The 288,358-nt window shown below is 39.5% G+C and overlaps 5 protein-coding genes, 3 long non-coding RNA genes and 1 pseudogene across 12 annotated transcripts; 5 read left to right on the top strand and 4 right to left on the bottom strand.

Annotated features, from left to right (window-relative positions):
• The first annotated feature begins 27,749 nt into the window (after positions 1 to 27,749).
• LOC122673588 lies at positions 27,750 to 38,314 on the top strand. The gene is made up of 3 exons (XR_006334731.1): positions 27,750 to 27,840; positions 36,245 to 36,318; positions 37,752 to 38,314. It is a non-coding gene; the product is annotated as an uncharacterized LOC122673588 (long non-coding RNA).
• A 17,481-nt stretch (positions 38,315 to 55,795) lies between these two features.
• ADH7 (alcohol dehydrogenase 7 (class IV), mu or sigma polypeptide) lies at positions 55,796 to 71,316 on the bottom strand. The gene is given in 12 exon segments (XM_043871066.1): positions 55,796 to 55,820; positions 57,224 to 57,362; positions 60,313 to 60,432; positions 60,435 to 60,447; positions 61,241 to 61,347; positions 61,350 to 61,497; positions 65,554 to 65,791; positions 65,861 to 65,948; positions 66,573 to 66,669; positions 66,671 to 66,712; positions 68,178 to 68,282; positions 71,269 to 71,316. Coding segments are annotated over 12 exon segments (1,140 nt in total). The 5' UTR covers positions 71,287 to 71,316.
• A 3,185-nt stretch (positions 71,317 to 74,501) lies between these two features.
• LOC122673341 lies at positions 74,502 to 75,691 on the top strand (annotated as a pseudogene).
• A 49,730-nt stretch (positions 75,692 to 125,421) lies between these two features.
• Positions 125,422 to 143,160, top strand: C17H4orf17 (chromosome 17 C4orf17 homolog). The gene is made up of 8 exons (XM_043871267.1): positions 125,422 to 125,640; positions 127,069 to 127,278; positions 129,596 to 129,660; positions 135,036 to 135,179; positions 137,770 to 137,851; positions 139,178 to 139,367; positions 140,382 to 140,425; positions 142,798 to 143,160. The coding sequence occupies exons 1-8, from the start codon at positions 125,514 to 125,516 to the stop codon at positions 142,992 to 142,994; spliced, it is 1,059 nt and encodes a 352-aa protein (XP_043727202.1). The 5' UTR covers positions 125,422 to 125,513; the 3' UTR covers positions 142,995 to 143,160.
• Positions 134,249 to 146,601, bottom strand: LOC122673467. Its single transcript, XR_006334688.1, has 3 exons — positions 144,923 to 146,601; positions 140,603 to 140,717; positions 134,249 to 135,161 (listed from the first exon to the last, which is right to left on the bottom strand). It is a non-coding gene; the product is annotated as an uncharacterized LOC122673467 (long non-coding RNA).
• Positions 146,602 to 154,039: 7,438 nt separating this feature from the next.
• On the bottom strand, positions 154,040 to 177,540 carry TRMT10A (tRNA methyltransferase 10A). 4 transcript variants are annotated; one of them, XM_043871263.1, is made up of 8 exons: positions 177,382 to 177,540; positions 171,913 to 172,109; positions 167,575 to 167,737; positions 163,205 to 163,276; positions 162,090 to 162,164; positions 159,697 to 159,846; positions 157,489 to 157,594; positions 154,040 to 156,326 (listed from the first exon to the last, which is right to left on the bottom strand). In XM_043871263.1, the coding sequence occupies exons 2-8, from the start codon at positions 172,095 to 172,097 to the stop codon at positions 156,061 to 156,063; spliced, it is 1,017 nt and encodes a 338-aa protein (XP_043727198.1). In that variant the 5' UTR covers positions 172,098 to 172,109; positions 177,382 to 177,540; the 3' UTR covers positions 154,040 to 156,060. The 4 variants fall into 4 exon arrangements, with proteins under 4 accessions (XP_043727198.1, XP_043727201.1, XP_043727200.1 ...); XM_043871266.1 differs by lacking the exon at positions 177,382 to 177,540 and adding an exon at positions 177,031 to 177,316; XM_043871265.1 differs by lacking the exon at positions 177,382 to 177,540 and adding an exon at positions 176,923 to 177,315.
• Positions 177,541 to 191,695: 14,155 nt separating this feature from the next.
• LOC122673573 (microsomal triglyceride transfer protein) lies at positions 191,696 to 246,503 on the top strand. The gene is made up of 18 exons (XM_043871473.1): positions 191,696 to 191,846; positions 197,749 to 197,936; positions 199,298 to 199,441; positions 208,509 to 208,616; positions 210,963 to 211,079; positions 211,368 to 211,507; positions 213,622 to 213,772; positions 216,517 to 216,674; positions 220,869 to 221,037; positions 222,016 to 222,123; positions 225,153 to 225,365; positions 227,107 to 227,318; positions 229,058 to 229,155; positions 229,258 to 229,379; positions 230,739 to 230,966; positions 239,652 to 239,776; positions 243,304 to 243,474; positions 245,020 to 246,503. The coding sequence occupies exons 1-18, from the start codon at positions 191,786 to 191,788 to the stop codon at positions 245,189 to 245,191; spliced, it is 2,685 nt and encodes an 894-aa protein (XP_043727408.1). The 5' UTR covers positions 191,696 to 191,785; the 3' UTR covers positions 245,192 to 246,503.
• A 9,232-nt stretch (positions 246,504 to 255,735) lies between these two features.
• C17H4orf54 (chromosome 17 C4orf54 homolog) lies at positions 255,736 to 274,770 on the bottom strand. Of its 2 annotated transcripts, XM_043871237.1 has the most exons (3): positions 274,563 to 274,769; positions 268,324 to 273,736; positions 255,736 to 260,402 (listed from the first exon to the last, which is right to left on the bottom strand). In XM_043871237.1, exons 1-2 carry the CDS (start codon positions 274,628 to 274,630, stop codon positions 268,357 to 268,359), a joined length of 5,448 nt encoding a protein of 1,815 aa, XP_043727172.1. In that variant the 5' UTR covers positions 274,631 to 274,769; the 3' UTR covers positions 255,736 to 260,402; positions 268,324 to 268,356. The 2 variants fall into 2 exon arrangements, with proteins under 2 accessions (XP_043727172.1, XP_043727173.1); XM_043871238.1 differs by lacking the exon at positions 255,736 to 260,402 and having other exon boundaries at positions 268,323 to 273,736; positions 274,563 to 274,770.
• LOC122673447 lies at positions 273,362 to 280,775 on the top strand. The gene is made up of 4 exons (XR_006334683.1): positions 273,362 to 273,493; positions 273,599 to 273,745; positions 276,660 to 276,767; positions 280,734 to 280,775. It is a non-coding gene; the product is annotated as an uncharacterized LOC122673447 (long non-coding RNA).
• The last annotated feature ends 7,583 nt before the right edge of the window (positions 280,776 to 288,358 follow it).

Below are 288,358 nucleotides of genomic sequence, written 5' to 3'. Positions count from 1 at the left end.
ACTTTGACTGCTGTTGGGGTAGAAAGTATTACAGGGTAGGGGCCCTTCCATGTGGGCTGGAGTTGAGCCTTTGGGGACCCCATCTTTCCAGACTTTAGAGTCCCTGGAGAATATAGTGGTGACTCTTTAGAATCTTTTGGGTCCTGGTTGACATCCCATAAGCATCTATCTTGTTCAAATTGCCCAATGGCCATGGTGTAAGACCAGAGGGTCTGAGCCTCTGGATCTAGGAAGAGGTCATTGACATAAACAAAAGGTCTCCCATATAGCATCTCATAAGGACTAAGATGAACCTGTTCCTTGGGGGCAATATGGGTGCAGAGGAGAGCTATTGGTAAAGCCTCCTTCCATCCCAGGGAGGTCTCCTGGGTTATTTTTTTATCAGTGGTTTTAAGAATTGGTTGGCTCTCTCTACTTTTCCTGAAGACTGAGGTCTCCAGGCACAATGGAGGCAATAAGTAATGCCCAAGTCTTTAGAGACCCCTTGGGTGAACTTACAAGTAAATGATGTCCCATTGTCGCTTTGTAATGACCTGAGCAGACCAAATCTCAGAATGATTTCATGGAGCAGCTTTTTTTTTTTTTTTAAACTGCCTCCTCAGCCTTCTCAGTCCAGGTTGGAAAGCTTTCAATCCATCCTGTGAATGTATCTATCATGACTAATAGGTATTTATACCATTGAGAAACTGGCATCTGGGTGAAGTTCATCTACCAGCCCTCTCCTAGGTATGTCCCATGTCATTGGATGGCCTGGGCCAGCTAGGGTCTTTGAGCTCCTTAGGGGTTGTTTAACTGGCAAGTGGGACAGGAGAAGACCACTTGCCTTATAGTCATTTGGAGGTCTGTTCCTCTGAGGAACCTTTTAAGTAATCTTTGGAGGACCTTCTTCCCTAAATGGTGGCATGTAAGGAGTTAACCAGCTTCCTTTGGATGTTCCCAGACAGAAAAAGGAGTCCCTCCTTTTGGAACCACCCATTTGATCTTCTTGAAAGCCCTCATTTTTAGCTTTAAGAGTCTCACCTTCAGTATATGAATGAGTTTCTGGCAAATTAGTCTGTGGAACTAAGATGGCAACCCCTATTAGGTCATGGTTCTGTGACGCTGCTCTCTTAACTGATCGGCTGCTTGGTTCCCTTGTGCCACTTCCGTGCTCCCTTTTTGGTGTCCTTCACAGTGAGAGATTGAAACCTCAGTGGGCAGATGGACTGCCTCCAAGAGCCTAAGAATTTGATTGATTTGGGACCCTTGAGTGGTCAAGTGGCCTCTTTCTTTCCAAATAGCAGCATGTGCGTGTAGCACCAGAAAGGCATACTTGGAGTCAGTGTGAATGGCTACTTTTTTCCTTTTCCCAGCTCTAAAGCTCGAGTCAGGGCTAATGAGCTCAGCTAACTGGGCTGAAGTACCTGGTGGCAAAGGTCTAGCCTCTAGGGTCTCAAAATTGGAGACTACTGCAACTCTTCTTTTTCCATCCAAGACAAAGCTGCTTCCATCAGTGTACCAGATTTCTTCAGGATTGGTCAGAGGATCTTTGGACAAAGATCTTCAGGGTTTTGTCCCGTGGCCCAAAGTTTCTAGGCAAGATTGAAAGGGGAGAGAACCCTTGGGGGTAGGCAGAGGGTGGCTGGTTTAAGAACCTCACAAGGGGATATAGTAAGGCCTGGATTTTCCATCAGTCCTACTTGATATCTGAGGATTCTTTGATCTGACATCCATAAATGGCCTTTCCCATTCAGGAGTTGTTTCACTTGATGACTGGTAAAAATACTTAGCTTGCCCCTGAGAGAGTTTTAAAGCATCTTCTATCAGGACTGCAATAGCTGTAAGATTTCAAAGGCAGGCTGAGATCTCTTTCCAATAAGGGAGTAGGACACTCAGAGACCATCAGAAACTGGTGGGAAAATACTTGTCCATCCCAGCAACATAGAAGTACTCAGGTGAACCTTCTTGTAATTGTTTTTCCTGTAGCACAATGGTACAGGTTTGGGAGAAGTTTCCAGAGTAGAAGGTCAGGACAGAGCAGGTAGCCCCCGTGTCAACCAAAAAATTCTCAGATCTACCTGCCACATCCACTTGCACCCTTGGCTCCAGCCCCGTGATGATTATCTGTGACAGGCAGGCTGGCTGAAGTCGGCTGCTTCAGTTCTCTTGAACCCATTGTGAGGGAAGGCTTGGTGCTTGACCTCAAGGCTCTTGGGTCCCCAGGGCAGAGTGCCACCCAATTTCCCAATTGATGGCATTTGTAGCAAGCCATTTTAGGAAACTTGTCACAGTTTGGACATTCTTTGGCCCAGTGTCCTACCTGTCTACATATTAGGCATTTGCCTTGTGCCTTGTCCTTCAAGGAGTTGGGGTTTGTGATAGGGCTTCCCTGGAGGGCAGATAGCATCTGGGAATACCTTGTCTCTTTTCTTTTCTCCCTTTCCTGGGCCTTGGCTTCCCTCTCCTGTTCTCTGTTATAAAAAGTATGGGAGGCTGTCTGGACCATCTCATCTAAAGAGGCAGCAGGGTCCTGCTGCTGTAGCTGTTGTAACTTTATCCTGATGTCTGATGTACATTGGGACAGAAATTTGTCCTTTAAAATCACCTGTCCCTCATAAGAGTTTAAGTCCAGATTGGTAAACCTTTGGAGGGCCTCTTTTAGCTTTTCCAGAAAGGCAATGGGGCTCTCACTGGACTCCAAAGCTATTGCTGAGACCAGGCACAGCCCCACAACTAACAGGCTTCCTTCTATTTCCATGGGTAGACTTCCTTAGGAGTGAGTCTTTCTGAAGCTTATCCTACCCAATACTGTTGCAACCTGAGAGCCAGGAGTCCCTGGGTCAGGATGCAGATCCCCAGGCAGGCTGAAGAATGACAGCCTCCTAGAGATCGAATCCCCGGGTAGGTCAAGGCAGGTAGGCCTCCCAAGAATTGGATCCTTGGGCAGGTTGAGGCCTGTTGACCTCCTGGGTCCCCCAGACTTGTGGATCCCTGAGCACACTGAGGCGTGATAACTTCCTAGGGACCAGATCCCTAGGCAGGTCAAGGCAGGTTGACCTCCTGGGACCCCTGGACTGGAGTTGGGCATCCCCAAGGTCTCCAGCATGACTAGTACTGGGTAGGATTAAGGGGTTGTAATCTTAACTCATTGCTGATTTGTCAACTGCAGATGGGAATAGATATCCTGATGTAAAGCAATCCAAGTCTGTGTCCTGAGACTGGGAACCTGGTGAAACAGCGATAAGCCTTATCCTGTTATTGCTCTGAGGGAAAGCAAGTCACTGATTTTCTTCCAGGTCCTCGATAAGAACAGCTTAGGGTGTTTCCAATGGTAAACATTTCACTGTCATCAGTTCAGTTCAGTCACTAAGTTGTGTCTGACTCTTTGCAACCCCATGGACTGCTGCACACCAGGCCTCCCTGTCCATCATCAATTCCTGGAGCTTAATCAAACTCATGTCCATTGAGTTGGTGATGCCATCCAACCATCTCATCCTCTGTCATCCCTTTCTCCTCCCACCTTAAATCCTTCCCAGCATCAGGGTCTTTTCAAATGAGTCAGTTCTTCGCATCAGGTGGCAAAAGTATTGGAGTTTCAGCTTCAACCTCAGTCCTTCCAATGAATATTCACGACTGATTTCCTTTAGGATGGACAGGTTAAATCTCCTTGCAGTCCAAGGGACTCTCAAGAGTCTTCTCCAAAACCACAGTTCAAAAGCATCAATTCTTCAGCTCACTTAGCTTTTTTTATAGTCCAACTCTCACATCCATACATGATTACTGGAAAAACCATAGCTTTGACTAGATGGATTTTGTTGGCAAAGTGGTGTCTCTGCTTTTTAATAACCTGTCTAGTTTGGCCATAACTTTTCTTCCAAGGAGCAAGCATCTTTTAATTTCATGGCTGCAGTCACCATCCGCAGTGATTTTGGAGCCCAAGAAAATAAAGTCTGACACTGTTTTCCACTGTTTCCCCATCTATTTGCCATGAAGTGATGGGACCAGATTCCATGATCTTAGTTTTAAATGCTGAGTTTTAAGCCAACTTTTTCACTCTCTTCTTCACTTTCATCAAGAAGCTCTTTAGTTCTTCGCTTTCTGCCATAAGGTTGGTGTCATCTGCGTATCTGAGGTTATTGATATTTCTCCTGGCAATCTTGATTCCAGCTTGTGCTTCATCCAGTCCAGCGTCTCTCATGATGTACTCTGCATAGAAGTTAAATAAGCAGGGTGACAATATACAGCCTTGATGTACTCCTTTTCTTATTTGGAACCAGTCTGTTGTTCCATTTCCAGTTCTAACTGTTGCTTCCTGACCTGCATACAGGTTTCTCAAGAGGCAGGTCAGGTGGTCTGGTATTCCCATCTCCTTCAGAATTTTCCACAGTTTGTTGTGATCCACATAGTCAAAGTTTTTGGCATAGTCAATAAAGCAGAAGTAGATGTTTTTCTGGAACTCTCTTGCTCCTTTGATGATCCAACAGATGTTGACAATTTCACCTCTGGTTCCTCTGCCTTTTCTAAATCCAGCTTGAGCATCTAGAAGGTCATGGTTCATGTACTGTTGAAGCATCATAGACCCACTCTATGTAGTAACGGAAGTAATGACAAAGGAGTGGGTTATCTGGTCCTGTCAGGGGCATTAAGAGTATTTTAATAATAAGCAGGGTGGAGTGATATTGCCTACGAGGGGCAGGGTCCTGGTTGTAGGATTTAGTAAATGGCTTAAGAGCAAATTGATAAGAAGGAACAGACCATATGTTCCATAAAAGTGGAGTGTAGGTTTGATCTGGGGGCATGTTTGTAACTTTAGGAGAAGCATTGCAAGAGTTTGTGCCCAAACAGCCTGCAGGGCTAACTTCTGCAGTGGCAAACATTATCCCTGGAAGCCCAGTTGCCCTTGAAGGAGGCCACCAATAGATGGACTTCTAGCAGGCATTGTGTGCCTGTCATCTGCCCTAGTGGGTTCACTGAGAAATGCTATTGTTGCACATGTTGTAGAAAACATGGAAGATGAAGGCCTGAATATCTAGAGAGATTGGAGTTTGCTTCTCTCTGAATCTGAACAAATCTACCTCTTACCTATCACTGTGTTTCTCACTGAATTTTTTTCAATAAGACATTGAAAGCCTGAGCTTTGTTACTTCCTGAAACTAGGCACCATGGATTTTGGCCAGGTTCAAGTCCCAGCTGGATACAACCAAATGACTAAGCATAGCACAGAGTCCCTGCCACATGGATTTGAGTCCCAAACTTAGGTAAATGGTTTCAAGCACAACTTTCAGAAATGGAAAGATGATGACTTGCCCAATACTTTGTAAGCAATAGCATAGATAGAGAGAGGAGCTGAAGGATGGGAGGAAAAAGCAGTGGGAAAAATGTGCCAAGGAATCCCCTTCATAACCTGCCAGAAAATCTGCTAAATACCTGACCTGTGCTCACAGTTTTCATCAGCCTGATCCTTGGCACAAAGAAGATTAAGGACAGAAGAATCCCCACCCACTTGGGCAACAGCTACTAAGGCACAGCAAATAGTAGAGCCTTTGGGACACCATAGGGCACCCACTGCCACTCGCCTGTTTGCAGGGGGTTTGAGGAAAGAAGAAATGAGAGATTGTGAGGAATTAAGATTTTGTTAGACATGTGACCTTCCAGCCATGGCAGCGAGGACTTCCTACCCTAAACAGAGGTCTTCTGGAATCTGAGACTGAGCCATGTGAGCTTCCTACCAGTTTTGTTTTTGCTGTTCCAGTTTCCAGCACTCTGGGCTTCTTGTCACTTCCACTGCACTGCGTTTTCTTTGCATTCAGATTCCACCGTGGGAGCTTTTGCTGAGTTGGTTTTCTGCTGTGCTTGGCCTCTGCCTTGCAGGAATGACATGTGGTTGTTTCAGCCAAGCTAAATCTGAGAAATGGCACCATATATGTCAGGGGAGTTTGCAATTTCTTCAGTTCTGTCTTGCCGCAGAAAAAATTTGAAGCAATGGACAGACCAGTGTTACAGTTCAGTTTTATTTGGCAAGCAAAGGAAAATACATCCTCGAGGTGTGAGGGTGGGCCCCGACCCAAAAGATGCAAAGAGAAGAGGGGCCCGAGGCTCAATTTTGGCTCCTCTTTTTAAATGTTTTTTCTCCTCCCCTTGAGCCAGCCCTATGTAAACTGGGCTAGCCAGGAGGGCTGTTTGTTTCACCCGAGATTCTCACTCTGGTCCTTGGACTTTTCTTTGTCCTATTTTTGTGGGCTTTTCCCTTTTTTGTCTTTTATCCACCACCATTCTGGACTCCTTTTTCCTATTGTAACTACCTAACACTTCCAAGGTGTTGCAACATAGTACCTTTTGAATTCTTATATGATGCAGTCACTAAAAACGTAACGTTCAACCACATATACCTATTTTTGTACATGCTTATGAAATTGGTTTTAAAACATTCATTTTATGTTTTATGAATTTTGGAATGTAACCAATTATTACTGTCTTCATCATTTTTCCAGTTTTTAATTTTTACTTTACCAAAGTGATACAGGTATATACAAATGGAAAAATGTTACCTGCAAAGCCTAACTGCAGCATTCACTTTACCACTTCTTCCTACTTTTTCTCCTTTCTAGAAGCCACTGCTTTTAACTTTTGAAACTTAATATTTTGTGTTTTCTCTCTGCATCTCTAAGTAGCATGCATATATTCCTATATATTTTTCTTTGGGCTTTTGTTAATCCCATTTTGATGGATGAGAACTTGGGGCCATCATTACCACAAAAAGACTATACTTCCTCCATATTTCCTGACCAAGTAATAGATGTTAGGGTAATTTATATTATAATGGCTATGTAAAGGCTACTTACACATGAGTTGTGTAGTTTGCACTGCCTTTTTTCTTTTAACTTGAACAGCTTTGCTTTTCCCTAGGATTCAGTTCAGTTCAGTTCAGTCACCCAGTCGTGTCCAACTCTTTGCAACCCCATGAATCGCAGCACGCCAGGCCTCCCTGTCCATCACCAACTCCCAGAGTTTACTCAAACTCATGCCCATCGAGTCGGTGATGCCATCCAGCCAACTCATCCTCTGTCGTCCCCTTGTCCTCCTGCCCCCAATTCCTCCCAGCATCAGGGTCTTTTCCAATGAGTCAACTCTTTGCGTGAGGTGGCCAAAGTATTGGAGTTTCAGCTTCAGCATCAGTCCTTCCAATGAACACCCAGGACTGATCTCCTTTAGGATGGGCTGGTTGGATCTCCTTGCAGTCCAAGGGACTCTCAAGAGTCTTCTCCAACACCACAGGTCAAAAGCATCAATTCTTCGGTGCTCAGCTTTCTTCACAGTCCAACTCTCACATCCATACATGACCACTGGAAAAATCATAGCCTTGACTAGACAGACCTTTGTTGGCAAAGTAATGTCTCTGCTTTTTAATATGCTATCTAGGTTGGTTATAACTTTCCTTCCAAGGAGTAAGCGTCTTTTAATTTCATGGCTGCGGTCACCATCTGCAGTGATTTTGGAGCCCCTCAAAATAAAGTCTGACGCTGTTTCCTCTATCTCCCCATCTATTTGCCATGAAGTGATGGGACCGGATGCCATGATCTTAGTTTTCTGAATGTTGAGCTTTAAACCAACTTTTTAACTCTCCTTTCTCACTTTCATCAAGAGGCTTTTTGGTTCATCTTCCCTTTCTGTCATAAGGGTGGTGTCATCTGTATATCTGAGGTTATTGATATTTCTCCCGGCAATCCTGATTCCAGCTTGTGCTTCTTCCAGCCCAGCGTTTAAATACCGCCTTTAAAAAATTATCTTGTTTTTGTCTTTATACTTAACTAATTCAAAGCCCAAAGCATCACCAGTTGTCTAATTCTCCACTCAAGACATACAGATGCATCAGGTATCCCATGAATTTTGTCTTGATGGGAAGTCTCTCCTGTAGTGGTTGACTTGCTCCAGGATGGCCTGGGTGTGCTCTGCATTTGGGGTCTGTCTGTTGGGTTGCTTTCTTGTGGCCGCTGTAACAAATTATAGTGCGTGCATGTGTGCTCAGTTGCTTTAGTCTTATCCGACTCTTTGTGACCCTAGGGACCATAGCCCACCAGGGTCCTCTGTCCGTGGGATTATCCAGGCAAGAATACTGGAGTGGGTTGTCATGCCCTCATTTCCCTCTATTTCAGGTGCATTCAGTGACCTCTAAAATTATGAAGATTCACTTCCTCAGTTCTATAACATTTACTTACGTTGCTTTGTTAATGTTCTTCCCTCTCTGCCCCTTTCACTCTGCTTTGTCTGTTCTTTCATTCTGAAACTCCTACTATTCAGACATTAAATGTCTTGATTCAGTACTCTAATTTTCTCTCTCCTTGCTGCTCTCTCCTTTTTTCTGTTTGTGTTTTCACTCCCTCTAGCTTCAAATCCCCTCTTAAAATGAAGGTGCAGATGGCAGTGTCAGGGTTTGCAGAGCATGGCACTATCTTCTTGGGGTTGGGGGCATTTATAAGCCTAGTGCTGGCACTTGGTTTTTAGTTCTAGTGGTGAGGACACAGATGGGTTGGAACAGAGCCTTAGTAATGTCATGCAGTAGGGTACCAGCTTAGAGCACCCTCCTGGCTTCCAGCAATGACTAATTTGATTTCAAAGATCAAGAAATTTTATTGATTTCCTCCAAATTGTCACACCTTATATTCAAGGAAATAGGGACCTTAATTTTTTGCTTACCATCCTAGCTAGTCCCCTGATAAATTGTGAATGATATTTATATGATGATTGATAAGTTTATGGTTCACAAAAGACTTGTGCTACTGCTTGAACATTTATAGCTGGATAATAAAAGATCTCAGTTTCCCAGAGACATTTACTGTTGTCCCAGTGTTATTACTGATAGCTTACTTTTTAATTTCAGGAGTGTTCTAGTGTGATCATTGTACTTATGCCTAGATATAATTTAGGTTTAGTCAGTTACAAAAGACTTCCTTGGGATAAAGAAAACTTCCCAAGTTTCAAAAGTTAGAGTTTCATGTTAATTATTTGACCAATAGTTCCTGCAGTAGTGCCTATTTCAGTAATATTGTAAAAATTTTAAAAAAAGAGTAATGCAGAAGAACATTTAACTAATTTTTACTACTTTATGAGTCATAAAACTAAGTAGGATTAGAAAGAGCAAAGGTTAATGTAACTTAAAAAATTAGATAGACTCATAAGAAAACTACTCTCAGAAGCTATGTTAGAATGAGTCAAAGTCTATATTAATTAACTACAAAATATTTAATTTTGATAAGAATGGATTATTACAAAACCTTTGTTAAATATTCACTGAAAGATTTGAAAGTCATGATTGTGTTGAAATATGTCAATTTTATTTGTGTAAGACTTGCAATAACCTGGAAATGGGCCATTGCATGAGAATAGATGAAATTACTGAAATGAGAATGTGTGAAAGTACAAGCTATAGCTTTATCAAATTGGTGTGTGAATTTGAGATTAAGTCAATGAGATTAATGGTCTTATGTGTGGAACTGACTTTCTTTTTTTTAACTTACAGTCCAGAAGATGTTCTGTGTGCTGCTGGCACACACACCCCACAAAACCAGAACTTATTTATTAGTCTGAGCTGCATGCTAAGGGGAAATTAAAAAAAAAAATCCTAGTGTACATATATGTGTGAAATATTATCTAGGTAAGGCTTTTTAACACATTAATAATTGTCAACAAATATGAAATATCCTTTTCAATGAAAGCAAACCAGAAAAAGAACAAGATCTTTCTTATGTAAGCATTCCGGTTTTGTTCTACCACTTATCAGGAATTGCAGGTAAACTTGGTGGTATCCAGTTACCTTAAGGTAGATCGCTGGAGTCTCAAAAGAGAATTCAGTTCAATTCAGTCGCTCAGTCATGTCTGACTCTTTGCGACCCCATGAACTGCAGCACGCCAGGCCTCCGTGTCCATCACCAACTCCTGGAATCCACCCAAACCCATGTCCATTGAGTCCGTGATGCCATCCAACCATCTCATCCTCTGTCGTGCCCTTCTCTTTCTGCTCTTAATCTTTCCCAGCATCAGGGTCTCTTCAAATGAGTCAGCTCTTCACATCAGGTGGCCAAAGTATTGGAGTTTCAGCTTCAACCTCAGTCCTTCCAATGAATAGTCAGGAGTGATCTCCTTTAGGATGGACTGGTTGGATCTTCTCACAGTTCAAGGGACTCTCAAGAGTCGTCTCCAACACCACAGTTCAAAAGCATCAATTCTTCGGCACTCAGCTTTCTTTATAGTCCAACTCTCACATCCGTACATGACTACTGGAAAAACCATAGCCTTGACTAGTTGGACCTTTGTTGACAAAGTAATGTCTCTGCTTTTTAATATGCTCTCTAGGTTGGTCATAACCTTCCTTCCAAGGAGTAAGCATCTTTTAATTTCATGGCTGCAGTCACCATCTGCAGTGATTTTGGAGTCCAGAAAAATAAACTCAGCCACTGTTTCCACAGTTTCCCCATCTATTTGCCATGACATGATGGGACCAGATGCTATGATCTTGGTTTTCTGAATGTTGAACTTTAAGCCAACTTTTTCACTCTTCTCTTTCACTTTCGTCAAGAGGCTCTTTAGTTCTTCTTCACTTTCTGCCATAAGGGTGGTGTCATCTGCATATCTGAGGTTATTGATATTTCTCCTGGCAATCCTGATTCCAGCTTGTGCTTCATCCAGTCCAGCATTTCTCATGATGTACTCTGCATATAAGTTAAATAAACAGGGTGACAAATATAGCCTTGACATACTCCTTTTCCTATTTGGAACCAGTCTGTTGTTCCATGTCCAGTTCTAACTGTTGCTTCCTGACCTGCATACAGGTTTCTCAAGAGGCAGGTCAGGTGGTCTGGTATTCCCATCTCTTTCAGAATTTTCCGCAGTTTATTGTGATCCACACAGTCAAAGGCTTTGGCATAGTCAATAAAGCAGAAATAGATATTTTTCTGGAATTCTCTTGCTTTTTCCATGATCCAGCGGATGTTGGCAATTTGATCTGTGGTTCCTCTGCCTTTTCTAAAACCAGCTTGAACATCTGGAAGTTCTCAGTTCACGTACTGCTGAAGCCTGGCATGGAGAATTTTAAGCATTACTTTACTAGCGTGTGAGATAAGTGCAATTGTGCAGTAGTTTGAGCATTCTTTGGCATTGCCTTTCTTTGGGATTGGAATGAAAACTGACCTTTTCCAGTCCTGTGGCCACTGCTTAGTCTTGATATATTATCTGTCCTATATAATGCTAAATTTATTTTGCTTAAAATATTTGCATCTATTTTTGTGAGCAAGATCGGTTTGTAATTTTCCTCCCTCCCCCCCCTGTGATGTGCTTATCAGATTCTGATATTATAGTTTTGCTGGCTTCATAACACCAGTTGGAGAATGTTCCCTCCTTTTCTGCTCTCTGGTGGAGACATCACTCATCATCAGAAAACTATAAATCAAAACCATGAAGAGATATCAATTCAAGTCCATTAGGATGACATCACTTAAACAGAACGGTTGTTTGTAGGAACATGGAGAAGTTGGTGACCTTGTGCACTATTAGTAATATAGTAATATGTAATATGTAATATGGTGTAATGGGAATTCCTAATAATGTACTTTCACAGCCTTGAGAAATTTCACAGAAATAACACCTGGAAAAACAGCATATATTAAGAAACTATGTTAATGATTTTCTTTCTTGTTTTTCTTAAGAATAATCATCTTGTTACAAACTCCAAGGCCGGAACCAGTAGGGAGTATGACTGGGATCATGAAAGCATGGGCCTTGGAACACTGGGTCAGCGTCAGGCATGAATCCTGCCTACGCACTTGCTGATTGTTCCCTGGACTAGCCCAGAAGGGAACAGCTGGGGTAAAAACAAGGAGGTCTAGGCTATGTCAGTTTAGTCCCTGACATTTAGTAGTATGTGATTAACACAACAGGTGTGTTGAGAAAGATAAGGCCAAAGAAACTCTTGTAGTCTGCAATTAGGAATAAAAGCTGGACTCAGAGTGGACTTTGCACTGAAGGAAAGTTACATAGCTCAAAATAGCCTGGAGTTAAAACTCCCCTCGGGTCCTCCCCACCATTCTATGCAAAACAAAGAACTCTCACCCAAAGGGAGAAAATGACATTTAGGTTGATTTCGCCCAGCTCCCAGCAGGTCCCAGCCTCTGGCCGATCTCCAGAACTCCTTGCCCCAGCCATTTTGAGATAACTACTCCGAACAACCTTGGAGAACAGGCGCCCTTAAGACAGTAGATCTCCACATATATGCGTATGTATACTTAATCTTTTCTTGGGTTAGTGCCGCAGCTCACTAATCTAACTGCTGCCCATTCTTGCCTCATTAAAGGTGCCTCCTGTAAAGTGCCAGTCTCGTTCTTTTTCTGAACCTCGCCTTCTCTAACTCCTTTACCCTACATGCACCTCAGTCCAATAGAGGCTACAGGTTCCCTGACCCATTGCACCACATTTCGCATTTTGTCTTCATTCTCATCACTCACTCCCAGACCATTAGAGCAACAATTGGCGCCCAACCTGGGGCTAGAGCTAAAGACCACTGTGAGCAAAAGTGAAACTACAGCGAGGCAGAACCTGGGACAGTTGAGGGGCCTCTGAAAATTCCCGCTTGTAAGTCCTTCAGGCATTTAATCAGGGTTAAAGTGGGAAATGTTGAGAGTACAGAACACTATCGCCTGTATATTTTTCTTTCAGTTTTTATTTTTAAATATAAATTTATTTATTTTAATTGGAGGCTAATTACTTTACAATATTGTAGTAGTTTTGCCATACATTGACATGAATCCACCATGGGTGTACTTGTGTTCCCCATCCTGATCCTCCCTCCCAGCTCCCTCCCCATCCCATCCCTCTGAATCATCCCAGTGCACCAGCCCCGAGCACCCTGTCCCAGGCATCAGACCTGGACTGGCGATCCGTTTCACATATGATAATATACGTTTCAATGCCATTCTCCCAAATCATCCCACCCTCGCTCTCTCCCACAGAGTCCAAAAGACTGTTCTATACATCTGTGTCTCTTTTGCTGTCTCACATATAGGGTTATCGTTACCATCTTTCTAAATTCCATATATATGTGTTAGTATACTGTATTGGTGTTTTTCTTTCTGGCTTACTTCACTCTGTATAATAGGCTCCAGTTTCATCCACCTCATTAGAACTGATTCAAATGTATTCTTTTTAATGGCTGAGTAATATTCCATTGTGTATATGTACCACAGCTTTCTTATCCATTCATCTGCTGATGGATATCTAGGTTGCTTCCAGGTCCTGGCTATTATAAACAGTGCTGTGATGAACATTGGAGTACACATGTCTCTTTCAATTCTGGTTTCCTCAGTGTGTATGCCCAGCAGTGGGATTGCTGGGTCATATGGCAGTTCTATTTCCAGTTTTTAAAGGAATCTCCACACTGTTATCCATAGTGGCTCATATATTTGTCTATTAAGACAGCTCTTGAAAGTGGGAGGAGCTTCTATTAGTGAAGGGTGATTATTAGAATTGTTGCAAGCAGTGGATAAATATTGCTGCTGGTTCCCGTCAACAGGGACCTTAGGTCTGAAAGTCTGGGAAAAGGTTGGAGCTGGGTTAAAGAAAGAACATGCAAAAGAACTCTGCTCCATTTTTCTATTTTGAAATATATGAGCATTAATTAAATCAGTACTGGAAATTTTGCAGACTTCTGGTTCTTTTGATGAAAGTGATGATGACTCTTTGGAAAGAATTTCAAAGTCCAGAATACGTGGAGTCTGAGGGAAAGGGAAAGCCATCTGCAAAACCCACTCCCTCAGCTCCCCAGGAGGATGATGAAGGATTTTTTTCTCTTCCTCCTTCCCCCTGTCCTCCACCCCCACAACCTGCTTTTGGAGAAAACATCCTCAGTCGAGAATCTATGCCCACTCCTCGTCTTTCATCCATACAGAAAGGAATTTTACAAGCACAATGGGAAGGAAACTAAGAGGCTTTTCGTACTGCCTTTCCTGTGACTATTCATGAGGGGTTAACTCCTGGTGTCTATCCTAACAACCCTAATGGAGTCTATGAGGTTGTTGATGAACCCTTTCCTTTTAAAATCCTAGAAATTAAAGCAGAGGGAGGAGCTTAGATGGCGGAGGAATAGGACAGGGAGACCACTTTCTCTCCTACAAATTCATTGAAAGAACATTTGAATGCTGAGCAAACTCCACAAAACAACTTCTGATCACTAGCAGAGGACATCAGGTGCCCAGAAAAGCAGCCCATCCTCTTCGAAAGGAGGTAGGACAAAATATAAAAGATAAAAAGAGAGACGAAAGAGCTAGGGATGGAGACCCATCCCAGGAAGGGAGTCGTAACAGAGGAAGTTTCCAAACACCAGGAAACCCTCTCACTGGTGGGTCTGGGGTAAGTTTTTGAATCTCGGAGGGCAACCTAACTGGGAGGAAAAATAAATAAAAGCCACAGATTACATTTCTAAAAGCAACTCCCAGAAGAAAAGTACCCCAGACACACGCATCCGCCACCAGAAGTGGGGGCGGAATGGAGAGGAGCGGGCCGCATTGCTTAGGGTAAGGACCAGGCCTGAATGCCCTGAGGGCAATCAGAGGGAGCTAACGTGAGATAGCAACTTAAACTGTGGGATAGCAAGAGAGAGAGAGAGAAAATTAACCTGCCCGAACACACTGCGGGCCCGTTTGCAGAACAAAGGAAGGACTGAGCAATTCCAGAGAAGAGCTAGCCGGCGACAGACTGGCCCAACCCCTGCCAGAGGCAGGAGGCAGGGGGGAGGGGAAAGGGGCAAACTCGGCCCCAGAGACGGCACCCCTACCAAACTGCAGACAGGCTCCCAGTTTCTAACCAAAGACTTCCTGAGATTCTGGATGGTTGACATCCGCCCGGAGGGTCACAGCTAGAGACCAGCTCCCCAGAACAGACACAAGGAGCATCCGGCTGGCGCGGGGGAAACTGAGGCTGGGACCACAGAGGGAATGAGGTGCACCGCACCCAGGGAGAGTGTGCCCATCAAGCTCCTGGCTGCCTGAGCTGCTCCGGTGGGGAAGGCCCAAAACGCAGGCCCAACCAAGTCCGCGCTTTTGTGGAATACCTGAAAACTGGAACCGCACACAACTCAGGGCCCGCTCCCTATAGAGCAGCCTGGAGCCTGAGCATTGTAGACGGGGAGAGCACACACTGTGAGCGGGGCAAACCCAGTGTGACCCGAACACTGTGAGTGCTCCCCACACAGGCCAGTGACATTTGTCTGCAGCGCCCCTCCCTCCCCGCAGCAGGACTGAACCAGCGAACCTGAGCAAGAGACCACCTCCGCCCGCCTGTGTCAGGGTGGAAATTAGACACTGAAGAGACCGGCAAACAGAAGCCAAATAAACAAAGGGAACTGCTTCAGAAGGGACTGGTGCAACAGATTAAAATACCTGTAGGTAACACCGACTACACCGGAAGGGGCCTATAGATACAGAGAAGTGTAGCTGGAACAAGGAGCTATCTGAAACTGAACTGAACCCACACTCCCTTAAACAGCTCCAGAGAAATTCCTAGATATATTTTGACTTTTTTTCTTTTCTTTTTTTTAAAAAATTTTTTCTCTTTTATTTTCTTTTAAAATTCCATATTACTCCTATATTACTCCTTAACTCTCATTTTCATTTTCACATATTTTTACTATTTTTTTAATTAAAAAATTTTTTTCTTTTCTTATTTTTTCTCTTATTTTCTTCTAAAGTCCTCTATTACTCCTTAATTTTCATTTTCATTTCACTATAACCTTGCAAAAAAAAAAAAAGAGGCCCTATTTTTAAACTGAACTTCATATATATTTCTAAAATTTTTTGTATTTTTGTTTTTAATATTGTATTTTTAAGAGTCTAGCCTCTACTCTAGATTTTTAATCTTTGTTTTTCAATATTTGATATCAATTTTGGACATTTAAGAATCCAATGTTCAGTACTCATTTTTACTCAGGAGTGTGTTGATTACTCTCTCCCACTTTTGACTCTCCGTTTTCTCCATCAGATCACCTCTATTTCCTCCCTCCCCCTTCTCTTCCCAATCCAATTCTGTGAATCTCTGTGGGTGTCTGGGCTATGGAGAACACTTAGGGAACAGAGAACTGCGTAGATCTGTCTCTCTCTTCTTGAGTCCCCCTTTTTCTCCTCCTGCTCATCTCTATCTCCCTCCTCCCTCTCCTCTTCTTCATATAACTCTGTGAACCTCTCTGGGTGTCCCTCACGGGGGAGAATCTTTTCACCATTAACCTAGAAGTTTTATTATCAGTGCTGTATAGTTGGAGAAGTCTTGAGACTACTGGAAGAATAAGACTGAAATCCAGAGGCAGGAGACTTAAGCCCAAAACCTGAGAACACCAGAAAACTCCTGACTACAGGGAACATTAAGTAATAAGAGATCATACAAAAGCCTCCATACCTACACTGAAACCAACCACCACCCAAGAGCCAGTAAGTTTCAGAGCAAGACACACCATGCAAATTCTCCAGCAACACAGGAACATAGCCCTGAGTGTCAACATACAGGCTGCCCAAAGTCACACCTAACACACAGACCCATCTCAAAATTCGCTACTGGACACTCGATTGCACTCCAGAGAGAAGAAATCCAGTTCCACACACCAGAACACCGACGCAAGCTTCCCTAACCAGGAAACCTTGACAAGCCAATCATCCAACCCCACCCACTGGGAGAAACCTCCACAATAAAAAGGAACCACAGACCACCAGAATACAGAAAGGCCACTCCAGACACAGCAATCTAAACAAGATGAAAAGGCAGAGAAATACCCAGAAGGTAAAGGAACATGAAAAATGCCCACCAAGTCAAACAAAAGAGGAGGAGATAGGGAATCTACCTGAAAAAGAATTTAGAATAATGATAATAAAAATGATCCAAAATCTTGAAAACAAAATGGAGTTACAGATAAATAGCCTGGAGACAAAGATTGAGAAGATGCAAGAAATGTTTAATAAAGACCTAGAAGAAATAAAAAAGAGTCAATTAAAAATGAATAATGCAATAAATGAGATCAAAAACACTCTGGAGGGAACCAAGAGTAGAATAACAGAGACAGAAGATAGGATAAGTGAGGTAGAAGATAAAATGGTGGAAATAAATGAAGCAGAGAGGAACAAAGAAAAAAGAATCAAAAGAAATGAGTCCAACCTCAGGGACCTCTGGGACAATGTGAAACGCCCCAACATTAGAATCATAGGAGTCCCAGAAAAAGAAGACAAAAAGAAAGGGCATGAGAAAATACTCGAGGAGATAATAGCTGAAAATTTCCCTAAAATGGGGAAGGAAATAGCCACCCAAGTCCAAGAAACCCAGAGAGTCCCAAACAGGATAAACCCAAGGTGAAACACCCCAAGACACATATTAGTCAAATTAACAAAGATCAAACACAAAGAACAAATATTAAAAGCAGCAAGGGAGAAACAACAAATAACACACAAAGGGATTCCCATAAGGATAACAGCTGATCTATCAATAGAAACCCTCCAGGCCAGAAGGGAATGGCAGGACATACTGAAAGTAATGAAAGAGAATAACCTACAACCTAGATTACTGTACCCAGCAAGGATCTCATTCAGATATGAAGGAGAATTCAAAAGCTTTACAGACAAGCAAAAGCTGAGAGAATTCAGCACCACCAAGCCAGCTCTTCAACAAATGCTAAAGGATCTTCTCTAGACAGGAAACACAGAAAGGTTGTATAAACGCGAACCCGAAACAACAAAGTAAATGGCAATGGAACCATAATTATCAATAATTACCTTAAATATAAATGGGTTGAATGCCCCAACCAAAAGACAAAGACTGGCTGAATGGATACAAAAACAAGACCCCTATATATGCTGTCTACAAGAGACCCACCTCAAAACAAGGGACACATACAGACTGAAAGTGAAAGGCTGGAAAAAAAATATTTCACACAAACGGAGACCAAAAGAAAGCAATACTCATATCAGATAAAATAGACTTTAAAATGAAGGCTGTGGAAAGAGACAAAGAAGGACACTACATAATGATCAAAGGATCAATCCAAGAAGATGATATAACAGTTATAAATATATATGCACCCAACATAGGAGCACCGCAATGTGTAAGGTAAATGCTAACCGGTATGAAAGGGGAAATTAACAGTAACACAATAATAGTGGGAGACTTTAATACCCAACTCACAACTATGGATAGATCAACTAAACAGAAAATTAACAAGGAAACACAAACTTTAAATGACACAATGGACCAGCTAGACCAAATTGATATCTATAGGACATTTCACCCCAAAACAATCAACTTCACCTTTTTCTCAAGTGCACACGGAACCTTCTCCAGAATAGATCACATCCTGGGCCATAAACCTAGCCTTGGGAAATTCAAAAAAATTGATATCATCCCAGTCATCTTTTCTGACCACAGTGCAGTAAGATTAGATCTCAATTACAGGGAAAAAAATTATTAAAAATGCAAACATATTGAGGCTAAATAACATGCTTCTGAATAACCAACAAATCATAGAAGAAATCAAAAAAGAAATCAAAATATACATAGAAATGAATGAAAATGAAAACACAACAACCCAAAACCTATGGGACACTGTAAAAGCAGTGCTAAGGGGAAGGTTCATAGCATTACAGGCTTATCTCAAGAAACAAGAAAAAAGTCAAATAAATAACCTAACTCTACACCTAAAGCAACTAGAGAAGGAAGAAATGAAGAACCCCAGGGTTAGCAGAAGGAAAGAAATCCTAAAAATTAGGGCAGAAATAAATGCAAAAGAAACTAAAGAGACCATAGCAAAAATCAACAAAGCTAAAAGCTGGTTTTTTGAAAAAATAAACAAAATTGACAAACCATTAGCAAGACTCATTAAGAAACAAAGGGAGAAGAACCAAATTAACAAAATTAGAAATGAAAATGGAGAGATCACAACAGACAACACTGAAATACAAAGGATCATCAGAGACTACTACCAGCAGCTCTATGCCAATAAAATGGACAACTTGGAAGAAATGGACGAATTCTTAGAAAAGTATAACTTTCCAAAACTGAACCAGGAAGAAATAGAAGATCTTAACAGAGGCATCACAAGCAAGGAAATCGAAACTGTAATCAGAAATCTTCCAGCAAACAAAAGCCCAGGACCAGATGGCTTCACAGCTGAATTCTACCAAAAATTTAGAGAAGAGCTAACACCTATCTTACTCAAACTCTTCCAGAAAATTGCTGAAGAAGGTAAACTTCCAAACTCATTCTATGAGGCCACCATCACCCTAATTCCAAAACCAGACAAAGATGCCACAAAAAAAGAAAACTACAGGCCAATATCACTGATGAACATAGATGCAAAAATCCTTAACAAAATTCTAGCAAACAGAATCCAACAACATATTAAAAAAATCATACATCATGACCAAGTGGGCTTTATCCCAGGAATGCAAGGATTCTTTAATATCTGCAAATCAATCAATGTAATACACCACATTAACAAATTGAAAGATAAAAACCATATGATTATCTCAATAGATGCAGAAAAAGCCTTTGACAAAATTCAACACCCATTTATGATTAAAACTCTCCAGAAAGCAGGAATAGAAGGAACATACCTCAACATAATAAAAGCTATATATGACAAACCCACAGCAAGCATTACTCTCAATGGTAAAAAATTGAAAGCATTTCCCCTGAAATCAGGAACAAGACAAGGGTGCCCACTCTCACCACTACTATTCAACATAGTGTTGGAAGTTTTGACCACAGCAATCAGAGCAGAAAAAGAAGTAAAAGGAATCCAGATAGGAAAAGAAGAAGTGAAACTCTCGCTGTTTGCAGATGACATGATCCTCTACATAGAAAACCCTAAAGACTCTACCAGAAAATTACTAGAGCTAATCAACGAATATAGTAAAGTTGCAGGATATAAAATTAACACACAGAAATCCCTTGCATTCCTATACACTAACAATGAGAAAACAGAAAGAGAAATTAAGGAAACAATACCATTCACCATTGCAACAAAAAGAATAAAATACTTAGGAGTATATCTACCTAAAGAAACAAAAGACTTATACATAGAAAACTACAAAACACTGATGAAAGAAATCAAAGAGGACACAAACAGATGGAGAAACATACCGTGTTCATGGATTGGAAGAATCAATATTGTCAAAATGACTATACTACCCAAAGCAATCTATAGATTCAATGCAATCCCTATCAAGCTACCAACGGTATTCTTCACAAAACTAGAACAAATAATTTCACAATTTGTGTGGAAATACAAAAAACCTCAAATAGCCAAAGCAATCTTGAGAAAGAAGAATGGAACTGGAGGAATCAACCTGCCTGACTTCAGGCTCTGCTACAAAGCCACAGTCATCAAGACAGTATGGTACTGGCACAAAGACAGAAATATAGGTCAATGGAACAAAATAGAAAGCCCAGAGATAAATCCACATACCTATGGACACCTTATCTTCGACAAAGGAGGCAAGGATATACAATGGAAAAAATACAATCTCTTTAACAAGTGGTGCTGGGAAACCTGATGAACCACTTGTAAAAGAATGAAACTAGAACACTCTAACACCATACACAAAAAAAACTCAAAATGGATTAAAGATCTAAATGTAGGATCAGAAACTATAAAACTCCTAGAGGAGAACATAGGCAAACACTCTCCAACATGAATCACAGCAGGATCCTCTCTGACTCACCTCCCAGAATATTGGAAATAAAAGCAAAAATAAACAAATGGGACCTAATGAAACTTAAAAGCTTTTCACAACAAAGGAAACTATAAGCAAGGTGAAAAGACAGCCCTCAGATTGGGAGAATATAATAGCAAACAAAGCAACAGACAAAGGATTAATCTCAAAAATATACAAGCAACTCCTGAAGCTCAATTCCAGAAAAATAAATGACCCAATCAAAAAATGGGCCAAAGAACTAAACAGACATTTCTCCAAAGAAGACATACAGATGGCTAACAAACACATGAAAAGATGCTCAACATCACTCATTATCAGAGAAATACAAATCAAAACCTCAATGAGTTACCATTATACGCCAGTCAGGATGGCTGCTATCCAAAAGTCTACAAGCAATAAATGCTGGAGAGGGTGTGGAGAAAAGGGAACCCTCTTACACTGTTGGTGAGAGTGCAAACGAGTACAGCCACTATGGAGAACAGTGTGGAGATTTCTTAAAAAACTGGAAATAGAACTGCCATATGACCCAGCAATCCCACTCCTGGGCATACACACTGAGGAAACAAGATCTGAAAGAGACACGTGCACCCCAGTGTTCATCGCAGCACTGTTTATAATAGCCAGGACATCAAGCAACCTAGATGCCCATCAGCAGACGAATGGAGAAGGAAGCTGTGGTACCTATACACCATGGAATATTACTCAGCCATATAAAAGAATTCATTTGAATAAGATCTAATGAGATGGATGAAACTGGAGCCCATTATACAGAGTGAAGTAAGCCAGAAAGATAAAGACCAATACAGTATACTAACTCATATGTATGGAATTTAGAAAGATGGTAACTATAACCCTATATGCAAAACAGAAAAAGAGACACAGATATACAAAACAGACTTTTGGACTCTGTGGGAGAAGGCGAGGGTGGGATGTTTTGAGAGAACAGCATTGAAACATGTATATTATCAAGGGTGAAACAGATCACCAGCCCAGGTTGGATGCATTAGACAAGTGCTCAGGGCTGGTGCACTGGGAAGACCCAGAGGGATGGGGTGGGGAGGGAGGTGGGAGCGGGGATCAGGATGGGGAGTACATATAAATCCATGGCTGATTCATATCAATGTATGGCAAAACCACTACAATGTTAAAAAAATAAAATAAAATAAAAAATAAAAAGAAAGGTAACGTTAAAAAAAAAAATCCTAGAAATTAAAACAAGCAAGCAGTACAAAATTATGATGTAAACTCCCCGTTTATGGTGGGAATAGTTCAAGGTGTGGCAGAGGGCAATGGTTCATTCCAGCAGATTGGTTGACATTAGCAAAAACAGTCTTAGCTGTGGTGGCCAAAGGATGAAAGAGCAGATAACCAAGAAGGGTCTTGGAACGCAGGAATGGAAAAGCCAGACCTTATGTCCTTCCCTCCCCCATGTAGTAACTATTAATGGGGCAGTATAACCTGTCTCCCCTGCTACCTCATATGGAGGAGTGGAGGAGGTATTTGCCTTACTCTTCCCCTCCCCCCCCCCCCCCCCCCCCCCAGTATACGTACCTCATCCAATCAGCAAATGACCCACAAGACCCCTATCCCACTCCTTGTACCCTGGGTATAAAAATGGACTAAGGACTCCCATTCAATGTTGGTTCTCCCTTGAGCTGGCCCGCTGTTCTAACAGTGTCTCCCATTCTAATAAACTTTATTTCCCTCTCACTCTGTCTCATGTCTGGCAATTCTTTGCCAACCCAGACCATGACATTAGCCCCAGGGGGAATTTCTTCAAGGGGAATTTCTTTAATTTAGAACTTGGTGGCAAGATCATGCTGAGACTTTGACTGCACATAATCAGACTCATAATATCCCTATTTTGTTGGAAAAACTTATGGGGATAGGTCCATGAGGGAGAGTGCAAGATCAAATACATATGAATGATCAAGTCATAGAACAAATGTGAAGATGTTGCTTGAGGGCCTGGGAAAAAATAAAGTAAAAAAGCGAGGCTTCTGTTTCCTTTCAAAAAATTGTCCAGGATCCTAAGAAGCCCTATACTGAATTTATTGCCTGATTATGAGAGGCAAACTGCCAGCAAGTTACAAATGCTGAGGCGGCAGATGTCACATTATAATTGTTGGCTTATGATAATGCCAACACTGATTACAAGAAAGTAATGAACCCTTTCAAAGGAAAAGCTAGTTTGAATGATTATGTTAAACTATGCCCGGGAGTAAGAACTATTAGGTAGTTAGAATAGGAAAAAGGAATCCAAAATGGTGGTGGCTAAAAGAAAAAGAAGGGAAAAGCCTGCAAAAATAGAACAAAGGAAGGTCCGAGGACTGGAGTGTAGACCTCAGGTAACACAAACAGCTCTCCTGGTTAGCCCAATTTATATAGGGCAGGGTCAGGGGGAGAAGAAAAACATATAAAAAGAGGAGCCAAAATTGAGCTGGGGTGGGGGTGGGAGGGTGGTTCTCTTCTCTTTGCATCTTTTGGGTCAGCCCTCCCTCACACCTCAAGGATGTATTTTCCTTTGCTTGCCAATAAAACTGAGCTATAACACTGGTCCATCGTCACTTCAAATTTTTGCTGTGGTGAGACAGAACCAAGGAAATTACAAACTTCCCCAACAGAATCAAATCCTTCAGAGCTAATTTATTAACTCAGGCTATGGCTGGATTACAACTTCCTAAATTCCCTGATTCTTGTTTTGATTGTGGGAAACCTGGACATACTAGAGTTGAATGCAAGTTCAAAAAAGGGAACTTTCAAAAGAGTAATTCACAAAAGGAAAATGTCCCTGGCCTCTGCCCAAAATGTAAAAAAAAGAAGCCATTGGGCAAATCAATGCCATTCTGAATTTCATAAGGGTGGCCCCTTTTGGGAAATGGCCTCCGGGGCAATCTCCCAGCCCCAAGAAACAAGGGAGCCTATCTTGTTCAGACTCCACAAATGTTTTTCCCAACTACTCCCACCAGGAACAACAACAATCAGAATCATCATGCTGTGTCATGGAATTAAAATATGCTTACTCCTTGGAAGGAAAGTTATGATCAAACTAGACAGCATATTAAAAAACAGAGACATTACTTTGCCAACAAAGGTCCGTCAAGTCAAGGCTACGGTTTTTCCAGTGGTCATGGATGGATGTGAGAGTTGGACTATAAAGAAAATTGAGCACTGAAGAATTGATTGTTTTGAACTGTGGTGTTAGAGAAGACTCCTGAGAGTCCCTTGGCCTGCAAGGAGATCCAACCAGTCCATCCTAGAGGAAATCAATCCTGAATATTCATTGGAAGGACTGATGTTGAAGCTGAAACTCCAATGTTTTGGTCACTGACGTGAAGAGCTGACTCATTTGAAAAGACCCTGATGCTGGGAAAGATTGAAGGTGAGAGGAGAAGGGGACGACAAAGGGTGAGATGGTTGGATGGCATCACCATCTCAATGGACATGAGTTTGAGTAAACTCCAGGAGTTGGTGATGGACTGGGAAGTCTGGAGTGCTGCAGTCCATGGAATTTCAAAGAGTCGGACATGCCTAGGAGACTGAACTGAACTGACTGAACTGTCATGGAATTATTCCCAGCAACCCAAGGAAACACAGCCCTTGATATAAGTAGTAATCAGGATATTATTGTTACTCCTGGAGAGACACCAACTATCATTTCAACAGGAATATTTGGACCACTTTAACAGGGGACTGTTGGATTACAGTTAGGAAGATTGGGACTAACTTCCCAGGGAGTTCAAATTCATACCAGAGTTATAGACAATGATTATGAAGGCAAATTGAAGGTTATGGTCTCTACCACTCTTCCCTGGAAGGTTTCTAAAGTGGATAGAATTGCTCAGCTTTTAATTCTACCTTATGTGGGCATAGAACATTTAGACAAAAAGTGGGGCTCTGGGGGACTTGCAAGCACAGGCCACGCTATTGGGGTCCTTTAATGGACCGGGACCTGGCGGTTCGGAGTCGATGATAAGAAAGTGAAAGAGAGAGCCGGAGGGGGAGAGAGAGAGAGAGAGAAAGAAAGAAAGAAAGATGAAAGACACGGGGACCCAAGCTCTGATGCAGCAAAGGTGCTTTAATGATTTTTCTGTGAGTATATATAGGCTGTGGTACAAGAAGTTTCTTACGACAATGATAAAGATCAGAAAACCAAACGTACAGTAACCGTTACCAAGGGAACAAAGGATAATAATGGTCACAAGATCAGGAGACAATCCATATTTCAAGAAAAGGGGGTGAGACTAAGCAGTTTTGTCATAAAGAGAATGTTTTACTAAAGGAGACCCAAGTCTGTCTCAATGACCTCAGTCCTGAGAGCTGCGTGCAGTTCTACTCGCTTCTGGCAGAAGCTGATAAGGAACAGAGGATTTATGAGAAACAGCACGTAGGAATCCTCCCATCAAACATTCCCTGATAATTCCCCCTTATTTATTTATAATATTTGTAAAAAGAGTTCTGACCGTAAGAGTTTAGTTAGTTTTAACAATCTTTGCATGAAGGTAATGGTAGACGACAAATATAGTTGTCAAGACAATCACTAAAATTACAGTTCCAGACCTGATGCTGTGAGTAATGCTTTGAAACCATCCTCGTGGGTCTAGCCTAGATAATTTATCAGCTAGTTGTTCAGCTAAAGTTTCCAAATCAGTGGAAGAGGGCAGATTATTGGAAAAAGTTTCAAATATTTCTTTTTGTAATAATTGTACATTCAGAGAGGCATTATCATGTATGTTTTACAAGTGAAACTTAATTTGTTCCCAGTTGTAAGCATTATTGGACTGAACAGGAATAACACAAAATTGAGTAGAATTCCAATCACATTTTAGTATCACCTGTTTTTGTACATCTAATAATTTTTCTCCAACCCATTTGATGGCTGTTTTTAGTTCCTGTATTTCATCTTGCATATCCTCATCTATTTGAGCCTGAGTGGCCCACATAGTACGAGCATCTTTAGTCCAATTTTGGATAAAATTATGTGTTTGAACTGACGTTTGTAAAGCAACACCAGTGACAGCAGCAGAGGTGCAGATAGCTATTAATCCCAAAATGCCAAAAATCAGCCATCCAATGAATCATTTAGATCGCTGGAGAAATTTGGTAAGTAACCGGGAAGCAAGTCCAGCCATGGGACCTTCTTTCCAGGGCTGCTGGAGATTTATTGGTAACCATAGATTATGTCGAGATCCAAGAATCAAAAGGGAGTCATTTCTCAAGGAAATAGAGGAATTAAGACAAGTATATAATTTACAATTTATGTAAGTTACAAAACGTAAAGTCTTATTGAATTGTAAATTTCTTATAGCTACAACAAAAGGAAGTGGAACATAGGCTTGTATAAAATATGATTGATTATAGTGAAAGAAATAATTGCCATAGCTACGATTGGTCCCTGTGAAATGTCTGGTCCAAGTCCCAAGTTCTTCAGTGTTCGCAGCAAGTTTCCAGATATCCCATTGTTCGGGCCCAATCTGTTTATCAAGGATGATTCGAGGATGAGGGGGGGCAGTCCACTGTCAAGCCACCCAAGAAGTCCTCTGTCATGGTAATGCTCCATTGTAGTATTAGTAACCTCTCATGGTAATGCTCCATTCTAGTATTAGTAACCTCCCATGCTACTTGAGTAGCATAATCACACATAGTGCTGTTAATATCATCTGAGCAGTTAGATAACCACATACCATGGGGTCCCCAATCAACAATTGTATGATTAGCCACAAACATTAATTGCCCTGATTTGGCCTGACATTTGCCCCAATGAACAGGATTATATTTAAAGTTCTTATTAGTAAACCCGTTGCATAGGGTTCTTTGTTCTTTCTTTAATTCTTTCCCTAAAGTTTCAGTAGTATAAACATGATTCACGGACAAAGAAAGGGCAGTAAATAATCCAAGCAGCATCTTGAAAGTCCTCTTTTGGAGGCAGGGCAAAAGCCCAAGTTTGTTGGCTAACGTTTATGTATAATTCTGTTGGGCCCATACACGAAGGAAGGACTTCATGACCTAGAGAGATATTAATTAGTTTTTCTTCTTCTTCAGGATGAGAGGGCCCCTCTAAGTTCCAATGAAGGGGCATATGTGTTGAGTCATTAGTGGATATGATTGATCTGTCCATTTTATAACCTACAATAAAAAAGGGGGGTTAGGTATATAAGCCCAATAAGTGTGATCAATCAAGTCAGCCTGAGCTGACTCAGGGAATCAAAAGCAAGCAAAGCAAGCATAGCAAAGAAAAATATTTTCAGGATTCCGAGAATTCCCTGTTGAGAAATCAGATTTTCAGCTTGATTAGTAAGGGTTTTTATCTGTTCCCAAGTAGGGAGATCATAAGGTCAATGACTTCGAGTGTGGCATTTTTTGGAAATTTTAAAAGTTGCCATAACTTGTATTGGAATTCTTTCTTCCTGGGGTTTTTGTTGTTTCATCTCTAGTCTGAATGCTGGGGGCCCCCTTAGGTTGAATCTTCTGAAGAGGAAGTCATGTGAGTTCGTTGAATCATCTGAAGAAATAGAAGCATGCCCCTTTCCCTGAAAGATTAGTTTCTTAGATTTCCATTGATTAGTTAACCTGTCTTGATATCAAATGGGCAAAGGAAGGGAGGTGTCCTTTAATGTTTCAAAATGTTTTTCTGCTTTTGTCAAAATATCTCCTTGCGGTAAGTTTAAAAAATTTAAAACAAATAAGGCTATATTAACAATAGTTATAGAAAGAAAGGAAAGCAATAATGACGAAAACATGCCTAGGAAATATTTCAGCCCCAAAGAAAAACAAATCATCTAGAAATCTGTTTGGGACTGGTATTTGGCTGTGGTTTTGAATTAAGGGGTTGATTTTCCTTCATTCAGTACATACATTTTTCCTGATGTAAAAAGAAATGTGATCTGACTGTGTTTTAAGTGGTTTGTGTTATTTGGGGCAAAGGATTAGAAGTAAACATTCAAACAATTTTCCTAAGTGAAATTATTAAAAAGCTGATGCAGAACAACTTGACAAATGAAAGGTTGCTCACATCCAAATATATCTGACCTCGTCCTTGGGAAAGAAATGCAGCCTGGCAGTTGTTGACTCTCTCTGTTCAGTGTGTCGAGGAAGATGATTATACTTTCAAGACAGACCCGAAAAGAAGGTGAATATTTTGCACTTTTGATACTCTTAGGAACAAATAACTTATTTGGGAAATGGTGTCTTTTTTATGTTGTTTTTGTTTTGTATTGTGAAACAGGCATTGAAGTTGATGTTTTGTTTTAAGAATCTTACAGACTGGAAACAGAAATCAGTAAGTTCAGTTCAGTCACTCAGTCGTGTCCGACTCTTTGCGACCCCATAAATTGCAGCACGCCAGGCCTCCCTGTCCATCACCAACTCTGGAAGTATACTCAAACTCATGTCCATCAAGTCAGTGATGCCATCCAGCCATCTCATCCTCTGTCATCCCCTTCTCCTCATGCCCCCAATCCCTCCCAGCATCAGGTCTTTTCCAGTGAGTCAACTCTTCGCATCAGGTGGCCAAAGTATTGGAGTTTCAGCTTCAGCATCAGTCCTTCCAGTGAACACCCAGGACTGATCTCCTTTAGGATGGACTGGCTGGATCTCCTTGCAGTCCAAGGGACTCTCAAGAGTCTTCAGAGATAAAGCTATATTAATAATAGTTATAGGCTTAAAGAATATATTGCATTAAAATCTAGTAAAGTCTGTTTTGGATAAGGAAGATAAAAGTGTTCCTGTGTATTTCCTCTTATTTAATTTTTTATTTGCAGTTACAGTGTGTAATGTGTTTGTTTAATTATGTCTTGTGTTTGTGGATTATAAGGAATGTCTGTAATCTGTTTAATAGAGAATGAATGTAAAAATTGTTTGAACCGCTTAGAAATATAGGCAGGGCCATTGTCTGTTTTTATAGAATTAGGTGTTCTCATTATTGCAAAGTAAGTTGATAGGTGGGTTATAACATGTTGTGTAGTTTTACCTTGGAGAGGTGTGGCCCCTAGAAAATAAGAATTTCTATTGATCAAGACATGTAAGAAGGAAGAGGAAGAAAGTTCAGGTCAATAAGTTACACCTATTTACCATAAATTCTTTGATTTGTCATAAACCTTTTTTATATTTTTGTATTAATCATTTTATTTGCCATTTCTTATATCTTTTTATTAAAAGTGTATATCTTACTTTTCTTTAGCAACTATGAAGTGTCTTGTATGTTAGTATTTTATAGATTGGTGAATATTTTATTATATCACATTATATAATATATATTTTTATTTTTATATAAACATATATTTATATTTATTAATAGATTAAAATCTCTTTAGTTTTTCTGTAAGAAAAACATTTTGTAAGAGGAAGTTAATGTTCAGTAATTAATGTTTTAAAATCTTACTTCATTTGGAAATGACAGAGTTATTTAATAAACTTTTATTATTTAGTTTAGTATAACTCCAGAAACTTAAGTTACCCTAATCCTAAGACATTGTTTTAGATTATAATAATAGGCTATTCTATTAAAAATATAATTATCTTTCATAGAGTTTATCTAAAAGTATTCATCTCATTTATATATTTATATATATATATAAAGAGTTACCTTTTTGTTGACAAATTTAGTTTACCTTAAACCTAGGCATAATAAAAGTATTATATAAAGTTGATGACTTAAGACATGTCTTGATTAGATTAACAAATAATTACATTTAAATTATATTCATATTTAAATAAACATTATATTTAATATTGAATATTTTTCAGTTCATGTGAAGTTGAATTTAAATAGAGCTTTTAACTTCATATTATCCAAAAACAAAGACATATATTGAGACATAGATAATTTTAGATAGATAGGCATAGTTTTCTGTTTGAACTTTAAAATATCTTTTTGTTTTATTTATTTATTTTGAGTTCCACCAATTTGTTTATGGCTGGAGTCCTAGATAGAGTGGACTGTGTATCCCAAGGACATGATAAGAGTTAACTTTAAGTTTTTTCCTGGGCTTGTTTTTGTTTCCCAGGCAGAACTGGAGCTCCAAAAAAGTATTTTAACAAGTTAACCTTTTCCTAACTGCATGTGTAAGAAGAAGCAGTTTTGCAATTTCAAAAAAGATTTTATTTTAATCAGTTTTCTCTGGAGTCTAAAGAATATCATGGCTATTCAGTGTAAAAAATGTCATTTCTCCTTTTTTTAGTTATAGTATATTGTTAATGATATATGCATGAGGGAATTGCTGTCACATAGTAAGTAAAGCCTTGGCTGCAGAATTTTGACAAATACCAGGACTGTTAAGCATACCTTGAGGTAACATAGTCTATTGAAAACTTTTATGAGGTTCAATATGATTAAGATAAGGGAGAGAGAAAGTTACTCTCTTCTGGTCTAAAGGGTGTAAGGGTATATTAAAACAATCTTGTAAATCAGTAATAATAATGTGCCAATTTTGAGGAATAGTAATAGGTGATGGGATCTCTGGTTGTAATGCACCCATAGGTTTTATAGATGCATTAACTTTTCTAAAGAAGGAAATGGCAACCCACTCCATTGTTCTTGCTTGGAGAAACCCAAGGACAGGGACAGCAGAGCCTGGTGGGCTGCCGTCTGTGGGGTCACATAGAGTCGCACACGACTGCAGTGACTTAGCAGCAGGTAACTTTTCTAAGGTCTCAGAGACACCATTTGTTAGATTTCTTTTTTATAACAAAAATAGGAGAGTTCCAAGAAGAGCAAGATTCCTCAATATGTTTCAATTCTAATTGTGTATCTATAAGTTCTTTAGTAGCTTGTAATTTTTCTTTTGTAAGGGGCCATTGCTCTGTCCAAATAGGCTCGTCATTTTTCTCAGTTATTTTAATAATTGTTTTGTTTGTTAAATGAGCAGTGGCCCCTAGGAAAAGTGTGGAATGTATATCTGAGTTTGCCATTGCATAAGTAAGTCCCTTCCTATTAGATTAAGGGGTGCATCTATCATATAAGGTCTTAATGTTGTAGGTTGGCCTTTTAGTCTATCATATGAGTAGATTTGAACATTTTGATAAATTTCTTGTACTTTGGTTTGAGAAATTCCTGCAATTTGGCAAGAGACCTTTTGTATAGGCCAGGGTTTGGGCCATAAGTGTTTGGAAATAATAGTAATATTAGATCCAGTGCCAAGGAGACTAGAAAATCTTTTACCATTAATTTTGATTTTATATTTGGTCAGGCATATTCAGATACCAATGATGTCTATAAAGATTGTTTTTGATCTGTACTGCTAAATCTGCCTGTCCATACATTATTAGAGGAGTTAATAGAAATGTAAGGCAAAAGAAGTAATTGAGCAATTTTGTCCCCCTTTTTGAATTGCCATAGAATCTGAGATGACATCATAATTTGAATCTCTCCTTTATAATTTGAATCAATTATTCCAGGGTGAACAGTAATTCCTTTAGAAGCCAAATTAGATCGGCCAAATAAAAGACTGAAGGTTTGTGGGGGCAGGGGGTCCAAAAAGTCTGGCAGGTACTCTAGAAGAGACTGCTTTAGGGTAAAGGAAAAAATCATTTAGGGCTGGTATATTGATATACCAGATGATATCTGGTATATCTGGCAGATTGATATAACTGCCAGATGTTGAGGGCTTGAGGGAAAAAGATAGAATTTGCCCCTGGTTTTTGTTGTAGGGGACCTGGGGGAGGGGTCCCCTGTTTGGAGTTTCCTGGAATAGGTTTTCCTTCAATATCAAATTTAGATTTACAATCTTTGGCCCAATGCATTCCTCTACGGCAGCGAGGGCGAATTCTTGGAGGTTTTTTATTAGCCTTCTTAGGGCAGTCCCTTTTTCAATGGTTTTTATCTCCACATGTAAAGCATCCTTCTTTCCCCTTTTTAAAGGTGGTAGCCATTGTTTCAGCCAGTATTTGCATCTTTTGAATTTTTGATCCTAGATTGTGACAAGCCTTCAAATAATAGTCCCAGTCTCACGAATTGCAGCAATAGCTCTTTGACGTTCCTGATTTGCATTCTGACAAGCAAGTAATTTCTCTAGCTGTTTCTTGGTTCCTTCTCCGATTACAGTATGGGAAATAGCAGTTTCTAATCTAGCTAAAAAATTAGGATAATTTTCATTAGGTTCCAACAAAGGAGAGACTTTTGGAGTTGCACCTGTTGACAGAGGAGGAGCATTTGGAGCAGCTGAGGCAGGGCTAGTAAGAAAATTTTGAAATATTTTATGCTGTTTTAATTGGGCCTTTTGTAAAGTTTTATCATTTAATTTATATTCATGTAATAAGTGTTTTGTCTGTTGTCGAATATTGGAAGGGCTAGAATTTACCTTGAAATGGCAGAATTATAGCTTTAATGAGAGCCCATAGGGGCTAGAGATCAATTGGAATATTTTTTCCTATGTTTGGAGGCTCATTCAACATTTTCTTTGACCCGGTGTCAAATTTCTAAATCAAAACTGCATTTATCAGGGAACCAAGGATTACATTTAACCACTGTTTGAAAGTAAGCCTCCACTCATTGGCACGAAAACAAAGTCCCTGAGCTTTAAACAAATGGTGAAGTAAAACAGAGAAATGATGGGGCTTTCCAGCCGTTGACCCGTGTCTTAGTACTTACCGACCTCAATAGGTCCAGACCTCAATAAGCCTCTGGAGTCACTCTGTCAGAAATGCCATGGATATCACTGTCTGTGTTCTGGGCACCACTTGTTGGGGTCCTTTAATGGACCGGGACCTAGCGGTCTCGAGTCGATGGTAAGAAAGTGAAAGAGAAAGCTGGAGGGAGGGAGGAAGAGAGAGAGAGAGAGAGAAAGAAAGAAAGACACGGGGACCCAAGCTCTGATGGAGCAAAGGTGTTTAATGATTTTTCTATGAGTATATGTAGGCTGTGGTACAAGATGTTTCTTACGACAATGATAAAGATCAGAAAACCAAATGTACAGTAACCATTACCAAGGGAACAAAGGTTAATAATGGTCACAAGATCAGGAGACAATCCATATCTTAAGAAAGGGGGCAAGACTAAGCAGTTTTGTCATAAAGAGAATGTTTTACTAAAGGAGACCCAAGCCTGTCTCACCCAATGACCTCAGTCTTGAGAGCTGCATGCAGTTCTACTCGCTTCTGGCAGAAGCTGATAAGGAACAGAGGATTTATGAGAAACAGCATGTAGGAATCCTCCCATCAAACATTCCCTGACACCAGGCTGGTATTTTTCTCACTGAAAAGGTTTTGGAATCCAGATCCACTTGTCAAGTCAATATAAGTGGCAAAAACTTTCAAGGTTTAGTAGATATTGGGGCTGATGTTTCTATCATCAGCTCTCAACACTGGCCTAAAACATGGCCAATTAGGCCTGCTCCAATATCTGTTGCAGGTCTAAGACAGACACAAGGATTAAAACAAAGCACTATGGTATTGTCTTGTTCAGGGCCTGATAAGCAACCAGCCACTATCCAACCTTATATCGCTGATATACCTATCAATCTATGGGGTCGTGATCTCTTAGAACAATGGCATGCTGAGATACATGTTCCTCCAAATCAATATAGTCACCAAATTATGTTCAATCAAGGTTATATACCAGAATTGGGACTGGGCAAAAGTCAACAAAAAATAATTTATCCTTTGACTACTCAAGATTTCAAACCACGTCCTTTTCACTAGTGGCCACTTCTCATATTAATCTTCCTCCATTCACACCTATACCTCTTAATTGGAAAACTGATCAACCTGTGTGGATAGAACAGTGACCTCTAAAACAAGAAAAATTCGAGGCTTTACATAAATTAGTTAATGAACAACTTAACAAGGGACATATTATTGAGGCCTTTAGCCCTTGGAATTCTACAGTGTTTGTGATACAAAAGAAATCTGGTAAATGAAGAATATTTACTGATGTGAGAGCTGTTAATGCTGTTATTGTTCCAATAGATGCTTTGCAGCCTGGCCTACCTAATCCTAGTATGATTCCAACAAATTGGCATTTGTTATTGATCTCAAAGATTGTTTTTTCACTATTCCTTTACATACTGATCAACCTAGATTAGCCTTTTCAGTTCCTTCCATTAATTTAAGGCACCACATAAAAAATTTCAATGGACTGTATTACCTCAAGGTATGCTTAACAGTCCCACCATCTGTCAAAATTTTGTAGCCAAGGCTTTACATCCAATGCTGCAATTCCCTCATGCATATATCATTCATTATATGGATGATATATTATGTGCCTTACTTGAAATTGATAGCCTACAGGAATTGTTTTTAAAGCTAAAGGAATGTTTAGAATGTGCTGGCTTATATTTCACTCCTGATAAATTATAATACACTGAACCTTTTCAGTACTTAGAAAATATAGTCATCTGTACTACAATCAAACCACAAAAGGGACAAATACACAAAGACTCAATTAAAACTCTAAATGGCTTACAAAAATTACTAGAGATATTAACGAGATTCAGCCTAAGTTAGGGATTCCAATTTATCCTTTATCCCATTTATTCTCTCTATTAAGAGGAAATCCAGAGCTTAATATCTCCTGACAACTAACTCCTGAGGCTGAAAAAAAAAAAAAAACAAACAAAAAAACCAAGTAAGAATTATAAAACAAGCTGTACAAAACTGCCAAATAGACAAAATGGACCCTTTAGAGCCTCTCAAGTTATTTGTCTTTCCTACCCCTCATTCCCCTACTGGGTTGATTATACAAACTCCTTTGATAGTTAAATGGATATTCTTAGCTAATTCACAAACAAAATCTATTACCCCTTATTTAGATATGATACCCACTATAATTCTAAAAGGAAGAGAGCATGTTCAACAACTTACTGGACATGATCCCTGCCTTATTTGCCCTACAGTAACCTCCAAAAAATTAAAACATCCTCTTCAAAATCCATTATCTTGGCAACTAGCTTTAGCTGACTATGTTGGACAAACTGACAACCACTATCCTGATTTGCCTTTCTTACAGTTTTTAAAGCAAACAAGATGGATTTTGCCTAAAATTACTAATGTCAACCCCATTCCCTCCACTCCTTTCATTTTTACAAGATGACACTAGCTGAGGAAAAACAAGATATAAGGGTGCGTTTACGCTAGTTATTGAAACACCTAGATATTCTATACAACAAACACAAATTCTAGCTATTACACACACATTACAAAATATTCTCCAAACAATTAATATTTTATCTGATTCTCAATATTCTGTACATGTCACTATACATACAGAAACAACAACTATTAAAGATACTATCCCATCCACATTATATACACTTTTTACAAATTTACAACAGGTGATTAGACACTGACAATTTCCTTTCTACATTACCCATATTTGGGCTCATACTAATTTACCAGAACCTTTAACAAAAAAATAATGCTCAAGCCTTTTATTTCCAACCTTTACAGAGACATCAGTCTTTCATGATCTGACACATTGTAATTCAAAATATTTAAAAATCAAGTTTCATATCACTTGGACTCAAGCTAAACAGATTATATAGACTTGTCCTGCATGTCAGACTATTGCGATAACCACATCTCCAACAAAAGCCGGGGGAATTAATCCCATGGCCTAAAGCCAAACCAGACTCACATTCCATCCTTTGAAAAGTTTGCTTATATACATGTCACAGTTGACACTAACTCTAAATTTATCTAGACAACTGCTTGCTCTAGAAAATCTACAAAACATGTGATTTCACATATTTGCATAGCTGCTTTGCTACTATGGGCCTCCCACAAAATATAAAAACAGACAATGGCCCGGCTTACACTAGTACTGCTTCTGGAGATTTTTTTTAAAGTCTTCTTCTATAAAACATCACACAAAAATCCCCTATAATCCCCAAGGACAAGCTATTATAAAATGAGCTAACAGATCTCTTAAAAAAATATTACAAAAACAAAAAGGGGAAGATGGAATATCACTTCCCCACAGCAAAAGTTACATAAAGCATTAATTTTTTTGCATCAAGATAATGATTTCACTGCAGCAGAATGACATTTTACAAAGGAACAAAAAGAAATTCACCCCAAACCATCTGTTAGATGGTATGATCCAGTAACACATTTGTGGCATAGGGGGGATTTGATAACCCGGGGAAGGGGTTTCGCTTGTGTTTCACCAGGTGATTCAGAAACACTTATTTGTATTCCCTCACCACCATCTGAAACCATATCATGAGCGAACTCCCCCAGAAGAGACGCTTTACATGAGACAGAGAGCACCCAGTAATGAGTTTCAAAGGCCTGAGTCTGAAACAAAGATAACAATTTGCCTCCCTTCGACACATCGGAACAAGATCCCCAGTTGGGGACAAATTAAAAGTTTAAGACAGAAATCAGAGGAGATCTTAGAAAGTGAAGGGAAAGCCATCACTCCTAACAATCTGGTTGTTGCCATGTTTGCTCTTATCACCACCACAGTGAGCATACCCCTAGCAACAGCTGAATCTAAAAATTATACTTATTGGGCATATGTACCTAACCTCCCATTACTAAAACCCATTGATTGGGGGGATTCTATGATCCCCGTTTATGTTAATGATTCTTCCTAGATACCAGGACCTGAAGATACACATCGTCCTCTTTTTAAACAAGAGGAAGGGACTCCCTTCAGTGTTACTTATGGGTATGTATCCTGGCCAATTTGTGTAGGACCAGCTACAGAATGTCTTAAATTATCTACATAAGCCTAACTGTTCACTAATTCTTTAAATAGTAACCATACTAAGGTTTAGTTATATCTTCTCTCTGGTCTGAGTTTTGCTTATAACAACTCAGAACCCAATAATGACACCAACTCAGACAGACCTTTATACGAGCATCACAAGCTGTGGACTGAAAAACAAGATCGTATTCAGTGGGATAATTGCCATGGAACTGAGGGAGTAATTTTGATTAATGGTTCCTATGGAATTGTATAGGACTGGTCCCCTATCGGGTATGCAGTCTCTAATTGCTCTCATCAAAATCAGTACCGTAATCCTCACAAAAGGCTGCATTGGCAGGGGCACAAAGTCTTTAATCATACTAATATTACCACTCATTCAAATCATCCAATTATATGACATGGTAATGGCATGTCATCCCCTCTTCCCACAGTTGGATCGAGAAAGAGGGCAAAGAGAGATTTGGCGATTGGCTTTAAGTCTTAAAAAATTCCAAATTTGGGATGGACATTATTCTGATAAAACTAATTATTCATTGACATTTAATACTAGCACAAAATATTTTCAGGCTTGCATAAGAGATTCTATGTACTCTTGAAAGGAACAATTTCTATCAATGAAAGTGTACAAGAACTTTCTTGCTAAGACTGCAAATTATATACGGGCTTAAATTGGTCACTTTATAATTCTAATCACTCATTTGCTACATTAAGAAGGAGATTGGGAATATGGCTTCCAGTAAATGAAACCAGACCTTGGGAAGAGTCTCCTGAAACACATGGTCTTTTAAAGGTTATACATAAAGTACTGCAATGTTCCAAAAGGTTTATTGGGCTCCTTATAGCAGGTATTGTGGAAATTATTGCTATTGCCATGACTGCAACAGTAGCCGGGGTGGCATTGCGTCAAACTATACAGACGACTGCGTTTATACAGCAGTGGCACCAAAATGCAAGTTCTGCCTGGGGAAGTCAAACCCACACAGACCAAGAAATTAATAAACAATTGATTGATTTAGAAGATGCAGTTCTCCTACCAGGGGATGAAGTACAAAATTTAAAATTACAAATTCGTCTTAAATATGATTGGAATATGTCTTAATTTTGTGTCACACCTCATAAGTATAATGAAAGTGCATAGACTTGGGATCAGTTATCTAAACATCTGAGAAGGCATGTTCATAATAAACTATCCTTAGATATTTCCCAATTACAGGCTGCTATTTCTAATATGCAGATTGCTCACTTACAATTACTCCCAGAAACTGATTTATTGGAATAAACTGAGGAAAACTTACATAAACTTAACCTCATGATGTGGATTAAAACTTTAAGAAGAGGATTGCTTGGTACTATAATATCAGGATGTATATGTTTAACTGTTTTATGTCTAGTCCTCAGATACACAAGAAAAACCATCCGAGAATTGATGAAGAAAGAAGTTGTTCAGACGGCATATCTGCTCCTGCAAAAACAAAAAAGGGGATATGTAGTGGGAATTCCTAATAATGTACTTTCACAGCCTTGAGAAATTCCACAGAAATAACACCTGGAAAAACAGCATATATTAAGAAACTATGTTAATGATTATCTTTCATGTTTTTCTTAAGAATAATTGCCTTGTTACAAACCCCAAGGCCAGACCCAGAAGGGAGTATGACTGGATCATGAAGGCATGGACTTTGGAACACCGGGTCGGCGTTGGGCATGAACACTGCCTACACACTTGCTGATTGTTCCCGAGACAACCCCAGAAGAGAACAGCCAGGGGTAAAACAAGGAGATCTGAGCTATGTCAATGTAGTCCCTGACATTTAGTAGTATGTGATTAACACAACAGGTGTGTTGAGAAAGATAAGGCCAAAGAAACTCTTGTAGTCTGCAATTAGGAATAAAAGCTGGACTCAGAGTGGACTCTGCACCTCAGTCCAGTAGAGGCTGCAGGTCCCCTGACCCATTGCACCAGATTTCGTGTCCTGTCTTCATTCTCATCACTCGCTCCCAGATCTTTAGAGCAACAATACGGCACAACTATGCTATGAAAAACAGTGTGGAAATTCCTCAAAAAATTAAAAATAGAACTATCGTATGATCCAGCAATCTCATTTCTGGGTATATACCCAAAAGAATATAAAAGATCAAAAGCACGATCTCAAAGAAAATCACACGTCCATTTTTATAGGAGCACTATTTGCAGTAGCCAAGAGGGAGAAGCAATTCAAGTGCCTATTGATAGATAAGTGGATAAACAAGTTGTGGTATATACATACAAAGGAATACTATGTAGCCTTTAAAAGGAAGGAAATTCTGTCACATACTACAACATAGATGAAACATGAGGATATTTTGCTAAGTTAAACAGTAACAAAAAGAGAAATGCCATTTGATTCCACTTATGTGAGGTATCTTAGCAGTCAAATTCATATAAATAGAAAGTAAGGTGATAGTTATGGGGAGGGAGGAGTTGTTACTCAATGGGTATAGAGTTTCACATTTGCAAGGTGAAAGAGATTTGAACATCTGTTTTACAATAATGTATATATACTTAACACTACTGACCAGTACATTAAAAAATGGTTAAGATGGTAAATTTTGTGATATGTGTTTTTTACCACAACGAAAAAGATAGAGCTTTTTGTCCCATTGAACTTCTAGATGTCTGGGGTGAGAAATAAACTGGATGAGATTAACAACAGATTAGATGTTGCAAGAAAAAAGATTAGTGAATTTTTTAAAAAACAGTAAATAAGAGAAACTATCCAAAATTAAAAACATAAAAAAAATTAAGGAAGCATTAGTGATATGTGAGATATCTTCAGGAGGACTAATACATATGCAATTTTAGCCCTAGAGGGGAAAAAAGCAGGGGAAGATATTATATTTGAAGACATAGTTGCTTGGTAATTTTCTATATTTGGTGAAAATTATAAACCCACAGATCCAAGAAGTTCAGTAAACCCCAGGCACAAGATACATAAACTATGCCAAGGCAAATCAGTCACATTGCTCAAAACCAGTGATAAAGAAAAAATTTTAAAAAGAGCCAGAGAATGAAGACTGATGCAGAGCTCTTTTTTGGGGTTACAGATGTGTTTTTATCTTGACTGTAAACATATGTAAAGTGTATCATATTGTACATTTTATATTTGTGTGGTTTATTTTTTGTCAACTATAACTCAAAAGAACTTTTAAAAAAGTCAACTGGTTGATCAAAGAAATCTGTCTCCATTACTTCTCTAACAGTTATTGGGCTGGCTTTATCTTCCTTTTATTCAGCTGTGTTCATGGTCCCATAATAGGGAAATATTTTTTTTAAAAACTGAAACTTTAGATTGCAGTAGGAATGTCTTTGTGTAAAATCATAAATTCATCTTTTTAAAACATAAAATTAAACATTAAAAGACAATCTTTCCTATTTCCTTTACAAAGGAAAAAAATATTTATTTTCCCAAGTGAATATTTAAAATTTCTCTGGGAGAGGAATTTTTTTAAAATTCTCTATTTTTTTATTTGAAGTTATAGTTGATTTACAATGTTGTAGGATTTTACTGAACAGCAAAGTGACTCAGTTATATATACATGTATGTATGCATTCTTTTTAAGTATTCTTTTCCATTATGGTTTATCTCAGGAGACTGGGTATAGTTCTGTATGCTATACCATAGGGCCTTGTTCTTTATGCCAAATGTAACAGTTTGCATTTACACTCTAAACTCCCAGTCCGTCCCTCTCTTTCTTCCTCCCTCCCTCTTAGCCACCACGACTCTGTTTTCTATGTCTGTGAGACTGTTTCTGTTTCCAAGATAGATTCAATATTGTCATATTTTAGATTCCACATAGAAGAGATATCATATGGTATTTCTTTTTGTGACTTATTTCACTTAGTATGATAATCTCTAGTTGCACCCATGTTGCTGCAAATGGCATTATTTTATTCTTTTTATGCCTGAGTAGTATTTCACTGTATATACATACCACATCTTTCTTATCTATTCATCTGTCGATGAACTTTATCCATGTTTTGGCTATTCTGATAGTGTTGCTATGAACATACAGATACATGTATCTTTTTGAATTATAGTTTTGTCTGGGTATTTGTCCAGGAGTGGCATTGCTGGATCATATGGCAACTCTATTGTTGGTAAGAAACCTTCATATTGTTTTCCATAGTGAATGTACAAATTTACATTCCCACCAACTGTGTAGGAGGGTTCCTTTTTCTCCACAGTCTCTCTAGCGTTTGTTATTTGTAGACTTTTTTAAAATGGCCATTCTGACTTCATTATAGTTTTGATTTGCATTTATCTAATCATTAGTGATGTTGATCATCTTTTCTTGTGTCTACTGGCATCCATATGTCCTCTTTGGAGAAATGTCTATTAAGGTCTTCTGCCCATTTTTTGACTGGGCTGTTTATTTCTTTGTTGTTGAGTTGTACAAGCTATTAATCTATCTTGGAGATTAAGCCCTTGTCAGTCTCATCATTTGTAAATATTTTCTCCCATTCTGTAGGTTGTCTTCTTCTTCTTCTTCTTCTTTTTTATGGTTCCCTTTGAAAAAGCAGAGACATTACTTTGTCAACAAAGGTCCGTCTAGTCAAGGCTATGGTTTTTCCAGTGGTCATGTATGGATGTGGGAGCTGGACTGTGAAGAAAGCTGAGCACCAAAGAATTGATGCTTATGAACTGTGGTGTTGGAGAAGACTCTTGAGAGTCCCTTGGACTGCAAGGAGATCCAACCAGTCCATCCTAAAGGAGATCAGTCCTGGGTGTTCATTGGAAGGACTGATGCTGAAGCTGAAACTCCAATACTTTGGCCACCTCATGTGCAGAGCTGACTCATTGGAAAAAAACCCTGATGCCAGGAAAGATTGAGGGCAGGAGGAGAAGGGGACGACAGAAGATGAGATGGCTGGATGGCACCACCGACTCAATGGACATGAATTTGAGTAAACTCCGGGAGTTGGTGATGGACAGGGAGGCCTGGCGTGCTGCGATTCATGGGGTCGCAAGGAGTCGGACACGACTGAGCAACTGAACTGGACTGAACTTGCTGTACAAAAGCTTGTAAGTTTGATTAAGTATCAATTCATTTATTTTTGTTTTTCATTCTTTTGCTTTGGGAGACGGACCTAAAAAGAAAGCAGTTTGATTAATGTGGAGACTTAAGTGACTGATAACCCTTTCTAAGAACAACTCTTTAAGGGAGGAGAGAGAGAGTGAAAAGCTAAAGGCAGGGTGACTTTATGTTTCAGTTTTTCTGGGACTTTATTGGTTTGTGCTTTCTGTCACAGCATAATTATTAATAATGTTGCCATTTTTTCTTAAGATATATTAGCTTAAATAATAAATTATATGGTCATCTACCAAGTCTGGCTAAGATGTAGGAGATGGGAAAAAGGGGCAGAAGTACATGGAGAAGACAAGTCAAGTTTTTCTGCATCTCATAGTTGCCTAATCCTCTGCTCTCATATCAACCTATCAAGAGGGCATGAATCAGTGGTAGGAATGGTACTAATCCAAGTATATGGAGAAAACCAGACTTTAGTAAAGGAAAAAGAAGTCAACACACAAATAGAAACAGATAAATGACAAAAGGAAGTCTAGGCTGAGGCCAAATTCCATTCCTGAGTTCCATTATTGCTGAGGGAGGTCCAGCTGTCTTCCTACGCTGTTTATTGCTTGATTGTTTATTCTTCTGTGGATTCCATGAGTTAACACATTCTCAGTTTGTCGTAGACATCTGCTTTATTTAATCTGGAATGTTCCATTACTCCTTCTTCCGTTAAAAAATTTTTTTGGACTGCACTGGGTCTTCATTGCTGCATGTGGGCTTTCTCTAGCTTTCAGGATTGGCAGCTATTCTCTGCTTGTGGTGCATGGGTTTCTCATTGCAGTGGCTTCTCTTGTTGCAGACCTAGAGCACAGACTCAGTAGTTGAGAAACATGGGCTTTGTTGTCCCACAGCACGTGGAATCTTCCAGGACCAGGGATCAAACCCATGTCCCCTGCATTGGCAGGCAGATAACAACCACTGGATCACCAGGGAAGTCCTCCATTATTTCTTCTTTTGAAGTTAAATCCTTTTTCCTTTGGGAATTACCCTTTCCTGACTCCATATTTTTCCAATGGAGCTGCCTCTGCAACATCCTTATTGTGGGGATAAGCACAAGACCCAGACCAGGCCAATCATAGCATCTCACCCTTCTGACCAAAAACAGTGGCCCTAGGATGGGCTCAGGAACCCTGCCCCACTTGTTTGAGTTTTCTTTGGAATTTTTGAGTGAAGATCCTTAGAGAGGAAAGTTTTCTTTCTTCTGGGATTTCTATGCGGAGTGACTTGAGTTCTGAGCTGTTCACAGAGAGAGTTGTCATGTGTAAACCAAAGTAAGGATGGACTCAATTAAAATGAAAATAAACATTCAAATCAGCATCACTGATTTCACTTTTTTCTCCCCTCTTGTAGCACCCATGGAGGTTTTAGTTACGGTTACAGGATGTGTGTTAGAATGATTTTATCGCTTAGTGACACAGCCTGAAGCTGAGCCTGTGATCTCATTGAGGCTGCACTTTTATTGGAGAGGTTTTATTGGAGGGCTCTCTGGTAAAGAGCTAAAGAAGGAAGTACCATCCATCCTAAAGTCCTTCTCCTCACAGCCTCCTAATAATGTCTCTGCAGTTCTCCTTTATCTTTTCAAGGGATTTATTGCCTGCTTTTGACCATAAGTTGCATCCGCTGATTATCCTCTGTCACTTCACTGCATCCCACCATTACCTCAGCAAGGAGATGGGGTGGTGTTGGAGCTCTGACTAGCAGGTGAATTGAGAGCTTCCAGGGGGAGGCAACTCCCTTCCAGCAGTAGAGGCAGTCACCTGCTCTGGTCTCCCTAGGTCTTTGTCAGGGAGCCTCCAAAATCTCAAGGGAGGGGGCTCTGGGTTACTCCATGGGGATAGCAGCTGAGGGCAGGGTGTGATGAGGTCTCCTAGTGTGTGTTTCTGTGCTTTGGAGGATTCTAAATCCTTCCAAACAAGATGCTCTCCTATACCTAAAGGCTTTTTTGTTTTGGTGTCTGTTCTTATGTTCATGTATTTTAAGACATGTAGGACGGAACTAGAAATGCTTTACAGGTAGAACTGGGGTGAAGCCCTTTGAAATATTTATTCACCCAAAAGGGCCTCTTGAGGGCTGAATGCTCCATGGACTATATCCTAAGCATAGGACAAACAAGGCAGGTTCTCCTACCTTCTCTTGCCCCAGCTCCCAGGGCTGCACTGATCAGCCCTCCCCTCATTCAAAGTAATAATGAAAAAATACTGAGATGAGCCAGGATGCATTCTCACTCTCTCTCTCCATTGCTACACAGGGGCATCAACATCAGACGCATTCAAAAGCTCAAAGGCCAATGGAAAGGGCCTTCACCCTGACACAGAGTTGTGTGTGTATCTTCTGTATGTCCCTGTGTTCTCAGAAGGGCAATGCCTCCCCCAGTTCCATCCTCCCCCATCCCAGGGAACTTCTCCTTCCTTAGTGAAATCCATGCTCTCAGCCAGGAGAAGGCTAACTTGTTTGCTGTGTACAAGTCTACACAAAAAAAGAGGCCAATTTAGTTTTTTATCAAAGTCTCTTTTTGCCACATGGTAGGCAGCTGAAGCCAGAAAGGACCCAAGGCACCCATATATATAGACAGCGAGCGCATGTCACTCTCCCACTGTGACCAAGCAAAGGGACTCCTTCGGCCCTCCGGAGACCAAGGCCACATCAATGGAGACCACTGCAGTCACTTCTAGGACACTTCTTCCACTATTCCCGAACTATAACATGACTTTAGTTCTATACAGTTGAAAGGAAAGCTTCTCTTAGGTTTTCTTGAATCCCACATACCACCTAGGGAATACTTGGTCTACAGAGAAGGCCCTTCTTCAAAAAGATCTCTGACTGGCAGGCTTCAATTTTCCCTTTGGGAACACTTGCTAAAATTGAGCAGATTGTCCTGGTGATTCCTACCATATTTCTGAACTTTGGGTAGATGAAAGGTGAATGATTTATACATAAGATTAACCATTAAAAGTTGATTGTTAATGAAGAGACAGAAAACAAACTAGTGGTTACCAGTGGGGAGGGTGTAGGAAGGGAAATTTAGGGGTGAGGGAGAGGGAGGTACAAATTACTAGGTTTCAGATAGGATCAAAGATGTTTTGTACAACATGGGGAATATAGCCAATATTTTGTAATAACTGTAAACAGAAAGTGACCTTTAAAATTATATGTTTTTTTTAAAGTTAGTTGTTAATGATGACAATAATTATGTCCTTGATTCTCCCTAAAACTGGCTTTGGTTTCAAAGTTCAAGAGAGAAGCCAGCCAATGCTAGCTCTGAAACAGATTGCAAACTCTGTTACTGCATCTTGAGCCTGTAATAGCTATAGGACACATAACTGAGTGTAGTCTTTATATCTGCCAGAATTTCAAAAGTGTCTTATGTGGAAGAATTAGCCTGAGGCCGATACTAAAAGTAGTGCCACTAAATATACATAGATTCCTAATCTTGGCTCTCAAAGAACAGGATTTTTATTCCCCTTACATAGAGAAAGAAACTGTTACATAAGACAGATCCAGGGACACAATGAATGGTGGGGATGATTGGAGAAGCTGTGGAGACAGATGTCCTGTTCAGAGACCTAGGTGTGTTTCATAGATTAGTAGGTTAACATAGCAGAGAAAAATGGGTCCTTCTGTCCCAGTACTTTGCCTTGTCAAGACACAAGTCTTCTTTTAAGCACTGCATTATTCTATACTTCTGAAAAAATAAATGTATATGTAAACACATCAAACATTCATATCATAAAAGGGGAGGATGGTGGTCACAAAGTCAATTGCAGATTTCATGCTGGCTTTAATTTCTCCCCAGAACACCAGTTTATCAAATTTCAAGACAATCTGTTGGTTCTTGATCTTAGAGACCCTGGAACTGTGAGAATGGAGTAATGGGGGCAAAGAGCTACTTAGGATATTAAACAAGTCTACATCTTTTCTTGATAAGACTGCTAAGAGGTCAAATTGCTTTTCTTTCAGTTGAGCTATGTAAACTCACTGTGGTAACCTTATATATCTATGCTGATCAGAACCTGGGTGACAGTGTATGGTTTTTATTGATAATAACTGCTTTAAAATTATGTTTGGTAGACAAATTGTTATAAAACCTAAAGTCCGTCAGGGGGTTATAATAATGTAAGGGGAACAGTTGTGAATCATCAGAGAGACACTAGTAATATGAGGAAGCACTATGGTCAAGTCAGCCAAGTCTTTGTTTGTAAGTAATTTAATCAGAAATTCTCAGTCACTTTTGGATCAGCTTAGGTTGTCTCTGAATACTTCCAGATGGAGTCATTTATTTACTAAATATTTATTGGTGAAACCCTATGGCACTTCCCTGCCATGTCCTCAGCCTACCTTTTGTCTGAAAAATATTTAGCCAAGGAATAAGTTTAGTCAGAGATGTGAGAAAATGCAGAAACAAAAGAAAACAGTCCAACAAGACCAAATAAAAATAGTTTACTCATTGAACATAGTTAAGGATCTCCTCAAGGGCTATAGATAACATTCTGAGCCATATCCTGTGATCTGATACTGAAACCTCCACCAGGTGGAAGAAGTTAGCTACATGATGACTAGATGATAGCCATGACATAAGCTGCCATACTTCCAAGAACTGGCCTCAAGAAAATGGGAAAAAGCTGGCCATGGAACTGAAGATTAACTTTAGCCTAAGAAATCAAAATGATGCTGATCAGACCACTGATGACCAATTTCAAAATGACTGTCAGAGAAGACTGTGCTCTTTCTAATGTAGCCCCTTCCCTCTGTCTATATAAGCTCTTGCCTACTGGTTGGCAGTAGAGGGGGGAATCAGTCTTTGGATAGGAGTCTGCTTCCCCGCCCCGCCCCCCTGAAATAAAGCAAACTTTCCTTTCCACCAACCTTGCCTCTTTATTGGTTTTTGAATGGCGAGTAGCCGGACCCCACTTTCAGTTACACTGAGACCTAGGTGACAAGCACTGTGCCAGGTGCTGGGGACAGAAGGAAGGGCGAGGGAGGCACCCCGCGCTTGTGATACCCTGCCTGACCTTCAGGTCATTCTCTGCCCTGCTCTGTGCTCTCAGGAGGCTGGTCCCGACAGCTGGAACAACAGTCCTCCCTGGCCTATGGATTCTGGCTGGGTCAAGTCAAAGAGGTTACCAGCAGATGATCAAGGGCGAGGGAGAGAAAGACTGGGATGTTCCTTTCCTGTCTTCCTCATCACCCATCCTGGTGGGGCAGGGACTGTTTCTTCTGCTCTTGGCCACTGCTCCTGCCAGGCAGCCCCTCTGCTCTGTCTCCAGCTCTTGCTGGATTCTGGTAACTCTTCCCTGCCCTTGCCCTTCAGGCCTGGAAGTGATAACAGTTTCCCACTGTAATAAGGCTTTGAATACTTCATCACCCCTTGTCGGAATGGCTCATACTGCCTATGGTTCTTAAAAGAAAAAGGGAAAAAAAAAAAAAACAAACCCTTCTTAAACTTTCTTCAATTAAACTCTAATTTGATTAAGTTTACTGTTTCCTGCTAGGTTCCTGACTGACATTGGTCCTGCCCTCAAGTTGATTACCAAACAAGTCAATAAGCAGCAACTATTCAATGTGAACATGACTGTGATGAAAATTCTACTTTCTGGTTTCCTGGGTTAGACATTCACCAACCTGTGGAAGAAAGACATGAAAATTATAGCAACAACCAAGGTAAACACTTAGAGATCAGTGAATGAAACTGCCATTTCAACCTAGGCTTATTGGTTTAGAACCTATCATAGGTGAGGAAATGTAGGGGTAGGAGGTTTGAAGAACATAAAATAGGAGAATGGGATCAATCCAGTGGGATTAAAAGCTAATATTAATAAAGGTAAATAAAGTATAAAAGAAAGACTTGGAGTCACAGTGGGGATATAAGCATTTCCCCAATAGCCTCCTCAGTTTTCAAAATCATTTGTAAGCTAGAAACGTATTTGTATACTGATTAACAAATCATTTTCTGTACATTCCCTCTCATTTGTGAAGCAATCCCTAAATCAGGCATGATAAACATGGAAAGATGCGCTTTGTTCAAGTCACATGGTGATCCAGCATTTCATTTTGGTGTTTTCATCAAGCACAAAATATTCAGCTATTGCTTCATTTTCCTCAACTCTACTGCAAGAGAGAAATGAACAAGGCAGTTGAAAAAGTGTCCCAAGGTTCATGTAAAAGGGAGCAGTGGTTTCTGATTTTTCTTCCTATTTTAACTATGAACTTGCTCATAACTCTTTGGCCTACCTGCTGCTGCTGCTGCTAAGTCGCTTCAGTTGTGTCCGACTCTGTGTGATCCCATAGATGGCAGCCCACTAGACTCTGCTGTCCCTGGGATTCTCCAGGCAAGAATACTGGAGTGGGTTGCCATTTCCTTCTCCAATGAATGAAAGTGAAGTCGCTCAGTCGTGTCCGACTCTTAGCGACCCCATGGACTGCAGCCTACCAGGCTCCTCCATCCATGGGATTTTCCAGGCAAGAGTACTGGAGTGGGGTGCCATTGCCTTCTCCTTGGCCTAGCTAGACAGTGCCAATTTCAACCTCTTTCCAAGCCCTGCAGAGGAAACCAGGCCTCAGGGGATCTTTTTTTATACTTTTATTTAAGAATCTGTATGCATTTATTTAAGAAGCACTATTGTATGTCTGTTCTTGTTAGCCTCTCCTTTGGCAGCTGGAGACAGACACAGAGACTTGTGAGGGGACAAACACACAGAATACGACAATCTAACACGGCACACACAGTGACCGATACACACACAGTGACCGACTCACACTTAGGCTATTGAGAGAGCAGAGAGGCCCTGAGGTCAGAGGAAGTGTTCTTGAGGAGTGAAGATTAAAATGAATCCTAAAGGAGATGCAGGAATTTGCTAAGACGAGGGAGCAAGTTGGAGGAATAGTCTAGGAATAGGAATAGCAAAAGAGAAAGCAAGCAGGAAAAAGACACCTAAACATAGTGAGTGCAGGAGAAACCCAAGCATTTAGTGTTGCCTGAGTGTGGTGGGAGGGAGGGCCCTTCAGGAAGGGCCTTAGACTCATGTTCATGTCCAAGAAGCAAACTGAAGTTCTGGAATCACTTGTAAGTAAAGGAGTGGCTTGGTCAGATTTGCTCCTTGGCTGTCTCATTCTGGAGATGGTGGGGAAGACAATTCTGAGAGGAATAAGACAAGAGGCAGGGTATAGGGAATTCCCCAGATCTCTATCTGTAATTACCTTAGAGGGAGATAATAGGATATCGAAACATTTCTCTTTAAGTAGGCGATTTCCCAAAGATTAGGGAAAATGAAGTTACACAGACTGTGTTTTGGTTGAGTGCATTCATCCCTTGATATCCATGGGGAATTAGTTCCAGTACCCACTGTGGATGATCAGATTCCATCAAGTTCCTTCCATATCCATGTGTTCTTCATCCAAGGATATAGAGGGCTGATTCAGAAAACTTACACTTAAAAACTCAGTAATCAGCGACTTCCCTGGTGGTCCAGTGGTTAACTGGGGGTACAGGTTTGATACCTGGTCAGGGAGCGAAGATTCCACATACCTCCTGGCCAAAAAAACCAAAAGCATAAAACAAACAATACTGTAACAATTTCAATAAAGACTAAAAATGGCTTACATTAAAAAAAAAAAAAAAGACACCAACAAACCCAAACTCAGTAAATCTAAAACAATGCCATGATTCCCAAAGTATCACTAAGCTTGTTTTTGTAAAAAGATAAAGCAGTTAAATCCATGGTATTTAGACTCAGAATCCTCAATCTTGGTCTTCAGGGGAAACAAACCAGTGAAAGATAAATCTACTTTTTAAGAGAAAGGGAGCAATAAGTTCTTGCTCTGATAGGAAGCTCTCGCATCAGCAAGGTCCGTCGATAGATGCACCTGAGCGTGGCATGCTCCCCACCCTTTTCAGGTGACGTCCATTTCTCTCACACTCGCCTCGCAGGAGTCAGCCAGGGCGGAAGCCGAGCTGCTCCACAGTGAACAGGCCTTCAGTCTCCACCCTGCACTTCCTGTCCATGCGGAGGCTGTGAAATATCCTGCTCTGAGCCTCAGGTAAGAGGATATAGTACAAGGGGGTTGGTGCCACTTCCTCTTTGCGCTCAGAAAGCTTTTTGGTATTTGAAAGAACAGGAAAAGAGTGCTCATTGTGGGCGTTCCTGTGGTTGGACTTGGAGGATCTGGACAAGTCTGTTCAAAGCTGTACTGTAACAGGCAGGGACTCATGTTGATGTTTGTTATAGGAATTTGGGCAAGAGATGAGAGAACAAATCACAAACTGGGGAAACTTGGTAGCAGGGAAGAGGGCAAGGGAATTGATTTGTGGTTTCGGAGGTAAAATCAAGAGGTCTTGAGAAATCATTTGCTGTGGAAGCTGATGGAAAGGGAAGATTCCAGCAAGGAGCCTGGCTTTTGAGTTTGACTAGATGGTAGGGCCACAGACCAAAGTGAGGAACCAGGAGGCAGATCAACTTTGGAGAAAACGAAGGGTTTAGTTTTGGTCATGTTAGTTTGCATTGCCCGTGGAGTAGCGAGATGGTTATTCCCTGGAGGTGGAGAGACAATCCACATGGGTAAGGTCAAAATGCCAGGCTAGTCTCAGGGTAAAGCAATGGGGATATTTCCTTTGTGTAAGTTTTAAAAAAGAGAAAAATATTCTTGGTTGAAAGTGGAGAGACCTCATGTGGGAGGCCTCCTAAGTGCGGTGTGGAGACTTCTGGGGATGGCTAGGTGTTTCCTTTCAGGGCCTGTTGCTGTTCCTACAAGCATTGCCTATTGCACCGACACCAAAGGAACATGCTTGATCTCTTCTGTGAAAGTCCTAAGTCTGGTGGCTGGGGGCTGGTTGAGCCTCTGAAATATACATCTAGTGTAGGGAAGTTGCCCAGTTTCTTCATTTTTACCCCGACTACAGTTAGGGGAAATCATTTGGATGAACTGAGATGTTCAAAGCAACGAGAAGAAAAAGATAGATATTAATATCCTTCACACAAGATGAACTGTAAAATTTGGGGAAATTGACATTCTTACAAAATGACATAGTATGATGATAATTTGTTTCAAAGGGACAACAGCCCAGATTAGGCCAGAATCCTGCCATACCAAGCTTCTAGAAGCAGGTAGAGGAGAAATAGGGTCTCTTGGTAGTGCCAGGGCTGAGCTCCTGATGAGAAAACTGTGTTCTCTCTTTCTCTACTCACCTTCCCCGCTTCCCTGCCCCCGCTGCAAGTTATTTGCTCCTTGATCAAACTCAAGAATTTCTTTCAGATTCAGCCAAGTGTTCCCCAGAACCTTCGGTGGTTTCCTGGCGAACGCCTTTTTTTTCCTGATTTTCAGTTGCCACAATTAATTCACTAGCATGTGTCCCCTATTTTGCAAAAATTAACTGAAAGTGCTTTAGCACCCTTCATTCCTGGGGAGGTGATCCTCAGTCATCTTTTCCAAAGTAAAGAGAAACCAGGAGTCCTCATTCTTATTATAGCTTTTGAAAGTTAGAACTAGGTGGGACCTCAGGAAACAGGTACTGAGTTTCAAACCCAGACCTTCTGAATCAAGTTACCACATCATCCTTTTGACTAAACCTGTGTAATCTACAGCCATAGTACAGTATTTGTACTTCATGGGGTGTTGGTAGGAAAGTTTGTTTTACACAAGGCTATGATGAATGAATCATACTATATTTGAGGCATTCCAGATCATTATATAAGATATTGTTCCTTGACAAAATTTGCATTGAAACATAAAATACTAAACAAGTTAAAATAATTTTTCTCCAAATGTGCACTTGCAAATTCAAAAAACTTTTCTAATTAAAATGTTGACTTGAATTTTAAATGAGCTATTTTTTTATAGTAGAGAAAAATAAATCCAAATTTGCAATTAAATATTTGGCTACTTGAAAGAGTAGTTGCTACTTTAATTCTTTGACTAGCATGATGATGTATTTAGTTGGACACAACACAGCCAGAAATATATAATCCTCTCAACTTAATTGTGAATCAGTCAGTAATGTCTGCATAGTGTTCATTGGGCAGAGAATGTTTTGCTAGGTACTGTTTTAAGAAAAAAGTTTTAGCACAGTCTCTATCTTCTAAAACTCTGCGTGTATAGTGGGTTGAATTCTCAGAGAAAAGACATAATTCACTTCTCTGTAGCCTGTTGGGTGACTGGCAGTGTCAGAAGAGTGGTGGAAAGAATTGCAGGAATCTAAGGCTGATTGGTGAAGGGAATCCAGTTCTATGAGGGAGTCAGAAACAAGAAGATGAATGAAATAGATATGAATGAAGGAGGTGAATATGGCAAGCTAGTTTATGAGGCCTCAGTCAGCTAATTATTACAGAGGAATAGAAAATTTTTTTGACACAGAGAGGAGTGAGAAACAAAGAAAATGCTGATGGGGAGAATTTTGCAGGTTGGAGTTAAGGTCATGGGGGAAAGAGTATTCCTGGGAAAGCTATATCTATTTATCTATAGCCATTTTCTTCTTCTAAGTAAAAATCATTTAATTTTAATCTTGGTAATAGCTAAAGCATGTTCTTCTCTGAACAAGTGCATATAGAAGCTGACTATTGAGATAAATATACAAAAGTCTTCATAAGGAATCAGCATTTAGAATATTATTAATGTTTTGAGGCCATTCTGACCCATTTTCAGTTTCTAGTAGGAGATGGTCAACTTTTCCAGATTACAGGCCTTTGGATATGTGGTTCCTCCAACTGGAAGAATTCTGCCCCTCTCTTCATGGGGCCTGTTCCAGTTCATCCTTCAGATGTGAGCTTAAATTACACCTTCTCAGAATGGCCTTCCAAGACACCTTATAGAAAGTTGAAAGATTCCTTCCTTCCATTTATTTTCTCTAACACAGTGCTTTAGTCACTTTCCTACTTAACACATCACATGTCTAAGTGGTATATTTGCATGTTTATTTACTTTCTTATTAAATGGTGTCTCGCTACACCATATGCTTTGTGAGGCCAGAGGCCAGCCACATTTGTTTTACTTACCACCATGAGCTAAGTGTTTACCTAACTCATTGCTTGGTACGTGGTTGAAATGAAAAGAAAAATTGCGTAATAAATTAATATCTTTCTCTCATGATTTAAGTAGATAAAGTTTTAGATTATTTTTTAAACAAGAAGTTGGATATTTATTTAACATTCTTATAGCTATTTCTTTAATCCTCTGATTTAACAGCCAAGAAGTCAGTTTGACACTGCTTCATGGCTTTGTTGATTAGAAATGAAAAATACATAAAAACTATCAATCTCCTGATCTCTGCTTAGGACCAGCATTTTCTGGTGATTTGAAAAACTGCTCATAGGCAGGTTTTCCCTGGCAAGATTGAAGAAGGTCTTTCTGTTCAGTGTTTGGCCATGGCGAGCTCAGAACCGAGAAACAATTTCACAAAGTTTCATAATAAGCACTAAAAATATAAAATTGTGACATACACAACATTTTAAAAAATAAAATTTATAAGAAACTCTAGGCATAAAGTGGAGTCCATTTAAAAAGCTGGTCTGAGAGAGATAAATGTTTATTCCTTTTTAGATTCATTTCTTCTGATGTAACTGTATTTGTATATAACTTTAGATATCCTTGTGTAACAAGTTTTCTCAAAATTTGAGGTAAGGGACATAAACATTAATATACTTTACATATTTTTCTGGTTAAAAATGCTTTTGGGGATCAGTTTTCCTACATTAGGTGTTTGGGTTGTGACTGCAGACGTTGCTAATGGATAAGGGAAGTCTCTGAATGATTCTTAGGTGGAGAGTGTGTGTGTGTCTGTGTGTATTGCTTGTATATGTATATATTTTCTAATAAATTGTAACTATAAGTGCCTTGAGAATTGCCATAGCTGAACAGCTGATGATGAAGGTACTTCACGAAGGAATTTAATATACCTTTTTAGGTATTTCTGCTGTTTTTTGTTTTGCTTTGTTATTTAAACCTAGATTAATTGTAGATCAAGAAACTGGCAAAGGAAAGAAATTTTACCCCTTGGGTTCAAGCCACTTTTCATTTGGAGATACTCATCATGTAAAAGTAAATACTCTTAAGTACCTAGACTTTTGCAGTCTCCCAAGGCAGGAATGTACAAGCTGTATACTGAAACCTCTAATTTCTGCTGTACCCACATTACTTAGTTTTCTTACAAAGTATTTCATATGTTTTATATAGGTGTCTTAATGCTTTACCCTTAGTGAATAAAAGTTTTATAATGAATAGAACTACCCTCTTAAAAAATCACCACAAAACATTTTATAAAATCTTGAAATTTTATTAAAAATTTTAAGTATATTGTATATATAGATACGGGGCTTCCCCGGTGGCTCAGAGGTAAAGAATCCACCTGCAATACAGGAGACATGAGTTCAATCCTTGGGTAAGGAAGATCCCCTGGAGAAGGAAATGGCAACTCATTCTTGTCTGGAGACATGGACAGAGAAGCCTGGTGGGCCGTGGGGTCACAAAGAGTTGGACATGACTTAGCAACTAGACAGCAAAAACATAAATAGATATAGCAAGCTATGCCAGTGCAGATGTATACAATTAAAAACATTATTTTGTTAAATGGCGTCATTACTAAGCAAATAGGGACTTAGGGACTGCTTTATTAAACTGAATATTAGGATATATATGTAATATATATATATATATTATACTGTGATTGTAGCTGAACTTGTATGTTTAATAGTATTATCAGTTCAGTCATTCAGTCATGTCTGACTCTTTGTAACCCCATGGACTGCAGCACGCCAGGCCTCCCTGTTTATCACCAACTCCCGGAGTTTACTCAAACTCATGTCCATTGAGTTGGTGATGCCAGCCAACTGACTCATCCTCTGTCATCCACTTCTCCTCCCACCTTCAATCTTTCCCAGCATCAGGGTCTTTTCCAAGGAGTCAGTTCTTCACATCAGGTGGCCAAAGTACTGGAGCTTCAGCTTCAGCATCAGTCCTTCCAATGAATATTCAGGAGTGATTTCCTTGAGGATGGACTGGTTGGATCTCCTTGCAGTCCAAGGGACCCTCAAGAGTTTTCTCCAACACCATAGTTCAAAAGCACCAATTCTTTGACGCTCAGCTTTCTTTATAGTCCAACTCTCACATCCATACATGACTACGGGAAAAACCATAATTTTGACTAGACGGACCTTTGTTGGCAAAGTAATGTCTCTGCTTTTTAATAAGCTGTCTAGATTGGTCATAACTTTCCTTCCAAGGAGTAAGTGTCTTTTAATTTCATGGTTGCAGTCACCATCTGCAGTGATTTTGGAGCCCCCGAAAATAAAGTCTGTCACTGTTTCCACTGTTTCCCCATCTATTTGCCATGAAGTGATGGGACCAGATGCCATGATCTTAGTTTTCTGAATGTTGAGCTTTAAACCAATTTTTTCACTCTCCTCTTTTACTTTCATCAAGAGGCTCTTTAGTTCTTCTTCACTTTCTGCCATAAGGGTGGTGTCATCTGCATATCTGAGGTTATTGATATTTCTCCCGGCAATCCTGATTCCAGCTTGTGCTTCATCCAGCCCAGTGTTTCTCATGATGTACTCTGCATAGAAGTTAAATAAGCAGGGTGACAATATACAGCCTTGACATACTCCTTTCCCAATTTGGAAATAGTATTATAAAAAGACATATTTTCCTGAAATATTCATGTATGCTGACAAATCTCTTATACTCTGCTTTTCAATTTCATCTAGTTATAAAATGATTCCTTAAGTTAATCACTTAAAATGTGCTTCTCCCTTGTATCCTCCCTTTCACTATTTCTTTCCTAATCAAGTAACTTACAATGAGCGGTTTTCAAAAACTAATTCAACATTTTTTGTAACAAGTGCTTTTTAAAAATATTTACATTTGAATCCAAAAAGAATGGTTACAATGTGTTAAAGACATCCGTAAAATTAATATTAGTGTAGGAAATACATGTGTCATATCTTTATGGCTAAATCTGCTGGGTAAAATTCTTTTAAAAAAATGTTTATTCTAACATCAAAATCCAAGTATATGTATACGTACTTAATATATATTATGTATGTACATATATGTATGTTATATATGTACATATATACAATCTCAAAATATATAATTTTGGCTTTAGAACATGTAAGTTAAAAATTTTAATATTGTTGACCCAAGCACCCTGCTAATTCCCAGGTGCTCATAAGACACTGAATGTTTATTTCATGAAGACTATATATCTTCATATATATATCCTCAATCTTGTGCTTCTGCTTGTATTTATGAAACAGATCCATGGTCAGAGCAGAGAAAGTGTAAAAAGGGAAGGTCCAGGTCACCATCACACAACACAGACCTTCCGTCACCTAGAACCTCAAAATGTCAAGACAGTTTGAATGCTGAAATGTAAAATGACAGCTTTTAGTGATTTGTTTCCATACCTTCCAAACAAAAACATTTTATGCAATTGTCCTTCCTGCCTGATTTAGGAAACTTCAGGTCAATTCTGCTATTGGTAATCCTTCCAGGCCTGAGGTCGCCACCATTCATTTTCTCTCTATGGGTCTCTGATATGAGTATCTGAGCTGACTCTTATCAGTACAATTGCAAAAGCTGACAAGAGGAAAGGGATTTCCTGAAGGGAAATTCCAAAGGAAAAGGATGAATAAGGCTATGAAGATGTGCACAGGAAGGGTTATCCAGTGAACTTAGACTTCTGGGTGTCTAGGAGCAAAGTAGCTGAGTGTTACTCCTGGGCTTTATCCCCAAAGCCTAGCACAGAGGCTGTGATAGGGTGGGTGCTAAATTCTATCCTGTGATAGGGTGGGTGCTGTTAAATGACTCGATATATTAATAAATAAAAGTAGGTTGTGGTCTAATAGTAAAGGCTTTCAAAACCATGCTAAGGCATTGATATTTTGGGGCAACTTGAGTTTTAGCAGTTTAGTGAAGTTCTGGCCAATATGGTAAAATATAGTAGGCAGGAGACCTATTATCATATGACTGTGTTAACATGGTCAGTGAGAGATAACTGAATTTAAGGTAACAACTGTGGGAAATGAGAGGGAGCACTCCCATGCTCACTGCAGCACTATTTACAATAGCCAAGATGTGGAAACAACCTGTGTCCATGGATGGATGAATGAATAAAGTGTATGTGTGTGTGTGTGTGTGTGTGTGTGTGTGTATAATAGAATATTTAGTCATAAAAGAATGAAATTTTGCCATTTACAACAAAACGGATGGACCTCAAGGGCATTATGCTAAGTGAAATGAGTCAGTCAAAGACAAAAGCTATATGATCTCACTTGTATGTGGAATGTGAAATCTGAAATAATAACAACTTCATAGATACAGAGAACAGATTGGTGGTTGCCATAAACAGGATTATGGGGTGGTAGAAATAGTTGAAGGGAATCAAAAGTTAAAAAAACAAGTAAGCAAACAAAGCCTAATCTTCAAGGATCAGAAGAAAACACACTTTAAAAAAGCACTTTAAAAACTACAAAGTAAGGAAATTTTGTGGCAATACTTGAAGAAGTGAGCAGGTTTGTGATGAAATAAAAATACCTAAGATGAAATCAATCTAGTATTAAAAAACCAAAGTACAGAGGTTTTAAAAATTGGTTTTATAGGACAGTGACACAATAAGTCTATGAAGAAGACTTATTCTTTTTGTAAGTCTATATCAGTCTTGCTACATAAAATAATATAAAATATGAGGGAAACATACATTTATAAATATTAAATTTAAAAGGTAGCCTATGGGGAGGAGACAAGATAACCATAAAAAAGCAGGTACCTTTGTCCTGAGTTGAGCAGTTCAAATCCTTCACTGATTTTTTAAAGACGTAAATCATGTGTTATCAATTGGTCCAGGTCAAATTTATTTTCCAGGAAATCATTCACCAGTTTTGGAACATGATCTCTGCTTTTCCAGCCTGTAAATAAGCACACATGCTCTCTTTAGAGTTTACTAAATGAGTTTTATATTTTATTATCTTATATTTGTTCCCTCTCTCTCTTGTACTGTTACCTTTATCCTGGATGGTACTATTCTCAGCAGCACACAATGGAACTGCATTTCTCCCTTCTTAAGAAACAAAGACAGAAACCCCATGAAAAAGCTTTCTTGTCCCCACATCTTTTAGCTACCTCATATCTCTTCTCTTACAGAAAAACTGCTTTACAGGAAGAATTGTCTCCAGTGTTCTCAGTTCCACTTCCTTTTCTCTTATTTTCTCTTGAGCCCACTCAGTACCTGGCTGCTATAACGCTTGTGAAGGTCACCAGAGACAGAGACTACGGTCAGTGTGAGGACACTCCTTTTCTCTTTCCACAGTACCTGGGACACAAAAAATGAGAGGCTGTTTGGTACAGAGGAGATTCTTCAGAGAGGGCTCCTTAGAGGAAATAAGACTAATTGATAAACAATAAGAGATATAAGTTGAGCTTCCTCACTTTGACTATTTGTGTGATGTAGGGATATTATGGATTATTGATGACTTAGAAGTAGAATTCACATATTCACTGAATGCCTTTTGAGTATATGCTAAGTACCAGGTGGCTTCCCCGATATCTTAGATGGTAAAGAATCCACCTGCAATGTAGGAGACTTGGGTTCATCCCTTGGTCGGGAAGATAACCTGGAGAAGAAAATGGAAACCCACCCCAGTATTCTTCCCTGGAGAATCCCATGGACAGAGAAGCCTGGCAGACTACAGTCCACGGGGTTGCAAACAGTTGGACATGACTGCATGACTAACACTTTCACTTTAAGTACCAGGTACCATTTCAGGGATGGGAACATGATGGGGGCAAAAAAATGCCCAGTCCCTGATCTCAGGAAGAACAGGAAGCCCAAGAATCATCTCACTTTAGTTCAGGGAGACTGACAGTAAACAAATATTGCCGAGTACATCATCAATGACAAGAACGAAGGAGAGAAACAGAGTGGGGGCAGTAGGTTGTGCAGAGGCTGAAGCTAGGGAGGTGAGGAGGGAATGTGATTTTTTTTTAAAGCTTAGGGAAGGCCAGTCTGATAGGGTGACATCTGAACAAAAACATAAGGGACAGGAACTATCCAGAAATCTTGGGGTAAAGTAGTTCGGGGAGAAGGCAGAGTAATTATAAAGGCGTTGAGGTGAAGTGTTGGCCGATGAGAGCAGTGAGGAGGCTGGTGTGTCGAGAATAGAGAAGAGCAGTAGTAGTGGCTGGGCTTGGAGGGCCGGATCACAAGGGGCCTTTTGGCCATCACGTGTTTTGAGATTTTACTCTGAGTGAGAAAGGAAGACGTTAGAGGTGTTTGGGAGAAGTGTGACCTGATCGGATTTCCCTTTTAAAAGTCTCAGTCTCTGGCTGCTCTGTAGGGAATACTCTAGGAGACAAAGGGCAAAAGCAGGGAGACCATTTCAGTTCAGTTCAGTTCAGTTCAGTCGCTCAGTCGTCTCTGACTCTCTGCGACCCCATGAATCACAGCACTCCAGGCCTCCCTGTCCATCACTGACTCCCGGAGTTTACTCACACTCATGCCCATTGAGTCGGTGATGCCATCCAGCCATCTCATCCTCTGTCGTCCCCTTCTCCTCCTGCCCCCAATCCCTCCCAGCATCAGGGTCTTTTCCAATGAGTCAACTCTTTGCATAAAGTGGCCAAAGTACTGGAGTTTCAGTTTCAGCATCACTCCTTCCAGTGAACACCCAGGACTGATCTCCTCTAGGATGGACCAGTTGGATCTCCTTGCAGTCCAAGGGAGACCATTAAGTCATTGATATCATGCAGGACGAGGTGATGCTGACTTAGACAAGTGATGGTGCTGGCGAGAAATGATCAAATCCTGGGTATACTTTGGAGGTAGAGACAATAGGCTTTGCTGGAATACTCATGGTATGAGAGAAAGAGCATAACCCAGGGTTTGAGGCCTGATCAACAGGAATGATGGAGTCATCATTTATTGAGATGGGAAGACTGGGAGGCAGGGGTGGTTTAGGGCAGGTAAAGTTCACACATCTGTCAACTATCCAAGTGGAGATGCCAGGTACGCAACCTTTATGTCTTCAGGTCTAGGCTGAAGATATAAACTTAAGTGTTGTGGGTAGAGTGTATTTACAGTCTTGAGACCACAGAAGATCACCTTGGAAGGAAATGTAAATAAAGAGGAGAAGAGGGCTGAGCACTGAACCTTAGAACACACCAAAGTTAGAATCTTAGGGATGTGGAAAACCCAGCAAAGACTCCTGGAAGGAGTGACTAGTGAGGAAGGACGAGGAGGAAGAATAAAGGAGAAAGAAGAGGAGGAGGAAGGGAGCAGGAAGAACAGCAGCAGCAACAACAAAGTAATATCTAGAGTGTTTGAGAAAGAGGGAGCCACCAGCTGTATCAAATCCTACTGATAGTTCATTTACGACCAGGACTGAGTTGACCGTTGTCTGTGTCAGTCTTTCTGGTGTTAATTTCAATCATCCCCATAAAATGGGACAATCCCTTTTATTTTGGCTTTAGATTCAGAACTTTCTGTTGATGCTATTTAGTGAATCAAATAAATTCTATTTTTCATACACATTCTCATGTATGTTGAAAATAATAGGTTAAATTAGAAATTTCTGTTCCATAAAATCATCCCAATAGAGAGTGCTGGAGCCTCTCATTCGGGCCTTTGGAGAACTTGAGTTGCAGATGCTAATATTAAAAATATGCCCACCAATACTAGCAGTAAGTCAGGGTAGGGGGATTATCTTTTGTACCATCATGGCCACAGTTTCATTTTAGATCACTTCATATCCATTCTTGGAAGAAAGGCTTTTCAGGGAGGATATGATGAAAAAAGAGACTTCTCTCATTGTCCACAGAGTTAAAGCCACATTCTCAGGCCAGAGGCTTTGTCGGTCTTACCTTCAAAAATGCATCCCTTCCACATGCATCCAGTGAAGAGCAGCATTGGGTTGCAAGTGAGCATCTTGGCTGATGGAGGAGCCCCTACCTCCACCTTGACCACATAGTTCATGTTGCAGATGCTAAGGCATCAATCTAAGTTTAGAATGAAAGAGAATGTTTCTCATTTCATGTTACAGACTCAGATTCTAAGTGACGCCAGGGAAGGGGAATGACAACAGTGGTAAAGACTACTTATTCCTAAGGTACCAAAAGTATTAGAGCGAATTTAATCTACTGCTCAGTTGGGAGCAGAAGTGACTGTGTCCCATACTGCAGTTCTTTCTTACCCTAACCCAAACTGGGGCTTTCTAGTCCAGAAGATCTGTCCTCAGATCTAAGCAGAAGTCTGGTGCTACTGGCTGCCACAAGGGAGGCATATTTTAGAGAACTGAAGGCTTCTATTTTGAGAGAATTCAGATAAGAGAAATCGAAGCTCAGGTATAGTGTGAGAAATTGGCTACATCATGGTTTTGAGGAAAGACTGCCAAATTTGGAATAGCCCCTCCACCCATGCCCTGTTCTCCTGCTCTCTCCCCAGAGAGTCACTTTAGGCTATTTGGCTTATTAAAGTTCAAGAGATGTAATCATTGTTGCAAAAAAAAAAAGAAAAGAAAGTGCCATATATACAAAGCAGATTAACACTTGAACACTTTGCCCTGATGGTTGACTCCCTCGCAGCCTGGTCACATGAGGGTGGTATGATGTGATACTTCTCAGGCAGACCTACACATAAGTTTGTGTGTGGCTTTAGGTGCAACTGCTTCACGATTACCAGGTATTTTGCCTAATAGGTAGTTACTATCAGTAAAGCTATGGAAAATGAGTCTACCTTCGTGCAATCAAGGTAGCTTGTGTACTATGTGTCTCCCCTTATCGTGGCTCTTACCATAGTTTCAGGATGCCCAATAACTTCAAAACTGTAGCCCATAGTGTCCCCTGTCACTTCTGATAGCACTTCACTGATGGGCTTGGTGAAGTCCTTGGGGCTGATCACTCAGTGGCTCCTACAGCGGCCCTTTGAAATTTGTGTTTGTTGAGGTCAACCCCAGTGATCCTGGATGCACCAGCTGACTTACAGCCCATGATGACCGAAAGGCCAACTCCTCCCAGGCCAAAGACCACACAAATTGAGCCAGGGGTGACCTGTGGGGAGACAAGTCCTGTAAATGCTAGACCTAGGGTCAAAAGGTAGAACCTGCAAAGTATCTCCAGTATCAGAACATGAAAGTCAGAAGATCACTTTGATGAGTTGTTAGGACCGAATGACTCATTCTCAGGACAGTGCCACAAACAGAACCAGAAACAGCACAAACCCATGACAAATTTGTTTTAGATTTGGTTTAACCAGCATGTTCTTAGTGATCATAACTGAGTATTTTTCATCAAAGTTGAATCTCCATGTTGAAATAGATTATTGATCCATGTATAGCTTCAGGAAGAAAATGTAGTTAAATCAGTTGGGGGGTTTTTACCCTGTACTATGTGTTATTAGGGCTTCCCTGGTGACTCATATGGTAAAGAATCTGCCCGTCATGCAGGAAACCCAGGTTCAATCCATGGGCTGGGAAGATCCCTTGGAGAAGGGAATGGTTACTGATTCCAGTATTGTTGCCTGAAGAATTCCAGTGGACTATGCAACCAGCACATAGTCCCTGGGTTGCAAAGAGTCAGATGTGACTGAGCAACTAACACTTTTACTTCATGCTATATTAAAGAAGATTCTAGACAAAAGTCATCTTCCTGCTAGAACACTCTTAATCCTATTACACAGCAGGGAGCAAGGAAACCTGAAAACAGAAAGACCTGTATATATCTATGCATGTGTTTTGAAATGTCTAAACTTATAAGCAGGGATTTATGTGGGTACAGAGGTGCCATGCCCACTCTCCATGAGCTATAATTTCAGCTGTGGCCTCCCAAGCTCTCAGTTCAGTTCCTGAATTTGGAGCTTTGAAATCCGTGTGGCTATTCTCTCAAATATCATTCATCATTCACTCATCCACACAACAAATTTTATTGATGAATTCTTTGTGGTCAGAAACTAAACTGGGCATGTTCTGCCTTTTCTCGTAGTTTCTCTGGTAGTTTTACTAGCACAGTAAAAAAGTAGAATACTAATTTAAACTATATCCAATGTCCCTTCTCTCATCTCTTTCTTGGAATAAATCTGTTTGAACAGCCATATGTATATTTTCCACAAACTCCTCACCTTTTTAGTCTTCCTTTGGACATATATTTCCTTTATTTGGACATCCCTTTTCTTTATTCATTCATACATCTCTTTTTTTCCAATTATTATTTATTGAGTCATTACTATGTCCAGGCTCTTTGCTAAGCAGTGTAGTGAACAGAAACTTGGTCCATACCTTCCTGGAGCTTGTGGTTAGTGAAAAGTAAAGGTATGAGAATTTGAAATTTGGGACCATACTATTAATGAAGCAATCATGTTACCTTGAATAACAGAAAGAGATTCCTGCTTAGATGGAGTGGATAGAAAGAAATAAAGAACTTCTTTGAGCAAGCAGGTGATTTTTTTTTGAGAAAACATGTATTTCTCCTTAATTTTTAGATTATATTTTACTAGGATGGAATTCCAAATTGGTAGTCTTTCTGTTTCTTCCCTAGTGGCTCAGTTTAAAGAATTTGCCTTCAGTGCAGGAGACCTGGGTTCAATTTCTGGCTCAGGAAGAGTCCCTGGAGACGGGAATGGCTACCCAGGAATGGCTATCCAGTATTGTTGCCAGGAGAATCCCATGGACAGAGGAGCCTGGCAGTCTACAGTCCATGGGGTCACAAAGAGTCAGGCATGACTGAGCGACTAACACTTTCACTTTTCTGTTTCTTCCAGTATTGTATCTTTTCCCAGCAGGTGATCTTTAAACTGAGAATAATGTTAAGGAAGCAGCCACATAAAGGCTCAGTAGATGAGTGTTCCAGACAATTAGAATACCTCATGTAAATATTTTCATGCAAGACAGGGACAGCTCAGCAGGCTTACAGATCTCATGACAGGTGAGTGTGAGTGGATCATAGTGGATGAGATGAGATTGTTCCAAGAATGGAAGTTATTGAAGGATTTCTAGCAAAGATGTAATGCAGACCAATTTATGTTTTATAAAATTACTCTGACTTATAAATGGAGAATTACTGGGGATGGTCAAGAGGAGTAATGAAAACAATAAAAGGGAGGACACTGGGTCCAGTGAAGACACGATGATGGTATTGAGATGAAGAAAATGGAAAGATTTAAAATATACCTTGAGGGTAAAGTTAGCAGGACTTGCTGCTGGATTATATATAAGGTAATGGAGAGGGAAGATATAGGATGAAGAAAATTAGAGTGGGCATAAATATGGCTGGGTGACAGGGAGGAAGAAAATTAAGAATTCCTTTTGATACATACTCAGTTTGAGAAACCTATGAGATCCTCAAAGGGAGGTGTCAGGTATGGCATTGAATGAAGGAATTTGGGGTTCAGAGAGAGTACTGGAGATAGAAATTTCAACTCAACTAACACATGGACAATTTTTAAGACTTCGGAGTTGGATGAGACCACCACATACAGGATTGTCTGTGGGAATGGTTTTAGTATTTATGAATTGTGTGTTATTTTACCCATTTCTTCTACTCATTAAGAGTGACATAGTCAATCAGTTCAGTCACTCAGTTGTGTCTGACTCTTTGTGACCCCATGCACTGCAGCATGCCAGGCTTCCCTGTCCATCACCAACTCCTGGAGCCTGCTCAAACTCCTGTTCATTGAGTTGGTCATGTCATCCAGCCATCTCATCCTCTGTCATCCCCTTCTCCTCCTATCTTCAACCTTTCCCAGCTTCAGGGTCTTTTCCAGTGAGTTAGTTCTTCGCATCAGGAGGCCAAAGTACTGGAGCTTCAGCTTCAGTGTCAGTCCTTCTAATGAAGATTCAGGACTGATTTCCTTTAGAATTAACTGGTTTGATCTCCTTGCAGTCCAAGGGACTCTCAAGAGTCTTCTCCAACACCACAGTTCAAAAGCATCAATTCTTCAGCACTAGGCCTTCTTTATGGTCCATATCCATACATAACTATTGGAAAAACCATAGCTTTGACTCTATAGATGGACCTTTGTAGGCAAAGTAACATCTCTGCTTTTTAATATGCTGTCTACATTGGTCATAGCTTTTCTTTCTTTCTTTTTTTTTTGGTCATAGCTTTTCTTCCAAGAAGCAAGTGTCTTAGACTCATGGCTGCAGTCACCAACTGCAGTGATTTTGGAGCCCAAGAAAATAAAGTCTGTCACTGTTTCCATTGTCTCCCCATCTATTTGCCATGAAGTGATGGGACTTGATGCCATTATCTTAGTTTTTTGAATGCTGAGTTTTAAGCCAGCTTTTTCACTCTCCTCTTTCACTTTCATCAAGAGGCTCCTCAGTTCCTCTGACATAAGTTGAGTCCAAATAATCACTCTTAAGCTTTCATGATTTCATACTATATGCTAGCCATTAGAGGTTGCATTTTTCCCCCCACATAACTACTTATATGTTGAAGTCTCAACTCTCAGTACCTCAGAATGTGATCTCATTTGGATATAGGGTTTTTTTCAGAAGTAATAAACTTTAAAATAAGGTAATTAGATGGGTTCTAATCCAGTATGATTGATGTCCTTATAAAAGGGGGAAATTTGGATAAAAAGACTGGCATAGAAGCAAGGTGATATGAAGAGACATTGGGAGAAGACAGCCAAGGAGAGAGACCTGGAATAGATCTTTCATTCACAGCTCTTAGAAGAAACCAGTCCTGCCAACACTTTGATTTGGGGTTCCTAGTTTCCAGAATGTGAGACAATAAGTTTCTGTTGTTTAAGCCACTCAGTCTGTGGAAGTTTGCTACAACAGCCCTAGCAAATTAACACACCAGCCTTAATACTTATTTTGTGAAAAAAAATTAATATTAGATGTGAGTCTAAATTTTAGAAAAGAAACTGAAGGAAATACAAAGGAAACAAAATTAAATCTAGAGATTTTATTTTCTCTTATTCAGAAATAAAATTTTGAATCTGAATTTTTCATTTTCTTCCAGTTGATTTGGCATTGTGTAGAAACAGCCTGAATATGAGATGCTTTCAAAAGTTTTGCTTTTTAAAAAAATCTTGTTTTCCTAAAAAAAAAAAAAAAAAGCATTTAAAAAATAAAATAAGAACTAGCCTACCCTGCTTCTTACCTTGCCAATCTTAATAGTGGCCCCATATCCAGTGGAAAATCCACATCCAGTTAAACAGACTTTCTCAGGAGGAGCTGCATCATCAATCTTAGCAATGGAAATTTCACCCACCACCGTGTACTCAGTGAGTGTACTGGTGCTCAAGAAGTGATAGACTGGCTTGCCCTTGCACGCAAATCTAGTGGTGCCATCAGCCAGGACTCCATGACCAGTAATGGTTTGATATGTCAAATACTTACTTTAATTCAATTCAAAAATTAGCACAGGAACAATTAAATGGCATTAGAGAAAAATGACTGAAACCTACTCTGCCCTTATACAAAGGTTGCCAGATGGGTAGCGACAAGCATTGCATTCTCTACACTGAGGCAGAAATTGGGGAATGACTTTGTCATCTAGAGGGAAAACATGATATAATGTGTTGGTTGTTAACATTAAAGGATGAAATAGATGAATGTGAATTGAGCCCATGCCACATGCAAGAATTGCCTAAGAGTAGAGGCATGCCTTGGATATATCACAGGTTCAGTTCTAGACCATTGTTGTAAAGTGAGTCACACAAATTTTTTGGTTTTTCCAGTGCATAAAAAAAATCATGCTTATCTACCCTGTAGTCTTTTAAGTATGCCATAGCATTGTGTAAAATAGCAGTGTATATATCTTAGTTAAAAATTTTGCTATTGGAAAAATGGCACTGATAGACTTGCTTGAGGCAGGGTTGCCTCAAACTTTCAATTTGTAAAAAAAAAAAAAAAATGCATCTTCTTAGAAGCATAATAAAGCACAGTTTAATAAAACAATGTATGCCTGTATTCTAAAGTTTATAAGCACATCAAATTTGTTTGCTAAAGGTTGAGACTTTGCCAAATTAAATTTCACTCTATACAATCCATTTTCCTTGTGTTCTTTTATCCTCCTAAATTCATTAAGGCTCCTCTGATAATTCCTAGTTGCACTATTTCCTTTGATAGGATAGATAACCCTACTTATCTCAGACTTGTGGCTCGACATTTGCACACCTGTTTTCATGGTAGTGACTCCTTCTCCAATGCTGTCTACAACCCCAGTGGCTTCATGTCCCACAATCACTGAAAACTTAGACAGTATTGCTCCTTTTTACCACGTGGTCATCTGCTTGACAGATTCCCATTGCCAACATCTGGGTTCAAAGATAAGAACACTGCACCAACCAGCAAAGGGGTTGTTTTACAGTTGGGAAGACATTTATCTCTTTCTTGAAAAGACTATAATTGTTTATGCTGGATGACTGCCCACTATAATAGTGTTGATTCTCAAATTCTGAGCTAAGGATCAACCATCAAACCAGAATCTCTCTCTTTAAGGAATTTATAGTACTGTTGCCTCTGGCTGTATTTTGAATCTCAGTCTTTTTGAAGTAAACTGATGCTCCTGTGAGGGAACTAGAATGCAGTTTGTTACCAGGCACAAAAGTAGATTTTTACAGTTAGTTCTTCCTCTTGATGAAAGATAGAGGGAATGAGAATGGTCTGCAGAAGAGAAGTGAGCAAAATTGTATGCTACCACAGTGCTCAGATAATAAGAGATGGTCAAAGAAAGATGGCAGCAATGACTATTCAATAACCTGGTGACCAAAACAATGGTTAGGCTCTGTCCAAAGGAGTAGGGGGAATGTTCCAGGAAGCTGTTATTTCTCCAGACACAAATGAGTTCCTTATTCTTTGTGAAAAGTAATCTCAATGTTATTTGATACCCAGAAGATTTTTAAAATAGTCATTAGTCATAATGATTAACCATTTTTATCACTGTGTCAATAAAAATTCAACAAATAAAAGTTATATAGAGCAGATTAGTAGAATTGTTTTTTAATCAATAACTCGTTAATTTTATACCTACTATGGCCTTATAAATTAAAAAAAAACAGAATGAGAGTTAATAACTGAAAACTGGGAAACATTTTCTTATTTAAGGATCCAACCTCACAGTAATGATATACTCAAAGTAGGGGTGATAAAATTTTAGGCTTATATGCACTTGCAGACTTTATTTTTGGGGGCTCCAAAATCACTGCAGATGGTGATTGCAGCCACGAAATTAAAAGATGCTTACTCCTTGGAAGGAAAGTTATGACCAACCTAGATAGCCTATTATAAAGCAGAGACATTACTTTGCCAACAAAGGTCTGTCTAGTCAAGGCTATGGTTTTTCCAGTAGTCATGTATGGATGTGAGAGTTGGACTGTGAAGAAAGCTGAGCACCGAAAAATTGATGCTTTTGAACTGCGGTGTTGGAGAAGACTCTTGAGAGTCCCTTGGACTGCAAGGAGATCCAACCAGTCCATCCTAAAGGAGAAAAGTCCTGGGTGTTCATTGGAAGGACTGATGCTGAAGCTGAAACTCCAATACTTTGGCCACCTCATGCAAAGAGTTGGCTCATTGGAAAATACCTGATGCTGGGAGGGATTGGGGGCAGGAGGAGAAGGGGACGACAAGAGGATGAGATGGTTGGATGGCATCACCGACTCGATGGACATGGGTTTGAGTAAACTCCGGGAGTTGGTGATAGACAGGGAGGCTTGGCGTGCTGCGGTTCATGGGGTCACAAAGAGTCGGACACGACTGAGCGACTGAGCTGAACGGATGCACTCTCAGGTGATTACCTTGATATGACTTCTTTCGCCTTTGGTGTATCTCCTCAATGGAAAAGGGTTTCCTCTGTTCCCATAGCACAGCCACTTTACGTTTAATAACCTAAGAAACTGGTGAGAGTTATAAACAGGTTCCAACTTTGTCTTTACAGTTACAGACTCTCCGAACAATACAAATCTGGACAGATCACTTTGTAATCCTTAGAGATCATCTTATGTACACCTGTGTTTGATATATGAGGAGTGGAGGCCAGAGACACTAACACCTGGATCCTTGGTGACAGAACATGTGGGAAGCAGGGCTGGACCAGATTCTGAGGTACACCCTTTCTGGCCCTTCGCTTTTTCTCTGCCTGTGCTCACATAATATTTTACTAAACTAGGTTCTTTTACTACCATTTCAAAGTAACAAAATGTCACCTGTGTATCACTTATTCACAAGAGCAGATTTATAAAACAGAAAATGTTGTTGATATATATCTTCGAGAATCTAAGCCAGCATTTAATAGCTGTATAATCATGTGGCAATGGTGAGGATATTAGAAAATTAGCTTCTTTAGAGAGGAAGGGAACCATGAACATCATGATGTGTATAGATTGCGAATTCCTGAATGACTGTCTCTTTGCATCTCCTAATCCTTTTTTGTACCCAGTCCAGTTCTTGCATCTCATGGGTCTAGATAGGTGAGGTAAGGTTTCTCATCTCTGCTGCTGCTGAGTTGCTTCAGTCGTGTCCGACTCTGTGCGACACCATGGACAGCAGCCCACCAGACTCCTCCCCTCACAGAAGTGGAAATTAAAGAGTGGAGCATCTCAGTGAAGAGCCTTCAGCTGTCCAGCTGGTTTGGGTAGTTATTTAATTAAAGAATTTTGCTGACATTATTGAAATCAGAGAAGGGGAGAGAGAGAAATTGTTTTCTTGATTTTCCATCCTCAAATCTGTTTAGGAATCCTATAAAATATTTTAATTCATTTCTTCAGATGCCAAATGAGTTATCAGTTATCTTTCATCTTACTTGTCAACTAATACACCATTTCTAAGATCTGCTTCAGATGGATAGTTACATGGCTCTTTTACAACAGACTTTGAGAAATGATATGCTGGAAACAGATGGGACGCTGAAAGCCATCAGTGATTTTAACATTCACCCTCAGCCTCTCTGAGGCAAATGTCATGGGTCACAGTGTTGCTGACTCTATTGTTTTATTCCTGTCCTCTTTGTTGTTGTTATTCAGTCACTCAGCCATGTCTGACCCTTTCTGACCCCATGGACTGCAGCGCACCAGGCTTTCCTGTCCTTCACCATCTCCTGGAGCTTGCTCAAACTCATGTCCATTGAGTCAGTGATGCCATCCAACCACCTCATCCTCTGTTGTCCTCTTCTCCATCTGCCTTCTATCTTTTCTACCTCTGTCAACAAAGTAATGTCTCCACTTTTTAATACACTGTCTAGGTTTGTCATAGCTTTTCTTCTAAGGAGCAAGCATCTTTTAATTTCATGGCTGCAGTCACTGTCTGCAGTAATGACCCATGAACAATATGAAAAGAGTCACAGTGCAATGTGGTCCAGTCTTGATGCTAGAAATTTCACATCACAATCCCACACTAATTCCTGATGGATTAATAGTTGGGATTTAAAGTAAAACTATAAATATGAAATATGTGGAGCATGGAGGAGTTTTTGTGCTTGAGAATGACAGATAAAAGTCACACTGGAAGCATCTAAGAATGAACATTTTGTGTGTTGAGAAGTAGTAAATAGCAGTATGTGCCACTGAAAGTCAATTTATGGAAACATTTTGCTTACCAGAACAATTGCCCGGCTATCCTGAAATTCAGTTATTAATAATGTCAATAGAAATCACATTTTCCCATTTTTCTTACTGAAAAAGCTCCCATATGCTGTTTTACCCTGTTTTTTTTTTTTTTTCAGTACAAACACATCTATTTTTTCTATGAAGTAATAGAAACAAGTGAGTATTTCTACCACATCCTTCATTACTAATGAAATGATTTACAAATAAGTGGCTTTGGAGGTGAAGTACTAGACTGTTTCCATCTCTTTCTTCACCATGGGTTTCCAAGTTACTTAACTCCGTGTCCTGAAGAAGAGGCAGGGCTGGGTGTGGGCTTCTTATATGTATATATACATGTAGAAGACCAGAGAATGCCAACCCAGATATTCATCTTTGGCATAAGGATTTTTGGAGTGGACTATTTTGGGAAATAGCAGATATAGGAGAAGCACTGGAAATAGAGCATACATTACATTTTCATAAAGGAAATCACCATTTGTAAAAACATCTAGCTCCCTCTACCAGGAAGAGAAGGGTGACTGTAAGTCACAAGAGAATCTTATCAATGGAGAAGGCTGTGAATTAAATCTGCATAACAAACAGTTGTTTGGCCCACTTTTCCTGGTCACCTTCCAATAACTTGCTTCCCCCACACCCATCTTCCTTTGCTGTAGCTGAAGATAGTATTTAAGCTCAAGTTCTAGCCACCTCTCTTGAATTTACTCATGCCTGAGTTTCTTCCATGCCTAAAGGAAATATACAAGTTAATACATCCTGTTTATTTTTTTCCTGTTAGTCTGTCTTTTTTTTTTTTTTCCATTTATTTTTATTAGTTGGAGGCTAATTACTTTACAATATTGTAGTGGTTTTTGCCATACATCGACATGAATCAGCCATGGATTTACATGTGTTACCCATCCCGATCCCCCCTCCTGCCTCCCTCTCCATCCCATCCCTCTGGGTCTTCCCAGTGCACCAGCCCTGAGCACTTGTCTCAAACACTTGTTTCAATGCTATTCTCTCAGAACATCCCACCCTCACCTTCTCCCACAGAGTCTAAAAGTCTGTTCTGTACATCTGTGTCTCTTTTCCTGTTTTGCATATAGGGTTTCTACTGGCATTTTCTGAAATCCCAACCCCTTGCTCTCCCTCATCCCCCAGGGTATGCTTGCTCAACAGGCTTTTAATTCCCTAAGAAATATCCCCAAGTATTTAATTATGTTAAGATATTCAAGTTCTAACAACCAGACCCATATTATTAGATCATGAGGATACAGAAATGTTCTGCTTACTTTCCCAGGGGTGCCCATTCTGTCTTTCTTTTTGTGTTGTATTTCAGTAAACAGACTTTTTCTGCCTGTTGTTTAGCTTAGTCTGTGGTAAATAACAGCCTCTTGTGCCCTCAGATAAATAGTCTGGCTCAAAAGTTATGCCTTGAGTTGATATGGCTCATGCCTTCAAGACTTTCAATGAGCCAAAAGCCTCACCCTTTGCAGTCAAGTTTTGAAAAGAAACATGGTAACCTGTAATGATCAAACCATGAGTAGAGCTCTAACAAAGACAAGATAGCCAATCCTATGGAAAATGACTGAAAGCTTTCTTATCCATCTTATATTTGGGGATATAAAAATATATCAGGTTAGTTCAGCTCAGCATGACTCAGTAAAAATGTATTCTGTGCTTCTTTAGCTGCTCTGCAAGGCACAGCTGATTTTAGGGATGTGTGTGTATGTATTTATTGATTTTCTATTAACACTTCACAACACAGAGACTTCATGTAATTTGTAGAAAACATGTAATTAAACATAAATGAAAACAAGGCCAGGAAAGTGTGAAAGATTGGAATAGAAGGTCAAAATTAGAAAAGAGGAGTCAAGGATATATAGAACATGAGTATGGATAACTATGGTTTCTAGATATTTGAGGGATAGAAAGATATGTAAAATTTGCTAGCTCTGCATGTGAACAGATTATGGACTGTCTCATACAGTTGTAAAGGCTGTGCATGACACAAAGGCATACAGTGCAGAGAGAAAGGGAACTGAAGTCCAGCCTCTTTCTGGCTCTCAAAATGTTAAGGGTTTTCGCCTACTTGGCAAGTGTTTCACTCTCCTGAAGTAGTTGTTTAACTACGTCAAGGGACTTTTTCTGAAAATAATACAATGGTGCTGGAATCTTTGGGATTTACTGACTATTGACAGGAGAGTACCCAGGATGGATTTTATTTTTTTACACTATTTGGAAGTGCACTGGCACGTTCACCTCCAAGCAAATTTATTTTACACAAAGGAGATTTTACTCTTGTGGACTCAGTCAGTAGGGCAGGTTTTTCAAGTCTGAAAAGCTGTTCAGATCATGAAATATACTTACAGACAACAGATATGAGCAAAATTTTCTTTTCAAAACCTGGCATAAGCTTTGCCCACAGATACCTCTCTCAGTGTAATATATTAAATGTTGTAGGTCCACCTTAAAATCTATATACCTAATTCAGAATTATCAATTAGAAGGACCTTGTTTATCCATCCTATATGTAGTACTTCCGTCTGCTAACTCCCATCTCCCACTTCAAGCCCCAGCCTCTGTCCCAGTCATGTCTGTGAATCTGTGTCTGTTTTGTAGTTAGATTCATTTGTGCCAGTTTAAGGTTTCACATATAAGCGATATGGTATTCTCTTTCTTTTTACTTCACTTAGTATGATAATCTCTAGATGAATCCATGTTGCTGCAAATGTCATTATTTCACTCTTTTTTATGTCTGAGTAACATTCCATTGTATATATGTGCCACATCTCTGTCCATTCATCTGCCAATATACCTTTAGGTTGTTTTCATGTCTTGGCTATTGTGAATTGTGCTGCTGTGAATACAGGGATGCATGTATCTTTTTGACTTATAGTTTTGTCCAGAATATGCCCAGGAATGAGACTGCTAATACATTTAAAAATAAGAAGAAGAAGAAGAAAGTATATGAGAGAAAAAAAAATTATCAGTTAGAATTAGTCATGCTAACTCACTGGCCAAATTAAATCCAAAAGGTAAAAGCACTACCAGTCAATCAGCCTTGACTGGGAGCACCATTTTCTTAGCAGCGAACACTGAAGAAATGCAGCATATCTCACAGGTTATTACCAGACAGAGTTAAGAGTTAAGTGAACCAAACAACTATTCTGAGTCTTAATCTTCAAATCAAAGATGGCAAAGTTTTACGTCAACAACAAAAAGTTGTTTACTTATGAGCCAAGGCAAAAGAGTACCAATATACAAGGTGCCAGCACAAATACGGACGTCCTCATTTGGTAAACTCCCTCAAGTGAAATTTGCTCAGTCATGTCCAACTCTTTGCGAACCATCCTGGTTTGCCAGGACTGAAGGTGTTCCCAGGACACAGGAGTCTCAGGGCTAATGCCAGGACAGTCCCAGGCAGCTGAGTTGGTCACCCCTGTGCACCGGCATCATCACGCAGTCTGTGTGCGTGGTGGGCAGAGTCACGTGAGCTTCAGGGTGTCAGTTGTCCTCTCTCAGAGTCCTGGTTCTTCCCCTCCATCCTGCATCATGGACCTCAGTCGGGAGTTGGATCACCTAGTCTCACACTGACAGCAGGCGAGTCATAATAGTGGAGTCAGGAGAACCAGGTCTGACTGTCAACTCTAGCAGTGACTTGTAATTGCTTGTGACAAGACAGTAAATGCTCTGAACTTCCCAGTGACAGGAAATTATCCGACTTCAGGGCTTGTCATGAAGGTGAAGTGAGGTACTGTGTGTGGAAGTGCCCATTAAACTGTGGAACACACAGTGTATGAAAATTACTCTAAGTGATATCCCTTAAGTTAAAGTAAGAAAGAGGCCTTTGTATGCACAGGGAAATGGACCTCTGTTTATTGCTGAATCATTCTTAATAAGCAGAAATCATTATACAATCAGAATATTCCAAGGCATTAAAAAATCTGCTAGGAACTTGAACCACAGTGAATTTTGTTCTGCCTTCGCAAGCCAAACCTGAAGGTGGAATTTCACTGTGGCCTCTGTGGATAAAATTTTCAAACACTCCAAACTCAGGTGGTAAGTCAAACAACCAGCTGCAAGCTGAAACTTATCCTTTAATCTTTGAGCTATGCCAAGCCAGTTGAGGATAAGGCGAAGCTGAAAATCGGGGTTGAGATGCGGTTTCTGCAGCTTTGCCCTGACAGGTGAAGATTTTGCTAATCCTTTTTCAGGTACGCAGGGCCAGCTCTCAGAACTGCAGTGTGAGATTATGCTTGGCTGTTTCAGAAAATTTTCTTCTGCTTGCAGAACCTGAGCAGGGAAAGAATCCTGAGAAGATATTTCGTAATGATGCCAGGGCTTCAGATCATTCCAGCACATCTCCATTGTGCTCAGTTCGCCAGCCCGGTGTGCTGGTTGATGAGAATTTCCATTTAAAGAGGTCAGGAATCCCTGGTGTGATTCTGTCTTGCACGGCTGCTCATTCGAATAGTAGTCATTTAATTCCGTCCGGCTTCACATAAGTGCATGCCGCCAACCCATGGAGGATTCAATGGACATGGACATGAGCTCCTTGAGGCCCCAGAACTATCTTTTCAGTTGCGAACTAAAGGCTGACAGAGATTATCACTTCAAGGTGGATAATGATGAAAATGAGCACCAGTTATCTTTAAGAACGGTCAGTTTAGGGGCCGGAGCAAAGGATGAGTTACAAATTGTTGAAGCAGAGGCGATGAATTATGAAGGCAGTCCAATTAAAGTAACGCTGGCAACTTTGAAAATGTCTGTACAGCCAGGGGTTTCTCTTGGGGGCTTTGAAATTACACCACCTGTGGTCTTACGGTTGAAGTGTGGTTCAGGGCCTGTGCATATCAGTGGACAGCACTTAGTGGCTATGGAGGAAGATGCAGAGTCAGAAGATGAAGTATATCTGGAAAATGTTCTGCCCCTGGAAGTGGTAGCAGGTTTCCCCAGAAAAAAGCAAAGCTTGCTGCTGATGAAGATGACGATGATGATGAAGATGACAATGACGATGATGCAGACAATGATGATGATGACGATTTTGATGAGGAAGTTGAAGAAAAAGCTCCAGTAAAGAAATCTGTACGAGATACGCCAGCCAAAAATGCACAAAAATCAAACCAAAATGGAAAAGACTCAAAACCATCAACACCAAGATCAAAAGGTCAAGAATCCTTCAAAAAACAGGAAAAAACACCTAAAGCACTGAAAGGGCCTAGCTCTTTAGAAGACATTAAAGCAAAAATGCAAGCAAGTATAGAAAAAAGGGGTTCCCTTCCCAAAGTGGAAGCCAAGTTTATCAATTATGTGAAGAATTGTTTCCGGATGACTGACCAGGAGGCTATTCAAGATCTCTGGCAGTGGAGGAAGTTTCTTTAAGAAAACAGTTTAAACAGTTTGTTAAAAATTTTCCGTCTTATTTCATTTCTGTAACAGTTGATATCTGGCTGTCCTTTTTATAATGCAAAGTGAGAACTTTCCCTACCGTCTCTGATAAATGTTGTCCACGTTCCATTGACAAGAATGTGTTGTCCAAAATGCCTGTTTAGTTTTTAAAGATGGAACTCCACCCTTTGCTTGGTTTTAAGTATGTATGGAATGTTATGATAGGAATAGTAGTAGTGGTGGTCAGACAGATGGAAATGGTGGGGAGACAAAAATATACATGTGAAATAAACTCAGTATTTTAATAAAGTAAAAAAAAAAAAAGAGGTCAGGAATTGTGGGAAAAGTATAAATCCAAGTTGTTTGGTCCTCCTGTTGAGCTTCCCTTAAGAATAAAACAAAGCAGATAGGGAAATTGGTTTTGCCATGTATCAGGCTGAGGACTAGTTGAAAATAATTCTAGAGCACCAAGGCCTGGCAGTGCTTCATTACAGACATGGCCTAGGGATTGCTTCTTGTGGAGGATGAGCCACCAACTATCACAGCAACAGGAAGGGAGCTGCCTTCGGACCAGAAGGCAGGAGATCGTGGCCTTGGAGAAAAGGCAAAGATGGCTCTGGGAAGCGCTGCTGCTGCATCGCTTCAGTCGTGTCCGACTCTTAACGACCCCATGGACTGCAGCCTACCAGGCTCCTCCGTCCATGGGATTTTCCAGGCAAGAGTACTGGAGTGGGGTGCCATGGCCTTCTCCATGGGAAGCGCTACACAGCATTGAGTCAAATTCATTGGTTTCTTCTCGCTTTGCATCTATTTCTAGAGTTCCCTTCAGGGCTTGTCTGGATAAAACATGGAGTAAGAGTCCAGAATATTAGCACCAGAAGTACCCACAGACCACTCCTCTATTATAAAAGCCCGCTCCATATTCAGAAGGAACTCTTCCTGGCACAAGGAAAATTTGGCTCTCATAGTCAATCAGCTTCCTCTGTGGTTCCACCCAGGCTCTCCTTGTGTTTTAAATTATCACTAAGATGGTTAGAGGGTAGACCCAGGGGAATGTTGAATTCCATCTCCATGGGTTTTGTGGCCTAGAAACTTCTCAGTTTTGCAAGTTCAACAACTTGATTCTATTAGTATGTGTAAGTTTGATTAGATTCTGAAGGCTGATTCACATGATCCACACTCATGATGAATTGATAAGCTATGTACCAATTCATTATTTTATAATTTATTAGTTTATAATACTCACCACTATAACTTTGAACATATTCTGCACAAGGAACATAATAGACAGATGTAATATTCAAAATATTTATCAGACCTCAAAGGCATGAGCACTAATTAATCAGAATGGGTCCACAATCCATTATAATAGATGCCAGCTGGCTTGCTATTTTAGAACATATTAGGAAGACAGCCCTGGAAATAGAGGCAAGAGTTAATATTTAAGTAACCCACTACCTGCCAGATACTAATATGTAATCAATTCACTTGGATTTTTAAAATCAAAATCTTACAATGATCCTTGAGGAAGGCATTAAAAAACTGACTATAGAAGATTTCAGACAACCTGTCGTTGGTCCCACAGGTGCATGTGTAACACACTGCAAAGGTAAATCCACTCCACCCCCTGGTACATTCATACTGGAAGCAAATTTAGATCATATGGTCAGCTAGTGTTGCTATTATATTGTACAAGAGGATCAGTCCACGATGGAGTGGGAGAGGGAAAGTAAGGGTTTTTCACCATAGATGGTTTGGAAAGCACAGCTTGAAACCATCTCTTTGGATAACCTTGTGTATATGTTAGTTGCTCAGTCATATCCAACTCTGTGACCCATGGACTGTAGCCTGCCAGGCTCCTCTGTCCATGGAATTCTCCAGGCAAGAATACTGTAGTGAGTAGCTATTCCTTTCTCCAGGGGGTCTTCCCAACCTGGGGATCAAACCCAGGTCTCCTGCATTGCAGGCAGACTCTTTACTCTCTGAGCCACCAGGGAAGCCCTTGGACTACCTTGAATCATTCTAAAGGCCACACTGAGGGAGATTCTACCTGTACCTGCTGCCCTTCTGAGGCTTCATTGGATCCTTTACCATCTTTGGGTTCATTGTCAGGGTCAAATGTAACATCCTCAAGGATTGGCTTATCTTTGCCAGTTTTTCTCAGAGGACACAGCTGCAGCACTCTTTCATTTCTTCTATAAAATACCTGGGAAAAAATGGCAATAAATAAATATAAAACATGAATCTCCACTAAGTGGTAAAACAAAAAGGAAGGGCTCAGTTGTGCTTGGAGATTAGCAGTGGGTGCCTGGGTGTCTAAGGCTGACTTAGAGGTTCCTCAGCCAGCTGCACTTCTGGAGGGAAGAGCCCAGGGCATTGTTGAAGATCTATGATCAGGCAGAATCATGGTCATGTTTTTCTTTTCTGGTCTGAGGCATGATGGTATGTGACAGGATGGAGCCATATGGCAGTTCTCATTGAGGACAAGACCCAGGGTTGCATAACATGAAAGAGCTAGTGGCTAAATGAGGTCTGAGCTATCCTGTGGGGGAGGACTAAACTTTGAATAACTCTGCAACTTGTTCTGGATCATTTCAAATCAAGAAACTTCTGACTTAAAAGGTTTAATTATGCCCCCAATATAGTGAATTTTCCTAATTAAAAAATCAACAGAGTCTAGGACTTCCCTGGTGGTGCAGTGGATATGAATCCACCTGCCAGTACAAGGGACACGGGTTCGATCCGCAGTCTGTGAAGATTCCACATGCTGCAGAGCAGCTAAGCCCATGGGCCACAATTGCTGAGCCTGAGTGCTGCAGCTACTGAAGCCCACATGCCTAGAGCCTGTGCTCCGTGACAAGAGAAGCTGCTGCAATGAGAAGCCCAACCACCACTACAAAGAGTAACCTCTGCTCATCACAACTAGAGAAAGCCCACACACGGCAACAAAGACCCTGCTGCTGCTAAGTCACGTCAGTCGTGTCCGACTCTGTGCGACCGCATAGATGGCAGCCCACCAGGCTCCCATCCCTGGGATTCTCCAGGCAAGAATACTGGATTGGGTTGCCATTGCCTTCTCCAACAAAGACCCAGTGCAACCAAAAATAAAAATAATAATAATAATAAATAATTGTTCTTAATATAAAAAAATCAAAACAGTCTAATTAAGGGTTTTGTTTTGATGTTGGGGCTTCCCAGGTGGCCCTACTGATAAAAAACCCTCCTGCCAGTGCAGGAGCCATAAGAGACATGGGTTCGATCCCTGGCTCAGAAAGAGCCCCTGGAGGAGGAAATGGCAACCCACTCCAGTATTCTTGCCTGGAAAATCCCATGAATAGAGGATTCTGGCAGGCTATAGTCCATAGGATCACAAAGAGTTGGATATAACTGAAGCAACGCAAGCAAGCAAGATATTACTTCCTTTAATACTTGAGCTCTCGTCTTGGAAGTATAATTTGGACACACATAATAATTTTTTGAAACATCTTAGTGCATAAAGTTCTAAGGAAGGACAAAAATAGAGTATTTTGTATCAGAATATGCTTGAAAATAAGAGATATGGCCACATTTCTGCCAACATGATCTCTGATTCCTCTGCCTTTTATTAATCCTGCTTGAACATCTGGAAGTTCTTGGTTCACGTGCTGTTGAAGCCTCACTTGGAGAATTTTGAGCATTACTTTGCTAGTGTGTGAAATGAATGCAATTGTGCAGTAGTTTGAACATTCAAAGCTATGATTTTTCCAGTAGTCATGTATGGATGTGACAGTTGGACCATAAATAAGGCTGAGAGCCAAAGAATTGATGCTATTGAACTGTGGTGTTGGAGAAGACTCCTGAGAGTCCCTTGGACTGCAAGGAGATCGAACCAGTCAGTCCTCAAGGAAATCAGTCCTGAATATTCATTGGAAGGACTGATGCTAAGGATGAAGCTCCAATACTTTGGCCACCTAATGGGAAGAGCTGACTCACTGGAAAAGACCCTGATGCTAGGAAAGATTGAAGGCAGGAGGAGAAGGGGACAACAGAGGATGAGATGGTTGGATGGCATCACTGACTCAATGGACATGAATTTGAGCAAACTCTGGGAGATGGTGGAGGACAGAGGAGCGGCATTCTACAGTCCATGGGCTCACAAAGAGCTGGACACGACTGAGCGACTGAATAATAACAACGACCAGAGGGCAGGTGGTTGGATGACATCACTGACTCAATGGACATGAGTTTGAGCAAGCTCCAGGAGATGGTGATGGATAGGAAAGCCTGGTGTGCTGCAGTCCATGGGGTCACAAAGAGTCAGACATGACTGAACAACAACAGCAGCTGCCAACATGAAAGAAGGAGAAAAGGAGGCCACCTTCTGTATGAAGTTATGGTCTTCAGTTTGCTACAAAAAGAGCCAACTCATTGGGAAAGACCCTGATGCTGTGAAAAATTGAGGGAAGGAGAGGGGGCAACAAAGGATGAGATGGTTTGATGGCATCACTGACTCAATGGACATGAGTCTGAGCAAACTCTGGGAAATTGTGAAAGACAGGAAAGCTTGGTGTGCTGCAGTCCGTGGGACTGCAAAGAGTCGGACACAACTTAGTGACTGAACAAGAGCAACAACTTCGGTCACATCTGTTTCTTTCTCTTTATAACTGAATGTTCTTTCAATTAATGGTAGCTAATATTTATTATCTTGTTCATTCATTATCTCATTTAATGTTCATAAACGCCCTCCAAGGCAAATGGTGTTACTATGTTGTTTATCAATTTTATACATAGTAATGTATATCTATTAATCCTAAATTCCAAGTTGACCTCCACACCCCGCCCCCCAAACTCTTTCTCCTTTGGTAACCATAAGTTTGCTTTCTATGTCTGTGAGTCTATTTCTGTTTTGTAAATAAGTTCATTTCTACCGTTTGTTTAGATTCTACTTATAAGTGATAGCATATGATATTTGTCTCTGTCTGACTTACTTTACTTAGTACGATAATCTCTAGGTCCATCCATGTTGCTGCAAATGGCATTATTTCATTATTTTTCGTCACTGGGGAACATTCCATTGTATACATATACCACGTCTTCTCCATCTATTCATCTGTTGATGGAAATTTGGATTGCTTCTGTGTCTTGGCTGCTAAAATAGTGTTGTTGTGAACATTGGGGTGCATATATCTTTTCAAATTAGTTTTTGTCTTTTCTAGAATTATGCCCAGGACTGGGATTGGTAGATCATATGATAACTTTTTAGTTTTTTAAGATATCTCCATACTGTTTTCCCATAGTGGCTGCACCCATTTATATTCCCACTAACAGTTTAGGAAGGTTCCCTTTTCTCCACACCCTCTCCAGCATTTATTATTTGTAGACTTTCTGATGATGGCCATTCTAACAGGTGTGAAGTGATACCTCATTGTAGTTTTGATTCATACTTCTCTAATAATTAGCAACATGGAGTATCTTTTAATGTGTCTATTGGCCAACTCTATGTTTTCTTTAGAAAAAAGTCTACTTAGTTCTTCTGCCTATTTCTTGATCAGGTTTTTTTTTTTTTGTTGTTGTTGTTGTTATTAAGTTGTATGAGCTGTTTGTATATTTAGAAATTAAGCCCTGTTGGTTGAATTATTTGCAAATATTTTCTCCCATTCAGTAGATTGTCTTTTCATTTTGTATATGGTTTCATTTGCTTACAGAAGCTTGTAAGTTTGATAAGGTCCAATTTATTTTTGCTTTTATTTATAGTGCCTAGGGAGACTGACTTAAGAAAAATTGCTGTGATTTATGTTAGCAATGTTTTGCCTGTGTTCTTTTCTAGGAGTTTTGTGATGCCATGTCTGTCATGTCTTATGTTTAAGTCTTTAAGCCATTTCGAGTTGAGTTTTGTGTATGGTGTGAGAGAGTGTTCTGACTTCACTGATTTGCATGTAGCTCTGTCCAGCTTTCTCAATACCACATGCTGCGGAGGCTGGCTTTTCTCCATTGTGTATTTGTGCCTCCTTAGTTAAAGGTTAGTTGACCACAGATGTGTGGGATTACTAAACCACTTTCAGAGATGAGGGGTATAGGTTAAATAAACCCCAAAGGTAATCTCAAAGGGGAAATATATGTACTACTTGAGTGACATGAAAACTAAGTGTGGGTTGTGGAAGTGTTTATGGGACAGCTGAACAAAGGTAAGAAGATGAGGAGGAGAAAAGGGAAAGGAAAAGAGTTGGAAGACAAGTAGTCTGAATTCTAAAATCAAGTTCTACATTGAGCCATCATTCACAGCATGAAGAACCCTGTACAATAGTCTGAGTGGCCCTAAATCTGAGGAGCAGAGAGCAGCATGAAGCCCTTATTGACTTGCTCACCCACACACAGAGTCAGCCTCAAGGAGGAAGGAAGTGCTCTTGAATACAAACTACCAGGCACATCCAGGTTGGGGTGGAATTACCAGACTCTTGGGTAAACGCACCAGGTCATCATCTGTGATTCTACCTCATTTTAAAAAAATCCTCTCTATTCTTAAAGAGTTAGCCACCCTCTTTCCCCCATTGCTGGCATCACTGGGCTCTATAAAGGCTAACAGCTAGTGAAGTGCTGTATAAAGAATTTAGATGAAAGCAAAGTAGATTTCAATGGGTTTGCATTTCAGACTTACTGGCTAGGAAACTTCAGGCAGTTGATGTAATTTCTTGTACCCACATTTCTTTACCCACATGCTAAATGGAGGAGCTAATGTCTTTCTTGTAGGGAGACTGCATTGAACAGTGCTTAAGAGCTCAATATCTGGACCTTGACATCCATTTGAGAATGCCTCTACCTTTGATAAATTATCTGATTTCTTCAAGCCTTAATTTCTTCATCTATAAAATAAGAATAACACTAATAGCACTTATTTCACAGAATAGTTATGAGAATTGAATGGGATACCATATACTTTACACATTCCCTGAGAAATGGTTAATGATCAACAAGTATTAGCTTTTATCATTATTATTGAAGGTCACACACAGTGTAGATCTGTCCAGTGTCTGATAACTACCCTTAATAGGATACACATGGTGAGATTTGAGTCATTTTTTTTGACTGCACCCAGTCTTAATCGCAGCATTCAGGATCTTCGTTGCAGAGTGCTGGATCTTTAGTTGCAGCATGTGGGCTCTAGTTCCCTGACCAGGGATGGAACCTGGGCCCCCTGCATTGGGAGGTCGGAGTCTTAACTGTTGGACCAGCAGGATAGTCTCAGCTTTGAGTGACTTTTATGCACGTTATTTTCTCTAAACTGCCACTCTTGTTAATACATGTGTATTCGAAGATGAAAGGCTGGTTTTCTAGATCTCTTCTCTTTAGATATGTAAGCCTTCACACAGATATAGGCTCAAGGTGTGGGGAAAGTCTTAAGCAAGCTTGAATACCGCTCTATACACCTGTGAGGTCTAGCTCGGAAGAAAGCAGTGGGTTGAATATTCTCTTAACATTCATGTCCACCAGAACCTCAGAATATGACCTTGTCTGAAAGTAGGGTCTTTGTGATATAAATAGTTAATTTGAGGTCATGCTGTGTGTGCTAAGTCTCTCAGTCATGTCCAACTCTTTGCAACATTTTGGACTGTAGCCGCCAGGCTCCTCTGTCCATGGGGTTCTCCAGGCAAGAATACTGGAGTGGGTTGTGATGCCGTCTTCCAAGGTGTCTTCCAGACCCTGGCCAGTGGGTTCTTTACCACTAGCACCACCTGGGAAGCCCAAATCTAATGCTGCTGCTGCTAAGTCTAATGCTAGTGTCCATATAAAAAGGCCATGTGAAGATACAAAGGGGGAGACACAGACGAGATTGCTCTGTGACCACAGCAACAGAGATCAGAACCATGCAAGTACAAGCCAAGGAGGCCAAGGAGTGCTGATGACCACCAAAATCTAGAAGGGAGTTGGGGCAAAGGTCCGTCCAGTCAAGGCTATGGTTTTTCCAGTAGTCACAAATGGATGTGAGAGTTGGACTATAAAGAAAGCTGAGTGCCAAAGAATTGATGCTTTTGAACTGTGGTGTTGGAGAAGACTCTTGAGAGTCCCTTGGGCTACAAGGAGATCCAACCAGTCCATCCTAAAGGAGATCAGCCCTGGGTGTTCATTGGAAGGACTGATGTTGAAGCTGAAATTCCAATACTTTGGCTACCTGATGCAAAGAGCTGACTCATTGGAAAAGACCCTGATGCTGGGAAAGATTGAAGGCAGAAGGAGAATGGGACAACAGAGGATGAGATGGTTGGATGGCATCACTGACTCAATGGACATGAATTTGAGCAAACTCTGGGAGATGGTGGAGGACAGAGGAGCGGCATTCTACAGTCCATGGGCTCACAAAGAGCTGGACACGACTGAGCGACTGAATAATAACAACGACCAGAGGGCAGGTGTGTGTTCTCTCCGTGGCCTGTTGGGTGATGGGGATCGTGCTGTGGCATGAGGAGCTGAGGGCCAGGCAGGAAGGGGCAGTGAATTATGATCACACTGAAAGGGACAGATAAGCCAAAATTGGGCCACTAAAGTTCTTCTGGGGTGACCCACCACACAGATTTGGGGGCTGCGACACACTAGGCAACACTCACAAAATCATGAATGCTTTTAAGTATAAAGCCGAAAGCTGACTACCTTCTTATGCTGCAAAGACAGCACTGACATTCAACTGCTGTGTTAAAACAAGTTCTCTCAGCCAGTTTTAAATCTAATGCTAACAAATTTTAACCCAGGGATAGCCTGTTAACGAGACAACTAAAAAAAATTTTTTTTAATGAAAGCTTTTTCTGCTTTAGATATCCCAGGGCTCAGGATGGGGACTGTCCTGAGTTGTCTTACCAAGACTTCATTTTAACAGTTCCTAAGAAACCTTTCTTGCCAAATTCAAGCAGGGGAATCTGTTCAAAAAGTAGCAAATCAAACAAGCATTCAGAAAGAGCTAAGTCATGGTGAGAGTGGAACCTCCCTCCAGCAGCTAGAAGAATCCAAAGGATGTAAGTGCTTGACTAGTTTTACAATCGGGATGGCTTGACTGGGCAGCTGAGAAAGAGAAGAACTGAATCAAATCAGAGTCTTGGAAACTCAGTTCAGCCGAATCTCCTATTTAAGTCACAAATGTCACCAGTATAAATGGCCATTCAGTTATCCCAATGCTCAGTGAATCTTCCACACATCCAGTGAGGAATGGCAACCCACTCCAGTACTCTTGCCTGGGAAATCCCATGGATGGAGAAGCCTGGTAGGCTATGATCCATGGGGCCACAAAGAGTCGGACACAACTGAGGGACTTCACTTTACTCAGTTCACTATGGTATAGGTCTGGGATATTGGTGGAGGGTACTGAAGCGATTAAGAGGTACTCTCTGTTCCAAGAAACTTAGAATAGAATAGGTTATCAATAATTTTTTTTGTCTCATCTAAATAACCCTAAATTTTTTTAAAGAATAAATAGGGTGACAAAGCAAGGCCACTCCAGCAGATGTACACATGCATATATATATACACACACACTAAGAACATTGCCCAAATCACAAAAATGACCAAACATTCTACTTTCCTACTTTGGTGATTTAAAAAGCATGTCCACACATTTTTGGATACTCTTCCCTTGAGGAGGTGGAGCTTCCCCTCTCCCTGAGCAAGCTGGACATAGTGACTTGATTGGGCTTCCCTCATAGCTCAGTCAGTAAAGAGCCTGCCTGCAATGCAGGAGACCTGGGTTTGATCCTGGGTCGGGAAAATCCCCTGGAGAAGGAAATGACAACCCACTCCAAACTCTCTATCCAAATCCTATGGATAGAGGAGTCTGGCAGGCTACAGTCTATGGAGTTGCAAGAGCTGGACACGACTGAGTGACTAAGCACATAAGTCAGTGACTTGATTCTAATGTATCGACTAAGGTGGAGGTGAGGGAGTGTAGTTCTGAGACTAAACCATAAAAGTCATTAGAATATATTCCTTCCATGCCCTCTGTCTCGGGTCACAGGGGAAGCCATGTACTGAACAGCCCCATGGAGAGGACCTGAAGCTTCCTGCCAGGAGCCACGTGAGTGAGATTGGAAGTTTGACTTCGACCCTGGTCAAGTCTTCAGGCACTGCAGCCCCAGCTCACAGTTTGAAGGAGACCCCAAGAGAGACTCTGAGCCAGAACCATCCAGCTAAGCCTTCCTGGATTCCGGATGCTCAGGAACTGTTGTCGTTGCTGTTTAGTCACTACGTCGTGTCCAGCTCTTTTACGACCCCATGTACTGTAGCCCGCCAGGCTCCTCTGTCCTTGGGATTTTGCAGGCAAGAAGACTGGAGTGGGTTGCCATTTCCCTCTCCATTTTCTTTCTCTTCCCTTTACTAACTCCAAGGGATCTTACCGACCTAGGGATTGAATTCACGTCTCCTGCATTGGCAGGCGGATTCTTTTGTGTGAAGTCATAAATGGTTGTTATTTTAAGCTGCTAAAATCGGGGATGATTTGTTGCACAGGAAAGATAACCAAAACAGCTGGTTAAAATGAATACTGCTTCCTTACCAATTACAACAGGTTCATTCCTGTTGCCTTCTTGATAAGTGTTGTCTTGATAGATGTTATTCCTGATAAGTGTTTTTGAAATGCTCAGTCAGAATTGTTTCTGTTTCCTGACAGCGTCCAATCCAGGACAAAGCTCCACTTCCTGAAACCCTCCCGAGACTCACCTAACAGAAGCCCAAATCTTAGAAATCTTTTCTAACATCCTCTTGTTGAGATGGCTCATGTTCCTGATGACATGCTATCTCTTACCACAACAGGCAGATGAATCCAAACCTTTGTCACAGTGCATTCCTGGTGGACTTAGACTAAAGGTGTCACTAAAGGCGCTGTACCGGGCAGTGAACTTCCTGTACTGTGCGTGGATAAAAATCAATTCAGGCTGTTAATAGATATAATTATAAAAATATTAGCTAATATTTACTGAATGCTCACCATATGCCAGATACAGTGCTAAGTGCTTTACATGCATTATATTATTTTAGTAAAATAACTTTATGCAGTAGCTGACATTATTATCACCATATCAGAAATGAGTAAATTGAGGTGTTGAGAGGTTAGGAACTGACATAATCTCACACAGCTAGGAAGCAATGGAATTTAAATCCAAACTTTCTCCAGACCAACATTCCTAACCATCAGTGGATTATCCCCCATCAATGTAAACATTCACTTAAAATCTGATAGCCAGTGATCCAATAGTATCTCCTTCAGCCTGGTTGCAACCTACCCCACTAACTGGCAGTATGTCTGGAGTGCTACCTTTTGTAATCATCTAGAAACAGATTTCCAAATATTTTTTATTAAGTTTTCAGCAGAAGAGAAGAGTGGGGAGGGTTCAATGGCTAAAGAAATTTTGAAAGCCATGAATCTAACCTGCTCTTCTATAATCATCACGAATCTGGACTCCAAATACTCCACAGACTCTTGTTCTTAGGAGATTTAAGCATAAAAATCTTTTCTTGGAAATAAAATATGATTTCTGTGTTTTTCCAATCCAGTAAGTAATTGAAGTAATAATAAACACACTAAGAGTCTTCCTAAGCAGTTAATCTAATTTCCCATTTGCTTCTAAATTATCACTTCTCATAAAGAATAATGTTCCTGCAGAGTTAAAAAAATAAAGTATGAGAGACTTGGGGCAGTGTTGGCATGACAACCAGGGAAGAGGAGAGCCTTGGGATAAAGGACAATGATTGAGGAAGAGGAATTACTTCTGGTAAGCAGGCTCTGAGAGAAGAGTTACATCCTTTTAAGTTAGAAGAAGAAAACCAGAAAGCTGGAATTGTCTGATGAACAATCATGCCTAAGGAGCTGTGAAGTGAAACATGATCACTGCCTCAGACTCCCCTTCACACCTCTTCCCCATTCTGCCCTTGTCTGCATGGACGCTTCATCATCCCTTCATTCCACTCAATCATTTAGATATTCATTCTCATCACACTACATACAAAATAAAAGACACACGTACAGTATGGTTTGAAAAAAAAAAAGCATAGTCACATAAAAAATGTAGTAAGAATACAAGCAGCGAATGTTAAACAAGGAGTGTTGCATTAATTCAGAGGACAGGGGCACAGCTTAACACAGCCTCAGAGACAAGCAATCCCACAGAATAGCTTTGCCTATGGCTATTCCCAGATAAAAATTTTTGGATTTATTCACACTTCTCCTCCATTTCATCAGTCTTTGCCTTGTCTCCCCATTAATTGCATCATACAACTTGGGTCCCCCAAGTAGAGTTCCCTTCTTTACATGTTTTTGGGTCTGAGGCTTTCCCACATCTAACTCCCCAGATAAAGTCTCTTCCTTCCTGCCTGTCTTTGTTCTGTGCAAGGACAGGACTCACCAACCCATCTAAGAAATTAATTTAGGTGCAGGAATTAAAATGGAATCATGTCTAGGAAATGTGCTGGCTCCAGATTTCTTCTAGTACTTGATACCTTTTAAAAAGGTAATCAAGTTTGGGGACAGCCTGAGTCATGCCATGGTCATATCATATTCTGCCTATTTTATTTTATTTTTTTTAAAATCCTGGCTTCCAGAAGCCCAACCTGAGTTCACACTCTATAGCACAGCCACCATGGTAATGCTGATTCTGCTCCTCCCCTCTCCTTGCACCCCAGTAGAAATGTGAAAGTCAGCAAAACCAATTAGGTGATATAAAATTATTCATAAGGATAAACAAATTGTCAACTTTTTCAAATGCACCATGATGTTGGAATAGTTCTTTTTAAAAAGAAAAATGGAATTAGACTAAGCAACATAAATTAATTTTATATTTGAATGCTTATGTGCTAAGTTGCTTCAGTCTTGTCTGACTCTGTGCAACCCTATGGACTATAGCCTGCCAGGCTCCTCTGTCCATGGGATTCTCCAGGTAAGAATACTGGAGTGGGTTGCCATACTCTCTTCCAGGGAATCTTCCCAACCCAGGGATTGAACCCGTGTTTCTTAGGTCTCCCCATTGGCAGGCGGGTTCTTTACCCCTAATGCCACATGGGAAGCCATATATTTCAATGATCCATTCTAAAAACTTAAGAATTCATCTGAAAATGTTAACTATATAGTCTTCTTCCTATCCTTTTTGTTGTTGTTCAGTCGCTCAGTTATGTCTGACTCTGTGTCCCCATGGATAGCAGCACAATAGGCTTCCCTGTCCTTCGCCATCTCTATGAGTTTGCTAAAACTCATGTCCATTGAGTAGGTGATGCCATCCAACCATCTCGTCTTCTGTTGTCCCCTTCTCCTCCTGCCTTCAATCTTTCCCAGCATTAAGGTCTTTTCCAATGAGTCAGCTCTTTGCATCAGGTGGCCAAAGTATTGGAACTTCTGCTTTAGCATCAGTCCTTCCAATGAACACCCAGGACTGATCTCCTTTAGGATGGACTGGTTGGATCTCCTTGCAGTCCAAGGGACTCTCAAGAGTCTTCTCCAACACCACAGTTTAAAAGCATCAATTCTTCTGCACTCAGCCTTCTTTATAATCCAACTCTCACATCCATACCTGACTACTGGAAAAAGCATAGCCTTGACTAGACAGATCTTTTTTGGCAAAGCGCTGTCTATGCTTTTTATTTTTTTTTTTTTTCATTTATTTTTATTAGTTGGAGGCTAATTACTTCACAAGATTGCAGTGGGTTTTGTCATACATTGACACGAATCAGCCATGGAGTTATATGTATTCCCCATCCCGATCCCCCCTTCCACCTCCCTCTCCACCCGATTCCTCTGGGTCTTCCCAGTGCACCAGGCCCGAGCACTTGTCTCATGCTGGGCTGGTGATCTGTTTCACTATAGATAATATACGTGCTGTTCTCTCAAAACATCCCACCCTCGCCTTCTCCCACAGAGTCCAAAAGTCTGTTCTGTACATCTGTGTCTCTTTTTCTGTTTTGCATATAGGGTTATCATTACCATCTTTCTAAATTCCATATATATGTGTTAGTATGCTGTAATGTTCTTTATCTTTCTGGCTTACTTCACTCTGTATAATGGGCTCCAGTTTCATCCATCTCATGAGAACTGATTCAAATGAATTCTTTTTAATGGCTGAGTAATATTCCATGGTGTATATGTACCACAGCTTCCTTATCCATTCGTCTGCTGATGGGCATCTAGGTTGCTTCCATGTCCTGGCTATTATAAACAGTGCTGTGATGAACATTGGGGTGCACCTGTCTCTTTCAGATCTGGTTTCCTCTGTGTGTATGCCCAGGAGTGGGCTTGCTGGGTCATGTGGCAGTTCTATATCCAGTTTTTAAAGAAATCTCCACACTGTTCTCCATAGCGGCTGTACTAGTTTGCATTCCCACCAACAGTGTAAGAGGGTTCCCTTTTCTCCACACCCTCTCCAGCATTTATTGCTTGTAGACTTTTGGATAGCAGCCATCCTAACTGGCGTGTAATAGTACCTCATTGTGGTTTTGATTTGCATTTCTCTGATAATGAGTGATGTTGAGCATCTTTTCATGTGTTTGTTAGCCATCTGTATGTCTTCTTTGGAGAAATGTCTGTTTAGTTCTCTGGCCCATTTTTTGATTGGGTCATTTATTTTTCTGGAATTGAGCTGCAGGAGTTGTTTTTATATTTTTGAGATTAATCCTTTGTCTATTGCTTCATTTGCTATTATTTTCTCCCAATCTGAGGGCTGTCTTTTCACCTTGCTTATAGTTTCCTTTGTGTGCAAAAGCTTTTAAGTTTCATTAGGTCCCATTTGTTTATTTTGCTTTTATTTCCAATATTCTGGGAGGTGGGTCATAGAGGATCCTGCTGTGATTCATGTTGGAGAGTGTTTTGCCTATGTTCTCCTCTAGGAGTTTTATAGTTTCTGGTCTAACATTTAGATCTTTAATCCATTTTGAGTTTATTTTTGTGTATGGTGTTAGAAAGTGTTCTAGTTTCATTCTTTTACAAGTGGTTGACCAGTTTTCCCAGCACCACTTGTTAAAGAGGTTGTCTTTTTTCCATTGTATATCTTTGCCTCCTTTGTCGAAGATAAGGTGTCCATAGGTTCATGGATTTATCTCTGGGCTATCTATTCTGTTCCATTGATCTATATTTCTGTCTTTGTGCCAGTACCATACTGTCTTGATGACTGTGGCTTTGTAGTAGAGTCTGAAGTCAGGCAGGTTGATTCCTCCAGTTCCATTCTTCTTTCTCAAGATTACTTTGGCTATTCGAGGTTTTTTGTATTTCCATACAAATTGTGAAATTATTTGTTCTAGTTCTGTGAAAAATACCATTGGTAGCTTGATAGGGATTGCATTGAATCTATAGATTGCTTTGGGTAGAATAGCCATTTTGACAATATTGATTCTTCCAATCCATGAACACGGTATGTTTCTCCATCTGTTTGTGTCCTCTTTGATTTCTTTCATCAGTGTTTTATAGTTTTCTATGTATAAGTCTTTTGTTTCTTTAGGTAGATATACTCCTAAGTATTTTATTCTTTTTGTTGCAATGGTGAATGGTATTGTTTCCTTAATTTCTCTTTCTGTTTTCTCATTGTTAGTGTATAGGAATGCAAGGGATTTCTGTGTGTTAATTTTATATCCTGCAACTTTACTATATTCATTGATTAGCTCTAGTAATTTTCTGGTAGAGTCTTTAGGGTTTTCTATATAGAGGATCATGTCATCTGCAAACAGCGAGAGTTTCACTTCTTCTTTTCCTATCTGGATTCCTGTTACTTCTTTTTCTGCTCTGATTGCTGTGGCCAAAACTTCCAACACTATGTTGAATAGTAGTGGTGAGAGTGGGCACCCTTGTCTTGTTCCTGATTTCAGGGGAAATGCTTTCAATTTTTCACCATTGAGGGTGATGCTTGCTGTGGGTTTATCATATATAGCTTTTATTATGTTGAGGTATGTTCCTTCTATTCCTGCTTTCTGGAGAGTTTTAATCATAAATGGGTGTTGAATTTTGTCAAAGGCTTTCTCTGCATCTATTGAGATAATCATATGGTTTTTATCTTTCAATTTGTTAATGTGGTGTATTACATTGATTGATTTGTGGATATTAAAGAATCCTTGCATTCCTGGGATAAAGCCCACTTGGTCATGATGTATGATTTTTTTAATATGTTGTTGGATTCTGTTTGCTAGAATTTTGTTAAGGATTTTTGCATCTATGTTCATCAGTGATATTGGCCTGTAGTTTTCTTTTTTTGTGGCATCTTTGTCTGGTTTTAGAATTAGGGTGATGGTGGCCTTATAGAATGAGTTTGGAAGTTTACCTCTTCAGCAATTTTCTGGAAGAGTTTGAGTAAGATAGGTGTTAGCTCTTCTCTAAATTTTTGGTAGAATTCAGCTGTGAAGCCATCTGGTCCTGGGCTTTTGTTTGCTGGAAGATTTCTGATTACAGTTTCGATTTCCTTGCTTGTGATGCCTCTGTTAAGATCTTCTATTTCTTCCTGGTTCAGTTTTGGAAAGTTATACTTTTCTAAGAATTCGTCCATTTCTTCCAAGTTGTCCATTTTATTGGCATAGAGCTGCTGGTAGTAGTCTCTGATGATCCTTTGTATTTCAGTGTTGTCTGTTGTGATCTCTCCATTTTCATTTCTAATTTTGTTAATTTGGTTCTTCTCCCTTTGTTTCTTAATGAGTCTTGCTAACGGTTTGTCAATTTTGTTTATTTTTTCAAAAAACCAACTTTTAGCTTTGTTGATTTTTGCTATGGTCTCTTTAGTTTCTTTTGCATTTATTTCTGCCCTAATTTTTAAGATTTCTTTCCTTCTGCTAACCCTGGGGTTCTTCATTTCTTCCTTCTCTAGTTGCTTTAGGTGTAGAGTTAGGTTATTTATTTGACTTTTTTCTTGTTTCTTGAGGTAAGCCTGTAATGCTATGAAACTTCCCCTTAGCACTGCTTTTACACTGTCCCATAGGTTTTGGGTTGTTGTGTTTTCATTTTCATTCTTTTCTATACATATTTTGATTTCTTTTTTGATTTCTTCTATGATTTGTTGGTTCTTCAGGAGGGTGTTATTTAGCCTCCAGATGTTTGAGTTTTTAATAATTTTTTTCCTGTAATTGAGATCTAATCTTACTGCACTGTGGTCAGAAAAGATGAATGGAATGATTTCAATTTTTTTGAATTTTCCAAGACTAGATTTATGGCCCAGGATGTGATCTAATCTGGAGAAGGTTCCATGTGCACTTGAGAAAAAGGTGAAGTTGATTGTTTTGGGGTGAAATGTCCTATAGATATCAATTAGGTCTAGCTGATCCATTGTGTCATTTAAGGTTTGTGTTTCCTTGTTAATTTTCTGTTTAGTTGATCTATCCATAGTTGTGAGTTGGGTATTAAAGTCTCCCACTATTATTGTGTTACTATTAATTTCCTCTTTCATACTCGTTAGCATTTGCCTTACATATTGCGGTGTTCCTATGTTGGGTGCATATATATTTATAATTATTATATCTTCTTCTTGGATTGATCCTTTGATCATTATGTAGTGTCCTTCTTTGTCTCTTTTCACATCCTTTATTTGAAAGTCTATTTTATCTGATATGAGTATTGCGACTCCTGCTTTCTTTTGGTCTCCGTTTGCATGAAATATTTTTTTCCAGCCCTTCACTTTTAGTCTGTATGTGTCTCTTGTTTTCAGGTGGGTCTCTTGTAGACAGCATATATAGGGGTCTTGTTTTTGTATCCATTCAGCCAGTCTTTGTCTTTTGGTTGGGGCATTCAACCCATTTACATTTAAGGTAATTATTGATAGGTGTGGTCCTGTTGCCATTTACTTTGTTGTTTTGGGTTCGCGTTTATACAACCTTTCTGTGTTTCCTGTCTAGAGAAGATCCTTTAGCATTTGTTGAAGAGCTGGCTTGGTGGTGCTGAATTCTCTCAGCTTTTGCTTGTCTGTAAAGCTTTTGAATTCTCCTTCATATCTGAATGAGATCCTTGCTGGGTACAGTAATCTAGGTTGTAGGTTATTCTCTTTCATTACTTTCAGTATGTCCTGCCATTCCCTTCTGGCCTGGAGGGTTTCTATTGATAGATCAGCTGTTATCCTTATGGGAATCCCTTTGTGTGTTATTTGTTGTTTCTCCCTTGCTGCTTTTTTTTTTTTTTTTCAATTTTACAACTGCATTTTTTTTTTTAAATTTTTTATTAGTTGGAGGCTAATTACTTCACAACATTTCAGTTGGTTTTGTCATACATTGATATGAATCAGCCATAGATTTACACGTATTCCCCATCCCGATTCCCCCTCCCACCTCCCTCTCCACCCGATTCCTCTGGGTCTTCCCAGTGCACCAGGCCCGAGCACTTGTCTCATGCATCCCACCTGGGCTGGGGATCTGTTTCACCATAGACAGTATACATGCTGTTCTTTTGAAATATCCCACCCTCACATTCTCCCACAGAGTTCAATAGTCTGTTCTGTATTTCTGTGTCTCTTTTTCTGTTTTGCATATAGGGTTATCGTTACCATCTTTCTAAATTCCATATATATGTGTTAGTATGCTGTAATGTTCTTTATCTTTCTGGCTTACTTCACTCTGTATAAGGGGCTCCAGTTTCATCCATCTCATTAGGACTGGTTCAAATGAATTCTTTTTAATGGCTGAGTAATATTCCATGGTGTATATGTACCACAGCTTCCTTATCCATTCATCTGCTGATGGGCATCTAGGTTGCTTCCATGTCCTGGCTATTATAAACAGTGCTGCGATGAACATTGGGGTGCACCTGTCTCTTTCAGATCTGGTTTCCTCAGTGTGTATGCCCAGAAGTGGGATTGCTGGGTCATATGGCAGTTCTATTTCCAGTTTTTTAAGAAATCTCCACACTATTTTCCATAGCGGCTGTACTAGTTTGCATTCCCACCAACAGTGTAAGAGGGTTCCCTTTTCTCCACACCCTCTCCAGCATTTATTGCTTGTAGACTTTTGGATAGCAGCCATCCTGACTGGCGAGTAATGGTACCTCATTGTGGTTTTGATTTGCATTTCTCTAATAATGAGTGATGTTGAGCATCTTTTCATGTGTTTGTTAGCCATCTGTATGTCTTCTTTGGAGAAATGTCTGTTTAGTTCTTTGGCCCATTTTTGAATTGGGTCATTTATTTTTCTGGAATTGAGCTTCAGGAGTTGCTTGTATATTTTTGAGATTAATCCTTTGTCTATTGCTTCATTTGCTATTATTTTCTCCCAATCTGAGGGCTGTCTTTTCACCTTACTTATAGTTTCCTTTGTTGTGCAAAAGCTTTTAAGTTTCATTAGGTCCCATTTGTTTAGTTTTGCTTTTATTTCCAATATTCTGGGAGGTGGGTCATAGAGGATCTTGCTGTGATTTATGTTGGAGAGTGTTTTGCCTATGTTCTCCTCTAGGAGTTTCATAGTTTCTGGTCTTACATTTAGATCTTTAATCCATTTTGAGTTTATTTTTGTGCATGGTGTTAGAAAGTGTTCTAGTTTCATTCTTTTACAAGTGGTTGACCAGTTTTCCCAGCACCACTTGTTAAAGAGGTTGTCTTTTTTCCATTGTATATCCTTGCCTCCTTTGTCAAAGATAAGGTGTCCATAGGTTCGTGGATTTATCTCTGGGCTTTCTATTCTGTTCCATTGATCTATATTTCTGTCTTTGTGCCAGTACCATACTGTCTTGATGACTGTGGCTTTGTAGTAGAGTCTGAAGTCAGGCAGGTTGATTCCTCCAGTTCCATTCTTCTTTCTCAAGATTACTTTGGCTATTCGAGGTTTTTTGTATTTCCATACAAATTGTGAAATTATTTGTTCTAGTTCTGTGAAAAATACCATTGGTAGCTTGATAGGGATTGCATTGAATCTATAGATTGCTTTGGGTAGAATAGCCATTTTGACAATATTGATTCTTCCAATCCATGAACACGGTATGTTTCTCCATCTGTTTGTGTCCTCTTTGATTTCTTTCATCAGTGTTTTATAGTTTTCTATGTATAAGTCTTTTGTTTCTTTAGGTAGATATACTCCTAAGTATTTTATTCTTTTTGTTGCAATGGTGAATGGTATTGTTTCCTTAATTTCTCTTTCTGTTTTTTCATTGTTAGTATATAGGAATGCAAGGGATTTCTGTGTGTTAATTTTATATCCTGCAACTTTACTATATTCATTGATTAGCTCTAGTAATTTTCTGGTAGAGTCTTTAGGGTTTTCTATGTAGAGGATCATGTCATCTGCAAACAGTGAGAGTTTCACTTCTTCTTTTCCTATCTGGATTCCTTTTTCTTCTTTTTCTGCTCTGATTGCTGTGGCCAAAACTTCCAACACTATGTTGAATAGTAGTGGTGAGAGTGGGCACCCTTGTCTTGTTCCTGATTTCAGGGGAAATGCTTTCAATGTTTCACCATTGAGGGTGATGCTTGCTGTGGGTTTATCATATATAGCTTTTATTATGTTGAGGTATGTTCCTTCTATTCCTGCTTTTTGGAGAGTTTTAATCATAAATGGGTGTTGAATTTTGTCAAAGGCTTTCTCTGCATCTATTGAGATAAGCATATGGTTTTTATCTTTCAATTTGTTAATGTGGTGTATTACATTGATTGATTTGTGGATATTAAAGAATCCTTGCATTCCTGGGATAAAGCCCACTTGGTCGTGGTGTATGATTTTTTTAATATGTTGTTGGATTCTGTTTGCTAGAATTTTGTTAAGGATTTTTGCATCTATGTTCACCAGTGATATTGGCCTGTAGTTTGCTTTTTTTGTGGCATCTTTGTCTGGTTTTGGGATAAGGGTGATGGTGGCCTCATAGAATGAGTTTGGAAGCTTACCTTCATCTGCAATTTTCTGGAAGAGTTTGAGTAAGATAGGTGTTAGCTCTTCTCTAAATTTTTGGTAGAATTCAGCTGTGAAGCCATCTGGTCCTGGGCTTTCCCTTGCTGCTTTTAATATTTGTTCTTTGTGTTTGATCTTTGTTAATTTGACTAATATGTGTCTTGGGGTGTTTTGCCTTGGGTTTATCCTGTTTGGGACTCTCTGGGTTTCTTGGACTTGGGTGGCTATTTCCTTCCCCATTTTAGGGAAATTTTCAGCTATTACCTCCTCGAGTATTTTCTCATGCCCTTTCTTTTTGTCTTCTTTTTCTGGGGCTCCTATGATTCTAATGTTGGGGCGTTTCACATTGTCCCAGAGGGCCCTGAGGTTGTCCTCATTTCTTTTGATTCTTTTTTCTTTGTTCCTCTCTGCTTCATTTATTTCCACCATTTTACCTTCTACCTCACTTATCCTATCTTCTGTCTCCATTATTCTACTCTTGGTTCCCTCCAGAGTGTTTTTGATCTCATTTATTGCATTATTCATTTTTAATTGACTCTTTTTTATTTCTTCTAGGTCTTTATTAAACATTTCTTGCATCTTCTCAATCTTTGTCTCCAGGCTATTTATCTGTAACTCCATTTTGTTTTCAAGATTTTGGATCATTTTTATTATCATTATTCTAAATTCTTTTCTAAATTCTTTTTCAGGTAGATTCCCTATCTCCTCCTCTTTTGTTAGACTTGGTGGGCATTTTTCATGTTCCTTTACCTTCTGGGTATTTCTCTGCCTTTTCATCTTGTTTAGATTGCTGTTCCTGGAGTGGGCTTTTTGTATTCTGGAGGTCTGGCGTTCCTTTTTATTGTGGAGGTTTTACCCAGTGGGTGGGGTTGGACGTTTGGCTTGTCAAGGTTTCCTGGTTAGGGAAGCTTGTGTCAGTGTTCTGGTGTGTGGAACTAGATTTCTTGTCTCTGGAGTGCAATGGAGTGCCCAGTAATGAGTTTTGAGATGGGTCTATGTGTTAGGTGTGACTTTGGGTAGCCTGTGTGTTGACGTTCAGGGCTATGTTCCTGCATTGCTGGAGAATTTGCGTGGTATGTCTTGCTCTGAAACTTATTGGCTCTTGGGTGGTGGTTGGTTTCAGTGTAGGTATGGAGGCTTTTGGACGGTCTCTTATTACTTAATGTTCCCTGTAGTCAGGAGTTTTCTGGTGTTCTCAGGTTTTGGGCTTAAGTCTCCTGCCTCTGGATTTCAGTTTTATTCTTCCAGTAGTCTCAAGACTTCTCCAACTATACAGCACTGATAATAAAACTTCTAGGTTAATGGTGAAAAGATTCTCCCCCGTGAGGGACACCCAGAGAGGTTCACAGAGTTACATGAAAAAGTGGAGAGGGAGGACGGAGATAGAGATGAGCAGGAGGAGAAAAAGGGGGACTCAAGAGGAGAGAGACAGATCTACGCAGTTCTCTGTTCCCTAAGTGTTCTCCATAACCCAGACAGCCACAAAGATTCACAGAATTGGATTGGGAAAAGAAGGGGAAAGGAGGAAATAGAGGTGTTCTGGGGTAGAAAACAGAGAGTCAAGATTGGGAGAGAGTAATCAACACAGTCCTGAATAAAAATGGGAACTGAATATTGGATTCTTAAATGTCCACAATTTATATCATATTCTGAAAAACAAAGATTAAAAATCTAGAGTAGAGGTTAGACTCTTAAAAATACAATGTTAAAAACAAAAACACAAAAAATTTTAGAAATATATATGAAGTTTGGTTTAAAAATAGGGCTTCTCTTTTTTTTTTTTTTTTTTTGCAAGTTTATAGTGAAATGGAAATGAAAATTAAGGAGTAGTAGAGGAGTAATAGAGGACTTTAAAAGGGAATAAGAGAAAAAGAAAAAAGAAGAGAAAAAGAAAAAAAACAAGAAAAAAATTTTTCCTAATTAAAAAAAATTGTAAACATCTATGAAAATGAAAGTTAAGGAGTATTGGGGGAGTAATAGGGAATTTTTAAAAGAAAACAAAAGTGAAAAAAGAAAAAAATTTTTTAATTAAAAAAAAAAGGTAAAAATATATCTAGGAATTTCTCTGGAGCTGTTGCAGTCAGTGTGGGTTTGGTTCAGTTTCAGATAGCTCCTCGTTCCAGCTTACAATTCTGGATATCTAGAGGCCCCTTCTGGTGTAGTCGGTGTTACCTGCATGGATTTTAATCTGTTGTACTTGTCCCTTCTGAAGTGGTTCCCTTTGTTTATTTGGCTTCTGTTTGCCGGTCTTTTCAGTGCCTCATTTCCGCCCTGACACAGGCGGGCGGAGGTGGTCTCTTATTCAGGTAGCTAGTTCCGTCGCGCTGCGGGGAGGGGCTGGTGCTGCTTTCCCCGTCTAAGCTGCTCAGGCTCCCAGCTGCTCTATATGGAGCATACCCTGTGCTGTGCATGGTTCCAGCCCTCGGGTGTTCCACAAAAGCGCGGACTCGGCTGCGCCTGCGTTTTGTGCCTTCCCCGGCCGGAGCAGCTCAGGCAGCCAGGAGCTTGAAGAGCACTCTCTCCCTGGGTGCAGCGCGCCTTCTCCCCTCCGGGGTGCCAGCCTCAGTTTTCGCCCGCGCCAGTCGGGTGCAGTGTGCCTTCTCCCCTCCGCGGTCCCAGCCTCAGTTTCCACCCGCGCCAGTCGGGTGCGTGCGCCCTGTGTCTCCCCGCGACCCTTCTGGCGGATGTCAACCATCCAGAATCTCAGGAGGTCTTTGGTTAGAAACTGGAGGCCTGTTTGCAGTGCGGTGGGGGATGAGGTCCTTGGGGCCGAGCCTGCCCCTTTCCCCTCTCCCCTGCCTCCTGCCTCCGGCCGGGCTGGGCTGGTCCGCAGCCTGTGAGCTCTTCTCTGGACTTGCTCAGGCCCTTTGTTCTGCAAACGGCCGGCAGTGTGTTCGGGCTGGTTAATTTTCTCTCTCTTTTGCTGTCCCACAGTTTAAGTTGGTAACTCACAAAAGCTCCCTCCGATTGCCCTCAGGGCATTCAGGCCCGGTCCTTAGCCTAAGCAATGCCGCCGCTCCTCTCTGTTCCGCCCCCACTTGCTGGTGGCAGATGCGGGCATCTGGGGTACTTTTCTGCTGGGAGTTGCTTTTAGGCACATAATCTGTGGGTTTTATTTATTCTTCCCCTCCCAGTTAGGTTGCCCTCCGAGATTCAAAAACTTACCCCAGACCCACCAGTGCGAGGGTTTCCTGGCGTTTGGAAACTTCCTCTATTAAGACTCCCTCCCCTGGATGGATCTCCGTCCTTAGCTCTTTTGTCTCTCTTTTTATCTTTTATATTTTGTCCTACCTCCTTTCAAAGAGGATAGGCTGCTTTTCTGGGCACCTGATGACCTCAGCTAGCAATCAGAAGTTGTTTTGTGAAGTTTGCTCTGCGTTCAATTGTTCTTTCAATGAATTTGTAGGGGAGGAAGTGGTCTCCCCGTCCTATTCCTCCGCCATCTTGGCTCCTCCCCTGTCTCTGCTTTTTAATATGCTGACTAGGTTGGTCATAGCTTTTCTTCCAAGGAGTAAGCATCTTTTAATTTCATGGCTGCAGTCACCACCTGCAGTGATTTGTGAGCCCCCAAAATAAAGTCTGTCACTGTTTACACGGTTTCCCCATCTATTTGCCATGAAGTGATGGGACCAGATGCCATGATCTTAGTCTTCTGAATATTGAGTTTTAAGCCAACTTTTTCACTCTCCTCTTTCACTTTCATCAAGAGGCTCTTTAGTTATTCTTCGCTTTCTGCCATCAGAGTTATGTCATCTGTATATCTGAGGTTATTGATATTTCTCCCAGCAATCTTGATTCCAGCTTGTGCTTCATGAAGCCCAGCATTTCACAAGTTAAACAAGCATATAAGTTAATTAAGCAGGGTGACAATATACAGCCTTGACATACTCCTTTCCCTATCTGGAAGCAGTCTGTTGTTCCACGTCCAATTCTAACTGTTGCTTCTTATGTGCGTACAGATTTCTCAGGAGGCAGGTAAGGTGGTCTGGTATTCTCATCTCTTGAAGAATTTTCCAGTCTGTTGTGATCCACACAGTCAAAGGCTTTGGCATAGTCAATAAAGCAGAAGTGGATGTTTTTCTGGAACTCTCTTGCTTTATCAATGATTCAGCAGATATTGGCAATTTGATCTCTGGTTCCTCCACCTTTTCCAAATCCAGCTTGAATATCTGGAAGTTCATGGTTCACAGACTGTTGAAGCCTTGCTTGGAGAATTTTGAACATTACTTTGCTAGCATGTGACATGAGTGTAATTGTGTGGTAGTTTGAACATCCTTTGGCATTGCAATGAAAACTGACTTTTTCCAGCCCTATGGCCACTGCTGAGTTTTCCAAATTTGCTGACATATGGAGTGCAGCACTTTCACAACATCATCTTTTAGGACTTGAAATAGCTCAACTGGAATTCCATGACCTCCACTAGCTTTGTTTGCAGTGATGCTTCCTAAGGCCCACTTTACTTGACATTCCAGGATGTCTGGCTCTAGGTGAGTGATCATACCATCATGGTTTTCTGGGTCATGAAGATCTTTTTTGTATAGTTCTTCTGTGCATTCTTGCCACCTCTTCCTAATATCTTCTGCTTCTGTTAGGTCCATACCATTTCTGTCCTTTATTGTGCCCATCTTTCATGAAATGTTCCCTTGGTATCACTAATTTTATTGACAAGATCTCTAGTTTTTCCCATGCTATTGTTTCCCTTTGTTTCTTTGCACTGATCAATGAGGAAGGCTTTCTTATCTCTCCTTGCTCGTCTTTGGATTCTGCATTCAAATGGATACATCTTTCCTTTTCTCCTTTGCCTTTTGCTTCTCTTCTTTTCTCAGCTATTTGTAAGGCCTCCTCAGACAATCATTTTGCCTTTTTTCATTTCTTTTTCTTGGGGGTGGTATTGATCTCTACAGCTGTACAATGTTATGAACCTCTGTCCATAGTTCTTCAGGCACTCTGTCTATCAGATCTAATCCCTTGAATCTATTTGTCACTTCCACTGTATAATCATAAGGGATTTGATTTAGGTGATAACTGAATGGTCTAGTGGTTTTCCTTACTCTCTTCAATTTAAGCCTGAATTTTGCAATAAGGTGTTCATGGTCTGAGCCATAGTCAGCTCCCAGTCTTCTTTTTGCTGACTGTATAGAACTTCTCCATCTTTGGCTGCAAAGAATATAATCAATCTGATTTTGGTGTTTATCATCTGGTGATGTCCATGTGTAGAGTCTTCTCTTGTGTTGTTGGAAGAGGGTGTTTGCTATGACCAGTGCATTCTCTTGGCAAAACTCTATTAGCCTTTGCCCTGATTCATTTTGTATTCCGAGGCCAAATTTTCCTGTTATTCCAGGTATCTCTTGACTTCCTACTTTTGCATTCAAGTTCCCTCTAATGAAAAGGACATCTTTTGGGGGTGTTAGTTCTAGAAGGTCTTGTAGGTCTTCATAGAACCATTCAACTTCAGATCCTTCAGCATTACTGACTGGGGCATAGACTTGGATTACTGTGATATTGAATGGTTTGCCTTGGAAATGAACAGAGATCCTTCTGTTGTTTTTGAGGTTGCTCTTAAGTACTGCATTTTGGACTCTTGTTGACTATGATGGCTACTCCATTTCTTCTAAGGGATTCCTGCCCACAGTAGTAGGTATAATGGTCATCTGAGTAAAATTCACCCATTCCAGTCCACTTTAGCTCACTGATTCCTAAAATGTCAATGGTCAGTCTTGCCATCTCCTGTTTGACCACTTCCAATTTGCCTTGATTCATGGACCTAACATTCTAGGTTCCTATGCAATATTGTTCTTTACAGCATCAGACTTTATTTCCATCACCAGTAACATCAACAACTGGGCTTTGTTTTTGCTTTGGCTTCATTTCTTCATTCTTTCTGGTGTTATTTCTCCAGTCTTCTCCAGTAGCATGTTGGGCACATACCGACCTGGGGAGTTCATCTTTTGTGTCATATCTTTTTGCCTTTTCATACTGTTCATAGGGTTCTAAAGGCAAGAATACTGAAGTGGTTTGCCAGTGCCTTCTCCATTTTCAGTTTGGTTCATTTTCAGTGTTTTAGAGGGAAAAGCAAATCATAAGTTTGGCTTGGCTGAGTACTAGCCATAAACATTGACCAAGTTATCACATTTTTCAGAGCTCCAGAAAACGAGGCATGTCTTGAAGGAGTGTTTTAAAGATAATGTAATTAATATGCACCTTGTAATAGGTCGTTACTAGGGTAATTCTATTTATTTTTTATTGCTAATCACTTTTTGGAGTGTAATACTTCTTATTTTTCAACTGAATGCCTACAGACATAGTTTAAGTTCATACAAATCTTCCAGGTACAAACTGTTTACTCTCCAAGGTTCCCCCTCCCCCTCCTCTGTCCTCAGGGAAGGCTCACTAGCTGGATTAGTTGAAGGACTCTCTTGCCCTCTGGTTGGGATTTGGCCAAGTGGGGATCATAAGCAGAAGAAAGGCAGAGTCAGGTTGAGGGTTTATTCCCCAGGTGCCTCCCTGTGGGTCCTGCTACCAAAGGTCAGAGCTACAGTCCAGGAAGCCCCTCTGTGTAGCTCCCCCCTCCTTCTCGGTTCCATAAACATCTCTTCCCCCTACTAACTGCAGGGTAGTAGACCACTTCTTGTTTGCTGTTTTTTAAAAAAATGCTGTCCACAACTTTATAATCTATTGAAGTCTTCTCAGTAATTCAGCTTGGAAATAGAATCTGTTTCCTGCTAGTGTGCGTGTGTGCATGCTAACTTGATTCAGCAGCCTCTGACTCTTTGTGACTGTGGCTCTCCATGGGATTCTCTAGGCAAGAATACTGGAGTGGGTTGCCATGCCCTCCTCCAGGGGATCTTCTGATCCAGGGATCAAACCCACATCTCTTATGTCTCCTGCATTGGTAGCCGGGTTCTTTACCATTAGTGCCACCTGGGAAGCCCATTTCCTGCTAGAACTAGAAATAATATAAGGGTTATTACACTTCCACCATTATTACTTACAGATTTCATTAGATTTTGTTTAACGTGTGTGTTTAGTTATAGTTATCAATCAGGTTCTTCCATGAGGCTTTCCATCATAGCTAACAGAAACATGTGTTATGAAGGAGGTTTGGCTGGACAGAAGCTTTGGTTTTAAACAACTGGGTTCTGGTCATGATTCTGTATTTCTGAGCTCTGTAGTGTATCCCAGACTTCTGTCTAAGCCTCAGTTCTTTGATCTGTGAAATAGGGATAATAGTTCCTATCTCATGTGATGGTTAGAATACATGTAACTGTTTGATTAATGTGAAGTGTTATATTACTATTATTATGCCAAAAATAAGAAAAGGATATCCAGCTGCTCATGAATGAACAGCTGAGCTGTCAAGTCTGCCTTCAATACTGTAACATTTCAGGCCAAGGTGGAGGTACTTAAAATCAGGACTTGTGTGAACCCAGTGTGAACGGGAAACAAGGTGGCTAGGTGCTGGAAGAACAGTCAGCACCCTCTGACTACAGAACAAGTCTTGCAGGAAGCCTGGCTCCACTTCTATTTTTTTTCTCCAACCCTGACTGTGCATCAACCTGCCAGGAAAGGTTTTTTAAAACAAACTGCAGGCCGTATTACAGAGCTTTAGAATTTTCACAAAGCTACTCAAGTGCTTCTGATATTCAGCCTGGGCTCTCAGCCTTACCCTAAGGGGCAAGGTATTACCCTGGGTAGAGGTCACCCCCTGCTATACCCTATGGACCTCCTCTGCTCCATAGCTACACAGGGACCAGTCATATCAGTCTTCAAAGAAAGCAAACACTTAGACAATTTTAGGGCTAGGATGCTAGCATTTACCCTAGGATTACCAGCCATAGATTATAAGTGGGAGTTGTTTCTTCAACTCAGATATAGAATCCTAGTGCCAGATACTAATAAACTCAGTATTCTCTCGTGGGGGAGAGGGGAATCTCAGCCTACTGACTTCTTCTTTTGAATGTGTTTTTTCAGCCTACTGACTTCTGACATGGTCAGTTAGGCCAAGATGTAGAAAGTCAGTTTTGCTAGTGGAAGAAATCTATTGCAGATGTCCCAATTTATCAAGAGTATCTTATCAAAAGGGCTATGCGTAAGTCTTCACTGAGTTTTACCCTTCTAAAGGGTTTATTAGTTCGGGAAACAGAATGGCCACAGCAGTTGCTGTTTGTGAAGGCTTCCATTCCAGCTCTTCCTGCCCTAGCTGACCCAGGCATGGGCAGGTCTGTGGATAGCATGTTACCGCCACCTCGTGGCGAATGCGGCACTTTAATCTTGTGACGGGAATAAAAATCTCTTCAGAAGAGAATTGGGCTTCCCTGGTGGCTCAGCTGGTAAAGAATCCGCCTGCAATGTGGGAGACCTGGGTTTGATCCCTGGGTTGAGAAGATCCCCTGGAGAAGGGAAAGGATACCCGTTCCAGTATTCTGGCCTGGAGAATTCCATGGACTGTATGGGGTCGCAAAGAGTTGGACACGACTGAATGAATTTCACTTCATTTCACTTCACTTTTTAGGAGAGAATTGGGAGAGCTGGATTAGCAACATCATTTCAAAAACAATGTTGAATCCCCTATTACCTTCCAATAAATAAATAAATTAAAACCCACCCAATATATCCCTTTGACAAATTTGGATATTCTATAACTAGCTGTTTTTTTAAAAAAAAAACAAAACAGCTATAATCATTTCCCCTCTTTTCTCTATTCATACACTACAGTAATTTTTCCTTAATTAAAAAAAATCAGAAATAAACATTCACTCTAACTTCTTGATACTTGTGAGATATCTAAGGTGGATATACCAATGATAGACAATGCTCTTTCAACCTTTTTAAGGAACCCTTAAATATCAAATGCATAGCACTTCTGATGAATGAAATGTCTCTTCTCAGGGCCAGGAGAGCAGTTGAGAAGCACTTGGTTTTGGGCCCTAACAGAGATGAATCTCACCTTCAGAGAGATCACTTGATAGGAATTGATAGTAATTAGATTTACAAGCTGGAAAAAGTCAATGTATCACCTCCCCCTTTCTGTTTTGTTGGTTGGTGATCTGATGTAAGCTCGTCCATCCTGAATTTCCACAAGGAACTCAGAAAACATTTCTCATTTTTTATCTCTCTTACTCAGATGAGGGACTAGAACTGTGAGAAAGAAATCGCTCATGCATTCAAGTCTGAGTTTTGTGACGCTGTCAGCATCCTCAGGCTGATGATGCCACTCTTCTCTCAGTTCTTCTCAACATGGTACCAGTTGTGCCCCCGGCTCTCTGTGTGATCCTGGGGAACTTTGCATGTCAGCTGCATTTCAGTTGGACACCCTAGAAGAACTTTTTCCAGGTAATTATATTGGGAGTGAGATGGGAAGTCTGGAATCCAGAACAGAATCACTGTGAGATCCTTGGGCTGATTTTATTTTATTACTTATTTAAAAATTCATTTGCTTGCTTTATCTTCTAAATTCCACATATAAGTGGTAACATACAGTACTTTTCTTTCTCTGCCTGACTGTTTCACTTGGCATAATACCCTCCAGGTCCACCATGTCACTGCAGTATCTTTTGGCTGTTTGAAATGGATGGGCCCTAGGAGCAGGCTAGGGAACTGGATTGCAGGGCTGGCGCTCAGCTCTCCTCTCCCAGCAGCGACCAGCACGTCCAGAGCCTGTGCGCGGTACTTTGCGCTGAGCAAAGTACTCTTCCGGGTTTACCAAAACAACAACAACAACAATTCTAGCATGTTCACCGTGTTCCAGATGTTGTGCATGATCACATTCCATCCTCAAGATTTCTGAAGCTGAGAGTTTTATTGTGTACAATGAACAGATAACAAGACTGAAGCCTCGGCAGGAAAGTAAACTGACCCGGAATCACACAGGGAGTATTGAAGCTGAAACATAAGCCTGTCTGCCTGACTCCAAAACCAGGCTCAAAATCATTTGGTTTTACAATCTCTCTGCTGCATAAATTAGCACCTAAGAAATCTTCTTTTATAGAAAGCCACTTGCTTTTAAACCAAGAATGTGCTGTCCCTGTGTGCTACCTTATAAGAAACAAGTAACTTGGTGCGGAGGAGGTACGGTACTCACCCAAAAAATGTTTGTTGAATTAATGAATAATTAGTTTATAATTGCATATCTTGCAGTGTGATATAGCTGAGAACTTCAGCTGCATATTAATAATTTTACATCTCCAGATTTTAGAATTCTTCCTTAATGACTATAAAAAACTCTACTCTTAAGACAGAGATCAGAAGCCATGTAGGAAATAAATTATAGACAGCCAAAGTGAATATGCTTAATCTGTGAGATACATTTCTTTTTTCCATCTTTCCTCTCTTCACAAATTTTCACTTTTATTGTCATTTTCTGAATGCTGAAAAGAAATGTGTAATGTCATTACAATTATAGATATTAATAGCATGATACAATTCAACAAATCATTTTATTTAGTGAACTCAATTAACATATATTATTTTTCAGAGACAAATACTAGCTAGAGATGTCATGCTGAGAAACAAATCTAGGGGTGACCAAGTTTGGAGAAATACTGCAGTCTGAAGCTGCCAGTGATTGGAGAGAATTTCAGCATGTGGTAAACATGGCATTGAAGGATGTGGCTACACATGGGCTCAGATTAAGTAGAAAGTTTGTAAGGTCAGATTGCAGCTAGCAATCTAGGGGTGAGAGATTGAGGGTCTTTCCAAATGAGTCAGTAGCCAAAGAATTGGATTTTCAGCTTCAGCATCAGTCCTTCCAATGAATATTCAGGACAGATTTCCTTTAGGATGGACTGGTTGGATCTCCTTGCAGTCCAAGGGACTCTCAAGAATCTTCTCCAACACCACAGTTCAAAAGCATCAATTCTTCAGTGCCTAGCTTTCTTTATACTCCAACTCTCACATCCATACATGACTACTGAAAAAACCATAGCTTTGACTAGATGGACCTTTGTTGGCAAAGTAATGTCTCTGCTTTTCAACATACTATCTAGGTTGGTCATAGTTTTTCTTCCAAGGAGCAAGCGTCTTTTAATTTCATGGCTGCAATCACCATCTGCAATGATTTTGGAGCCCCCCAAAATAAAACCAGCCACTGTTTCCACAGTTTCCCCATCTATTTGCCATGAAGTGATGGGACCAGATGCCATGATCTTAGTTTTCTGAATGTTGAACTTTAAGCCAACTTTTTCACTCTCCTCTTTCACTTTCATCAAGAGGCTTTTTAGTTCCTCTTCACTTTCTGCCATAAGGGTGGTATCATCTGCATATCTGAGGTTATTGATATTTCTCCCAGCAATCTTGATTCCAGCTTGTGCTTCTTCCAGCCCAGCATTTCACATGATGTACTCTGCATATAAGTTAATTAAGCAGGGTGACAATATACAGCCTTGACATACTCCTTTTCCTATTTGGAACCACTCTGTTGTTCCATGTCCAGTTCTAACTGTTGCTTCTTGACCTGCATATAGATTTCTCAAGAGGCAGGTAAGGTGGTCTGGTATTCCCATCTGTTGAAGAATCTTCCATAGTTTGTTGTGATCCACACAGTCAAAGGCTTTGGCATAGTCAATAAGCAGAAGTAGATGTTTTTCTGGAAATCTCTTGCTTTTTCGATGATCCAGTGGATGTTGGCAATTTGATATCTGGTTCCTCTGCTTAAGGGAGAGAGAAAAAATATCTGCTTGCAGCCTATTTCCTCTATTTGGAGACCCCTGGCCTTCCCGCCTGTTACCCTCTCAACACAAACTATGTCCAGAACTCTTTTCATCTGGATCCTTTTCTTGAAAGCCAGGCTTTTTGTCATCAAAGTTTTGAAAACAGAAACACAGTTTTTACCACCATAATATAAAAATGGCGAGTTAGTGCATAAGGCTTGTGAAACAATGTTTAATTAGTAGTGGCATACAATGTGGGCGAAACAAGGCTATACTATGCTCTAAGCTTCTTTGTGGATGCTTTTAAAATGACTAGCTCCACAGCTAATCTCAGATAATGGCCTAATGCAGTAAATAGTATTTTTCTTGTTTCACAGATGAGGACACTGAGGTTCAGGGCGAGAAGAACATAACCCATAACACAGTAAATGATGAAGTTGGAATGTGAACCCAGGAGTTGAATCCAAGTTTTCTTGAACCCAGAGAGCTTCTCTTTTTCTCTGCACCATCCTATCAAGTACTTCCTTTGTTGTTGTTGTTCAGTTGCTCAGTTGTGTCTGACTTTTTGCGACCCCATGGACTGCAGCACACCAGGATTCCTTGTTCTTCACCATCTCCCGGAGCTTGCTCAAACTCATGCCCATTGAGTGAGTGATGCCATCCAACCATCTGATCCTCTGTCATCCCCTTTTCCTGCCTTCAATCTTTCCCAGCTTCAGGGTCTTTTCCAATGAGTCGGCTCTTCCCATCAGTTGGCCAGAGTATTAGAGCTTCAGCTTCAGCATCAGTCCTTCCAGTGAATATTCAGGACTGATTTCCTTTAGGATAGACTGATTGGATCTCCTTGAAGTTCAAGGGACTCTCAAGAGTCTTCTCTAACACCACAGTTCAAAAGCATCAATTCTTCACACTCAGGCTTCTTTATGGTCCAATTCTCACATCTATACACGACTACTGGAAAAATCATAGCTTTGACTATACAGACCTTATTAAAATAATCTTTCATATACTTATAAAGTCATAAGCCCCAAAATTTATCTTGATCACCTTATCTTTTCATAGCATTTTAAAAACTTTATATTTGTATGTCTGTGGGTCATATACACATACATATACCCATCTCCCAACACATATAATTGATCATTATTTATGCGTTGGAGCAGAAACTAAGGCAAATTCTGGCTTCTGTTATTCCATGAGTCACTTCAATTTAGAGATGCAGTGGCCAGCTGTTTGGATGTGAGTACCTTGTAACTCTTGAGCTTTCACATTGAGATATGTATCCTGGATCTGCTTGTCTGCCTTCACTGCACGTGGACCTGTCCATGTAACTGCAGCCAGCTCAGAAAAAGAAGAAAATCTCAATGTAGAAATAAATACAGATTTTCCATGTCTTACTTTATAATACTTTTCTTTGGCTGCTAATGGTCTAGTGGTTTTCCCTACTTTCTTCAATTTAAGTCTGAATTTGGCAATAAGAAGTTCATGATCTGAGCCACAGTCAGCTCCCGGTCTTGTTTTTGCTGACTGTATAGAGTTTCTCCATCTTTGACTGCAAAGAATGTAATCAATCTGATTTCAGTGCTGACCATCTGGTGATGTCCATGTGTAGAGTCTTCTCTTGTGTTGTTGGAAGAGGGTGTTTGCTATGACCAGTGCGTTCTCTTGGCAAAACTCTATTAGCCTTACCCCGCTTCATTCCATACTCCAATGCCAAATTTTCCTGTTACTCCAGGTGTTTCTTGACTTCCTACTTTTGCATTCCAGTCCCCTATAACGAAAAGGACCTCTTTTTTGGGTGTTAGTTCTAAAAGGTCTTGTAGGTCTTCATAGAACCGTTCAACTTCAGCTTCTTCATTGTTACTGGTTGGGGCATAGGCTTGGATTGCCGTGATTATTGAATGGTTTGCCTTGGAAACAAACAAGATCATTCTGCCGTTTTTGAGATTGCATCCAAGTACTGCATTTCAGACTCTCTTGTTGACCATGATGGCTACTCCATTTCTTCTAACGGATTTCTGTCCATAGTAGTAGATATAATGGTCATCTGAGTTAAATTCACCCATTCCAGTCCATTTTAGTTCACTGATTCCTACAATGTCGACATTCACTCTTGCCATCTCCTGTTTGACTACTTCCAATTTGCCTTGATTTAAGGGACTAGACCTGATAGACAGAGTGCCTGATGAACTATGGATGGAGGTTCATGACATTGTACAGGAGACAGGGATCAAGACCATCCCCACGGAAAAGAAATGCAAAAAAGCAAAATGGCTGTCTGAGGAGGCCTTACAAATAGCTGTGAAAAGAAGAGAAGTGAAAAGCAAAAGAGAAAAGGAAAGATATTCCCATTTGAATGCAGAGTTCCAAAGAATAGCAAGGAGAGATAAGAAAGCCTTCCTCAGTGATCAATGCAAAGAAATAGAGGAAAACAACAGAAAGGGAGAGACTAGAGATCTCTTCAAAAAAATTAAAGATACCAAGGGGACATTTCATAGAAAGATGGGCTCGATAAAGGACAGAAATGGTATGGACCTCACAGAAGCAGAAGATATTAAGAGGTGGCAAGAATGCACAGAAGAACTGTATAAAAAAGATCTTCACGACCCAGATAATCACGATGGTGTGATCACTCACCTAGAGCCAGACATCCTGGAATGTGGAGTCAAGTGGGCCTTACTATGAACAAAGCTAGTGGAGGTGATGGAATTCCAGTTGAGCTCTTTCAAATCCTGAAAGATGATGCTGTGAGGGTGCCAGCAATATGCCAGCAAATCTGGAAAACTCAGCAGTGGCCACAGGACTGGAAAAGGTCAGTTTTCATTCCAATCCCAAAGAAAGGCAATGCCAAAAATGCTCACACTATCGCACAATTGTATTCATCTCACATGCTAGTAAGGTAATGCTCAAAATTCTCTAAGCCAGGCTTCAGCAATATGTGAGCCATGAACTTCCAGATGTTCAAGCTGGTTTAAGAAAAGGTAGAGGAACCAGAGATCAAATTGCCAACATCCACTGGATCATGGAAAAAGCAAGAGACTTCCAGAAAAACATCTATTTCTGCTTTATTGACTATGCCAAAGGCTTTGACCATGTGGATCACAATAAACTGTGGAAAATTCTGAAAGAGATGGGCATAGCAGACCATCTGACCTGCCTCTTGAGAAACCTATATGCAGGTCAGGAAGCAACAGTTAGAACTGGACATGGAACAACAGACTGGTTCCAAACAGGAAAAGGAGTACGTCAAGCCTGTATATTGTCACCCTGCTTATTTAACTTATATACAGAGTACATCATGTGAAATGCTGGGCTGGAAGAAGCACAAGCTGGAATCAAGATTGCCAGGAGAAATATCAATAACATCAGATAGGCAGATGACACTACCCTTATGGCAGAAAGTAGGAAGGAACAAAAAAGCCTCTTGATGAAAGTGAAAGAGGAGAGTGAAAAAGTTGGCTTAAAACTCAACATTCAGAAAACTAAGATCATGGCATCTGGTCCCATCACCTAATGGCAAATAGATGGGAAAACAGTGTCAGACTTTTTGGGGGGGGCTGCAAAATCAGTGCAGATGATGATTGCAGATGAAATTAAAAGACGCTTACTGCTTGGAAGGAAAGTTATGACCAACCTAGATAGCATATTAAAAAGCAGAGACATTACTTTGCCAACAAAGGTCTGTCTAGTCAAGGCTATGGTTTTTCTAGTGGTCATGTATGGATGTGAGTGTTGGACTGTGAAGAAAGCTGAGCGCTAAAAAATTGATGCTTTTGAACTGTGGTGTTGGAGAAGACTCTTGAGAGTCCCTTGGACTGCAAGGAGATCCAACCAGTCCGTCCTAAAGGAAATCAGTCCTGAGAATTCACTGGAAGGACTGATGCTGAAGCTGAAACTCCAATATTTTGGCCACCTCATGCGAAGAGTTGACTCACTGGGCAAGACCCTGATGCTGTGACGGATTGGGGGCAGGAGGAGAAGGGGATGACAGAGGATGAGATGGCTGGATGGCATCACCTACTCGATGGACATGAGTTTGAGTAAACTCCGTGAGTTGGTGATGGACAGGGAGGCCTGGCATGCTGTGATTCATGGGGTCGCAAAGAGTCAGACATGACTGATTGACTGAACTGAACTGGACTTGGCTGCTAAGATTCTTTGTGACCCATGGACTGTAACCCGCCAGGCTCCTTTGTCCATGGGATTTCCCAGGCAAGAGTATTGGAGTGGGTTTTCACTTCCTTCTCCAGGGGATCTTCCTGACCCAGAGATCAAACCAGGGTCTCCAGCTTTTCAGCCAGATTCTTTACTGTCTGAGCCACTAGGGAAGCCCCAAGACTATTACAGTAATTGCAAAACTAATAGTTTCTGCATTTAAGAACTGAAATGGGTAATAACTCCTCTTCTTTAAACCTCCCCCTCTCCCAGAACTCATCATTCAAAAGAGCTTTGAAGGTGTTCTTACATGTCAGATCAGCTATGGAAATTTTCAAAATGGGTACTCCTAAGTTTAAAAGCAGACTAAGAATCTTTGGAGCTATAGTTCTGAAGATTTGCCTAGAAATGATAACTTATCTGCATTCTAATTACTTTTTTCCTCTCTAGTTAAGAGGAATATGAAGGGAACATCTGAAGGCACCAAAGAAGTGAGTGATTAGGAGTACAGTCACTGCTTATATAATTGTATGATGCATGTGGAGAATACATATATTCACCTGAATATTTATTAGTCTGGACCCCCTCATTTGAACATTCTGTATCAGGAATACATAAATCTATAGGAAAGAAAAATGTTTTATTCTTGTATAAAATGGGAATAAAACAAGCTATTTTGATAATTTAGAATAGAGATCATCTAAGAAAGTAACACTGATATATATTGTTACTTCAATTTTAGTTCTAACTGAAGTCCCCCTTTCTTTGTTGGTAGAGAGCATTATATTAACACACAGCTCTTTCCTGAATGATGCAAGTCAATTCCTTCCTGAATTTGTTCTCTGTGCAACACATGTGTTATTAATGATCCATATTAATCATTTTTTGGCCATAAAATCAGACACAAATTTAAAGCCACTATCTTTGCTCCTGAAACCTGAAACAAACAAAATCAAAACATGTGCCACAATATGCGACTTTTTGTTGGGTTACATTTTTATGTTACCAGGAAGACTAGTTACTAGCAAGGCTATTAATAAGATATTTTTAATTTTATAAACACTTAAGTTAGAAAAATAATTTTAATTACATTTCTGCCTTTATTTTAAAGGTTTCTAGACAAGTGGCTCTCAGGTGTCACAAGGCATTAAAATCTCCTTGGGTTGGGGATCCTGCCTAAAATTCAAATATCTAAGTTCTCTTCCCAGGAATTTTGACTCAATAAGTCTAAGGGGTGGAACACAGGAAATTACATGTTTAAAAACTTTTAATGAATGTGTAATATTCCATCAGCAAGGTGTCCACATCATTGGTGTGGAGCTCAATGAACTCTCACAAGGATGACATCACACACACTAGCACTCCAGAGGTTAGTTTTGTCTGTTTCTGGATTTTATGGAAACAGAGGATTGTACAGTTTATACTCTTTGATCCTGTCTTCTCTCGTTCAACATTATGTTTATGAGGTTCGTCAGTATTGTCGTGTGTAATCAGATCATTCATTCTCACTGCCATGTGGTATTCCATTGTGTGACTACACCCCAATTTATGTATTCACTTGATTTTTGTTGGGCATTTGGGTTGCTTCCCATTTGGGCTATTAAATTAGTCCTGCTGTAAACACTGCTGCCTGAACAACCAGTGAAAGGGGAGCCCTATAATCAAGGTTCATAAAAGAAAGTCACAGGACCTATAAGACTAGTGCCTTAAAGCTAAAGGGAAAAATAATAATGTCAGACTTGTTTTCTGAAAAAAAAGTGCTAAGAGCAAATAATAAGACTTTTAATGTTTTAATGCTATGTCTTAAACAAGAATAGAGGAAGAGAACAGATAAAGAAAGCAGAATTACTTGACTCTTCTTATGTCTTTTCAATAAGGAAAACACTGGCAGGTAAACAATGGATAGAGTGTACACGGTTAAGACAGAGCTGAATCCCAATATAGGCCAGAAGATGGTGAGTTAGTAAGTGGCAAAGTCAAATGCTAGCAAATACATTCCTTTTAAAAATTTTTTTAAATTTTTAAATTGAAGGATAATTGCTTTACAGAATTTTGTTGTTTTCTTCCAAACATCAACATGAATCAGCCACAGATATACATATGTCCGCTCCCTCATGAACCTCCCCTCCCATCTCCCTCCCCATCCCACCCCTCTAGGTTGTTACAGAGCCCCTATTTGAGTTCCCATTGAGTTCCCATTGGCTATCTATTTTACATATGGTAATAGAAGTTTTCATGTTATTCTCTCCATACATCTCACCTTCTCCTTCCTCCCTTGCCAGTCATGTCCATAAATTTGTTTTCTATGTCTGTCTCCACTGCTGTCCTGAAAATTTCATCAGTAACATCTGTATAGATTCCATATATATGTGTTAGCATACAATATTTTTCTTTCCCTTTCTGACTTACTTCACTCTGTATAATAGGTTCCAGGTTCATCCACCTCATTAAAACTGACTCAGATGTGTTTCTTTTTAATGGCTGAGTATTCCATTGTGTATATGTACCACAGCTTCTTTATCCATTCATCTGTCGATGGATATCTAGTTTGCTTCCATGTTCTAGCTATTGTAAATAGTGCTGCAATGAACAATGGGGTACATGTGTCTTTTTCAATTTTGGTTTCCTCAGGGTATATGCCTAGGAGTGGGATTGCTGGGTCGTATGGTGGTTTAATCCTAGTTTTTAAAGGAATCTCCACACTGTTTTCCAATGTAGCTGTATCAATTTACATTCCCACCAACAGTGCAAGAGTGTTCCCTTTTCTCCACACCCTCTCCAGCATTTACTGTTTGTAGACTTTTTGAAGATAGCCTTTCTGACTGGTGTGGAATTATATCTCATTGTAGTTTCAATTTGCATTTCTCTAATAGTCAGCAATGTTGAGCATCTTTTCATGTTTGTTAGCCCTCTGTATGTTTTCTTTGGAGAAATGTCTGTTTAGGTCTTTTTCCCACTTTTGATTACATTGATTGTTTTTCTGGTATTGAGTCACATGAACTGCTTGTAAGTTTTTGAAATGAATCCTGTGTCAGTTGTTTCACTTGCTATTATTTTCTCCAATTTGGAGGGTTGTCTTTTCACCTTGTTTACAGTTTCCTTTGCTGTGCAAAAGCTTTTAAGTTTTATTAGGTCCTGCTTGTTTATTTTTGTTTTTATTTCCATTACTCTAGAAGGTGGGTCATAGAAGATCTTGTTTTGATTTATGTCATTGAGTATTCTGCCTATGTTTTCCTCTAACAGTTTTATAGTTTTATATCTTACATGTAGGTCTTACATGTAGGTCTTTAATCCCTTTTTAGTTAATCTTTGTATATGGTGTTAGCAAGTGTTCTAATCTCATTCTTTTACATGTAGCTGTCCAGTTTTCCCAGCACCATTTATTGAAGAGGCTATCTTTGCCCTGTTGTATATTCTTACCTCCTTTGTCAAAAATAAGATACCCATAGGTGCATGGGTTTATTTCTGGGCTTTCTACCTTGCTCCGTTGGTCTATATTTCTGTTTTTATGCCAGTACCATACTGTCTTGATGACTGTAGCTTTGTAGTATAGTCTGAAGTCAGGAAGGTTGATTCCTCCAGCTCCATTCTTCTTTCTCAAGACTGCTTTGGTTATTTGGGGTTTTTTGTGTTTTAGCAAATACATTCTTATCAAAAGGACTTGTACTAGTGATTCTTACAGCCTAAGCAGAGTTCAGACCCCTGGCCTGGCAGCAACTCAGTGTCCACTAGTCATGGGTAAAAGCCCTGGATTCAGGGTCTGACAGACAATGGTTTAACACTTTTGCTGTTACCTCACAGTGGGTGGGGAGTGTGGACATGGCTTAACTTGAGCTGGATCTCCAGACCAGGGTCTCATGAGCCTGCAACCCAGGGGCCAGTTGGGGCTGGGCTTTCATCTGCAGCTTGGGGTCCTCAAGCTCTTGTGGTTGCTGGCTGACTTACTTCCTGGCAGCTGTAGACCTCATGACTGCTTGCTTCTTTAAGGCCAGCAGGTGAGCCGTCTGTTCTTGCGTGTGCCTGCTTAGTTGCTCAGTTGTGTCCAACTCTTTTTGACCCCATGGACTGCAGCCTGCCAGGCTCCTCTGTCCACAGGGATTCTCCAGGCAAGAATACCAGAGTGGGTTTGCCATGCCCTCCTCCAGGGAATATCCTGACCTAGGAATTGAACCAGTGTTTCCTGCATTGCAGGCAGATTCTTTACCAGCTGAGCTACCTCAACCTAAATCTCTTTTAAAGGGCTCACTTGATTAGGTCAGAACCATCCCAAATAATCTCCTTTTGGTGAACAGACTTTGATAAACTCTAAGTAATTCTGATTTTAGATCTTAATTATATCTTCTAAATCTCTCTCTCTTGCTCATAGAATATAATCACAGGGGTGACCTTCATTCTATTCACAGGTGCTCCCACAGTCAAGAGAAGGAGATTCCACAGGGTGTGGACACCAGGGAGAGAAAATTTGGGGTACAATTTATAGACATTTGCATAAGTACTATTTTCTGGGATTGCAGATACTTGATGCAAATTTAGTGTTGAATCAGGTGCTTTCAAAATGGACAGAACAAAGTACTGGATGGGTAAGGCACCAGATCAACTTTTTATTTTTGTATTGTTTTAAATTAGCATTTTTGTCTCTCATAAATTATTTGCATTACCTTCTTATAAGTTAATCAGACACTAATGACATTTTTATAGTAAATGCAAAATGAGGATAAAAATGAATAGGCCTAATCCATTCATGGCTCCAAGATGCAACCACTTGTAGCTTGCACATGGACAAAATTGACCTAAGAGTTAACCTACATATTCACACCTGTGTGAATCTGCTAGGGCTGCTGTAACATAATGCCACTGACATTATGTGGCTTAAACAACAGAATTTTATTTTTTCAGAGTTGTAGTGGCCGGAAGTCTAAGATTAGGTTGCTGGCTGGGTTGGTTCCTGGTTAAACCACTCTTCCTGATGAGTAGATGGATGCCTCCTTGCTGTATCCTCACATGACCTTTCTTCAGTATGTGCAGAGAGAAAAAGAGAGCGAGCTCTGGTGTTTCTTTCTTCTCTTCTAAGGATGCTAGTCCTAGCTGTTTAGGACCCACCCTTGTGACCTCATGTAACTTTACCTCCTCCTAGGTCCTGTCTCCACACAGAGTCATGCTGGGGGTGAGTGCTTCAACACAGGAATTTGGGGGACACACTTCAGTCCACAACAATACTCAGAAGTATCTGTGGACAATGAACATGTGGAGTTTCTTGCTGTTTATTACCGGTGTTTTAAAACTTACTAATCACCATTCATAGATTCACACATATATCCCAAGAAATCTCTCCATCTGTCTTCTACCTGTGCTGAAGATAACAGTGTCTTGGACTGGTAGTCTGTCTCCAAGACAATAAGGACACACAAGTTGCCCTGAACAGAGCCTCAGAGCCATCTCAGTCCATGGTTCTGACAGAATTACTGCAAACTGTGCCCAACCCAATGAGTTGTATCATTTTTTTCTGGCAGTGACAGAAGAAAGGTCTTCATAAAGGGAATACAACAGAATTATGGTCACATGCCAGACGGTCACATCTCCTTCTAACGGATGATACTTGTCTCTAAGGAAAGGTGTAAACCACAAGAATATGGACACCTTTCACACATGGGTTAGGTATGTCGGGCTCTGTGGTAGAGATCACTGCTTATAAACCTAAAGTATGTTTTCTAAGCCTCTGTTTTAGAAAGGGGTGGGAATGTACTCTGTGAGGAAGCTACATTTTCTGTGCCCCCCAACCTCCCCCTTCCTTCCCCCCGCCCCACCCCGCCTTCCAGCTACAAGTGATCAGTGCATTCAGATTATCGCCTGGGATTCACGGAAAGGCTCTTACAGGAGGGGCAAATGGCTAGCTAGTGCCCCTGTCTGTCCTTACCCGCCCCCTGCCTTTCCTCTTGTTTTCTTCCTGGATTATTGATGTGATGCCTGGCAACAGAGTAGCCATCTGGATGATTAGAACTTCAGGCACCATCTGAGATAAGAGTTAAGCTCCAGAAGAGAAGCCACACCTTAAGGAAGATGGACCTAAATGTGCGACAAGCCTAGGGCCATAATGACACCATGGAACTGTTGTATCAACCACGGAACTCTTTCACGTGAGGGAGAAATAATCTCTGCTACTAGCTGCATAAAGCCAATTCCTAACTGGTAGAAAGTATAGAAAGAAAATCTCAAAATGCAAAAATTACCTTGGAAAATCCTTTAAACCCTCCATAAATAATACGTAAGTCCTGAATGGGTTACAGGTGCAGAGAGATGTTGAGCCTTTAATTCTTGGGGCCAGTCAAGAAAACAAGATTGCATTAAATTCTATCCTTGTATTATAAATTAAGTGTTTGCCCTTCAGGAATTAGCTACATTGCTTTCAGTGACAGTAACTCAGCTATCAAAAGTAATGTGTGGTCTGAAAAGAAAAATACTGGAAAGCACCAGTATACATACTTCTGACAGTTGATAGCAACATACATGTTTGTATACTTGTGTGTGTACATGGTAATTCCATCTTTAATTTTCATAGAGAACTTTATGACTTTAACTGTATTACTTAATATATCTTTATGATTTTTAATTAACATTTCAGTTCTTTTTCAAGGCTGTTGAACAGTCATCAGCATGGTCATCCTGATTATTCGAGCAGGATGACTGGGATTCTTTAAAGTCATTCACACTTTCTTCCTACATGTTTTTGATGAGCTAAGTTTGATTACATCTGCATGGTACGTGTTCTTTAAGCACCATTTTGCAGAGAATTATCTGCATGGTTGAAATTCTTCCCCCCACTCTGTTGTTCTTTCTCTTGCATTTGATTCAGCTCTATTTTACATTCAAAGATGAGAAAAGTCACTGCTGCCAAGTGGCTCAGTCAAGCTGTGGATAGGTAAAGCTCTAAGAAGAATGACAAGTGGAGAGGTTCTGGAACTCAGATTTCCCCAAGGAATGTTACCATGTTGCTAAGCTATATAGAGTATCTTAACAACCAGGGAACCACATAGGGCTCCTTGGAGCAAGAGCAGGAGAAACCGGAGGGAGACAGTTACATTCATTTGGAAGCCTTAGACATTAGGCTGTCTTTGCCAATTAAGGATTCCCAGCTCAAGTACAAAGATTTCAGGAAATCAATAACAACTCAAGATAGACCCATTACAAGGCTTGAAGGGTATCACAAGCCTTGAGTTCCTGTCAGCCAGATCACCTTCCTTTAAAATTGACCTCAGGTATAATTTTAAATTCATCATTAAAATAATTTTTTAAAGTTTTAGGTTTGATTTAGTTTATGGACCACAGTTGCGCTGACCTTTTTAAGACTACATAAAAGCCAGTTAAGTCTGTTTTGAGGAAATGGGGCATTACCTTCTAAAATAAACCACCTATTTCTGAGAGAGCAACAAATAACAAATGCTGAATTTGTGGGATAAGAACATTTATTCTTTGAAAAGGTTTACTTAATAAATATTTATTGAGCATAAACTATGTGACAGGTGGAAAATTGGACTAGATCACTGCCTGCTTGATACATCCTATTGAGAGAAGCAAAAAATAAACACAGAAATGTAAGAAAAAAAAAAGTCAGTGACATACATTATGAGTTATGAAGACAGTTTAAAGAGGGTTGAGGGAAAAAGAATGGGATGATGGTGGAAACGACTTTGGAGAGGGGTAGGAAGCCTTTGGAGAAGGAAATGGCAACCCACTCCAGTATTCTTGCCTGGAAAATTCCATGGACAAAGGAGCCTGATGGGCTACAGTCAGTGGGGTTGCAAAGAGTTGGACATGACTGAGAACACACACATACACAGGAAGCCTTTTGGAGAAAGTCTTACCAGACAAAGCCATGAACAAGGTGAGGGAGGAAGTGACGGGAAGATCTGGGTGGCCAGGAGCTCTGCAAATGTAAAATGGTTCTGCATTCATCACATAAATAACCGTCTTCACATCTCAAGGAATTCATAGTAACTTAGCTGCTCAATGATCAGCTATTGTTGTCTCCTTTTGTAAGCATACATTTTGCATATGTGCTATTTTGGACTAAATTAAATCTGTATTTAATACACATTTGCATGGTATTTTCCAAGTAAATGGCCAGGACTAGATTGATTAATAATGTTTTTAAAACTACCTATTCTGAGGATTTTGTGTCATGTGGTCTAGATAAAATTCAATAATTTACTAATATATAGGTAGATTTTAGAGGCTTTAGAAAAGGAGATATTTTTCCCAGTACTAATATGATTCCGAGTGGTGAATGGTAATTTTAATTAGATTTTCCCACAGAGTTACCCATATACAGGTTTTTCTTCTGTTCTTCAGGATGAAAGCACAGTTTTAGCATCACAATTAAAACAGAATTATAAATAGAACTTGGCTACTTTGACTCAGCAAATCTTTTGGATGTATTCTCTTAAGACATTTCAGCCTAGGTTTTATAAGGCAGCCAGGCTAGTGGTGATGGAATTCCAGTGGAGATGAAGGAAGTCCACTTGAGCTGTTTCAAATCCTAAAAGATGATGCTGTGCAAGTGCTGCACTCAATAAATATGCCAGCAAATTTGGGAAACTCAGCAGTGGCCACAGGACTGGAAAAGGTCCGTTTTCATTCCAATCCCAAAGAAAGGCAATGCCAAAGAATGCTCAAACTACTGCACAATTGCACTCATTTCACACGCTAGTAAAGTAATGCTAAAATTCTCCAAGCCAGGCTTCAACAATACATGAACCGTGAACTTCCAGATGTTCAAGCTGGTTTTAGAAAAGGCAGAGAAACCAGAGATCAAATTGCCAACATCTGCTGGATCACTGAAAAAGCAAGAGAGTTCCAGAAAAACATCTGCTTTATTGACTATGCCAAAGCCTTTGACTGTGTGGATCACAACAAACTGTGGAAGATTCTTAAAGAGATGGGAATACCAGACCACCTTACCTGCCTCTTGAGAAATCTGTATGTAGGTCAAGAAGCAACAGTTAGAACTGGACATGGAACAACAGACTGGTTCCATATAGGAAAAGGAGTACGTCAAGGCTGTATATTGTCACCCTGCTTATTTAACTTATATGCAGAGTACATCATGTGAAATGCTGGGGTGGAAGAAGCACAAGCTGGAATCAAGATTGCTGGGAGAAATATCAATAACCTCAGATATGCAGATGACACCACTCTGATGGCAGAAAGTGAAGAAGAACTAAAGAGCCTCTTGATGAAAGTGAAAGAGGAGAGTGAAAAAGTTGGCTTAAAACTCAACATTCAGAAAACTAAGATCATGGCATCTGGTCCCATCACCTAATGGCAAATAGATGGGGAAACTGTGGAAACAGTGACAGACTTTATTTTTGGGGGCTCCAAAATCACTGCAGATGGTGGTTGCAGCCATGAAATTAAAAGACGCTTGCTCCTTGGTAGGAAAGCTATGACCAACCTAGATAGTATGTTGAAAAGCAGAGACATTACTTTGCCAACAAAGGTCTGTCTAGTAAAGTCTATGGCTTTTTCCATAGTCATGTATGGATGTGAGAGTTGGACTATAAAGAAAGCTGAGTGCCAAAGAATTGATGCTTCTGAACTGCGGTGTTGGAGAAGATTCTTGAGAGTCCCTTGGACTGCAAGGAGATCCAACCAGTCCATCCTAAAGGAAATCTGTCCTGAATATTCATTGGAAGGACTGATGCTGAAGCTGAAACTCCAGTACTTTGGCCACCTGATGTGAAGAACTGACCCATCTGAAAAGACCCTGATGCTAGGAAAGATTGAAGGTGGGAGGAGAAGGGGATGACAGAGGATGAGATGGTTGAATGGCATCATCGACTCAATGGACATGAGTTTGAGTAAACTCCAGGAGTTGGTGATGGACAGGGAGGCCTGGCGTGTTGCAGTCCATGGGGTCACAAAGAGTCACACACAACTGAGCGACTGAACTGAACTGAGTCAGGCAAGACCCAAGATATTTACTAATAATAGTTAAACTGTTCACATTTGCAAATTTTTTAGTTTTTAAAAGGGATTAATATAAAGAAGGGTAAGTTTTCTAACACCATCGCTGGCATTTAGTTGCAATGTCCTGTTCTTACCTGACTGGAAAGCTTGGAGTTCGAGTCTATTTATACAGCTCTGCTGAGCAGCAGTTACTGACACCCACAGTTAGGTGATTAAAACATGTTTTTAGTACTTTGCTTCCCACAATTTTGGGACGTGGTCTTTAAAATCTGAACATGTGATGGGAATGTGTGTGTCTTCCACGTGAACATTACTGTCACATGTAGCACGGTGGGGAAAATAGGCTGACAACTCCTACTTATCTGTTATATAGCAAATACCTATGAAGCTAGACTACTAGAAAGTGTTTTTCCCCCTTGTGTTGTTTTTTAAACATTTTTGGCTTTTAAAATGTGTCTACTATTTATCATATGACTGTATTTGAAAGCGAAAGTCACTCAGTTGTGTCTGACTCTTTGTGACCCCATGGTTACATAGTCCATGGAATTCTCCAGGCCAGAAAACTGGAGTGGGTAGCCTTTCCCTTCTCCATTCCCAACCCAGGGATCAAACCCAGGTTTCCTGCATTGCAGACAGATTCTTTATCAGCTGAGCCACAAGGGAAGCCCAAGAATACTGGCATGGGTAGTCTATCCCTTCTCCAGTGGATCTTTCCAACCCAGGAATTTGGTCCCTAGTAAATAATCCATGGCAAATTTGTAGAAGTAACTATAGCTGATTTAGTCTACTGAATCCATCCATCATATATATGTGTTTTCCATTGATTGATTTCTAGAGAAATTAGAATACTGGTTTAGGAAAACTTTTAGTCACTTCATCACAGTGAGATTTCTGTTTCTCTAATACAGATAATATTTATGAGTAAGTTATGTATTTCCTGGTATCTACTTCTATTAATTCCTTACTTTAGTAATATGTTCTCATATTTCTCTTGTTTTGGGAGGAAAAAAACCCATTCTCACCCTTTGTGAGAATGAATGATCATTTCATTTCTTGTGGATTTATGTCTTAAAAAGTTACAGTCCAAAATCAATGCTTGTTATAAAGAGAAATCTTTAATAGATAAATATTATTCCAAGCCAACTAATGGGCTTGAAAGCTATCCATTAAAATCACTGAGCAATGAATTATCAATCAATTAAAAAGTACTGAAATCAATATAGGCCATAGAAGGGAGAGTAAGATGTGGGCCATTATTAATACAACAAAATGTTGCTAGTTTGAGGTGGTGGTGGTTTAGTTACTAAGTTGTGTCTGACTGTGAGTGACTCTATGGACTGTAGCCTGCCAGGCTCCTCTGTCCATGGGAATCTCCAGGCAAGTGTACGCGAGTGGGTTGCCTTTTCCTTCTTCAGGGGACCTTCCTGACTCAGCGATTGAACCTGCATCTCTTGGGTCTCCTGCACTGCAGGTAGATTCTTTACCGACTGATCTACCAGGGAAGCTCTATCGAGGTAGTTGTTTTTCAATTGCTAATATTTTTAGAGCGGTTTTTAAGCTTATGGAAAAACTGAGCAGAAAGTACAGAGAGTTCCATATCCCTCTGCCCAGCTTCTCCTATTATTAATCTTGCAGCAGTGTGGTACACTTGTTACAACTGATGGACCAATACCATACATTATTAACTAAAGTCTATAGTTTACATTAGAGTTCACTTTCTGTTGTATAGTTCTATGGATTTTGACAAAATGCATAATGTCATGTATCCATTGTCATGGTATTGAACAGTATAGAGGCTTCACTGCCCCCAAATCCCCTATGTTCTACCTATTCATTCCTCCTCCACTTCCCCTCTGGAACCCCTGGGAACTGCCGATCTTTTTATAGTCTCTAGTTATCCTTTTTCTGGAATGTAACATATGTAAAATTACACAGTATGCAGCATTTTCAAGTTGGCCGCACTTAGTAATACGTGCTTGCTGTGCTGTGCTTAGTAGCTCAGACGTGTCCAACTCTCTGAGACTCCATGGACTGTAGTCCACCAGGCTCCTCTGCCCATGGGGATTCTCCAGGAAAGAATACTGGAGTCAGTAGGCTATCCCTTCTCCAGGGGAACTTCCCAACCCAGAAATTGAACTAGGGTCTCCTGCATTGTAGGTAGATTCTTTATCAACTGAGCTACCTGGGAAGCCTGTTTAAGTTTCCTTAAACATGTCTTTTCAGGGCTTGAAAACTCATTTCTTTTTAGCACTGAACAGTATTCCAATGTATGGAGGTACCACACTTTGTTTATCCATTCCTACTGAAGGTCACCTTGATTACTTCCAATTTTTGGCAATTATGAATAAACATTATTTGTAGGTTTCTGTGTGGATGTGTTTTCAACTCTCTTTGAATAAACATGGAATGCAATTGCTGGATCCTGTGATAAGAGTATATTTAGCTTTGTTAAGAAACTTCTATTGTCTAAAGTGGCTGTATCATTTTGCATTCCCATCAATGATGACTGGGCATTCCTGTTGCTCTACATCCTCACCAGCATTTGGTGGTGTCAATGTTTTGGATTCTAGCCATTTTTAATAGGTGTAGCAGTATCATATTGTTGTTTCAATTTGCAATTCTCTAATGACAAATGATGTTGAGTATCTCTTCATACGAATGCTTATTTGCCATCTGATAATCTTCTTTGATGGGCTTCCCTGGTGGCTCAGATGGTAAAGAATCTGCCTGCAATGAAGGAGACCTAGGTTTGGTCTCTGGGTCGGGAAGACCCTGAAGAAAGGAATGGCAACTCACTCCGGTATCCTTGCCTGGAGAATCCCATGGACAGAATCTTCTTTGATGAGGTGTTCAGATCTTTTGCCCAGTTTTTAATTGGGCTATTTATTTATCTTTTACCTCTTAGGCCTACGACACTGGGTCTAATAAACAACTGTTGAGTGGTTGAAGAAAAATCATTAAATATTACTGAATACTGCAAATAACAGCAAATAACATGCCCAAAGCTCTCCAATTTATTATCTGTAGATGTAATATCATTCTTTTGCTACTGAATTTTTTTTCTCCTTCAAGTTTTACCATCCTCTCAGAAGATAAAAATTTAAGATGCTGGTTTTCTTAAGAGTACAATATGAAAAGTCCTCATTTACAGTAAACTGAATGTAAAGCACATTTGTGGGTGTTGTATTTTAAAGTTAACATTTTATTATATCAAAATTGATTGATAACCATGTCATATATTTTATGTTGGAAATGTTTTAAGTTTCTCACAAATGCTTTGATTTTTCCAGGGAAAAATTTTTACCTGTTCTACTTGTGTCTATCTTGATTTTAATGTTTACAAAAACTTGGTCTTAAAGTAAAATTAGCCTCACTTTAACAAATAACATTCTAATTACTTATTTGTTGTCTCTGACATGAGAGACAACTCAGGGCAAACAAAGGTGATGGTGAAACGTTTGATGTGCAAGAAAATGTCTAGAACCCCTTGTCTGAACGATTGTCATGCTATGATTTCAGGGTCTGAGCACCTCTGGAAGTGAGGTTAACAAGGTACACTCCAAGACCTTTTGTGGCAACAGCAGAGAGGAGGAAACCAACACTTCGTGAACATGAGCCTCAAATCCCCGATGTCTGCCCCTCAGTTTGAGAGCAAAGGAAGCCATATTTCAGCTAGAAATGGAAGCTGTTTTCTAGTCAGGCACACTCCTCATCCCAGAAGGGTCTGCCACATCAAAGGTGAGGTAATTCAGAGTCCTAGAATGTGTCTCTCTCCTCTATATTCGGACTACTTGATGATTCTAGTGGGTAAACACGGGGGTGTTATTCAAAATACTGAACCACTGGTGAGGCACGGGCGCGGACTGTTGGGACCAGATGCCAGCGCCGGAGCGAGGGCAGAAGAGGCCTGCAGACAACCCTGTGCAGGCACTCACCCCTGGGTTTACTTGACTGATAGGAAAGGGACCTGGAGAGGTGCCGCAGGGGCCACTCAGGAAGCTCAGGGCAGCAACTGACCCAGTGGTATGAAAGTATCTCGATTTTTAAACAACCTGTACAGTCGTGCTAACATCTACATGTTAAATACCAGCCTGGCGAACCATGCATGTCACTCACTCTCATTCTCTCTCAGTCCTTTCTCTTCTTTCTCCTCTCCCTCCCTTTCCGCCTTTCCTTCCTCTCATCATCCTTCTCTTCCTTCCTTTCTCATTTGAAAATTTAGTTTCGGTCACACCATATACTCCTAAAATTTTTCCCCTATTCCTGTAGTTTCTTTTTCTTTCTTTCTTTTTTTTTAATTCTGCAGTAAATGTTGGAATCCCTTCACAGGTAAATCCTTGGCCATTTTCTTTTTAGTCTGTACCATAATCCTAGTCAAAGTTACTAATTCCCACTGCAAAACATTATCCAAAAGCTTCTTGTGCAATTTCTTGGGAAACAAAGCAGTCATCTATTACTGTCTCTCACAATTCACTTATTAACAGAGCTGTGTCCTGCACACGTATGCTTCCTCAGCTGCCCAGTTTTATATAACACAGCACTGATACTAAGAAAAGGGCCTGGATATAATCCAATATTTGAGCGAAAAGCAAATAGCTATTATAGGAGAATGAACGAACCCAGAAGGCTCTGAGGAAGGAGGTTCCTTTTAACTAGGTTTCCCTTCCTTCCTTCCCGTACAACTTACCCTGTTCCTCACTTGAATGACTCTTTCTCTTCTGCCAGCACTGAAGAGCCACTGTACGTCTTTTATGGGGCCTTGTTACATCGAGACATTCTGGATGCTTTCAAAAATCTAAATCTGATATTCCTGAAGAGTGCTAACATAGTCCCTCTTAGTCATTATTAAGACATGGGAAATGAGAGATCTGTCTGGGATTAGCAGCAAATCTACTCCACTTAACTCCCAGACCAAAGATCAAAGATGTGGGCCTTGGTTCTCAAAGCTAACAAGATGGCAGGACATTTTAAGAAGGACATTTAAGCAAACATAATTTGCTACACTGACTTTTAAAGACTGTCCACCCAGCACTGGTTCATAAAATCTGAAGTCTGACATCTTTACATACATTTTATAATATCTGGTTGGAAAACTGCTGAGTATTCAAAGAAAACCTGCCAAAAACCTAATCTGGTGGTTTGTTTTTCTCATCCGTACTCACCTAGGTTTGAATAACATTCCAATCTGTAATGTGAACGATGATGAGAACTCATTCAGAACATTGTGGGGTGTTGGCCAGTCCCACCACTCACAGAAAGATGAGATACCATATGGCAGATGCAGCTCCCCACCCAGTGCTGTGGCCACGCAGAGCCCCGTCAGAGGAGTCTCGCCAGCCCTTAGCGGGGTCAAAGTGCCCCCACGGCCTCATTCTGGTGAGTCCCTCTCAGTTCATGAAATCTTTCCTGAGGCTTCCTGCCAACTATCAGGAGGGAAAATATCTATATAATTGCTCACATAGCTGCAGTCATTTTTAAATAGTCATGAAATTTTCCCACTGTGAAATAGTTATTCATTATAAAAATTTCCACTCACCTCATCTCAATTCAGTTCAATACTGTTAATAAATATGATTTAAAATTATCATTATTGTTAATTGTGCCCAAGCCAAATTTGGCGTGGTTCTAACCTCTAAGCCCTACGAAAGTAGCTAGGAGAGAACAAAAACGAATGTTAGCCAACATTGGTAGAGAAACTACTCCAGACCAAAGCTGAGTCAGGGAAATGCAGTAAGGATGGAATGTCCTGTTTACATTTTCCTCACTGGACAGTCACCTCCTTAAAGTCACGGCCCAGTTTTACTGTTCTCCCAGGCCCTGCGACAGGACCTGATCTTTAGCAAACATTTAATTCAATTAATTAATGCTTATTAAGTTAAATTTAAAATGATTACTCAAAAGTACAGCATGATGACTGTAGTTAGTAATACTATATCATATATTTTAAAGTTAACAGTAGATATTAAAATTTCTCATTGCAAGAAAAAATATGCAACTATTGGTGATGGATGTCAACTAAACTGATTGATAATCATTTTACAATATACATAGATCAAATCGTTATGTTGTACAAGGAGTTCTAGATGGTAGAAATTATATCCGGTGCTTTTCCCTCTGCCCTTTATAATTACAAACTATTACTAACACTTTCAGGGCACATGAAAATTATTTTGGTATAATGTGGTAAAACACATATATCTTCTAAAAGATAACAGTAAGAGGAATAGATTCCATTCTAGAGTCTTCACATGAGTTAACTCATTTCATCCTTTTCACCAGCAATGAAGAATTAAAACCCACTTATTCCACCGTCTTTCTAGTGTCCCTTCTTGTACTGTAGAACCTAGAAACCTACAGATTACTTTTGCAAGAGTCCCTTGATGAGTAGGGACAGGTGCACGGTGTTGTTCTTGAAGTGATTTGTGAAGGTCAAGACAGAGTTCACTCTCACCTTGCCCCGCTGTGTCCATAAGTCTATTCTCTCCTAGCACTGACATATATACACGCATGTGTAAAATAGACCGTAAGAAGTTGCTATATAACACAGGGAGCCCGGCCTGGTGCTTTGTGATGACCTGGAGGGGTGGGGCGTGGGGAGGGGAGGGAGACTCAACAGGAAGGGGGCATACATATATATAATAATTTATATATATAATAATGTATATATATAAATATGACGATTCATGCTGTTGTGACTATACAGGGGATGTATGTATTTATATAAAAGGGGCTATATACAATTTTTACATATGTAATAATTTATATACATATATGACAATTCATTGTTGTGCAGCAGAAACCAACACAATGTTGTAAAGCAATTTTCCACCAATTAAGAAAAAATCTATATAAAAATTGTTCACTGCTCCAACTCTTCTAATGATATTACAAACAGCTAAATTCTATGTATTATTTACATTTTTGCTTAAAATAGATGAGAGGTTTCTGTTTCCTACAAGTGGACACTAAGCAGAATCACTAACCATAACTTCCTTCTCACTACTTGGAGAAAGGTAACTTTATACTTAAAAAAACTTTCCTCAGCTAGAACTAATGAATTCAGTTACTACTGTGTATATGCACAAAATCTTTTCAGCTTTTAAAAAATTGTTTTGTTAACTATGGCTGTGGTGGGGAAAAAAAAAACCAGCATCACACAGAATGTATCTTTAAATGAATGCAAAGGGAAATTAAGCAAATATTTAAGTGTAATTAAGGGTAATTTAATTAGATGGCTATGTGAAATTGGCAGGGTTGCAAGACAGATGAAGTACTAGAACAAAGAATGTAATTATAACTCAACACACATCTCTTTCTGTCTACAGGGCAAAGAGTACACATGTAATCTCTTTAGCTAGAGAAAGTGACAGTCATATGGACAGAATACAAAGAAAACATGTCTTATACTGAAATACATACTTTTTAAGAACCAGTTTACCGGGATCAAGGAAGTTCTTGTAGTATTTATCGCTTCTTCCTGGGCATAGAGTTAGCTTTATAAATACGCTTTTATTATGCTGTTAAAGTACAATTCTACCTGCAGGTTTTCTAGTATTTATAAACAGATCCCTGAGTTGACTTTAACTGAAATTCCGATGTACTCTTATCCATTTCAGCAAGTGATGTATGTATCATGTGGTAGAAATTATTTTTCAGTTTGATCTAAATAAATATATTTTTCCTGTCATTTCAGAGCCCTGTCGAAAAGTCAAGGAGTGCTTCAAAACTTCCAGTGATAATCCCTTAGTAATTAAAAAGGTAAAGAAACAACTATTTATAGATATCTATTTGGGTTTTTTTTCCATTTATTTTTATTAGTTGGAGGCTAATTACTTTACAATATTGTAGTGGTTTTTGCCCCTGTTTGGTTTTGACTTCTATCATTTCCTCTCCTTTTCTTCACATATCTTTCTGGAAAAGTTTTTCACAATATTTTTTTCTACAGCTTTTAAGTATAATTAACATGATATAAAATGCACATTTTTAGAGAGTTCAGTTTGATGAATTTTGACATATATATTCACAGACTGAAATCAAGAGAATAAAAACTCCCCAAAGTTTTCTCATGACCCTGGCCCTCCCACAGGCAAACATTTATTTGCTGTCACTAAAGATTACCATGCATTTTTTAGGATTTTAGATAAATGAAATTTACAGTGATCTTTTAAAAAATCTGGTTTAACTCAGCATGTTTAAGACTCATTCATCTTGTTATGTGTATCATTCCTTTTTTTATTGCTGAGTAGTATCCAATTATATTGGTATCTCACAATTTGTTTATATGTTCACCTGTTGATGGACTTACATTGTTTCCAGTTTTTAACAAAGCTAATATGTTGCAGTCCTTTAATGGACCGGGACCTGGTGGTCAGGAGTCCACCATAAGAAAGTGAAAGAGAGAGCCGGAGGGAGGGAGAAAGAGAGAAAGAGAAAGAAAGAAAGACACAGGGACCCAAGCTCTGATGGAGCAAGGGTGCTTTATTAGCAGAAATGCAGGCTTATATATCTTTAGTAAGATGATTACTCAGCTATTACACAGGATGAAATTTTATCAATAGTCACAATATGGATAGTCTAATACATACAAGGTTGCAGAAAAGAGTCACTGAAGGGAGTTACTGAAAGGAATCCAAGCAGATACCATTTCTCATGATCTCAGTCCTGGGAGCCGCATGCAGCTCTACTCATTCCTGGAATAGGAACTGATAAGAAACAGAGGATTCATGAGAAATAGAAAACACCATGCAGGAATCCTCCTGTTAAATGTTCCCTGACACTGAGATGAACGTTTGTGTACAAATCTTTATATGGATATATATTTTCTTTTCTCGGGTACATAAGTAGGAGTGGAATTGACTGGGTCTTACAGTAGTGTATGTGTTAGTCACTCAGTCATGTCTGACTCTTTGCAACCCCATGGACTGTAGCCCGCCAGGCTCCTCTGTCCACAGGATTCTCCAGGCAAGAATACTGGAGTGGATTGCCATTTCCTCCTCCAGGGGATCCTCCCAACCCAGGGATCAAACCTGGGTCTCCTGCATTGCAGGCAGGTTCTTTATTATCTGAACCCACCACGGAGGCCGGGTCTTATTGCAAATGTATGTTTAAATTTTTAAGAAACTGCCGAAGTTTCCAAAGTGGTTGTAGGATTTTATATTCTCACCTGTTATATATAATGGTTTCCTTTCCTGCATATCCTGTTAAAACTTAGTATGACCAATATTTTTAATTTTGGCCGATCTAGTAGGTGTGCAATGGTATCTCACTACAGTCTTACTTTACAATTGTCCAATGACATGTTTTCATGTTCTTACTTGCTATCCATATTTTTTTTTATGTAAAGTATACGTTCAAATATTTTGTCAGTTTTTTCAATTGGGGTGTTGGTCTCTTTATCATGAAGTTTTAAACACTTGTTATATATTCTAGATACAATTCTTTTGTCACACATACATTTTGCAAATGCTTTCTTCCAATTGAGGCTTACTATTTTTTTGGGGGGGGGGTGATAGTGTCTTTTGAAGAATCAAAATGTACAATTTTTATAAATCCTAAATTAAAATTTTTTCTCCTGTAGTTTCAAATTCACATGCTGTTTATCTGTTTCTTGTGCCTTACTGCAACGGCTAACCTCTAGTACAGTGCTGAATTAAAGTGAGGACGGCAGACATTCTTGCCTTGTACCTAATCACAGGCGGGAAGCATTCAGACTTTTACCATTGTGCTATTAGTTTACTTTATCCAGAGGTGCCCTTTACATGGCTGAAGAAGCTTCTATTTCTAGTGTTCTGAGAGTTTTTTTATCAGAAATGGGGGTAGGATTTTGCCAAATGCTTTCTCAGCATCTATTTGAAACAATCATGTGATTTTTCTTTTTCAGTCTGTTAATGATGAATTGCATTGGTTAACCAAACGTTAAACTAGACTGCGCTGCTGGGAGAAAACTCCAGTTGATGATGATGTATTATTTTTATATATTTAATTTCATAAAACAGTGTTTAGCATTTTTGTGTTTATGTTCATAAGGGATATTTGTAGTTTACTGGTAATGAATGTCTTTCCTGGTTTTGGTAAATGGCGTCATAAAATCAGCTGGAAACTCCTTTTCAATAATCTAGGAAATTTTATGTATAATTAGTATAATTTTTTATTTAAAAGTTTAGTAGAATTCTTCAGTGAAGCCATCTGAACCTGGAGTTTTCTTTAAATCAAGGTTTTGGTTATGTTTTTCAAAAAATTTGTCCATTTCATCTAAGTTGTTGAATTTACTGATAAGAAGTCATTCATAAAATACCCTTTAAATTGTTATATAATCTGCAGATGTTCTGTCTCTCATTCTTGATATCGGTACAGAACTTGTCTTTTTTTTCCTGATGTTTCTAGTTAAAGGTTTCTTGATTCATGGAGTTTGGTTCATGTCTTTATATAAGATGAAAACTTATGTGTTGAATTGAGACCTTTTCCCTTTCTAACATAGGCATATATTACTATAATTTTTCTACAAACTGCGTTGGCTGCATCCTCCAAATTTTACTTGCTGAGTTTTCCTTTTCATTCTGCTCAACATACTACCTAATTTCTTTTAAACCTCTTGACTCATAGGTTACTTAAAATTATGTTAATTTACAAATATTTGGGGATTTTAAAGTTATCTTTATGTGATTTCCAATTTAACTCCATTACGGTCAGAGAACATCCTTTACTTTGAAACTTTTTATTTATTCAGATGTTATATGGTCCAGAATATGCCCAACCTTGATAAATTTTCCATATGTCTATAAAAAGAATGTTCACTCTGCTGGTTCTTGGGAGAGTGTTATATAAATATCAATTAGGTCAAGTTGGTTAATAATGCCACTCAAGTCTTCGATAACCTTACTGATTTGCTTTTTCCTATCACGTTATGGTTTTTATTTTTTAAATTTACTTTTTAATTGCAGTATAATTCCTTTAAAATGTTAGTTTCTGCTGTAAAACAACATGAATCAGCTATAGGTATACTATCCTCACCCTCTTAACCTTCCCTCCCATCAAGCCCCTCCCCGCCCAACCCCCCCCCCACCCCACAATCCCATCCTTCTAGGTTATCTCCTTTTTCTATCAGTTATTGCTTTTTTCCCTGGGTCCTGGTGCACACTAGACCTTGTATGCACCCTCCAAGAGTAGATTTTCTGTTTCCCCCAGTTCTGTGGAATTTTTGCAATCAAATACCACTGGCCTTCCAAGCCAGATTCTCTGGAGCCTTCTCCTCCTGTTGCCAGACCCCCAGGCTGGGAACCCTGACGTGGGGCTCAGGACTTTCACTCCTGTGGGAGAACTTCTGTGGTAGAATTATTTTCCAGTTTGTGGATCATCCACCTTGTGGATATGAGATTTGATTTTACCGCACGTGTCCCTCCTACCGTCTTGTTGTGGTTTCTTCTTTGTCTTTGCGTATAGGGTATCTTTTTTGGTACACCCTACATTTTTTTTGTTTTTTTCTTTTTTGATGGTTGTTCAGCAGTTAGTTGTGATTCTGGTGTTTTTGTAAGAAGGAGCCATCTTAATGACAAGTCCTTTTTCTAATTCACATTATAATTTATTCTATGACTCATGATTTAATTGTTAGACATTACGTATGAAAGCTCATTTGTAGAAATCTGAAGATCATGATAAATGCACTTTCTTCCAAAGAATTGGTGTTTGCTTCTGTAGGAACCCTGGGGCCCTACCAGCCTCGACCAATTTGCCCAAGTTCAAGCCTTGATCTAAGGCTATATTTCTTCAAGGACTTTGCATTTCTAGGTCATCTTGACCTAGAAATACCTTTGTTGGCCTTTATTTGGGTCCTGTCTTTCAGGAATTTTAAGACTGTCAAAAGGAAAGTTTTCATTTTCTGGAGTAAGACAACGATCTCAGGGGAAAAATGGCTACTGTACACCCTACACCTCAAGTGTCTTATTTCTATTTTATTTTTTGACCCACTAATTCCTAAGTTATTCATGCCTCAACAGTTTAAACTTAAAAAATATTTTAACCTACCATTTTAGCTGTATTCCGTGGCATGGTTGAACATAAACACACATATATATACATTATGTAAATGTGTGTGTGTATATACACACACATATATATATATATGTTGCTACTCCCCTAAACAAGAAGTCTGCATAATAAACCTTAACAGAAGAGTGCATATACAATATGTATATACAATACAGCTTTATTTTCTCTTGTGTTGTTGTTTACTTGCTCAATCATGTCCAACTCTTTTGTGACCCCATGGACTGTAGCCCACCAGGTTCCTCTGTCCATGGGATTTCCCAGCCAAGAATACTAGAATGGGTTGCCATTTCCTTCTCCAGGGGATCTTCCAAACTCAGGGATCAAACCCATGTCTCCTGCTCGGCAGACGGATTCTTTGCCAGTGAGCCACCTGGGAAGCCCTTATTTTCATTAAACATCAACAACTGAATACTGTTCTAGAGATTGTAATCATTACAGTCCTTGGCTGACACATTCAGCTACCAGCTTCTGTGTACCTTTATGTGTCGCTCACTTCTGAAGATTAAAAAGCCTTTCTTGGAATAGACAATACAGTTTAAAAAAAAAAAAAAACTGTAAACAGTATATTCACCTCCCAGAACAAAAAAATAGCCTTTCTATGTCCTTTTCCAACTAACCAAGGGAAGTAACTGAGTTTACTCCTCTAATTCTCTAGCTCTCGGCTGTCATTTAGCAGAGCCAGGAAGCAGTGGTTCACACCATGTAGTTTCTTCACAGATAGCATAAAAACTCTTGGCTGACTTTCTCCAGTCATAAAAGAAAAATCTCAAGAGAAAAATCTGTGTCAAGAGTTGGTTGTTACCAGAAGCAGCAAGATAAATGATGGTTTCACATTAAACATTACAGAATTATCTTTTAAACCAAAAGTTTAAAATCGTTGTATAAAAAGTAAATAACATATCACTAATTTGTTCCATCTTCAAATGTAAATATTTGATAATGAGCTTTTTAAAGGAGGATTAAAACTAACCTCTTACTTTTATGTATGTGTCTCGGTTACAACATTTCTCATTCATTTTACATTCAATTTTCATAGAAAATATAAGTGGATGCAAATGCATATTGATTATATTATACCTTTGATATAGGATGAAACAAAGGTAAAAAATCCACCATCGACTCCAAAGGCATGCTCTACTGCTAGTTCTTCTTCTTCAGAGGTGACAAGTACCAAGACTGCCATCAAAGAGAACACCATCTGCATACCAAACTATCTGGATCAGGAAATCAAAGTAAGAGGAAGTTTTTTAAATCCATAACATGGGAACAGCATGAATATACAAAAAAAATGACATCACTAGCATCCTTAAAACTTTAATGGGTTCCCATTGACAACTGAATTGAGTTAAAACTACTCAGCCTGAAATCCAAGGCCTGCTCTTGTTTTTCACTTGCAGATTTTTTCCTGGGACACATTCCTAAATCACGGCACAGAGAAGTGGAGGCCAAAAAGGGAGTAAGAGCTTCACTAGGTAGAGAAAAGAGAGTTTAGAGTTTGGGGATGCTGAAGTGGCTGGAATTTGCAAATTAAGATACTGAAGAAGTATTTGTGCAGAGAATGAGCTTCAGAAATCTGTACAAGATTGCCTGAGTCTTTAGCCCAATACAGACTGCACCTGCACAGGATGGGAGCTTGAGACCTGGCAGAAGAGAGCTAATGGGAGGGAGCATGCTGCTTAAAGTTACTGGAGCTGTGATCTGCTAGAGTGGAGAGCGGAGAAGGCAATGGCACCCCACTCCAATACTCTCGCCTGGAAAATCCCATGGATGGAGGAGCCTGGTGGGCTGCAGTCCATGGGGTCGCTAAGAGTTGGATACAACTGAGTGCCTTCACTTTCACTTTTCACTTTCATGCACTGGAGAAGGAAATGGCAACCCACTCCAGTGTTCTTGCCTGGAGAATCCCAGGGACAGGGGAGCCTGGTGGGCTGCTGTCTATGGGGTCGCACAGAGTCGGACACGACTGATGTGACTTAGCCGCAGCAGCAGAGTGGAGACACCTTGCTGAACACACCAAGGATACAGCTGAGACACCAGAAAGGTCACACCTTAGAAAAAGAATAGGGGGCTCTGGCCCACAGTTGTGGCTACTCTAGATCTACACTCTTAAATCCCAAAATCAAATTTCAGTAGATCAAACTCGCCCACTTTATTTATCACCACTTATTGTAACTGCTTTCCAGAATAAAAATGAAGAGAAAGCAGGGTTCGGAGGAAGACATCTTCTATTTTCTTTCACTGAAATGATTAATTACATTCTTTCAGAGCTGATCAGTAAATGACCTATAAGTTAGAAGAAGTCAGGGGTGACGTGCAATCACTATATTGATGACAAAACTGTAAGAGGCAGAGTGGCCTGGAGAATACCATAGGCCTACTCTTCTCCTTTTGCCATTTCCATTGATTTGTCATGAAATTAAAAACAAATTTAACTTGTTTTCTTCTAGGATAAGGCATCAAGGACAGGAATCTTAATAAACAAAGCTGAATACAAGACAGCGGATTTTTCTGCCCTTTAAATTCTGTATCTCCAGCACCTAAATCAATGACAGACACAAATATTGATATCTGTTGAATTAATAGTATTTTAATAAAAGTTTTCAGGCAGAAAGTCTAGGAAAAAATATGCTCAAGCGAGAATTGATGATGGTTTACACTGTGTCAAGCAAGGCTATGGGGATAAAGAGAAATGGAGATTTGAGACATTTACAAGAAAGAATTTACTGACCTTGTTTGGCAGTATGACATAGAAAAGGACAAGGGAGTCATCTAGGGTGAATCCCAGGGTCTTGCTTGGACATACATTCAATGTATGCAGGTGCTGTCCACTGAAATGGGGAACCAGAATGGACAGCAAGTTTGGAGCAGGTTTTATAAAGAAAAAGATGGGTGCAGTTTTAGGTATTTGGGGTTCAAATTACCTATTGTATGTCTATGGTCACAGATGGACTAAGTGCAGGAGACAGGTTTAAATTTCAGGTATGTCTAAATTCCTAAAGCAGATACAATTTGGGGTAAATCTGGAAACATTACATGTGCTTAATATTTTGGACTTTTAATATTTATTATAGTCCATTTTTATTAATTTATTTCATCTATCACCAACACGGCAGTTAGCTTCCAAATGAAAAAGAAGTCAATGAAGGATTCTGATTGACTAAAGAGAATCATATTCCTACCCGATTGGGCCAATCACTGTGTTCTGGGGCCTGAGGAACAATGATGAATCCAGCTAGGTTCACTCACTACAGAGAGAAGCAAAACGGATGGGACAGTTTTGTGACCAGAGAATCCCATGGTGCAGTAGGAAAGGATCAGTTCCCAAAGAGAAGAAAAGTGAATTGCTCCTCCATAAGATGCTGGTACTGAACAGACAAAATAAGAGAAAACTGCATGCATGGCTTAACCTAAACTGTTGCAGTTGACCCTTGAACAATATGAGTTTGAACTGCGTGGGTCCACTTATACATGGATTTTTTTCAGTAGTAAATACAACAGTGCTACATGATCCATGGTTGGTTGCATCCATGGATGTGGAATTTAGAATATGGAGGAGCCACCTATACAGAGGGCTGACTCTAAGTTATAGTTGGATTTTCGACTGCCTAGAGGGTTGGCAATAGACTAACCTTGCCTTGCTCAGGAGTCAACTATATTTGTACTGAAAATGTTTTTTCCTATTTGAAATCTGGCTTCCAAGTTAAAATCCCAGTTGTCTTGAACACTGTGTACAGAGTGACATTTGGGAAGACAAGACTGTGGAGAGAGTAAAGGAAACCCTATAAACTTTGCTCACTATGTAACCCTAATATTCTCTGTCAGATTCTGGAAAAGCTCTGTAACATTTTACGCACTGATTCTCTGGCAGAAGTTCTACAGTGGCTGCTTCATGCAAGTTCAAAAGGTGAGATTACGTATTTGTGAACACTGAGCTCAGTTTGTGGCCAGAAACTAGGAAATGTGCCAATGTCTGAAGTTTTCTACCTTGGATTTGCAGAGACAATGCTGCAATTTTATTTCCCTAGTGTTCAGTATCAGAGTCCTGTATATCCAACGGCACACAAGCTGGTCATGCCCCAAACTGAACTTCTGTGGGTGATGTGAAACACTTGTGTCCAGAGCTGGTTTGTGCTTCTCCTCCCGAGCCCATGCACCCAGGCTCTCCGTGAGCATATCTCTGGCCTGCTGGGAGCCCTCAACACAGCCTGTTTCCCCTCTTCGATGTGGATGGCAAGAGCACCGCCTTCCAAGTTCCAGATTCTAACACCTCTGCCAGTTCCTCACCAAAACCATCAAGTCAGTCATCTCCCAGCCTCCTTTAGGCTCTTTCTGGTCTGTTCCATGAAAAGTATATGCCAGTCCCCAAGTGGGATGACCATAAACAACACATAGCAGCTGTCCTCAAACCTAGCTGGTCATCTGACTGACTGAGACAAAACTTCTGAGGTGGGTGGGGCCTGAGAATAGGGTTTTCTACCAAGTTCCCAGGTGATGCTGATAAGCCTGGTCTGGGGAGCACCCTTTGAAAATCACTGTAGTAATCAGAGCTAGGAGATACCCATGTGTTAGGGATAGATTAATGAATTTAAATGGGGAGCATTTGGAATACTTTACCTCAGGAATTCAAGATTACTTGGCAGGCAACTGAGAAGTATTTGGGGGTAAGGAGTTTTTACTTTTTTTTTTTTCCTTTTTAAGAATATAACTTTTAAAAATTTACACAAATAATGAGTGCTTACTGTTGGGCAAAAAAAAAAAAAAAAAAGGTGAGCCAGACCAAAAAAGAGAAAAATAAAATTATCACAGACACCACTTTAGTAATGCTTTGATATGTATCTTTTCAGAGATGCTTATAACTATTATTTAAATATTAGTTTTAATTTTCATGAGCTCATACTGTACTTAGTATTTTTTATAGGTATCTTTTTTTTTATTTGGTAGTGGCCTGTAAGGCTGGATTTTGTACTCAATATTTAAAATCTATTCCACTGCCACTCAGGGACAAGTAGCCCCATGAGTTAACTATTCTGAGTAGTCTGCAATATCACAGGGGGAGAGAAACTAGGTTGATATGAACCACCTTTTCTATACAAACCTTAACTCACACAAAGGTGCCTACCCAGAAAACAGGTTACCTTTCACACTGGAGTGCTGGGTAAAAGAACTAATCCTGTGTTTCTAGCCAACGTGATAAGTACAACCTTCATGACCCCTTTCTTTTTTAAATCAGAAAAGGAGTGGGTCTCAGCTTTGATTCATGCTGAACTGGCTGAGATAAACTTGTTAACTCGCCTCAGAAGAAACACCTCAGCTGAACCAGCAGCAGAGACTGGGAAGCCACCCAAAGTTAAGTCACCCTCAAATTCATCAGCAAAATCAAAGGTGCCAACAAGTTCTAGGGAAGAACATCAACAGAGGAGGTAATCAGACCCGATGGCCAGTTATGGGGCATGTGGTTCATACAGACTTTGAATTTCCTTTTGGTTATCTTTCAAAACACTAAAATTGCTGAAATTTTAAGTATCCTCCTTATTCAGTAAATGACAACAATGTACTTGTTTTCTCATACTACATTTATGAAAATGAAAGAAATCATTCTAAATTCTACTATTTAGAGCATGCTGGCAGAGGCCATGTCTTCCTTACCCAACAACCTATGTTTTTGAGAAAAGTTCCCTTTCCACTCAGAGGAACCACCCAGAAATCTAAGAAAATGTAGTGGTTCTCAATTTACTGAAAAACAGAAGCAATAAAGAAAACCAAACTTCACTGTTATTGTATACTTTGCAAGAATGCATATTATATAGGTATCACTTTTTCTTTCTGTCCAGAACAATGCAAGATTAAAACAAATTGCTTAACCTAATTTTCCCTGACATATGCCTGGGGGGCTATCAGAAGGAAAAACAACTATTAAGGGAATTAGGAATTATTTCAGCAGAAACTTTTCTCAAGCCTTATAATTTTAATGACAGAAGAAAATACATATTTATGTGTAACATCATAAAGAATGTGGTAAGATGTTATTTAAGCTGGGAGAGAAAATCATTTTGCTTTAAAATTAGCAACAGTTGGGTAAATCTTAAATTTGGAGAAAATAAATATTCAAAACAAGTAATATGTCACTTTAAAAAGCATTCAGATGGAGGAGAATTTTACATTGCAAACAGTTGCCACCTTGAAGTTTCCATACAATTTGAGACTGGGAGATAGGGTCTGTTTCTCTACCCTAGTGAGTAATATCTGATGTACTGTTCATATGTTTACTCCAAGTCAGAAGAATTTTTCATCAGAAAATACATTTAATGCTATCTGCATCAAAAAACAGAGATGTTTATTTAAGAAACATACATTTCTTAACTTGTTGATGATGGTTCAGTCTATAGAAAATATTTGTATCTGTGAATTTCATTTTGTTTCTCCAATTGATTTAGAGTGTCAAGTCAAGGATCTGAAGAAAATAAGGAAGTACTGAAAGGTTAAGTACAGTTTGTGATAATTACTGAATTCATATAAGGAAACCAGTAAGTATCTAACTAGTTGGAGACACAGGTATTACAGATCTATGGTTTTAAAGGGAGTATAATGCAATAGTGATTTACAGCTACTCTTAAGGGACAGCATCTGCTGAATTTCTCATAGAGGTAAAACTGACCTGTATTTGACTTTGTTTTGAAAGGCAAAGTGCCTCATCACACTACTGGAGAAGCAAGACCGCAGGAACTCTAGGTTTGGTCATTTCAATCCAGTGACCAGAGACCTGCACTGACCTAACAAAAAAAAAAGAACGGTGATATCAGTTTGGGTTTTTCACAGCTTAACTGTCATTGAACTAAATGATTTTCACTTGAAACAAAGTCAGTCCAAGAAAACAGTAACATTTTGGCAATCAGCCACAACATATGCCTGAGACACAGCTTGAATCAGTAGCAGCAGAGCAGCAGCTTTGTGTCCCTGTCAGAAGTCCAGCCCCAGCCTGCAATCGGGACCAAGACATATCAAGAATTGTGGAAAGCCCTAGGTTTGGTCCAAAACAGCCCAATCCAAATATCCCTGTGGGTTCAGCCAACTCCTAGCTTTAAAACAAACATAGCAACAATGACTACAGAGCAGCCACTATGAAGCACGTCTACAAGCCTCGAATTATCTTACAAGTCCCTCTTACACCAGCAATGATACAGCAATGAATTAAGAGATCCATGAGGTCACTCTAGACCCCAGCAGTTTCTGTTGGGGTTAATCAAACCCCAAAGAAGTGTTATTTGCTAATATGAGGCAATAATAAGTATAGTTTAGAAATTAGAAAACATTCACTTACTCTGACACCCCAAGGATGGTCTGTTGTATCTGACTCCTAACAAATTCTTTACCCTAGGACCATAAAATCCTGACAGTGATGATTTCTATTATTCAATTTTATGTCTTATCTGCAGGTCTCAAATATATTTTACCGTGTCTAGATACTTATATGCAAACCCCCAAATCATACCCCTTAGTCTTTGGTGTAGGTATTCAGTTCACTCAGTTGTGTCTGACTCTTTGTGACCCCATGAACTGCAGCACGCCAGGCGTCCCTGTCCATCACCAACTCCCGGAATTTACCCAAACTCATGTCCTTTGAGTTGGTGATGCCATCCAACCATCTCATCCTCTGTCGTCCCTTTCTCCTCCCGCCTTCAATCTTTCCCAGCATCATGGTCTTTTCAAATGAGTCAATTCTTCACATCAGGTGGCCAAAGTATTGGAGTTTCAGCTTCAGTATTTCCAATGAATATTCAGGAGTGATTTCCTCTAGAATGGACTGGTTGGATCTCCTTGCTGTCTAAGGGACTCTCAAGAGTCTTCTCCAACACCACAGTTCAAAAGCATCAATTCTTCAGCTCTCAGCTTTCTTTATAGTCCAACTCGCACACCCATACATGACTATGGAAAAACCATAGCTTTGACGAGACAGACCTTTGTTGGCAAAGTAATGTCTCTGCTTTTTAATATGCTGTCTAGGTTGGCCACAGCTTTTCTTCCAAGGAGCAAGTGTCTTTTAATTTCATGGCTGCGGTCACTATCTGCAGTGATTTTGGAGCCCCCAAAAAATAAAGCCACTGTTTCCACTGTTTCCCCATCTATTTGCCATGAAGTGATGGGACCAGATGCCATGATCTTAGTTTTCTGAATGTTGAGTTTTAACCCAACTTTTTCACTCTCCTCTTTCACTTTCATCAAGAGGCTCTTTAATTCTTCTTCGCTGTCTGCCATAAGGGTGGTGTCATCTGCATATCTGAGGTTATTGATGTTTCTCCCAACAATCTTGATTCCAGTTGTGCTTCATCCAGTCCAGCATTTCTCATGATGTACACTGCATATAAGTTAAATAAGCAGGGTGACAATATACAGCCTTGACGTCCTCCTTTCCCGATCTGGCATTCAGCGTCTCCGCAGACTCTCCTTTCTGCTTGGGTGGAGCTAGTGGAGGCCTTGGGAAGGTCTTATCAGTGCAGTTGTTTTGACCTGCTTGTCTGCTTTGTTTTTTTATCTGTCAGGACTGTAGATCCTTCACCTCTCTGTCACTGGTCCCATCCTTTGCCCATCACCAGCTCTAAATGGCCCCTACCAAAATAATGTTTGATTCTAAGAATGAAAGAACATATCCTGCATGTTGTAGTACAAATAGCTTATTAAAGATGAGCAGGTGGTAATAAAGATGAGAATAAATAATTTTATGAATTTTGGATGTATCTGAATCACCCAAACTTCATACAGTTTTTTTTGTATGTCATTTGCTACTAAGACATGGCAGAAGCTACTATATTTGGATGTCTCAAATATGGTCTTACTGAGATTTTTCTATTTCAGAGGGCAAGCCTCCATTGTTTATAAGAAGAAATCAGATGAAAATACCTGTTGCAGAATATTTCAGCAAGCCAAAATCTCTTCCCAGGCCTAAAACTCAGGAAAGCACATCAACAAAGCCAGTGTCAGCAAGGAGTACACAACAAGGATATAATCTCTCTGCCCAAAGAGCATTTTATCCTGTAACATACCAAAGGTAGAAATGGTATGCTGGGCTAAACCTTTCAGAAACACAAGTTTCACTTTGTTAGGACATCAATTATGAAAAACACATTTTTGGTATGGAGGAATCAACAGCTCCTCTATATGGTGGTACACGTAAATCTCAAAGCAACTGTATATAAAGCTACTAAATAAATATTAATGGAAATATTTCTATTTGTAGTTAATTAGTACCTTGTGTAAAAGAAATGTTTGTTTATATACTACATTTCTAGTCTGGGGCTACTATTAATATTAGTATGTAAGCATTGGACTCTGATACTAGAAAACTCATCCATAATCAGAATTTAGGCAATTTCAATTCAACACTACTCCAAACTCTGATAGAAAATCAACAATAATAAACAAATTTTAACATCTGAGCTACTTCTCGCAATGTATTGTGTTCAATAATGTAGGACTATTGAAAAAACCATTTGTTAAACAGTTGTAACAAGTGTCATAAGTTAGGAACAATTTTTCTTTTTGTGAGGAGGTGAGCATTTTTCTAATAGTCCAACTTATGAGTCAGAAAGGAACTACTGCTGCTAGTTCCTTTCTATTCACTGCTAATTGTGAATGATATTAACATATTTCCTAATATTGAACTTTTGGTATTTTTAAAATAAACCACTTTAGGGCCATGCTGACCTGCCTCTTGAGAAATCTGTATGCAGGTCAGGAAGCAACAGTTAGAACTGGACATGGAACAACAGACTGGTTCCAAATAGGAAAAGGAGTACGTCAAGGCTGTATATTGTCATCCTGCTTGTATATGCATGAGTACATATATATGCAGAGTACGTCATGAGAAATGCTGGGCTGGAGGAAGCACAAAATGGAATCAAGATCAGTGGGAGAAATATCAATAACCTCAGATATGCAGATGACACCACTCTTATGGCAGAAAGTGAAGAATAACTAAAGAGCCTCTTGATGAATGTGAAAGAGAAGAGTGAAAAAGTTGGCTTAAAACTCAACATTCAGAAAACTAAGATCATGGCACAGGTCCCATCACTTCATGGCAAATAGATGGGGCAACAGTGGAAAGAGTGGCTGACTTTATTTTTGGGGGCTCCAAAATCAGTGCAGATGGTGATTGCAGCCATGAAATTAAAAGACGCTTACTCCTTGGAAGGAAAGTTATGACCAACCTAGACAGCATATTAAAAAGCAGAGACATTACTTTGCCAACAAAGGTCTGTCTAGTCAAGGTTATGGTTTTTCCAGTAGTCACATACGGATGTGAGAGTTGGACTATAAACAAAGCTGAGCACCAAAGAATTGATGCTTTTGAACTGTGGTGTTGGAGAAGACTCTTGAGAGTCCCTTGGACTGCAAGGAGATCCAACCAGTCCATCCTAAAGGAGATCAGTCCTGGGTGTTCACTGGAAGGACTGATGTTGAAGCTGAAACTCCAATACTTTGGCCATCTCTTGCAAAGAGTTGACTCATTGGAAAAGACCATGATGCTGGGAAAGACTGAGGGCAGGAGGAGAAGGGGACGACAGAGGATGAGATGGTTGGATGGAATCACCGACTCAGTGGACATGAATTTGGGTGAACTCTGGGAGTTGGTGATGGACAGGGAGGCCTGGCATGCTGCGGTTCATGGGCTCGCAAAGAGTCAGACACGACTGAGCGACTGAACTGAGGGCCATGCTATATTCTTCTTTCAGTGTACTGCTGAATTCTACCTAGCAATCAGCCAATCTTTTGTTTAGAATGTTTGCTGTGATATTAAAAAATATATATATTCTTAAAAATTTTGTGTGTGAGTGCATGCACACAATCTTAATACTGACACATACCACACTTACTGTGTGTCAGGAATCATTCTAAATACTTTAGTTATAGTAACTTATTTAATTTTCACAGTAACTGAGGTAGCTATTATTGATATCCTCATTTTGAGAGTTGTACTCACTGGAATGAGACAGAACAGTTGTAACAAATGTCATCATTCAAATACAACAGAGGTTTTTTCCACACGTAAGTGTCTGAGGTGTGTGTTTTCAACCAATAGATGACTTCACTTGGTGATTCACAGGCCCTTGATCCTTCCATCTTGTGGCTCTACCATCATCGAGGTTTCACTGTTAACTTCACCTTCCTGGGAAGAGAGGAAAAAGTAAAAGTGGAAGAAAGTATTAACTTCCGATAGCTGCTATAGTAAATTACCACAAACTTAACTGGTTTAAGCCAACACATATTTAAATTCTTAAAATTCCAGGGTTGAGATCCAAAATAGATCTCCTTGGGCTAAAACCAAGGTGTTGGCAGGGCTTCACTTCTTTTGGAGGCTTTAGGGGGGAATCTGTTTCCTTGCTTTTTCCAACCTCTAGTGGGTACCCACACTCCTTGGCTCATGACTCCCTCTGTCTTTAAAGCCAGCAGGGGCTGGTTGAGTCTTTCTTGTAACATGTCACTGATACTGACTCTTCAGCATACCCCTGTTAGGATCCTATTGTTAGACAGAGCCTGTCTGCTATCCAGGTTATCCAAAACAATTTTAAGGTCAAATGATTAGCAATTTAATTCCCCTTTACCATGTAACACCATAGATTCCAGGAATTAGGATCTTTGGGGGAACATTATTCTGCTTCCACAGGGAGGGGACATCTGCTTCAAGTCTTGGTCTTGAAATGGGAATTGTCACTTCTAGTCTCCTTCAGTGGTTGAGAATTAGTCTAGCTGAAAGGAAGCTGAGAAAATTATTAAGCAGGAATCATATTTCCAACTACAACTATATTCTGTGGTGGACAGTTAACTTTGACACAAAAGTGACTGGTTTAAAGTGTAGCTGAAATCTATTTGCTTAACCACTAAGCACTACTAATATGTATGAAGACTATACTATGCTCCTTCATTAAATGCATTTCCAAGCTTGCTCTCTCTTTTTCCTTTCAGGGAGAGGTTGCAATAGCATTGTAGATTCCTTTTCCTTGCAAACTTAAGTAAAATTCAGGCTTCCCTGGTGGCTCAGGGGGTGAAGAATCTGCCTGTAATGTAGGAGATGTGGGTTTGATCCCTCGGTCAGGAAGATCCTCTGGAAGAGGAAATGGCAACCCACTACAGTATTCTTGCCTGGAGAATTCCATGGACAGAACAGCCTGGTGGGCTATAATCCATGGGGTCACGAAGAGTCAGACACAACTTAGTGAGTAATACTTTCACACTTTAGTAATATTCACCTATCAGACCATGTAGGTTTGGTGTCTTGGGAGTGGTAGTCCTTTGACAATTTTATTTCTTCTGTGATAAATGGTCAGTTTACATTTTCTGTATTTTGGAGAATCAGTGTAATATAGCACATTAACAAAATCAAGGACAAAAATCACACCATTATTTCAATCAATGCAGAAAAAATCTAACAAAATTCAGCACTTTTTCGTGATCGAAACAGTCAACAAGCAAGGAATTCAATGAAAGCTACCTCAACATAACAGAAGCCATATGTGAAAAGCCCACAGCTAACATGGAATTCAACAAAGCAAAAGGCTGACAGCTTTTCCTTGAAGATCAGGACCAAGGCAAAGATATCCCTTCTCACTACTTCTATTCAACAGTCCTGGAAATTCTAACCAGAGCAATCCAGACAAGAAATAAAAGGTATACAAATTGGAAAAGAATAAGGGGAAGAATACAATTAAAATGATTTATTTGCAGATGATATGATCTTATATGTAAAAAACCTTAAAGATTCCACATACAAAAAAATCCCCTTTAGAACTAACAAATTCAGCAAAGTTGAAGATTCAAAATCAACACTTAGGAATCAGTTGCATTCTGATACACTACAATGACCAAATCAAAAAGAAAATTAAGGGAAAAAAATCCCATGTCCTATAGCCTTAGAAAGGATAAAATACTTAGGAAAAAAATTAACCAAGGAGGTGAAAGACTTACACACTGAAAGCTAAAAGACAATGCTAGGAGAGATTAAAGAAGAAAGGAAAAAGTGGAAAGACATTCCACATGCATTGACTGAAAGACAATCATGTTAAACTGTCCATACTACTCAAAGAGATGAACCGATTCAGTGCAATCTCTATCAAACTCTCAATGACACTTCTTATAGAAATAGAAGAAAAATTGTAAAATTCATATGGAATTTTAAAGGACCCTGAATAACCAGAACAATCTTAAAAAAATAAAAAAAAAAAAAAGGCAGCAAGCCTCAGACTCTTCAATTTCAAAACATATCACAGAGCAATACTGGCATAAAGATAGGCATACAGACCAACAGAAAAGAATAGACGACCCAGAAATAAATGCTTGCATACATGGCCAAATGATTTTCAACAAAGGTGCTGAGACTATACAATGGAGAGAGGGCAGTCTCTTCAACAAATGATGCTGGGAAAACCAGATACCATATGCAAAGGTATAAAGTTACCTTATACTTTATAAAAAATTAACTCATTTGATTAAAGACCTAAATGTAAGACCTAAAACTATTAAGCTCCTAGAAGAAAACAGGGGAAAAACTTTAGGACATTCGATTCAGCAGTGATTTCTTGGATATGATACCTAAAACACAGGCAATAAAATTAAAGATAAATGGGACTCCATCAAATTTTAGAATTCCATGCACAAGAAACAACATAGTGAAAGGGCAATCTATGGGATGGGAGAAAATATTTCCAAATCATATATTTGATAAGGGATTAATATCTAGAAAATGTAAGGAAATTTTATAACTCAATGATAGAAAACAAACCAATTTTAAAATAAGGACTTGATTAGACATTTCTCCAAATCAGATTTTACAAATGGCCAGTAAGTATGTGAAAAAATGTTCAACATCACTAATCATTAGAGATGATCACAATGAGATATCCCTTCATACCCATCAGGATGGCCCCTAGCAGAAGAACAGAAAATAAGTTTTGGTGAGATGCAGAGAAGTTGGAATGCTTATACATTGTTGATGGGAATGTAAAATGGTATCATGGAAAACAGTATAGATTCCTCAAAAAATGGAATTAACATATAATTCACTAATCCCATTTGTGGGCATATATGGAAAAGAAACGAAAGCAGGATTCAAAGAGACAGATGTACAATCATGTTCATCACAGCATTATTCAAAATAGCCAAGAGGTAGAAGCAATCCAAATATTCACAAACAGATGAATGATAAAGAAAATGTAGTACAATGGAATACTGTGCAGCCTAAGAAAGAAATTCTGTCATGTACTATAACTTGCATGAACCTTGAGGACATTATGCTAAGTGAAGTAACCAGTCATAAAAGGACAATATTGTGTGACTCTACCGTATGAAGTATCTAAAGTAGTCAAAATGATAGAAAGATAGTTACCAAGGACTGGTGGGAAGGAGGAAGGGAATTTTATGTTTAATGAGTACAGAGTTTCAGTGTTGCGTGACGAATATGTTCTAGAAAGCTGTTCCCCAACAATGTGACTGTACTGGGTTGGCCGAAAAGCTCACTAGGGTTTTTCTACATAATCTCACTAAACCGTACACTTAAAAATAGTTCAGAAGGTAAATTCAATGTTATGTGTTTATCATAACAAAAACCTACAGTGGAAAATATATGACCTGAACAGCATAGTTAACAAACTTCACAAAATGAGTGTTTCCTCATTTTTAGTTCTCTACAAAGAGTCTGTGTAAAATATGTATTTGCTTTTGGTATGTCTCACAGATATGCCCATAAAACATTTGGTCCTAGATTTTTAAAATACTAAATCAAATTACTTAGAATTATAAAATTCTTTGGGGAACTAAATATTTTTTGGTGATTTTAACTTTGTCATTTCACATAAACTTTCATATGTACTGACACAAAGTAATTTATAATCCCCATTTGTTTACAATTTAACATCTCCATCATTTCTATAGTCTTGTCTCCTTAAAGTTTTCTTCTTTAAAAGACTATTATTTTTTTCAAAGAATTGTTGCCTTCAGCCTCTTAACTGTATGTTTATTTTGCTTTTAATGCTGAATTTATCTTGTTTCCCTCTTTCAACTTTGAATTTTATTCTGTTCTTTTTTAACTTGTTAAATTAAATGCATGGCTCAATAATGCTAGTCCTTCTTTTTCTAATTCAGTGGGCTATAAATTTTCCTCTAAACTGTTTCACTACACTCCACGAGTTTAAACACACATTGTTTCATTAAATTTGCTTCTAAATATTTTCTAATTTTTTCTTCTGCAACCCATAAGCTGTTTTGATAAGCCTTTTCAAAAAAAATTTCCCAAACATACGCTTTTTAAACTTCTTGTATTTTTAAAAATGATTTATAATTTAACTGCATTGTGATCAAATGATAAGATAGGCAAAAATGATCCACAATAATTTTCTTGTGGGTAGCTTTGAGGGTTGGCATATGATCAATTTTATAAATGTTCCATATGACTTGAAAATAATGTGAATTTTAAAGTTGTTAGACACACAGGTATATCCATTAAACCAAGCTTGTTAATTGTGCTATTCAAATCTTACATATCCCATCTAATTTTTCTCTTCATGCTTATTTTCTAACTATTATGGTAGATGATGTAGTTCTGTGGTCTTTGTAATTTTGTTCACTGTGATTCATGTATTTTGAAATGATGTGTAAATGTAGTTTAGAATTTTATAATTAAGTTATAAGAAACTATCTCCAATATTGTTTTTTATGGTTCTAGGTTGCAAGCCTTTCCTCTTGTCCTAGAAGTTTATTTTCTACTTTTATTGTCATTAGAGAAGTTGCCTATATTATTTCTACTTTTGAAATTACTTTCCTTTGTGATTTAACAGATACTTTTATGAAGGTCCCTTATGCACTGGAAAACTTTTTTTCACCTATAGAACTGGATATATATCAATTATATCTCTTATTAATTCTAGCATTTACATCTTCCATAAATGTATCCTTTGTCCACCTGAGCTATCATGTATTGAAAAGAATGAATTAAATTCTCCATATAGTACCGCATTTCTTAATATTTCATATAATTCTCAGTTTTCTTTCAATGAATTTGAATATTATGCTACCTGGTGCACAGATATTCATAACTATGATATGTTCACTAAGGATTACATTCTTGAACACTACAACATGCCTTTCTTTTCCTTGTTTCACTGTAAAGTGTTGTTATAACTGTGACTTCTGTCTTCCTTTTTATTATTAGCCTGATACGCTTCTATTTTATTTTTAACATTGCTGAGTAAACTTACTTAAATACAGCATAAGTTTGGGTTCTGAGTTTTAAAAATCTAACCTGAGTGACTTTACTGGTGATAGGACAGACAGATATTGTCTTGATTCGTCACTGTTTTATGTTAGTGCTGTTTTTTCAATGTTTCCTAAAGGAGCCCTGATTTCTGTACTTTGATAAATGTTCATTCTAATAATTTAGAAAGTCTGAATGTTTAGAATCTTATCTAATTCACAATCCTTAAAGCAAAGACTAAAACAAAGGGTTATACATTATTCCTTTTGGGGGGCAGGCAATGTCAAAAAGGAAGAGTGTGAAATGGAGAAAATGAGACAAGAAATGAAGGAATGTCAATATGAGAAAGCATTATCAAGTTAGCTGCTGTTTGGTTTCAAACCAGCTGACTGCACAACCCTAAGGGATAGGCTAAATGGGATAACATTTCCATTTTACAAATGAGGACTCCTGAGACCTAAAAAGGTTGAATAACTTGCCCAGAGTCACACAACTATCACAAGGCAGTGGGGAGATTTAAACCAACTTTTTCCACTAACTGTATTATCTCTTTTTTTTTTTAAATTTAAATTATTTATTTATTTTACTTCACAACATTGTATTGGTTTTGCCATACATTACTTGTATTATCTCTTGATTCTGTCACTGGTTCTCCCCTTCCTATTTAAGTGCCTACTATATGTGTCTAGCAAGAAGCCAAGAAACCAGAGATAAATATCTCTATACTAACTGCAGGAAATTTCAATGAGTGTTCTAGAACACTGCTGTCATTAATTCTAATCCCTGCATTCTTTTTTCTTATTTATTCACTTTTTACAACAGTTGTCTGTACTATTCTTGATGCTCTGTGGACAGTTCTTGCCTTCTATCTATATCATCTCAGTGACCTTTCCCAGCTATAAGGTGAAATAATACATCATTTTACCTTCTGATTATAATTGGTGGGTTTCATAATTGTTCATTCACCTCCTAAAGTATTCCTAAAAGGAATCTTCTGAATTGCTTCCTTTTGGCATTTCCAAGTATTTTAAAATTCTCCACAGTGCAAACACTCTGATCTCTGGAGAAACAGTCTCAACAATGTCCTTCCCCTTAAAAAGGAGCTTGCTTTATAAAGACCATGTGTTTTTAAAGAAATGAAATGAGAAAGCAGCCAAGATGGCGGAGTACAAAGACCTTGAGTTCACCTCTTTTTAGGAGCACACCAAAATCAGAACTGCAGAACAATCACTGATGAAAAAGACTGGAAACATCAAGAAGGAACCACAAGAGGGGCAGGAGGGGCAGACTCACAGTATAGTCAAATCCCATACCCCCCAGGTGGGTGACCCACAAACTGGAGAATAATTAGTCTGTAGAGGTTCTCGCACAGGAGAGTTCTGAGCCCCACATCAGACTCCTCAGCCTGGAGTCCGGCACTGGGAAGATGAGTTCCCTGAACGTCTGGCTTTGAAGAACGAGCAGGGCATTCAGTCAAGAGCCCTGTAGGACTGGGGAAATAGAGACTTTACTCCTGAAAGGGACACACAAAGCCTTAAGCACACTGGGACCCAGAGCAAAAGCAGCAATTTGATAGGAGCTGGGCCAGACCAACCTGCGGGCTCCAGTCTCCTGGAGAGGCAGGGGCGGCTGTGGCTTACACTGGGGGCACAGACGCCGGTGATGGACGCACTGGGGAACATCCAGCCTGGCGAACACTTGCTGTTGACGGTTAACATCTTGGCTCATTAGCACCAAGAGCATCAGACCCATCCAATAGCCTGTGGACTTCAGTGCTAAGATGCTTCAGGACAAACAACAAACTGGCCAGGGACACAGCCCCACCCATCACAAATAGGCTGCCTAGAGGACAGTGAGCCCAAGCCTCTGGACTCACCTCGAGACACTGCCCAGCCCACCAGAGGGCCAAGATAAATCAAAATCAAAAAAACCCAATCAAAAATGTACAGACAATCTATATAAACATGTCTCCCAAGAAGATATACAATGGCCAATAGGTAAGTGAAGAGATGTTCACATTGCTAATTATTAGAGAAAAGCAAATCAAAACTACAGTAAGGTATCACCTCACAACAGGCAAAATGCCATTATCAAAAAGTCGACAAATCAATGCTGGAGAGCTTGTGGAGAAAAGAGAACCTTCCTACACTGTAGCTAAGAATGTAAATTGGTGCAGCCCACTATGGAGAAGTATGGAGGTTTCTTAAAAAACTAAAAATAGTTACCTTAGAACTCACCAATCACACTCCTGGGCACATTTCCAGAAAAGACAAAAACTCTTAATTCAAAAAGATACACACACACTAGTGTTTGCTACAGCACTATTTGCAATAGCCAAGACACGCAAGCAACCTAAATGACCACTGACAAATGAACAGATAAAGAAAATGTGGGGTGTGTGTGTGTATATATATATATATATATATATATATATATATACACACAATGGAATGTTAAAGGACGAAATAATGTCATTTGTAGGAACACTGATGGACCCAGAGATTATCATACTAAGTCAAGTAAATCAGATAAATACAAACATCACATGACTTATATGTGAAATCTAAAAAAAACTTATACAAATGAATTTATTTACAAAACAGACACAAAGAGCAAACTTAAGTTACCAAAGGGCAAAGTGGGGGATGAGATACATTAGGAATTTGAGATTAACAGATACACACTACTCCATAAAAAATAAACAAACAAGGACTTACTATGTAGCACAGGGAATATTCAATATCTTCTAATCACCTATAATGGAAAAGAACCTGAAAAAGAATAAATATATATTTTATAAATATAGTGTGTATGCATAATCATATCACTTTGTGATATACCCAAAATCTTGTAAATCAACTAAACTTCAATAAACTTCTAAAAATTAAAAAAAAAAAGAATGAGAAAATCCTATTATTTCAGCAGACATATCTCCTTTTTATGCATTCAAGTACTAACTAAATTCCCCACCTTTACTATGTTCCAATACAAGTGACTTTAATATTACTTAAGTTTTTACATAAAGTACCTCAGATAAACCAAAACAATTTTGAAAACATAGTAAAATAAGAAAAAAAATACAATTATTTAAAGAAAAACAAAATTTTAAATACCTCAGGAATTAGTAATTTCTAATTGTCATCTTCGCCTTCTTGTCATCAGCAATCCAAATTAGATATGGACTTGGAGTGAACATAATTGTATCCACCCAAAAGATATGTTCAAGTCCTAGTATGTGGTACCTGTGGATGTGAACTTATCTGACAACAGTTTTTGTAGATAAAATCAAGTGAAAATGAGGTCACAGTGGATAATGGTGAACCCTAATCCAATCATCAGTATCCTTAAAAAGACAATACAAGCACAAAAGACAGAGGGCAGAAGTCCATGTGATGACAAAGATTACAGTGATGCAGTTTCAAGCCAAGGAACGCCAAGGACCGCTGGCAACCCCCGACAGCTAGAAGCAGCCAGGAGGGAATCTTCACTAGCCTTCTGAGGGGTATGAGCCATCCAGCGCCCTGATTCTGGACTATCAGGCTCCAGAACTAGAAGAGGATGTTTCTGTTGTTTTGAGAATAAATTTCTGTTGTTTTAAATAAACTACTGTTGTTTTTGAATAAACTACTGTTGTTTGCAGTATTTTGTTACAGCAGCCCTGGAAACAAACATAGGGCTTATTTAATTAGTGAAAATTAAACTACATGGTGCTTGTAATGACCTTTCCCCACTTTTCAATATTAAACTGAGCCTTATTCCATATGGAATGATTTAAATTATAAGCCTAACATTCCAGGCTACTAACTACACTTAGAAAAATCTGTAACTTTGAAAAATACAACTTAAGACATAAACTCTGTTCTACAACTGTGGGGGCTTTTCTTTATTTACATACATTGCTCACAGACCTTTAAATGGATAACTGTAATAGCTTACTAAGAATAAAGCAACAAGAGAGACAGTGAACATCAATATTAAATTCAGTGAATTTTTGATCAAATATGTATATAATCTGAGATGCCAATAAGTAAAAAAAACAGAAACTTAATTTATCCAAACTTAGTAACTAAGGCTTCTGAAATGTTACTTTAGCTGTGACAAAGAATAATCACATTAAATATAACTGCTCTACATTTACTGGCAGGAACTAGAATATCTACTAGCTCTACCATCTCTTGCCAATGCCCTCATATAAATGTTTAGTTACAGATTTTTACATTTTATGAAATTTAAATTCCTTAGTGTTTTTCAGCACATTCACACAAATAATATAGATATGGCAACTCAATCCTACTATCATCAATAACAGAATTATACATGATGTGGACAGACAGATGTATATACAATTATATGCATATTTTCATACATGCTTATATTATTTACAGAAACATATTTACATTAGCTTAAATATTATTATATGATAGACAGATGCACATATAAAGTTAACTTTATTTGCTTAAGAACCAACATTATTTTAAAGAAGTACATAAGGAGAAAAAGGATAGCTGCTAAGGGCTACTTTTTTAAGAGCTGTTTCTTTTTAAATTTGGGTAATGACATAAATGGATCCATCGATGCCTTTTATTATATTTGATTGGGCTGGGTCTTCATTGCTGCATGCGAGCTTTCTCTAGCTGCTGTGCATGGGTTTGTCATTGCAGTGGCTTCTCTTGTGGAGCACAGGCTCTAGAGCACGTGGGCTTCAGGAGTTGCAGCGTGAGGGCTCTGGAGCACAGGCACCGTAGTTAAAGTGCACGTGCTTAGTTACCCCACGGCATGTGGAATTTTCTCAGACCAGGGATCGAACCTGTGTCCCCTGCACTGGAAGGTGGATTCTTAAACACTGGATCACCAGGGAAATCCCTCAACAGCCTTTTAAATTAATCTAGCTTGAAAAATGGACCTCCCTGGTGGCTGAAAAATTAATTTTGTAATCAAAATAATTTACCATCATTATTTAAATTAAGAAAATATATTAAAGTATTAAGTCCTCAGTGCTTGCCTTAGAACCACAAAAGCATCACACACACACAAAAGGATAGAGGTGGGTCCATAGTCCAATAGACATCAATTTTTGAATTTATCAATTCAATCCAAGAATACTGGAATGGGTTGCCTTTTCCATCTCCAGGGATCTTCCTGACCCAGGGATTGAACTCATGTCTTCTGCATTGGCAGGTGGATTCTTTACCACTGAGCCACCACAGAAGCCCCTCATCAATCCAATACTACTTTGTTCCTAAAATCACTATATTCCTTTGAAATAATTAAACTGAATATAAAAGCTGCAAATAGAAGGTAACCTCCCATTCAGAAAATTTTGTTAGACTTAAAGGAGATTTAGGATACCTGCCTCCACAAATAAGCAGGCAATAAATCAGAAAGACACTGATATAAACATATAGTAATAAAACTGAAAGGTCAGAAGGCACATTCTGAAGAACACAATCTTGTAAATAAAAGAATACAGATTTACTGCTGCTACTGCTGCTGCTAAGTTGCTTCAGTTGTGTCCAACTCTGCGTCCCCATAGACAGCAGCCCGCCAAGGCTCCCTGGTCCCTGGGATTCTCCAGGCAGAACACTGGAGTGGGTTGCCATTTCCTTCTCCAACAGATTTACTAATAGGGTAATATTCTCAAGTAATGGTTATTTGAGGTTTAGAAAATTATTTTTTATTTTACATATTTAACTCTTATGCAAGAACAAAAAAATGCTTTCTTATGAGTACTTTTTATCACTTAGTTCAAAAAGAAAGTTTAAAAAAATTCACAACAGAAATAAAAGAAAATGAAATTTCCTTCCAATTCAAATATTCTATGAAACACCTTTCTCCTGATTTTTCCTTAACCTTAAGAAAAAAAAAAAAAGATGATACTAGTACGGTACAGAGTTCACTGTAGATTCAGTGCTACTTTCCTTATCCTGCTTTTCTTCCTCATGTGGTGAATCCAGCTCATGCCTATTTTCCTCTTCACTGGAATCACTGTTTAATCCACCTTCAACTCTGGCGAATTTCTTGTCACATGAACAACTTTCATAGGCTTGGTCTGTGGGAACAGCTCCTTTCCTTTGGGGTAAAATGGTGAAAAATGCTTCTTGCCAGTCTCTTGTCTCCAGGTATTCCAGAATAATCTCAAACACTGCAACAAAGACAAACTCTGTATGTTTCTTAGCCTAGCTCATCACAATGCTATATACTTTAAAATACATTGCTTTTGTGTTAAGAGTGCTAATATGTCCTAATAACTACTTTGTTCTTATTACTTCCTTCTCCTGTATTAGCTGTCAGAGCTAATATGTACCAAGGCTCTCAAAGATGCTACTCTGTAGCTTTTCCTCATATTCTTTCTTAAGCACTCAGAGGTTTACCATTATCCGTTGTCAATTATAACTAATAGAGGACCCCTCTTTTTTTTCCTTCTTATTCTTTATTCCTGCCACATTTTTATCCTTTATATGCTAATAAAAAACCAAAAAAAAAAAAAAGGGGGCAGGGAGAAGCTACCATTAATCTAAATTTCTTCTAGCTTTCCACTCGCTCTGTGGAGTGTCTTGCCTCCTTTTTTTTTTAAATACTGTCCCGCCAAGTTCCTCTCACTTTAACACATTGATGAAAGGGTAAATTTGGATTACTTTATGATAGAAAAGGAATACATTATATATCAAAAGTCTTGGAAGAGGTTCATTTCTTGAATCAATAAATTCATTTCTATAACTCCCTAGAGCTTGCTACAGAGAAATTTAAAAAACCCAATTAATAGTTGTGTACTAACGAAAATCTCTACTAAAAAAAATTTCAAAAAGCAAAACTCCAGGCAAAGACTTAAGTCTGAGGATATCTATTATAATATTTACAATAGTAAAAAGAAAAACATATCAACAGAAGAATGGTTGTATTATCGTATTGATATATTCAGATGAATAAAAGTTACACAGCCATTAATGACTCAATAAATATAAATGGAGGGAAAACACCCCACATTTATAACATTTTATGTAATAGAGTAAGAATCCATTTATATAATAAAGGATATTATGCATAGGAAAAGAACTTGGAGAAACACCAAAAAGTTACTATCAAGTATTTCTGGGTTGTGAAATAACAGCTACTTATTTTTCTTTACACTTTTTTATAGCTTCAAAACTTTCTAAAATATGCATGTATCAGTCAAACAAATCATAAATGGCTACATTTTAATTTTCCAAAGGTATATATTTTCTACTTTTCCAAAATGTAAATAGAAGGTTATTTTTCACAGTGTTCACATAGGTAAATTTTTAGCTTATAAGTTTATAGCTTACCATGATTAACTGCCAAAACTTTTCTACTATTCATCTTCACAAAATTCCCAAGGGGAAGCTGTGCATGATCAATTCCATGATCTGATGCTTGTTTATATGTGAGTCCCTAAAACAAAGACATCATTACCTGGACTAGAATATTACATTATTTAAACTTAAAGTCTAAGATAGAATAAATAATTTTTAGGAAAGACTTTAGTTCAGAGAATATAATCTGAATTTGAGTGTGTATATTTAACAGCTAATTTGAAAATATTCTCTTGATAATAAGTATAGTCAGAATGTTGCTGGTATTTATTTTAACCAAACGAGGAAACCAAAGACATTATGCTCTCTATCCTGTCACAAAGTTCGTCAGTGGAAGAACCAAAGGAAAAACTGGCTCATGCCTCCTGACTCAAGCAGCTTCTCATCACTCCACACTGCCTTTTTCTCAGTTTAAAGTATTCAAACTGAATTCTTATAGAAGCATCATCACTCCTCTCATGAATCTGAAACATAGAACTGTTTCAATTACATAGCGCTGAGGCACAAGTGGCAAAAACTAATGAAATAAAAACCTGAATGAAAAAAATTTCCTATGGTCCATAAATTTTATATTTCCATTTCTGTCAATTAAAAGCATGCTGAATTATGAAAACAAACAAACAAACCCCAAACCCAACCTTAGCTTGGTAGAATAAAAAGCTTTAGAAAGGAAATCAAGTTAAATCCTGTCTTAGGACTTTGTTTTAATGAAATGTAAACACTTTAGAAATTCTATTAATGTTACACTTAATTTATGTGTGAGAAACACAAAAAATAAACAAATAATACAAATTTCAGTGGAATAATACTTATTGGATGCATGAATTTCAACTTAAAAAAAAAGAATGCTGAATATGAATTTTCTTCTCAAAATTAAAATCCTTAAAGCCTGGGTCTAACCAGGACTAAAAGAGCCCAAAGACATAACACAGGAGGAAAAAGAGCTAAATTTCTCAACTAATAGTCTGCATTTTAAAAAAATAATTATTCCTTTATTGGCCACTTCATGCTGCACAGCTTCTGGGATCTTATAGCTCCCCAATCACAGATTAAACCCAGGCCCTTGGCAGCAAGAGCACAGAGTCCTAACCACAGGACTGCCAGAGGAGTTGCCAATAGTCTGCATATTTTAGAGGCCAATATTTGATAATAGGTCAAGTCAGGTCTTTTTGAAAACAAAATTGTTTTAGTTCAGAGAAACATACAACATGAAAGAAAAAAACCAGTTCTACAGAAATAAGAAAACAGAATTTTTCTACTAAGAAAAAAATAAAAAGGCTAAAGATCATCCTGATAAAATTCCCTATGATGCTATAGAGCTGTACTGTCCAACTGTAGACACAATTGACTACCTAAACTTATTATAATCTTTAAAAACTCAATTTCTCAATCATACTATGTACAACTCATGTGCTCAACAGCCAATGGGTTACCATACTGAACACGATGATATACATACTTCCAACAATGCATAAAATTCTCCTGCACAGTGGTGCTATAGGAGAATAATGAATTACTGTGTATTATTCTGCTGACAACATTTCAACAGATACTTAACTAAATAAATTGAGCTTAATTTAGCACAATGCAACATAGCTGGCAAAACACAAAACAATGTTTTCTTTTAGAAAGTGTATTTCTGTAATTTTTCATTTGAATGAGGGTAAGGAGGTGGGAAGAGACGAAAGTACAAATTAAAGAGGAGAGAAAACACATCCCATATAATCACATATTTGAAAATGGGCCTGTTTACCAGTTTGGATATAAATTTTTATATAAATTAATACAAATTTTACCAGCAGGCTAGAAATTGATTAGCAGAAGCAGCATTTATCAATACAGAAAATCATTTAAGCACATGGGCTCCAGACCAATCTGGAGTTTCAAGTGTCTACTACCTATTTTTATTAATTTTAGATTTAATTTTTATGTGCCTCTGGTTCCTCATCTGTAAACTGTGCGTACTAACAACACTGACTTCACTGGGCTGCAGTAAGGATAAAGCAAACTAACATGTGTGAAATGCTTCGCTTAGCTAGAAAGGTGACTGAAATATCGCGGTACTCAGTAAACACAAGCTCTCAGTATTTACTATTAAGAAAATTAACATTACTATCAAGAACACTGGTACAGCAATTTTAAGTATGAGCAAAAGCAAAATAAAAACTTAATAGTATGTACCTTGTGATGGTTGTGATCTACTAATCCTCCAATCACATAGGCCTTTGATTCATCTAATTCCTTTAATATATTAGGTGAATCTGATGTAAGATAAATCAGGTCTTCTTTCTGTATGAATTCACTATAGTGCTCTGGTTTGATGTGGATATCCTTCAAAACACAAAGAGAAAGATGCTATTAATTAACAGGATTTTGTGAAAATTGGCTAAAAACAATTATTTTCTTTTCCCTAGACAAACCTACCCAAAAAATATTTGACAGGAAGTTTGAAAGAATATTATAACAATGTATTACTTAGAACCTATCACTCCAACATCTTTTCACCTCACATCTCAATTATTTATGTAGCCTCCTGATGCTATTTCCACCTCTAGCCTCAGATCCTTCCAATTTACTTCCTCACATGGCTGGGGGACTCATTTTCTGAAAACACTACTCTCAATGTTTCATATTGATCTGTAGGTTAAAATTCAAGCTCCTTAACTTAGTAACTCTCACCTTAATACAGCACCAATCTATCTTTCTAACTTTCTGTTCCAACAGAACAAATGCATTTTTGTTATATATTTGCTCACAGTGTTCTCCAGCCAAAGAATGCCTTCTCCAATTACTTCCTTCTCCATTTATATGAATCATCAAAAAGAAAGGGCTTACAGATTTAATAATTTTCATGTATCTACTTCCACAAAAAGAGACATTTGAAATCTTCTTTACCAAAACTGTCAGGTCAGAGGTACTGAAGGCTGAACAACAGTAGGCAGAATTTTGCAAATTGCACCGAAAGAAAAAAAGGAAGATATATCACAAAGTTTAGATGGCACTTCTCAATAATTTTTGTGGAAATAAAAAAATGAAGCAGGAGACCTCTCACCTAAGTGTATATAGCCTATTGATTAATAAGCAGCCATTTTTCTGGAAAATGATATACAATAAATATGATTCCTATACTTAATAAAGGCCCCAAGAGGAACGTGCATAACTAGAAACTAGTGAACTCATTATGTCTCTGGAAAACTGGTGGTATAAAGTAATAAATTTTACAAGCCATAAAATAACTGAGAGTATGCCTACTCTAACTCATTACAGTATTTCTTAGGAAAACAGGTATGAATGTAAAACTTGGTAAATATATCATACTTTAAAACTTAAAAAGACTTTTGAAAATGTTTTATGCTATAGACTATTAATAAAATAAAAAACGCAGTCATTATAGGATTAATGAGTGAGACAGGGAAAGTCTGTCACAGTGAGAACTGGCTTGGAGAAAGGGAAAAGGTATAAGAATAACCCACCACTTCTGAGTAGAATAGGATTAAGGTTCCTTAGGGATTGGTACTAAAGCCAATCTATTAGTTATCTTTGCAAATAACAGAGTAGTTCAGTTCAAAAGGAAAAAAAAAAAATGTGAGCCACATATGTAATTTGAATCCTCCTAGTAGCCACATTAAAAAAAAAAATGACAAGGGGCTTCCCTGGTGGTCCCATGGTTAAGAATCCACCTTGCAATGCAGGGTACATAAATTTGACCCCTAATCTGGGAAGATCCCACATGATGTGGAACAACTAAGCCCATGGACCATGACTACTGAGCCCCAAGGCTGCAACTACTGAAGCCCTAGCGCCTAGAGCCTGTGCTCTTAACAGGAGAGGCCACTGTAATGGGAAGCCTGCACACTGCAACTAGAGCATAGCCCCCGCTCACCACAACTAGAGAAAGCCTGGGCACAGCAACGGAGACGCAGCACAGCCAAAAATAAATAAGTAAATGATTTTAAAAGGGACAAGAAATAGATGAAATTCATTTTAACAATACATTGTATTCAACACAATATACCTTAAATGTTATCATTTCAACTTATAATGATTGTGTTTTTTTCATTTTAAGCAGATATTTTACATTCTTTCTCCTTTTTGTACTATCTTTGAAATCCAATGTTTATTTGACATTTATAGCACATCTCAAATCAGACCAGTCACACTTCAAGAGTTCAATAGCCATGTGTGGATAGTGGACACCAGAGGGTATAGAACAGATTTAGAAGAAAACAAGTATATTTCCAAATTTTAGAGTGACTTCATGCTTATAAATAACGTATAGACAGTTTGCTGGGTTGAGATTGCATATAGACCTTTAAATTCTTTCCTTTTTTAAAAAAACATGTTTTAAAGTTGGCAGTAAAATAGCAAGTGAGATTTCATGAAAGAAGGTACAAACTATATCTCAAGTCTCTTAGCTTCTCTCCTTGGTAAACTTAGACTTAGGAACAGTGATACATAGGGTTTGGAGCTGCTGACTCATATTTGTTAGCACTATGTAGAACTCAGGTAAAAAACGCAGACTTTTAAGCCTAAAAATACTTTGTATTATATGAGACTTAATCGATTTTAGTTACCTTCCAGTTGACCCATCCTTTGTCATTTTCATCCATGTTCTTTTTCAGCTGGCCTCCATGGCTTGTCAAATAAAACTGATAAAGAGATTGGCAGGCACAGAAAGAGAGACTGAAAGACTATTAAAGTCAATATTTTATTTCCTCACACACTAATGTGACTATCAATGAAGCACAAAATATTTTCATTCTGGAAAAAAATTAATTTATGACATGCTTTGAACATGAAAAGACTTATCTTTGGTAGAAATGTGTATTTTTGTGCATCTCCTAACCCAGTAACTTCTGTATTCCACCTACATTTTCATTCCATTTTCTAAGCAGTTATAATCTGCCTCTTGCTTGGTGATCATTTACTTTTCTATAATATTCCTGCTTCCATGTCGTTTCCCTTCCCCTTCTTTTGCCACTGCTGTTATTTATTACTAGTCCACAGTCTTCATAATTTTGCTTTGACTTTAAACCCTGAAACATATTTGAAATCTAATCAAGGGTGAAAACAATATAAAATGTAAAAATATAATATTACTATCACTTGAGAAAAAGAAAATATCTAACCAAAATTTTAACAACATTTTCTAGTTTTTAACATCAGTGAGCCAGAGTTAATTTTTAGCTCACTTAGAATTAAAACAATAAGGAAAATGACCCTACTCTTAAGAGCAGTCAACTAGTCTCACAAATCACTCCCTCAATCCTTCAAAATTATCAGTGACTCAAAATCCTTTAAGTAGAGAAAATCTGGCCAACAGGCACAATGGCACGTATCAGACTGGGGCAGTTCCGCTACTCCCCAGAAAGGAGTGAGAGCTGAGAAACTGGTAGGAAAATATGTGTATGTCCTTTAATGAAGATGTTCAACTACATAACAATGAACAGGTCAATGTGTATAGGACTGATGATGACTGGGTACAGTGTATCTGAGAATAATGTATGAAAAATGTTTAAAATATTCTATTTTTGTGAAAAATAGAACATTTTCCCAAAGAGACATTTAGCTCATTAAGAAAGATTACCTGTAAGATTAATTCTTGTACAGGCAATCAGGATTATCTACACCTTTTCTGAAGGAAGATATAAAAGGAAACTGGAAGTTTGTTTTAATTCCTCAAACATACCTGCACAGGATGCAGTGCTCGTCGATTTTCTGCATAACATCGTTGAATCTGCTTGTGAAGTTTCTTAATGTCCTATAAAAGAGTGCAATTTTTAAAGCAATATTTTAAAAATTACCTGTGGCCATTTCATAATCCGAGTGGAACAGAAGAAGCAGGAAGGATAACTAGATAGGTACATTTCTTCTTTAGAAATACAAGTCCTTTCTGATTAATTTCCATTCAATTTCCTTACACACTATTTAAATAATTACTATAAGTCAATATTCTGTAAGTGACCCATAATTTCACATTTTGTATCCACTTAAAATATAAATTCATGAAAACTTTCACTCTTCTTAGGAGACAACAAAAGAAAAAAAAATAAAACTCTTAGAGCCATAGTATTAAAGTTTAGAAAGTAATTAAAACATAGTAGCATTGTTTAAACAACCAACTATCTTAAACTATTAAATAATCCTTTTAAGCCAGTCATATTTTTCCCCCCTCCTTTCAGTTAGGATTAATAACAAAATCCCCACAGCTCTTTACGATTAATATGCAGTTACTGAGTTTCATAACCTATTACAGTACCTGTCTTTCCCTCTGTCTGTACATATAGATATAGCTTCCCTGGTGTTAGACGGTAAAGCATCTGCCTGCAATGTGGGAGACCCGGGTTCGATCCCTGGGTCAGGAAGATCCCTTGGAGAAGGAAACGGCAACCCACTCCAGTATTCTTGCCTGGAGAATCCCATGGAGAGAGGAGCCTGGTGGGCTACAGTAGTACATGGGGTCTCAAAGAGTCGGACACGACTGAGCTACTTCATACATATAGATATAAATAAAAGCAACCTACTAGCTATTTAATACTTTAATTTAGGGCCACAGATTTTGAAAAGCTTAATTTAAGATGCATTTTTTTCAGGAAAAAATTTTTTTAAATTTTTTAAAAAATCTAAAATTTATTATTTTTTTCTGGCCACTCTGTGCAGTATGTGGGATCTTAGCTACCCGAGCAGGGATCAAACCTGTGCCCCCTGCATTGGAAGCGAGGAGTTTTAACCACTGGACCACCAGGGAAGTCCCAACTTAGGATACACTAAAGCTGATTTGGTGGTGCTGACTTCTCTTAGCTTTTGCTTGTCTGTAAAGCTTTTGATTTCTCCGCTGAATCTGAATGAGAGCCTTACTGGGTAGAATACACATTCCTATACTCTAACAACAGAAGATGAGAAAGAGAAATCAAGGAAACAGTCCCATTTACCATCTCATCAAAAAGAATAAAATACCAGGAATAAACCTACCCAAGGAGGCAAAAGACCTGGATGCAGAAAATAAGAAGATACTAATGACAGAAATCAAAGATGCATGACACAAACAGATGGAGAGATAATATACCATGTTTTTTGATTGGAAGAATCCATACTGTGAAAATGACTACAGTCCCCAAAGTAATCTACAAATTCAATGCAATCCCTATCAGATTATCAATGGCATTTTTCACAGAACTAGAACCAAAAAATTTTACAATTTGTATGGAAAAACAAAAGATCCTGGAAAGCCAAAACAATCTTGAGAAGGAAAAACAGAGCTGGTGGAATCAGGCTCCCTGACTTCAGGTGATATCACAAAGCTACAGTCATCAAAACAGTATGACACTGGCACAAAGACAGACATAGTGATCAATGGAACAGGACAGAAAGCCCGGAAATAACCCCATGCACCTATCATCAATTCATCTATGACAAAGGAAGCAAGAGTGTATGATGGGGGAAAGACAGTTCCTTCAGTATGTGGTGCTGGGAAAACTGAACAGCTACAAGAAAAAGAATGAAATAGAACACTTCCTAAAAACATACACAAAAATAAACTCAAAATGGATTAAAGAGCTAAATTTAAGGCCAGGTAGTATAAAACTCCTAGAGGAAAATATTGGCAGAACACTCTTTGACATAAATCAGAGCAAGATCTTCTCCAATCCCCCTCCTAGAGTAATGAAAAGAGAAACAAAAATAAATAAACAGGACCTAATTAAGTTTAAACGCTTTTGCACAGCAAAGGAAACCATAAACAAAAAAGGCAACCCTCAGAATGGGAGAAAATATTTGCAAAAGAAGCAATTGACGAGGGATTAATCTCCAAAAAAAATAGAACAGCTCTTGCAGCTCAATATCAAAACAACTCAAAAGATGGGCAGAAGATCTAAACAGACATTTCTCCAAAGAAGACATACAGATTGCTAAAAAGCATATGAAAAGATGCTCAACATCACTAATTATTAGAGAAATGCAAACCAAAACTACAATGAAGTATCATCTCACACCTGTCAGAATGGCCATCATCAAAAAATGTACAAACGATAAACGCTGGAGAGGATGTAGAGAAAAAGAAATCCTCCTACACTGTTGATGGGAACGTAAACTGGAATAGCTACTATGGAGAATAGTATGGAGGTTCCTTAAAAAACTAAAAATAGAATTACCATATGATCCAGCAGTCCCATTCCTGGGCATACATTCAGAGAAAACCATAATTCAAAAATATACATGCATCCCAATGTTCACTGCAGCACTATTTACAATTTACAATAGGACATGCAAGCAAAGTAAATATCCATCAACAGACGAATGGATAAAGAAGATGTGGTACATACACACAGTGGAATGTTACTCAGCCATAAAAGGAAAGAAATTGGGTCACTTGTAATGATATGGATGAACCTAGAGTCTGTCATACAGAGTGAAGTAAGAGAAAGAGAAAAACAAATATTGTATATTAATGCATATATATGGAATCTAGAAGAAGGGCACTGATGAACCTATCTGCAGGCCAGGAGTAGAAGACACAGATATAAAAAATGGACTTGTGGACACAGCGGGAAGGAGAGGGTGGGACAGACTGAGAGAGTAGCACTGACACATGTACACTACCACGTGTAAAACGGACCCCTAGTGGGAAGCTGCTGTGTAACACAAGGAGCTCAGCCCGGTGTTCCGTGACGACCTAGGCAGGTGGGATGGACGGGTCAAGAGGAGGGATACACATATACATACAGCTGATTCCACTGTTGTAGAGTAGAAACTAAGAGAACATTTTAAAGCAATTATACGCCACTTAAGAAAAAAAAAAGAAGACATGGTATATTTATATAGTGGAATACTACTCAGCCATAAAAAAGAAACAATGCTATTTACAGTAGCATGGATGGACTTAAGAGATTATCATACTAACTGAGTCAGACAGAAAGACAAATGTGCATCACTTACCCGTGAATCTAAAAATATGACATAAGTGAACTTATCCACAAAACAGAAACAGACTGACAGAATAGACTTGTGGTTGCCAAGGTGAGAGAGAGATAACTGGGAACCCGGGATTTATCAGATGCAAACTACTACACACAGAATGGGTAACAACAAGGTACAACTATACAGCACAGCTAACTATATTCAATATCTTGTAATAAACCATAATGGAAAAGAATATGAAAAGGGATAAATGTGTGTGTATATATACATATACATATAAATGCATAACTGAGTCACCTTACTGTACAATAGAAGCTAACACAACATTGTAAATCAACTGCTTCAATAAAATAGTTTAAAACACACACACACACAAGAAACCAACAAAATAGCCTAGAGAGGGAAGCAACATAAATGTCCACTGACAACAGATGAAAGAATAAACAAAAAGTGGTCTATATATACACTAAAATAGTATTCAACCTTAAAACATAAGGGAATTCTGACACACACCACAATGCAGGGGCTTCTTAAGTGGTGCAGTGGTAAAGAATCCGCCACTCAATGTGGGAGACACGGGTCCCATCCTTGGGTCAGGAAGATCCCCTGGAGTAAGAAAGGGCCATCCACTCCGTTATTCTTGCCTGAGAAATCCCATGGACAGAGGAGCCTGGTGAGCTGCAGTCCACGGGGTGACAGAGAGTTAGACGTGACTAACAGCTGAGCACAGCACAGTGAAGACATGATGCTCAGTGAAAAACACCTGTCACAAAAGTAGGATTCCACTTATATAAGACACACAGAGTAGTCACATTCATAGAGACAGAAAGTAGAACGCCAAGGCCAAGGGCTGGGGGAGGGGGAATGGAAATGGCTGTTCAGTGGGTATAAAACTTTAGTTTTGCAAGATGAAAAAGAGTTCTGGAGATTGGCTGCACAACATAAGTGTACTTAGCACTACTGAACTGTACACTTAAAAATGGTTAAGATAGTAAACTTTGTTATGTACATTAAAACCACAATTAAAAAGAAAAAAAGATGCATTTTAGTACATAAATTATATCAAAGTAATATTACATATTAAAGCAAGAATTATTCAACCTAGTTCAGCTACAGGATTTTTCTGACAATGATTCATGATACCTTTAATACCATCAAGCTGTCAAAACTGCAGTCGATGACAAGGCGGAGTGGGCTGTGAACAACGTCTCTTCGAATACGTTTTCTGTCACTTCCATCTGAATTTGACTCAGGTTGACATTGTCGTTCTAATTGCTTTCTCTTGCGTTTCTCCTTCCGCTTTTGTCTAAAATTAGTAATCGAAAACAACTTTTTGTTATTTGGATATTTACAAAACTTTTCTAAACAAAGAAAAAATGATTTTAAAATCAGTAGGCTAAATCATAAAAAACTGCCACTTCGTGGATCAAAAATTGTCAAATATCAGCAATTTTAGATAGTCTAAAAGCTTTACTCATTTGCAAATGAGTTTGCAAAAGCAAAATATTGTTTACACAGATCTGAACTGTAAGTTCATTTATTATTGGTAGCACGTTATATGGGGCTTCCCTGGTAACTCAGCTGTTAAAGAACCCACCTGCAATGTGGGAGACCCTGGTTCACTGCCTGGGTCAGAAAGATCCCCTAGAGATGGGATAGGCTACCCAGTCCAGTATTCATGGGCTTCCCTGGTGGTTCAGATGGTAAAGAATCTGCCTGCAATGTGGGAGACCTGGGTTCAAGGTTCGATCCCTGGATTGGGAAGATCCCCTGAAGGAGGGCATGGCAACCCACTCTAGTATTCTTGTCTGGAAAATTCCAAAGTCAGAGGAGCCTGGTGGGCTACAGTTCACGGGGTCACAAAGAGTCAGACAGAACTGAATGACTCAGTACAGCACAGCACACAGCCCATTATGTGTACTTAGAAAACTTTTAAAATGCTGAGTTTGAGAGTTATAAAAAATTTTACTTTTATCATTCCCCTAATGATTTTCAAGCAACAATTATAACCATATATTAAAAAAAATAAAATTGTTATTCAACACAGATTTGGACATCCTAGCCACAGCAGGCAGAAAGAAAAAGAAATAAAATGAATCCAAATTGGAAAAGAAGTAAACTGTCATTGTTTGTAGATAACACAATGTTGCATACAAAAAAGCCTAAGGATGCAGAAGAAAATTACTAGAGCTCAACAATGAATTTGGTAAAGTTGTAGGATACAAAATTAATACACAGAAATATATTGCATTTCTACACACAACAAAATATCAAAAACAGAAACTAAGGGAAACAGTCCCATTTACCATCTCATCAAAAAGAATAAAATGCCAGGAATAAACCAACTTAAGGAGACAAAAGACCTATACTCTGAAAACTATAAAACACTGATGAAAGAAATTGAAGATTACACAAACGGATGCAAAGATATACCATGTTCTTGGAATAGAAGAATACTGTGAAAATGACCATATTATGTAAGCAATCTACAGATTTGGTGCAATCCCTATCAAAATATCAACGGCATTTTTCACAGAACTAGAACAAAACTTTTTGAAGCTTGTATGGAAACACAGAAGACCCTGAATAGACAAAATAATCCTGAGAGAAAAGGATGAAGCTGGAGGAATCATCTTCTCTGACTTCAGACTATACCACAAAGCTATAGTCATCAAAACAGTATCACACTGGCACAAACACAGAGGCACATACATCAATGAAACAGATAGGAAGCCCAGAAACATATCAATTAATTAATATCAATTCATCTATGACAAAGGAAAAAAAGAGTACAGGAAAGAGGAAAGACAATCTCTTCAGTTAGTGGTCTTGGGAAAACACTGAAAAAACTGAAAAAAAAAAAGAAACTAGAACACCATACACAAAAATAAACTCAAAATGGAATGAAGACCTAAATGTAAGGCCAGATACTATAAAGCTCTTAGAGAAAAATATAGGCAGAATACTCTGACATACATCACAGCAAGATCTTTTCTGATCCACCTCCTAGAGTAACAAAAGTAAAAACAAAAATAAAAGCTTTTGCACAGGAAAAGAAACCATCAACAAAATTAAAATACAACATATGGACAGGCAGTAAATATTTGCAAATGATGTAACTAACAAGGATTTGCTTCCAAAATAAACAAAAAGCTCATGTAGCTTAATATTAAAACAAAACAAAACTGAACAACCCAAACGAAAATTGAGCAGAAGACCTAAACAGACATTTCTCTCCAAGAAAACATACAGATGGCCAAAAGGCACATGAAGAGGAGCTCAATGTTGCTTTGGAGAAATGCAAATCAAAACTACAATGAACTATCATATCACCTCACACCAGTCAATATGGCCATCATCAAAATGTCTATGAATAACAACTGCTGGAGAGGAAGAAGAGAAAAGAGAGCCTTCCTACATTGTTGGTGAGAATGTGAATTTGTGCAGCCACTATAGAAAACAGTATAGAGATTCCTTAAAAAACTGAAAATAGAGTTACCATATGGTCCAGCAATCCCACTCCTGGGCATATAGCCAGAGAAAACTCTAATTAAAAAAGACACATACACCCCCAACATTCACAGAAGCACTGTTTACAAAAACCAAGACACAGAAGCACCTAAATGTTCACTGACAATTGAATGGAGAAAGAAGATGTGGTATATATACACAATGCAAAATTACTCAGCTGTAAGCAAGAATGAAATAATGCCATTTGCAGCAGCATGGATGGATCTAGAGATTATCACAGTAAGTGAAGTAACTCAGACAAATATGATCTCACTTACATGTGGAATCTAAAAAAAGTGATATAAATAAAGTAATTTAGAAAACAGCAGTAGACGCACAGACACAGAAAAGAAACGTATGGTTACAAGAGTGGACAGTTAAGGGAGTGGGAAGATAAATTAGGAGTTTGGGATTAACATACACATTCTGTGCTCAGGCACTTCAGTTGTGTCCAACTCATTGCAACCCTAAGGACTGTAGCCTGCTAGGCTCCTCTGTCCATAGGATTCTCCAGGCAAGAATACTGGAGTGGGTTGCCATGCCTTTTTCCAGGGGATCTTCCCTACCCAGGGATCAAACCCATGTCTTTTACATGTTCTGCATTGGCAGGTGGATTCTTTACCGCTAGCGCCACCAACAAGGACCTACTGTATCACACAGGGAACTGTATTCAATGTTTTGTAATCATCTATAATGGAAAATAATCTGAAAAAGTATGTATGTATATATGCGGCTTCCCTGGTGGCTCAGATGGTAAAGAATCTGTCTGCAATATGGGAGACCCAGGTTTGATCCCCGGGTCGGGAAGATCCCCTGGAGAAGGAAATGGCAACTCACTCCCGTACCCTTGCCTGGAGAATTCCATGGACAGAGGAGCCTGGAGGACTACAGTCCATGGAGTCGCAGAGCTGGATACAACTGAGCAACTGACATTTTTACTTTCACATATACATATATATACGACTGAATCACTTTCCAGTACATCTAAAACTAACACAACATTGTGAATTAACTATGAAAAATAAAGTGTTAGTTGCTCAGTCGTGTCTGATTCTGTGACCCCATGGACTGTAGTGCGCCAGGCTCCTCTGTCCATGGAATTCCTCCAATCAAGAATACTAGAGTGGGTAGCCATTCCCTTCTCCAGAGGATCTTCCTAACCCAGGGATCAAACCCAGGTCTCCTGCATTGCAGGTAGATTCTTTACTCTTTGAGCTACCAGGGAAGCCCATAAAAATAAAATGAAGAAAAAAGTGTTAGTCACTCAGTAGTGTCTGACTTTCTGCAACCCCATGGACTGCAGCCCACCAGGCGCCTCTGTCCACGGAATTCTCTAGGCAAGAACACTGGAGTGGGTAGCCATTCCCTTCTCCAGGGAATCTTCCCAACCCAGGGATCAAACCCAGGTCTCCACATTGCAGGCAGATTCTTTATCATCTGAGCCACCCCAGGGAAGCCCTTTAATAAAAGTTATTTTTTAAGAAAAAGCTACTCCCAAACCTCAGGTTTTTCTTTCATCTACATCAACAATTAATTTTCTAATAAATTTTGCCTTTCTATAATAACAGCTTAAGCCTAACTGCTATTACCAAAACCTATAACAGTTCTAACAAAATCAATGTTAGGCCCAAATTTGACCTTTCTGAGATGATTATTTTTGTTCCATATCTAGGACATAGATGCTAACTATATCCTTTTTATAAATTGGTTATTTTAGAAATTGAGGTGCTATTCACAATAGGTGTGGGTGAGAAAAGTGTACTGTGTAAATTCAGCAACACTGCTAAAAAAAAAAACAAACTTAAAACAGTTTTAGTAGCCAACTGACAAAGTGAGCTAACAATATGTACAGTCCCAATTTAATTAACATAATTACTACTGCATAATTATGTAATTGCATAATTACTATACAGAAGGTCCAACATTCCATATCTCTAAATAGGGATAGAATATATGCACTTTGATATATACTTGCGGAGTTCTCGTTGTTCTTCCCATTGTTTCTGTTTCATTAGCTTCTTCATTTGCCGTTTAGATATTGGTTGAAACCTTTCACTTAATCCTGGCTTCTGATTTTCCTCTCCGTCTTCACTTAAGTCTTGCTGTCTTTCAACATTACAAGTCTCACTAAATGCTGGCAACATTTCAGATGACATTATTTGATGCCTCTGAAAAATTGAAAAGCAACTCTGACATGAACAGATGATTTACAACCAAAAATAAATAAATAAAAGTTAAAAAAAAGACCAAAGGGTGTGATTAAAATGAAACCATATTAGTAACGAAAAAGCTGCAAATTTAGGCAATCAATCGTCATTTACTGGCAAAGATCATTTGATGAAATGGGATGTTTTTATACACTTTTGGCAGCATAGCACAATTTTCCCAGAAGGCTACTCAGACCTATATGTTTGAAGAGATTTAAAATGTTGATACTCTTTCTTACAATAATTTATTTCCTTAGAATTCCTGTAAATTAATTGGAAATATAAACAAAATTAATGGAAAAGAATACATGTATTACTGCTATTTTTAACAGTAAAAAATTAGAATGTCAGCAAATGGGGACTAAATATAAATTACAGTTCACCTATAATACTGGATCGGAATACTAAGCAGCCAAGAAAAATGTTTCTCAATATTATTTAGTGATAAAGGGAAATAATTATGTTAAATAAGAAAATCAAAACAAACAATTGGTTTTTGATAAAAGGTATGCTATACATTTCTATATTTTGGACAGTACAGAGAACAAATTGAGTTGCCCCCAACATATTCCATTATAAATATGTAATTATAAATTTTTCACTTCAGTCACAGCTGAAAAACAAAATATGTAAACTGACTCTGTAATCAGTTGTGGAATACTCAGGGCCACCTAAAACATCTTATTTAGATTTAACCACCAACATCTTTAAGGGTCTTCTCTGATAGCTCAGTTGGTAAAGAATCTACCTGCAGTGCAGGAGACCCAGGATTGATGTGTGTGTCGGGAAGAGCCCCTGGAGAAGGAAATGGCAACCCAGTGTATTCTTGCCTGGAAAGTCCCATGGACAGAGGATTCTGGCGGGCCACATTCCATGGGGTCGCAAGAGTCAGACACGACTTAGCAACTAAACCACAACCCACATCTTTATATCCACTGTCTAGAGCTAAACTTGCCTTTAGAGCAGGGAAAAGGATAGAAATACTGAGACATCTTTTCTCTTTAATTATTAACACCATAGCTTAAGAATGTGTGTTCTTTATCCCTATTAAAAACTAAGCATGAAGTCTGCAAATATTCTATTGGTCTGACACAAAAATATGTAATTCTTCCCTTTACAGAGATAGCTAACAAGTCTGTGCAGAGAACCCAACATCTAAAAGGAAAAAGAACAATCCCCACATTTCAGAGAATGGAAAGAAAAAAAGTTCGCAGAACATAGTTTGAGCAGCAGTTTTATTATACGGTTCCTACCTTCTTTAAACATGCAATGATGTAATAGGACATATAGGGTACCTAAGAAAACTTAGAAATCTTGACTGCAAGACAAGAAATTTTAAGATGCATGATTTAGGGGCTAGAGCAAAGCCCTGACATTTTACTACACTGCAAAATTACTAAGAGGGGAAAGAATCATCTAGTAATACAAATAAGAGTTCACAAGTTTTCTTTATGCCACCAACCAAACTTCTTTTAAGGGAGATCATCTCCTAGAAATGACAACTCAACTTTGACTCTCCTCTGGAAACCCCACTGGGCAGGGCTAACATCTGCTTTTTCCCAACATTACACTGGCAACACTAGCACAGTACCGAGCACTTAGTAGATGCTTGTTATGTATTGGCAGAACAAACAAATGAGAGACTATGATATTATAAAGAACTTCTAAAAGTAATGAAAATTATAACATCAAACACTTATTAATTCTTACTATACTTAATAAGTTATTATCTAGTTTACTCTCTTAAAAAAAACCCTAAGGGGTAGTCACATATGCCTCCTTTGCAAAGGAAGAGGTACCAAGATTACTTGCCCAAAGTTACAAAGCTATTATATGATTCCTAAGAAACAGGCACCTAGAGCAAATGTTGCACAAAATAGGTCCTCAAAATACTTGTTGAATGAAGTAATGGAGCAAAGATTCAAGACCACATCCAACTCTACTGTCTTCTAGAAGTCCAAAGTCTTATTTAGAAAATGGGAATTTCCAAACAATCTTAAAGAGCTGTGTTGCTTTCATCCACCTGCTGTTGAAAGGCTCGGAGAAGACCTGTGTCACCAAAAGATAACGGAGGGGAAAAAACCCTTTGGTTCTACTTGTATGCCAATGCACCAAAAAAAAAAAAAAAAAACAAAGAACAATTGGGAAACTTCCTAGAGATCACTGCCAAAAGTTTGTATCTGTGACATCCTGCCTTCCAAGCTCTCAACACATGACAATGGCAGATAAAATATTAAATGGGAAACAAAACAAGTATAGCCTTTCAAAATCAAAATTAAGAACAGGGTCTGCAGTGTAAAGACAGCTAAGAGGTTTCCTATCTTTAAAGAGAAAAATAATAATACAATACAGAGGATGGGAGACAGATGGGAGGAAGTTTAAGATGAACCCTTAAACTGGTGTTAGGGGTGAGGCTCCTCTTTCCAAGAAAAAAGCCTAACAACAGGTAAAATTAAAGATAGCTTATACAAAGCTGACTACTTGAGGGGAACAGATACCAGCCTCTTGGCTACAACCTGGGCCCAGCTATGAGGTGACGTACGAACGTACAATAATATGACTGAAATTCTCAGCCACATACATAGGCTCTGCTATTGGGCTGAAGAACTGAAAAGGTTCATGGGTGGGTGAAACCACAAAATCAGTAGTAGACAGACATAGTTTGGAAAGGGAAGCTATAATTCCATTCCAGATGAGTCTGCAAAGCAAAATTATAAAACGATGGAAATTAGGGGGGAAAAAAGAGTTAATGAAGAGCAGTAACCATAAAAACAAAAACTGGGAAATTGGTACACGAAAACAGGCATAAAAATATCAAAACAAGAATTCACTAAAAAAACAAAAAAGAACCAATTTGGAAAGGAGGAAGTGAAGTCATAAAAATTTCAACATATGAGGCAAACTCCAGATTACTTGGATTCCAAGAGGTAGTTGATGAATTAGAAGACAACCTCACAATCTGATTCAGAGTTCAGACAGAAAAATAAAACGAAAAAAATCGTATGTCTGAGCATTTAAAACATGTGAGTAACAGCTTGAGAGAAACATAGGCCAAAAAGGTAACTGGAGGTAAATGTAGAACCTTAAGTGCATTCATTAATTTTTTTTTAATCTAGAAAATAAGGTTACTATTCAATTTAAGAAACAGGAGACAGAGGAAACACAGTAAGCCTGAAAAGATAAGAAAAATTTTAAACATATATTGTGATTCCTAGGATCACTTTTATTTCCTTTCCATAAACACATGAACAAAAATTAGCAATGAATATATCCAAAACAATACAAAAAACATAAGCTAAACCTGCCCATTAAGCTAAATGTGCAGGCTTCCCAGGTGGGGCTAGTGGTAAAAACAAACAAACAAACAAACAAAAACCCGGCCAATGCACGTGGGTTCCATCCCTGGGTCAGGAAGATTCCCTGGAGGAGTGCGTGGCAACCCCCTCCAGTATCTTTGCCTGGAGAATCCTCGCACAGAGGAACCTGGGCTACAGTTCACAGGGTCGCAAATTGTCGGACACAACTGAAGCGACTTGGCATGCAGGAACGGAAGTCAAACGCGCGGACTTTAAGGCACAATTAAAAATCAGAGGAAACAAATTGCTCTCTTTATGAAATTGCTTAATATTCTAGGAGAGAATATTTCTATCATCAGTGGCATCGTTTTTCATAATTTCCTACGATGGTCAAAAGAGCAAGAGTTGATTGGCTCTAGACTGTGAAAATTTTAATATAATAAAGTACAGCAAAAGTTTACAACTCATGCACACCAGGGGGAGCTTTCGCCTTTCCCAAGAAGTCCAAGTTAAATTTAATTTGCTTATCATTGCATACTAGTATTTTTAAAAAGCCTATCAAATAGATAGAAAGGTCATGAGCTTATCAATATCATTATCACTGCTATTTTTATTTCCAATTTAGTTATTTCCAATTAAGAAAAAGGAATGTAGTAAAAGAAATTTTTTTAAAGCTTTGAATAAGCTAGATACATTGCAGGGAATGATGCAATGATCAAGCATCAAATGATGCTAGACTGAGATCCTTTCCTTATTGCTTTCAACACACTTTACAAAGACATGTACCAATTCCTAATGCCTGTAACATACAGTGAGCATTTAACTATGCACTATTTTGTTCAGATTAACCTGTTTAGTAAAATATAAACACCATAGCAGTCTGCATTCGTCCCTCACATGCAGTGCTATTCACAGCACATTTTAATTCATTCACCAGGTTCAACCAACTTTGTAGCAATTACAGAAATAATTGCGCCAAATTTAGTTTACTTGAGCATTGAATTTTTTTAAATGGTTCGTTTAGTTAGATATAGATCATCTGGTGGTTTTATGAAACTAACTATGGATAAAGATGACTAATGCAATTTGGTGTGGGACAGATAAATTAAAAAATTGTATCTTCATTATCCTTGTATTTCCACTTCTTAGCACAACTCCTGGCAGGGAGAACACACATCATGAGTGTGACTGGCCGAAAGTTTAAAAAAAAAAAAAAATTCATGGCTTTACTGATTGGGCTAAAGTCTTAATAATGTATAACACAGCCTTCCTTCCAGAAACATCCAAAGGAATGTCGAAATAACCGCAGAACGGAATTAAATGACCTAATGGGGGTAAATAAGGAATACCCTTTTTAAAAACGTGTTTTTAACAGCACCTGCAGCAACTTTCCCCTGGGCCTCTCCCCACATTTTACAGCGCTCAGAGACATCAGCCCTGGTAGGAAAAATGAAGTTTAAACACGAAAAGCGACTTGCCCACGATCTCTTGCCAACAAGGGGCACAACCACAACTCATTTTCCGGCCCTTCAGAGTCCAGATTTCCCTCTCCCTTCATTCTTGGGAAGCGAACACACTTCACATACTAGGACACGTATCTCGACCCCCAAACAAAAGTCGACATCAAGAAGACCTATACTAGTGGACAGAACCGAGCCCGACTCTAGCCTCCATGTCACCCACGCGCGGTCGCACTCCAGAGGCGGGGTTAATTTGCAGCCGACGAATCAGAAAGCTGTTTGGCGAGGCGAAGGGGCGCGCTCTCTCGACGTCACTTCCTTCCGGAGCTGGGTTTTTGCTACCATTTTCCATTATCCCACTTCCCTCTCCCCCGGAAGCCCTATTGCTAGTGGAAGGCGGGACCGGCACGCGCTCCTTTTGCTCTCGGATTATATCAAAGAGTAGACGAGCGCTAGCCTCCGCGCCAAGAGACTTACCGAACAGAGGAGTTGTCGGGGAATCTGATAACCTCTCAGAAAGCTTTTTGTAGTGGTCTTTACCACTCGAGAAGGTCTTCTTTCGGAAACTTCAACTCCCAGAGGCAGAGCCTGGAGCTGCACGTAGGAGGCTACGGAGGTTACGTCTTTCGTCAGCCCACTGCGCCAACTCCGGACCCGCAGTGGGAGAAAGGGGCGGGGTTTGTGTGGGGCGGGGTCTGGGGTTAGGGTTTCTGGAGTGGGAGGTGTTTGAGTAATACCTGTTTTTCCAATTCAAGGCAGGCGTACACCTGCAGGCATTTATTCATATATCCTCGTGGGGATGGCGAGGGATGTTAAGAAATTCCTACTCTTAAAAATGACCAACACTAATAAAGGGCTTATAATTCTTCCGTGTTTGAGATGAGAGGAAAGCATCTGTTGCCTAAATTATACAGGAGGTTTTCAGTTTCACATAATTTTACACAACTGAAGTGGAAAATTAGATTTTAAAAGTGAATCAAGCGCCCAATAAGATGTAATTAAATCTAGAATGTTTAAAAAAAAAAAATCTAGAATGTTTACGCCTTTTCTTCCTTACAACCATAAGTCTTACTCTCCATTCATTCTTTGAGCTGTTTTTCATATACTGTTTTGTAAAACATTGGGTGACGTTTCATTGTTTATAATGCCTGACTTTACTATGTAACCTTTTTGCTTAATATAGATTAAGTCACCTGAGGAAGAGCTGTAACATAATCCGGTTGGTGGTCATTTTCTATTTAGTTTTTAATTTGGGCCTACTTCTAATAAGTGATTATTGCAGAATTCGAAGATAAGAATGATGTTTGAATCAATGAATAGAAGACTGCCCTCTAGGTATGGAAAGAACTCTGGAGTGATTTATACTTGATATTTGAAAACATTCTAACATGTTTAAGGGTTCTGTGAATAGGAAATTAAATTCCAGATTTGACTTTTCTGAAAGAATTGTAAATTCTGTAAATTTAGTTACAAAACTGAAGTCACTCTTGCTTTAAATCGTCGAATTTTACTTGAAACACTGTCACTGCAACATGGTTGTAGGCCACTGTCTGTTTCCTCATTATGTCAAGTCCAAAAGATCTTTTAACTAAGAATTGGCAAGGAAGTCTGGATCCATTTCTGATCTGTTAGTAGGGCATCTTTTTTCAGCTACCTCCATATCAGGCCAAAGAGTAGCTGAGGGAGGATTAGTAATTGGATATTTAGCCCTTCACATGTAGGTCATTGAGCTCAGGCTGGCATAGTGATGCGCCAAAACTTTCAACAGCTGTTCAGTTGCCCCTCAGGGATCTGTTTTATGAATAATTATATATTTTTCAGTGCTAGTACCTGATACCCTTATTAAAACAAAAGTTTTAAGTTACTTAAAACACCCTCATGTGTTTTCTTTTGACATAGCCATTTAACTTTACAGTCATAGGGTGTGAAATTTAAAATGATTCTAGTATCATCCAAAGCTGCACTAGTAAAAAATGGACAGTTTAATCAAAGATATAGAAAGCATATAGAAAATGCAGGAAGGCAAAAACCATAATATGAAACAGTATTATTTTCATTAATTTGTAAAACTCATGTATTTATTTATTTGACATACTAATTGAGTCCCATTTTTTTGGTCTTAGTATTGTTGATACAAAGATAACTAAATCATGATCTTTGTTCTTGAGGAATCCTTAGAGCTGGTGTTAAATATCATACAACATAATGTACTTGAGATGCCTGTACATGGAAAGGAGCAACTAAATGTTCCTGGAGGTGAGTGACATAGTTTCAGAAATTGAATAATTTGTTGTATCTTGGAAAGGAAATAGAAGTTCTCCAGATATCAAGAAGGAAAAGTATTTTAAGTATTGGGAACAGTGAAAGCAAAGGCATGTCATAGTTTGGTACATGACTGATAAGCTGTGGGTAGGATGAGAAAGGAGGAGGAAAGACTGACCCTAAAATTTGGACAACTGTGTTAGCCCCTCAGTCATGTCTGACTGTCTGTGACCCCAGGGACTGCAGCCTGCCAGGATCCTCTGCCCTTGGGATTTTCCAGAAAGGATACTGGTGGGTTGCCATTTCCTTTTCCAGGGGATCTTCCCAGTGCATGGATTGAACCTGGGTCTCCTGCAGTGCAGGCAAATTCTTTAACATCTGAGTTCTAATTTGGACAACTGTAGGAATGTAATTCTGTTAATTGGATCATTTGGCAAATAGTAGAAGAAAATTAGGTTTTGAAAAAAATTAGTTTGGTTTTGAATATATAGGTTCTGGGGAGTCTGCAGAACATCTAAGTAGAAACAGAAATTATCAGCACATATTTGGTATTTTAAGCCAACACCAGAGGTTGAAATCAGAGATGCTAGACCATAGGTTACAAACCTATAATGTCTATTATGACTAGAAGGTAAATGGCACAAGCTATCTAGAAGAGAAGTGCCACAAACCTGAGAGCATATTCTCTGTTTAATCAGGGAGCAAGTTCCAAGTAGTGGGCCTAATGCCATCAGAGCTCAATTTTTTAAGAGCAGCCAGAGGTTTGGTTTTCTATGTGAAATCTGATTTTTAAGTGTTGGCAACTATTTTGTTTGTTTTTAAGTACTAAGCAAAGCATGTCTTGGACCACATTTAGAGAGCAGCCAGTTTGTTAAATTGGACTATAGATCATGGGTCCCCAACCCTCAGGGCCATGGACCAGTTAGGAAACAGGCCACGCAGCAGGAGGTGAATGGTGGTAGCAAGCAAAGCTTCATGTATGGTGCGCAATGCCTCACATTACCACCTGAACCGATTCCCCCTTGGTCCCCCTCCTACCACCACCATCCGTGGAAAAATGGTCTTGCACAAAACTGGTCTTTGGCGCCAAATAGGTTGGAGACTGCTGCTGTGGATTATAGAGAAGAGGGCTACAGGTAAAATCAGAATGTTAGGACACAAATATGGTAATAAAGTCATGAGCTCCTCCAAGATGCTAGCCTGAAAACATGGGACAGTCATTACAAATTATTTTAAGCCTAGTTCTGATATTTTATAAGTATGAGAGTACTCTTCAGCAGGTTGGGGAGGTATGGGAATAGAGTTACACTTGTAGGTATCCAAAGCGTTTGACTGTGTGGATCACAATAAACTGTGGAAAATTCTAAAAGAAATGGGAATACCAGACCACCTTACCTGCCTCTTGAGAAATCTATATGCAGGTCAGGAAGCAACAGTTAGAACTGGACATGGAACAACAGACTGGTTCCAAATAGGAAAAGGAGTACGTCAAGGCTGTATATTGTCACCGTGCTTGTTTAACTTATATGCAGAGTACATCATGAGAAAGGCGGGGCTGCAGGAAGCACAAGCTGGAATCAAGATTGCCAGGAGAAATATCAATAACCTCAGATATGCAGATGACACCACCCTTATGGCAGAAAGTGAAGAAGAACTAAAGAGCCTCTTGATGAAAGTGAAAGAGGAGAGTGAAAAAGTTGGCTTAAAGCTTAGCGTTCAGAAAATTAAGATCATGGCATCTGGTCCCATCACTTCATGGCAAACAGATGTGGAAACGGTGGAAACAGTGGCTGACTATTTTTCTCGGCACCAAAATCATGGTGACTGCAGCCATGAAATTAAAGACGCTTGCTCCTTGAAAGGAAAGTTATGACCAACCATGATAGCATATTAAAAAGCAGAGACATTCCTTTGCCATCAAAGCTCCATCTAGTCAATGCTATGGTTTTTCCAGTGGTCATGTATAGATGTAAGAGTTGGACTGTAAAGAAAGCTGAGTGCCGAAGAATTGATGCTTTTGAACTGTGGTGTTGAAGAAGACTCTTGAGAGTCTCTTGGACTGCAAGGAGATCCAACCAGTCCATCCTAAAGGAGATCAGTCCTGGATGTTCATTGAAGGGACCGATGTTGAAGCTGAAGCTCCAATACTTTGGCTACCTGATGTGGAGACCTGACTCATTTGAAAAGACCCTGATGCTGGGAAAGATTGAGGGCAGGAGGAGAAGGGGACGGCAGAGGATGAGATGGTTGGATGGCATCACCAACACAATGGACATGGGTTTGGGTGGACTCCGGGAGTTGGTGATGGACAGGGAGGTCTGGCGTACTTCAGTTCATGGGGTTGCAAGAGTCAGACACAACTGAGCTACTGAACTGAACTGAAGCAAAAAAAAAAAAAAAAAAGCGTAATTTATTTTAAATGACATGAAGGATATCTAAAAGGCAAAATCAACCTATCATCTGTAATCATTTCAACTTGCATTTGGATTGCCTTCAAAAATATAGAAAAAGCTTGTAAAAATGTTTTTAAAAATACACTATCCCCCACCATTCTGAGTAATATGTGATTATTGAAGACTCTAAGAAGATGACTGGAAACAGTGCAGTCTGAGTCTCATAAAACAGATAGAGCATCTAGGATAGCAAAATGACAGTAATTAAAAGAACAAATCATGGCTACAACAAGAAAGAATCCTTTTAAAGTTCAAAATGTGAACAGATGGGGGCAAACCTCCAACTTAATATCAGAATCTGCATAAGAGGAAATAGTGGGAAGACAACAGAGCAGCTAAAGGCTATGAGAACCTCTGACTGCCAACAGGTATTCACTGAAAAGCAAGGGAGATCAATATGAAATTAGCAGTGAAACTGACAGACTAATCTCAGAGTGAATAGAGGTGGTTGAGCAGGAAGGTCTGAAGGTGCTCATAGGGTGTGGGGGGGTCTATGAATTCTCAAAACTTAATAAACCTGAGCTCCCTTCTTGGAAAAGAGCCCAACACTAAGAGGAAACTTCTGGGAATAGAATTCCAAATTAGACAGATTAGAGACAATCTGTTCAGTTCAGTTCAGTCGCTCAGTCATGTCTGACTCTTTGCGACCCCCTGAATCGCAGCACGCCAGGCCTCCCTGTCCATCACCAACTCCCGGAGGTTACTCAAACTCATGTCCATTGAGTTGGTGATGCCAGCCAACTGACTCATCCTCTGTCATCCACTTCTCCTCCTGCCCCCAATCCCTCCCAGCACCAGTGTCTTTTCCAATGAGTCAACTCTTCTCATGAGGTGGCCAAAGTATTGGAGCTTCAGCTTCAACATCAGTCCCTTCAATGAACACCCAGGACTGATCTCCTTTAGGATGGGCTGGTTGGATCTCCTTGCAGTCCAAGAGACTCTCAAGAGTCTTCTTCAACACCACAGTTCAAAAGCATCAATTTTACGGTGCTTTGCTTTCTTCACAGTCCAGTTCTCACATCCATACATGACCACTGGAAAAACCATACATAGCATTGACTAGATGGAGCTTTGATGGCAAAGGAATGTCTCTGCTTTTTAATATGCTATCTAGGTTGGTCATAACTTTCCTTCCAAGGAGTAAGCGTCTTTTAATTTCATGGCTGCAGTCACCATCTGCAGTGATTTTGGAGTCCAGAAAAATAAACTCAGCCACTGTTTCCACTGTTTCCCCATCTATGCCATGAAGTGATGGGACCAGATGCCATGATCTTAATTTTCTGAATGTTGAACTTTAAGCCAGCTTTTTCACTCTCCTCTTTCACTTTCATCAAGAGGCTCTTTAGTTCTTCTTCACTTTCTGCCATAAGGGTGGTATCATCTACATATCTGAGGTTATTGATATTTCTCCTGGCAATCTTGATTCCAGCTTGTGCTTCTTCCAGCCCAGCATTTCTCATGGTGTATTCTGCATATAAGTTAAATAAGCAGGGTGACAATATACAGCCTTGACCTACTCCTTTTCCTGTTTGGAACCAGTTTGTTCCATGTCCAGTTCTAATTGTTGCTTCCTGACCTGCATATAGGTTCCTCAAGAGGCAGGTCAGGTGGTCTGGTATTCCCATTTCTTTCAGAATTTTCCACAATTTATTGTGATCCACCCAGTCAAAGGCTTTGGCATAGTCAATAAAGCAGAAATAGATATTTTTCTGGAACTCTCTTGCTTTATCGATGATCCAGTGAATGTTGGCATTTTGATCTCTGGTTCCTCTGCCTTTTCTAAAAACAGCTTGAACATCTGGAAGTTCACGGTTCACATATTGCTGAAGCCTGGCTTGGAGAATTTTGAGCATTACTTTTCTAGCGTGTGAGATGAGTGCAATTGTGTGGTAGTTTGAGCATTCTTTGGGATTGCCTTTCTTTGGGATTGGAATGAAAACGGACCTTTTCCAGTTCTGTGGCTACTGCTGAGTTTTCCAAATTTGCTGGCATAATGAGTGCAGCACTTTCACAGCATCTTCTTTCAGGATTTGAAATAGCTCAAGTGGAATTCCATCACCTCTGCTAGCTGTTTGTAGTGATGCTTCCTAAGGCCCACTTGACTTCACATTCCAGGATGTCTGGCTCTAGGTAAGTGATCACACCATCGTGATTATCTAGGTCATGACTATCTTTTTTGTACAGTTCTTCTGTGTATTCTTGACACCTCTTCTTAATATCTTCTGCTTCTGTTAGGTCCATACCATTTCTGTCCTTTATTGAGTCCATCTTTGCATGAAATGTTCCCTTGGCATCTCTAATTTTCTTGAAGAGATCTCTAGTCTTTCCCATTCTGTTGTTTTCCCTCTATTTCTTTGCACTGATAGCTGAGGAAGGCTTTCTTATCTCTCCTTGCTATTCTTTGGAACTCTGCATTCAAGTGGGTATATCTTTCCTGTTCTCCTTTGCTTTTTGCTTCTCTTCTTTTCACAGCTATTTGTAAGGCCTCCTCAGACAGCCATTTTGCTTTTTTGCATTTCTTTTCCATGGGGATGGTCTTGATCCCTGTCTCCTGTACATTGTCACAAACCTCCATCCATAGTTCATCAGGCTCTCTGTCTATCAGATCTAGTCCCTTAAATCTATTTCTCACTTCCACTGTATAGTCATAAGGGATTTGATTTAGGTCATACCTGAATGGTCTAGTGCTTTTCCTCACTTTCTTCAATTTAAGTCTGAATTTGGCAATAAGGAGTTCATGATCTGAGCCACAGTCAGCTCCTGGTCTTGTTTTTGCTGACTGTATAGAGCTTCTCCATCTTTGGCTGCAAAGAATATAATCAACCTGATTTCAGTGTTGACCATCTGGTGATGTCCATGTGTAGAGTTCTCTTGTGTTGTTGGAAGAGGGTGTTTGCTATGACCAGTGCGTTCTCTTGGCAAAACTCTATTAGCCTTTGTCCTGCTTCATTCTGTACTCAAAGGCCAAATTTGCCTGTTACACTGGGTGTTTCTTGACTTCCTACTTTTGCATTCCAGTCCCCTATAATGAAAAGGACCTCTTTTTTGGGTGTTAGTGCTAAAAGGTCTTGTAGGTCTTTATAGAACCATTCAACTTCAGCTTCTTCAGTGTTACTGGTTGGGGCATAAACTTGGATTACCATGATATTGATTGCCTTGCTTTGGAAACGAACAGAGGTCATTCTATCATTTTTGAGATTGCATCCACGTACTGCATTTCAGACTCTTTTGTTGACTATGATGCCTACTCCACTTCTTCTAAGGGATTCTTGCCCACAGTAGTAGATATAATGGTCATCTGAGTTAAATTCACCCATTCCTGTCGATTTTAGTTCGCTGATTCCTACAATGTTGACATTCACTCTTGCCATCTCCTGTTTGACCACTTCCAATTTGCCTTGATTCATGGACCTAACATTCCAGGTTCCTATGCAACATTGCTCTTTACAGCATTGGACCTTGCTTCTATCACCAGTCACATCCACAACTGGGTATTGTTTTTGCTTTGGCTCCATCCCTTCATTCTTTCTGTAGTTATTTCTCCACTGATCTGCAGTAGCATATTGGGCACCTACCGATCTGGGGCGTTCCTCTTTCAGTATCCTATCATTTTGCCTTTTCATACTGTTCATGGGGTTTTAAAGGCAATAATAGTGAAGTGGTTTGCCATTCCCTTCTCCAGTGGACCACATTCTGTCAGACTTCTCCACCATGACCCGACCGTCTTGGGTGGCCCCACACAGCATGGCTTAGTTTCATTGAGTTAGACAAGACTGTGGTCCCATGTCCAAGGTAAGGAGCAGTGGCTGCGCTTTGCTGGAGCAGCCGTAAAGAGATACCCCACGTCCAAGGTAAGAGAAACCCAAGTAAGATGATGGGTGTTGCGAGAGGGCATCAGAGGGCAGACACACTGAAACCATCATCACAGAAAACTAGCCAATCTGATCACAGGACCACAGTCTTGTCTAGCTCAATGAAACTTAGAGACAATAGAAGCAGAGAAAAAAAGTCCAGATGAAAGTGGGAGAAGAGAAGACAGAGCTAAGAAATGACCAGGATATAAAAGCGTCATTTTATGAAAACATCAGAAAAGTAAGCTCTAGAAGCTAGTAATTCTATTCTACACATGTCTGTCTCTTAAAAATATAGAATAGCTTATTTAAACTAAAACCGTGCCATGAAAAGAATTATAATTGAATTCTATGTAAAGCAGTTATAATAAAAATATGAAACAGCAAAAAAGGTGAAAACTGTAACCCAATATTTCAAAACAAGGGAAATTTTTTAAATGTTAGAAGATAGAACAGCATAAACCAGAAAAACTCAGAAATAATATGATTGGAGAAAAGATTTGAAGAGGAGCAACAGAACTCAGAAAATATGAAATAAAAAATGTATGTAACATACTGAAAGTGTGAGCAAATATAATAAGAAGAAAAAGAAATAGAAATAAAACTGTTCTCAGGTGACATGATTGTCTATGAAAAACATCCCAAAAAACCAAAAACTACTCATGGAATTAATAATTGATTATAGCAAGGTCACAAATGACGAGGTTAATTTAGGAACGTTCCTGTCTACCAGTGATGAACAATTGGAACTTAAAATTAAAGAAAACATTAGTACCAATAACAAAGATATGCATCTAACAAAATGTACAGGATCTATATGAGTGAAACTACAGAACTCTGATGAAAGAAAGATCTAAATAAATATAAGATTCCGAGTACATGGATTAAAAGACAATATTGTAGGGACAAGCTCAGGTCTTGCTTTCCCATACCATTTTTCATTGAAAGGGACCAGAGCTCCTTGGAGCAAGGGCTGACTCTAGGATTGGGGTAAAAACATACAAGATGAGCCTGGAGCATTTTGTAGGACCAGAAATGAAGGAAATGCTTGAACACACACACATATACAAAGATAGGATATGTCAAAGGAACATAGGAGCCAACTGAATGAGCTCCCAATGAACAACTGTAGAGTCATATTGGATTATAACCCCAAATATAAAATAAATGGTTGTGCTTATGCTGTTATAAATCATAAATAAATAGGGAAGAAGAGATAACTCTATCATGCAGAGAAACTCCAAATTATATAGACGCTTCATCCACAAAGAGGAGGAATATAACTCCTTAGTCTTTAGGTATGAGCTGCCCACAGCACTTCTTCCAGAGAGTACAGTATGGAAGAGAAGGTTTAAAGAAGATAACTTTACAGTGGAGAAGTCTGACAACATTTGTCAGCCAGGTGATCAAGGTCAACATCAACAGTGATAAATCACACCTTTGATATAGTGTGATGAAAATGGCACCTCTGTGGTTTTCCTCCACACCTACAAGCCCGCTCATCATAAGAAAAAATATTCCATAAAACTAATAAAGGAGCATTTTATAAAACACCTGACCTGATCCTGCAAAACACATCAAAGTTGTCAATGCCATCAAAAATGGGGGAAAATCATTATATGTGGAATCAAAAAGGAAGGGGGCAAAGGAACCTACCTATAAAATAGAAATAGAGTTACAGATATAGAAAACAAATGTATGGTTATTAGGGGGTGAGGGGGACAGGGATAAACTGGAGGATTGGGATTGACATACACACTGCTATATATAAAGTAGATAACTAACAAGGACCAGCTGTGTAGCACAAGGAACTCAACTCAGTCCTCTGTAATGGTCTATTTGGGAAGAGAATCTGAAAAAGAGTGGATATATGTGTAACAGACTCACTTTGCTATGCACTGGAAACTAACACAACATTGTAAACACTATAGTCCAATAATTTTTTTTTTAACTGAAGAAACTTAGAGAAACCCATACCTAAGAAACACCTAAATGTACATGACAACTAATTTTAATGTAACCTGGATAGAATCTTGGAATAGAAAAAAACATTAGATTAAGGAAATCTAAATAGAGTATGGATTTTAGTTACTATGTCAATTATTAATAAATATACCACATTAGTATAAGATATTAATAATGATAACTGGGTACAGTGTATATGGGAAATCTCTGGAATGTCTTAGTAAATAAAATGATTCTGATCAAAATTTAAGCTTTGTTTTCTTTATAATAGTTCATTGAAAGAAAGCTATCAGTTTTCTTCCTAAATGCTAGAAATTTGGTTTTGTGCCACCAAAAATAAAGTTAGACTCCTCTTAGGGTGAGTATTATCGACCCACAAGGAGTTTTTGGTTGTTGTCAAATACACATGTGTGGAGGTGTGGGAGGTGGAGGTAAAGTTTGGTTAATGACTCCATTATGTGAAAATGATTATCCTTTTTGGCAAGTCTTAGAGTCCATATATTTCAAACCTAAGTCTCATTTATTCTTTTTAAGGAAAAGCATTTTCCTTAGTGCATTTTTCTTTTATCAAAGAGAATTCTTAAACAATACCCTTAAAAATAGTATATGTATTCTCATATAATTTTTGCTTAGTATAAAAGAGAGCATCACTTTATGAGAATACAGTCCCTAAATTAGGACTGGAATTGACATATACACATTACTATATATAAAATAGTTAGCTAATAAGGACCTACTGTATAGAACAGAGAATTCTACTCAATAATCTGTAATGGTCTATATGGGAGAAAGATCTAAAAAAGAGTAGATATGTGTTTATGTGTAACTGATTCACTTTGATGTACACCTGAAATTAACACAACATTGTAAATCAACTCTATTAAAAAATTAAAAACAGACAAACTGAGAAAGGGTAAACTGACAAAAGGCAAAGACAAAAACTACAGTCCTCTTTCAGTATCTGTGTGGGATTGGTTCTAGGATCCCCAAGGTCTTCCTTACCTACCAAAAATATTTTTTGCAGGATTCCTTGAGAATGCTAATTCACTCATCAAATTGAAAATACTAGTAGAATTTATTATGACCACTTAGGGATAACTTGAAGAGTCCCTCTAAAAAGTTTTTTTCATTAGTGTCTTGCTTCTTTCTAGGACAGAGTAAAGTGTTCTGACGTCGTAATGCCTTTCTTCCCTCCATAGATAGCTATCATCCATTCTGACTTAACTGTGTCTAGAAGAGTAATACATTTCCTTCCAGCCTTTAGTGGGGTGAAGTTCATTCATCTTCTAATCTAGGAAATGAGTTAACTCCTAGCAACCTCTGATACGTAACAGAAACACAACTGTACTTTGGAATTAGTTAGCCATCTTTATTTCATAGTCTCTTATTATCACTGCCAAATAGAATAGCAGATATTCCACAGTGCCATGTACTTACCAATGGATTTCATTGCAATAGCATTGTTTTAAAATCTATTACTTGATTGTGACCTGACTAGCATAGATCAGTTTTTTCCCTGGAACAATCTGTTCAGCCTGGAACATCTAACCACAGCAATTAAGCTACCTGTTAGCCTTCACACAAAAGTGTGATGAACTTATTAAAAGACAGTCCGAATTGATAATTCTATGTCATACCTAAAAATATCAAAATTTTCCACCTCCTATCTCTAATATTGTTTAAGTAAAGGAGAATATTGGATCTAGGTTTCAATGTTTGTTTTTCTAGGATCCTTAAATCATTTTACTACATTAATCTGAATGTCATTTTGCTAACATGAGAAATAATGGTTGTTAGGCTATACTAGAAAATGTTCAGTGCTTAGCATAGTGTATTAACCTAGTAATTGTACCATAGATGGCAAGCTTTTATTTTTGTATCCTGCTGTGCTTCTGTATTGCTTCACATGCTGTGTAAATAGCTGATTTACACATGATAAGATTTGGAGATATCTCCCACATTATTGTAAAATGTCACTTTGCTTGGTCAACAGAGTAACCAAGGAGAATGCCTCTCTTTGGTACACAGAATTCACTGGATATGAAAAGGCTTTGGTATTCTTATTTCATCTCTGAAACTATCTTAAGTATTTCAAATATCTTTGTAAAAAGTTAAGGATGATGGTTTTTATTACCAATAGAAGTAGCCTTATTTGAACATCCTATATTTAAATGACTACTTAATACAGTGACTCATAGGTGCTTTCTAGTGGAAGGCAAATGCTCAAATGAAACAGATTTTGTTAGGCAATAGTGATATGCTTTTTATTGGTTCGACTCTAGTAAACGCCTGACAACAAATAGTACTTTAACCGAATAGACATGTTTCATGCACCACATAGTCGAACCACAAGCATGGAGCTATAAACCTCAAATGAAAACAAAAGGCAGTTCTCATAAAATTTAAATTTAGTCCTTAATCTAAACAAAAAAGTGTGTAAAGTTTAAGTGACTATAGTGGCTTCATATCACTATGTATGCAATGCAGAAATTGTGGGACTACATTGAAATCTATTCAAATATAAAGCAATAAAGCACTTTCATGTTATCTTATATTTATAATACCTACCATTCATAAAAACTTATATTTCTTCACCAGTTATTTTTCTCAGAGGACAACTTATTATTTTCTATTTACCCCAGGACAACTTATTATTTATAACTTTAAAGTGAAAGTAATAACCAAATATTTTATTTTTGTATAGGTACTTTAGCCATGATTTATATATAAAACATAATAGCAAATGAAGTTCTAATCTCAGTAGATGATGAAGACAAATAATTTTCACATTTCAGTTCTTTATAAAAATATACATATTTCAAAAGGAAGTATGCTTAACTTTGAGACTTTATATTTTAGATTTCATCTGTGGCCCTGTCTGTCAAGTTGACTGACTCTTACCTGTGTTGTCTAGAAGATTTAAGCTTAAGGTTAGGATTCTAGAAAAGAGTTTGGAGAGAGATGAGGTTAGATTTAAGAACCCGTCATGCTTAAACATGGCCATTCTGCTGCAGTTAGTTGCTAAGTCATGTCTGATTCTGTGACCCCATAGGCTGTAGCCCATCAGGCTCCTCTGTCCATGGAATTTCCCAGGTAAGAATACTGGAATGGGTTACCATTTCCTTCTCCAGGGGGTCTTTCTGACCCAGGGATCGAACCCAGGTCTCCGACTTGGCCAAGAGGTGAATTCTTAACCATTGAGCCTGCAGGGAAGCCTCAAACATGGCCATAAGTATTTTCAATTTTATTTGAAAAATCCCTTCACCAACACATTATTCCTTCCTTTGCCAAAGCATCCCCACATGGTTTGCAAATCACCTCATTTCAGTAGGTTTTATTCATAGCAAGTTTCTCTTGCAGAAGTTTACAAGGGCAGAGCTGGTTTAGTTAGTGTGGTCTTAGCCATTCTAGGGTATTCACTTTAATTCTAGAGAAGTGTCCTAATTAATTTTCTGTTGCAAAAGTGTTAAGGACTGGAATCCCCTTTCTGAATTTCTGCCTGGAACTGGGATTCGGAAAGCACAGGGAACTCCAGCCAGCCAATCTGAGGACCCAGACAATTGTTTATTGTCATAGCTGTAGCTAGGGGTCTACTATGATAAACTCAGTCATAAACTCAGTTTATCATAGTTTGCTATGTTTGCATAGTTTGCTATCATAGTTTGCTATCACACGCCTGCTAGTAGACAATGCTGATTTACATATAGGAAGAATCATCTAGTTTTCGGAAATGAATGTTGTATCTATTCTAACATTATTTTGAAGTGACTAGTGGTGGTTCAAGTTAAAATTTTAAAATTCAAATTCTAAAATTCAGAGTGATTTTTAAATAATAGCATACACATGGTATAAAAAATTTCAGATGACCATACAAGAGAATAAAATTCCATCAAGTTTACCTGAGTTTGCAAATCCTCACCACCTTCCCACATGGAGTGGTAAATGTGAAGACAGGCATTTAATGTTATAGGAATGTGGATGATTATGTGCTGAGCAGAAAAGTATCATCCCCAGTTTTCCTTGATTGCCCCTCTGTACTTCTGAATTTACAGGATGGTAACTGGTTTAGTTTAGCTCTCAAAAGTGAAAACTTTCTTGATTTTTCTTATTGAGTAAAAAGGTAAAAGAGTGAGAGATTGAAAACTATAGCCCACCTAAGTTTAATTATTAATAGTGAGCCCTTCTGTGAACTTAGGTCCTGATTTTGGAGTTTGGAATCTGACCTTTCTCCCAAAGATAAACATTGTTGCAGGTTCTGAGAAGGGTCACTCCCTTGCTGCCACTGAAAGAGTCCACTTCTCAGTGACTTCTAGCTGGGAGCTGCATGCATTAGAGGGTAGCTTAATCAACATGATTCTTCTAGCTGTGCTTTTTCTCTGCTTCATTTCCTCATATTCAGCTTCTGTTAAAGGTAAGTTTGTGTTGCCTTCTGATAAACTTTAATTTTAATTGTTGAGGGGGAAAAAGTGTGTGTGTATGTGTAATGAAAGAATTCTTAACTAAGTGTTCTTCAAACCCATGTAACTTTAGAATGCTGGTGAAGGCATGACTGGGTTGGAATGAAAACTAAATTCAAATTCTTACATACATTAAGAAAACAGAGGTTCCTTTTAGTTTCAATCCTTCAGACTAGCATGCTTCTTGCTTCATTCTCATTCATGGTTTATTTTTAAAAGGGAGAAAAAAGATGCCAGCTATTGTTACCTGCTGCTGCTGGTCACTCAATGAATGCAGCTCCTTCATTTGAATTGTAAAAGTAGATTAAAAAAAAAACAGTTCTTAAATTTTCTTCTAGTTGCCTAGCAATGTGACATCAAAAAGAATTAGACTCAATGAAAAAGGCATTTGACTCAAAGGATTATGAATGAAATGGTAAAGCCTGTTTAATTCTATCACCATTCAAAAAAGATAAGATTATCATAGTTGGTGGATTATAGAAAATAAAACTACATTACATAGATTTAAGAGATAACATTTATCTTTGGAAAAATAGTGTTGCTCATTAGTTGCTATTTTAAGATAATATCGATTTAAAAACATACGAATTTGGAACTTTCAGAGCAAACAAACTTTTGCGTAATGATTTCAAAAAGCTGTATGAAATATATTAATATATAATCTTGTTTTAAATCAGCTAATTTATGCATGCCTTGAATTTCTACATATTGCACCTGTAAAATGATCGCTTTTTAGAATCTCTTAAGAGAACTTGCCGTCAAAATCAGTTGACCTATTATAAAACTTAGCTTGATAGGGTCCAATTTTAATAACTGTGTACTCTAAGCAATTGATATAAAACAATTCACTTGTAAGCTTCTAAACTCCTCTTTGGATAACTGTGACTTTTTTTAATAAGGTAAAGTTTGTCTCAAAATTTTTTGCATGGAAAATTTCCACATGAGGAAAAGAGACAATTTTTGCTATTGGAACAATAAATGGGGTGGGGGGGACTAAATTATTTCACCTAAGCAAATCACACTTCAGATTCTTGAACTAAAGATTATACATATATTTATATACATATATATGTGTGTATATATATATGTGTGTGTGTGTATATATATATGTATATATATATGTGTGTATATATATATATATTACCATTTTCTAAAATGTTTGGTAAAGATACAGTCCTTACTTGGATGAAAGAAAATTTTAATGAGAAAAAATAAAGTTTTGTAAATTATATCTGACAGAGAATTGTGAAACAGTTTGCATTTTATGTCAAATACTGCTAAATATTCATAATATGACCGATTTATACACCATGAGATCAAACCTAATACCATGATTATTTTGAGAAAAATAATTGAGATAGTGTGGGTTTCTCTTTTTTCCCCTTTCCTACATAGAATATTGGATAACTTGATGTTTTCAAATAAATGCATTTGTAAAGATTTAAATACACATATATACACACAGAGAAATGACATACAGGGAATACGACTGAGAACATAATAGATAGCTACAGTTTGTTGTAAGTTCAGTGACAAATCCAGAATTTTAGAAACTGAAGCTTATACAATTTAGGTTCCATATTTGAGAAAAAAAAATCTACATTTTCACAAAAAAAAATCCTACTTTTGCAAATATTACTGAAAAAAGGTATGGTATGTATGCATAACACTAGGGTCCCCTTCTAAGATCTTGGAAAAGGCCTGGGCAAGTGAGGGCTTCAATGCTTAAGTGTTATTCGTGTTGTGATATAAGCTTCTTGTGCCAAATATCATGAATAAAAAATATAGGATTTGACAATTTTCTCTTACATGGATGGGATAACTTCTTATATTATGGTGCTTTGTTTACTCTGTTGTGTCCGATTCTTTGCAACCCCATAGACTGTAGCCCACCAGGCACCTCTGACCATGGGATTTCCCAGGCAAGGATACTGGAGTGGGGTGCCATTACCTTTTCCAGGGTATCTTCCCGACCTAGGAATTGAACTCTAGTCTCTTGGGTCTCTTTCACTGGCAGGTGGATTTTTTACCACTAGCACCACCTGGGAAGCCGTGTATCATGGTTTAATCATAGATTCCTTGTCCTTTGACATGATTGACATTTAATAAGCAAACTAGTTGTGAAGAGTTTACTTTAAAATCAGGCCATTATAAATTTGGGATGTTATGCATCACTTCAAAACTCGTCTCAAAGTTAATTATCAATGCAATTATTTAGCAAATCTCCAGATCTGGGTGGATATTGAGAGCAGATTAGATTGTAAATTGAATGAAGAAGGAGTTAGTATAGAGAAGAGACATGCTGACTCAATGTTGGGGAGATTTGTGTTTCCTTTGCTTTTTCTAAATTATATTTTGTAATGGTGGGTCTATTCTCTGCCTTTTTTGGGTTTTCTTCATAATGCTTTTCCTTTTGATAATCCACCCATACATACACTTTCTACTTAATCTTGTTACCTCTAAACCTGAACTGTTCCTTCACACCAGTCTTTCTTTCATTTCCTGGCTTGACTATACTTTTCAGTCCATTCACAACAACATCTTCCATATTTTCCCCTCCCTTATCCTTCATCCTACTCTTTTCCTTCCGGCCTTCTGAGTTTCTATTGGATTCCTAAGTTCCTTTATCTTTCATCCTTATCATCATTGCAGGTCTCTTCAAGCCTCACCTTTACTAGCTTATTTCTATTTTGTCTTTTTGCTTAAGTCAATTAACTATTACACTGATCTGAGTTTAATAAAAGAATATTTTAAGATTTTTTTTAAAAGTTCAAGATTAAAAGTTTTTTTCCTTTTGTGGTAGTAAAAAAATTCCCTCAGAGGAACACATTGAAAAGGTACAGACTCCTTTGGGGGCTAAAATTGATTTGCTCATTTAATCTGCCATCAATTCCTGTTGCCCTGCTGCATACTCTACAGAGCAACACCCGAAGACAGAAATTTAGTCAAGATATATAAATGGCACATGCCACCACTTGCCAGTATTGCTGAATCTCTGAGTAACATAAATAGAGAAATACTTATCAAAGAGGAAAGGACAGCAGGGACAACACTTCAGCACCATCCACTTATTTAAAGGATGTATCTTTAAATCCTTTTTAGGATGTATCTCCTATTGAAATAGGTAGGAAAAGTTGTAGAAGAAAGCCATTCTTTCCTCTATCAATTCCAAGTCATCGTCAGAAACTGAAATATATTGTCCCTTTTCACATTCTTTTGACCAGTGAAGTAAAAACAAACAGACAAACAAACAAAAGAAACCCCAGCATGATAGTTTGGAAGGCTTTGGCATTAAAGAGAAACTTTTCATAATTATTTTATTTTATTATTTTTTTTCATAATTATTTTAAACAGAAGCCACCTTCAGGTTGTCCACAAAACTTGAATTTTAGTATATTCCAACATCAAATTCAGCATTGTATCTGCTACGTTGAATTAAATGTGGAGTCAGCTTTTCTCAACTGCCCTATACTGCTTACCTATCAGAATTGCTGTGAGGGTTAGATAAGGTAACAAGTATTTCCTTTTTGCCCTTTGTGGAATTTGATAGGTGTCATAAAAAGGAAGGCCTCTTTGACCAAAATATCTTTCCGGTCAGAAAGCTGGTGTCTGAACCTGCAGCAGTATCCCCAGTTTGGGGAGGCTAGAGTGAGTCACAGACTTTGTCTCCTTCAAGGTTTTTCCTGCCTTTGTCTGCCTTCCTTATGTCATACCTGAGGTTCTGCCTGACTTGGTGCTTGGACACAGCCTGTTTTCATGTACACATTTGGGTACCCACTCTATTACTTCCTTCTGGCTTTTCTGTTAAAAAATTTCCTGTTAAAATCCTCATCCCCTTTCACTGAAGTTTTGTCAGATCATGTAACTTCACCACCCAAAACTTTTCAATAGTTTTTCATCTCACTCAGTCAAATTCTAACTCTATGCAAAGACCTTCCCCCCTCACCCACCATCTCCCAGCCACTCATGGGTGCCTATTTGACCTCATCTTTTTCAGCTTTGTCTTTTACCCAATCCCAGAGTCTTTGGCCTCTCTGTTGTTCCTCCATTACCCCTCCGGGAACTCTCCTCAGGGTCTTTGAACTTGCTCTCCCTTCTGTGGAGGAATGGAGGCGGGTGTGGTGGTGAGAAATGAGAGGAAGGAGGGGTGGGGAGTGCCCTCTCCTCAGATATCCAAGTGACTAGCCTAAAGTCCTTGCCCAGAATATTACCTTCTCAATAAAGATTTTTCCCCTCAGCATCCCCATTTCCTTTCCTATTTCATTTTTCCTCATTAGCACTTCTAATATTCTCTATAATTTGCTTATATACTTGATTTTTTTATTGCCCACCCCCTCTCATTTAAATGTAAACGCCACAGAGGTAGACATGTTGTCTGCTTATTAACTGGTATAGCCCCAGAACCTAGACAAGTGCTGACTACCCAGTAGTTGCTCAGAACATCCTTGTTGAATGAATGAATGAATTCCTAGCTCAGTCCCCAGGAATGGAAGAGGTCAACCTAAAGGTTTATATGTGTATAGTGTAGGTAAGAACATGGTCTCTGGATCCAGACAGGTTGTTAGAGGCTTCACCGCTAATTTCCTGAGTGATCTTGGGTAAATTATATAATCTCTGTGTCTCTTGATTTCCTCAACTATAAAATCAGGCTAATAATAGTACCTACCCCATTAGATTTTTGTGAGGATTAAATAAGTTAATATGTAGGAAAAACTTAGAAGAGACAGTAAGGAGGTTTTCTTAATTTTTGACTTTTCAAGTAATTTTACTTCCTTTCTCAGCTGCCTCACATCTTGCCTAGTCATCTCAGCCTCCTTTTCTGTCCCTCCCCCATATGCATATTTCCTGCAGGGGAAAAAGAGACATGGTTGCCTGTTATAGTTAACTAGCCAATTCTGCCCTGTTAGCCCTGAGGAAAAATGCATACTGAAATCTTTTTTTACTCTCTCCTGAGAGCTATGACTAGAAGATATTTCAAAAGACTTTGTATGACTTCAGTTCATCTTTGGGAAAGACTGGACACTACTCTTTTATGTTTTCTTTGGGTTAAGATATACCGACTGGAAAGTGTATGAACTCCTCCATATATCTTTTTTTTTTTTTTTGGTTATGATGCTGACTTGTATACTATTTGACATTAAACATTAAATTGTCCCTTCCAAATTAAAACCTGTGCTGGATTTTATGTAGGAAAACATCATTTTATTCAGGAACAGCTAATTTAAATTTACATATGTGTTGCCTTGAAATGTACTTTCATACTGGAAGTTTGCTAATTTAATTAATAGGATAAATTACCTTGAAGGGATATTGTTTAAATGTTCAAAATATCTATTGTAAGGGACCACCATCTAACTGCTAAAATTTCTTTGGCTTTGACCTGTTGTATTTTAAATACATTAATTGCAAATTACCAAGCAATCTCTGGCTGAACTTCTACTTGAAATCAAATTTTATTATTTGATTTAAAGAAAGCTGGGCAGAGAGAGGGGAAGAAATAATATACATATAAGTTAAAGCAATACAATGATATTTATTTTAAAATATTCTATAGTTCAACCAAGGCAATATTTAGATAATTGGATTATTATTTAAGGATACAAACCAAGTTTTCTGAAATGGAAGCTTATTTCTTTGTTAATTGTTGTTTTTGTTGTTGTTCAACCAATAATTTCAGCAGATGAAGAAGTAGAACCATGTTTCACTTAGCAAAGATTTACTCCCGTTAACAAATATAAGCTCCCACTGGGTACTAATGTACTGGAGAAGGAATGCATTGATGGCAAGATAGCATAGTCCCTGGCCTGCTGGGTGCCTTACAACTAAGACTTGACTTGTATCACTGTCTTTTTACAGGTCACACAACTGGTCTCTCATTAAATAATGACCGACTATACAAACTCACATACTCCACTGAAGTTTTTCTCGATCGGGGCAAAGGAAACCTCCAAGACAGTGTGGGCTACCGAATTTCATCCAATGTGGATGTCGTCTTACTGTGGAGGAGTCCTGATGGTGATGATAACCAACTGATCCAAATTACGGTGGGTATTTTCTACCAGAGAGATGCAAAGATTAGATGTTAGCAAAGTCTTTGAGAAGTGTACCATTCAATAGCTCTTGTTTGTGCTGTTGGTCATATGTTCATTGAATGTTATCCATCACTTAAATAAGTAGATATACAGTTTTGAAGTTTTTGCTAATCAAAAATTATCTGATCTTTCCAAATTAATGAAGCAGGCAAATGAAGGTGTCTACTGGTAACTAAAGTATTATGTTCAGTTCTAGATGTCATATTTTGTTGTTGTTCAGTAGCTTAGTTGTGTCCAACTGTGATACCATGGACTGCAGCATGCCAGGCTATTAATATGTCTTAATAGGTACAATAAACCAGAATCCATTTGAAATGTTCTGCATGTAAGGAGTGTAGAATCCATGTCATATGAAAAGCAATTGAGACCACTCTAAGTAAAGAAGGAGATAAATTGTGACCTTCTAGCTTTCCTGAGTTCCTTGATCTGACAGGTAGAATCACCAATGAGGGAGTAACCTATTCTGCATTCTTCCTGAGGACAGAACCAGGTGCTTCCCTGAATGGCAGTGATTGGTCAGTTATGATGCTTTAGATTTATGTGTTGGCAAAGGTCAAATTAGATGGCCTTTGGGGCCTCTTCCAACTTTAATATATGATTCCACATTTGCTTTTCAAGGATCTAAAAGCAATAGATTTCTTTAGTAAAGTCAGTTCCCCTACATGTCAGTGTGAAACAGGTACCAGGACCAAGATTTTCCTCATTGTAACTGGTAAGTAGCTGGTAATATACTTTATCATGAGGTATCATTGCAATATGTTTATCAAGTGATCTTTACTTCTTTGGTTGTCTCTAATAGCTGTGTGTGTTTTCCAAGTTGGATCAAAACTTTATCATCCACCTCCCCATTTCTCAGTAGAACAGTATTCTGCAGAAAACATTCTGTACCTCTTTGTTCAGTGATCAGATTGTTAATCCTTAATTTTGTATGTATAGATGAGGCACAATGGGGCAGGATACCTTTCAAACAAATGGTACAGAAAGTGAAGAGAGCAGGCAGACAGCAGCAGTTCAAAACAACATTAAACGAGAGTGAAAACGACATTAAAGACCCATATTCCAGCCACAGTCACTATAAACCTGAAGTCACAGATTCCTTTAATGTCAGTATTTTTGCCTAATTAAAAAAATCTAATTTTTTAATATCTTCTCCTTTCTTTTAAAGATGATGGCTAGGTACCGTGAATCATGTATTGAATGACAGAAGAAATTATGGCCAACCCTGTTTATTGCTTTACCATTTTATTTTCTAGGAAACTCTGATGGAAACAGGTATAGGAAGTTTTCTAATAGGTTTCTTTCCATGATTCCAGATGAAAGATGTAAATGTTGAAAATGTGAATCAACGGAGAGGAGAGAAGAGCATTTTCAAAGGAAAAAAGTCATCTCAAATCATAAGAAAGGAAAACTTGGAAGCGATGCAAAGACCTGTGCTCCTTCATCTAATTCATGGAAAGGTAAAAGAGATTTTTGGAGTTCCATGTCTTTTTTTCCCCCAACTTCATATTTTTGTTCCTTAGGTAGATATTAATATTATTTTAGGTGATCATGGTGTCACTACTTTTGTGAAAAATGGAGTTTTTTTTTTTAAAGAACTAATAAATAGAAGTCACAAATTAAATGTTTCAGAAGTAAATCAAGGCATTGGATTCACTTATATTACCTAGCCATTTATGTTCCCTATTTTTATGAAAAATCTTTATAGTAGAATCAAATATTTGTTTATTGATGACAGGCAGTATTAAAAGGTACATTCCTTATTAAATTTGAAAGGATTAAAAAGCTACTGTAACACAATAGGTCATCATAGATGAATGGATAAATTCAGGAAAGTAGACAAATCATAAGAATGAAATGATCTAAATTAGGTAAGTGATATAAATTTTTCATAAGAGTATCAATAACTGGCTTAAGTACAAAACTGAAGCTTTTGAAGGGACATGGCATTTCTAAGATAGAGTTTATTTTAAAAAAAAATTTAGAGATTATTTTAAAGTTATGACTTTGAAAAGCATTTTATATACTAAAGTAATGAATGAGCACTGTGTGTTGGAAATTTGCTCTGAAAATTCTGTAAATGTGATTACTTACAATTTGAGTCTCATCTCTTAAAATGGTCTTAGTATGTTTGGAATTGAAACACAATTGTGATCTGTGAATTTTAAGGCATTAAATATATGGATTTATGAAGAGTATAGATGTTATATTGACATGTAAAAACATACTATATTAGTAAAGATGAAAACTTACTCTCAGGAATTAATGTAGAAAAATAGAAAGGGATCATTAAAACTTCAAATCTCTAAAATTTCTCTTGATCAAAAGTTTCCAGATTCAAACTAAAAATGAAAACAAATACTTTAAAATATAAATTTAAGGCATGTAATATGTTGCTATTCCTGATGCTTATTTTTAGTAAAGTACTAAAAAGGGATTCTCAAGAAGGATTATTGTATCATCACTCTCTTACAACCAAATATGAATCACCATTTCAGGAATGCTTCTCTCTCTTCTCTACTTGTGAAAATATTAATACTTACTATGCTTCAAGCTTTGCTTACAGGCTTTTTTTTTTTTTTGTAAAGTTCACACCCTTTTAACCAGCTGGAAATAACTATCCCTCTTTAGAACCTTCTTAGCACATTATAGCTCACTCATAGCCCTTATCACTTTCCTTTTGGTCATTTGTGTTCATTGCTAGATGATGGGTTTTGGTGAAGAAAATTGTTCTTCCTCTTTATATTCTAGCCCTTCTACACTTCCTGTGCAAAGCAGTTAGAACCAAGTCTTGCACTGACTGATTCAGTGTTCTGGAAGCCTTTCCCAAACATCATGCTCCTCTGAGCCTACCCAGGTATTGCTCGTGGTAAAGAACCTGCCTGTCAATGCAGGAGACATGAGAGATGTGGGTTCGATCCCTGTGTCGGGAAGATCCCCTGGAGGACAGCATGGCAACCCACTCCAGTATTCTTGCCTGGGTAATTTCATGGACAGAGGAGCCTGACAGGCTACATACAATCCATGGGGTCACAAAAGAGTCAGATACAATTTAGCTAAAACATACCTAACGCTTAATACCTGCACCGTCTGAAGGTATTACATGAATACTCTCTTTTATCTCCATAACAGCCCTGGGGAGCAAGTGCTGCTTTTTCATCCTCTTGTAATAGATGAGGAAATCAAAGTTAACAGAAGGAAAGAAACTTGCCTAGGGTCACACAATTAGCAAGTGGTGGAGCTGGGATTTAAAAGAGAGGGTCTGTGTGGAAACTTCTATGTTTTTACTGTCTTTTCTAGCTGGAAAGTATTTGGGGGGAAAAACCATGTCTCTGGTTGCTTTGTAGTCTTCTTGTCATTCTTCACTGTATCTATTAACTCAGTTGATTTTCATATGGCCCAAAATTGGAAGCAACAGGAAATACTGTAATTTTTTTCTTTGGCATTCCATTGTGGCAACATGCTTGAGCCATAACATATGAATTGCATTTATATTCTAAGTGTGAAATGTTAGTCACTCAGTTGTGTCCAATTCTCTGTGACCCCATGGACTGTAGCCCACCAGGCTCCTCTGTCAATGGAATTCTCCAGGCAAGAATCCTGGAGTGGGTAGCCATTCCCTTCTCAAGGGGTTCTTCTCAACCCAGGGATCAAACCCAAGTCTCCCACTTTGCATGTGATTCTTTACCATCTCAGCCACCAGGGAAGCCTGAACCAGTCAGTACTAAAGGAAATCAACCTTTCCTTTCAATGAAAGGAAATCCTTTCATTGAAAGGATGCTGAAGCTGAAGCTCCAATACTTTGGCTAAACCGCAGTCAATCATTTTATAGCCCTGGGGGTGCAGTTGAGTACAAAGTCTTCGGTTACACGTACAAAAGGACTCAGTGCCCTCCCTGTACAAAGGCTGGGACGGAGCTGCCACATCATTATTTCAGTGGCCCCAGCGTGTCGTTTCTGCAGGAGCTGTTTCTTGTGATGATTTACTGTAGTCACAAGTTAAAGTACGTTGTGGTATCTTTCATTTATATGATAAAGTACTTGTTGGAAAAAAAACATGACCCTGGAGATAAAGAAGCCACGTGGAATTTTAGCCACTTCACTGTCAGAAATATCATTATTTTAACTATCACATCATCTTACTATGGGAGAAATTATGAAAGGAAAGTCTGTACTGCTGATTGGCAGTTTCCTCAGAGAGTATTTTCTATCCCAGACTCAATTTAAGTTTTACTCCCTGAAATTTCTGTGATCTCAAGGTTTCTCACCAGCATGTATTTTTGTCTTCTCAGAGTCCAAACTTACATTATAAAAGATATCCCATGAAAATACATAGATGCATGTTTATTGCACGTATGTTTTTTTTCATCTCCCCCTACTTAAATGTTTGGGTATGACTAATTTATTTACAAATTAAGTTGGAAACTTGATAGTTTTCTACTTAAGACTGACATGCAAAAGATGCCTCATTACCACATGGATTCTTTTTTGGCCTGAAATGCTAATCCAATTAACTGGAATATTACCAGATTTCTATTTCTGGTTTTCACTCAATATTGATTGAATTAATCATGTGGCTGCTGAGTCTGCCCTTTAATTTTGTTGTCCCTAGACATTGATTTTGGAGAAGGCAATGGCACCCAGCTCTAGGACTCTTGCCTGGAAAATCCCATGGACAGAGGAGCCTGGTAGGCTGCAGTCCATGAGGTCGCTCGCTAAGAGTCAGACACGACTGAGTGACTTCACTTTCACTTTCACTTTCATGCATTGGAGAAGGAAATGGCAACCCACTCCAGTGTTCTTGCCTGGAGAATCCCAGGGATGGGGGAGCCTGGTGGGCTGCCGTCTATGGGGTCACACAGAGTCGGACATGACTGAAGTGACTTAGCAGCAGCAGGCATTGATTTGCCCTCTGAATCTGGCAGCGTGGCTCCTGTACCCTCACCCACCCTCCGAAAGAAAAGTGACGCCTTGAAAGCCTCCTAATTCTTTGTGTATTTCTTCACTTGTCTGTTTTACAAGGTACCATTTCCTAGCTATGCTCTTTCTTAGGTACATATGATGAGACACACACAGCTTCAGCTAAGTAGACCAAAGAAAGTGACTAATCTCTGTTTGCTGTGATCCTTTTTGTTTAGTTTTGCTCTTTGGCCAGTTAATGAAATTTTGCTTTCTCTTTTCCGTAATGAATGTGTAAATTGAAGGAATGTATAGAAGCATTTTTTTCTTTAAAAAATATGAATAATCCCTACTGATTTCTAGGGGAAATTTGCCCTCAAAATTTGGCCGGAAGAAGCACTGCATCTCCTTCGTCACAACCCACCCTTATCCCTCTGAGTTGAGTTTCCTTGGGTTGACGGCTTACTTTGTGACAAGGCTATGCTGCTCTTTGGAAGCTTCAGGGACTGTGCATTTAGATAAGTTCCCTGTGCTCTTGGATATTCAGAGCTCATTTCAGAACTGAATGAAGTAATCAGATTTATGGCCTGAATATAATAAAACTTACTCAGTTCCTGTTGTGAAATAATGAATTTAAGATTGTGTCAGCCACGTGGATTAAACTTCAAAGTTCTGACTTTGTTATTTTCTTAATTACCAAAAGTCCACTTTATGCTAACAGTTTTGACGTTTAGCTAGTATGGACACAAATGCTGTCTTCTCTCTGGGTCTCAGTGGTCTACAACTAAAGGGAGGGAATTTAGGCCCCAAAGGTCAGCAGGCATACAAAAGGAAAAAGAGACTTCTCCACTTTTCCAGTTCTATGGAGACAATAAAAACTAGTAGGAGGAATGAAAAGAATTTTCTGTCTCAGAGTTTGTGTTGTTCAGCCTGCCAGGAAGAAAAGTCTGTCACACCATTTTCCTAGGGATATAGCAGTCAAAATCAGAAGAAGGAGTAAGAGGAGAGTATTTTACCTTATATATGAAGATTAAATCTGCCAACTGGGTTTCTGAAATTTTAGGTAAAACTTTATAAGCAATTCAGGCATATTTTATAGCTTGGAAGCAAAGTGAGGGTACTGATCTGATGGTAGTACAAGTATTTTTCCTACTTAATGGATCCTCTCACTTTCTGAGGTATTTAAGGCTCAGGCCAAAAATGTCCCAGACCGTAAGCATGTGCGTATTGCTACCAGTGAGCCCTTCTGACTGTGTATGGTCTCAAGAAATCCAGTTAGGTTCCTTTAATTGTCCTGATATTTGGAGATTAAGTTCTCCCAAATATTTGCAAGGAAAGTTACACTCTAATTCCTCAAAGGTAAGAAGACCTAGTTTACAAAATAGAACTTCAGAAACTCAACCTTGGTTCTGAGAAATTGTCAGTGATTTGTTTGAGAATATGATACCATGGATTTCCAGACGTTGAGGTCACTGTTCCAGTTCCCTTTTAACCTGGACAAACACAATCCCAACATTTATAGGTTCATCCAATGTAATGACTAAAATTGATTGCCGGATAGAGTACCCGATAAATCTGTCCCTAGGCAGAATATATGTAGAAAATAAAAATAGAAAATTTGAGGCACTTGTTTGAATTATCAGGCAAAGTATTTTCATCTAAGGTATGAGGGAGTTTTCATGTACACTAAATTGTTCAGATTGGTATTAATTGAATTTATTGCATAATGACTGAGGTTTCAGTTTTACTTGAGAAGTCATGGTTGGTTTTAATGAGAAATAGGAAGGCATTCAGGATATTTCTGGTAGACATGCATCTATAATTAGCATAAACCTTGGGAATTTTTATAGGGAAGCTATATCTATCCTCTCCATTTCTAAATCATGTGATGTCTTTGAAGTCAATACAGGGTAAAAAATGACAGCCTGCTTTCCAGAAAATTCTTTGTATTTTTATCCTTGTTTCTTAAACACGAGCTAAATAGTCAAAATGGTATAAGACATAGTTATCGTCTCTGTGCCTATAATTGTCAAGGATGAAATAAAGCTAAGATAAGCCATTTACTGTTGCAGCCAAATCACAGTCCCCTTCTTCATTCTAGCCTTTTTCCTGCTTTCTGAAGAGAAACTCAAAGCAGTCCCTGTGGCAGGCCGTGCACTGTTAGCACCCTAAACCTCAATTCTTCCAACCTTCTGTGTCTCCTCATACCCAAGGCCAACAGGAATGCTCTGGAGGGCTGAAGAACATCAGTCATGTGGAATTTTCTCCATGGGCATTTTGGCCACGTGTGGGCCCTTATCATAGCCCTTAGAGGCCGTGCATCTCAGGATTCTCAAGCATGGTGATTGCCATTCTCTACAAGAATCTATATCTGTGATGTTACTTTGAAACTTGATTCAGTTCAGTTCAGTCGCTCAGTTGTGTCCTACTCTTTGCGACCCCACGAACCGCAGTATGCCAGGCCTCCCTGTCCATCACCAACTCCCGGAGTCCACCCAAACCCATGTCCCTTGTGTTGGTGATGCCATCCAACCATCTCATCCTCTGTCATCCCCATCTCCTCCCACCTTCAATCTTTCCCAGCATCAGGGTCTTTTCAAATGAGTCAGCTGTCTGCATCAGGTGGCCAAAGTATTGGAGCTTCAGCTTCAAATTCAGTCCCTCCAATGAACACCCAGGACTGATTTCCTTTAGGATGGACTGGTTGGATCTCCTTGCAGTCCAAGGGACTCTCAGGAGTCTTCTCCAACACTGTAGTTTAAAGGCATCAATTTTTTGGCACTCAGCTTTCTTCACAGTCCAACTCTCACATCCATACATGACCACTGGAAAAACCATAGCCTTGACCAGATGGACCTTCGTTGGCAAAGTAATGTCTCTGCTTTTTGATATGCTATCATGGTTGGTCATAACTTTCCTTCCATGGAGTAAGCGTCTTTTAATTTCATGGCTGCAATTACCATCTGCAGTGATTTTGGAACCCCCCAAAATAAAGTCTGTCACTGTTTCCACAGTTTCCCCATCTATTTGCCATGAAGTGATGGGACCAGATGCCATGATCTTAGTTTTCTGAATGTTGAGTTTTAAGCCAACTTTTTCACTCTCCTCTTTCACTTTCATCAAGAGGCTCTTTACTTTAGTTCTTCTTCACTTTCTGCCATAAGGGTGGTGTCATCTACATATCTGAGGTTATTGATATTTCTCCTGGCAATCTTAATTCCAGCTTGCGCGTCATCCACCCCAGCGTTTCTCATGATGTACTCTGCATATAAGTTAAATAAGCAGGGCGACAATATACAGCCTTGAAGTTCTCCTTTTCCTATTTGGAACCAGTCTGTTGTTCCATGTCTAGTTCTAACTGTTGCTTCCTGACCTGTATACAGGTTTCTCAAGAGACAGGTCAGGTGGTCTGGTATTCCCATCTCCTTCAGAATTTTCCACAGTTTATTGTGATCCACACAGTCAAAGGCTTTGGCATAGTCAATAAGCAGAAATAGATGTTTTTCTGGAACTCTGTTGCTTTTCTAATGATCCAGCAGATGTTGGCATTTTGATCTCTGGTTCCTCTGCCTTTTCTAAAACCAGCTTGATCACAGTTCACATATTGCTGAAGCCTGGTGTGGAAAATTTTGAGCATTACTTAACTAGCATGTGAGATGAGTGCAATTGTGGGCATTACCTTTCTTTGGGATTGGAATGAAAACTGACCTTTTCCAGTCCTGTGGCCACTGCTGAGTTTTCCAAATTTGCTGACATATTGAGTGTAGCACTTTCACAGCATCATCTTTTAGAATTTGAAATAGCTCAACTGAAATTCCATTGCCTCCACTAGCTTTGTTCATAGTGATGCTTCCTAAGGCCCACTTGACTTCACATTCCAGGATGTCCAGCTCTAGGTGAGTGGGAGTGATCACGCCTTCGTGATTATCTGGGTTGTGAAGACCTTTTTTGTACAGTTCTTCTGTGTATTCTTGCCACCTCTTCTTAATATCTTCTGCTTCTGTTAGGTCCATACCATTTCTGTCCTTTATTGAGTCCATCTTTGCATGAAATGTTCCCTTGGCATCTCTAATTTTCTTGAAGAGATCTCTAGTCTTTCCCATTCTATTGTTTTCCCTCTATTTCTTTGCACTGATCACTGAGGACGGCTTTCTTATCTCTCCTTGCTATTCTTTGGAACTCTGCATTCAAGTGGGTATATCTTTCCTGTTCTCCTTTGCTTTTTGCTTTTCTTCTTTCCATAGCTATTTGTAAGGCCTCCTCAGACAGCCATTTTGCTTTTTTGCATTTCTTTTTCTTGGGGATGGTCTTGATCCCTGTCTCCTGTACAATGTCACGAACCTCCATCCATAGTTCATCAGGCACTCTGTCTATCAGATCTAGTCCCTTAAATCTATTTCTCACTTCCACTGTATAGTCATAAGGGATTTGATTTAGGTCATACCTGAATGGTCTAGTGCTTTTCCTCACTTTCTTCAATTTAAGTCTGAATTTGGCAATAAGGAGTTCATGATCTGAGCCACAGTCAGCTCCTGGTCTTGTTTTTGCTGACTGTATAGAGCTTCTCCATCTTTGGCTACAAAGAATATAATCAATCTGATTTCAGTGTTGGCCATCTGGTGATGTCCATGTGTAGCGTCTTCTCTTATGTTGTTGGAAGGGAGTTTTTGCTATGACCAGTGCGTTCTCTTGGCAGAACTCTGTTAGCCTTTGTCCTGTTTCATTCAGTACTCCAAGGCCAAAATTGCCTGTTACTCCAGGTATTTCTTGACTTCCTAGTTTTTCATTCCAGTCCCCTATAATGAAAAGGACATCTTTTTTGCATATTAGTTCTAGTAGGTCTTGTAGGTCTTCATAGAACCATTCAACTTCAGCTTCTTCAGTGTTACTGGTTGGGGCATAGACTTGGATTACTGTGATATTGAATGGTTTATACTTTTGACTATGATGAAGACTTGATTTTTGTCTTCGCTGCTGTGAGCAGGAATTCTCTAGTTTCAGGGGCTACTCTTCCTTGAGGTGCAGGTTCCTCACTGTGGTGGCTTCTCTTGTTGCAGAGCACGGGCTTTATGCACACAGGTTTCAATAGTTGTAGCATGTGAACTCAATATTTGTGGCACTCCAGCTTAGTTATTCTGTAGCATGTTGGATCTTCCTGGACCAGGAATCAAACCCATATCCCCTGCTTTGGCAGGCAGGTTCTTAACCATTGGGCCACCAGGGAAGTCCAAACATTGGTTAATTTTTGTTTCAAGCAGAATTACAGGTAGGGAATATGTTGACAACATGCTTGAAGAGAATGTTCCTGATTTCTCTTTCTTGGGCAATCCTTGTTTTCACAGAAACCCTATCCTGTATCAGTGCTCTTTTTCCTTTCCTATGTTATTCCCATCATACCCAAAGCCTTCATTATCAGCCTCCATAAATGTCATATTTTGGTGGTCTAGCTTTTTGAAATGTAAATAAATGGCTTCTTTTCACAAAAAAAGAAGTCCCAGCTTTGAACTAACAGATCTCTTTCTCCCAGGATTGATAGGGGTGAGAATCTAACCTTTCCTGATATTTATTTAACCAAGTCTCGTAAATGATCCATTTCTGCTCTATTTATGTTTGTTCTTTTTTCACCTAGATCAAAGAGTTCTACTCGTATCAAAATGAACCAGCAGCCATAGAAAATCTCAAGAGAGGCCTGGCTAGCCTATTTCAGATGCAGTTAAGCTCTGGAACTACCAATGAGGTACTTAGTAATATTATTAAGCATCTAGAATCTTACATATAGTTACTAAAATTGTTTATATGGGTTTCTATTTGGAGAGATTCAGTAAAAAAAAAAAAAATACTCCTATGGTAATGATTAGAAAAGGTGAGTTGGGTAGTTGTCTCATTTACATATGAAACAAATTGTCATTTACCCCAATTTGTATTTGAATACAGGGGAAAGGAAATTAGAATCAGTTATACTAAGGAGACCTATAGAATGACTGAATGATCAGTTCAGTTCAGTTCAGTCGCTCAGTCATGCCTGACTCTTTATGACTCCATGGACCGCAGCACACCAGGCTTCCCTGTCCATCACCAACTCCTGTAGCTTACTCAAACTCATGTCCATTGAGTCGGTAATGCCATCCAACCATCTCATCCTCTGTCGTCCCCTTCTCCTCCTGCCTTCAATCTTTCCCAGCATCAGGGTCTTTTCAAATGAGTCAGTCCTTCGCATCAGATGGCCAAAGTATTGCAGTTTCAGCATCAGCATCAGTCCTTCCAATGAATATTCAGGACTGATTTCCTTAAGGATAGACTGGTTGGATCTCCTTGCAGTCCAAGGGACTCTCAAGAGTCTTCTCCAACACCACAGTTCAAAAACATCAATTCTTCAGCACTCAGTTTTCTTTAGAGTCCAACTCACATCCATACATGACTACTAGGAAAAAACCTTAGCTTTGAGTAGACAGACCTTTGTTGGCAAAGTAATGTCTCTGCTTTTTAATATATGTCTAGATTTTAATATATGTCATAACTTTTCTTCCAAGGAGCAAGTGTCTTTTAATTTCATGGCTGAATGATAGAGACCCAAAAAACCTTGGAGAACATTCCACTGACCTCACTGTGCATCCCTATGCCATGGGGAGGTTATAAAAATAAAGATTCCCTGGATTCACTGCAGAGATTCTGGTTCAGTAGATTAGCATCTGTATTTTAATAGTCTTCTCAGCTAATGTAGGTGTGGTCAGTTTGATCTATATGAACCCTTCCATTTAATAGATGAAAACAAAGGTTAAACAACAGAAGTTTAGTGGCTCCCCAAGTATTATAACTAAAGCAGAGCTGAGTCCAAGTTTTCTTGTCTGAATTCAGCCAGTTCATGAGCTGGTAAGAAAATCTGATGGCAAGGCTGGGCCAAGAGAATGCTGGTTAGCTTGCTGGAAAGACTGAGGGTAGCAAGACTGGCTTGTAGAGGCCAAAGGGACGCCTCAGAGAAGCTATACAGAGTCAGTATTGAGATGTATTTGCTTACATTCAAATTATTGATGTGCCTTGTGGTGAGCTGAATTAATGCTGCAGGTTTTAAAGGACTTAGCTCATCAAAGCCTGTGTGTGTTTTCACGTACACACACACACACACAGAGCCTACACATCGTATTAAAAGTCAACTCCCCTCACCCCATAATTACCCATTTGAGAGATTTTGATTATGACTACGTCATTTTTTGGGGTTCCAAAATCACTGCAGATGGTGACTGCAGCCATGAAATTAAAAGATGCTTGCTCCTTGGAAGAAAAGTTATGACCAACCTAGACAGCATACTAAAAAGCAGAGATATTGCTTTGCCAACAAGGTCTGTCTAGTCAAAGCCATGATTTTTCCGGTATTCATGTATGGATGTAAGAGTTGGGCTATAAAGAAAGCTGAGAGTCAAAGAATTGATGCTTTTGAACTGTGGTGTTGGAGAAGACGCTTGAGAGTCCCTTGGACTGCAAGGAGATCCAACCAGTCTATCCTTAAGGAAATCAGTCCTGAATACTCATTGGAAGGACTGATGCTGATGCTGAAACTGCAATACTTTGGCCACCTGATGCGAAGAGCTGACTCATTTGAAAAGACCCTGTTACTGGGAAATATTGAAGGCGGGAGGAGAAGGGGACGACAGAGGATGAGATGGTTGTATGGCATCACCAACTCAATGGGCATGAGTCTGAGTAAGCTACAAAAGTTGGTGATGGACAGGGAAGCCTGGCATGCTGCAGTCCATGGGGTTGCAAAGAGTCTAACATGACTGAGTGACTGAACTGAACTGAACTGAACTGAGGCCATTTGTCCAATTCCTATTAGACATTAGAGAGAAGTAGGAAATCATTTATTATTCCTGGGGCAATAAGAATTTGCTCATAAGACTCAAAGAGAATGGAAAGGAATCCACATGCTTCAGGAAACACTAAATTCTTCTGTTTTCCTATCTTGTCAGAGAAAGGAGTCCTGCGTGATGTATTAGAACCCCAATTTTTTAAGTTACTTGCCACTGGAATTCAAATGGTTCATGTGAGAATCCCATCTGAAACATTGTATTTTGGCTTTTCTTTTTAGGTAGACATCTCTGGAGATTGTAAAGTGACCTACCAGGCTCAGCAAGACAAAGTGACCAAAATTAAGGCTTTGGATTCATGCAAAATAGAGAGGGCTGGATTTACAACCCCACATCAGGTATGCTGGCTATCACTTTCTGAAGCAACCAAGTTCTTTTTGTAGAGACGATTCAAAAATAATAGGTGAATAAAGTAGCAATATAATTTGGGAACACTTGCAATTTTTAGTTTAGGGTATAGTATTATATAAAATCAAATGAATGGATTTATTTTAATGTATTATAGGTTTGTGTGTTGAACAAATATGAAAGGGGCGTTCTTGTGAAGATGAGAAGATAATTTGCTATTTGGCTTGATTCAAAGATAGAAAGCTGATTGCTTGTTACAACCACATTTATTTGTTTAGGTGTTGGGTGTCACTTCGAAAGCCACATCTGTCACTACCTATAAGATAGAAGACAGCTTTGTTGTAGCTGTGCTCTCAGAAGAGATACATGCCTTGAGGCTGAATTTTCTACAATCAATAGCAGGCAAAATAGTATCAAGGTAAGATAATGCTTAAATTTTCCTTACTCTTCTTTAGTATATTATTAAAATTAAAAAATATGTATGCACATATATACATGCACATGAATTAATATATTTATTGCTTCCTCATTTTGACTGTGAGCTCCTTTAGAACAATAATTGTGTCTTATTCATCTTTATTTTTCATATTATCTATAATAGTATGTGGCATGAAATAAATACTTAATGTTTTAAAATAGGACTTCATTAAAAACAAATTGTCTATTGAATAGAATTTAAATTTTAAAAAGGCAAACACCTTGATTTATTCTTATTTATTTTCTGATTTCTCTATCAAATGCTTTTAATGTTAAGATAAAAAAGTGGCATTTGTGTGTTCTCTCCTCAAGATTATTTTTTTTGTCATTGTGATATTGTCACACATTGTGTTATTGTCATTGTGTTATTTGTCATTGTGTGTTATTAAACACAAAAATGTTCCATAGTAAAGTGATATGACAGAATTTTTGCTGTGATTTATAGTACTTACATATTCAAGACTGTTATTTCAATTTGAGAAAATTTCTCTGGTCAGAACAGTTCTCACAGGCTATAGGACTAGAATTTCAAATCTAAGAGTATGTCTTATTTTCAGATTTTAATTTAGAGTAAAATCCTAGCATTAAATGTAAATTATATCTTCTGCTATTATTTCTCAAATATTTCTTCTGAAGTAACTCTAATGTCAGAGGTAAATGGTTGCAAAATCTTGGTAGAAATGCCTCAAACCATAAATGCTTGAAATTTTATTGAAGTCTCCTCTGGATTAGAACCTTGCGTTCTACTTTGTACTACATCCATCTTGATTTCATATAAAATTAATATTTTAAATTTAGGTTTATCAGGATTCCATTGTTCTATAACACACCACTCCAAACTTAGTAGTATGAAAAGCAGCAATCACTTTATTATTTTCTCTCACAATCATGACACTTGATCCTGCTAGGCACGCTTTGCTTGCTGTGTACTGTGCAGTTGCAGAGGTGGTTCACAGGCTGCTCCCTCACCTATCTAGTGTCTGGGCTGCAGATTCACACTACTTGGGCTCCTCATGCATCTCTCTTTATCTCCATGTGGCCTCTCAACATGGTAGCTTCAGTAGCCAGACTTCTTACATGGTAGCTCAAGTCTCCCAAGGTATGTGCTGCTGGTGTGCCAGATGAAAGCTGAATTCCCTTTTGTGACTTGTTGTTGTTCAGTCACCCAGTCATGTCCGATTCTTTGCGACCCCATAGACTGCAGCCCACCAGGCCTCTCTGCCCCTCACCATTTCCCGAAGTTTGCCCAAGTTCATTTCCATTGCATCAGTGATGCCATCCAGCCATCTCAACCTCTGACGCCCTCTTCTCCTTCTGCCCTCAATCTTTCATAGCATCAGGGACTTTACTGATGAGTCAGCTGTTCACATCAGATGACCAAAATACTGGAGTTTCAGCTTAAGCATCTATCTTTCCAATGAGTATTCAGGCTTGATTTCCGTTAAGATTGACTGTTTGATCTTGCAATCCAAGGAACTCTCAGGAGTCTTCTCCAACATGAAAGGACTTAGCCTTACAAGCCATGTATTGAAACTTCTACTGTGCTCTACAAGTCCTGGCAGTCACAGAGTCCTGCCCAGGCTTAAGGAGAGGGATGTAGACTCCACCTTTTGAAGGGAGAGAGGCAAGCTACTGAAAGAGCATATCAGACTCTTGAGGCCATGTTTGGAAAACAAGATTTCCTAATTGTTTTAGTAAGTGACATGTGGTTGTCCCAAAGATATTATTTTTCAGAGAGCTGGGCTAAAGCCCAAAGAGGTGACGTCATATATCTTACTCAGCATCCAGGCAAATTTTCTTTCCTGTAATCTCTTGTCATAATATTTTGAAATCCCAGGCTTAAACTTTCAAACCTTTGAATAAAATTGTTGCTCCAGAAAATTTTCATAATGATCTAGAGGTTTCTGTTACTGCTGGAGATCTCTCAGTTTGAAAGACATGGCCTTACAGAATTTGAATACATTAGTTTCTTGTTTGCCAAAAGAGTGACAATTAATAGCTTGTTCACTCAAAAGAAGGCCGCTGATGTGGTATTTCTCTTTCTTGGTTATGCAGGCAGAAACTGGAGCTGAAAACCACGGAAGCAGGTCTGAGACTGAAGCCGGGAAAGCAGGTTGCAGCCATCATTAAAGCAGTCGATTCGAAGTACACGGCCATTCCCATTGTGGGCCAGGTCTTCCAGAGCAAGTGCAAAGGATGCCCTTCTGTGAGTGTGAGCCACAGCATTGTGTGGCCCAATCATGGAATAATCACGGCCTACCATTCTGTTTTCCTTTTGTCTCCAGTGGAAGCTTCAGTTAATTTATAAGGAAAGTTTACAAAGAACTTCCAGCCACCTCTGAGTTATAATGGCAGCAGCCTAATAATATGCTATAATAATTAACAAATGACTACCACACCCACTTCTTTCAAATAAAAAATATCATGACTTGAAGGCAGCTTCCTCAAAGCAGACCTCAGAATGCAGTGGGGATAAGGGCCTGATGAAGTTAGGGGAAGCATACAGCCTTGAGAGCATGGACAGTGGCCTGAATCCTGAAAGTTCTGCCTCACGGGAGTAATATATCCAGACTTCCCAGGTGGCTCAGTGGATAAAGAATCCATCTGCAATACAGAAGATGCAAGAGATATGAGCTGGATCACTGGGTCGGGAAGATTCCCAGGACGAAGACATGGCAACCCACTTTAGTATTCATGCCTGGGAAATCCGATGGACAGAGAAGGCTGGTGGACAAAAGTCCATGGGGTTGCAAAGAGTAGGACCCAACTGAAATAGCTGAGCACACACACAGCAAAATGTCCACAGGTGAAATGTTTTACTGAGCTCGGTGTTCTGAGAGCTGCTAGGAGGACTAGAAATGGATACCAAGCTCTTCACTAAATCAGGAACACTTACTTACCACACCCCAACCTCCCCTACTGTTACAGCCAGAAATGAGCACACCCCCAAGGCTAAGTATGTGAGTGTGTGTGTGTGTGCATGTGTGAGTGTATCTGTATGTATTTGTGAGTGTGTAATATTTTTAATCTAATGAAGAATAATTTCTTTTGTTGAATAAATCAGTTGTGATGTATGGCCACAGATATGACTCTGGGTTCCAGCGTTTCCTAATACTTAACCCTTGGCTTCAGCCTCTGTTTGTAGCTACCAGAAGATGCCCTTCCCTTGACCATTATTAGTGTTCAGAAGAGTGGAATCATCAAGAGCTAATACCCAAATTTGCTTAAAGTGCAAGGCACTAATTCCTTATTAGTTTTTCAAATATATCAAAATTGAGTGAAGGGGAAAACAAAATGAGACAAAAATAATTGTTTTCAAACCTTGTTTCTTCTTCTTTTCCCCATAAATTATCTAATGTTCCAGTGTCATTTTCTAATGTCATATGAGATGGAAATTATTTAGAAAGGTGACTAATGAAACCAATGATCTTTTCTTATTCTGTTAATTTCTCTCCTCCTAGTTATCAAATATTATGAGCCATCTAAGATGTCTCAAAACTATTTCTTCATTATTATAGAAAAGGTTTATGTCTTTGGAATTTGCTTATTCAATGTCAGTGTAATGTCACCATTGCAACTCTTTAAAGAAAAAAATTCTGACTTAACACTGATATGATCTCTGCCCTCAGAAATGACCCAGTAAATCTTTAGCTAAGTACAACTGGAATATTGTTTTGGACTACCCTCTTAAGATTAGATAACCAAAATGGATTTGAAGAAGAGCAAAATATGTATCTGTTGTTATTGGAAGGAATGTATATTTTAAAAACTGGTAGCATGCAGATTATGCAGAGTTAAGAGAGAGGTCACTTACAGGATTTAACACATTTTTTACAACTAAGGGAGAAGTGATAAACTATGAAAAATAAGGTTTTGAACTTTTTCCTAAGCCAAAAGATGTTATTGATTAGAACTATTTACTATTTTTAAAACCACAGCAGCATAACAGTAGTGTATATGAGGGTTACCTTTATCTAAATGCCACTCTACTTAACACAGATATATGAAATGAACAATTCAGACCTCAGCAAGGTGTTTTACTATTACTTGTATTTCATACAAACAGTAAAATAAAGAGAATAGGGAGATCAAATTATTATAAAAACTGGTTTTCATTAAGGTTTCAGTTCATAAGAAACATGACACAATTCTTCAGCAGTTCAGATGATTTTCCCCCTCCAAAATATCCTATTGTTGATGAAAATTCAGATAATTTCACTATGGTAGTCAAATGTTTTACTATTACTTGTATTTCATACAAACAGTAAAATAAAGAGAATAGGGAGATCAAATTATTATAAAAACTGGTTTTCATTAAGGTTTCAGTTCATAAGAAACATGACACAATTCTTCAGCAGTTCAGATGATTTTCCCCCTCCAAAATATCCTATTGTTGATGAAAATTCAGATAATTTCACTATGGTAGTCAAATGTTTTACTATTACTTGTATTTCATACAAACAGTAAAATAAAGAGAATAGGGAGATCAAATTATTATAAAAACTGGTTTTCATTAAGGTTTCAGTTCATAAGAAACATGACACAATTCTTCAGCAGTTCAGATGATTTTCCCCCTCCAAAATATCCTATTGTTGATGAAAATTCAGATAATTTCACTATGGTAGTCAAAGCCTGGCCTCAGATGTAATTCCCTTGTGTAACCATGGAATGACCTACATGCCCAGAATCTTGAGGTCATTTGAGCTAAGTACTAATCGACAAAAACTGTCCTCTTGAGGAGGACTTGTGCACTGGTCAGCAGGCCTCTGTATTTGAGAGTCACAGGAATGTGATGGGGGCAGGGGCAATCAGATATATTGAGGTAAGATACAAAGAGCTTCTTTTGCTTGTCAGATACAAGGAAAAATTTATTTCTGGAGAGAACATTCTTTGTAAACATGGATGTTCAGAATTATGAGTGTGGTCTGGGCCTGTGGCCGTGTTTTGCAGCTCTCAGAGCACTGGCAGTCCATCAGAAAACACCTGCAGCCTGACAACCTCTCCAAGGCTGAGGCTGTCAGAAGCTTCCTGGCCTTCATCAAGCACCTCAGGACGGCAAAGAAAGAAGAGATCCTCCAAATTCTAAAGGCAGAAAACAAGGAAGTACTGTAAGTTACCTGAACATTTCCTGGGGTTGTCTATAAGAAAGTGTTTCAGGGTTGCTGTTTATTAAGCAGATAAGATCCCTTTTTAATCAACTGCCTCACCTTCAAATCAATTGTTTGCTGTTTCACATTTGCATTGAACACTTATACCTCACTGCAGTAACTCAATGGTTAATTGGCCAGAAATGCAAGTTTTCAGCAGTGACTCAGAGTGAACATTTTATTTTGAACACTTTGTTCATGAGTGTAAATCAGGTCTAGATTGGTACATAGATAGGGGGAGGGCAGGACTTTGATGTGATACCACAGTGCAGGCGCTGCCACACTCTGGTGAAATTGTGTTCCCAGAGCTATTAGTTTATACTCAAAAAGAGTTCAGAATTGATTATAAAAAATAAATAAATAAATAAATAAATAAAAAGTATGATTTTTTCTATTGAAAATGAGCTTTCATTAAAGATACAGTGATGATCCTCATCGAAGCCTTGTTTTGAAAAGAAAATTGAGAACTGAGATAAACAGCCAAAAGAATCCAGAGAGAAGAAATACGTACATCATTTGAGTATTCAGTGGAAGAGTGCCTTATTTTACATCCACAATAAAGAGAGTTGACAGTTCTCAAACTTACTTTGTAAATACCAACACAAATACACTTTCTAAATAGAAGTGTTTTGGTCTGTAAAACAAAATTTATCTGCAACTACAAATTCAACTGTTTAACACTAATTATGCTAATTGATGATATAGAAGATGACTCAATTAGTTTGACAAATAGTGGAAACTAGCCATTAAGATAGTCAAAAGTATAAAATGGCCAAGTTACACCCCTTCCCACACACACACAACACACAGCAACAGTGGTCACTGAGTTCTAAGGACTTGATTACTCAAGAATAAGAGGATTTAGCTTTTTTCCTGAGAAGATTGTTTATTCTTGATTGTACTGTTATTAACTTGACTTAGGGCATTAAAAAATTGATATGAATCCAATATGACTAACTACAAGTTAGTTGAATACTGTCTTCAAAAATAAACATTTAAACTAAGTTAAATATATGCAAAATTATAAGTTTTCAGACTCTGTTTTAATCATAGAACTTAAGGATATATTTTAGAGTTACTTATCTTTTTGTCAAAAAAAAAAAATTCCTGACAAAAACAGTGCAAAATTTGACTGTTAACTTAGAACAGATATTACACTAAACCTTAGCCTTATTTGTATCCTAAAAATCTTATGGTGGCAATAATTTGTATGATTGCATGATGTATTTTCTAAATCAGGTTATTTACCTGATAATATTTTCAATATTGCATCATACCATAGGAAATAGACATGTAACATAGTATAGTAGAAAAGATATTAGGATGAACTAAAATCAGAAGTCCTAGTTTTAAATTCTGACTTCCAACATCATATAATCTTTAAGTAAGTCATTTATATTTAGTTTCCCTGAGCCTCATTTTCAACATTCCTAAAATACAGAGAATTCCTTCTGTTTATTGTAGTATAGTGAAAGTCAGGATGGTGGAATATAACATTTCCCAGTTTTATTATGTGTATCCTATGACTTTGAGGTTATTAACAAGTATGCCAAGAGGAAAGGCTCCTGTGAGCAATTGAGTTTGAAAAACACTGGGAAAAACCAAGTCAAATAGTTCTCTTTATTGTGGAAATATCTGGCATATTTAATCTGATAATATTATGTATAAGTTTCCTTAAATATATTCCAAACTTACATGACCTTGAAAATCCCTCTTCTTAAAGCATTTTGTAGGGTTAGCATTATATGAAAACACTTTAGAAAACACTGTAATTAAGACCCATGTATTCCAGAGTCAGAAAAAACTGAGTTCCAATCCTAGCTATATTTTTACCAGCTATGGGACCTTGAACAAATGATTTGATATTTCTGAGTCTGTTTCCTTATGTATTGGGAGAATATTAGTATTAAACTGACAGAGATGTTCAGTGAGCTGATGGTATTAATAACAGCATATATTTATTGAACATTTACAATGTGCCAAGCACTATTCTTAGTGTTTTACATAGATCATGTGATTTAATCCTCCTGACAACCCTAAAATAACTGCTCTTTATAGCCCTACATTACAGATGAAGAAGTTAAAGCAAAAAGAGGTTCAGTTCAATTCAGTCGCTCAGTCATGTCTGACTCTTTGCAACCCCAGGGACTGCTGCATGCCAGGCTTCCCTGTCCTTCGCCAACTACGAGAGCTTGCTCAAACTCATGTCCATTCAGTTGGTGATGCCATCCACCATCCAACCATCTCATTCTCTGTCATCCCCTTCTCTTCCTGCCTTCAATTTTTCCCAGCATCAGGGTCTCTTCCAGTGAGTCAGTTCTTTGCATCAGGTGGTCAAAGTATTGGAGTTTCAGCTTTAACATCAGTCCTGCCAATGAATATTCAGGAGTTATTTCCTTTAGGATGGACTGGTTGGATCTCCTTGCAGTCCAGGGGACTCTCAAGAGTCTTCTCCAACAACACAGTTCAAAAGCATCAGTTCTTCAGCCCTCAACTTTCTTTATGGTCCAACTCTCACATCCGTACATGACTACTGGAAAAGCCATAGCTTTGACTAGATGGACCTTTGTTGGCAAAGTAATGTCTCTGCTTTTGAATATGTTATTTAGGTTGGTCATAACTTTTTTTCCAAGGAGCAAGCATCTTTTAATTTCATGACTGCAGTCAACATCTGCAATGATTTTGGAGCCCAAGAAAATAAAGTCTGTCACTGTTTCCACAGTTTCCCCATCTGTTTGCCATGAAGTGATGGGATCAGATGCCATGATCTCAGTTGTTTTGAATGTCGAGTTTTAAACCAACTTTTTCACTCTCCTCTTTCACTTTCATCAAGAGGCTCTTTAGTTCTTCACTTTCTGCCATAAGGATGCTGTCATCTGCATAGCTGAGGTTATTGATATTTCTCCCAGCAATCTTGATTCCAGCTTTTGCTTCCTCCAGCCCAGCATTTCTCATGATGTACTCTGCATATAAGTTAAATAAGCAGGATGACAATATACAGCCTTGATGTACTCCTTTCCCAATTTGGAAAAGAGGTTGCATACCTAAAATTTCTAGTGCAGTGTTTGCAATAATAACACTTAATAAGTATTATCTCTCTCTCAGTCTGCTTTATTCCATGAGGTTTTGTTAGGACCAAAATGGTGTAGTGCAAGAATATCTTTTTTAAAATATGTATATATATAATGCATTAAATACATGTATGGTATGTTATGTAGATGTGGAATGAAATATATACAGACATCTTATGTTTATTAGTATGGCAGCTAGTTTCAGAAATATTATCATCCCAAGACTCAACCAGAGATTCTTGATGAGTAGAATATGTAACTAGCACTTTCCTGCAGGAGTTTCACTCTGCTCACAATTAATTGTTGTGATTGAACTTGAACTATGCTTGTGTGAATGCTCAGTTGCTTGTTGTGGCTGACGCTTTGTGATTCTGTGGACTGTAGCCCACCAGGCTCCTCTGTCCATGGGATTCTCCAGGCAGGAATACCGGGGTGGGTTGCCATGCCCTCCTCTAGGGGATCTTCCTGACCCAAGGGTTGAACCCGCCTCTCTTACCTCTCCTGCATTGGCAGGCAGCTTCTTTACCACTAGCACCACCTGGGAAGTCTGAACTTGAACTGTACCATGGTGCTTTTTATTTAAAAAAAAAATGAGCCGAAATTTCTTTCTTGGATATGAATGAAACTTAAAAGAATGTCCCATCTTTCCACTGAATGATACTACCTTAGTTATGCATTTAAGAAGTGTATATAGTTGCAAAGCTAATTAGAAAAAGAATTGATTTGGGAGACCATAGCTTTTGTATATTACTTATGGAGGAAAGAATTTGAACCTAATTTGTAATATTATTTATATAATTTTATTTACAAACCTCCAAATTACATTTGGCTTAGGGTAATACAATAAAATTTATCTGTATATTCTGAGGGTACATTGAGTGAGAAAGAAGGGAGTTAACAGAGAGGCTTAAAATAAAATGGGGTAGTGTCTTTCAGAGAAAGCCATCACTTTTCTTTTATTTAAATAAAAAATTTTCACTTCTGTAGGAATCTCAAACCAATGGGGTCTATGAATGGTAGAAATTCAAAATAATTTATTAAGCACACTAAACAGTGATGTCTATGACTGTGTTTTCTGTTGTAGACCCCAGCTAGTGGATGCTGTCACCTCTGCTCAGACACCAGACTCATTAGATGCCATTTTGGACTTTCTGGATTTCAAAAGCACCGAGAGCATTATCCTCCAGGAAAGGTTTCTCTATGCCTGTGCATTTGCCTCACATCCTGATGAAGAACTCCTGAGAGCCCTCATTGTAAGTCAGATGGACACTGCCATAATTAAAGCTCTCATCTGATCTTCAGAATCTAAGCAGTAATTAAAAGTTGCCAGCATCAGAATAAAGGCTGAAACTAGAGCTGCCTTCTGATTATTCATATTCAAATTCTGTTAGACTGTTTCCATTAATCATTAATTGTACAGTAGATTATTTCACAAAGTAGAATATTTCACATAGTGTCTTCTTTGCAATTCCTCTAGATAACTTAAGCTATGTTTTATGGAAATTTAAAGATTATATTCACCTATCATGTAATGTGACATAGGACAGAATTTTAATTTCAATCTTGGTTATGCTTCACAATTTGACTTTAAAAGATTTATTTTGACTTCAAAAATCTTCATGCTATTTAATGTACAGTACATTGTATAACATATAATCATTATATGTTATGCATTGGGTTGGCCAAAAAGTTCCTTTGGGGTTTTCAATACATTATTACTGAAAAACCCTAATGAACCGTTTCACCAACCCAATACATATAATTCTTCTGATACTGAAAGATTATATTGGAAGCAAAAGCTACAGTTCTCTTGGACCCAAGGTTTAAAAACAAAAAGTGCACTTATTTACTTATGATTTAGGGGAATAACTCATAATCTTTTTGGAAAATGGGCTTGTTTGAAAATTTAATAGCATCAGTGAAGCCCCTCATTACCCACACATACGATTTTACAGACCATTTTTTGGATTCACTGACGCAGTGAATATAATCCATAAACCTCTCAGGAATTCACAGATTTATGTTAAAAATACCTAGAAAGACTCTACCAACTCTTCAGTTCAAAGCTAGATAGTGAATTTATGTGTCCCCAAAGCCAAATTCAGAGTTTGCAATCTAGAAATATGGAAACAGTGTCTTTAGGCTTTGGCTACTTTGTTTCTTACTGAAAAATATGCCATGGAAATGTTGAAGTGTTTTGATAATCTATTTTATCCCTGTTTGGCTAATAGAGTAAGTTCAAAGGTTCCTTTGGAAGCAATGACATCAGAGAATCTGTTATGATCATCATCGGGGCCCTTGTCAGGAAGCTGTGTCAGAACGAAGGCTGCAAACTGAAAGTAAGTGCAAATCCAATCTCAGCCACTGCATATATAGCTCCAAACCATCCTACTTAACACTCACGTGCTGTCCCCAACTGGTGTTCCTAACTCCCCTCACCCTACTCTATTTTCACTACTTGCATGGCAATTATTGCTGTTGAACATACTTTATAATTCAGTTATTTATTACACGGATCATTTATTCTGTCTCCCACTGAAATATAAGTTCACTGCAGAAATGGATCTCTGTTTATTCCACACCAATTGCTTAAAATGGTGCCTGGAACATAGGTAATGTTCAATAAATGCTTGCTGAAAGTGAATAGTCCAAGAATCCCCCATCAAGATATATTTATTGAGTACCCACTATGTACTGTACTCAACTTTGAATGATGTATATATGTATATATGGTAAAGTTCTTGTTCTTTGATATTAGATTCTAGGGCTACCTCCTAGAGCAGACTATTATCTATAGTAAGTATGGTTTGCAGTTTTGAGTTTTTATGGTACAAATTTAATTACTTCTAACTACTTTAGAACTTTATATTTTATTTTTAATTTCATTTCCTCAAAGCTTCTCCACTTGCCTGAGTAGACTATCAATTTTAACATCTTTCTCATTAAACTATGACAAAACACTCCCTTTTAAGCACAGCTAAATATGGAAAATCTAAATGAATTAATATCCAACACAACTCATCTTTCTGTAAGGCAGATAGGTTAAAGATGTTAAATATATACAAATATAGTCTTTTTTCCATCCGTGTTTATTATATAACCAGCTTTAAGTCAGCATTTTACTTCTATTTCTGTTTCCTACTAATGTTTGTTTTTGCTTACATTTTTATCTCACTGCATCCTAATTTCTTTTCTCCACCAAATTTATACTTGGAAAAAAATTCAGACCTATGGAAAAGTTGTGAGAATAGCACAATTCCATGAATATTTGTATACCTGATTCATCTAGATTTGACCATTGTTAATATATTGTCCTATTTGCATTATCTTATTTCATTTTATATTATTTTGGTTGAACCCTCTGAGAGTAAGATGCATGCATCTGACATTTTACCCCTAAAGACTTTTACTTCTCATTACTTGAAGGCCATTGCATCTAGGCTCTTACAATGGACAAGATACATGTATTTATATTTATTAAATTATGAGTTCATACTGCTACCTCTAATTCTAACCCAGTTCTACAGGGTTCTTTCTCTCCTTCCATTAATCCATAATTATATCTTCCTTCTCCCACAGTGAGAAACTTAGTTCTCAAGAACATCGATACTGATTCATTTGCTCAATCCTAAAACGTGCACTTGTACAATAGCTTTGGAATTGTACATGAATATCACTACAAAAAACATACTATCTTTAGTAAAGTTCAAGACTTCACAATCTTTTTGTCTTTAGAATATATTACACTAAAGGCATACAATCAGAGTACTATGCTCAAACATTACTTGGATTAATTCTTTTCTATTCTCTTTTGTTTAGTTATGTTATTAATCTGATATTTATTCATGTTCATTAGATTTTGCTTGAATTCAATTTTAGCATCCTTTCATCCTTGTTGACTTCATTTTATTTCTTGAATATATGAAATAGGAACATGATTTGAAAGTCAAAACTTGATTTTAAAAATATTCTCAAAGAGGTCTCATTCCCTTTCCTACCCTTCCACCCATTCTTACCTACTTTTTCTATGTAAGCAGTATCATTAGTTTTGGGTTCTCTTTCCTGTTTCTTTTTGCAACAGTAAGTAGGTGTACACACACATTCTTATTCCTTTTTTCTTACACAAACTATAAACTTCTGTATACGTTCTCTTGTATCTTATTTTCTCCACTTAACATATTCTGAAAATCAGCCCATACTGGTTCACAGAGATCTTTCTCCTTCATTTTACAGCTGCCTAGTACTCCACTGTGTGTTAAACTGAGGCACCAGTTTATTCTCCCATGTAAGGTCATTAGGTGATGTCCACTGTTTTTACTCTTACAAATAATATTTAAATGGATAATCTTGGGCACATTTTCTCTTATTTTTGGAACTATAGCTTCAGGGCTAGGGTACTGGATCAAAATGCCTATCTGTTAGTTTTTGCCAAATTATCTTCCATGGGAATTGTAACATTTTAGGCTCCCACTAGGATGCTGATTTCCCAGTAGGCTCAATAACAATGTATGTTATCAAACTTTTGGGTTTTTAGAGATCAGTCTGATAGTTGAGAAATAGCACTTCTTTATTACATTTGAACTTTAGCATCTTCATTCTATTTGAGAGTCTTTTGTGTCTTCACTACCCCCCATCTCTCCCAATGTGGGTGTGTGTGTGTGTACCTGAAGCCTACAGATGACACTGAAGCCCCTAAAACACACCTAGTAACAAAGGTAAAATAGAGCCTATTTCTAATTTACTTTTCCATTAAACTATTAACTTACTAGTTAATAGTTTCTAGGCCAGAAAACAAAAGGCCTCGCCTGGTTAAAGAATATGTTTGCAAAGTACCTGCTACACAGAAGGCATTCAAGAAAGGTTTTTTGAACAGTATGTCAGCATTAATGAAATTTGGAATTGAGTGGAAATGAGCACTCTTTAAACATTTAGAACAAGATCTTACAGTTGAGTCCTAGGTGCTTTCACCATAGTTATTACAAAAGAAAAGGTGATTGCCACCAGTTAGGCACCTTCTAACCATTATTTTAGAATTTCAGTGAATGAGTAATTCTAGGAATAATCGACCACAAGGGAATTTTTAAAATGACTTTGTACATTCAGGGTGTGTTCAAAAGTAAATATGCCCGTTGTTAATTATACTCATTGCTTCTTGCAGATATGTTAATGTATGTATTTTAAAAATAACAACAATACCTTTATCAAGCTTCACTTTTTCATTTTCATTGCATGCCTCAGTCAAGCAACTAGTGCAAAAAGTTGTAAAACTTTAACCTGTTGTCTTGGACACAAGAGTGAAGCTGATCTTACCCAAGCTTTGTTTCATGTATGGTTACACATATGTCTAATGTAGAATGTGTTCTTTTAGGGAGTGATAGAAGCCAAGAAGTTAATTTTGGGAGGACTTGAAAAAGCAGAGAAAAAAGAGGACATCATGATGTACCTGCTGGCTCTGAAGAATGCCCGGCTTCCAGAAGGCATCCCGCTCCTTCTGAAGTACACAGAGACCGGAGAAGGGCCCATCAGCCACCTCGCCGCCACCACACTCCAGAGATATGATGTCCCTTTCATAACTGATGAGGTAAGTTCTCCAAGAATATTTGCAACCTTCATAAAAGGAAAAAAAAAAGCATACATAATCACAAGTCAAATGCAAACTTCTCTGAAGTCACCCTATTTTCCCTCCCAAACTAAGAATCTCTTTTTTCCTGTTTAGAAATAACTTCAATTGGGTTTAAGGCTGTTCTGAAGTAGCCTCACATTTTGAGTAGATAATGTCCTATATCCTGAAGCATAAATACTGAAGCACCTTCTCTTACTTTAAGAAACAAATTCTTTTCCAAAATATCTTTGTTTCCCTAGTGGCTCAGATGGTAAAGAATCTGCCTGCAATGCAGGAGACCCAGGTTCGGTCCCTGCGTAGGGAAGATCCCCCTGGAGAAGGAAATGGCTACCCACTCCAGTATTCTTGGCTGGGAAATCTCACAGACAGAGGAACCTGATGGGCTACCATCCATGGGGTTGCAGAATCAGACATGACTGAGCAATTAACACAGACACACAGACACACAGACACACAGACACACAGACACACACCACAAGTTTTAAGATGCTCTTAAATTGTTTGACATGGGAATTACCTGGCTTAAGTGTGACCATTCAGGAAGCCATCCAAATTAAAATTTTTTTAGGACAGAGAATGTTTACAAAGTATAAGATAAACTGCCTGCTGAAACTGATGTTCTAAGTTTGCAGCTACATTTTCTATCAAAGTTGATAGGCTGTGAAGTGTGATAATTAGGGTCACGAGTTTTTGAGACAGACAGACTTAGAGACAGATTCTTTAGACGCTGGCACAGTCTCTTCTTAGTTGTTTTTGTTTTGGTGAGTTTCTTAACTCCTATAGACCTGAGAACAAGGTCAACATTTGAGAGAGAGAACAGGCAGAGGGGAATAGAATTGAAAGAAATATTTATAAATACCTAGTATAGAACCCCAAACATCACCTATTGTTAGGTGATGCTAGTGACTAATAAATTATTTGTTGCCGCAGAATGTAATTATTTTGATGAATTTTCTTCAGTATTAACATTTTGTAAAAAAAAAAAAAAAGAAAAAAGAAAATCCTCTAATATAACCTATGGACTTTGGGTGATAATGATGTATCTGTATAGGTTCATCAAATGTAACACACCTACCACTGAGATGCAGGATGTTGGTAGAGGGGAGGTTGCGTGGGAGGGGGAGTGGGAAGGGATGGAGATCAGGAGGTATATAGGAATGCTATACTTGCAGCTCAATTTTTCTGTGAACCTAAGATTTCTCTAAAAAATAGTCTATTAATTTTAAAAAGATGGAAAAATCTGAGGCACTTCATTGTAAGGAATATAGGTTCATATAGCCATCTCTCTATAGAGGCCCTTTGCCGCGTAGCAGTAGTACCTTTGAAAAATCTGTTTGTTAGGTAATACTATGATACGCTGCATAACAATCAAGACTCAAAAATCTGTTTCTCACATCTCAGCTTCTCATCCATGCTATGGCTAATCCACGCTAAGGGAAAATGTGGCCATGAACTCACTATAGTAGTAGACGAAAGAGAGGGATAAGATATATCAGCTCTTAACTGCCTCAGCCCAGAAGTCACCGCAGAAATTCTGCTTATGGTCTGTTAGCCAGAACTAGGGCCCCACCCTAAGTGCAAAGAAATGTGGGAAATATAGAGGCATGTGTCTATTTTTATGAGCATGAACTCTTCCTTCCATGGTATCAATTCATGAAACGAGATGTGCGCTAACCAAGCTTGAACATCTTGTGTACAGGTAAAGAAGACTATGAACAGGATATACCACCAGAATCGTAAAATACATGAAAAAACTGTGCGCACTACTGCAGCTGCCATCATTTTAAAAAACAATCCATCCTACATGGAAGTAAAAAACATCCTGCTCTCTATTGGGGAACTTCCCAAAGAAATGAATAAGTACATGCTCTCCATTGTCCAAGACATCCTACGTTTTGAAATGCCTGCAAGGTAGGGAACAGCACTCCTCTCTCTGCTTATCCAAGCTTGTTTGTATAATGATATGATACACGTGTAGCTAATAATAATGGTGTGGTCTTTATGATGGGTTATGTTGTTGCGTAAAACCATAGAGTTTGCCAAATTTCCCTTAAGAGAAGTATTTAGCAGGCCAGATTAAACTTTGCCTTGGCACTATGATTTGGAACTCTGGATATGGTTTTTTTTTTTTCACTCTAGGTCTCCTGTTTGGTCTGGTAATATCATATTGCCAAATGTTAGTAATGTTTTAAAATCCAACTACATTTTCAGTAGGACTGAACTCTTCTCTCGACCTGACTTCATCCTTGGAGCAAAGCAGAAGAGAGCTAATCACTCACTCACATGCAGTCCCTGTGAATATTTGAGAACTGCTCTTTACCTTTTCTTCTCCAGGCTAAAATCATATCACCTAGTGATACTGGGGTGAACCCTGTAAGGCAACATTCTTCTTCTTCCTCTCAATAATGTTCTACATCAGACATCGGTACAGACTTCTTTGGTGGATTATCTTAATTTATTTTTTGCTGTGCTGTTTAAATATTATTATTACTGATGCAATTAATGTTAAGTAGTCAGGAATGGCAATATCTCAACACTAATTAGATAAGTAAATAAGATAGAGGAAAAAAAAAAAAACAAATGTGAAAGTCTCTCAGTTGTATCCAACTCTTTGGGACCCCATGTACTATACAGTCCATGGAATTCTCCAGGCTAGAATACTAGAGTGGGTAGTCTTTCCCTTCTTCAAGGGATCTTCCCAACCCAGGGATTGAATCCAGGTCTCCCACATTGCAGGCAGATTCTTTACCAGCTGAGCTACAAGGAAGCCCAGGAATACTTAAATTCATAGCCTATCCCTTAGAGGGGTAAGACTTACTTAGAAAGAGGCTCTCAGGTTTCCCAGGGGGCGCTAGTGGTAAAGAACCTGCCTGCCAGGGCAGGAGATGAAAGAGACATGGTTTCAATCCCTGGATTGGGAAAATTCCCTGGAGAAGGGCATGGCAACCCACTCCAGTGTTCTCGCCTGGAGAATTCCATGGATGGAGGAGCCTGGTGTGCTATAGTCCATAGGGTTTCAAAGAGTCAGACACGACTGAAGTAACTTAGCACGCACATTGCGTTTTACTGAGATGTTTCTTTTCTTTTTTTCCCCTTTTTTACGGCCATGCTGAGTGGTTTGTGAGATCTTAGTTTCCTGACCAGGGATCGAACCTGTGTCCCTTATGGTGGAAGCTCGTGGAGTCCTAACTGTGGCACCACCAGAGAAGTCCCTTGTGAAGTGTCCCTTTAGCTGAACATTAGACAACACTAGGAGGTATAGGAAAACGTTTAAAGAAAGATTAGGCAGTCTCCCCAGTTTGGTACAATTTTCCTTAGAAGTATATACTATTTGACACTAGAACCACGATGATTCAAAGAACGTGTTGTTTTCCACTTCTGAGTCGTGTCCATCACTCAGCTTCAACCATCTAGTATCTGGGTATCCTCACCTTGCTGCCTAAACTTGCAAACTAAACTTCAGATATCTGAGGAATGAAGGGGAAAACCCTCATCCTGGTGCTGGCACTCCAGCTGGCACCTCCCTAGTCTTGGAGTGGCACGAGGAAAATTTGGCCCCTTCTTTTTTCCACTGAGGATTTGGGTTCCTTCCAAATCTGACTTGGGAAACAGCCATCACAATGCAGTTTTTTCCTTTTTTTGTGTTACAGCAAAATGGTCCGTCGAGTTCTGAAGGAAATGGTCGCTCATAACTATGATCGTTTCTCCAAGAGTGGCTCCTCCTCTGCATATACTGGCTACGTAGAACGTGCGTAACCCAGAAAGGGGGTCTCCCTCCCTGCCCCATGCCCTCTCGGTGTTGCTGTGACTGTTGTTAAATTCGGGGATTTTTTTTTGTTGGTGTCATTAGGGACTTCCCATTCGGCATCTACTTACAGCCTTGACATTCTTTACTCTGGTTCTGGCATTCTAAGGAGAAGTAACCTGAACATCTTTCAGTACATTGAGAAAACTCCTCTTCATGGTATCCAGGTATCTCATTTTTCATTAATTTTGCTTATTTGACTATGTAAGCAGTTAGTGTGAAGTAGGATAAAATATATACTAATGACAACACTATAGAATGTGTAAATTAATCATGAATCTATCATGTCACCCTGATTCCATCATCTGCAAGAGGCTGTGTGGTTTATGGTCCCAGAGAGTTTCAAATATGCAAGCATCCATATTTTTTCAAAGGCACACATGTTCACAAAACTGAAGTCATGCCAGTATTTCTCACAGATGTTTTGTAAAAATATTTTATTTTTACTCATAGATGTATTCCTTGGAGCTCCAAGTATTTAATTCTAGAATGTATTTCCTTATCTTGGTGTTTCTATGGAGAGATTGATTCCTCATAATGAAAGCTCTCATAATAGAATATGGTTCTCCAAAGAGTCAATCTAATTTTTCCAATACTTCTAAGACAGAAAAGAATAAAGTGTAGGCATTTGACAACTGGCTGACGTCCATCCCTTTAGTTTTACCCCAAATTTGGCAACAATCTTTAAAGGCTTCCTAATTTCAAAGTATACTATCTTTTTAGTTTTTATGCATATCAAAACTATAACCTTCTAAATAAGCTCATTTTATCTTTAGAAATGATCCAGTGTTCCATAAACTTGAGTTCTTATCAATATTTTATTACTACACCGTTTGACAGGACTCTAGTCAGAAACCATGCCTCTGTCCTGAGGAATCACCATCTGTTTTCTGATATGCGCTCTGAAATGCCAGACGCCCTTGGCTAGGGCCCTGGGTGTGGAGTACCGAGAATATGTAGGATTCCTGTGTGTGGCAGAGCTCAGGATGTGAGCCTGCTCTCGATGTTCAACATCTCTTCTTTTACTGGAAAAGGTTTTATGTGGAAGGGGGTGAGTCATGGCTTAGAGAGTTGCACACCCTCTCATAGCACAGACTTGGGCCAACTGTGCCAACATCTATCTCTCCACCTCATTTTTAGAGGCTCCCCAAGACAGGCAATCCACTATGTACGACAATTCTGCAGAGGCCGTGTCTCTAGGATAACGCCATTAAATGGAAAGTTCATGGTCTTTGCAGTCAGAAGAAGTTTGAGACCTATCTCTACCATCTGAGTTTTTTTTCAGGCTCATCAACAAAATGGATACAATCACATGTGTGGCTGTGAGAATTAAATGAAGAAAACAAAGAAGAAAGAAGAAAACAAACTCATATTCAGGCACAGAGCTGTTTTTGTTTTATTTTTTGCCTATTTTTTGCAGCTGCAGGCAACTGTTGGAACCCTAGGAAAGTTGTAGGTGTAGTTCATCCTCTTGTACAGAACAGGCAGGGAACTAATGTCATGAACGCTATATCCGTTTTCCCTAGGTGGTCATTGAAGCCCAAGGACTGGAGGCATTAATTGCAGCCACTCCTGATGAGGGGGAAGAGAACCTTGACTCCTATGCTGGCTTGTCAGCTCTCCTCTTTGATGTTCAGCTCAGACCTGTCACTTTTTTCAACGGATACAGTGATTTGATGTCTAAAATGCTGTCAGCCTCTAGCGACCCTATGAGTGTGGTGAAAGGACTTCTTCTGCTAATAGATCATTCCCAGGTAATTCAGTCTGCACGTGAATATTGAATATACTAGTCACACTTTATACACATGGAGGATACAAGATAAAGTTCCACTCACCTTGGGGCTCACATTCTAAGCATTCGACCCTCTTGGCATTATTGCCCTTTCTCCTTCCCTATAGGAAAATGGGCTTTATTTTGCCTATGTTATCTGATGAAGACATCTTCTCACTGTTGAGGCAAAAGAGGAACTACTCAACATGAGTATAATATAATGTCATTTATATCTCAGTAAAACTAAAAGTGGGGGAAGGAAACTGATGTGACCAGAAAAAAGAAACTACGGAGAAAATAACTTAGGATTCAACAGAGGAGTGATGGCCTTATTTCTTTCATTTGGCTTTCTTGGGTACTTAGATGATATTTTTTTCTGAACACAAGCTCTGAACTGCAAGGCTTCATAAGTTACTGATGACATTTAACAGGACGACAGTGGTAAAAATTCAAGTAGTGCATCATCCCTGCCATATCAGTAGAGGCACAAGCAATCACTGACACCAACCACATGTTTAATGGACACTCTTTGCCCCACATTCTCATGTTCATAGAACCTTACAAAGGTCCATTCATTGTTAAAGAATAAGAGAACTTTCATTCACTTGACCTGCATTCTTCAGAATAGTTTTCAATTTTCTTCACTCCTAAATCTTACATTACTGTACTAAGATATGACAATAGTATATTCTGTGTGGTAAGATTTAGGTGACCAGGTTACTGTAGGGTGTGAGTGATCTGCCTCATGGAATTTTCTCAGAAACAGAAGAGGGTTAATCTGAGTAACCTTTGAGTTTGAGTGTGTTTGATGCTTAATTTTTTTTTTTCTTTAATGACGACATTTCCTGCCTTACTAAGCATAGCAATATAAAAGTGGAATATTTGCCAAAAAAGAGGATCTTATGAAAAATCCTTAAAGTGATTACTTGCACTCTAGCTTGTATTTTTGATGTTGAAGATGTATGAGGAGATTGGATTAAAATGTACAGACTATAGAACTTTCTGGGGAAGTTTGCTTTTGTGGTTTATTCAGAAGTAATAGCCTAGGTTTAACTTTTGCCTCCACTAGTTACCTTCTGGAATGGGCAAATGTAACTCAGATAACCATTATATCTACTACTGTGGGCAAGAATCCCTTAGAAGATATGGAGTAGCCATCATAGTCAACAAGAGTCCAAAATGCAGTACTTGGATGCAGTCTCAAAAACAACAGAATGATCTCTGTTCATTTCCAAGGCAAACCATTCAATATCACAGTAATCCAAGTCTATGCCCCAACCAGTAATGCTGAAGAAGCTGAAGTTGAATGGGTCTATGAAGACCTACAAGACCTTTTAGAACTAACACCCAAAAAAGAGGTCCTTTTCATTATAGGGGGCTGGAATGAAAAACTAGGAAGTCAAGAAATACCTGAAGTAACAGGCAAATTTGGCCTTGGAGTGCAGAAAGAAGCAGGGCAAAGGCTAATAGAGTTTTGCCAAGAGAACACACTGGTCATAGCAAACACCCTCTTCTAACAACACAAGAGAAGACTCTACACATGGACATCACCAGATGGTCAACACCGAAATCAGATTGATTATATTCTTTGCAGCCAAAGATGGAGAAGCTCTATACAGTCAGCAAAAACAAGACTGGGAATGGACTGTGGCTCAGATCATGAACTCCTTATTGCCAAATTCAGACTTAAATTGAAGAAAATAGGGAAAACCACTAGATCATTCAGGTATGACCTAAATCAAATCCCTTATGATTATACAGTGGAAGTGAGAAATAAATAGAAGAGATTAGATCTGATAGAGTACCTGAAGAATTATGGATGGAGATTTGTGAAATTGTACAGAAGGCAGTGATCAAGACCATCCCCAAGAAAAAGAAATGCAAAAAGACAAAATGGTTGTCTGAGGATGCCTTATAAATAGCTGTGAAAAGAAGAGAAGTGAAAGGCAAAGGAGAAAAGGAAAGATATTCCCACTTGAATGCAGAGTTCCAAAGAACAGCAAGGAGAGATAATAAAGACTTCCTCAGCAATCAGTGCAAAGAAATAGAGGAAAACAATAGAATGGGAAAGACTAGAGATCTCTTCAAGAAAATCAGAGATACCAAGGGAACATTTCATGCGAAGATGGGCACAATAAAGGACAGAAATAGTATGGACCTAACAGAAGCAGAAGATATTGAGAAGAAGTGGCAAGAATACACAGAAGAACTATACAAAAAAGATCTTCATGACCCAGATAATCACGATGGTGTGATCACTCACCTACAGCCAGACATCCTGGAATGTGAAGTCAAGTGGGCCTTTGGAAGCATCACTATGAACAAAGCTAATAGAGGTGATGGAATTCCAGCTGAGCTCTTTCAAATCCTGAAAGATGATGCTGTGAAAGTGCTGCACTCAATATGCTGGCAAATTTGGACAACTCAGCAGTGGCCACAGGACTGGGAAATTTCAGTTTTCATTCCAACCCCTAAGAAAGGCAATGCCAAAGAATGCTCAAACTACTGCACAATTGCACTCATCTCACACGCTAGCAAAGTAATGCTCAAAATTCTTCAAGCCAGGCTTCAACAGTATGTGAACTATGAACTTCCAGATGTTCATGCTGGTTTTAAAAAAGGCAGAGGAACCAGAGATCAAATTGCCACCATCCGCTGGATCACCAAAAAAAGCAAGAGAATTCCAGAAAAACATCTACTTCTGCTTTATGGACTATGCCAAAGCCTTTGACTGTGTGGATCACAATAAACTGTGGAAAATTCTGAAAGAGATGGGAATACCAGACCACCTGACCTGCCCCGTGAGAAATATGTGTGCAGGTCAAGAAGCAACAGTTAGAACTGGACATGGAACAACAGACTGGTTCTATATAGGGAAAGGAGTATGTCAAGGCTGTATATTGTCACCCTGCTCATTTAACTTATATGCAGAGTACATCATGTGAAATTCTGGGCTGGAGGAAGCACAAGCTGGAATCAAGATTGCCAGGAGAAATATCAATTACCCAGATATGCAGATAACGCCACCCTTATGGCAGACAGCGAAGAAGAAGTAAAGAGCCTCTTGATGACAGTGAAAGAGGAGAGTGAAAAAGTTGGCTTAAAACTCAACATTCAGAAAACTAAGATCATGGCATCTGGTCCCATCACTTCATGGCAAATAGATGGGGAAATAGTGGAAACAGTGACAGACTTTATTTTTGGGGGGCAAGATAAAGTCACTGCAAAATAATGTCAAAATCACTGCAGATGGTGACTACAGCCATGAAATTAAAAGACACTTACTCCTTGGAAGGAAAGTTATGACCAACCTAGACAGCATATTAAAAAGCAGAGACATTACTTTGCCAACAAGGGTCCGTGTAGTCAAAGCTATGATTTTTCCAGTAGTCATGTATGGGGGTGAGAGTTGGACTATAAAGAAAGCTGAGCTCCAAAGAATTGATGCTTTTGAATTGTGGTGTTGGAGAAGACTCTTGAAAGTCCTTTGGACTGCAAGGAGATCCAACCAGTCCATCCTAAAGGAAATCAGTCCTGAATATTCATTGTAAGGATTAATGCTAAAGCTGAAACTTCAATTCTTTGGCCACCTGATGTGAAGAACTGACTCATTTGAAAAGACCCTGATGCTGGGAAAGTTTGAAGGCAGGAGGAGAGGGGATGGCAGAGGATGAGATGGTTGGATGGCATCACTGACCCAATGGACATGAGTTTGAGTAAACTCTGGGAGTTGGAGATGGAGAGGGAAGCCTGGTGTGCTGCAGTCCACGGGGTCGCAAAGATTTGGACACGACTGAGCGACTGAACTGAACTGAATTGAACTGAGTTACGTCCTGTGTACTCTTGGGCAGTTACTTCATAGCTTTATACCAGGAATTCCTACACATAAAGTGAGGTATTTGGAACAGATGATTCTAAGTTTTTATTAGTTTTGTTCTTTGCTGGATAACTCGAGGATTTTGATCTGTTGGGTTTTGCTTATTAAATCAAAGATTTTAAGATCTGTAAGTGACCTGAAGTATCAGATTTACTAACAATCCACCCAATCATCATTGGTTGCAACTAGAAATTAATTCCCTTTCTTTATTATTCTTGATAACAGTTTAGGATAGCTATGTATAACAACAACAACAAAAACTTAATTTAGGGTAGCTTGACCAAATAGTTTGATTTTTGTCATGTAAAAGATATATAGAAGTAGATAGTCCAGGGCTGATATGGCAACCCTATGTATTATTAGGATGCAGGTTCTTTTCCCATATTTACTTGTGGCTTTTAACCTAATTTTGCCACCTCGTGATTCTCAGATGGCTGTTGTACTTCCAGAACTAATTTCTCATTCCAGGAAGGAAGAGGGAAGGGTAAGGGGCATCAGAGTCTGACTCTTTTCAAGAACCATCCTACAAGCCCTATCTCTTTCTAAAAAAGAAAAGCATCTGCAAATGGAAGTCCTTTGTTGTGACCAAAACTGTGTCATATGGCTTTCTCTAGCTGCAAGAGAAGCTGGTAAATGTAGTTTTTTTTGGTGGTTGTACTGACACTCTGAACAAAACTTTGTTTCTGTTACTATGAATGAAAAGAAGGAAACCAGCAATGCCTCTAATACCCATTAATTCTCAGAATCACACATGAAAAATTGTTCCCAAATTAATCAGAGAACTGCACATCATTACACTGCACATTTTCACTAAAGTGTTACCTCTGGGAGATGCATCTTTTTTTTCAGTCAGGGGGCTGTGGTGGGTCTTTGTTGCTGCACATGGGCTTTCTCTAGGTGTGCGGGCCTCTCACTGTGGCGGCTTCTCTTGTTGCGGAGTGCAGAAGACTAGGCACACAGACGTCAGCAGTGGCAGCATGTGGGCTCAGTAGTTGGGGCTCATGGGCTTAGTTGCTCCACAGCGTGTGGGATTTTCCCAGATCAGAGATCAAATCGGTGTCCCCAGCATTGCAAGGTGGGTTCTTAACCACTGGACCACCAGGGAAGTGCTGGGGAAATGCATTCTTAATGATTGCCTTCTCCATCTCCACTAAGGACTTGAAGAAGTCCTAAGCGTGCTGAGAAAGTAGTCCACAATTTAAGATGCAGGAATAATAATAGTTTAATATCATCTATATGTACTCACCTTCCCATCAGCAATGCTTAATGTCTGAATCAGATATTAAACTTGATGCAAACATAAATACTAATCTAGACCAGGGTTGGGAAACAATTTATGTAAAGGGCAAGAAGTAAATAGTTTAGGCTCTGTGAGACATACGGTCTCTGCCATTGTAGAGTGACAATAGCTATAAATGATATATTAACATATGAGTGCGGCAGTGTTCCAATAAAATTTTATTTACAAAAGTAGTCAGCGGGCCAGGTCTGCCTGCAGTCCATAGTTTGCCAACCCCTGATCTAGATTATCTTTATGGTTTTTCTTTTTTTCTTTTTCTTTTTTTGGTTTTTCTTTTTTTTAAACAATTTTTTATTGAAGCATAGTTGATTTAAAATGTTGTGTAAGTTTCTACCATACAGTAAAGTGATTTAAGTTATTGTATTTTTTTTTATTAATTAAGTTAGGGCACCACGGACATATTCTAGGAGAAAGATCTTCACTTAGCTATGAAACATAGCCCAGTGGCAGTGTATTTTAAATTTAAGTATTTGGCAGATCTCAATTTATTATAGAAATGAGCCGTTTGAGTCTCCCTGGCTCTGCAGAGCACTCCAGTAATGCAATTCCAGCTTGAGAGGCACATACCACTCTAGGTCAAGTGCTGACATTGAAGGAAATTTTGGCAGTTGAGGGACTGTCACAGCCACCAGGGCAGATGGAATTACCCTGTACTCTCTCTCTCTCTGTCTCTCTTTTGGCTAATTGGATTACTCCTCAGAGAAGGATGTTTGATAAAGTCAGATTAATAGGGGGATCCTCTTTAGCCAGCAAAGAACAAACTTTCCTGAATGGAAGCAATCGGGTGAGTTGTCAAAATATGGGTGTCTGAGCTATAAGGGACACCTTTAGGGCCAAAAGTAAAAGACCAAAGGGGTCCCATTAGCTACAAATACAAAGTTCCAGTATCTTGTTCTTCTAGTTCATGGACAAGAATTAAATATGCACTCTGAGTCACACAAGACATAAACCTATTGCTGTTTTAGTCACTAAATTGTGTCCGATTCTTTTGTGATGCCATGGTCTGTAGCCCACCAGGCTCCGCAGTCCATGGGGTTTCCCAGGCAAGAATACTGGAGTAGTTTACCATTGCCTACTCCAAGGGGTCTTCCTGACCCAGAGATTGAGCCCAAGTCTCCTGCCTTGGCAGGCGGGTGCTTTACTGCTGAGCCACCAGGGAAACCCATAAGCCTGTACTTCATCTTTTTTTGCAATATTTCTTAGAACAGGCTTCCTTGCACAGTAGGAGACGAGTGAGAGTTATGATTTTGTGATAGTCATGCATGGTAGTAGAAAAGTCTCCCCACTAGAGACCATCTGGATATCCAGTCTAGCTGCACAGGTAGCCTCCAAGCCTCATTTTTCTTTTCAATCTTCCGATATAATGCCAACCATGGAAGATTTGAATGGAAATTAAATGAGAAACAAAATACAGAGCTTCAAGGGGCACAATAGATATTAAAAAACCATTTGTTCTACTTATTTTACATCCCTCAAAAATTAGAACCACTGTGCTGTGTGATTTAGTCCCTTTCATGAAGGAAAGAGTGGTTTGTCCTTCTACTGGGGTCAGTGGTCTATCCTGAACATATTCCTCTGTGATTATATGTAAGAATTCTTCTTTGATCCCTTTGCGTGAGAGGTGGAATCTTCCCAGAAAGCCAAGGCTCTCCTCAAAACCCACACTGCAGTAGAAATGTTCTCTCCCTACAAAAGGCACATTGTCTAATGGCCGTGAAATGTTCTTTCCCATGGTGCTTGGTGTGTTTTGACACCCACGTAATGTATGGTCAGTGGGAAAACCAAAGTCTACATCATAGACCTCTGCTGAGTTGGGTGGACTAACAAGATTATAGCTTTAAAATTGGGAACATAGAATGTGATCCAAAGAAAGAAATACTTCTGAGGCAGGGCACACAGTAGGGCCCATTTGGAAGCGGTCACCATCATGGTACAAATGCAGAATTTGTATCTTGTTTCTGCAGTTCATAGGCATGGGTTACAATTTGAACATGCTAATTTAGTTTTTTTCAGGATAATTTGTGTTCCTCCATACTAGTTGTGATGCCTGAGACAACCCCTGCATCCTCCCACAACCACATTTTGTTCTAGACTTAATGTAGCAGTAGGTATCCTTAGGGCTGTCTCCTAATGTGTCCTGAGCTCTGCATCAAGAATCTCATGTTTTCATCTGAATGTCTTTCAGACCAAAGGTAGTTTCATGCCACCATCAGACTTTTTTAGTAAACCAGGTTCTATGACTGAGATTCTTGCCACTCTTTTTGGAAAGTTGGAGAAAATCCAGGGAGATCAATGACCAACACAATCCTCTCTAGAAATTAAAATTGCAGTGTTAATAGTTGATGAAAGCATGGTTTGTTTGGTCTGAGTAGGGCAGTCACATAAAGAAATTAGTCATGCTGCCAGTTGCCATGAACCTAAGATCTTTGGAGGAATATAAAAATTAAGGGTACTGAGCCTTTTTCGCAGAACTGTTGCATTTCCAACATTGTCCCGGGGCAATCTGATTCCAACCCTGCTGAAGAAGTTTTCAGCCAACATCACCCCATCTAGTGTACACAGAAATTGCAAGACTTAAAAGGTATATGCTGGCAATCAGTATAAAACAATGGGCTTCAGACAACTACAAAGTTGCTGAGGATGGACTATGTTTGTACAAGATTACTGTCGCTCTGGAATATGCTGTGGGGTTCATGTTGATCGTTTTTGTTATATTGATGTCATTCCAAACGTCAAGCAATAGGGTATTAAAGCTTAGTTAAGTTACCCTGCCTTTCTTTCCCAGCTTTCCTTTCCTAAGCAATTTGTAGAATTTGTACACGGCACCAGCAGTTTTTATCTTTCCTTACATTTGCCAGCAAGATGCAGTTTACTTTATTTGACACAGCACATAACTATAGAAGGGCTAAAGGATTTCTGGAAATCATTTATCCCAGCCCTCATCCCCACCCCAAAGCCAATGCTGGATTTCCAATGGAGATGGCTTCATTTTTCCTAGTCTATTGGCTCTCAAATTTGGGTGCATCAGAATCACATGAGGGCTTGTTAAAACACAGATCCCTGGGCACCACCCTCAGAGTTTCTAATTCAGTAGATAGGGAGCTTGCATTCCTAACACGTTCCATGAATGCTCCTGTTACTCATCAGAGAACCACACTTTGAGAACCATATTCCTCCCAAAGTGAGGCAAAGATTGAGAGAAAGCACCCTTCTCAGCTGACACTTTACTTCTTCAGTATTTTAATTCATTAAATAATGTAGCATATCAGTAATCTACTTCCAGTGATCAAGATTAGAATGTGTTTCCCAGCCTAGAGGAAGACTTCATCATTCACACAACTCCAATGGTATCACAGGAGGAACGTGCTGTTAGAAAGTGGCTGGCTGAATTGTGCTGCTGTTTCTCTTCCCCCTCTCCCTTCACCTTCCCCTTTCCCCTCTTCCTCCTTCCCTTTCTCCTTCTAACTGTTATTACATACTTTTGTTTCTAGGAGCTTCAGCTGCAATCTGGACTTAAGGCCAATATGGATGTCCAGGGTGGTCTAGCTATTGATATCACAGGTGCCATGGAGTTTAGTCTATGGTATCGTGAATCTAAAACCCGAGTGAAAAATCGGTAAGCCTATGTATAGTACTCTGTGAAAAGAACCACAGAGGTTTCTTTTCTAATTTTATTGAAGTAAGGTTGATTTACAATGTTAGTTTCTGCTGTACAGCAAATTATTTGGTTTTATTGATACATATATATGTTCCTTTTCATATTCTTTTCCATTATGGTTTATCATAGAAAATTGAATATAGTTCCCTGTGCTATACAGTAGGATCTTGTTATTTATCCATTCTATATATAATAGTTTACAACTTCTAATAGCAAACTCCCAATCTTTTCCTTCCCCTCCCCACTCCCTCTTGGCAACCACAAGACTGTTCTCTATATGCAGAGAGATGTTTTTGGAATTCTTTAACCTTCCAACACCTCAAATTCTATGCTTTCTATTTGTAATCATTAAATCATAGAGTGGAGAGTAACCATGGGAAGTCATTCTTACCATAGATCCTTATGAGCAGGTAGGTATCTAATACAACTTAGAGAAGGATCTTTTTGCTTTTAAAGACATCCATGGACAGCTTGCCCAGTGGGTGAGACATCCATCTTCTCTTGGTATTCCACTTTCAGTTCAGTTCAGTCGCTCAGTAATGTCCGACTCTTTGAGACCCCATGGACTGCGGGACACCAGACTTCCCTGTCCATCACCAACTCCTGGAACTTGCTCAAACTCATGTCCATCGAGTCGGTGTTGCCATCCAACTATCTCATCCTCTGTCATCCCCTTCTCCTCCTGCCTTCAGTCTATCCCAGAATCGGGGTCTTTTCCAAGGAGTCAGTTCTTCACAAAAGAGGGACAAAGTATTGGAGCTTCAGCATCAGTCCTTCCAATGAGTATTCAGGACTGATTTCCTTTAGGATTGACGGGTTTGATCTCCTTGCAGTCCAAGGGACTCTCAAGAGTCTCCTCCAATACCACAGTTTAAAAGCATCAATTCTTCAGTGCTCAGCTTTCTTTATGGTCCAACTCACATCCATACGTGACTACTGGAAAAACCATAGCTTTAACTAGACAGACCTTTATTTTGCTTTTTAATATGATGTCTAGGTTGGTCATAGCTTTTACAGTCATGAAACAAGCAGGGTGATAAAATATTCCACTTTAGGAGTTGAGAATGCTGTCATAAAACTTTACTTTTAAGCAAATTGTTTTAGCTTATCCCTCTTGTTGAGATTTCAAATCTTTCTTGTTTTGCTGTCTTCAGTGGAGAAAAAAAGATGATCACTTTTGTGCAGAATCTAAGTCTTAAATATTCTGAGTCCTTTAAGTGTATTTATCAGTGTTCATTTTTCTAAACAGAATTTTCTCAGGTCCTTTAGCTTTTTAAATTTACCCATTAGATCAAATGAAAGCATTTTATTTTGACCTTAAAGCATCTTTGAACCAGCATTATAATAAAAAGGATTATTCTTCTGTTTGTTATAGTATTGAAGAAAATAAAATGAAAATGAAATTAATGTTTACATTTTTGGATATTTAAAAATACAGTGGGGCAGAAGTGAGATAGGAGTGCTAAAATTAGATTTTTAAAATTTATTTTGAATAATGGATGAAAGAATTGAGAAAAATCAAAAGGTAGCACACTTAATATGGAAGATGACCCTCAGGGTTACTAAAAGGAACCGAAGAATGAGAATGGGAGAAGCTTTCAGAAGGATAAGCAATGTACTTTAGGGATTCCCCCCGAATCAGTCATCTTTCACCTCTTTCTGATGTATTTTCTGGATAGAAGTTTTCCCAAATTAAACTGAATTGAATTATTTGCAGAAGGAAGTCAACAATAGCAATGCAAAAAAAAAAAAAAAAAATCTGGCTTTTTGAAAGGGACACAGTATCACTAAGTGTCTACCAGTGTCCACATTATAGCCAATTCATCTTCAATTTTCCATTTGCTCATTTAAAGATGATCTAAGCCTTTGTTGAGTGTAAGATGTGAGAAGCTATGGTAAAGGATTCAGGGATTTTTTTTTAACTTATTTTAATTGGAGGCTAATTACTTTACAATATTATAGTGGTTTTTGCCATACATTGACATGAGTCAGTCATGGGTGTACCTGTGTTCCCCATCCTGAACCCCCCTCCCACCTCCCTCCCCATCCCATCCCTCTGGGTCATCCCAGTGCACCAGCCCTGAGCGCCCTGTCTCATGCATAGAACCTGGACTGGAGATCTGTTTCACATATGATAATATACATGTTTCAATGCTATTCTCTCAGATCATCCCACCCTCGCCTCCTGCCACAGAGTCCAAAAGACTGTTCAATACATCTGTGTCTCTTTTGCTGTTTCGCATATAGGGTTATCGGTACCATCTTTCTAAATTCCATATATATGCGTTTGTATACTGTATTGGTGTTTTTCTTACTTCACTTACTGACTTACTTCACTCTGTATAATAGGCTCCAGTTTCATCCACCTCATTAGAACTGATTCAAATGTATTCTTTTTAATGGCTGAGTAATATTCCATTGAGTATATGTACTACAGCTTTCTCATCCATTCATCTGCCGATGGACGTCTAGGTTGCTTCTACGTCCTGGCTATTATAAACAGTGCTGCGATGAATGTCGGAGTACACGTGTCTCTTTCAGATCTGGTTTCCTCGGTGTGTATGCCCAGCAGTGGGATTGCTGGGTCATATGGCAGTTCTATTTCCAGTTTTTAAGGAATCTCCACACTGTTCTCCATAGTGGCTGTACTAGTTTGCATTCCCACCAACAGTGTAAGAGGGTTCCCTTTTGGATTCAGGGATTTAAATGATACCACCTCTGACTTACTTTTCACTGGCAATGGCAGCAAGTGTGCTGTGAGTAGGACAGCAGACATTAGTAGGTCTATCAAAAGAGCATAACGTACAACTCAGATTTCATCTGAAGTCTGCAGTTAAATTAGAGTGGTCCTAGAGGTAAGCCTTCTACTAGAATTGCTTATCCTCTTCATTTTCCTCCAAACCTTTATCCCACTCAGTCCAGTCTGTGATTGTTGGAGAACCTATGATACCTGTCCTTTCTGAGGCATGCAATGTACATGCTGTAGAAATTGTTCTTCATGATACTGTATTTTTTAAAAATATCTTGGCAACCATAGACTTCTGTCACCAAAGACCTTTTAGAGAAAGTAATAAAATGAATTAAAATAGCTACATAGAAGCCAAAAGAGAGATCGTTACCAAGAAAATTGTTGTAAACATCAGCTGTCTTCTGGGTGAGCTTAGATTTTAAGATAAACAGGTATTTCTGACTTTCTGAAAGGACCAGATCCCAGGCATCTTTTCCTCTTGGCTCTTGGTATGCCCATATCAAACATTAATGCCAGATAGACATTTCATTCCCACATTTAGAACTGAAGGCTGGGAGAGGACTCAGAGGTAAGACAAATTTTCACTGCCCAGTTCCTAGAACTATCCAGAATTCTAAGCAAATATAGGTCACCTCTTAGTCCTTTTCCAGTTATCAATGTCAGAAATTCAGACCCCATGGTCTGTTAGTTCAGCTCAATTAAATGTGATTCATGGATTATTTTGCTCAATTTTTAGGGTAAGTGTGTTAATAACTGGTGACATCACGGTGGACTCCTCTTTTGTGAAAGCTGGCTTGGAAATTGGTGCAGAAACAGAAGCAGGCTTGGAGTTTATCTCCACAGTGCAGTTTTCTCAGTATCCATTTTTAGTTTGTCTGCAGATGGACAAGGAAGATGTTCCATACAGGTAAGAAACAGGACTTATGGAATGTTCCAGGGCCATCTAGAGTTCACCAGGAGCTTGCACCCAATTTTGAGCATTCCACAGAAATTAAAGGAAAATGGTAAAACCCAGTGAGACATGAATTTTCTTTAAATGAGTAAAGAATAATTGATAAGACTAAAAAAATAATGTCAGTTTCTAGCATTCCAAGAAACTATAATGACAAGTTCATTTGATTTTGGAGATAATATCATATTCTAGCCCAGAAATAATTTATCAAGGCAACAAAGAGATTTGATTTAGTGTAAGTTTCCACATAGTTTCAGCAAAAACACTAGATGCATATTTACTATCAGCTGTTTTCACAGTTTTCTCTTGGATAGAAAGCTCAAAACAGAACATCTGACAATCATTTACCATGGCTTAAAAGCCCAAATGAATTCACAAGTTTTATGTAATCGGTATAACAGCAACTTGCTCTGGTTTAAGTTTTGGCCCAAGCGTTAAGTGTTGGGGATTTTGAATTTTAAAAAACATGCTTTTATTAGAGTACTTGTGTGTGCATGCTCAGTCTCTCAGTTGTGTTAAACTCTTTGTGACCCCATGAACTATAGCCTGCCAGGCTCCTCTGTCCGTGGAATTCTCCAGGCAAGAACACTGGAATGGGTTGACATTGCCTTCTCCTGGGGATCTTCCCAACCCAGGGATCAAACCCAGGTCTTTTGCATTACAGGCAGATTCTTTACCATCTGAGCCACCAGGGAAGCTTCTCTGAGGCTCTTAAGCAGTTGCTAATTTATATTAACTTATGTCTAGAATGGACTTCCCTGGTGGCTCAGACGATAAAGAATCCTCCTGCCAATGCAGTAGACCTGGGTTCAATCCCTGGGTCAGGAAGATCCCCTGGAGAAGGGAAAAGCTACCCTCTCTAGTATTCTTGCCTGGAAAATCCAATGGACAGAGGGGCCTGGCGGGCTACAGTCCATGGGATCACAAAGAGTTGAACATGAATGAGCGACTAACACACACAGACATCTAGAATAAACCTCCATTAACACATTAAAAAGAAAATCAACCTTCCGGTGGTCAAAATGCAATGACCAGCAGCCCAGGCACAAGGCTAACTGATCTGGTTCCACATTTCACTTGGCCCAGAACTCTAGGGATGTTTCCCTGACAGCATTGTTGGCTTAAACCCAGATGGATTTGCTCCTTACTGAAAGGGGAGTACCCCAAAGGCAGGGCCCCTGGAATGAGCGATGGGGGACATAGCAAAGCCTAGAAAGCCTAGCAGCATCTCCAAAAATCTGAGAGGGATTTGGTCCTTCATTCCAGAAAAATGAGTGGCAGGACTCTCATATCCCAGGCCTGTGAAGTGTATCTGTTAGTGGAAAAAGAAATGGGAAGGGAAAAATCACCCCACTCGTGGGAATGAAAGCTTTGGTACTAACATCCTTTCTCAAATGGCTTTGACTCAGAAGCTTGAAGTGTTCATTCAATAACTGGGCTCTGATGGGTGTGGCGTGACTTTAATATGTGTGTGATTTTGTTATTGTTGTTATCATGCAGGCAATTTGAGACAAAATATGAAAGGCTGTCTACAGGCAGAGGTTATGTTTCTCGGAAGAGAAAAGAAAGCCTAATAGGAGGATGTGAATTCCCGCTGCACCAAGAGAACTCTGACATGTGCAAGGTGGTGTTTGCTCCTCAACCAGAGAGTAGTTCCAGTGGTTGGTTTTGAAACTGATGGGGGCTGTCTCACTAGACTCCATCTCGCTGGAAGGGATACAATGTGACACGCCTAAGTATTGCTCTCTGAGAGCACAGTGTTTACATATTTACCTGTATTTAAGAGTTTTGTAAAATGTGATGAAAAACCTCACATAATCAAGTTTGGGCCTGAATCATTCGATACAACCCACAGTGTCATTCTGAGCCAATCTATGTGATCCTTTTAGTGGCATTCTTAGTTTTCCTGCATCTCTCTCAAATCACATTTACTACTGTGAAACCAGTTCTGCCCTAAGAAGAAACTATTGTTTAAAAAAAAAAGACATACACACACTCGGGGGAGCATAATTTTGTTTCAAAAATGTTCAATCACTGTATGAAGTCCTTGGTAAAAATCTTACATGGCTTGTCTCTACCAAACATGCCCAATCAGGAAAGTAGAACTTTTTGTTGCTGTTTTTAGAGGGTAAGAGGGGAAAGAGACATGACTTTTAAAGGTTTCTGTCAACTACGTTCAAGAATTAATATTTATCTCTTCTGTTGTTAGTTTTATTGAGCACTGAGGTAGGAGGCACACAGAATTGACACGTACCATCTCGTCTCTCTGCTGGCCACATAGATTGCTAGAAGAAAGCCTGTCAGTCCTCTGCCTTCTGCCTTACAAAAATGTCAGACTGAGCTTATCAGAATTAGAAATACTAACTTCAGGAACTCCATTTGACTTTTCTTGTGCTGTGTCTCATTGAGACTTCAGTGTGGTCCACTGTCCTTTATAAGGAAGATCCGCAAATATTCATCATTTTTTATCTTTCAACCAATTGTTTTGTGGTGGAAGTTCCAGTCTTGTTGGACTACAATCTGCAAAGGCTGGGAGAACTTAATAATACTTTAAGGAACTGGTGGATTTGGATTCTAAAATATGAAATCAAGAAAAGAATGTCTCTATTTGTACAAATTAAAAGAGACATTAAAAAAGACATCTCTTACGTCTCCTGTACTGGCAGGTGGGTTCTCTACTACTAGCGATCAGTACTTTACTCTTTTTACGGTTGAATAATATCCCATTATATAAATATGCCATTTAACAGTTGATGAACATTTGGATAGTTTTCACCTTTTCATATGTTAACCATTTTCAGGTATTTACTAATAAAACAGACACATATGTTAATAGTGACAGGTCCCAAACAGATAACAGGTGCTCACTTATCCATGAAACACGCACACACACACACATATACAATGGAAGTTTAAGTAGCCTACCATTAATTGTAAATTTAAGATGATATGTGATGAAATAAATATGTGGAATTCCTACTGAATTGCTTTTGTCTTCTATTACTTGGTTGTTGTCATTCAGTCACTAAGTCATGTCCAACTCTTTGCAACCCCATGGACTGCAGCACGCCAGGCTTCCCTGTCTTTACTATCTCCAAGTTTGTTCAGACTGGTGTCCACTGAGTCAGCGATGCATCCAGCCACCCATTACTTTGAGCACCGTGTTTGTCTGTTACCCTCACTTTCTGAGCTCAGACGCATACACAACTGAGGCTCTACAGCTCCACAGAACAGGCCGGGTGCTCTGATGAGTGGTCAGAGTCCTTTGGAAAACACACTGCTGAAAACAGCAGCAGTCAGAAGCTCTTAAAAACAAGCTCTAAGCCCAGTTTTTTAAAACTTTGGACCAGCATACTTACTGTGTTATTGAGAAAAGAAAAAGGACTAAAAAGCAGGAGGGTTTGGGGGGTACTGGTAGTGGTGGTGGCATTGGCCTTGGAGGAAACATTCTATAGAGACACTGTTGTTGCAGCAAAAGCAAGTTGATGGCAGAGCACTGAGCTTAAGGTATTGTGAGCTAAGAAGCCCCGGCCATGTGATGCTTAGCAAATCCCAGCTACTTCTGTAACAGCCTGTGTGGTGTGTGTGTGTGCATGCTTAGTCGTGTCCAGCTCTTTGCGATCCCATGTACTATAGCCCATCAGGCTTCTCTATCCATGGGGTTTTTCAGGCAAAAATACTGGAGTGGGTTGCCCTGCCCTCCCCCAGGGGATCTTCCCGATCCTGGGATTGAACCCACGTCTCTTATATCTCCTACATTGGCAGGTGGGTTCTTTACCACTAGTGATCACTACTTTACTCTTTTATGGTTGAATAATATTCCATTATATAAATATACCATTTAACAGTTGATGAACATTTGGGTACATTTGGTGAAAACCAAAGTTTTCACCTTTGGTTATTATGAGTAATTCTGTTATGAATTCTTTTGTGTACAAATTTTTGTGTGAGCATGTGTTTTTATTTCTCTTGGGTATATGCCTCATAGTAGAATTGCTGGGTCAAATAGCAATTCTATATTTAGACTTTTAAGAATTGCCAAATTGTTTTTCAAGTGACTACACCATTTTACATTTCCACCAGCAGTGTATAAGGTTTCTGATATCTCCCTATCTTCAACAACAATCTTACTGCCCTTTTTAAATTATAGCCATCCTAGCGGATGTGAAATGGTACCTCACTATTGTTTTGATTTGTGTTTCCCTAATGACTAATGATGTTGAGCATTCTTCAATGCACTTATTAGCCACTGCATATTATTACATCTTCTTTGGAGAAATGTTTATTCAGATCCTTTGCCCTTTAAAAAATTGGATTATTTGTCTTTATTATTGAGTGGGAAGAATTCTTTGCATATTGGGGGTGTAAGTCCCTTGTCGGATAAATAATTTCTGAATATTTTTTCCATTCTATGTGATGTCTTTTCACTCTCTTGATAATGTTCTTTGAAACACAAGAGTTTTTAATTGTAGTGAAACCCAAGTAATCTATTTTTCCTTTTGTTGCTTGTACTTTTGGTCACATCCAAGAAACCACTGAAAATCCAAGGTCACAAAGATAGACCCCTATGTTTTCTTCTAAGAGTTTTATAAGTGAAGTGAAGTCTCTCAGTTGTGTCCGACTCTTTGCGACCCCATGGACGGTAGCCTACCAGGCTCCACTGTCTGTGGGATTTTCCAGGCAAGAATACTGGAGTGGGCTGCCATTTCCTTCTCCAGGGGATCTTCCCAACCCAGGGATTGAACCCAGGTCTCCTGCACTGCAGACAGACACTTTACTGTCTGAGCCACCAGGGAAGAGTTTCATAGTTAGCTCCAAATTAAATATTTGACCTAATTTGAATTAATCTTTATGTATGATGTGCAGTACAGGTCCAAATTCATTCTTTTGTATGTGGATACCTGGTTGTCCCAACAGCATTTGTTTAAAGTATTTTTTTTTCCCATTAAATTGTCTTGACATCTTTGTTGAAAATCAATTGACTGTAAGTGTAAAGGCTCATTTCTGGATTGTCGGTTTTATTCCATTAATCTGCATGTTATCTTTATTCCAGTAGGATACTCTTTTGATTGTTGTTGCTTTATAATAAGTTTTGAAATTGGGACTTATGAGTCTACCTACTTTGTTCTTTCTCAAGATTGTTGTGGCTATCCTGAGTCCCTTGAGTTTCCATATGAATTTTAGGATTTAGCTTGTCAATTTCCACAAACACAGCTGGGATTCTGATAAGGATTATATTGAATCTGTTCATCAGTTCAAGAAGTATTACCATCTTAACAATATTAGGTCTCCTGATCCATGCATGTGAGACACCTTTCCACTTACTGAAATCTTTTAAAATTTCTTTCAGCGATGTTTTGTAATTTTCAGAGTGTAAGCTTTGCACTTCTTTTGTCAAATTTATTCCAAGTGTTCTATTATTTTTGATGCTATTGTGAATGGAATTGTTTTCTTACTTTCATTTTCGAATTTTTCATTGCTGTATAGAAATGCAATTTTTTGTATTCGATCATGTATCCTGCAATCCTGCTGAACTCACTTATTAGTTCTAATATGATAGATTCCTAAAGATTTCCTATATAAAAGATCATATCATCTGTAAATAAAGACTGTTTTACTTCTTCCTTTCCAATATAAATTGCTTTAATTTTCTTATTGTTTAAATGCCCTGGCTAGAACTTGGAGGCTGAACATTGAATGGAAGTAGTGAATGTGAACATAGAAAGATGGTGGTGCTAGTGACGATGGTGATGGGGGTGAGCGCAATGAGGGACGATAATAACCCCAGAACATGAAGGAAGGCTCAAATCACTTGGTAATACTCCAGTTCTATTTTCACTAATTAATTTACTTTAAAATTCATAAAAACTTATTTGAAAGCTTAAAACATTAAAAATAGTCTAAATATGTTCCTGTCCAGGGAGGAGAGATGGAGTTCAAGATGTCTATCCTGTCATTGGGCGTCCCACATGTTTCAGCTGGCTCCTGACATGAAGAGTCTGTTCTGGACTCAGGTTGATAAAATATTTCCTGCACTTTCTGCATTAATTTAGTTGTCAATTGAGACAGTGGGGACGGAAGATGGGTGGAACTGGCAGGTTGTGGCTTGAAATTCCAGGTCTACAATCTTTTGGTTGAATGATTTGGGGCATACAGCTCTATTTGTCCCCTTTAGAATAGGTATGATAATCCTATGTCACTGGGTGGTTTGAAGAATTCCTCCAGATAATGATTATATCTAGTGCAGAGCACACAGTGCTGTGCTGAGTCGCTCAGTCGTGTCTGACTCTTTGCAACCCCCTGGACTGTAGCCCACCAGGCTCCTCTGTCCATGGGATTTCCCAGGCAGGAATACTGGAGTGGATTGCCATTTTCTTCTCCAGGGGATCACCCCAACCCAGGGATCAAGCCCAGGTCTTCCACATTGCAGGCAGATTCTTTACCGACTGCACCACCAGAGCACACAGTAGCATCTGATAAATGTTATTTTCCACTTTAATTAATGTTGTTTTAGTATTAGAGATGTCATGAGCAATGTTCTTAGTCATCAATGATCAGTTTCAACAAAATGATATTTGTTGATACTTTCTACCTCTTCCTTCCAACTAGTGAGATAGTAGTGGTCACACTTCTCTAACTCTCAGGGTTTGGTGCAGTGTGGCCAGGACATCTGAGCCTCTCACAGGCAGCATCCAGGAGAGTGGGAAGCAGGGGAGGACAGTCGTGAGGGCGATTTGGAATAAGACCACATGATTTCTTTACCTTTCTTCAGCTACTACTTAACCAGGATTGGCTTCTCTTTTACTCCTTTACTATCCAGGACATCTAAAACCCCCAGATAGAGTCAGGTCTGTTTGTGGCTTAAGTGTGCAGACAAGCAGTTCACACTTGCAGAGCCTACTGCATGATTGCATATTCTATTTGATGAGTTTAGAGAAGAGCATAAAAGTTGATATCAATAAAAAGTCCACCATTGGAGGTATATTAACTAAGCATTTACCTTCCATAGTGGGATTAACATTAATCTAGAATGAGTTAGTAATCCTTTGCTACCCTCCTATTAATAAGAGTTTAATTTGTTCACAGTTGACTTGGAACATCACATAAACCTGTATGCTATTTTCATCCTTCTATTTTTACTAAAAAGATTCCTGCCATAATCTTCTAGGATTACATGTAAAAGTTTGGACCTTCTCTTTCCAGAATAGGCTTTAGATTATATTACCTGATTCTTTTGTTGGTGAAAGTGAGTCACCTCCATTCTGCTTTGGGTTACCTATCCCCACTTTTTTAAACTTCTCCCACTCAATTTGCTTGAAGATCAACCATATAAACACAGTCATAAGTAAGATTTCCGTGCGAGATGAATCAAATTATTGAGATACGAAGAGATGTTTACGACTGAAGATGTTCTAATATATTCCCCAATTAGGGAAGATGACATCGACTTTTCAGTAAAATCTGAGGGGAACTTGGTGAAGCCAAAGCACTTATGGGATGATCAGACAGTTCCTAAGACTTAATTATTTGCACTTCACCAAAGTCTTCCACAGTCTCCCAGTTACACTATGATTCATCATTTTATACAGAACCTCTTAGGCATCAAACACTACTCTAGGCACTTCATAGGTGGCCTATAATTTCATTCTCAAAAGAATCCTATAAGGTAGAAACTGTAATTATACACATTTTCTGTATGGAGAACTGAAGCACAGAGAGACTCAGGGCCTTGTGTAAGATCCCATAACCAGTAGAGAACACAGGATTAACCCAGGAATCTCCCTCTAGCGTTCAAGCACATAATCATTGTCCTCTGCTACCTACCCAGGATTCAGTCTGAGCTCCTAAATCTGGAAGTCCTCTCCACACTCAAATTCAACATTTCATTCCAGCTTCAACCACATGACTCTTCACAAACAGCGCCCCTCATGTTCCTGCCACATATACTCTCCAAACACACCAACATTTGGCTGTTCCAGTTCCTCGTCTCTCATCCTTCCTTCTGCCCAAACGAATCTCCCCAAGCACAGCTTCCATCATATTTCCTGTGCGTAGAAGCTGCCAATGACTGAGCCACCTGCTTGCAGGTACACTTAGTACATCTACCGCCCACCTGGGAATTATAAACGGTGAGCTTCTCAAGCTTAGATCCACACTTGGAGAGCCTTGCCCTAGAGAAAAAGAAGATACTTAAAGTCATAAGAAGACTCCCAGTCTCTTCTCAAGTTTGCAAACTCTGTGTGTGTGTGTGTTTAGAAAGTGGGGTTGTTGGGTGGGGGGGTTGGAAGCAAGTGTTTGTATTTTAGCAGTGAATATGTATTTCAGCAAATCACAAGGCGCTTCTCATCCCTCAGTCTTCAGGATAATTTTATACAAGTGAAGTGCTAAAATATGAAGTTTCTAAATAAGGTGTTTGCATGTTTTGGGGTGGATGGTAAGGATATATCTGTGTCAAAAGTTTTAAGATTGTTCATGACCTTTTATTAGAGGACTTTGTCTCAAGGAAATCATCAGAGATGCTTGGAGAGATTTGTGTTCAAAGATGTTCATGGCAGCATTATTTTCACAGCCCCAAACAATATGAACTAAGTGCTTAAAGTATGAGATTAAGTAAACATGAAATGAGAAATAAGATATTAATGTTAAAAAACATTCCTTTAAAAATATTGGAAGTTAAGAAGGTAGGTTTATAAATTTATGGAAAAAATAGACTACAAAATAGCATGCAGAGTATCAAATACACTTGCAAGCAATAATATTTGTTTCTGGAGGTATTTTGCTTAGTGATTATGAATTTTCCCTACTTTTTAGTTTTTGGACTATTTTTACATTTCTAAATTTCCTTCAAAGAACATGTACTATTTTTATAAACAGAAGATATCCAGTAAGATATCTTACTTAAGTTTCTTACTTAAGAAGAAACCCAGTAAGTGGTTTAAGCATTTTTAAGCAAACTGTATAGGAGTGAACTTGAATTTTTCAGTAGCAAATGTGCTATAATGGAGAGGTATATTGTAGTAGTTTATATTTCTTTTTTTTTTTTTGTTAGTAGTTAATATTTCTTGAATGCAACTACAGGCTAGGAGTAATATGCATTATCTCACAATTCTCTCTTTATAATAATATATAACATGCCACATATTATATCTATATTATAATGTTATGCTATAATGCTCTATCTAGTGTTTGTTTGTGTGGAATATACATACATGTATAATAAAACCTGTTTTCACTCTCTATCCAGTAGTACTGAAGGTACATAAGCCTTTAGGGATGATTATACTCAAGGGGCAATCTGTTGATTGGGGCAGAAAAAATATACGTCAGTTTTTGCTGTGTCTTTGATGACTCTTTTCACACCACTTCTGTTGGATAAACTTCCTGTCAAAGGGCTCGGGCCATCCTGCTGCCCCACACGCTCCTCTCCTTGCTGCCCTTCAACAGCTCCCCGCCCCCTGCACAGCTAAGCAGCTGCTTCCCTTTCAGCCTCTTGCTATCACACCATTTTCTGCTTCTCCTCACACCTAGCCCTCTTTGCGCCATGTCTGCCCCATGCTGGGGCGCTGGCATGGACCTCCTCTTTGCGGCTGTTGGCCAGTTTCCTCTTTCAATCTCCATGCCTTCGACAAGGCTTAGACTAAAGAGCTTCATCAGCGTATCAGGCATTCTCACCGTGTTTAAAGGCTTCCTGAAATCCTAACCTCTTCGTGAATCAGAATGCCTGGCATACAGTAGACATTCATTCATTCCTAAAGAACATTAATTCCCTCCATGCTAGAAATACACCAGTGAGATTCCACCCTCTGGGATTCCAGCATACGCTCAAAACACACATAAAGCACACCCAACAAATCTTTTTTTTTCTATTGGAGTATAATTGCTTTCCAATATTGTGTTAGTTTCTGGGGTACGGCAGTGTGAATCAACTATATGTATACATATATCCCTCTTGAACCTCCCTCCCCTCCACTGCCTACCCCTCTGGGTCATCACAGAGTACTCACCTGAGCTCCTGGGGCTATAGAGCATCTTCCCACTAGTTATCTATTTCACACATGATAGTGTATAGTGTATACTTGTCAATGAACAAATCTTGTATAGCCCATTCTCATTCTAGATTTTTTCTAGAATCTCTGACCTCACCCACACTAGTCTAAGAACTAACTTTAAAATTCCCTAAAAAGTATCTGTTTAAAAGCACTCTTTAATTACAATGGTGGTTAAAACAAGTCCCCGAATTATTTGACACTCTTTCCATTGAGAGGTGGGACTATGTTTCTGCCCACTGAAATTCAGGCTCTGTGAATGCGTGTCAGATAGAGTAAAAAGGATGCTGTGTCACTCTGAACTAGGCCTTGAGAAATGGGCAGTGTCTGTTCTTGTCTGTTGGATCCTCATCTTTGGAATCCAGCCACCATGTTCTGAGGAAGCCCAAGCTGTCCAGGGTTCGATCCCTGGGTTGGGAAGATCCCCTGGAGAAGGGAAAGGCTACCCACTCCAGTATTCTGGCCTGGAGAATCCCATGGGCTGTATAGTCCATGGGGTCGCAAAGAGTCAGACACGACTGAGTGACTTTCACTTTCAGATCAGTTTTCAAGCTGTCCATGGAGAGGCCCAGCTGAAGAGGAAGTGAGGCTCTTGACTGGCTCCAACCGAACTCCCAGCTGACAACTATTATCATCTTTTTAGTCACAGGAAGGGGCCGTTGTGGAAGTAGATTTTCCCTAGAAGTTGAGCTGCTATGAAAAGCAGAGCCAAACCTTCCATGCTGAGCTCTGCCCAGATTGCAGACTCACAAGTTAAATACATGAGTTTTGTATTTTTTAAGCCACTAAGTTTTAGGGTGGATTGTTACTCAGCAATACACAATGAGAACAATGGTTCTGGACATACTACAGAAGATCTGCTTCAGTAGGGTTTTGTTAGGTGGTTAAATTGCTCTGTATAAGAAATAATAGGAAAATAAGAGGATTCTGAGCCAGCAAGCTAAGGAGCAGAGGACGAAGAGAGGGAGCAGGCTCCAGCCATAGAGGATGAGTAAAGCATAAATGAACTCAACAACCAGCAAAATGATCTAGTGCTAGAGATGGCAGGGGGCTATTCGGAACAGGGGTGCTAGTGCTTAGGTTAAAGATGTTTGCTGACACAGCTGGCTGCAGGGATGTTCAGTTCAGTTCAGTCGCTCAGTCGTGTCTGACTCTTTGCGACCCCATGAACCGCAGCACGCCAGGCCTCCCTGTCCATCACCAACTCCCTGAGTTCACTCAAACTCATGTCCATCGAGTCAGTGATGCCATCCAGCCATCTCATCCTCTGTCATCCCCTTCTCCTCCTGCCCCCAAATCCCTCCCAGCATCACGGTCTTTTTCAATGAGTCAACTCTTCGCATGAGATGGCCAAAGTATTGGAGTTTCAGCTTCAGCATCAGTCCTTCCAATGAACACCCAGGACTGATCTCCTTTAGGATGGACTGGTTGGATCTCCTTGCAGTCCAAGGGACTCTCAAGAGTCTTCTCCAACACATTTGTAGCCTTTTCATGAACAGTATGAAAAGGCTGCAGGGATGGGGCACCTGCTAATCTCTGTCCCATTACCATAAGCATTCACCATAACCCTGCCACATGTATACAGTCTCAAGTTTGGAATACTCAGGACAGAATGGGTATACTGCAGTGAAGCTTGCTGGAATAACACAACGCAGTTATTAAGGTTTATAGTAACTTCAGTGTTAGAGCTGATCCTTCCTGCCCTGTCTCCAAATGTGCACCTCATTTAGTTTGTTTTGAAGGGGATGACCACAAATTCTTTCCTGGGCCTCAGTGTGGACCCTTGGGGACATTCGTTGTCTGGGTTGCTCTTTGGTGTCAGTGGAGCATCCCATACCTTGGTAGATGCCCCTCACAATGCTACTTAATAATGCAAGCAGGTAGATGCCTTAGATACCTTGATTAAGTGAAATATTCTAGGTCCAAGGAAAGACCATATCAGACTTTGACGTCAAGAACCATAAAATAATAAATTCATGTTGTCTGAAGCCACTATTTACAGTGGCTTAAGCCACTAAGTTTATGGTTACCACAAGAGAAAACTAATACAACCTGGATGTGAAACATTATAATAGAGTGTTTTAAGTTAAAGGAAAGATTTGTTAGAAGACAGAAAAAAAGGAAAATGTCAAAAGCTTGTTTCTTGAGTTAAAAGAAAGACAAAACAATGCACATTTTCTTTGCATTTACTTTTACTGGAAAAAAAAAACAACAACAACAAAACATTTTTTTTCAAAAGAATCAAAAGACCATTACACAAGATCGCACAATCACTTACAAATGCTGTCAATTAAAGGTAAGTAAGCTAGTCTCACAGAGTCCTTGTCTAAGTAGTTTTCTCCATATGCAATACACTGACAAAGTAATTCTCAGAGCTTTTGGGCTGGATTCACAGTCCCACTGGGCATGCTCACTGCATTCCATAATTGAATCACATCAGATCTCAAGTAGGAACTCTTCCACCAAGATTTCTATCACGAGAGCAGTTTAAATAGCCACCTTCTTTCCATTTCCCACTGGCTTTTTTCATAGTCAGGGGTATAGTTCAGCGTTATCCAACGTCTTTCTCCATTTACCACACAATTTACTCTCCTTTGTTTGGGACCTAACTTCCTCAGTCTTCACATCCTTTTCAACCACCACTATCTTTACTGTACAATAAGATGAGTTCAGTGTAAATATAGAAACCAACATCTTCAAAGGGGGAGAAAAAGAAAGGACCGCCTGCTAGAAAAAGTATACAGGGATGATAGGTAATTTCAGGAAGCCCTGGAAGGGACTTTTTGCCATTAACATTAGCTTGTAAAAAGCAAGTATGAAACTTAAAAAAAGAAATCAAATTTGATGTGTTGTGTGTGTGTTTTATTTTGCACCATTATGAATCAAATACGAATACAACTAATAATATGCTCTAAGTTGCAACATGAAACAAGAATGGTAACAGCTTACAAATGCTGTGAAGGTTCAGTTCTCTTCTGAGACATGGTGTATATCAATACTCCAGTTTTCAGAATCCTCCCCTGGGCCTTGTAATCACACGTGCCACAGATGGACCTGTGTTTTTATTTTTCCCCCAGAGGACCGGAGTCTGCAATTCTTATCAGATTCAAACTCAAGGTACAACTTAGCAAATGCTACATGCTTTATTAATGATTTTATGCACCTGTGAGGTCTACTTAGGACCCAGAAATTAGTTAAGAATATAGAAACAGTCTCTTGAAAATATATATCATATCTCTACATATACCTCTTTAGAAATTATGTAAAAGCCTAACATACTGTGTGAATTTTATTTTTATAAGTAGTCTTCTAAAACAAACCTACACATAATTTTCCCCCTCAACAGTACTGATAAAATACAGGGCACCTTTTTCTTTCAAGTATTTGGGTAAAATAGCATACCCTGAGAATTTGGGGTGCAAACCTACACCTTGTAAACTGTAGAATGAAACTCCTCAAGCACCACATAGGAAAATGTGTACCGTGATGGTTTTAAAACACAGAGACTATGACTGAATGTGTCCTCTCATGCACATATAATATATACTTATCATGAGATTATAGTCAGTCTACTTAAGAATCAACACTGTCCTGCAGTCCAAAGTATTATTTCAGGTAGCATGAGCATTCAATTTGTGGCAAACACAGACTTTCATTTCTATGAAATATGAAAATAATTTAAATGCATTAAATCTCTTTAAGAGGCAAGAATGATGAAATCAAATCTGAAATTAAAACGATTTATATAGCTACATATTTCTGAGTGACATAAGGATGGTTTTGAAGTGCATGTTAACATTTAAGATTCATCGTAAAGATGTCAAAGTGTAATTTGTTTTAGCTTAGTTGCTCAGTGATATCCAGAGAGCCATACACATACAGACATAACATAGATGCAGACAGACATACAGAGAGCCAATATGTTAAGTCATTAACTGCATATTTGGGCTTCATTTCATCCTGAGGGCAATTTCAGAGAGTGTTTTTCAAGAAAATACATTCTGGTGAATTAAATTGTTGTACTGGTTACAAATTAGTTCAGTTTTCCAACAACAATTCAAAAGGAGCATATTTCAACCTAACTATTTGACCAACAGGGAAAAAGGGGAAATGGGTCAAGATTTCTACGCAAAATGCCCTGAGGTTCATCTGGAAAACTACATTTCAACCCCAAGAACCCCAAGAAGAGATGGCAAAAGCCAGACTCTGCAATTCTAATTAGAGTCAAGCTCCAGGCACCCTATAGGAAATGTTACATGCTTTATTAATGGTTTTGTGTATTTAAACCATAAAAAGGTAGCTTGGTAGCTGAAATGACACTGTTAGGGCGATGGTTTTATGGGCCAGAAGGTTTCATATACTCTTGGCTTTTTCTACTTAGCTTTCGTTGAATAAGGAAGGACACAACTACTTCATTCAAATATCAACACAACCTCAAGAAATAAAACAATGAAAAGTGAGGATTTAGATTTACCTCATGTTTTTAAAAATCTCCCCCTCTATCATTTGAGGTGGTAGATGGCCTGGCAACTTTGCTTTTTATGGCTTGATGAAATAGAGAACCATGAAATTATCACAGATGATATGGTGTTCATAGAACACTACTTTAAAATCACTTTTTTAACCACTTGGACATTTACTACAACCAAAGCAGCTTCTCAGAGGATGTGGCCTCTCTGATAGGGCCAACAAATGAAAAGTTCTTTCTTTCCTAGTTTACCTCAATGTGAAAATTTGAGGCTCAGACCTGTTAGAGAAAAATAATGATAAATAGTGATAGTAGCTTATGGGATCCCCAGAGCCTTGGTAGGTAAGGCACCACCACATTCTCTAGGAAAGGAGATGTCTCTCTTTTTGGAGACCTGGAAATAGTTGACTACTTAACACCAGCACTGGGTTTTCCTGAGATTCACATATAGTTTTGAAACAGTCTTGTCAATTCTGGTTCTAGCTATGAAATTCTATCTGAGTTTCACAGGATATGTTCAATACTTGAGATTTCAGTGTTCTGAAAGCATTACGAGTTATTTGAGCATTATGTTTGAGATCTTTAGCTGATTCTACATTCTTGTTTCAGTATTAAGTGACCCAGACCCAGGACATCTCTACTGAATATAAGGAAGGGCTGATGCTGTGAGAGACACTTCCTAGTAATGAAAAATTAAGTTCTGGGGTGAATCTGTTGATGGAGTTGAGTAATATGATGTCTATAACAAAGGAATAACACTTCCCCCAATTATGGCACAAGGGCATCTTTTCCAAATACAGAGACTATTTCATATTTCATGCTCCATATCTCATAGAGGCAGTCTCCTCATTTCATAGCTCATCAGCCCAATGACTGATTGAATTGTGACCAGAGCTGACTATTCCTGTCTCAAACCCTTCCTTTTACCCAAAAGAACTTCTTTTCAGAGTAAGACCCCTTTAAGGAAGGCCCTGAATATGAAATTGAGGTTTTTTTTAAAGAGTACAACTGAGATGGAAGCATAACTATCTTCAGTCATGAACAGTATAAAATTCTGTGGTTTCAAGATGTAATTTAAGCAAAAATCAATATTGATGATCATTAAAATAAAAATAAGGCTTAAAAAATTACCAGAATGCTTTATCTTTGAAAAAATAAGTAAATAAGAGGAGATTCCTCTTTTGAAAAGCCCAGGAGAACCTTCAAGTTATTCTTTTTAAAAGTAAGAAATATTCCAATTAACATTGTTGAATATATATTGACTAACTTATAAATTATGATTATTTAAATATTTATCTGTTCAATCAGCTCTTCAAAACTTACCATGAACACTCACTAAAATAACCTTCAGAAGTGGGCTACAACTGAGGCAGTACTGAATGTTAATGAAAGATTCTATGACTTGGATTCTCGACATCTCTTAGAACCATAAGGAGCAAGTGATATAAACCTAGATCACTGCTATTGGTATGGTGAGTGCTGGAGAGAATCAGAGAATCAGAGTTCACTTTCTACTCCACTACCCGAAACAGGTCACACTTCAGACTCCAAACAATCTGTGAGAAAGAGGAGTATGCAACTATGGAGGGAATCATTAAAGAAGAATATAATCTTCCACACTCAAAGCAAAGCTTGGATTCTAGAGAGAAATAGATATTTTATACCTTTCTGAAATCAAGACCTTAATCTTAAATGCAACCACTGGCTCTCCAGTCTTTCAAACCATTCTACTTTAAGGCAACAAATAGTGTCATGGCATCGTACCAATGGGAAAGTTAAAACAAGGCACAAAAGTTAAAACCACTGTTTTTCACAATCACATTTGAAATCATGCTAAACCCAATAAAAGGACAAGTAAAACATAACCAAGAGAATGACTAGGCTTGGCTGGTCTATGATTCAAAATACAGACCCATCATATTTAAACCCAGACAAATGCTACAACTCTGCCAGCCAGTCCTGATATATTCCAAGAATCTGTAGGGAGATTTGTGATCCAAATGACTGATTTGCTAGTTTTGTATACAACAAAACCAATCTTATTCTATTGTATGTTTTGACTGAACTATAAGAACATGTAAGAGATGGTTTGCCTAGTCACAAATGCAGGAAGGAAAGATGAAGGGAAAGCTTATATTAAAGTACAAAAGGAAGTAGTTTTACATAGGAAAAAATGCAACCATTCAATCAGCAATAACACAAACTGTCTTAACAGGGTCATTCGGAAAAATATAGAAACTTACACACTTGTTTATAACAAGCAAAAACTAAGAACAACATATCTAGAGGAAGTTTTTCAGGTGATTCTTAGTGTTGTTACAATGAAGCCTTCAGATTTAAGAAGGTTTGTCCATCTTTCTGTCTTGTTCCTACAAACAAACATAGTCAAAGAAAAGACTGTTAGTTATAAAAGTAAATCTCACTCTTAAAGAAGCAAGAAAAATGCCAAGATACATTTTATTTAACTATTTGGCTAATTTCAGTATGAATAACCCTGAAGTTCACATTTTAAAATTGGAGAATGTGTTTCTGAACCTACTAGACATCCTACTGACTTCAAGAAATTTCCCTAAATGGGACATCTTTTTGAAACTTGAATTGAATACAGTCAATCCATTCAAAAATTATTTTAGAGTTAAATATTTAGTTTTACTGAGATCATCTATACCAGAAAATAGTTTAACAGATATGTTCTTAAAACATGCAAAACTGATATTTAAACTAAATTGAAACATTTGAAATTTATCATGAGTTATTAATTTAGTGAAATGAATAATCTCTATACTCCAAAGTGAACGGTCATCACCTACATTATGTGGAATTTCATACTGTGCATTTTGTTTGAAATGAGATATACTGGTTAGAGTCTATAACTTATTTCAATCCATTCTAAGACAAGCATTGACAGGTTCAAAATCTTACTGAAAATTAGCCCTTTCTTTCTGTCAATCTCTGTATATATTGTATATCTAATAGCACTTTGCCTAAAGAACTTTTTAAAATTAACCTTTGGGAGTTGAAATTTGAACATAATATTATGAAGACAGAAATAGAGTGGCCTACAGGTAATATTTTTTTAGGGATTAGACGACTCTATCATGTGAAAAACAACCTTCAAGAAATATCAAATAACAGCTATCTAATCAATTATATGCAATCAGAGTAGTGTGGCAAAGGATATTTTAATCCTGCCATCTCGAAACTGACCTGCGTTAAATATATGCTTCAGGAAAAACAAGTCTATAAGATTAATTATAGGTTTAGAGCTCATATGTATATATTTCAAGTTTGTTGATTTTACTCTTTTGTACTTTATATCAAGAAATGACTTTCAAGAGAAAAGGGACTGTTGTAGGTCTGGAAACTTCTCATTTGCTAAAGTTTTTCTACCTTAGGACGCACAGAACAGGAAAAGAAAACATAATTACAAGGGGAGGAAAAGAAAATAGGAGACCAAGAAGAAAAATGTCAATGTGGATCTAAGGACAACTCAGGCTGAGTCCTGTCATGAAGCAAAGTTTGCAAGGACTCCTTGAGCAGAGAAGGGAGAGAGACAGAGAGAAACAGTGAGAGAGAGAAAGAGAGAGAGAGAGAGAGAGAGAAAACACCCCAGGATGGGGAGAGCAAGCTGAGGAATGGAGGAGAAATCTGTTTCTACCAATTGCTGGGATCATTTTCAGGGACTTGTAGTCTAGGTAACATCGTTTCATTCATTTGTGGGATATTGCTTCTGCTAATATATATTAACTTTAGAGGAACTGTGTTTAAAATCTTGAAAGTAATAAGGTTGCTCCAGTTCCTATTAAGGCTGAAATAATGATTGCCAGTTGACCCTGGCAGAGGGTCATGACGAAGTCAGGGAAGGGAGGGGGTGACTGTCCTGTCACCAGGCAGTCTGGCCTGGATGACTTCCCATGATTTTAGGACGGAACCCATGACAAAGTTCAGCAGGGAGGTTGGGCCAGATTCTCCCTTGCTCCACACAGGCCTGTGCCCAGAGAGAGGGGAAAATCACCACACGCAGCTGGTGCCCTATGCCCAGAGCTGTATAACATGCTGAAAAGCATGGGGGATACTAGAGGACCCTGACCACAGCCAACTCCTGCCCCAGGGGGTTAGGCAGCACAAAGGGGACTGCAGAGCTGTGAGCATGACCTCTGGTTTGGAGAAAGACCAAGAAATCCTGCATACCAGCCCCTGGTGCCACCCTGAGAGCATGCAGGAAAAAGGGCTGCCTTTCTGCCTTGGTGGAGGCCCCAGAGGGATGAGGGGCTTCTGAGGCATTGATGAGCTTCTGGGCGCCAAGGAAGACTGAACTCTTATGACAGGGCATGGACTGTATGCCATGTCCTTTGCAGTGATTTTATGATTCAGTCTTCACAATGCTCCTGCAAGGTATCCCCACTTTACTCTTGAGGAAATTGAGGTCCAGAGAGGGCAAGTCATTTGTCTGGGGGGAGATTTTGAGCCAGGGCGCCTGACTTCAAGGCACACATACCTGGGTTTTAGTCAAAGCCACACAGCTTTCTTTGGACTGAAATGCTAAATCGGCATTTAGCAGACCCTGCTTTCAGGTGGCATCCCACACTTGCCCCTGCCCCCCGAGTTACCTGTCCACCCCCCATACACACAGATTACCCCCACCCCACCCCACCCACACAAACACTGGCAGACACAGCCCCTAGAAGTGCTGAAACTATTTCTTTTTGGGACATACAGTGTTCTAATGACTAAGGAGAGCTAATTTTTTAATCAAAAGAGAAACACACGTGGAGGCTTAATATATGCTACATTGCCAGATTCAGGATCAGTTTCTTACCTTATTCTCTCCCCCTTTTCCCAGTTAAGAAAGAGGGACAGTTCACAAGGAACTGAGATGTTCAGGGCAGAGAGGGAGACAGTGGGCAACCCATGGCCACTGAATGCAAAGGGCCTGGATTTCAGCTGGTCCCTTGATCTGGGGACAAATTATTTTTTCATTCGTCAAATGGGGATAAGAAAGTACCCACTGGCTTAAAGAATCAAGCAGCATGATGTTAAACCTTGGTATATAATAAATGAATACACATTAGCTATTAATTTTCCTTTTGTATTAATTTTATAGAGGTTTGAGGAAAATACAATGACAAAAAAAAAAAAAACTTGTAGAGAAATGCACAAAATAATAAGAACGAGGAAAGCTACAATCCAAGGAAAGAGAAAGGGAGAAAAGAAATGGCAAAAAAAAAAAAAAAAAAAAAGACAAGAGGAAGATAATACAACAGCAGCTATATATAATCATCAGGAGAGGAAGCCACAATCAAGGTAAGAAAAAACGGATATAGATGAATTGATTCAGGAGTGTGATCATGGGATGAGCTGACAATGAAACGTCGAGTGTGCTGCGTGCAGCGTGCCGTATGACCTCGAGCGCGAGGCTGCCCAGAACACAGGTGAGGGAGCCGCCACTTCAAGCCCGCCCTTGAAGCGGTCTAGTCTGTGATGACAACCAACTCCAAACAGAAAAGGGAGGAGAAGGGAAGAAGCAAGGTGGGGCTTTAAACTAAATCGACTTCAAGGGAATGGGAAATAAGAAACAACAATGAGGAATAAAAAAGAAATTATCAAAAAATAGAAAGCAAATTCTCAAACAAATGGAAAGGGAAGAAAAGAGGGAACTAAGGTGTGGACCCGACCCCAGGATGGAGGAGCAGAAAGGAGAGTGGGAGAAAAAGAGAAGGGGACTGGGCAGCATTAAGAAAGAAGCAAATGGAAATAGACTCTGGTCTGGGATAATTCAGTGTTGAGTCCCAGCTCTGCCCTAGAGGGACACTGTGACTTAAGAAGGGTTAGCCTCAATTTTCTCCTGCAATTTTTACATAAGGGGACAGGGTTTGATGATCTAAGGACCCCATGGGTCCCCTTTAGAGAACCCTATGAAAATAGTTTCCCCTGAGTCTGCTCCCTTTCTCTTTCCTCTTCAGTTGCTGATGTTTGGGGCTCTACTCAGGAGGTAGAAATAACTCTGAAGAAGTGAGGAGTAAAAGAAAGAACAATGACACAAGAACAGTATAAGGCACACTCAGAAATGAAGAAGCAAATGGGTCAAGTATTAAAAAAAGAAAAGACATTCAAAGGAAACAAAATAATTGCAGTCCCCACTGGGTGGCAGGCACAGTGCCAATGAAAGTTTTCTGTTGTTATTATCACATATTTATCTTTATGCCCTTGTAAATGCTATTTAGTATCAAGTCTCAGATACGATTTTAAAGCAAAAATACAGCATGTAAGTGGGTGGGCAGGAGAAAGCACGAGACTGAATATGTTAGGGAAGGAAAAATATAGCTACATGCCTCAAATGACAGAAAACAAAAATAATCTCATCAGAAAAGGCATCAAAGATCCTATGGAGAAGGGACTTCCAAAACAAAACTCAACAAACAACAAAGGCCTAAAACAGAAAAGGCCTAACAAAAATGGAGAGAGCTAGGAAGTTTTGAACTGGTCTGCCCAGCACACTGGTGTGTTCCCAGTGGGTTTCTGTTGTAACTCTCTGGCCGCCAGCTGGGAACAATTTGGTCCATTTATCACACTGTGTTGATGTCATTACTAAATACAAATAAAATACATAATATTACTGCTTAGCTTCTGAGATGGGTTGTGACCTGGCAAAGATTGGGGAGCACTGCAATTTTGTTCATAGGAAGAAGAGAAACAGTAAAGACACACCTATAAAAGCGAAACTAGAGGAAAATTCATAACAGAATAATCCGAGAGAAGCAGCAGCTGGGTATACTCAAATCTATATGGGGGAGAAAGTAAGGCTCCTGGTTACAACGTGCAGCTAAAAATAGATGATGAAATACTTATTATTTGAGCTGGAAGGAATCTTAAAGGTTAAGACAGGATTTGAACACTGGTTTTGCAGTTCTGTGTGTACGGCTTGTGTCTTCCAGCTGGAGTGCAGGCTCCTGGCTTGTATTAATAGGATGGTCACATGTGGGTTCATAGCCTCACCACAGAGTTCACCGTGGCTGATGGAGTGTAAACATGTAATTCATGCTCGTGGAATGAATGAAGGAGTTAGCGCGTTTTATTAAACATTCATTTTACAAAAGTCAAGAGAATCAGAGCAGGTCCAGGGTGTCCTGGCTGCCAGTCCCAGGCTCATTAGGCTCCTCTGCTATCCTTTTTTTGTTTAATGACTCCTACCAACAAACAAACAGCACACAGTGTGGGCCAGGAGCCAGGAGCCAGCCCCATGGGTCCTGGTTATCTCCCTCTCTGGGGACCTCAGCAAAACCACTTCTTTCTAAAGCCCCAGTTTCCTGCTCTATGAAATGCTGTGTTTGGATCAAGTCATTTATGTGACTTCTTAGTTGAGAGGGGCACATAAAACCCTACTCTACCTCAAGAAAAAACTCTGGAATAAGTCTGGTTTTCAAAAGAAATCTTAAACTGAAACTAGCTTCCAGGCCTTCTCACACTGACTGTCCGTACGAACACCAACAGATGAACGGGGGTGTACCATGTAATTTTTGCTATATCTGAACCATGTTTAAATTTTTTCACACAAGGAAAAGAACTGTACATTTCTCCCTTTTTAAACCTGACTTTTCTTTGGCAAGTGGCATAGAACTTTCAGGATGCTGAGCCTTGAAGGATTTTAGCTATCATCTGAATTTGGGTAATTAGATTTTCACCTATACACAGAAAGCTAATAATTAACTCCTCTGTGTGTGTATGTATTTGTGTGTGTACGTGTATTAATTGCTCAGCTGTGTTTGACTCTGTGAAACCCCATGGGCTGTAGTCCACCAGGCTCCTCTGTCGATGGAGTTCTTCAGGCAAGAATCTTGGAGTCAGTTGTCATTCCCTTCTCTAGGGGATCTTCCCGACCCAGGGATTGAACCCAGGTCTCTGCACTGCAGGCAGATTCTTTACCTTCTGAGCCACCAGGGAAGCCCCAGTTATTTCCTTAACTAGCCTTAAATCTTGAAGCCAGCTTTTGCCTTTCTGTCTATCTTTAGGGTTGTGGAGTAAAATAAATGTTAAAGAAGGGAAAAGCTGTCAAAGAAATCACTGTTCAAATCTCTAGTACAAAAAACTCGGGTTTGTATTTGTGTCTGATGGAAACCACTCCAGCCTAATCTCTCCAGACTCAGCAGACGGGAGAAGGGCCAGAGGCAGCTGCTACAGGACACGAAGCTAGCCTGTGGCACTTCCTCCCTCCTCGGGGCCCTGTCCTCCGTTCCCCTTGCCCTGCGCCTCCACAACTCACACAAAGGCCTCCCAGGATTAGCTGCTCCCAAACAGCCTTAGGTAAACATCCCACCTGTCCAGAAGATGAAAACACTTTTGTCTAGAGGCTACTCCTTTCCTTCTGCAAAGCTATCTATCTCTAAACTGGGGCCTCTTCCACATGCATATTTCTTTATTTTCTACATTGAACAACAGTTGCATTATTTATCTTTAATCTTTCCCTTCCTTCTTTTTTTGTGTTCATTACATACAGCCTGTTGCAAATTCTTGGAAAGGCAGAATTCGAATCATCTATTTCTAGATTAGAAGTGAAATGAGGGTTGTGCTTTTACCTGAATTTTTAGAGGAAAATCCAAGAATTATTGAACAGTGGTCTATTGTGGGGTGTTTTGTTTTTTTTTTTTTTTGCAGCCTAGTAAATATAACACATAGTAAAATCCCTTAATTTGGAAAGCTTTTATATTTTCCAACAACTGTTCCATGATCTGACATTCACACAAATGTTGAGCAGTAGAAATCATTGACACACAGTTGTCATGGATCCTAGAGAGTTTGCATGCCCCAGAACACACAACTGGTGAGAAGATGCTGGCACTCTGATCCTACCTCCTAATTTAAGGCTTTTTCATTGCAGAAAGAAACAATGTTCCTCTCTTCCTCTTCAGTACAGAGAAGACAGGAATGGCTTATTTTTTTCAGGTAAGCATAGAAAAGGTCCCTCCCCTCTTCCTCTCCTTTCTCAGTTCAGTATGCTCTTACCAAGGTCTGAAACCCCTTAGAAGCATTTATGCTGTCAACCCTTCCTCATGTGAGGACGATAGGAGAAGGAGAAGGCAAATCTGTCCCCCCAGTGCTGGCAGCTTCCTGCTGTATCTGAAGGGTGTGTGTGTCTGTGTTCAGTTGCTCAGTTGTTTCCAACTCTTACGATCCCATGGACTGTGGCCCGCCAGGCTCCTCTGTCCATGGAATTCTCCAGGCAAGAATACTGCAGTGGGTTGTCATTTCCTTCTCCAGGGGATCTTTCCAACCTGGGGATTGAACCTGTATCTCCCTTTCACCACTGAGCCACCAGGGAAGCCTGTCTGAAGGTTGCCCCTGGCTTATATGCTTGACCTAAAGTGTCCTGGTTCAGAAAAACCGGGCTCCCCTTCCTATCATGTTCCATGGACTGTAGTTACAGTAAGGATTCCCACCGATGAATTTGGATGGACTCCGGTGTCAGAATCCACATCTACCTCATTTAGAGAGGGGAACAAGGGCGAGCTGATTCTTTTCTGATGGGAGAGAAAGCAGACAGGAAAGGGTGCCTTGTAGGCATTCCCAGCAGGACATAGTGGATTCACTCTGAACAGACAGGATCAAACACAGCAGCTCCATCCCAGGAGCCACTGCAGCTTAGGAATCTCCCATGCCATAGGGGTCAAGCCATGTGTGTGTGTGTGTGTGTGTGTGTGTAAAATACCTTAAAGACTTTGTAAAGACTTTAGACTTGCCTAAACAAAGTATTCTGATTGTCTAAAAGCAAAAACAAGAGCTTAAAAATAGTCTCTGTATAAGAAACCTCAAGAGAAAGATGTGGTGGACAGACAGAAGCCATTCTGCAGATTTTAGAAAACCTCTTAACAAGAAAATGTCAGTCTTTGACTCTCCTTACTCTGAGGAGCAGCCAGAATAAGGGTGTTTCCAAAGATGTCCTGTGTCTGTCACTGGGGCTGCAAGGATGAAAGCTCACTCCACAAAATCCAGACCAGGTTTTCATTTCTTCCCCCCTGCCAATCTTCTCCCAAGGCAAGTCCTGAGAGATCCCTCCTACTCACTGTGGGAAAGACACTCAGGCAATTTGAAAAGGTCAAAGGGAAAAGGCCAGCCGTGGGGCTGAGGAGTGGGGAGAGAAGGAAGCTTGGCAGGAAGATTAGCTCCTTAATAATTTGAATGGGGTTCTATTCTTCCGAAAATACCTCCTCTGCCGTAAACCCGCCACTTCAAACACAAAGCATTAGGGCTGCTCTTAATCCCTTAAATCTGATTATCAAAGTGATGGTCACTCACCAGCAGCTGCTCCCTCCGGCTTTCTGGTGACCATCATCTGTGTTCCACCACGAAGCTCATGGTGGTGCCGTCAAAGGAGGGGGGCGCGATGATCCGCGGCCCCAGGGGCTGCGAGGTGATGCTGATGACAGGCTTGCCGTGCAGCTGGGCAAAGCCCTTGGCCCCCACGAGCTGGGAGGTGGCTGCCGGGGCAGAGGAGGAAGAGGAGGCGGGAGACTGACCGGAGGCCATGAAGTAGGGGGCCTCGGCGAACGCTGCAGCTGCCTCTTTGCTGGGGGGCTCTGCTGTCAGCGGGGAGAGCTCACCGCCCCCTGGAGTGCGAGCAATCGGCGTGGGCTGCAGGGCGTTGGCGGGCAGCACCGTGGGCAGAAACCCGGGGTAGATCATGTAAGTGGGTCCATAGGCCCCAGGGCTCAGGGCCAGGGGAGGCACAGGGAGGGACATGGGGGCCACTGCCTGCTGCTGGGAGGTCATAGGCACGTCCACATACTGCCCCGTCTCGGGGTCAAACAGTCTCCGGGTCATGGGCTGTACTGGTGTGTCCACCAGATAGTACTGGCCGGTGGTCACATCCAGGAGCATCTTGCGCTGGGTCTGCTGAGGTGGGGGCTGCTGGAAGGGGTCTGTGGGGACAGGAGCTGGGCCGGCAGGTGCCGGGGCCGGCATGCCTGGCGGGGAGAAGCAGAGGACCTGGGGCTGGGCGCTCTGTAGGGTGAAGGGCAGTGGCTGCTGGTGGTAGATGGCGGTGGGGGGATGCTCAGGGCTCTGGGGCCCCGCGGGGGCAGCTACTGTCTCCCGGGGGTGGTCAGGTTTGCTGCGCCAAGCTGGCCGGCTGGTTCCGCTGACCTGAGAGCCCTTGGGACTAGTGGGGACCTGACTGCGGGCACTCAGCGGGGGCAAGCTGCAGAGAGTGGCCGCGGCCGAAGAAGCTGGGGGTCCCTCCCTCCCTGCCCCAGGCCTGCCTGGAAGCTCTCCAGCTGCAGAGCTTCCTTTAAGAGGGATGGTCAGGTAGTTCTCACAGTCACTATTGCTCTTTTCCAAATTGCTGCCGATTTTCCTATTGGTCACCTCTTCCAGAGGTGCCCGGGTGGCCGGAGAGATCTTGAGGGACCGCAGCCCCTGCGATCTGATGCCCTTGGCGGCCACCGAGGGACTCTCCGGAGAAGGGCCTTGCGGGAACTTGCCAGCGACTCCCCCAGTTTTCTGGGTGCTGCTGGCACTCACTGTGAAGACGTTCCGTTGGCTGGGGAGCGGGGGCAGGGGCTGGGTTCTGTCCACATCCTTGTGCACCGGGGGAATATAGAGGGACCGGGGCCGCTCCCTGGCCAGGTTCTCAAAGGCAGCCGCGCGGGCGGACACGCTCTCGGTGCTGGGGTTGGAGTTCCTGCGCTGTAGACGCTCTGGGCCCCCTCGCAGGACCACTCCGCCTTTGTTCCCGACGCCCCGCGGCTCCTCCGCCTCACCCAGCCTTCTGGCCAACTTGTCGGGGTCAGCACCCCCGGCCCCTTCCCGCTCCTCGCTGGCGATGAGCGACAGGACGTGGCTGTCGGTCAGCAGAGGCAAGGGGTCGCTTTTCCGCTTCCACTCGTTCCTGTTGAAGCTATACAGCTCTTCCATGGACCTCACGGCCGCCGTCAGCTTCTCCAGGGCATTCCGGGATGTCTTGGGGCCTTTCCCTTCCTCCTTGACTTCCTCCTCCTTGACCTTCTCTGGGGTCTTCTGAGCCTTGGAGACGATCTTGAGCACAGGCAGGTAAGAGCCCTGTTCAGGCTTATTGGGGGCGATGGTGGCTACAGGCAGCCTGCCAGACGCCCTGTGCACCAAGACTGTCCCTTCTGGCGAGGAGGAGTTCAAGACCCTGCCGCCTCCCTTGCCCACATTCTCCCTGGGCTCTCGCTCCGCGCTGTCCTCCCTGGGGTTCACCACCGCCTGGCACGTGATCACCATGGGGGACAAGGATCCGGATCCCCCAGAGGCAGGAGCCAGCTGCCTGGGTTTGGGCCCAGTCAGCCCCTGCTCTGGGGTAACGCTGCCCTTGTCACTGCTGTCCCCTGACCCCTTGATTAGTTTCCGGACATCTCTCACCTGATGGAGGGGGCCTTGGGCCTTGGACTTGTCCCTGACGTCTCTCACCTGGAACTGGGGCACTTTTTCCAGGTTGTCCCCCCGGAAGAGCTTCTGTTGGGCCCTGCTGTTGTCCTCGATGGTCTTGAAGAGGTTGGAAGCACTGCCGCTGGCCAGTTTGGGCGTGAGCAGCTTGGCAATGTTGAAGTCCGAGCTCGGCTGTTGCACGCTCCCCAGGCGGATCTTGATTTCGGGAGCCTTGGGTCGGATCACTGCCGTGGAGGTGGCCTGAGCAGCAGGGTACTTGGTGGCCTGCTTCCCCGGCTGCTTATCCTTGGGTGTCTGCTGGATGTTGGGGACAAAGAGGCGAGACATGATGGTGGACTTGCTGGCAGAGATCTCCCCCAAGTCGGCCCTCCAGTCACCCCCCTTGGGGAGCTTCAGCTTCCCAACGGGGGCTCTTTCTTCTCGCTTCTCAGCCTCTTTCTCCTTCCAGGACCGGAATGCACTGTTCTGACTGCGGAGGAAGATGCCCTTGACAGTCTCTGAGGCACTCTTTTTAATTTCACACACTTCTGGGAGTCCATCAGCAAAATGACGGCCGGAGCCTGCGTGGCTCTCCCGAGGGGCGCTGGCTTTGAAGATGGGGGATTTAGACCCAGCTACGGCCCCCTCCCCACCGGCATCAGACATGCTGACCACCGTGTACTCGGAACCCGCCTCCGAGTGGCGAGAACTCTGCCTCTGCAAGCCCCTCTCGCGCTGCTTCTCAGCCCCGGGGGGAGGGCCCTCCGTCTCCTTGGAGGTGCTGGAGAGGTGATGGTGGGATGTGTCGCTGAGTTCTCCCCTCTCCATTTTGAACTCGTGTTCCCGCTGCATCTTCTTGGAGATGACATTTTTGAGCAGGCTGGAAGCAAACTTGGACTTCTGGGGGCCATCAGCGCGGGAGGCGGGCTTGCCGCTCTCGGAGGTCTCTGAGCCGTCGTCCGTGTACACTGACCCGGGGCCCTTGCTGGGGCCTTTGGTGGCCTTGCTCTCACTGCGTAAATTCAGAGGCTCGAGAAGGGTGACCACGCGCGGACCCGACTGGACCTGCTTCTGGAAACACAGAGGTGTCTCCACGTGTTTGATCTCGCCCTCGACTTTGCTGACCACGAACTCCAAGGCCTTGGTCTGGGACTTCTTGGATTGGATGTAGAGCTGGTCTGCCGTAGTCCTGGCCCCACCGCCCTTCCTCAGCCCTGCAGCCACGGAGGCCGCGCTGCTCCTCAGGAGGCTCTGTTCCACCCTGGCTCCAACACCTCCACATTTTAAGTCCAGGAAGGTCGACCAGCGCCCAAAGCCGACTTCGGAGAGCACGGAGGACTCCCGGGAGCTGATGTTCAGAGCCTCAAAGTAGGGGTAAGCGAGGCTCCGGAAGGCCCGAGAGGTCAGGTTACGCACCTCTTTGTCCGCATCATCCAGCTCGCTCACGGCACTGGAGGCTCCACTGGAGTAGTCCACCAGCTCCTTCGCCCGGATGGCCCCACACCGGGTCTGCAGGCGAGCAGGGACTGCGATGAATTTCTTTGCATGGTCCTGAGCCACGGCTGCAGCCGGGTCTTGCTTCAGCGAACTGGAATTGTGTTCAGCAGCTGTAGAGACGCGGAGGCTCATGTCGCCTTCATGCTTGGCAGCATAAATAATGTTTTGCTTTGCACACACGTTGCTAGGCTCATTTATAGCCCGGGAAGTCGGTTTGATTGATAGGAGGATCTGGCTTGCTGCGTTCCCACAGCTGCTGGCGGCGGTGGCTGCTGCTGCCCCTGAAGCCGCCTCCGGGGGCTCGGGCAAGGGCTCCCGCGGGGTGGCCGTGCCAGGCCCCGTGGGTGGGGGAGTGGGGTCACCGTCCGAGGGGCCGCTGCCCACTTCTGTGCTGCTGGTGTCGCCGCCGCCGCTGCCCGCGCTGGGACGGGCGGGGTCGCTGCTGGTGGGGCTGGGTGTCCGGGTGGCGTTGGTGCTGGGAGTGGTGCTAAGGTAGCAGCTGTTGTCGTCGTCCTCTTCGGTCAGGGTGGTGACGTCCTCTGGGGTCTCGTCGCTGCCACCGAAGGAAGCGTAGTCCACAAACGAGTAGATCACGTTGTTGTCCTCGAAATCCCAGCGAGAGGCCAGGCCCACGTCGAAGTCCATGTCCTGCTCCACCTCGCTCAGCTGGATCTCGTGGGTGGTGATGTAATGGGCCTCCTGATTTCTGGGGGGGTCCCGGCTGCCCTGAGACTTGGCAATAATGTCTCTGCACTCCGTGGCATCCCCTTGCCCACATCTCCCTCTTCCTCCCCCTCCTCGTCCTCCTGCTTTTTCCCCTTCTTCTCCCTTGGGCTGGCAGCGCAGCGCGTTCTCACCACTGTCACTCTCGAAGCCTAAGGATGAGGACGAGGTGGCCAGAGCCCCTGTGGATGTGGTGGTGCCATCCATCTTGGACAGGCCGCCTTCTTCTGCTCCGTCCACTGGGGAGGAGGAAGAGGAGGGAGAGAAGGGGTTGTTGCCCTCATCGGTACTGGCGAGCTGGGATCTGGAGAGTTCCGAGGGGACAGAGTTCTTCAGGGGGGCTGGAGCTTCGTGCTCTTGACTGCTGACTTCGTCTTGGGCTTTCTCCTGGGGACTCTTCGAGCCCCTCTGATCCCCCTGGCGCTGCTCCCGAGTGAGTCTCATGGTCCGGGGACTGTCCCTCGGGACTCCAGCTGAAGCGCACATCTCCACATATTTTGCTTCTCGCAGGGAGGAGGCTGATGGCTTGGGAAGCGGCTGCAGCTGCTGCTTTAGCTCCTGGCTATCTTGAGCTCCACACACCCCGTCCCCCACCTCCTTGGATCTGGCCTGCAGATTCAGTTCAGGAGGGGTGCCTTCCATTCTGAGTCCTCGCCTAGGTGTCAGCGACAGGAGGAGACAGTGGTGAGCGACGGGGCTGTCCTGGGTCCCTTCCTGGCCCTGGAGGGGCTGCAGAGCAGCCTGAAGCAGGGTCCCACGTGCCTGGACTGGCCCCAAGGCTGCAGGCACCCTTGCCACCGCCGCCGCCACCTCCCAGTTCTTCAGCCCCTGTGGCGGGGCCCAGGCCAACCTGAGGGAGGTAGGAAGGCTCCTGGGTGGGGTGGCAGAGGTGGTCTGTGGCCAGGGGGCTGCTGCTCTGGCCGAGACCGTGGCCAGCTTCCAGCAGCCAAGCTGTTCTGTCCAGTTGTTGGCCTGACGCTGTCGGCAGCTAGGAGTCTGAATGCCATCGACCACGGAAGAAGCAGCATCTGTAGGTCGACTCCGGGACTTCCAGAAATGAAAGGAAAGCATGTGCTGTTTCTCGTGGAGCCTTGTCCCTTTCCTGGATGGGGTAAGAGTGGGTCACGTCATTCCAGAAATATTTTTAGTGTCTATTCCCTAGTCATACTGAAACCACACTTGAGGGTAGAGAGAAGAGGCTCTGAGATGAAGAGAGAATGTGGGAGGTAGAGAAGACATGTGGGTTCTAATCGAAATCAACCAAATGTCCTATGTAATCTATTACAGGGATGTCTAGCAAGTAAAAAATTATTCTTTACTCACTGCCGTCTTTCATTCCCAAGTCTGATTAAATGTGTCCCCCCACCCCCAGCCTTGTTCTTAAAGAAATCTGAATTCAGCAGTGCATTTCAAATCAATTAAGGACAGCCCAGAAAGACTTCAAAATCTCCCTTGGACATATGGCAGCTTTATGTTTGTCTGAAAATCTATGCCTTTTCTTTCTCTTTCATCTTAAATCAGTTGAGTTCTGGTAATACTACCTTTCGTAGAAATAAAACACTCTCTCCCTCCTTCCCCAAAGTTCCACTTTATGAAACATAATCTGTTTGTTTAAAAATAGGAAGAACTCCTCCAGCCCTTACTGTTGACTAAAGTGTAAAAGGGCAATTTTCAGAGACTTGAAACTTAACACTTGAAATAAACTTTTAATTAGAGTCACCAAAAAGCACCACGTGGTTCCAAACCGACACTACTTCAAATCCCTACAATCTCAAAAAGTTCCCTAAACTTCCAAAACCGTGGCAAGACAATAAACCTCCAATTATATATAGCCTGAGCCGCAGCCTCACGATTCAGTTACACTGGCCGGATTCCAGACCTGCAGGGCATCGAGTCAGAAGGCACGGAAGAACAACGAATACACTTACCCTTCACGAGTACAGTGCGGCTTGGAGGGAGGTTCAGAGAGGAAATGTGACCCTCTGGCATGCCCCATGGCACCGAAGCCAGAATCCTAGGTCACTGGCTCTGAGATCCTTTCATTTCAAACAATTCAGGAGTTGTGCAAGTGTATTTGCCAGGCAACCCCAGATGGGGGTTCTGTGCTGGCCATCCTCAGAGCAGATCCCTTGGGTCTATCAGTGGAGAATCACAACTCTTGGTTTGGTGAGATCTGGCTCCCATCGCCTGCCAGGCCCAGTTCCACCACTATACATAGTCTATGTGTCACTTATGCCGATTGAATAAAGCACTATTTTAAACATTCACATTTGTGGGAAACAAAAATAACACCATCAACCATCCCCTTCCAGCATGAAGGCCACCCCCGCACTGAAAAATGTTCCTTCCTCTGGCTGGACGTGGGGGGAGGTATGGAGTGGGAGCCCCTAGCAACGGAGGCAGCCACCTTCTCATCCTTGGGATGTGGACAGTGCAGCCCTGCCATTCTCCCAGGATAAGTCTCTCCTGCCCACATCACTGCCATTGAAACATGACATAGGGAAGGCTGGAAATATCAAGTATCACAATGTGGATAGAGAGCCAGAGCACTAGAGGCAGAGAGTAAGACAAAAGGAACAGAAACAGAGAGGGAGAAAATAAAGAACAAAAAAGTGAGAGAGAAAGAGGGGACTTGCTGAGTCTGTGATCAAATTTTTTATTATGGAGAGCCAGGTGTAATGGCACAAAATCCTAGATTCTTAATGATAATACAAAACTGAATCGCAGTAGTTACAACTAAGGGTTACATAGTGTTTACTATGTGTGAGGCATCATCTGAGGCACTTTTAGATGCGTCTGTATTTATTTATTTAATTCTCACTACAGCCTGGTAAGTTAGGTACAATAATTGTAGTGAATTTACAGATGGAAAAGCTGAAGCACAGAGGTGTTAAGAAATTATAGAGCAGAATTCAAACCCAGGCTGTCTGGTTCTAGAGCTTGCCCCTTCATCATGTTGCTACACTGCCTTACTGACTTCCATGCTCAAATACTGTCTGCTACACCCAGATGCCCAATTAGACTGGAGCAGGAAGACCTAGGCTATTTCATCTGAATGACCACAAATAAGCCATGTAACCATTTTTTGGTTTTGTTTTGTTTATATCATCAGCCTGCGTTCACTTTATATATTCAGGGATTAAGGAACATGAGCCTATAAATAAAATGAAATAAAATACATTTGTCTCCTCCAGGCAAGCAGGATACTTCCAAAGCCCCATTTTAATTTTGCTTTGAAGCCTTGGATGAGAAACCCTGAATACTACCTCAAACACTGTGGGCCATACACACTCCTCAGCTGATTAGAAAACAGAGTTTCTGCCCATCAAGGCAATTATACTTCAAGAAGAAATGTTTCCAGCACTTTCCATATGGCCCTGTCTGTCACGATAACTCAACAGATTTTAGCAGTTTTGCCTTGCAGTTGGCAAAGCACAGAATTGAAAGGTCAGATGCCCTGGATGTAGGTTAAGCATAATTATTCAATGTCCTGAGTTCTAGAAGCTTTCTTCCAGAGTTTTGCTTCTTCCAGAGAGTACAACCCTAGCCCAAACTCCCCACAAAGAGAGAAGGTTAACCTAAAATAGGCACTTACCTCCAAAATACCTGTGTGGCTCCTTTTCTCTATTCTAAGTCAATGATAGCATAGGAAAAAATTTGTAGAAAAAAAAAATTGACCTTTTTCAAGTGAGGTTAATTTCCAAAAAGTGGAGTTTAATTCAAACCACAAGTTCTATTTAAAAATCAAAAAAGCAGAAAATTTGGAGTAGGAAGACTCTATTAAAATATTTTTGTTAAAAAAAGAAACTCATAAATGGAAAAACAAGGATCAATCATAGAGTAAAGAAAGACAAAAGCACCAAACTTCTGCTTCCTGGCATTTCCAGAGCTCTAGATTTCCAGAGCTCTAGTAGTATATGCTACTGGGAAATAATTTCAATTTTGATGAGATAATTTTTTGTCATCATTAGCCATAGAGCCATTTATTCCTAACATGACTACAGTCATTTTTTTTTTTTTTACAGATGAACTCAGTGATTGCCTACCTGATCTCAGCTCTTGAGCAATTAACAGTGACTAATATCACCAGCATTAACCCATGCGAAGCAAGCATACTTGCTAGACTAGGCAAGGTATACTCAGTAGATAACTTTATATGGGAATTCAAAGAGCAACAAAGGAAATGACTCATGTCATTATATTTATCTCTGAAGAGAAAGTTTCTTAGCATTCCCTGAAAGTCTTATGCGATGTATCACATTGAAGAAAACTTTAACATGATTAAAGAAAATGATGGCCAGGCTATCCACCAACCAGTGAAAGGGGATTGTTATATTTCAGGCCTCTGACAGTGGCATAGTATTATAGACAAATACTTCATTCAAAAGCAAAACAGTTATCGAATGTAGACTACAAGACCAGAAATGAAGAGACAGGTTTAAACTCTGACTCAAACTAGACAAAGGATTTTTCAAACACAGGAATTTTCAGGATTCTCTGAGGTGCCATATGGGAGAGACAGTTTCTGATTACTTTAAATTTGGAGTAAGGCTTCCCATTGCTTTTAAGTTGTGGTCCTGGAGAAGACTCTTGAGAGTCCCTTGGACTGCAAGGAGATCAAACCAGTCCATCCTAAATGGAATCAACCCTGAATATTCATTGCAAGGACTGATGCTGAAGCTGAAGCTCCAATATACTGGCCACCTGGTGTGAAGGGTCGATTCATTGGAAAAGATCCTGATGCTGGGAAAGATTGAGGGCAGGAGGAGAAGGGGGCGACAGAGGATGAGATAGTTGGATACATCACATTCATTCAACTCAATGAATATGATTTTGAGTAAACTCTGAGAGATAGTGGAGTATGGAGGAGCCTGGCGTGCTGCAGTCCATGGGGTCTCAAAGAGTCGGACACAACTTAGTGACTGAACAATAACAAAGGCTTCCCATAAACACCTGCACACCTATTTGCACACACTGATGTGAAAGAGGCTTTTCTGTTGGCCAGTGCTTAATGTCCAGAGTGTGGCCAGCTGTTTCTCCTCCTAGCCAAGGTCAACACACCTAAGAATTACATCTGAAAGAAAAGCATCATTTTTGTTTGTTTGGTTGGTTGGTTGGTTTTTTGGCTGGTGGTGCCAAAGAGCGAAGACAGGTAACCTGGATGACTTTTTACAACTACTAAGTGCTGGAGCCCTGGCTACCTGGCTCTGAGAGACTCAAACCCACACTCAGCTGATGACTGAGCTTTCAGTTCATGAGGTGGAGGTCACAGGCTCTTTCCCAGTGCTGGCCAGTAGGCTGTTCCACAGCCTCCCCCAGCTGCCTGCACATGGGAGCAGCCAGTCACCATGGAGTCCAAGGAAATGGAGTGGCAGGATTAGTGTAAAACTATCTCTGTGAATAGAAAACAGGGTGACCCATGAGGATGAATAAGTAGCGCTCTCATCTTGTGCAAAGAAGAGCACGTTATCATAGAAGCGTGCCCTGCACATCGGAGATGCAACCTCTTAGCTATGCCCTTAAAACTTGGAAGGACAGAAAGGGGCAGTTCATCACCAGAAATAAAATATTCATAGACACTCAAGACTGCACCCAGGAGGCAGAGGTGGTGCAAAACGTCCTTCACTTATCCCCTTGAGTCAGGCTGTGTATCTGGGGTTGCTCCTCTTGTGTCCATCCCCACCCCACCACTCCTCTGGGTTTCCTAGACATTTTGCATCCCCCACCCTTGCCCCAGACCCATGCCCCTTCTTCTTCCTTTTGGCCCCCGACAGTAGTTTCTATCTTGTTGTCTCTTGAAGGAGTAGTGGAGTTTTTGGTGTTTCAGATCTTACAGGATAAAGAAAACTTGTCCGTTCTACATCAACCTCAAAGTGAAGCACTGACAGGACAAATAAGTCTTCCTCTATGGAATACAGACCAGTTTGAAGAGCCTAACTGTCAGTGTTTGTCCATCTCACCCAAGTCTGTCTGTTATCCTAGACTGTAGGAGGCAGAAGCCTGAGAAGGGTGCTGCTAAGGTTGCCTCCTTGGTCTGAGAAAGCAGGTCAAGGAAGAGGCCTCCTTACAGTTTCACAAGTTAAAGTATGTTTTTTCTAGTTAGTAATGAAACAATTTACATCATCAGTCAGCTAGGCTACCTGTCTATAGAATAACATGAATAACTTATTTCTAAGACTTTAGAAAGGAATCTTTTTTTTTTCCTTTTAATTCTTGATATTGCATTGGGAGGGCTAAAAAATCATGTTCCTGTTTTGTATTACTTTGGTAAATATTTTTTCTCCCCACTGATTCCTCTCCCCTGATTTCAGACTGTGGTGATTTCAAACTGGAGCCTCTAAAGATACACTCAGTATTTTATTTTTCAGCTTTCTATTTTCTATGAATATTTGGAATCATTATGAAAATTAAGATCTCATTTCTCTCTTTACTTCAGATCTGTTCAAAACTCAAGTACTGAGATGCAAATTAAGCAACTTTTGAAAAAATAATATGACAGCTTCTGTCTATCATATGTGATACGACCACTAGGGTTCAATAATATATATACAGGAATGTTTATTACAGTGTGTTTTGATAGCAAAACAAATTGGAAATAACATAAATATCAACCAGTAGAGGACGATTGATTGATTACAGAGCACACATACTCTGACTCATTGTGCAGACACTAAATAAATAGAAACATACGTTCCAATCTTTGAAGAATTGCCATAAAAAGACAATTACAGAATAAAAATGTACTAGTATGACTCTGTTTCAAAGACAACAATAATAAAACTCCGTAAGTGAACATAGTTCACGTAGTTCATAGTTGAATCAACAGAAAATAGGTAGAAGCATAACACCAAACCAACATTGTTTTTGTATATGTAGGAAGATGAGATTGAACAATTATGATTAAATCTTCCTTCATGCAGCTCAGTATTGTTTGAACTGTTACAACAAATACGTTTTTCTTGGATAATAAAAAAAAATTATTTTGGAAAAATTTCACTTCTCTATAAACATTCCTTGAGCCCAAGCAGCTTAGAGTGGAAACAAAGACAACTCAGGCTGCAGTAGACCAAAGAGACTTTTCAGTTTTACTTCCTTATTTGATTTAATTAATTTATGTAAATTTTGGTTGTGCTGGGTCTTCATTGCTATACGTAGGCTTTCTCTGGTTGCAGTGAACGGGGGCTACTCCTTGTTGCAGTGCACAGGCTTCTCATCGCAGTGGTTCTCCTGTCTTGGAGCTCGGGCTCTAGGCACATGGATTTCAGTAGTTGCGTCACAAGGGCCCAACAGTTGCAGTATGCAGGCTCTAGAGTGTGAGGTCTCCAGTAGTTGTGGCACATGGGCTTTAATTGCTCCACAGCATGTGGAATCTTCCCAAACCAGGGATCAAATGCATGTCCCCCGCATTGGCAGGCAGATTCTTATCCACTGAACCACCAGTGAAGTCCTTACTTCCTTATTTTATTTATGTAGGAAAAGAAGTTCAGAGATTGTAAGAGACTTTCCCAAGGTCACACAGCCACGAGGAGCACAGAAAGAGTGGAATCCATTTCTCCTGATTCCAAATTCAGGGCTTGTTCCTGTGTTGGTTAAACTTCGTCCTCAAAGTGACCAAAGGGAATAAGAAACCAAATCGCATTCTCAAACAATTGGAGTATGTTCCCTGAGAACAAATAAATTTATTGTGGAGTTATGTTTTATTTTCAAAATCAGTGTTGGTTAGATAAGCAAACCATAGCCACATGTAACAATATAGATGTACCTCACAAACGTAATGTTAGGAAAAGAAGCTAGATGTAAAGAGAATATACTAGATGATTCTATTTATTTAAAAATCTGAAGCAGGACAAATTGAATCACTGGTGTTGGAAGTCAGTCTGGATGGTGGTGACCTTTGGGTACAGTGTCAGAGAAAGGCCAATGAGGGTCTGGAGTGCTGTAACTTCTATTTTTCAATCCACATGCTGATCAAGTGGATGTGTTTACTTTGTGAAAGTATATTGAGCTGCATGATTATGATTGTTTGCTTTTCTGTTACAATATATTCATTAAAATTTTTTAAAATAATTTTACTTTTATTTTTGGGCCACACCTGACAGCATATTAAAAAGCAGAGACATTACTTTGCCAACAAAGGTCCGTCTAGTCAAGGCTATGGTTTTTCTAGTGGTCATGTATGGATGTGAGAGTTGGACTATAAAGAAAGCTGAGCACCAAAGAATTGATGCTTTTGAACTGTGGTGTTGGAGAAGACCCTTGAGAGTTCCTTGGGCTGCAAAGAGATCCAACCAGTCCATCCTAAAGGAGATCAGTCCTGGATGTTCATTGGAAGGACTGATGTTGAAGCTGAAACTCCAATACTTTGCCACCTGATGCGAAGAGCTGACTCGTTGGAAAAGACTCTGATGCTGGGAAAGATTGAGAGCAAGAGAAGAAGGGAACGACAGAGGATGAGATGGTTGGATGGCATCACCGACTCGATGGACATGGGTTTGGGTGGACTCCGGGAGTTGGTGATGGACAGGGAGGCCTGGTGTGCTGTGATTCATGGGGTCGCAAAGAGTCGGACACGACTGAGCAACTGAACTGAACTGAACTTGGCTTGTGGGATCTTAGTTTGCTGACCAGAGATTGAACACACGCCCTCCTTCACTGAAAGTGCAGTCTTAACCATTGGACCATCAGGGAAGTCCTATGTTCATCAAAAAATTGATGTGATGTTTACAACCATAGTGTACTCATATATAATTTCATGTATGTATTTTCAAATCTTGAAAAAATTGTGATAGTTTGTCAAAACATGCACTATTTGTCCCTTCACATACTCCTTGTCAAACTCCAGGGTGTCTCCAGAGGCATGGGCACCCAGGTATTAATGAGAAGTGAAGCATCATGGCCATCTCTGGCTGCAGGAGGGAGTCAGGATATTTTAGGCCAAGCAACAGAGTGTTCCAACGCTTGGGCACTGGAGTTACACTGCCTGAGTTTGAATAATGGCTCCACCTCTCCTAGCAGTACAACTGAGGACAAGTAATTTAACCTCCCTTTACCCCAAAAGGGTACATGTCAGTAGAGCTGTGAGAATCAAATTGGATAATCCACTTAAAGCACTTAGCACAGGGCCTGGCCTGTTGAAGGCAGGGATAAATGTTAATTATTGCCAACTCTTGTTATGCTGTGTGGAAATTTTAACCCTTCCCTACCTACTTGTGTATCTCCCATGTCCACCTCCCAACCAGAACACCACATACTGCTTTATACATATCAGATGCTCAATATTCCTGAGTTGAATCCAATGCTTCCCCTTGGTCTATAGGAGAGAAAGTCCAATATCCTACTTTTCATTTAAGACTGTTCCTCATTTCATCACCATCTATTTTCCAGCTTGAGTTTCTTTACTCTTCCACATTAATCCCCTGTCCCAATCATACAAGTTTAAAACCATTCCCAGCTACACCTTACACTTTTGTATCTCAGAATGTTTCATTGCTTATGTAAACTTGCACTGTCCCCACTTCCCAAAACATCCTTCCTGCTCCTCCGTACCTTCTATAATTTAACCAGTTTTTTAAGACCCAGTTAAATTGATGTCCTATAGCAATGCTTCTAATCTTTTCTGTTTTACAAAACCCTTTGAGAATTTGACAATTGCAATTTGACAGTTTCTCTCTTTTAGGAAAAACACACGTGCATACATATAAACAATCTGATTCTGGGGGTTTGTGATCCCCCTGAACTCTGGTCCAGGCCCCAACCTGTGGTCCTTGGACTCCAACACCACTACAAAGTGACTCTTTTCTCAATACCCATAGCAATCACTATCTGAACTAACAAATGGTCCCTTCTTTTGATGTTTATTTTCACTTTCTTGCATGTTTTTTCTCATACTCAGAATGTAATTTTTTTGAGGAGAAAGGATTTGTCTCACACATCTGTTTGCCCACAATGACTAGGCAATATGCCTTATATATAGTGAGTCCACAGTAAAAATGTGTTGACTAACTGTTCACTTATCATCTGCTATTATTATCTTCTTCTTAGGTGATCTCATCCTGGCCCATGGTTTTAAATGCTTTACATTTGGGACTTCCCTTGTGGTCCAGTGGTTTAGACTCTGCCTTCCAATGCAAGGGATGTGGGTTTGATCCCACATATCATGGGGCAACTAGGCCTGTGCACCTTAACTAGAGAATCCAGTCCACATGCTGCAACTAAGACCTGGGGCAGCCAAAAATAAAAATAAGTAAATGCGTTACATTTGCTGGTGACCATCAATATTATGCCTTCAGCCTAGGCATAATCCCTAAATTCCAGATTCATATAGCCTAAAGGCTCCTTGAATGTCCAGTAGTCATCACAGATGTAAAATGTCAAGAAGGGAACTGGTGGTTGTTCACACCACCCTTCCCTTTCCCCAGATATTTCCATCCCAGGATTTTCCATCTCCATAGTGGTACTTCCATCAGTTGAGAGCTGGGTCCTCCCTTTTACTCTGTTCATCTCTACCCATTCTTATAGTATTAGTCACTCAGTCATGTCTGACTCTTTGTGATCCCATGGACTGTAGCCATCAGGCTCCTCTGTCCATGGAATTCTCCAGGCAAGAATACTGGAGTGGGTTGCCATTTCTTTCTCCACTACCCATTTTTAAGTCCTCTTAAATCAATCTCCAAAATATATGCTAATCCGTTCCCTACTCTTGATCTCTAGAGCCACCACCATGGCCCAACTCTTCACCATTCTTACATGGCTCCCAAACTGCTCTCCTTGCTCCCTCTTGGCCCTCTGAAATTCATTCTCAAGCTTCCATAATGAATTTTTGCAAATACAAATCAGTGCTGCAGCTCCCTCTCTTAAAACCTTTCCATTGTTCTCAGAATAAAGTCTAAAGTACGACCTGCATTTCCAGGGCAGCTCCCTCAGGGCTGCTCTATAAGCAAACTAACTTTCCTGCCTTGGGCTGTCATTTTGTCTGACAAACCCTTTTTCCTTCATCCTGGAGCTTGACTACCTGGCTTCTCTTTATCCCTTATTTTAGTTCAGTCTTCATTTTCTTATGAAATATTCGCTGACCATCAAGTTTAAAGTGGGCATCTGCAGTCTGGGTGGGAGGGATGGATACATGTATGGCTGAGTCTCTCTGCTGTGCATCTGAAAGTATTTACATTATTAACTGACTATGTGCTGTGCTGCGCTCAGTCACTCAGCTGTGGCCAACTCTTTGCCACACCACAGACTGTAGGCTGCCAGACTCCTCTGTCTATGGGAATTTCCAGGCAAGAGCACTGGAGTGGGTTGCCACTTCCTCCTCCAGGTGATCTTCCTCACCCAGGAATTGAACCCACATCTATTCTTGTCCCTGGATCAAAGGCGAATCCTTTACTGCTGAGCCCCCAGGGAAGCCCATTAATCAGTTATGCCCCAATATCAAATAAAAATTAAAAACATAAAGTGGGCCTCAGAATGACCATGGATCCCATCACTTTGTATATTCTATTTTACTCCAATCCAGTTACCTTTATGAAATATATGTCTGTATTTATGGCTCATCTTTTCCATCAAAGTTTAAACTCACTACAGGCAGGGGTCATGTCTGACTTGTTTGTTGCTTCAAACCCAACATCTTGGAAAATATAAGCTCCATAAGGCCATAGACTTTCTTTTCGTTTTTACTTTTTTGTTCTCTGATATTGTCTCTGGTGCCTAAAAAAGTCCTGCCACACAGTAAACACACAACAAATCTTTGTTGACTGCTGAATGAAGAGGAGGGACTCAGTAAAGGCTGTTTTGTCTACATTATTGAATCAATCAATCAATGGATTAATTATTACTTCAGGCTAATTGGAGAAAAGCTAGCAACATTATTTAGGGAAAAATCCTCCTTAAATGAATAGCTAAAAATGATCTATAATAAATGCATCAGAGCACTATGATCTCTGGGTATTACTAATACATTGTTTATAAACAGTTGCCTCCAAAGTCTTTAGCAACACTCAGTACTCAAAAGCTAGTAAACAGTTCCCTCATTATCTTGTCTGCGTTACAACTTTGCATTGTAAGAAAAGTTCCTAAATAAAGCAACATAGATTTCTAAATGGAAGGCTATCAAATAATACATATTTAGAATGAATATTCAGAATGAATTGATCCTAACATAATGACTTTTGAATATAACTCAGCTCAACAGTTGATCAGGTAAATCCAGAAGAGGTTTCTTGGGAGTACGTCATAGCCCTTCATTAAATCAGTCACTGCCTCCAGCAAACTTCTCTGTTCTCTGTAAATTGGCCCTTTTTATCATGCTGGAGCCTCCTGGGTGAAAAGAGACGTCTGAACACATCGTCTTTAAAAGGTCAGGGGTCATTCATCAAGAAGGACTGTTTACTTTAAGCTCAGAAAGCCGACCATCTTCTGCCAGCAGCCATGGGTGATAAAGAGTGCAAGGAGATCTTTCACTGCTGAGCATCTAGGCTTAGTGGGATTACAAAGGAAGGAGAAATCAGCCAGATACATTTCAGGCCTGCAGACCCTTCTTATATTTATAACAACATGTTTTCCTAGTAACAGTTTATTTTGCTGAAAACATTTAATAAAAACTTTCAGAGCCTCTTATGAGAAGATGGTTTCACATTCCCTAGTCAAGCACCTGCCTGACTTTAATGTGCTACTATTTTAGGTCCTGAAACATATACCCCCTTCCATAGACTCAAGCTGGTCTCTTTATAATTACCAAGTTCACAGTCCCTAAGAATAGAAATAGGTGCAGAGGCTTTTTCTGGATAACTCTGATGAACTGTCCTCTCTCAAGCCCTTGGCAGCTGGGGAAGCAAACTCATGGGAAAGAATACCATTTCTAACACAACACACTTAAAAAAAAAAATTATTTTATTTAAGTAAAGTTGATTTACAATGTTGTGTTTATTTCTATTGTGTGATACAGATATATATATGTATATATTATTTTTCATATTCTTTCCCATTATAGTTTATCACAGGATATTGAATGTAGTTCCCTGTACTATACAGTTGGACCTTTTTTATCTATTCTGTATGTAATAGTTTGCATCTGCTAATCCCAAACTTCCGATCCATGCCTTCTACCTCCCCAAACTCAGCAATCACAAGTCTGTTCTCTATATCTGTGAGTCTGTTTCTGTTTCATAGATAAAGTTTATTTGTCAACACAACACAATTTCAATACAACAGTTCACAAAACATTTTTTCTCTAATTTTGACACATGTTCTCCTGGTTTTGAAAGTTTTTCTCACCTGAGTTTTCTCCCAACTATCCTAAAGCGACCTCTGTGCAGTTCTGGATAAGATCCAACAGACTGATCAAACATACAGAGAGATTTGGAATGGAACTTAGGACCAGGGAATATCCATCCCTCGGGCTTTCTCACTCACTAATTGGCAATTTTAATTCACAGTAGAGTCACAGCCTGGTTGGGCTTCTAAGATTGTGTTTAAGGTAAAAAGATGTGCATCATGCTCAATCACTCAGTCGTGCCTAGCTCTGTGCAACCCCAGGGTCTGTGGCCCGCCAGGCTCCTCTGACCAAGGAATTCCCCAGGCAAGAATACTGGAGTGGGTAGCCATTTCCTTCTCAGAGAATTTTCTCTACCCAGGGATTGAACCTGCATCTCCTGCATTGGCAGGCAAATCCTTTACCACTGAGCCACCTGGGAAGCCCCAAGGTAACATAAGTTAAACCTTTTAACATAAGTTAAAAATTATCCTTGGGAATCCCTTAAATTGCCCATAAATTCTGATTTTGGGTTTTGAGTATACTACCCTGTGCAACATAGTACGTGAATCTGCATGATTATGCACAATAGATAATTTATAAGTGCACGAGTTTATTCAGTATGTAGTAAGAACATATATGCAGAATAACATTTGATGACATTTTTATTTTCCAGCCTCCCACCCCCACAAATAGAGTGGTTGAATTTGCATAAATTAAATTTACTTGAATTGAAGGTGGATCTCTACTGCAGCAATCAGAGGTACTATTTGCCCTCTGAGTTCTAACTGGAAGCCTTGATTTCTGTTCTGTGCTTGAAATAAGTCCATTTGGAACCAACTATGTACCTGAGATCATTTTCCCAAGGGAAGTTTTCAGGAATATCAACGACCTTACTTAGACAAACAAAATAGTCACAAGAAACTCGTACTTGGGCCATCTGATTATCTAGAAAGGCAGGCAGTTTTTCTTTCTCAGCCAGAGCCATGATCTTTCCAAATTCCTATCCTGCCTTTCTTCCATAAAATGATTCATTCACTTGATGGACTTTAGATGTAATACTTGAATTTTTTAAAAAGTCATTAAATGTAAAACTTGTTCCATTTCTAATATTGTAATGAGTAATCAAATTTAAATTATTTGAAAGGCTGAAGTGAGTGCTTTGAAGTTGTGTATATCTGTGTGTGTGGGTAAGTGGAGGGTGGGGAGGACTGGATTGCACAATCTCTAAGCAGAGTTATACCTCTCAGGATACACTTCTAGACCACATATTCACCCTTTTGCTGAGAATGGATGTGTTTCCTCAGTTCTCACTTTGCGGAGCTGCACTTTCTAAAGTTGAACTCTCATCACTACTGGCATAAAGACCAGGCTGAGGACTCCACAGAGAAAATAAGAATGCTCTCCTCTACCAAGTGTCTGAGGAGTGGAGAATGTAGAATCCTCATAATGAAACACCAGGTAACTCAGAAAAACTGGGATAACCATAACTAACATGCTGAGGAAGAGGATCAGAGGAGGTAAAGCATGAATGTGTGAAGTGCTTCAAGTATTGCCTGCATACAGGGAGTCCTGCATTGTTGTTAGTATGGCTTCTATTGCTCATCTCATGACAACAAGCATCCTGGGAGTGAGTCTGAATTTTTTGGAACCATCTACCAGTCCATCCTAAAGGAGATCAGTCCTGGGTGTTCACTGGAAGGACTGATGCTGAAGCTGAAACTCCAGTACTTTGGCCACCTCATGCAAAGAGTTGACTCATTGGAAAAGACTCTGATGCTGGGAGGGATTGGGGGCAGGAGGAGAAGAGGACGACAGAGGATGAGATGGCTGGATGGCATCACTGACTCGATGGGCATGAGTTTGAGTAAACTCCGGGAGTTGGTGATGGACAGGGAGGCCTGGCGTGCTGTGATTCATGGGGTCACAAAGAATTGGACATGACTGAGCGACTGAACCGAACTGACTGAACTGAGTGAAGGTTTTATCGTTCACTGATCCAAGATACTCCAGACATATAAAAGGCTGGTAGAGTTCACTTTTAATGCTAGATATCCATTTGCAACAAAAACTCAGCCAAGCTTTCATCTTTTATAGCCTTTGGTGGGAAACAGAAGTAGGCTGTGATTTCTCAGAGAATGAGTATAAACCTGGAAGAAGAGTAACTATAGGTTATTTAGTTCAACCTACTCAGTGTAAAACTGATAAAATTGAGAATAAGAGAAGCACCAATGTAACCGACACTTGTGACTATGAGTGTCTATCCTACAAGTGGGTCTTCTTTCTTCATTTGTCCAATTCCAAGGGAAAAGGAGAGCCAAAATCACATTTAACCATGAGATTGAAACACAGCCCAATCTTCTTTAAAGAACGTGAACTCCGTGTGTCTTTTTCAATTCGTCCTACTATGAAGATTTAGCTAAACCCACAAAGTTATCAGACATGTGACCAAAGCCATAGTTAAACTTCTCTATAAAG

The sequence above is a fragment of the Cervus elaphus genome, chromosome 17, assembly GCF_910594005.1.
Source record: "Cervus elaphus chromosome 17, mCerEla1.1, whole genome shotgun sequence".
NCBI lineage: Eukaryota > Metazoa > Chordata > Mammalia > Artiodactyla > Cervidae > Cervus > Cervus elaphus.
This window is presented reverse-complemented; position numbering and strand designations above follow the sequence as displayed.

What these genes read in the sequence shown, in the direction of transcription:
- C17H4orf17 (XM_043871267.1), top strand. Translation starts at nt 125,514, where the DNA reads ATGAGCCTCAAATCCCCGATGTCTGCCCCTCAGTTTGAGAGCAAAGGA. An exon ending in ATCCCTTAGTAATTAAAAAG is followed by an intron (nt 129,661 to 135,035) that starts GTAAAGAAACAA and finishes CCTTTGATATAG; the next exon opens with GATGAAACAAAGGTAAAAAA. An exon ending in GAAGAACATCAACAGAGGAG is followed by an intron (nt 139,368 to 140,381) that starts GTAATCAGACCC and finishes CAATTGATTTAG; the next exon opens with AGTGTCAAGTCAAGGATCTG.
- TRMT10A (XM_043871262.1), bottom strand. Translation starts at nt 173,434, where the DNA reads ATGTCCTATTACATCATTGCATGTTTAAAGAAG. An exon ending in GAACAACGAGAACTCCGCAA is followed by an intron (nt 167,738 to 171,912) that starts GTATATATCAAA and finishes TACTAATTTTAG; the next exon opens with ACAAAAGCGGAAGGAGAAAC. An exon ending in ACAGCTTGATGGTATTAAAG is followed by an intron (nt 163,277 to 167,574) that starts GTATCATGAATC and finishes ACTCTTTTATAG; the next exon opens with GACATTAAGAAACTTCACAA.
- LOC122673573 (XM_043871473.1), top strand. Translation starts at nt 191,786, where the DNA reads ATGATTCTTCTAGCTGTGCTTTTTCTCTGCTTCATTTCCTCATATTCA. An exon ending in CTCCTCTTCATGGTATCCAG is followed by an intron (nt 229,380 to 230,738) that starts GTATCTCATTTT and finishes CGTTTTCCCTAG; the next exon opens with GTGGTCATTGAAGCCCAAGG. An exon ending in TGCTAATAGATCATTCCCAG is followed by an intron (nt 230,967 to 239,651) that starts GTAATTCAGTCT and finishes TTTTGTTTCTAG; the next exon opens with GAGCTTCAGCTGCAATCTGG.
- C17H4orf54 (XM_043871238.1), bottom strand. Translation starts at nt 274,630, where the DNA reads ATGGGGCATGCCAGAGGGTCACATTTCCTCTCTGAACCTCCCTCCAAG. An exon ending in CCGCACTGTACTCGTGAAGG is followed by an intron (nt 273,737 to 274,562) that starts GTAAGTGTATTC and finishes TACCCCATCCAG; the next exon opens with GAAAGGGACAAGGCTCCACG.